Source organism: Danio rerio, chromosome 23, assembly GCF_052040795.2.
Source record: "Danio rerio strain M-AB ecotype USA chromosome 23, GRCz13ab, whole genome shotgun sequence".
NCBI classification, from domain to species: domain Eukaryota; kingdom Metazoa; phylum Chordata; class Actinopteri; order Cypriniformes; family Danionidae; genus Danio; species Danio rerio.
Window position 1 is genome coordinate 7,950,187 of NC_141043.1, and position 288,358 is coordinate 8,238,544.

Here is a 288,358-nt window from a genome sequence, read left to right on the forward strand (position 1 = left end):
TTGTAGTTTTGTTTTGTTATAATTTAGTCGAACTATACCAATTTGGATGTGGGCGCAGACCAATTTCACTGAATTCAGAAAAATAATGCTTTCAACACAAGCTTAACTGTATGTTAAAGTTATGTTTAATTAAACCAAATCAGCAAATAGGCCTATTAGATGATTTATATAGTTTTTGTTTTAATATTTATTACGTTTCTAAAGCAAAACCACATTGTTAAATAAAGATATTGGTGTGTGGTAAAATTAGCTGTTTTCACAACTTCGCTTTTGTTAATTAATAATAATAATAATAATAATAATAATAATAATAATAATAATAACTAGATTCTTAAAGTTTGAGAACAAACTTTGAGGCTGGCTTGTGAAAGCCTGACGGTAATAGTTTATTTAGTTTAAACAGTTTTAAAAAGTATGAAAATATAGATAGATAGATAGATAGATAGATAGATAGATAGATAGATAGATAGATAGATAGATAGATAGATAGATTAGCATATTATTAGCATGATTCTAGCGTGAAATAGCATGTTGTTAGCATGATTCTAGCATGAATTAGCATTTTACTAGCATGATTTTAGCATGAATTAGCATGTTGTTAGCATGTTACTAGCATGATTCTAGCATGAATTAGCATGTTGTTAGCATGATTCTAGCATGAATTAGCATGTTTTTAGAACGATTCCACTATGAATTAGCATGTTACTAGCATGATTTTAGCATGAATTAGCACGATTCTAGCATGAATTAACATGTTGTTAGCATGATTCTAGCATGAATTAGCATGTTACTAGCATGATTCTAGCATGATATAGCATGTTGTTAGCATGATTCTAGCATGAATTAGTATGTTACTAGCATGATTCTAGCATGAATTATCATGTTACTAGCATGATTTTAGCATGAATTAGCATGTTGTTAGCATGATTCTAGCATGAATTAGCATTTGACTAGCATGATTCTAGCATGAATTAGCATTTGACTAGCATGATTCAAGCATGAATTAGCATGTTGTTAGCATGATTCTAGCATGAATTAGCATGATGTTAGCATGATTCTAGCATGAATTAGCATGTACCTAGTATGATTTTAACATGAATTAGCATGTTACTAGCAAGATTTTAGCATGATTTAGCACGATTCTAGCATGAATTAGCATGTTGTTAGCATGATTCTAGCATGAATTAGCATGTTACTAGCATGATTCTAGCATGAATTAGCATGTTGTTAGCATGATTCTTGCATGAATTAGTATGTTACTAGCATGATTCTAGCATGAATTAGCATGTTACTAGCATGATTCTAGCATGAATTAGCATGTTGTTAGCATGATTCTAGCATGAATTATCATGTGACTAGCTTGATTCTAGCATGAATTAGCATGTTGTTAGCATGATTCTAGCATGAATTAGCATGTTACTAGCATGACTCCAGCATGAATTAGCATGTTGTTAGCATGATTCTAACATGAATTAGCATGCTACTAGCATGAATCTAGCATGAATTAGCATGTTGTTAGCATGATTCTAACATGAATTAGCATGTTACTAGCATGATTCTAGCATGAATTAGCATGTTGTTAGCATGATTCTAGCATGAATTAGCATGTGACTAGCATGATTCTAGCATGAATTAGCATGTGACTAGCATGATTCTAGCATGAATTAGCATGTTGTTAGCATAATTCTAGCATGAATTAGCATGTTACTAGCATGACTCCAGCATGAATTAGCATGTTGTTAGCATGATTCTAACATGAATTAGCATGCTACTAGCATGAATCTAGCATGAATTAGCATGTTGTTAGCATGATTCTAACATGAATTAGCATGTTACTAGCATGATTCTAGCATGAATTGTCATGTGACTAGCATGATTCTAGCATGAATTAGCATGTGACTAGCATGATTCTAGCATGAATTAGCATGTGACTAGCATGATTCTAGCATGAATTAGCATGTAACTAGCATGATTCTAGCATGAATTAGCATGTTGTTAGCATGATGGATACATAGATAGATAGATAGAAAGAGGTAGATAGATAGATAGATAGATAGATAGATAGATAGATAGATAGATAGATAGATAGATAGATAGATAGATAGATAGATAGATAGATAGATAGATAGATAGATAGATAGATTAAAGCAGTTTATAGATAGATAGATAGATAGATAGATAGATAGATAGATAGATAGATAGATAGATAGATAGATAGATAGATAGATAGATAGATAGATAGATTAAAGCAGTTTATAGATAGATAGATAGATAGATAGATAGATAGATAGATAGATAGATAGATAGATAGATAGATAGATAGATAAATAGATAAATAGATAAATAGATAGATAGATTAAAGCAGTTTATAGATAGATAGATAGATAGATAGATAGATAGATAGATAGATAGATAGATAGATAGATAGATAGATAGATAGATAGATAGATAGATAGATAGATAGATAGATAGATTAAAGCAGTTTATAGATAGATAGATAGATAGATAGATAGATAGATAGATAGATAGATAGATAGATAGATAGATAGATAGATAGATAGATAGATAGATAGATAGATAGATAGATAGATATAGATTAAAGCAGTTTATAGATAGATAGATAGATAGATAGATAGATAGATAGATAGATAGATAGATAGATAGATAGATAGATAGATAGATAGATAGATAGATAGATAAATAGATAGATTAAAGCAGTTTATAGATAGATAGATAGATAGATAGATAGATAGATAGATAGATAGATAGATAGATAGATAGATAGATAGATAGATAGATAGATAGATAGATAGATAGATAGATAGATAGATAGATTAAAGCAGTTTATAGATAGATAGATAGATAGATAGATAGATAGATAGATAGATAGATAGATAGATAGATAGATAGATAGATAGATAGATAGATAGATAGATAGATAGATAGATAGATAGATAGATAGATAGATAGATTAAAGCAGTTTATAGATAGATAGATAGATAGATAGATAGATAGATAGATAGATAGATAGATAGATAGATAGATAGATAGATAGATAGATAGATAGATAGATAGATAGATATAGATTAAAGCAGTTTATAGATAGATAGATAGATAGATAGATAGATAGATAGATAGATAGATAGATAGATAGATAGATAGATAGATAGATAGATAGATAGATAGATAGATAGATAGATAGATTAAAGCAGTTTATAGATAGATAGATAGATAGATAGATAGATAGATAGATAGATAGATAGATAGATAGATAGATAGATAGATAGATAGATAGATAGATAGATAGATAGATAGATTAAAGTAGTTTATAGATAGATAGATAGATAGATAGATAGATAGATAGATAGATAGATAGATAGATAGATAGATAGATAGATAGATAGATAGATAGATAGATAAAAGCAGTTTGAAAAAGGATAGATAGATAGTTTTGAGGTCACAAAGTTAGATCTATTGTTAAGTCAATGACAGTCTTTTGCAATAAAAGTCTATGGGACTGTTGTTGCTAGGGTGCAGTATCTGGTAGTTAGGGTGTGGCTAGAAAGTTAAAAGCTCTTCAGTTATTGGCAGTTTGGTAGTCTAAGTTAAATGAGCTCAGCCATTAGTCTGGTGGACAGTCTGATTGAGAGTTATGAGCTCACAAAGTTTGATCCCATGTTAAGTCAATGAGAGTCTTTTGAATGGAAGTCTATGGGACAGTTTCTAAGGTCCAAAAGTGGTTGCTAGGGCGTGGCCAGAAAGTTAAAACCTCATCAGTTATTGGCAGTTAGGTAGTCTGAGTTAAATGAGCCCAGTTAGAAGTCTGTGTGACAGTCTGATGCAGAGTTATGAGGTCACAAAGTTTGGTCCAATGTTAAGTCTATGGGATTTTTCCGACGGTCCCGGGACGTTTTTCGGAAAATCGAATATCGGATCAGTCGGAAAAGATATGGCATACCGAGTCAGAATAGTTTGGAGGTCTGGTGTGAGTTTGGTGGTCATAGCTCGAAAGCTCTAGGAGGAGATAGATTTTGAATTTTAGTCTCAGAAGAAGAAGAAGAATAATATATAAAAAAAATAATAAGTTTAAATAGGATTTCAGTAGTCTGGCTTGTTTCTCAAGCCAGCCTAATAATGTATATTTTCTTAGTTGTCACGTGATGAACTAACGACTAACGGTTTGGTTCGCGTCCGCGTTTCAGCAGTCGTTCGAGGAATTCCCGGCACTCCGTTTAACTTTTCTTTTTCTTCAGTTCAACGTGACCCAACGCAGATTTACTGACTTCACACGGTTCACACTCTCTGCTGAAGGTAGGAAAACATGAGAACAGTGGAAAACATGACATTATTTATGAACATTCCGTGGCTAAAAATATTTATCAAGTGCAACAAGTGTTTACGAAACAGTTACAACGTAAATCTCCAACATTTAAATTCTTTCTATCACGATTTAACAAAGCACTCAAAACACTGTCCTTATGACCCTTTTTTGCTTCTTTTTCTTGTTAATTAGTGGTTTCTTTCATCCGAGCTCAAATGTTTGCTGCCAGCAAATATATACACTTTTTTGTCTCCATCATCATTAGACACCGTGGTTTTGTATGGCAGTGTCCCATTTTCTCCAGCAGAGGTCAGTATGTAAAAAGATTTCATTAAGAAATAGTAGCAAACGCTGCTGTTTGTTGTCAGTCACACAGCTGTAATTCTCTAATAAAAAACTACACATCTCTCATCACAGCTGTAGGATTGTAATGCTGACAAAGATGAAATACTTTAATTTAAATAAAAAAGTCGGAATTCTTTACAAATTATGTATATTATTTCTATATTAGTCATCAAATACATTAATCACAAACTGAATTATTCATAAATTTTCTTTTCAGCTTAGTCCCTTTATTAATCAGGGGTTGCCACAGTGGAATGAACCGCCAACTTATCCAGCATATGTTTTACGCACAGATGCTCTTCCAGCTGCAACCCATCACTAGGAAATCTACAGCCAGTTTAGCTTATTCAATTCACCTGTACCACATATCTTTGGACTGTGGGGGAAACCCACACGATCTCCGGGAGAACATGCAAACTCCACTCAGAAATGCCAACTGACCCAGCCGGGGCTCGAACCAGCGACCTTCTTGCTGTTGGTGAGTGATCGTGCTACCCACTGCGCCATCGTGACACCAGGCTGAATTATATAATGAACAAAATGTATGCTAACGCGTGACAAGCAAAAAACAAACACACATGTAGAAAGCGTATACTCAGAAAGATCACATTATTGACTTTATTTATGTTTTCCATATATAACACTGAAATGAACGATACCTCCACAAAACAGACAATATTGTTCTCTTTTAACACTGATACCAATGAGCACAGGTACAAGGATACACAAACACGGTCACAGTCCAAAACCAACTACACACTTCATTTCCAAAGTTACCTCGAATCACGCACAGCCATAGCTTGTCCTGCTCTACAGAAATAAAAACCTCAGCAAGGAAACTACCAGTGCTACAAAAGTGACTAAAATATGTATCTATCACTGTGGAAGTGCTTATTATTGTTATTTTTTTTGGAAGTACAACTTTTTTTTTCTGTCGTTTTCTAAAGGAGAAACATATAGTGGCTACAAAATCACCAGTAAAAATAGCTGATCTCTGTAAAAAGGACGCAAGAGGACAAGCCTTGGCCGTGGGTTAAAATACAAGATTTTTCTTTTTTTTTTTTGTTTTGTTTGTTATTTACTTGGAAATATTCTTTAATACAACAACACTGTCCTTTATTACAAATGTACAGAATCCCATTGTTGTCAGAATAATGCCCTGTGCATAAATGCTTCATCTGTGATACATCCCATGATTATTTCAGACTGGATGAAATGACCCACCACACGATTTCATACCTGAATCAGAATCACAGTTTTGGGAAGAATAGTGTTACATTAGTGATTTTATTTCATTTCGAAACGATTCGCTGACTATCGAATTCAATCTGTTCTTGGTGTTCACCACTTTGCTGAATTTCTATGAGCTCTCCTCCCCAAAGAACCAGGAAGGAAAGACAGAAAGGAGAAAAAAGTTGGCGTCCTGAGTGGGATTTGAACCCAGTCCTTAAATGTAAACACACCCTTTCCTGCAGCGAACAGAAGCGAGAAAAGGCACACATGAGAAAACCACAGAGCTGTAAGCTACAGTACCTACAGAATGAGGGCCGTTTTGGTTTTATCAGCTTAATGGGACAAACAGTGGCGACTTTTTAGCTGTTTTCGTTTCTCGTGGAATGACGTAGGAACCCATTTTTGTTGGCACACACCTCGGAAAGGCCGGACTCTCAAGTACAAGGTGCTAAATCAGTCGGGTACAAACACTTATTTGGTTCCACGGGTGGGGGAGGGGTACATACACTAACTTGCATTTGCAGATGCTACACTGCTCCAGAGAACATGCTACATTATTAGGCAGATTCACTCCTCAACCTCATCGCGCAACATTCATAGCTGCTCATCATCACCGACAGCAGGCGTTTAAGAAGCATGCACCGAGGAAGAATAATTCACACATGCTTTAGGCTATCTCACGTCAGTAGTAATAAGCAGATAGAAATGTTTCTCCCATCGTAATAAGACAATATGACATCTGTAGTGAGTGTTCCCTCTACACAATTTAATAGAACTCTAATGAAAATTCTGCCGTTACAGATAGACAAGGTCCTCTTAAACCAAAACCAAACGCTGTGGTATTGAAATGCAACGCACACATCTTTCCTGCGGAAAGGTTACACGGAACGAGGCGAATGAGGCCGGCAGAGGATCTGACATTCTGTGGAAATGGACAAAGATTTATGCAACTAGCGTCTCCTTCGTTTTCTCCGTGTGTGAGGGCACGCCAATGACAATCTCAGGTGCAAACGCTCAGACACATTTCACATTGTTGTTTTTTTTTCTCCCAGTTTTAACGAAGGGCTTGTAGCCAACAGCAAACAGAGCTGATATTTTGAACGTATAAGGGCTGTTTCATATCGGTGACAAGGCAAAAACGTCGGAATAACTTCAGTCAAAGGGCATTCGACATTTCAGACAGGATACAGATTCACATTAAACAACAACAAACAAGTCAAAGACATTTGCGATATTTTATCCCAATGCTGTTGGTGCAATGAATAGTACCTTTTTTTTTTTTTAAATCTCCCAAAAAAAACTCTGCTAACACTCACCCATACACACACACTTGCTCGCACATGAAGAAAAACCTTTTAGTTGAAAGGTCATTAGTTGGCATTCAAGATTTTCGAAAAGTGCACAAATGTTCTGTCCATCACAATATTGCTGCCATAATAGCAAATGAACAACATGACCGCTGTGTACTGTTTAACGAAATGACCGGCTGAATAGAGGCACAATGTTCATTTCACAACTCGCCATTATGAGTCATACAGATGTCATTGCGATGATTGGCATTTTACACACGTATCATCAGTGTGGCGTGTCCAACGCAATCTCACATCGTAACTATTCGTGTTTTTGTGGATTAGTGTCTAGTTTGTTCAGTGATATGTTTACTTTTTCTAAAAAGTCATCGACAAATCGTTCAAACTAGTCACTAATTCAGCAAATAGTTAGGTTTTTTTTTGTGAGATCGGGTTGGCGTGTCCCACTAGAACTGCACAACACTGTACAACACTACAGACAGATCCACCGAGGAGAACTTTCAGCACACTACAATGTGTCTAAACGATTACAGCCTACGACTAATCTGTTAACCATTGTCCCATTAATGCGGCTGACATACACACAGAGGCCCATTGAGTTTGGACCAGAAAATAGAAAAAAAAACTCTACAAACACCCTCGTAATCTTTGCTTAAGAATCGTACGTTTACATATTATAAAACACATCGCAACCACAGTAAACTGGGTCTGTCTTTTTTTATATTATTTATTCTTCTATGGATAGTAGTACTCACAGCTTTTGGAAAGATATTGTTTCTGTTTAGCTATTATAAGAGAAAAAGAGTTAACAATTACACTGTAAAAATATATGTATGTTTATATACTATATATAGTTTTTTTGTCTTCTTTTTTTTTCTTTTAAATACAGAATGAATATATTGTGTAGGTATGGCCATTACGGCAAAGGAATAAAGGCATCTGTAACAATCCCCACTTATGCCACGGTCACATGACCCGAGGGTAGTGTGGTTGCTGAATGGGCGGAGTTGGTAACGAAAGCACTGGTCAGTGGCACTTTGTGCATCGAAGAAATAAAAATCTAGTATAAGGCTACACGGGTGTATGCTTGTTTGATACTAGTTGAGTAAGGACATTGTGGTTTAAGAGTTTTCGTCAGGATGGTTGGTATTCGTCTCCTGTGCCCGCTCTGCAATAACGCCCGCCCGCCCGCCCACTTCCCATTGTCCAATAAAGATAGGATTAGCAAGAAAGCAAAAATAATCCATTTGCAATTCATTAGGATTGTTCAGGGGAACAGTTTTTGGCCACTACTGAGCTTGAGGAGGTATAAAAAAAAAAAAACAAGCACAAGAAATCCAGAGGAACGTCTTCTTCCTGTCAAGACAGACGGGGCAAGAGTCAAAGCTGTAGGTTTCCACAGTACTGGAATTGCTTTCTTTTCTCTTTACATTCCTATTGGAAGTAATGCTGGTATAAGGAAAACCCTCGATAATATTTTATTCTGTAGTCCAAAACATGTTTTTTTGTCTTTATTTTTATATCTCCAAAGGTTTTTCTTCAAGACTACTAAGACTTCACAAACACACAGAGACGTTACAAAATAAATATACATTACAACCGTATCACAGTTCATAATTTCCTCATAAATATTAAATAAATAATAAATAGAGATGATATTTCTCCTTCAGCTGTGTTGGAAATTCAAAACCAATAAATAAATTCAACGAAACTGCTAGAGACAGAGTACAGGTAGAGAGAAAGAGAACGAAAATTGTACAAAATTATCAAAACATTGTAGGTTAAAAATATTTGCACTTAAAAATGTTTAAAAACTCTATCTTCAAACGAAAAGAATTTATAAAAATTAGTGGTTCGCTTTGTTTGCACTCTTTCCAAATATCGATGTGGCAAGTTTCTTGTGACATTTGAATAAACAAAAAAAGGGCTTTAAATCTTTAAATAGCTGAATTCAAATAAATAATACAGTTAAAATTAAATTATAGCAAAATATAAATAAATTACAGTAGCGTCTGGACATTTTCCTATATTAATAGATCAGTGACAAACCAACATCTTGTCTGATGTTGAATGGACTGAAATGAAGTGCAACTCATTGTTCATATGTAATAGATATGACTATGCTGGGTAAATATACCTACAGTGTAAGTACTACAAATGAGGGAGAGTGAGCTAATGCTCCTGTGTGAAGCTCTAAAACAAAACCAACCAACAGATAAAGTTGTGTTTCAACAGGTGAAATTTACAGAGTCAACCGCATGGCACTGATAAAGTTGCACACGCATTTCGCTCACTTTGTATGCCAGTACAACATCCTCTCTTTCCCCCCCTCTTTCATTTTCTTTGGGGAGAGATGAGGAAATACTGCATATGTCTGTTCTTCCAGGGCTCACGTAGGGATCACTTGTATTTGGAGCATCACGTGTTGTTTCGGAGCGTCCTCACTCTATTTCACCTAAAGCCGGGGCTGCACATCTTCCGGAAGTTCCACTCCAAGCTTTTTCTTCCAAAACTTCTCACCATTTAAATATAAAACCAACAGAAACTGTAAAGAAAACTAGGTTTGCGTCTCTCCTCTTTGTAAATTAAGGATTTGGTTCCATCTTCACCTTTCAATCCAGCAGCTTTTGTGGATTTTGGTCCATATAGTAATATATATTATATACCTCTTTTTGAACTCACAGAATGGTCCCTGGGATGAAGGTTTCGATTGTTGTTCAAAAAAACCTGAATGCCCTTATTGTGTGTCTTTTGTATCTCTTCCCATGGCTCCATGTTTCTATTTCTCTTCCACACTTCTGTTCCTCATCCTCGTCTTTTGGCTTAGTCAGACCTTGATGCCTTTTACCGCCTTGTTGATGGTCTCCAGAAGGGCCTTGTTCTCTGGGTTCTGGTAGCAGTCCTTATTGGTGTACATGTCAGTCAGGGTGCTCACGTAGCTCTCGAAATTCTGCTCGGTGATTGGCTCCTGCTGAAATGCAAATTAAAATGGCATTTTAAAAACGTTTTAAAAAGGGTTCCTTCGATTGTTAAAGTAAGAGTTGTTTCTAGACTTTTTGAAACCCCCATCACCCACCACGCCCCGCCAAGGTAAGTATCTTTGTCTGAGGTAGGGCTGCATGATTAATCAAAAAATTATTGCAATCTTGATTCGACCCTCATACCTGCCAACATTTGGTGTCTAAATAACGCTGTTGAGAAACGAGTTAGTAACTGTACTGTGGTGTGAGTAACTGTACTATAGATCGGGTTTCAGCTGGCAGCTGCGATCAGATACTATACCAAAGTTAATAACCCGGGAGTGTTACAGACTGTACCAAAAAGCTGAGGGCCGGGGTGGTGAGTTTTCCGGGAGAAATAACAAAACAGGAGGGTGGCTGGAGATAGGTCTGAAATAAAGAAGACTCTCGGCAAAAAATGGGAGTATTGGCAGGTATTTCAATTCAACTTAGTGTTTCCTCTAGGATTTTTTCCAGCTGTGGCGGTAGGCCTTTTTTATACAGATCTACTAACTACCCCTGGCGTTATTTCAATGACAAATGTCATGAGCGCAGTATTACAAGTCGAGATCGCATTTATGTAATAGCTTACGAGCATGCGAATCACTTTGCATGCGCGCCGATTTCCTCTGCTCGTGCCCCCTCAAATATATGATGCTCAAGCGCAGATCTTCTTGTGTGCTCTCAAATAAACACTGCTGAAGTGCTATTTAGTGCATTTATGTCTCGAACATTTATTAGATTTGCTAGGAATATTTATGAATGTCTCCAATTGATCTACAGCGTGGCATTAATGCGCCCTGAAGTGAAATGGCTATACGTTGTGTTTGCTGGCCTCGCACATCACGTCAGTCAGTCAGCACATAACCTTTAAGGGTTAAACAAATGACGCACAGCCCTACTATGGTTACAGAAAAGTTTGCGCTGTTATAATTCACTTACTTTTTAAAAGTTTTTGATGTGATTATAAGCCGCTATTAAAAAAACGCGACTGTATGTTTTGAATTAAAAGCTGTAATAGCCTTGGTGGGAAAAATCTTGGCATGGTGCAACATAGACACCTCCAAATGGCGTTAAAAGTGTCACATACTACATTTATGTGATATAATTCACCCAAAAATGTCATTTCTGTCTTAATGTAATGACGTATTTGCAGCCACAAAAGTGCACATGAGTTTGTTTACTACAGAGAGGACACACACGTGCCTGCCAATGATGTCTGCTTTAGTGAACAGAAACTGCATAAGCTGTAGATAACAGGTAGTAAAGTTGTAAATAACGTTGTTTGTTGCACAACGTGATCATTTGGGAGCCATGCAGGAAGTATGATTTGCATGTATGGTTTTTTTTTTCCTCAAAGTGACAACAGCCATGACATGAGCGCACTCGGCAGTGAAAGTGAAACCGGCGCACACATCATTTTAATGACCATATCACATTTTACAGTTATGATTACGACAAGCATTTGTATGTTTTTCTTTCATAGCGAACACAAAGTAAAATAAATGTTTACTGGGTCATTATAACTATTCTAGCCTATGTTGAATATAATGCAAGAGAGAACCTGACATTGACAAATTTAGTGGTTTTTACTCAAACTGGTTTTATTTTACCAGTAAAAAAAAAGTCGGTAACACTTTACAATAAGGTTCATTAGTTAATGCATTTACTAACATGAACTGATCATGAACAACACTTGTACAGCATTTATTAATCATTATCGAACATTTACTAATGCATTATTAACATCCAAGTCCATGCTTGTTAACATTAGTTAATGCACCATGAGTTAACATGAACTAACAATGAACTACTGTATTTTCATTAACTAACGTTAACTAACATGAACAAATACAGTAGTAGATGTATTGTTCATTGTTTGTTCATGTTAGTAAATGCATTAATTAACATTAACTAATGAACCTTATTGTAAAGCGTGACCAAAAAGTCTAATATTGTCAATGACAAATGACAAGCACATGTCTCAAATATAACAATTCAACTTCAAAGTTATGACCCTAAAGTCATCACTTTAATTTAAATTAAAAACCAGGACAAATTTAAAGTCTGTTCAAGTCCACGCTATTCTAAGTCTAAACATGTAGCATTTTAACCAACAGTAGACTTATAAATAGGTCTAATATTATTATTGCTTTAAAATATGTTTGAGAGGCGAGGAAGTGGCGTAGTAGGTAGTGCCTTCAGAGCACCTTCAGAACCTTCAGAGCAAGAAGGTTGCTGGTTTGAACCTCGGCTCAGTTGGCGTTTCTGTCTGGAGTTTGCATGTTCTCTCTACCTTCGCGTGGGTTTCCTCCTGGTGCTCCAGTTTCCCCCACAGTTCAAAGACATGTGGTACAGGTGAATTGGGTTGGCTAAAATTGTCCGTAGTGTATGAGTGTGTGTGTGAATGTGTGTGTGGATGTTTCCCAGAGAAGGGTTGAGAAGGCTTATGGGCATCCGCTGCATAAAAACTTGCTGGATAAGTTGGCGGTTCATTCCGGATTAACTAAGCCAACAAGAAAATGAATGAATGAATGATATGTTTGAGAAATAATTATAGCCTCCTCATTAATCTTTATTTCACATCTACAGAATCGTGGGAAAATTGTGATATTGATTTTAAGCAAAAAAAATAAATAAATAAAATAATAATAATAATAATTCTCATTTTAGCTAGAATCGTGCAGCCCTGGTCTTAGCGTTGTCACCCCAAAACATGAAAAAAAAAAACCTTTTTGTAATTAACAATGTTAATTATTCCAATAATCGTGTATTAATAAGCCAACAAATTCAAATAGGGCAAAAATGCAAAAAGTTAAAAAATATTCTGAGGCTCCCCCTCCCATAGATATTGCTTTTTGTTTGCTTTATGAGAACAAAGGCTGCTTTCAAGGTTATTTTATTCATTTTTAACATCAGAGGAAGTGATTGTTTTCTGTTTAATATAGATGATGCAAATGTATTTTCCGGGGAGTGCGCTTTGTTAGCAATAATATCATTACCTGCTTGACAAATTGTAATGTCTACAATTGACTTGACTGGTGTCACAGCGTGACCACAACAGCTCTAAGTTGTCTAGCTTTCTCTGTTCTCATGTCAGATGCCAGAGGCTGTGGTCTTTAGAGTTCTCTAGTTCTCTGTGGTCTCTAGTTCGGCTGTGTTTAGAAATGGTACTAGTAAAGTTATGGGAGCTGCAGTTTAACTCACCATGTGAGGCAGGCGGATGTTGGCCAGGCTTCGTATTAGAGCTTGACTGAGTCCAGAAAGCTCCATAAACAATGCCTCATTCTGTTCTTCAATCATCTTATTCTCCTGCTCTATGTTCTTCAGGTTCTTCTCCATGGATGTGATCTGAATAGCCCCAAACACAGATCATTCTAACCTGGCACATGTTTCAATCTTTTTGTCCAGTGTAGATTTAAATTTGCTAGCTAGTCAGCTAATTGAACTGATACACTAAAGACATTTTGTTGCACTATGGTATCACTTGGAACATCTGAGCAACAATTTAGGGTCAGAAACAACTGGAGTAACAAAATCTCATACTTTTCAAGGCTGTGTCTTCAAAATACATTTTTATACATTTTAAAATGCGCTCTTATGACAACACTACCTTTTTAGAATGCACGTGTGGCTAACCTGTGTTTGAAGATTCACCATATCAGCCTCCATCTCATTGTTGGATTCATTGAGCTCATTTATTTCTTTGTTGAGTTGCTTGATATCTTCATCGTTGTCTAACACTGTAAAGAGAAAGATGTCATCTTTAATGTTCACAGAACATGAGATTAGAAAAAAATTATGGAGGGAAAGTGTGCGATTGTCTCACCGTCGCTGGCTCTGAACTTAGTGCTGAGATACTCTTCTCCAGGGAACTTGGCTTTCTTCTTGTTGAGGGAGGCTCTGGGGCAGCCGGAGAGACTGGGGCCAAACACAATTGATTCATCATCAATCATCACAAAACTCAACAGCACATTTGCTTCATGAGCAGTCCCATAATGACTCAGACTTGGCAAATAACCTTAAACCTAGATGTAAAGTATGTCATATTTTTGCTATTGAGTGCATAGCTCACCTAAACAAGTCTCTTGAAGAGGTAAGATCACTTTATTACAGCGATTCATGCAAACACAGAATTAACACATGCTAGCATGTTCAAGCTTCAGTGTTTGCTTTTTATTTTTCAGTGTTTATAAAATGTGATGTGCTTGATGATGATAGAAATATCTTAATTTGTGCTTGGAAGGTTATCTAAAATGGCTTTGGAATAACACAGGAGGGATTAAATGATGGCAATTAAATTTTTTTGGCCAAACCAATCCTTAAAAATGTAAAATGCTAAATGTACTGTATGGATGCATCAGTTTCGCGCGAGGGACAAGTGAGGCCAAAATTTGTCAATGGGGTATATGCCGAAGCATGCTAATAGGACTTTAAATTTGCCAGTAACCTGGGTTAAGCGCTTCCGGCGAATTGAATGACAATGCAAAATCCGGTGCATTTAAGGTATGTTGTCTTAAAAAATCAGGGATCTCCACTAGCTGAGTGATATCTGATTTAAAGTGGGTCTCAGATTGTACAAGAAGCACTGAATTAAATAACATTTCTCCCGCCATATCTTTATAATATGAGCATTTATTTTACCCCAGTATATTCAATGGAGCTTCAGCGTTAGCCTGCCGATTCTGACGGGCGCGTGCGAGTAAACAGCTTTTTGTCTCGTTTTACGCTTGAGCAACTAAATAAATGCTAAAGTTTATTTAACTGAATGTATTTTAATGACATTACAACATCGATGCTGTATAAGGAAACGTATAAAATGGAAAAATGTTCACAATAACAGGCCACAAGAAGTGTATCAGCATGGGAACAGCACTAGCTCGGCATATACCCTATTGCAGGGGTTTTCAAAGTCTAAGACAGTGAGCCTCCCTTTTGACACAACTTATCCATTGGCGCCCCCTCCTCCCAAACACGCACGCACACACACACACACACACACACACACACACACACACACACACACACACACACACACACACACACACACATACATACATACACACACACATACATACATACACACACACATACATATATATATGTATATATATATATATATATATATATATACACACATATACAGTATATATAAAGACACAGACAGATGTCAGACTGTTAACTCACTTTTATCATCATTTGCATGAAAGTGCAATTATTTACAGAGTAATAACAAGTATTTTAATATAACGTTTTTAAAACTAGGATGATTGTTTAATATGAATAGAACAGATCCAAGAACTGTTCATCCCAGTCAAAACAGTCGAAGTTTAGCGGGTCTCATGCTGTCATTAGCCAAAATATCTTGACAAACCACACTTAAAGGTCGTGGTTCATCAGCTGGTCCTGTCCACGTAAATCCTAAACTCAAATACTGATCGTCATATCGTCGTCTTTTGGGTTTAAGCCCTGAACTTGAAGGCTTTGAATCGGGGGGTCTCAAAAACCGATCCATTGCAGGCACGTGCACACATAGGGCTCAACCTGTGCAGTGCACATGCCCTTTTTAGTCCTGGATAGAAAGTGCCCTTCCAAAATGATCAAAAATGCCCCCGCAACGCGGCACACCCTCGGTCCCGCCCTTCAGTAGGCGCGCGACAACACCGCTCTTGAGCGTGCGCGCGACAACACAGCTGATCAGAACGCGCGCGACAGACTTGCCAAACAGAAGCGAATTTACAGCTATGGCCTTCTGGGTAAAAAAGGTTTTCTTATTTTTGACGTATTATTTTTTTTTTAGCTTTGTTTAATTAAAACGTTTAAATATAATAAAAAAATACATATAAGAATTAAACTTCATAATTATATTTTTATTATATATTTTTCCCGCGCCTCCCTTGACATGCTCTGGCGCCCCCCAGGGGAGGCGCGCCTCACACTTTGAAAACCCCTGCCCTATTGGTTGAACTAGAAACAAGGGAATTTGTTGCATTCAACAACATATTTAAAATCAACCTCAGTACTTAACCATGCTGCATTATTACACTACTGATGCCCTTCGCAAAAAAATTGCATGAATACAAAAAAAAAATCACTGTTTAAAAACAGGTTTTCCACCTCAAACTCATGCCTCTAGTTTTAAATTTCATACAGCAAAGAAACCTATATTTCCTCTTTTAAAGTACCTGCGATGGGTGAGGAAGCTGCCGTTGGCGTGTCCCGATCCATCACATCCCGGTGTGGGACAGGTGGGGCCTTCTGTCTTAAACGCCTTCCAAGAGAATGGAGAGCCATTCAACAACCCTTCCTTCTGCCGCCTGGCAGCCAGCGGGCATCCATATGCACTGCGGTGAGTGGCATACTTCCCACTGATGTGGCCCAGGCTGTCACAACCTGGCACTGGGCATCTGTGAGTAAAAGTAAGAGATGATAGTGAAACCGATGAGTTTGGTTAGTTTTCATAAGAGCATTTATCCCATTAGAAATATCACCTTGTTTTTTTTTATTTTTTTATACTTCAGTTCCCATCTGTTTACTCTCTGTCTCACTCGAGTCTCAATTCAGTTTTGTAAAGAGGACCATATTTAGCTACATACTTTGCCCAACAGTGACTGTGAATATTACAACATTGAAATAAGCTGAAAAAGGAGATTTTTACACATTGGGGAGCTTGAGTGCCGCCATATGCCGGCTGCTCATTGACTGGAGTGGAATTATGTGGATAAAAAGCTCCTGCGCTTGGCAGTCACAGAAAACAAGAAGACAAAAAACCCACACATTGCACTGCAGATGACTTACTAAGAAAACATGCACAATATTTTAATACCCCATGAGCCATCTGTGCTGTAATATATTGTTCACAGTTTTTATATCCTCACCAGTGTAACACTCCGTCTTTGTTTTCTTGCTTTTAGAAGTCGTACAATGGGAAAAAAACACACAAGGCCTTTCCCACAAAGAAATTAGAGTATTACTAGAAGTAAATGGCCATGTGGTTCATGATGGACTGACTCATAATCAATCTCATGTATGAGCTAGTTGTTTGGATAGTTGCCAAGGTGATATTTAACAAAGTAGAACACAAGCAGTATCTGAGATCACAAGTGGTTCTTATCACAATGCTCGATTAAATCACTTTCATCTGAATGAAGAGGGGGATTCTAAACTGCTTTACACTGTTGTTAAATGAGTGTGGTTGGACAAAACTATTACCCAACATTTGATCATTCCCCTACAATATTCCCGCCTAAAATGTGAGTTTTTTTAGCGTAAAGGAAAAGGGGGAAAAGCCTTTGGCTTTCTATGCATTACGAACTTTAAGAGCTCGGAGTCCTCCTTGTCGTCCTTGATTGGAGTTGTTTTTATTCCACCTTTCTTGGCCCGTGGACACCCAGACAAACTGAAAATAGAGAGTATGCAGCTCATGATCAGAGGCGCCAGAAACGCAGAACAATAAGGATCCAGCACAACTGACCCAAAGCAATGTAGGAGAAACCAAACTCAAAAACTATTAATAAAGATGCAAGCATACACCATATCCTAACCAGGCACGGTGCTACAGGTTTTCAACAATTTTTACTGAAAGTGACTAAATCATAGCCAATTGGAACATATTTGATTTGTAATATAAGCTAGGTAAATTAGCACATTTTTCATTGATTACAAAAAGTGATCCAAATCTGTCAACAGTGTGTGTGAGGTACTGAATACAGTGTGAATCTTTTGGCACTAACTTCCATGGAAGATGTTTCGGATTGACGTCTCGTGCCTGGTTAGGAAACTGTGACCTTAGCAAGCTTTTAGATAAAGAGAGATGCTGCCATTATGTGCATTAAGAAAACTGCACAAGATCTGGGGTCTGATTCCTATCTAAAATATTGTTCAGTAATGGGGACGATTAATAAAGGAAGTGTGGGATACATGTGTGTGTCTAATATACAGCTATCACTAAACTTCTCTGCCCTGTGCATGTTTTTGATATGTATGACATGGAGACATGATTCAATGAGCCATACCTTCTGTGAGACGAGTAGTTGCCAGTGATATGACCTGAACCATCACATCCTGGAGTTGGACATCTAGGACAGTGAAGTCAAATGTTAAATGTTATGGGTTATAATACCAATGATGTGCCTTTAAAGGTTCCACTTTATATTAAGTGTCCTTAACTACTATGTACTTACATCAAAAAATAAATACAATGTACTTACTGTGTTTATAATGTATTTGAGAACACTTGTGGTGCTTTTGAGTTGGGATAGAGGTTGGGTTATGGGCAGGTTTGGTGGCATGGGTAGGTTTAAGGGTAGGTTAAGGTGTAAGGGATGGTCAACAGTGTATTTACAAATGTAATTACAGATGCAGTTACATAAATGTATTAAATCAAGCATAAGTACACAGTAAATACATGTATTTACACAATAAGTGCATTGTAACAAACTATTAATTCCGGTGTAAGTACATATTAGTTAAGGCCACTTAATATAAAGTGGGACCCCTTTAAAAATAATCCTAAACATTTGACCCATGGTATATATTTGCCTGACCAAGCAATAGCATACAAGGAAGGCATTTAGGAAACGCTGAACATTTTCTCTTAAGATAAAATGGTAGAGAACATCCAAAGAATAAGGTACAAGCAGCATTTAGCAAGGCAGACCCAAGTGAACAAGAATAAAGAACAAGAGCAGAAATAGAGCAGACATACTTGAGTTCAGCTGTGTGTGCTGCCATGAGGGACCGAAGACTCTTATCAGCAAGCGGACACCCAGACAGGCTAAAAACGTTGAGAAGAAACAAGGGGGAAAGAGAAAGTAGAAGATAAAGCGAAAGATCCCAGAACGTCCCCGTGAGTGTAACAAGCAAAGAGCAGGCGAGAGTTAAGCAAGAGCAAGATAACATCTATGCAATGTCTTGTTTTATTCCATGCTTCCCCTCTGACCCATGAACACCATGTACCTGCGATGGGATGCATAGTTTCCGGTAATGTGTCCGCTACCGTCACAGCCCGGAGTGGGACACCTGCATAGGACAAAGCAAAAGCCTGACTGAGTGAAACTATTGCATTTTGCTGAATATCAATATGTGCACAGAAGTGCATCCGAACTTACATCAGGAGGTCTTTCTTGTTGTCCTTGGGCTGGAACCTGACCTTAAAGCTGGGGGTTGTGACCTCTCCAGGGTACTTCCTGTCCTCCAGGCCATCTTGCATCATGTCGCAGTCTTCAGGGTCAGAGGAGGCAAAAGACGGAGCACTGTGGTCCATCTGTTCAAAGATGGAAAGTATATTAAATCAGATGGCACAGCATCTGCATTTCCTAATGTAACAGGACATGGCAAATGGTCTACCTCTTCTAGCTCCTCCTCTCTCTGCCGATTGGGTTTAGTGTAGTCCAGAGGCCCCTCCCACTCCTCTTGTTTATAGGTGTGCAAAGAATGAGGCGAGATGCTGCTGTTGCCATGGTGAAGAGATGTGGATGATGACGAAGATGATGAGGACAGATCGGGGGAACGCACTTCAGGGCTGGTGCATGACATTCCCACTTCCCTCTTTATGGGCTTCTTCATGCTTAAGTCCAAAGTGCCGTTCTCATCAACCTCAATTTCCATACTCTACAACAAGAAAAAACAAAATATGTTTTAATTATAATTCATAAATAGGCTTATAATCACAATAATGTGTCAAAATGACCATTTAGCCAAAAATGGTATGCTATGAGTGGTTGCCATCGTGTTTGGGTGGTTGGAATAGCAATGCAAACAATTGGTTTAAAAAAACAGCATCATAGCTGCTACTTCTTAATCTGTATTTAACGTAGAAAGAGGTGCTATTGTCAGATTCTTTAGTGGGTGTGCTTTAAAATGTAATAAATATAATCTTAATTGAAGTGATGAGGGACTTTGAAAGTCTGACAGTAATCAGTGTTACTGATGGCTGGTAAGGCCTGGTGGAGGTTGGAGAGTGTTCCAAATGAGGAGGTCAACACCAAATGGCTTGGACTTGAGTTCTAGGAGGGTTGAACAATCTTCCTAGGGCTTTTGATTGATTCATATCATGTCTTATACATGACACACAAGTCTATCCTTTTCATTTAAATAACATCTAAACCTACCCCAACCTTTAACCTACTCTTTACATTAACCTATTGTGTTTTATTAGCATCTACTCCAACCCCAGACCTACCCCTTACAAACAAAGGTGTCAAACTCAGTTCCTTGAGGGCCGTAACTCTCCACAGTTTAGTTCCAGCCCTAATTAAACACAACTAACCAAACTAATTGAGCGCTTTAGGCTTGTTTAATCTAACCTTAACCGAAAGCCCATCTAACCCTAAGTTCCTATAACACAGAGGTTTCTGGGCTGCAGCAATACAAACTTGACCTTGTTTAAATGTTTAAAACAATTAAACGGTCGAACATTATCAACAATTGACAACACTTTAGACATTTAGGAAAGTTATCAAAATGCATTTTCCATTAATATAATTTAAGTTAAATTCATATTTAAAATATAATTAATATCACTATTTAAATTATGAATGCATGCATTTTATAACTTATTACTAGGGATGCTCCGATCAGAATTTTTGCAGCCGATACCGAGTACCAATTCCTTGTCATGGTGATTGGCCGATACCAGTTACTGATTCTGATGCTTTATAGTGCATAAAGCACATTTTACCTCCTTAAATATGATACTTAATTAGAGGTTTTGCCTTACATAAGAGAATTAATTAATTATGTTGCACATAACTCCTCAAACATGTCTCTTATAACCATTTAGTGTGGACAGGTAATGGTCAGAAGCAGGTTTACAGAAAATAAAAAGTTTGGAGCGCATATTTGATGCATAAGAAGTTAACATGCACACCTATAAATCCATTACTACTTTACTAAAAGGATGTTATATTAGGTTTTAATGAACTTGCAATATTGTTGAAAACACAGAAATTTCAGTTCTTATATGCTAAAAGAGGCGACGCAGTGGCACAGTAGGTAGTGCTGTCGCCTTACATCAAAAAGGTCACTGATTTGAGCCTCGGCTGGGTCAGTTGGCATTTCTGTGTAGAGTTTGCATTTTCTCCCTGCGTTCGCAAGAGTTTCATCAGGGTGCTCCGGTTTCCCCCACAGTCCAAAGACATGCGGGACAGGTGAATTGGGTAGGCTAAAATGCCCATAGTGTATGTATGTGTGCAAATGAGTGTGTATGGGTTTCCCAGTGATGGGTTGCAGCTGAAAGGGCATCCGCTGCGAAAATCATATGCTGAATAAGTTGGCGGTTCATTTTGCTGTGGCAACCCCAGATTAATAAAGGGACTAAGCCGAAAAGAAAATGAATGAATGAGAACACATTTCACATGGCATTTTGCGTCTTTGATAGTTAACACTGTGGGATTCTTACTCTTGTGAATGAGCATCAATTTGCCTGTGATTTCAGGCTTTTGTCTGCGATTTTTCAAAACCTGTCGGCAAGTCAAAATCGGGGATAGTCTGGACTCAGCATAAGATGTTGTGAGTAGCTGTCAAAGCTTTATTGCAGGATTTGTGATGTAAGTTTTTAGCACATTGTTTTGTTGCTGCTTGGGTCTTGAAAATGATTGCCAATGCTTTGTCGTGGTGTTATGTACATTTTTTGCTTTAGCACATTGGTAGGATGTTGGTTGTAGTTGCTAAGGTGCTGTTGTGAAGTTATCTAATAAATATCTAACAACAATTCCATATTTTAAAACACATTCATCACATTCTATTGTAACACACTGTGTATGCAGATGTATGCAAATAGATAATGCATGGATTAGTAGCAAGGAAATTTTCACAGTATGTCTGATAATATTTTTTCTTCTGGGGAAAGTCTTATTTTAAATTTTTTAAAACCCATTTTAAGGTCAAAATTATTAGCCCCTTTGAGCTTTTTTTTATATAGTCTACAGAACAAACCATTGTTATACAATAACTTGCCTAATTACCCTAGCTAACCTAACTAACCCAATTAAGCCTTTAAATGTCACTTTAAGCTGTATAGAAGTGTCTTGAAAAATATTATTAATCTTATCAAATATTATTTACTGTCATCATGGCAAAGATAAAATAAGTCAGTTATTAGAGATAAATTATTAAAACTATTGTTTAGGAATGTGCTGAAAAAAATCTTCTCTCCATTAAACATAAATTGAGGAAAAAAATAAACAAGGGGGCTAATAATTCTGACTTCAACTGTATGTACAGTATGTGCATATGAAATTGGAGATGTGCACACACAGTAGGCACTGATCCCAGAGCAGTCCCAGTCTGATTAGTGTTGAGCCATTGGGCCTTTCTGCCCATTAATCTTCCCCTTTTATCCCCTCCTGCTAAAAACATGTCAGGAAATCGAAAAATGATGAAGTAGTCACTCCCTGGGCTGAGGAGAAAGCTTTTTTTTTTTAAAAAATCACAATATCGAGGACAGAGCTTCTCCAATTACAGTCGAGACCCCAGAGTTCTCAGATGAAGAAGGGGGGCAGAAGGCGGTTAGATTGTATTTTTGGGTGTGAGCAGGGACAAGGAATGAAAAGAATGAAAAAAAAGTAAAGAGAGGAAACTGAGTGAATGAAAGCGAGAGAGAAATGGCCTCATTAGCGTTAGCCATGGAAATATTAAATAAAAAAACACAGAGCACCTGGTCCTGCCCTATCTAGGGAGCTCACTATCAACTTAATGCAATAACAACATGAAGAGGAGACAAGGATGAAACGAACGGAGGGACAGATGAAAGGGAGGGGAGATGACGCAATAAGATCTCAACAGCAAGCAAACGCATTCACACCATTCACGCTACATTCATCTGACAAAAACTCTGCTGAAGATCAACTGTGCGCAGACAGACTTTCTTCAGTTAGTGGATGTTTACCATCGCAAACTGCTATTATTTGCTACTGAACATCTCTGTATGGTGTGTGTGTGTGTTTAGCATTGCTGTGGAAACATTTCAAAGCCAAGCTTGCTAATCTACTTGTTATGTTAATGCTAAATAATCTCTAGTAGATCAGAGCAGTATTCATTGCGACACAATCTTGATTTAGTGACAGGATTGTAGTTGAAGCCAAACTAAACAAAATTTTGATAATAAAGCTATAAAACACCCTCATTTAAATAAATAAATCATTTGCTGCATTGGATTTCACTACAGAAAGATGTGAAAATCTTTATAGGGGCTTCTGAGAACACTGTTGATCAAAGACTCAGATCAAAGATGAATTTGTGAGTTGTCATACGAGTCGGTTCGTTGCAACGAAACATCCAAATGATCCAAATTGCTCAAATAAATTCCTAGCCTCGTTAGAGAACATGTATGATTATTGCTAGTTTGTTTTGTAAGGCATGTTTTTTTGAAGTTATCCAATACTAAATCAGAAAAATTAGCTTGTTAGCTAATAGCTGCTCTATTATGAAAACAGCTAAGCTACATACTGTATATATTTATTCAGTTATCAGCATCAATATTTTAGTTGATCCCCATGTTTGTGAGGTTTCCTCTGGGTGCTCCGGTTTCCCCCCCCTGTCCAAAGACATACAGTATAGGTGAATTTGATTAAATGAATTGGCAGTAGTGTATGTTTGTGTGAATGTGAGAGTGTATGGATGTTTCCCAGTGCTAAGTTGTGGCTGGAAGAGATTCCGCTTCGTGAAGCATATGCCGGAATAGTTGGCAGTTCATTCCGCAGTGGCAACCCCTGATAAATAAGGGACTAAGCCAAAGGGAAATGAATGAATGAATATTAACTTATTGGCTGTATATCTGTGCAGGCTAATATTTGCTAGGTATGTATTGGTAGGTTAAGCCTTTTGTAAATAAACAAGTTGGCAAACAAGTATCAGTAAAAGCAAAGAGCTTAGAATGACCAAGAGGCCACACTCAATAAAACGTTCCATTGCAACAGCAGCGCCCAGCAACAGCACAGGATTCCGCCATTTTGGAGAGAAAGCGATCGTCTGTCCAATGGATCGTATTGCTGTCGCGATGACAAGCAGCTGCTTTGTTTTTTATTTATTTATTTAAAGATCACATTAAAGCTGAGATACAACCTGAAAGACGATAATACAACACTTACTATCAAAATCACCAGCACTTTCAATAGTTTATTTTACAGACTTATAATATGCTGTTGTTCTATTGGAGTTTTCATTCCAAAATGGCTGCTGCTTCATCTAGTGGCTGTTTACCAAATTGCACTAGTGTCGCGTCTTGGTGATTCTATGCTAAAAGTAAAAGTCTACAATATTTGTCACAAACCAGCTGATCTGAAAGTTCATTGTACCATGATTGACTGTATTAACACACACACACACGCGCACGCGCACACACACACACACACACACACACACACACACACACACACACACACATAAGGTAGATTTGTAATGTACTAAAGACCTGGAAGCTATAAAAGCATTACATAAAGAACTGTGACTAAAAAACATGGTTTATTAAAAATAATAACGTTAAACCATTTTACATGAATTTAAATGAATTATCTTTCCATTTCTAAAATTTTCTGTGACTACAATATTATTTTAATAAATATATATGTATAATAAATCTGTTTTGTTCAAAAATACATTGCCTATATTTACAAAGTAACTAATACAAATATTCATTTTTTAAAATTTGGTGTACTTATTTATGCTGAGCACTGTGTATACTAACAAGCATTTTTAGACATTTTTTAATGTATTTAAGTGCACACCAAAAACAAAAGTTGCCTATACTTATCCGTGTTTCCCTCCTTCTCATATCGCATATACATTCAAGCAGGGAACAGCATTTCTTAACCAGTATTGAGCAAGTTTGACAACCATATTGATGTTACATGATGGTGGGTTGGCGTTTATATAGGCACAATATAAAGCACATTGCTTTAGGGTGTTTTCGCACCTGTAGATCATTTGGTTTGCTCCGAAACAGGGATTAAATGTGTTACAACGTTGCCTTTTGTTCTTAGAAAGGTTTAGTTTCACACAGCAAAGTTTCTAAACAGACCGAATTAGCTAAAACAAGTCATGTGCGAGTAAACTCTCTTCACATTGGTCAGAGTGACGCTCAGCTGTCATGTGTCCTTTTTTAATTTATAAGCAACATTATAAGCGAAAAGCTGCACTTTCATTTTGAATAGTGACCCCCACAGACATTCCCTGCTGAACAATTTAGCTTAAACCAGACTAGGATGGTTGGCTGGTTTTAGCTGGTCGACCAGCCTGGTTTTAGAGGGGTTTTGGCCATTTCCAGGCTGATTTCCAGCATGGTTTTAGCTGGTCAGGCTAGGAGCCCAGAAAAAACCAGCTATGTCCAGCTTAAACAAGGCTGGTCAAGTTGGTTTTAGCTGGATTTAGCTGGTCATTTTCCAACCTGACCAGCTAAGACCAGGCTGGATCTGGCTGGAAAACAGCCTGGAAATGGCCAAAACCCCTCTAAAACTAGGCTGGTCGACCAGCTTAAACCAGCTAACCATCCTAGGCTGGTTTAAGCTGGATTTTTCAGCAGGGTTGTCATTAAATATAAATCAGAGGAAAGACTTTCTCATACATCATACAAAGCAGTTGGCTAGAATTATGCATTATAGGCTTTACATTATGGAGAGAAATAACAAATAAACCAAGACTGCATCCCACCATACTCATAATTCTCTCTTCATATGGCCATATACAGTATGCCTATTACATATCCATAATACAATATGATATAGCCTGGTTCGGATCGTATTGCTTTCTCACTACAGTCAATCCGTTTCAGAGTTGAGCTGAGACCACCTCAAACTCAGACCGATTTATTTGGTGCAGATCCGAGCGCGATTGCTAGATTCAGTTATGCCAAACAAACTGCGCTAACTGGGAAAACGAACCAGGTTACGGAACAAAAGTCTAGGTGTAAAAGCACCTTAAAGCAAAAGAATAGAAGGTGGCACAGCTTTTTCTTTCTCTCTCTCTCTTGTGGTAAAGTATATAAAAATTGAGGCCAAGGGGGCTCTATGCAACTTGTGTTGTGTGAACCAGCTCTGACTGCACCTTATCTTGGTGTCTGATGCTAAGGTTTTCTGGTCTCTCCCAGCAGCGTGTGGACAGGTTGAGGATAGCAGTGGCAGCCATGTGGGCAGCTTCAGCATCATGGGAATAATCATAGCCACTGGAGGAGCTTTTTCCATAAACACCGTGCAGGCTGGGACTTGGGGGGGAGACCCTGGGGAATGGAGGTTTGGCTGTGGGCAAAAGAGAATAGTGTTAATACTAAAGACCCAGCACTCACTTACCGCTAACCTTGCTGTATGACAATAAAGAGTGGTGAACATTTGCTGGATTATTCACAAAGCACACCATTTATACACAATTTTGCTCTGCCAGGAGTGTATTATACATAGCGTTCAAAAAGCGTGACTAATCCTGCTCACATTTGAAGGCTTTGGGTGAAGTTTCGCTGGTGTGCATCTTTGGGGCGAGCATGCGCTTGCCGAACACCTGCACGTCGAAGCTTGCATAATCGAAGGACACCTTGGAGTACTTCTCCAGCTCCTTGGCCAGATTAGCGCGTGGCGTGGCGGGGACGAGGCTGGGCCTGTAGCTGCCGTGCGGTGGAATCTCCAACTGCTTCACAAAACACATGGGCCTAAAAAAAGGGTAGCGAGGGAGAGCGGGAGAGAGAGAAGGTTCCGTCATTTTTCCTCTACAAAAGAATCAATATCCCTGCAGTGAAGAAAAAAAGAAGCATAAAAGGATAAGTGTAAGTGAGCATAAAAGATCAAGAGTGAAAGAGTGGGCTGGAATTAGACAGCAGAAGAGAAGCGGAATTGAAAGACTGACAATGAGCCAGAGATACAGTGAAAAAGAAAAAGGAAGGAAAAGTCCCACAGATAAATAGCCGGTAAAAGAGTAAATGGGAAAGGGAGAGAGAGTGAGAAAGAGAGGTTTTAAAGCAGGGTGACTGAAGGAGAAGAGGATTAAATAGTGTCTTATCAGCACTGAGCACATTAGCATATCATATAGCATGGAATTGAAGCCCTAAAACCGACTCCTTTTCCTCAAGAACCGTGAGCCCTTGCGGCCCTTTCTCTGTTCTGAAGAAAAACTCTGAAAAGACATTTGGCATATTCCAGAACCTACTGAAGCAGCATTTTAATGTGTTGTAGATGCTCCTGATGTCTAAAAAAAGAAGTCAACTTCATTACGCAGCTCAATTTATCACATTACAGTCTAATACTATGACGCTTTGCACATCTTTCACAGAAAAAAAGCTATCCCAGAATGCATTAAAATGTTGGGAAATAACATGAAATGTTGTTAGAGTGCTTAGTGTATTAGTACTTAGAGTACTTAGCATTCTGTGTAGTTGTTATTTATTAGAATATTGCCCTTTAACTGGTACAACAATTTTACTTGAAATGGAGCACAGCAACTATAAGGCTGCATTTACACTGCAGATCTTGATGGTCAATACTGATTTTGTGACTGTATCTGATTTTTTTTGATGACCAGCTTACATCGTCTTTTAAAAGTGACTCGTATCCGATATGAGTGTGAAGAGACACTTACTTCACGAGACGAGACATGAGATTGGGTTCACGAGAACGAGATGAGATTTTTACAGTATCTTTAAGAAATCTTTAATGATGAAATGAATGAATGGAAAATATTTAATTCAACTGAAGAAAAAATCACAAAATGTAAAACAATTAACTTTTTTAAATCAACTTGTAATGAATGTTATTTAACGTTTATTTGAATGAATTGTCCCATAAACTACATGCAAACACTGCTAAATATTTAGCTATAAACTCTACTGACTGGCTTTCTCTCTGTACAACAGGGGTCACCAATCTTGGTCCTGGAGGGCCGGTGTCCCTGCAGGATTTAGCTCCAACTTGCTTCAACACACCTGCCTGGATGTTTCAAGTATACCTAGTAAGACCTTGATTAGCTTGTTCAGATGAGTTTAATTAGGGTTGAAGCTAAAATCTGCAGGACACCGGCCCTCCAGGAACAAGTTTGGTGACCACTGCTGTACAATTTCACATGAGGAACGATCTCCTTTCCACAAATTGAATTAAAAAAAATGTAATCATGTCATTTTTGATTAAAATTTTTTTTAACAGTTCCACTTTCATATAGCAACAGCTTCTGTTTTTTTTTTCTGGACAGCATAAACATGTGTTCGGTGATGATGATGATGACGACAACTGGTGCATTTGTCTCCAGAAGTTCACTGTGTGTGTCTGTGTGCGCGTGCACTCGAGGAGATGTGTGTCTGTTGTCCTTTTCTGACTCAATGGGTGTCAACTTGTACTTGGTTGGTATTGTTGTTGCAGTGGATGGCGGCGGGGTGTTGCAGACGAAAGTGAGCGGGGCGGAGTTGTCGCGGATAACAGTGAAGAGGATTGGGGAGTCGCAGAATAAAGCGGAGAAAGCAAAAGTGAACTGCAGACAGGTGAGAAGGGCGGTTGAGAAGGGTGATCGGTAAAATGAGGTGCCGGATCAGATTTAAGAGGTGCCGGATCCGGCGTGTTGCGGCACAAATTAAGCGCTAGTCCTACACAACGGTAATAGTTTGATTACATCGTTTACATCTCTGTACTGCATATCAATAATGCGATTGAAATAGGGATACTCCACATGTCTTAATTCCATTAGTGTTTACGACGATTATGGCTTTAAGTATATCTAAAGTGCTATTCGATTGTATGTTATGAGTCGTGGTTATTGCGTGTCGCTGCAGTTGTAGCAGCCTCTGCTTTTGGACGCGGCAACCCTTGAACTCCGGCAAAGAAAAAATCGTTTGTCACACTCACTAGTCCCAATCGAGTGACGCACAACTCCGAGGCTTTTTTAAAATTCTTTTTGACAAGTTGTTTTTTACTATACAGAAGGTGATGACAAAAAGTTTTCATTTGCTCATCTTCTTTTAATCTAGGCTTTTTAAACTAGTAGGCATTTTAATGTAATGTCCATGGTGTGATTTATGCACGGAATGTATGCAATAGTTTTATATTAGTTTATATTGGGTATGTGGTGGATATTGCACTCTCTAGCGCTCTCTTTCTCTCTTTCTCTCTCTCTCTTCCTCCCTCTCTCTCTCTCTCTCTCTCTCTCTCTCTCTCTCTCTCTCTCCCTCCCTCTCTCTCATTAACATGTTTAAATACCTCTGCTATATGACAATATAAAAGCTTTTTTAGTCCTTGTCTATGAGATTTAAGGTTTGGGACTCTGCTGAAGTCTGTTCTGAAATGAAAGCATCAGAGTTGACGTCATTAACTATGGTTTTTAATGATGCGTGACTCGCGCTGACAGGTAAAAATCCGATTTACTTGCTTACATTTCAGACATGAGGGAACGGATCTGATTCATATCGGATAAATTTCCACATATTAACAAGGCCTGAATCTGATTTGAGTAAATCGGAATCCATGCGTTAGGCCCTATCCCATCTATGCCACATGAGAGAAAACAAATCGGAATTGGGTCACTCGAACCATGCAGTGTAAATGCAGCCTAAAAAAACAAGTCAGCAACTGATCATTGCGTAATTGAAGTTTCCATTAAAAGCACCGGTACTAACAGAAACACTAGTTTAGATGGGTTCTCGGGAAAGCACATGAGCATTGACTGCATCAACATGAAATATAAGCAATCTTTAATACGTTTTCTACATAAGAAGACTACATTTGTGGAATATTCCATGTCCAAACTGTTGCTGATATGAAATGCGAGTACAACAAACAGTTTTTCTTTTTTAAAACTACTCAATCTTTTTAAACATAACTGTAGTAGCTGGCTGGGGGCCTTGCAGTTTTGGCTGTTGAGTGAACTTTTCTTGGACTATCTCCACTAAAATCAATTGCAAGTCAGGTATGTTGTGTGTTTGCCGTTGTAAATGAATTCATTAATGGTTAGGATCTTTTAAAAGCAGGCAGTAGGCTGCTAGCTAGGATTTGGAAACAAGCTAAGGAATGCTAGCACGTGGGTGTGTGTCATTGTGGACTTTGACACTGTGTTCTGTATTTAACATCATTAGCAGATTTCAGGCGTAAAGCAGAAAGCGTTTGAAGGAAAACATGCACGCACACACCTACGTGTGTTATGATCTGCGTGACAATGGCATGTAAAGTATATTAGCCTCTGCTTCCTGTCTCTTCATTAGTCACTGCATCCCATTAGCAAGGGTGACATGCGGAGCTGCCAGAGGTCTCTCTGGTGACTTCTCATTGTCGACATCTTCCCTTAATGGGCTTTCTCAACGAACTGACGCTCATTTAAATCAGAATAACACTAATAAGAGAGGACTGCTTATTATTTTCATAATCCGCATTGCTTTGTCTGACCACAGACATGCTTCCTGAAGGAAAGTAATTATTTTTCCAATACTCCATGCCCTGTAAGTCCCATAATTAGCTTATCAGTGGCGTAATTAGACTAGCAGGTTTGAGGCCCGATCCCAGCATGAAATGGCAGGCTGTGCTCTATTAGAAGGGCAAAGGAAAGGAAGGGCCGACATGCTGAAGAGCCTGACCAATCGTGCTGCGGTAAGTGAGTTTAGTCCTGCGGTGAATGACAGCTGTGCTAACCAACCACAGCAGGTACATTTGATGGACACATACTGCTGACATAGAAGCTGAAGGACAGGAGGAGACCGAGCGCGGGGCAAGTTTGCTGTTGCTGGGATAAATAGGGATAAATGCTGATGTTTTCAGTTCCAGGGTTTGTTTGGTGAGGGTTTAGAGCTCACCTGAGTACACGGTCAGAGTTTGGGCTGCCCTTGATGTGCTCGCCCATGGGCTGGGGCAGATGTTGCTTGTCATGACTCTTTGAGAGCTTTTCAGCAGCAGCGATGGGACATCCGGATAAACTAATAGAGGAGAAAACGTGATGGAATGAGTGAGGAAAATGTTTAATGCTTCTGTTAAACATTTTAAATGTGCTTTATAGTGGGGGAAAGGTTCTACAGATGACTGAAATTTCCTTCACAGTAAGAAAATAACAAAAGATATTTGAGTAGCTACAATATTTAATCAATAGCAAAGCTTTGAATAGCCCTTCAGAACTCTCAGCGGTGTAACGGATCACAAATCTCGCGGTTTGGACCACACTATGATTTTTGAGTCATGAATCATTGTTCAGATCATCAGAAAAGGAAGGAAATGTCATTTGCTTTCAATTTATACAAAAATATTACTCCAAAAACCAATGCAAAAACCTGTCATTTTAATGAAATAAAAATCAAGAAGGAACCAGCTGAAAATATGGATCTTTGGTACTGTTGCTAATAATGCGAAATATAGAAATCTAACATCTTGTAGAACATATCATATTTATTTGAAAGCCACAAAGTTCTAAAATGTCTTAAATTTCAAAAACTCAGTTTTAGGCCTAAAAAGTGTTAAATTTACTGAAATATCGTCCAGTTAAATCATTTTAAACAGATCTTAATTTTTATTTGTTTAAGTAAAGCTACTAAATTAATTCAACAGTCATCCAATCTCCAACACTATTTCTAAAAACTTTTAGCAACACTTTATAACTTATAACTAATATTAATATCAACTAATATTATAACAGTTTGTTGTACCTACATTTAGTTTAATATAAGTTTTTATTTTTAAAATTGTTTTTATTAGTATGCGTACAACTAGGGTCTGCTTGTTTTGACTCATTATTTAAAATATGTGGCTGAGAAATAACTAATTAGAATTAGTTTTTTTTGGTGGGGTAAGTAAAAGAAAATCCTTAGCGTTTATCTCTATATAAGTCTAAAACTTAATAGTCTTAAAAAGGTCTTAAAAATGATTAAAATTGACTTGGTGAAACCTGCAGAAACTCTGATAAATGATTCAACAATTCACCCATAAAACTTCATGGTGTATTATTTTTGAATATCTATTCAGTGATATAATTTTGATGGTTTTTGTCGCCACCTATTGGTTAAACAATGTAATTGCTACAACATTCACCAGCGTCAAGTTCCATTAAGCTGATTTTAATCTTTACCATAAACATCAGTGTTTATATCTGAACTATAGACTGTTCTCCCAGAATTTCTGTCTTGTTTAATTGTTTGTAACGAACTGAAAAAGTGTAAAAACTGAGTCTCTCTCGATCAAACACAGATTTGAATGCAGCGATTCGAAGGATTAATAAACATATGCAAATCATTTATCACTCATGTTGCACGGGTTTGAATTGAGATCTTTTAATGTTTAACTGTGCTGCTTTACACTGAATGCATTAATGCAGGCTAACAAACAGTGACAGAAAACACATTTAATAATAACCTAAGAAAGCATTTAGGTCCCACCCCAACTTCATCGTTATATTTTACAGAGAAGCCAAAATGCTTTCATACACGTGATTTGAACGACGCAGGAGGCGATCTCTCTACAATTAATCAACAAGTTCAAAAAAGTTTGTAATCCGTGGGTTATATGCATTCCGAACTGTAGGTTGTGATCCGTACGTTGATCTGTTACATCCCAAAGAATTTTTAAGTGTGAAGAATAGTCATCATGTAGACCTCATGCATCAAGAAAGACTTGGGAATGTACCATGTGGTTACCAAAAGGAAATCTATTCTTAAAAAGAGAGACTCTGTACCTGCGGTGTGTGTTGCGGTTGCTGTTGACATGACCCTGACCAGTGCATCCCGGCGTTGGGCACTTCAGGACATTTTCATGCATGGCCAAAACTGAGTACAAACCAAGAAAGCACAGACAACAATGTATCAGTCAATAGAATATCTGCATAACCCCAATAATCCACCCTAATTTTGACAGTTTTATGGAGGGAGATACATAATAATACACATCTGAGGTACACGTCGAAGGCACGGATTGTCTTTTCTGCTGCGAATGATCACACAATCAAAAGATGTGTCTGTAGTTTGATGTTGACTCACTCTCAGGAGGGATCCGATCTTTGTGTGGGCAGCCTGACAGACTGCGGTGGTGGGGATAGAGTCCGGTCACGTGACCCGTTCCATCACACCCAGGGGTTGGGCATTTGATCTCTCGCTTCTCTGATCTAGAACTCTCTGTAGGCAACAAAACACCTGTCAGTCAAGCCTTATCTGAAGACATTATCACTTCTGTCAGGACAGAAATGTACAAAAGACGTGCATATTACCACACGCATTAGACACCAACACGCTCTCCAGTTTCATGCTCTCTGGAAGTTGTTAAAGTTGCCTCTGGACCCATGAGAGGACACATTTATGGTGATAATTATGGTCATTATGCGTGCGGGCAGGTGGATGTTTCCATACAGGATTATTATCTTCGGTGAGGGTGCGCTGGGGTTTATTGGACTATCTACTGAAAAATGGAGCTCATTAAACAGACTTTACCATTGGCAAAGCACATCTCCATATTATACAGGAGGAGGAAGTGAGAAAGAGTGTGTGGGGTCCAAGGTAAATGAAAAAAGGCACAAGGACAAAGGCAAAACTGAAAAAAAAAAAACATTAAAAAAAAGCAGGAGAGAGAAAGTGAGAGACGTTAAGAGAGAAAGAGCTTGCATGTGCGCTTCAGTGGCTCCTTAATTAAATGTTGAAATGTTAACGAGACATGCACCTCCTAATTAAAACTGGTCGGAGCGTGAGGAGGCCAGTTATAGAGGGGGTGTGGAGCCCTACCGAGCGCTCAGCTGAATCCAGCGCCACACGGACCGGGCACAGTGCCAACCGAGAGCAGAACAACACCACAAACAAAACCAATAAACAAATAAACACGTGCCAAACCAATCTAATTACACACACCCTCTCTCCCCTTCAACTCTCTCGCACTCTCTCTCTCTCTCTTTCTAAGTGCTTCAGTAATTATAGACTAAGGCTGGAGTTTATCTATGGAAACCAATTCATTTGACCCATTTATACTCTCCAGATTGCTTCCCCCATTATTAATCTTGCAGTTCTTTGCCTGAGCGAGAGCTTGCCATTTTAATCTTCTTTCTGATTAATCATGTGTGGGTGTTTATTTATGAGAATTTGTTGATATTTGAGCACTTGTGTAGGGTGGGTTGAAAACTGCATATGTGCAACGTTTAAATAGCACTTTGAGTGCACTTATGAAATGGCTTCTTGCATTGGAGTGTGTAAATATATATATTGAATATATATATATATATTCAAGTCTTTAAATGCAAGTGGGAAGTATTTCCGAATGTTAAACAGTTGTGTAGTTTCAAATAGATGTGACAGCTAATGAGAAGAAATGGTAAGGTTAATAGATCAACAATATACAACAAACAGCAATGCAATTCATATAACCATAATGTAAATTGCTATTTTAATGCAACATTTTTTTTTAAGCAGCATTCTGCATTCTTATATAAGCTAAATATGATTTGCCTAAAAATACTGTGTTTACATAGTTACGTCTTAACAGATTTGGGTAAATCCATTTATGTGTAAATACATGTTGTTGTCTGTCTAATGGAGTGGAGGATGTGCAACAATCTGTAGTTTTTGCATGAAATCATTCTTAAATAAATTGTATCATTTGTGTTTTGCAACAATTCACAAAAATATTTAAACAATTATTTTGCATTGATTTAACAATCTGCATAATATAAGTATTCCTTCCTCTTAAAATATGAATTGCAGGAAATTATGTACTAATTACAAGTGTAATTTTTATCTAGAGTGCCTTACAGGTAAAACTTTGTTATTGTCCACGATTTGGTTAGTACAGGGGTCGGGAAACTTTTTTAGCAAATAGCCAAATATTTTAAAAACCATTTTAGGGTCAATATTATTAGCCCCTTTAAGCTATATTTGTTTTCGATAGTCTACAGAACAAACTATCGATGTACAATGACTTGCCTAATTACCCTAACCTGTCAAGTTAACCTAATTAACCTAGTTAAGCCTTTAAATGTCACTTTAAGCTGTATAGAAGTGTCTTGAAAAATATCTAGTCAAATATTATTTACTGTCATCATGGCAAAGATAAAATAGATCAGTTATTAGAAATGAGTTATTAAAACTATTATGATTAGAAATTTGTTGAAAAAAAATCTCACATTAAACAGAAATTGGGGAAAAAATAAACAGGGGGGCTAATAATTCTGACTTTAAATGTGAAAAAAAAAAAAAAAAAAAAAAAATATATATATATATACTACTATAAATAATACAGGTTTAAACAAAACCTTTATTTATGTTAATGCGCAAAATAAACATAAATGATGAAAAAACAAAAGTTTATTTAAATTTCTGGTAAATGAACTCTTTAACAATTTAAAATAAACAAACATTTTACCACTCTAAAATGTACACAGTTTCTTCAAATAATTCAAATTAAATTATACAGAAACGTTTTAATTTTGGCTAGTTGTAATTATTGGAAAAATAAATGCAAACAACTTGCGTTTCTATGGTAACTAGAAACGTAATTTGTTTGCCCATTATTGGTGTTGCGATTCAAGTTTATTCACAGCAATGTACATGTGCAGTGGTCGAACTTCCTTTTATTGTAAACTGTTTTTATCAATTTTGCATTTAAAAATTTGGAATTGTAATTGTGGCGACGCAGTGGTGCAGTGGGTAGCACATTCGTCTCACAGCAAGACGGTCGCTGGTTTGAGACTCGGCTGGGTCAGTTGGCACTTCTGTGTGGAGTTTGCATGTTGTGTCAGTGTTCGCGTGGGTTTCCTCCGGGTGCTCCGTTTTCCCCCACAAGTCCAAAGCTGTGGTATAGGTGAATTAGGTAAGCTAAATTGTGCGTAGTGCATGTGTGTGAATAAGGGTGTATGGATGTTTCCCAGTGATGGGTTGCGGCCGGAAGGGCATGCGCTGCGTAAAACATATGCTGGATAAGTTGGCGGTTCATTCCGCTGTGGTGACCCCAGATTAATAAAGGGACTAAGCCGAAAAGAAAATGAATGAATTGAAATTGTATTTTCATTAGCAAACTGATTTCTAGAGATGGTTATAAACTTAGAACTGTAAAATATTGAAGGTAGAAAGCTGAAGAGCCACGCATTTTTGTCAAAGAGCCACATGTGGCTCACAAGCTATAGGTTCAATTCAATTCAATCTATGTTTATTTCCATAGCGCTTTTACAATATAGATTGTGTCAAAGCAATTTCATAGAGAAGTTCTAGTGAATAAAAACTGTGTCAGTCCAGTGTTCAGATTTGAAGTTCAGTTTAGTTCAGTTCAGTGTGGTTTCATTTTCACTTCTGAAAGTCCAAACACTAAAGAGCAAATCCATCCATTCGCAGCTCCACTAGTCTCCTACAGTGCTAGGTTCCCTACCATTGGGTTAGTACACATGAGCTCAAAAACAGTTTGAAACAAATCGATTTGTTGACAATTTTGTATCATCAAAGCTGTAAATCATTTTGAATTAACTGCAACAACATGCATGCCTAAATAGTCAAAACTATTGAGCTATTATAAGCTATTATAAATGTTTGCATTAGCTAAATTTCTTAAACGACACCAAAATCATACACCTTTAGTAGCGCTTACCTTTTCCGAAGCAGCTCTTGCGGATATGTTCCATATGTTTGCCGGCCCGGTCATCGAGAGCAAAGAAACGGTGGTGTTCAGGAATGCGACTGAGCCCGCGGTGAGCTTTGACCTGTTGAGCTTTCAAAGCAATGGCCTGCTCCAGCAACCCTAGGTTCCCCCGCATGATGTCGAACATCTCGGACTCGTCTGCCACCGTTGATCGTTGAGACAAGCTGTCGTCATCCCCCTCATCATCATCATCATCATCATCATCATCAACATCCACATCAGCGTCCCTCTCCGACCCCTCAGACTGGACATCAATAAGCATAGCTGATGCTGTGGGGGCCTTATTGGAGCTGTAGCTTTGTGGTAATGCGAGTTTGTGGGAAATATAATCTTCCCTTATGTGGGATCCCTGAGTGGCAGTGATAACCGAACAGACGGTTTCTCTCTCCTCTTCTTCCTCTTCTTCATGCTTAATATCATTCAACTCATTGTGGCACGTCTCCTCTTTTTGTATCTCAGACCTCAACCCCTCATCATCATCATCATCTTCTTCTTCTTCTTCATCATCCTGTTGTGTCTGCATCTCCTCAGTGAAGTACTGGTGGTCTGACTCTTTCTGGCTCTCACTGTCCGCTTCTTCATCTTCCAGCTTCAATCCGTTCTCTTTACAAACCACAACTCCTACTTGGCTCCTTGTTTCCTCTGTTCCATATTTCTCTTCTTCTGTTTCCCTAAAAGGACTTTTTTCTTGTGTTTCCATGATGACAGGCGGTTGTTGGGGTGACATGGCACCATTGTTGTGGTTGTTGAGGTGTGTCATTGAGTTGGCCACTATGTGCTGATAGCTGGAGAGGTCCTCTGAGGGTGAAGGCTTGGGTTTTTCTGTGCTGGATGACTCAATGATGATACACTCCTCTGTGGGACAGAAAAAAAACCCCAGAATTTTTAAAATTTGTCATTTTCCAAGGATGCATTCAGATTTGATTTTTATATTATCCTGTGCATAATACAGCAAACCAAATTGGACTGGATTCTGTGGACAAGTATCCAAAGTAACACCTGTTACAGCTCTGAGTTTAGACTGTACAATATTATTGTCTGTTATGATTAAGGTTAGGCGATGTCTAAGGCCAGGCGTAATCTGTGGACATTTTTTGCTATTTCTGCTGAGAATTTTAATAAAAGTCTGCATGTTTCTGCTGAAAAACACTTTCAGGGCGTGTCAGAATGCATTTTTGCTAATACAAGGACGGAAAAATCAGCTTTGCGCCGTGGCGCATGATCTAAAAGGGTTGAGTTTATTTTCTTAATGAGTTATAGGTTTGTTTTGAGAATAAACCAATCAGAGTCTCATCTCCCATTCCCTTTAAGAGTCAGTTGTATCACGCCATAAACGCATTTGCTATTTACATGATGTAAAGTAAGTGGAAGTGGAAAAACTGAACATTTCACTAGCAAGAAAACAGTTAAATAGAGCATCTACAGCGCAAGAATGAGAGATAAATGATTTACTTTCACTTTCACTTTCGGATAGGGAAACCTTTGCACAGACATCAATTAGCCTATAAATAATAATTTTTGTTTGTTAAGCGCAAATGTTTGTTTCAAAACTATTTCTAAATTCAGTTCTAATTTCCAGCAAACGAATAAATGAACAATAATAACGAAGTGTGTTCAAAAACCTGAGATACAGTACATCCAAATACACATGCTGTGCCCAATATGGTCTAAAACCTGCAGATGGGCAAATCTACGCTTGTTTTTGATAAAACAAATATAAATATGGATATAATAAATATTACTGCTAATAATAAAAACATTATACAAAAGCAAATTGTTATGAACGAACTGAAAAAGCCTCCCGAGATGAAGAAGGCATAAAAGCAGTGATTTTTCATGTTTATGTAGGCTAGAAAATAATGTTTTTTCTAATTTTCTAATTAATCCTTTAAATTTATACCATATATATATATATATATATATATATATATATATATATATATATATATATATATATATATATATATATATATATATTCTTATTATAGTCTATATACTTAATATTTTTTTATTTTTTCATATGTAAAGATATTTGCGTATAGCTCTACATCTTGTGTGTATTAAGCAGTGTGTAAGCGAGGCGCAACTCTGCGCTGGAGTTTAGACCGGCTTTGTTTTGGTCTATTGAAAAATCTATTATGGTTTCTCAAAATAGCTCGTAAAGTCAGTTTTAAAGTAAAATTTCTCAAAATAAAAATACTGTAAGTTAGGCAAACAATAGTAATAAAAAATATGTTACTAAGTACAATTGTATACAAATTCTGTCTGTGTATAAATGAACGACCTTGTATATTTTAAGCCACAGCCATATCACCCTGCAACCCAAGACCGGTTACTCACTGAAGCTAAGCAGGGCTGAGCCTGGTCAGTATCTGGATGGGAGACCACATAGGAAAACTAGGTTGCTGTTGGAAGTGGTGTTAGTGAGAACAGCAGGGGTTGCTCAATATGCGATCTGTGTGAGTCCTAATGCCCCAGTATAGTGAAGGGGACACTATACTGCTCAGTGAGCGCCATCTTTCAGATCAGATGTTAAACTGAGATCCTGACTCTCTGTGGTCATTAAAAATCCCATGGCACTTCTAGTAAAGACTAGCGGTGTAACCCTGGTGTCCTGGACAAATTCGCCCCCATCATCCCCATCCATTGAATTGGCTCTATTACTGTCTCTCTACTACACCAATAGTTGGTGTGTGGTGAGCGCACTGGCGCCGTTGTCCTGTGGCTGCTGTCACATCATCATGATGACCCCCCTCATGATAAATACACATTAAATTTTTATTCGGTCAATTTTAATCCTCACCCTCATCACCCTCTTCTTCTGTATTGGTGCTCTCTTTGTTCTGCTTCGCTTGCTGCTCGTCCTCTTGATCTCCAAGCTTCTGCTGTGTACATTCTTCATCCTCTTCCTCCTCTTCCTCCCTCAACTCAGTCTCCTCTCCGCTTCCTTCACTCTCTGCGTTGAACCCTTCATCCATGGCCAGCTTCAGCGGATGAGACTTCCTCTTGGATGAGGGTTGCTCTGACTCCGCTTCCTGTAGACGCCTTTTCCTGGCCAATGGGCAACTCAGAGCACTTTGGAAGGAGGAGATTACATGAGAAAATGTGTTAAGAAATGCAAGATGAGGGACTATTGTAGTATAAGTGGAACAATAACCAAAGCATGCAAACTACACAGATGCAAGCCAAGCGTGCTAAACACTCCTAAAAATAAAGGTTCCAAAAGAGGGATTTTTTCAGTATTGCCATATTTGTGACAGTTTTTGGAATTTAAGATGGAAGTATTATGTAAAAGCTAAGTAAATAAGCTTTCTGTTGATGTAAACATTGTTAGGGTATTATATTGGGCCTGTTTCAGTAAGGAGGTTCAACCAACTCAGAGTTTAAACTTGAACTCTAAGTTGATTTACCAAGAGATTAAAAACTCTGAGTTTTCATAATAGCGGATCTGAGTTAGGTCAATAAACTTTGAGTAGACCAACTCGGAGTTAAGCGCATACACCGTGACTATAAAAAGGCATTACCAATGGAGCGCAGATATTACGAGTGACCATGGCAACATCTGTATCAAAGAGATCTCTTTATTGGGTAAAGAGATCAGCATTTCTTTCTCCAGCTGAACTTGATGTGCTCATGCATATTTATAGCAAATATGAGCATATATTTAAAAAAAAAAACACCACTGCATCAGTGAAACAGAGACACAGTGGGAAAAAAGCTCAAGTTAATGTGCAATTTTACATTTAAAGTATTTAAATATTTATAATAAAATAAGTAATGTTATGTGTGCATTTATATTTTTTTTTTACATCGGTTCCCACTTTTATACACGTTGACCAGTTTTAATAGATTTAAAAGTGCACTTGTGTGTCTGTTTTTTATTGATCGTGTGATAAAGGTTGATATGACATTTAGAATGTAAGCAGAACTAAACAATAGTTTTTAGAAAGAATAATAATCCCATTCATCTAGTAACAGTACATGTCGAAGGTCAGTGAATTTAAGCTAATTATTTATTAAAAAAGGACAAGCCATTCTCGGACGTGACTTTGTTCTTTGTGTGACTGAAATGTAGTTAATAGCTATGTTTCCATTCAAATATATTAATTAAATTTATGTGCAAAACTGGAATAACGCATAAAAGGTGTGCAAATAAAGCAGCATTTCCATCCAACGAATCAAAGAGAACAAAATCCCCACTTCCTGATTAACTGGCGGCAAATATCAACATTAAAAACAGAATTTACTGCAGTAGAAGCTGCGTTAATCTTTGCTTTCCTTAATAAATGTACTTGCATCTTTGAAGACAATGCTGACACACGATGAACATGTGGGGGCGTTTGGAGCCATGAGACGCGGAGATCAGACGCTCGCTCCAGACGCTCTGGAGGTCATTAGTAATATATAATAACATTAATACTGAAAGGGTTAAGGCATTTCAGAGTGAATGACCAAAACAACATTTAAAATGTTTTACAATGTGCTCAGCCTGCTGGTTTGTCCATTCACACACATTTTAATCATCAACTCTTATTACAAACCTTTTTTAATGTATAGGCCTACTGGAATTTGTTCAGTAAAAGTGTTTCCATCGTAGTTTATGTGCATATTTTCTTATCGAATGAAAGTTTATCCTTCTCTGTTATGTGCGTGTTTTTATGCAAATTTTCAAAAAATATGTGCATCATGACGTTTCCATCAATCGTTTTTATGTGCATCTCCAAAATGAGCAATAAAATGGGTGGGTGGAAATGCAAGGCTAAGGCGAGAAATACCGCGTTGTGTTTAAAAAAGGGGAGTAGACCGACAAAAACTCAGAGTTTAGAGAATAAAACCTGCTCCTGACCAGGTTAGATTCACAGAGTAAGTTACCACGGTAACTGACTCTGAGTTAAAGTTACCTCGTTTTCAGAAACAGGCTTGACTTACCCTGATTTCTCAAATTTAACTAACCTGCCATTTTGAAACGGAAAACTCAGAGTTTCTCTCATTTCAGGGTTGAAATACTTAAGTTTTCACTTAACCTCCTTTCTGAAACGGGCCCATTATATTTGTAATTTGAGGGTTCAAAAAAATCAAAATACTGAGAAAATCACATTTAAATTTTCTGAATTAAGTTTTTACAATGCACATTACTAATCATTTATATATATATATATATATATATATATATATATATATATATATATATATATATATATATATATATATATATATATATATATATATGTATTCATAGTAAGAAAGTTACAAAATATCTTCATGAAGCATGATTTTCACCTAATATCCTAATGATTTTTGGCATAAAAGTCAAATCGATAATTTTGAACATACCGTATGTTTTTGGCTATTCCAAAATAAGACTAGTTTTTTGATCCAGGGTCATATTTGTGGTACGCCAAAGAACCACAGACATCCATGATTCTAGAATGAACCATTTATTTCTCAGAGTGAAGAACAATTTAACAATCTCAACAACCTTTTGTGAAATGTGAAGTTCCACAGATGACTCTTTTTTTTTTGGAACCATCAATCCCAATGCGGAACCTTTATTTTTAAGAGTGACGAGTGTATGCAAACTCAGATGAGGAATGGAAATGATGTTGGATGTTGACCTGTAGAGGGCAGTGTGCTGGCTAGAAGCCTTTATAAATCAAAGCCACTTGACTGGAACACTTAATTATACCACAATAAAATAAGAAACAGAGAGAGCGAGAGAAGGGAGGGAGCAGTGGAGGCTGGAATTCAATAAAGCCTTCACCTAGAAAGCCTCGCTATCGCACGGGGCAGCGGAGATAGATCTATAAACATGAAGCTTCTCAAATGGCTTCCTGAATGTATACACGTGTAAATAAACATAACTGTAATATCTTTCCAATAATCAATACCCTGCCTAAAGACCTCTATTAGGCAGAGGGAGAGTCAGAGAGAGGGAGAGAGAGGGGTTGTCATTATCAGAGAAAGAGATGAAGATTAAGATGATCTAGTCTACGGCGGTCGGGATCAGGAAAAGCTACGTGTCCGCAGAGGGAGGTGAATCAAGGGCTACGAAGCACCACACGGGCATGTCATCTGTCGTACCTTCTGTGTCGGGCATATTTGCCACTGATATGGCCTGTGCCATTGCATCCTGGAGTGGGGCAGCTGAACAGATAGAGGGGGGTCAAATTAGAGATGCTTTTGTTGCTTTTGTGATTTTGTTGCGCTTGTTTGCTAAATAGTTCATTAGGAGCCGCTTTTCCACGGCCGGCATAAAACAAACAAACATAGATTTTCAAATTTAGCAAAATAATTGCTTCGTCAATACGATGGAGCTGTGATCGATTTACGTTTCCTGCTGCGGCCCTTCTTTCATTTCATGAAATCCCTTCCGCATTTTGCAGCAATCCCTGGTATTTTGTCAATTTGTTTCATTGACATTCTTGTTTGTTACCAGCAAATGGAGTCAAGATTTGAACCAAATCTTATCTTCAAGCTCACAGGGGTTCAAATTTGATTTATTTATGCGCATGTAGTTTGGCAATGTCTATGCATCATGATGTATGGTTTTTGTGGCCATGCATATGCACTGGAGCAATGATCATTCACAAACTTCCACACAAATGGCTCATTTGATAATGCTTTGAGCTAGCGGTAAGTGTTTAGGAGCTCATACAATTTTAAAGGTGCAGTAGGTGATTGTTTTCAGAAACATTTTTTGTTGTGCTGGATGAAAGTCTCTTCACATTCCAATAGTAATAATTACAGTAAATGATTTAAATGTATTTATTTGTATTTTTAATTATTAACTTTTCAAAAACCTGAATCAATATTAGAGTTACTTTTGAACGCTGGAGAAAGTATGACACAATGGCTGAAGGATTTCTCTTAGACGGGTAATGTTCTGTTTTAATACTGTTTTAGCTTCACGCAAAGCTGATGTAACGTTAGATGTTATTGCTACAAATGGGTTATATCTTCACAGAAGTGTTGTTCAGCTACTAAAATCTTTTGATGAAAAATTGATAAGACTATTTTCAGTTTCATAAGGGACCTTTTTACAGCATCAATGATGTAGATCTTAATTAGTTTAACAAAAAACACAAGTAAATAGCGCTATTCTCCTAGTCTCTCCCTATATTGTTTACCATGCAGCTCTAAATATTCGCTGTGAAATAGCATGTCAGTTTGGCTTGCACGCCGCCGGACGAGCACTAGTTGCTTTTAACACTCGAGAGAGGGTTTAAGGAGGCGTGGCTCTAGACGGCAGGGGAGGGACTGTGATTCAGAGATTTACGCTAAGCTGTTAGCATTGTGGAAGATCACCTACTGCACCTTTAAGTAGTATTGGGTAAGTTACTTCAGAAAAGTAATTAGTCACTAATTGCATAATTAAATACGTATTTAAATGTCTTTTTTTAATTACTGTGTCTGAAAAGTGACTCAGGGCTCTATCATACACCCGGCGCAATAAGACGCAAGATGTGTTTGGCGTGATTTGTTAGTCTTTTCAGACCAGCGCATCCCTAATTTTCACGTTTTGCACTATGTTGTTTAAATAGCAAAACCATTTGTGCCACTTTTTGGACTTGGTGTTCAGGTCTACAATAGATAGCTATAGATGCTATTTTGAGAAACTGAAATAGACAAATTAAAACCTGGTCTAAAGACCAGCGCAGAGTGTGTTAATTATGCGCCTATGCAGGTTCAAATGCTTAATACACAAATATCTTTACAAATGAAAAAAAAAAAGGATTAAAATTTTACAAAAATTATTATTTACTACATAGATGTAAAAAACACTACCTCAATGCCATCATTTCGGGGGGCTTTTTCAGTTTATTCATGACAATTTGCTTTTGTTTAATGTTATTATTGTTAGCAATATTATCATCATATGCATATTTATATTTGTTTTAATCAAAACAACTTAGATTTGTCCACCTGTCGTGTTTTGGAGATGTATGAATCACCATATAGGGCATAAGACTAGGATGTGTGTTTGGATATAACTCATTATTGATCACACTTCATTTTTATTGTTCATTTATACGTTTGTTGGAAATTAGAACTGAATTAAGAAACAGTTTTGAACAAATCTTTGCGCTTAACAAACTAAATTAAAGATGTAGGCTAATGGATGTCTTCAGTGGAGTGAGTTTCCACCGTTTCCTTACTCCACGAAAGTAAAGGAGTAAAGAGTAAAAGTAGAAAGAAAGTAAAGAGGCAGAATGGAGGACGCTCTTTCTTTATTCTCGTTGCAGGTGGTCTGTTTTCTCGCTAGTGAACTGTTCAGTTTTTCCACTTACTGTACAAACTCCGCCATGTAAATAGACTGACTCTTAAAGGGAATGTGAGATGAGACTCTGATTGGTTTAATGCATGTTATGCTCAAAACACACCCATTACTCATTAAGAGAATAAGCACAACCCTGTTAGATCATGCGCCAGGCCGCAAACTGTATTTTTCCGTCTTTAAAATAGCAAAAGTGCATTCGGATACGTCCTTAATGCTTTTGTGCCATGCGCTTAGACTTTGTGCTTAGATCGCTAAAATAGAGCCCTTAATTACTTATTACTACTACAAACTTGTAGTACTACTTTAAATTTGAGCCAAACAGGACCTTTTAGCTTAAGAAATGTAAAAAAAAAAGAATAATAAACATTATATGCATCAAAACACAAAACATTTTTTAAGCAATGACACACAACTTTCTATTTATGATATATTGACATAAATGTCTGACTCAGTTGTTTCTTAAGCATGATTAATCATCTTGATAAATGAAACCTTCTTAAAAAAATAAACACAATTAATCTGTTTTCTCTGAAATGTTTTATCTCGAACTGTTGAATTTATTTACAGTATCGAAGACAAGCACATGATAAGTAACTATTAGTTAAATTTCCTAAAAATGAAAGGTAATACCTATACTTTACTTTTTTTTTCTGCAGAAAAGTAATCTAAATATCACATTTAGTTACTTTGTAAGCAATCACACCCAACACTGCTGACCAGTTATTGCTATATGAACTACTGTTACACTGAATTACATTTTAATCAATATCTTGGGCAAATGATGGCAAAAAAAAGTATGATAGTATTTTCTGAGTGAAAATAAAATCGATGACGCATTCTAATCTATGGTTTAAAAACTGCTTTGATCCTTAAATACCCATATCTGCCTTTCGCCTATACAAAAAAGATAAAAAAAAATATCAATAGCAAATATTAAACCAGGTACATGTCATATCATGCCTTGAAGCATTTATAATTCTGTTCTGCTCAAGTATAAAAGCATCAGTCTATTGAGGAGAGCTCTGTTTAAGATCTGTGACAGAAAACGGCCGTGAACAGCTTCAGTGACCCTGACGACTAGAGAGTGTGTTTGATGCTGTTATAAATACCACTCTTGTAAACTTCATAGCGCACTTGACCATGAGAGGAGAATGCGAAGAATGAGTTCACCAGCTGAGGATATGATGCTTTCAAATCCTTCACACACAGATTTGGGTCTAAATACTGGAGCTCTGAACCAATTACTCAAAAGACCAAATGATCATGCATAAATGACCCGTGGCCTCTTCACAGTTAGTAGATTTGTGCTGACGTCAGTCATTGTGTTGATAAGTATTGAAAATGAGGTTGATTGTAACATTAAATGGGTTTGTTTGTAAAGCACATGCATTGTGCACCAAATAAAGCCAAAAACATGATCAAACATGGATTTAAAACGTGACGAACAAAAACGCTGCAGATGAAAATGCAAAATTCTTTTTACCTCAGCTCCTGTCCAACAATCTCAGAGGGAACTGCAGAAAGAGAGACAATCAGGTGCAGAAAAATAAATCTACAGCCACAAAATAATTGCATAGAACCACAATCAATAAATCACAAATACATTAAGACCCCAGGAGGCCGTGTGCAGTAACATTCATGACTGCATTACCAAGAATACACACACACACACACACACACACACACACACACACACACACACACACACACACACACACGCATAGTGCATATACATACATACACATAAACACCTGAGTCAGCCAAAGCATCAAGCCTTGATGATGGAAAAAAAGTACAATATGCAAGAATCAGCACGAAAATATGATTAATTGTCCCAGTTGAGTTTAGTGGTGGAATCAGAGCAAAACTGCAGACGTTTAAAAAAAAAAAAAAACCCACAAGCTCTATCTAATCAATTTATTTCAGAACAATAAAAATGGTCAAAGCAACAAAGAAATTTGTTGACTTAAAAATAATGTCCTGCGTTTAATGCGTTAAAACTAAAATAACTGATTAAACAAAACCATAAATATAACTTTAATCTGCTTTAAAACTATTAGCACCAGGATAGGAGACTATTCACCTTTTAGTTCGCGTATGAGCGAATCCTTTGGCTTATTCACTTCCCTTCATTTTTAGACATTGAAAACAGCTCGTTTTGATGCTTGATGTTGCAAACTGATATTTTCTTATTATATTATTCTGTATACATACATATATATATATATATATATATATATATATATATATATATATATATATATATATATATATATATATATATATATATATATATATATATATATATATATATTGTCCGTATAATCATGAACACAATTGTTTGTAGAGCAAGTAGTTTGACCGTTTTCTGCGATTTATTATTCCTCTTTATTTCTACCATAGGCAAATGAATCAGAAGTTCTAAAACAATCGCAAAAACAAGCGCACGTCCGCATTGAAGAAAAAGGTCAATAAGTCAGGGGTGTCCAAACTTTTTCTCATGAAGGGCCAAAAACCAAACTTGACTGAGGCTAGTTGGCCAATATAGTTGCCATGAGTAATTTCTGAATTTATGTAATAATATTTAAAAATAACTAGAAAACATGAGCTAATACAGCATAATTTTTTTTTGTATTTTATTATGAACATATGACAGTAAAAACATCTAATTTATAACACTAGTTAGTTTAGTTTAGTTTAGTTTAGTTTAGTTTAGTTTAGCTTAGTTTAGTTTAGTTTAGTTTAGTTTAGTTTAGTTTAATTTAGTTTAGTTTAGTTTAGTTAAAAACTTCATTAATCCCCTTGGGGCAATTCATTCAGACATAATGGTGCATCACATATAACAAGAATGACACGCTTAACAAAATAAACACCGACACTTAACATCAAGTACACAAAAAATAAAATAAAATAAAAATTAATAACAATAATAAACAATAATATCTAATAATAATAAATATTAGTCCATTAATTAACTCCATTTATTTAACCAAGTTCCTTCAGGCACAAAAGTAAATTTATAACGATTTGTGGAACATCTTATTGTCTTAAGGGGCATCCACTCAAATGATCGTTTGAGGGGTGTGTGCTGTCTCCTAGTATTTTATGTGCCATCCTCAACACCTGCTTTTCATAGTAGTATGCAAGACTTCGCAGGGGAACTCCTAAAATCTTTGAGCACAAGATGCCTTGAAGACGGTTCTTGTTTTTTATGTACAATAAGGAAAACCAGCAAAAAAAGGAAAAGGACAAAATACTTTCCATAAATGAATTGTAAAAGGTCTTAGGAATAACTTTCTCTACTTTATAACTCTAACATTCTACAGTTGAGGTCAGAATTATTTGCCCCCATGAATTATTAGCCCCCCTGTTTATTTTTTCCCCAATTTCTGTTTAATGGAGGGAAATTTTTTTCAACACATTTCTAAACATAATAGTTTTAATAACTCATTTCAAATATTTATCTAGATATCTAGATTTATTTTATCATTGTCAAGATGACAGTAAATAATATTTTACTAGATATTTTTCAAGACACTTCTATACATTTTAAAGTGACATTTAAAGGCTTAACTAGGTTAACTAGGCAGGTTAGGGTAATTAGGCAAGTAATTGTATAACGATGGTTTGTTCTGTAGACTATCGATAAAATATATAGCTGAAAGGGGCTAAAATTTTAGTCCTTAAAATGGCTTTAAAAAAAAAAAAAAAAATGTTTTTATTCTAGCCGAAATAAAACAAATAAGATTTTCTCCAGAATAAAAAATATTATCAGACATACTGTGAAAATTTTCTTGCTCTGATAAACATAATTTGGGAAATATTTAAAAAACAAAAAAACAAAACAAAGGGGGGCTAATAATTCTGACTTCAACTGTAGTTATCGCTTCGATTTGCTCAATGTCTTCTGCATAGTCCTTTATCTGTTGAATGACATTATTTACATATTTTACAGATTTATTTACAACATTTAATTGAAACATTTCATTTCAGTTTGCTTGAATAAAAAAAACAAACAAACAAAGAGGTTTTGTCAAATTAGAAATGATGATCTCTTTTAAAGGGATTCGCCCCACTTTCTTTTCAGATGGGATGGTGGGCCAAATCAAAGGTTACAATGGGCCAACTTTGGTCCGCGGGCCCTACTTTGGGCATCTCTGCTATAAAGCACAATACACCCATTCTCAAAACACTAATACAGGACTTTTGTATCAAAACTCCACCTGCATAAATTAATAATTCATAACCAGATATCCATCTGACTACAGAAGCCCTTCTGCTAAAAGGACGGTTTAGACAGCTTAACAGCTCAAATAAAACACCATTTTGTATGGCCGAAATAAATCAAATGGCTTTAAACCTCCCGGATGCCTTAACCTGTAGACTTTCATTGCATGTGTAATATTATTAACATTTTTTACAAGCTGAGGCATGAGTCAGAATTGCTGATGGTGGTAACTGACAGTGTGTCCACAGTGCTGAACTTTAACTGAACCCAGATCATTCCTCTAAAAACAAACGCTTGCTTAATCTGCTCATGCATATAAAACTGTAACATTTCAAAGCATTTCTTTAACTTTCGACTCTGCGTTTGCTCTCTCTCAAAAGAGCTCTGTTTAAACTCACTGATGGCTACACAGCAAAAAGGATTTCTTGCAAAAGGACCTCCAGAGACTTCAAGAGTAGGATTATTTCAGAGAAGCTAAAATATTAGATATGCCTAGAGCGAACATATAAGACATGCTCAGCTGACCAGTGAAAGAAATGAGTTGGTGAGAGACGAAGAGAAAGAGCTGAGAGAGAGAGAAAGCTGAAGTTCACTGACCTCTTCCTGCTTTGGACCGTGTGCGAGTGCGCTTGTCATCAGTATCCAAACTCATCTGCCAGGGAGAAATGAAGAGAGTCAAGACTACAGCGATATACACACAAGCTAACTCAGGGTCACACATACTCACCATACATTCAGATTAATGAGAAGTCATGAATAATATATAAAAAGCACACATTCATACTGTAAATACTCACTGAGATCATCTTTCCTTTTATACTGCAAACGCTATGAGAGAATGATAGATGAACAGAGAGATGGAGAAAGCCAATGCAATTTGTAAATCTTTGATTTAATGGCCAATTTGTATTGATATCTACAACCTTATTCCTATGTTTTAGTACATTTTGCTTATCGCCCAGTGATAGGGTTAGAGGTTTGGTTTGGGCATGTCTCCTTTCAAATATTGTACATTTCCATGAAAATTGTATTAATTCCTACAAATATTTGCCACTTTTATGACAATATATAAAATAAGTACGTTTTCATGTGATAATTGGGGTGGTTAAGCAGACATTGACTATGTTTACATGAACATCAGTAATCAAATTATTTGCCCCAATCTGAATAAGACAATGATATGATTAAGGTGTTTACATGAGTTGCTTTTTGAATGTTCCTTTTTAATGATCCTGTTTTACATCTTATTGCACATAATCCGATCAGCCTGATTTCACGAGGAAACGTAAGTATTTTACGTTTCTTAGGAGTTCAGTCATACGAAAACGTACGATTTTAAAAAGGAGGCGTGGCACCTAACCCCAACCGTAATTGGGTAATGAGCAAATCATACTAAATTGTACGAATTAGATCGTATGACCCCAAGTCAAAAAGTTCCGAATTGGTGTAAGATTGCGTTGAATTCGATTAACGTCATTGCGTCACCACACTTTCCACATTTCCTCTAGAGTTTCATGAAATTTTGAAATTCCTCTAGAGTTTCGTTTTTAATTTGTTGACTTTAACTGCAGTTTGGCACTTTCAATTTTGTTCAGGCACATTTCATGAATGCCCTCCATGACAAACAAGATTATGGATGCGAGTATGAATGGCTGGAAGAGGGTAGTTTTAGTGGAATTTGATACCATTGGAAAAAAAAAAACATCTTGATCATTTCTTGATGCAGTTGTCTGTGGTCATTTACTGACTTTGTATGTGCAGAGAATACTGTCAAACAGCTGTGTGTGTATTATGGGTGCAATGGTTCAATATACTCACGATTCGGTATGTATAAAGGTTTTAGGGTCATGGTTTCAGTATGGTTTGTGCTATGCTTAGAAAAAATGAATACAGTACAGAACAATTCAAAGATCAATAAGAATAATAATGATAAAAGTATGGCATTTTTTAAATTGTTCAAATAAATTGCTTAAGAAAATAAGCTTAAATTTACCCCTTTTCTATTTTACATCTTGACTCAACAGTCTCAACCAATTCTGCAGATAATAATTGTCAACACATCTTAATAATTGAGCACTTTTAAAGGATTGATTAGTTTTGTTTACATTATGCTTGCTTTATGAAGGAAAAAAATCATTTTTTAAATGATTTTATTATGATTCCAGAGAGCTCCATTACACTTAGCACCATCGTAGTGATTGAAACTTAAGCAAAGAGAAAGCGTTTGGCTCTTCTCTCATAATTCAGTGGGAACATCAGTCGATAAGAAAACTGAAGAAAACTTCTAAGAAATTTAGTAGACAGCAGTAAAACAGAGTGAATAGCAGGAGTGATCGGGTGCACACCTGATGCGGATAAACACACAGAAGGAGCAGGACTGAAGTAACAGACCTGCTGTATGTCCACGACTGTATGGGACGCTTCTGGGTCTGGAAACGGACCTCGATCCGCCTGTTCATGACCACTGATTGTCTTTGCAACAACAAAAAATGGCATTTGTTATGTTTTTGTGTCCAGGTAATTGAAAGCGTACAAAGGCAGTTGCAGTTGTTTTTATAAACAAACCAATATTAATAATGCTTATTCTGAACCGCGGATCACAGGGTGCTCCAAACCGTGAGAGGATAACTGGACGTTACTTTTTTTACAACAACTATTGCTTCCCCAGTGTGTATGGAATATCCTGTCACAAAATTCAGTGAAAATCCTGCACAACGGTAATAGTTTACATGTCTGTACTGCACTTCAATATTGCGACTAAAATGTCTTTATTTGATTTCTGTTTAGTTCGATTATGATCTTAAGCGGATTAAATTCATCAAAACTCGCTGTTTACATGGTGGAAAACGGAGACATCTGAAAACAGGCAGGGCTGCCGACATTCGCCTCTCTGATTGGGGCTTTTCCCTCAATGTTAAGTATCATACACACAGTTCAGCCCTGCATCCTCTCCTTGTAAATTCAGACTTTGCAAGTTTGATATGGAAAACAGACTCCCAAGGACATGGCGGTAAATCTTCAATGGGAACAGTGTACTTTAATAACCTCATTCACATCATCCTGGATACGTTGTTTCACAATAAAATGAAAACATGATATGTAACTGCTGTTTTCATTTTGATATTAACAACTTAACAGACAACAAAAACGTTAAGGCAGTGTGCTGCATATATGAGCGCATCTTCACCGTATTTATAAAAAATACGGAGCCTATAACATTCCTGCCTCTTTTCATTCTCATTAAAAATACGAAACATGCCCTCTCTTGCTGAATATCAGTTTTATTAATCAATAATGGCCATTATAAAAGTATAACGTACAATAAGTTTATACATTATAATTAAATTAAGGCAACCGATCAGTCAATATACAGAATGTACGTGATTCCATTAATTGTTAACTTATCTTCACGCTCAGCCAAAACACGTTACCCAAGAACAAGTAAGTTGGGGAATATGTTGTTAGATAAAGACAACAAGATCACGTTTAGCAAATATAGTGAGTTTAGATCCAGCGTTAGATCCTTGATGAACACTCCGACAAGCACAGCTCTCATCTGGCTAGATAGGCTGCAGCGCATGCCAGTGTTTGTGCTTATGGTCACATGATGTGTGTTTTCAGTAGTTTGGTGTAGATGGAGAGCTGTTCAGAAACGCTAGGTGAAACGCTACAGTGGATGTGGATTGTTTTCATTCTAAAACGACCGTTTAAAACTAAAACACACTAGTGTAAACAGGGCCTGAATCTGATATATAGAAGGAGAGCAGACAAAGTGAGTAACAGATAAAGAGAAATTATATACAAACAAAAATAACCGTGAAACCAGTACATTCTGGAGTGACTTCTTCCCCCTCATCAGCTTTAATTTACAGGCCCTAAACAATCAATCTGATTGGATGGACACAGAGTAAAACAGCAGTGCATGGCATCTGCTGGAGGAGCACATTTGCGTTCACGGCCCCATGGCAAGCTCGAGTGGTAATTACAATAGCAATATTAACCACAGCGATAGAAATAATACAAACACGGGCACTCAGAATCACTGTAATTCCTCCCGCACAGAGTCCCCAATCGCTACGCTCGCTGCGCTTTCTGGCACAAAAGGAGCAGGTGTCAATCCCTCTCAATCTCGTTCACACACACACACACAGGGAGAGAGAGAGACGCAGGGAAGTCTGCTCACTGTAAAGCCATTGGATCTTTTCTGGCGGCACAATGGCGCCATTAGCTTTGATTACTTTACTGCGATTTAAATGGAACGGAATCCTTGAAAATCCACGAAACTCTCTCCTTTTGACCCTCTGCGAGCGCTGCTCACCCTGCTCCCAGCTGCCGCCTTTAATACAGCGCTGGAGCTGGCAAGGGCACACTGCACTTCCACAGAGGAGTTTCTCTTTCACACGCTCCTTTTCTCTTGCTTTTCTATCCCTGCACACTCTCTCTGGCAGTGCCACTTCCTGTTGATTGCCGACTTTTCAGCACGGGCGGATAATGAGTGTGTTGTGTTTGATTTGAGGGAGTTTGCCGATGGAACTCGGCTGTATGTGTGTGTGTATCCGGACAGACAGGTGCACAGACAGTCTCTCTTCCTCTCCCAGGGGTGGTTTGATCGTAAGCACGCACATGTTCAAGCAACAAGCCTGCTTTATGCGAGCCGATACTCGGAGCTCAACCCTGAGAGGAAAGTTTTCTCACAGAGATGATCAAAAAGCCCCGGGGAGACGGCGGACACAAACACTGAGCGTTGTGTTTGTACGGGTTGGCCCATCTGCGAGTCTTCTATGCCCTCTCTGTATCTCCCAAACTAGCTTTGTGACCACTCTGACCCCAAGGCACAAAAGCCAGGGGCAGATGCGTGCCGTTTTATTCTTTCCCCACTGTAGCTTCCCCTAGTCTTTCACTGGCATCTCCTCAGTGTCAACACATGAATCAAACAGGCCGTAAGGGAGCCCGCACCGCTTTCATGTTTGTGTAACCATAGCTACGCATCTCTTTCCAATAGGTGAGCGCATTTCTTTTTTTTATTTCAAATTCCGCCTCATTAAATCTGCACGCGAAGGTGTTTGTGACGAGCAAGACGGTGTCATCTTTCTTTCGTAATAGCGTTCAAAAGGCCTTTTAATGTTTTCAAACCTGTCCTTCCCCGGCGTTTTTAATTACGGTGCTTGGCGGAGAAATGAGTGAGCGATTGTGAGAAGGAGGGAGAACTGGAAAAAGAGCACAGGGACATCGAAATGAACAGGAAGAAATTGGCAGGAAAATGAAAGCGCTAAAATAAAGCCAACAGTTCTTTATTTTTTTATTTACATTTTTTTTTTTTTTTTTACAGCTTAGAGAGCGAGAACGTCCACGCATCCCTTCGGGCCGTGTGCTACATTATTAATTGTGTCCCTCTCTTCTCCATACAAGCGGACGGAGTCGCTCCTTCGTGCTCTTCTGACAGCTCTATGTAAATTGCAGGCTGGGGGCAATGACTTCACAAAGAAGGTCACCCCTCCTCCTCCGGTGCGCATAAATGAGGCTTTTATTCATTTTCACATTTACAAGAAAAGGACGCAACCAGGCCTGGCGTGGCAACCGTCACTGGAGTGACAGGACTACTGACATCTCCAAAATTACCTGCGGAAAACATCGGCCAATTAAAGAAGGCCGATCCGGTCACCACGGAGATCTGAGCCATCCATCAGGAGAGTGAAGTTAACAGCCTGACTGACAAGCGAAAGAGGTTTATGTTTGTGCTCGATTCTCGTCTCTCTTGTGTGTGTGTGTGTGTTTTCTTTTAAGAGCATGTGGTAGCATGAGAATAAGCCGCTCGGCTCTGATTCCTTTGCACACAGTTGGATGACGCTGATCAGTCGGAGTTTGGTATTATCTAATTGGATGCTCTTAAAAGCGCTGCCTGCAACTGCAACCCTTTAAACATTTCAAATTAGATCGATAAATCAATCGCTTCAGATGAACTCTTTCCATCAGAGTGAAAAAAACTACATTTATGGGTCCCCGGGAGAGAGTGAAGACTCTCTTGCTTTTCTTCCCCTCTCTCTCTCTCCCTCTCTCTTTCCCGGCGCCCCCATTAGAAATCTCTTCCAATGAATTTCCCAATGCAAAAGTGAAAGAGATAGATGGGTGGAAAACGTGGCCCGTTCCAAATAAAAAGCATGAAGAGGAAAGAGGGAATGAGGAGAAAAAGGGACGCATCCACTTAAAGGCAAAAACACACACCTAAGCAGAAAAAAGCAAAGGGGGGAGGAAAGAGCATGAGAGAGAGAGAAAGAGAGAGAGAGACTTTCTTTTATGTTGATGAAAGATAGCAAACAAAAGCAGCTCAAGGACATCCCCGCTTTCAAACCTCTCCAGTTTTTCCTAAATAATGCAAGAAAGCTCTAAAAATGAAATTAGGTTGAGCCCAACAGCCCGATTCTTCATAATTACGGGACGCAGGACACTTTAAAAACCTCGGCTCATTCAGAGGGGGGTTAGCTTGCTCTGCCAAAAACCCATTCTAGGTCAAGCTGGCATGAACTGCGCACATTGCGGTAATACAACGCCGACTTCCTTTCACAGTGTGCTGACAGACAGAACTGATGAATGTCATAAACGTATAGTCCTCTTTTGCCCCTAATTGTGCCAGCTTGGCTTGAAGCCCGTGTTTGTGCGTGCCGTTTGGCTGGTGAGACTCACTTTGATTGGTCGGCTCTGCAGTCTGAGGGAGGGCCGGCAGCGGCTGATCTTGTCTCCTCGCGTCCAGCGCTGGTTCAGGAGTTTCCCCCGGTACTCATTTTCTGTTTGAGGGAGAAAGAAAGAAAGAGAAAATGAAAATGAAGGAAAAAGACATGTCATGTCAGCATCCAAGCTGGCAGTTGGAGGAGTTTTGCGGAGCGAGGGTAAAAGAAGCGTTGGGTTAGGACGCTGTAACGCACTGATTCAGCAGTGAAATGGCCAGATCATCTCATCACCTGTCCACCTGCATCTGAATACAGCAGCCTCAGCACAACAAACATCCCAACAGCGGCACGCAAGTGCACAAACACACACCTGCATGGGGCGATGATGTATAAGTACAGCAATAGTAAAGATAAACAAAGTATTTAAAATTTAAAAAAGAGAAAATACTGGGGTGTCACGGTGGCGCAATGGGTAGCACCAAGACACCAAGAGTCGCTGGTTCGAGCCTCGGCTGGGTCAGTTGGCATCCTTAAAAAGCTAAATTGTCCATAGTGTATGTGTGTGAATGGGAGTGTATGGGTTTCCCAGTGATGGGTTCCAGCTGGAAGGGCATCTGTTGTGTAAAACAAATGCTGAACAAGTTGGCGGTTCATTCTGCTGTGACGACCTTTGATTAATAAAAGGACTAAGCTGAAAAAAATAAATAAATGAATGAATGAGAAAATACTGCATGTTTTCATATTTGCTTTAATTAGGAATGCACAATATATCAGCAGCCATTTCGATATTGGCCGATAAATGCTATTTTTAATGTTACCAGTCCGATATCAAAAATAGGCCGATGTCTTTAAGCTGATAGATTACATATTTTACTGCGTGCCTTACACATGCGTGGGTCAAACTTGTCCTGTGCACTATAAGTCTATTCCCAGAAAGTTTGTGTGGTATTGCTGTTCGTTAATAACTCAGTAAGTAACCATGTTCCTTATCATTGTAGATATGTTTTATAGAGATCATGTATTTTGGTTTAAATTGCCTCAGGAAAAATATTACATGTGTATAAATGAAATATACCTTTTTGTGTATGCAATGACCAAGCGACTAACAATCGTACATTACTGTAACACGTTTTATTCATAACCAACATTTGAGTTGGTTTCAGTTCTTAGTTCTTTCATTTTTGTTTTCATTCACTCATTCATATTCTTTTTGGCTTAGTCCCTTTATTAATCCAGGGTCAACACAGCGAAATGAACCGCCAACTTATCCAGCATATGTTTTACCCAGTGGATGCCCCTCCAGCCACAACCCAGCACTGGGAAACACCTATACACTCTCATTCACACACATACACAACAGACAATTTAGCTTATTCAATTCACCTATAGCGCATGTGTTTGGACTTGTGGGGGAAACCGGAGCACCCAGAGGAAACCCAAGCAAACACGGGCAGAACATGCAAACTCCACACAGAAACGCCAACTGACCCAGCCGAGGCTCAAACCAGCGACTTTCTTGCTGTGAGGCGTTTGTGCTACCCACTGTGCCACCAGGATGCCCATTTACGATTTCATTTTATTTCAAATATATTTGTTTAACTTGTTTGCTTATTAAATCCTATTTTTTATTTAACCTATTATTGTTTATGCAACAGTCAAGTTGCTTGTGAATTTGGTATAAAGAAAAGGAAATAAATTATTTTTGGCATATTGATTCATGTGAAATCGTGAATATAGGTCTATAGAATCACCTTGCAATTTTAAATCTTATTTATTTATTTATTTTTGCTTTAAGTAGGCTATTCTAAGAACAGTTCAGACTTTTATGAAGTTGTTGTTAATAAAGTCAGTTGTTCACTGTATGAAAATATAACATTTTTAAATATTTATATTTATCGGTGTATGTATATCGGTTATCGGCCTCCAAATCTAAAGAGTTATCGGTTATCGATATCGGCCTAAAAGTCTATAACAGTGCATTCCCTAGTTTTAATATGCTTTTGAAGGGAAGTTTAAACAAACAAACAAAAAAAAACTTAAGTACTTCTATATTCCTTTTGAGACAAGGAAATACCAATCCTTAATAAAACGTACATCAGGTGGAATAAACATTATTTTTTATAAACATTATTGATGAAAACATTTATTATTTTGATCAATTCTCAATTTATGCTCTAGATTACACTGTTTAGTTTGAAATCTGTAGAAAATGTCATTATTAAATAAAAAAAATACAGTAAGATTACCTAAATACAGTAAGATAATTTGCAAGTGGTGTCTTAATTTCTTCCATACATCATAATGCAAAAATATATATACTCATTTGAAAAATTAATAATGAAAGATGCTAAATGACTAATTAAAACTGTATCATTATTAAATCACAACAGGGCAGCACGATGACGAAGTTGGTAGCACAATCACCTCACAGCAAGAAGTTGTTGGTTTGAGCCCAGGCAGGAGTTGCATGTTCTCTCCGTGTTTGCACAGGTTTCCTCCGGGTGCTCCGGTTTCCCCCACAAGTCCAAAGACATGTGCTATAGGTGAATTGGGTAAGTTAAATTGTCTATAGTGTATGTGTGCAAAATGAGTGATGGGTTGTTGGTGGAAGGGCATCCACTGCGTAAAATATATGCTGAATAAGTTGGTGGTTCATTCCACTGTGGCGACCCCAGATTAATAAATAGACCAAGCCAAAAAGAAACTGAATGAATGAATGAAATCAGAACAGTTACTATTTATTATTTTCTGTTTTCATGTTGTGCAAAAACACAAACAAAACACAAACAAAAAAATTCATGTTCTTAACGTATTTTTAGTCAAATTAATTTGCAAAAAGTGTCACTGACCTACATATACACCAAAAATAAAGAAATAAAAAGTGACATTTATCTTAGAGCTTAAATGCATTAACTAATAGAACACACTGACAGCACATATACGGTGTGTTTATGTGTTGACTGAAAGGTGCGCATGGTATTTGTGAAGTGACAGTTTGACAGGTCATGATGGGGGCTGTGCCTTTTACACATGTGACCCCTGCACTTCTAATTAAAGAGAGAAGAGAGAACTCGAAAAAAAACTCACATTCGCACATACGTGCATACATATGCATGCTAAAGCACCCCAGCTGGAAGCTCTGTCAGTCTGCTATTAGAATCAATCACATTTGTGCATTTTTATTGAGCTTTTAGCAGTCAGGAGTGCAGGAGAGAGGAGGGGTCACAAAGACAAGAGTGTGTTGGGGGAGGGAATTTGGTCAGTAAATAATGAATCAACCATAAATCAGATTTTTTTTCTCCCTCCTCTTTCTTTTTTTTTTCATCAGGGTAATAGTCCATCTCTCCATAAAGCCATTCTCCATCCCACCTCTCACCTCCCCCATCCAGCACACATGTGATAGACGTGAGTGATAAAATGATAAAAGAGGATCCCAATAAAATCTCATGCAAAAAAATATTTAATGAATTCTCCCGGTGCTATCAAGCGTAGGTTGTATTAAACTAATCGTTACGTTCATCAGTAAGCACAGAGCAGCCATTGTTTGTGAAATCTCACAGCTGAGACTTCTGTTTAAAAGTCAACAATACCACAAACTAGGTCTGGGCGATGTAATCTCGATAATTGTTTTCCATATTAAACGATAACCATGGATATTTTGATATAAGTTGTTAGTGCTTCCAGATTTAAAAGAGTACCCCAACAATAACTAAAGCCACAAAAGTTAGAAGGTTCACCAAATGGCATAACATATTTTCAGCCGGAAACATATAGGGGTCCGAAAATTCAATACATCTCTTAATATCAACACACTTTGCTTATTTCTGCTGTGTGATTGGCTCTAAGATTGTTATAGAGTAAAAAAGTCCTCTGCTTATCATTGTCATTGACTTATCATTGTCATTGATTTTATCGTGATTCGATATAATATTGTTTATCGGTTTATCCCTACCTCAGACTATAAACATATTCTTATAGTCTTATATTCCTTTTGTAAGCTTTAAAAATTGAATAGTTATATTTGATAGTGTAGTTTTTGCATTTACAGAAATGATATATTATAGAATTTTATACTTTAACTATTATGTTTAATAACTATAGTGTTCAGTTGTGTGTTTGTCATGTGTTATATGTAAGTTTTTTTATTTTAGTTTAGTACTTTAGTTAACTTTTTTCAGCATGGCGATGTGAAATATTATATAATTTTTATAAATAATTGTCAAATGTTGTTTTATAACTTTTTTGGTCATTTTTTCAGTACTAATGTATACAAAAACTTTTTTTGTTTTTAGAAACTACCTGTATTTTTTGTTTTGTTTTATTAACTTATTTAACATTTTTTTTCTTTCACCAAAATTTTGTTCATGTTGCAATCTAACCATAAACCAAAACACTTACAAAACAGATGCCATTATCCCTTTCATCTCCCGTTATCTCCACTTCTTTGATCATAAGAACCACCAACTTCATAAGAATGTTCAGTTTTGGTATATTGTTTTATTTTGGTTTGAAAGGTAAGAAACATACGTATGGAGTCAATCTAGGGCCATAAGAGAAAGTATTGAGCAAAAAATAAATAAATGCAAATCTCCGAAAATTGCAAAGCAAAAATGTATTTTGCTAACAAAAATAAAAAACAGCAAAGGGAAAATTAGGTTTTGAGAAATAAAAATGAAATTTGCAAACAAAACAAACAAAAAAAAAAGAACAGCAAATAACAATCACGCAGTGCAAACAAACTCAAATGTTTGCAATTTAAAAAGAAAAACTATATATATTTGCAAAACGTATTTATAGCCCGGACCTGCCTCCATTTAGCCACGTCATCACCTGGAGACACAGTATCAGCAAGGTAGTCTCACAGTCCAGTAGGTTTGGGCCTGCCATAAATGCCCAAGTTCCCTTGACTCCGCCCCCTTGTCAAATCAGGGCGACAAAGTGAAACGTGCTGAAACCTGAGGTGCAAATTGAAAATAGCATCGCAAACTCACGGTTGACTAAAAAGCAGATCAAAATGAGCATTGCAATTGACTGGATGGTTTTTGTAAAGGTAATTCTATAAAAAATGTTTTGCAAATATTTTAGTTTTTTATTTGCAGTTCTTTGTTTGCAAAATTTCTTTTATTTTTCAAAACTTAAATTTCCCTTTGTAGTTCTTATCAAAACAAATTTTATTTCTCAAAAATTTATTTTCGCTTTGCGATTTTAGAAGATTTGCATTTATTCATTTATTTCAATTATTTTTTTTTTGCTCAATACTTGATTTTTTATTTGCTAAACTTTCTTTTATTTTGCAAGTATATGGCTGTAGATTGACTCCATACAAATGCCTTCCTCATTTTGCCTCATCTCCGCTCTTTTCTGTCCTCGTTTTTATTTTATTTCCTTTACCTTCATCTCAATCTGGCGCTTTCTTCCTTTAAAGGAGGCTTCCATCTGTTCTTTTAGGCCAGGAAAACTCACCTCGCGCTCTCAGAGAGAGTTAAAGAGCAGGAGAGCGAAAGAGAAAGAGTTTGCTGTCAGTAAAAGAAGAGCCTTTAAACATGTCTCTCTCTCTCTCTCTCTCTCTCATTTCCCGCTCTAACATCTGCCCTTCTCTCTTAGCAAGCACAAAATAAACAAAGCAGGCAGATCTGATTTGCCTCCTAAAACTCCGTGCAGCAGCAATAACCCAGAAAAAGACAGGCAGGATGCCAGTCATCAGAGTTAGAAAGCTGTAGGGCATTGTCAGTAAAAGCATTTCCAATGCCCCTTACACACACACACACACACACACACACTCCCACGCAGACACGAACAAAACGCTTATTTATCAACTTTCAGGCCGCTTCTAAAAAGTGACTACAACAGCACTACTGTGCATCCTTCCCCCCTCAACGCTCTCGCTTTCTCTCATTCTACAAATTTCAAGCCAAATAAACAGAACTGCGAGGCGCAAAGGGCTCTTTAAAATCTCACCATAAACTGGGGCCATAGAGCCGACTCCACATTTTCGGGGCCTTCTGAAATGCCACGGCCCCATTAATCCATCCTCTGGGCTCTGTAATACCTCGCCGGCTCAGGTGCCACTCATTCTGAACATTCATAAAGCCCAACAGCTCATCATTTACACACAGGTTAGAGAGACGGTTTGCTTTAAAGTGTTACACCGCAAGAGGAACAAGAGATTAATGAATGATCTGTGATAGTTCTGCTACAGCTAGACAGTCAAAGGAGACGGAGATGAGTGTAAACAAATCAAGAAAATCATGTCATGTGGCTGAAATCCATCATAGTGATGCTTTTGAGACAGACTTAAATCCATAGTTTAGATTAAATAGCGATGGGTGCCTTCACCGTAATCCACGGGTGACACATCTGCACTCTCAGCTCCGGTTAAGCAGGATTTCACTTCAACTTTGTGATTAGAGAATAAACGGAGAGCTCTTAACAAGAGCAAAGGGGAAAGAATGATGCTGGCTGGTGAGACGTGCGCAAAAGTAATTATTATTATTTTTATTATTTATACAGTTGAAGTCAGAATTATTAGCCCCCCTGTTTATTTTTTCCGCAATTTCTGTTTAACGGAAAGCAGATTTTTTGAACACGTTTTTGAACATAATATTTTACTTATTCATCTCTAATCTCTGATTTATTTTATTTTTGCCATTATGACAGTAAATAATATTTTGCTAGATATTTTTCAAGACACTTCTATACAGCTTAAAGTGACTTTTAAAGGCTTGACTAGGCTTATTAGGTTAACTAGGCAGGTTAGGGTAATTAGGCAAGTTAATGTATACCAATGGTTTGTTCTGTAGACTATCAAAAAAATATATAGCTTAAAGGGGCTAATAATTTTGGCCTTAAAATGTTTTTCAAGAATTTAAAAACTGCTTTTATTCTAGCTGAAATAAAACAAATAAAACTTTCTTCAGAAGAAAAAATATTATCAGACATACTCTGAAAATTTCCTTGCTCTGTTAAGCATAGTTTGGGAAATATTTAGAAGAGAAAGAAAGGGGGATAACAATTCTGATATCAACTGTATATATATATATATATATATATATATATATATATATATATATATATATATATATACATGCCGAATTATGTTTAAAGGGGCAGTTCACCCACAAATTTCACCCATTTACTCACCCTCCACTTTTTCCAATCATACTACAGGGTGTCTGCGGGGTCTTAAAAAGTATTAAAAGTTAATAAATCAATTATGAGAAAATTAAGGCCCTAAAATGTATTAAAAAGTCTTAATCACATTTTTTACGAGGTCTTAAATTTTGTTCAAGCATCATCCAAAGTGTTTGACTCCAAAAAAGCGTAAATATATTTATTTTCCTCCTAATATTAACAACGGCATGCTCAATCCACGCGATTGGTTTGGGCCAGGGCTCGTCCAGCCAAGCTCCTCCATCCGGGTGATGTCACGTAATTTGCGACAATCGCAAGAAGGTGATGTGACACTCTCTACATGTAGCAAAACCATATGGAGAAACAGACGCCAAAATAGCAAAATGTAAGCTTGCGTACTCCTGGTTGGAGTAAGACGAGTTTAAACAGTGGCTGACGCCTGTTGCTGAAAACAACCGCATGATTTATTCTTTCAAGCTTTGTTTCTTCTAAGCTTATCTGAGTTCTGTTGCATGGCTGTGCTTCGTTCATTTATTTAACTACAACTGTTTATTAACCACTGTTTATTAAGTTAAAGGCTTGATACTGATTAGAACTTAAAGTGGCGATGAGGTATTAAAGTATTCTGAGAAGGTCTTTAAAAAGTCCTAAAAATAAATTGAAATTGCCTAAAGGATTCTTAGATATACCCTGTACTAAAAATAGGCTAATTTCACAACTCTCCTATGTTAAACAGTTCAGTTTTACCATTTTAAAATCCATTCAGTCAATCTCTGGTTCTGGTTGGAGCACTTTTAACTAAGCTTATAGATCATTAAATCAGATCAGAAGAGTTTTGATAATTTTCCTATTTGAGCCATACCTGTCAACACTCCTGTTTTTCCCGGGATTCTCCCGTATTTTACAGTTCTATCCTGCTATCATCCTGGAAAGGTATTTTCCCGTATTTCTTTCGTATTTTCAGTGTTTCTCTGAAGGGTGGCAAGAAACATTAAAGAGCTGACCCTCACTATACACAACTCATACCGCCAAACCACCAGGGGCCGCCCCTTGCTCATAAATGTGAGTCTGTTCTGTGCTTTCGCTTTGTTTAGGCACGAAAACACTTTGAAATGAATATAAAAACGGCAGGATTCCCCTTCCTTTTCATTACAGGTGCCGTCTCCCCTTCATCTGCAATTCTCAAAACAGTCATATAATGGTGCATGACTGTCAGCTGACGCGCTCCATAGTGATAAACACACGCTGTTTCCCAAACAGATTCTGTACACGCGATTTAAAGCAGAGCAAAAGTCTGGCTTTTGGGTGCATGTTTAAACAGACATATACACATAATTAATAATAATATCTAAAGATGTCGATCTTGGTGTTTTTTTTTTTTCAAACACAACTGATTTAATCTTAAATGAGCATAAAATGTTAGGAAACCAGTCGAATGCTTTCATTATAATGTTAGATGTGTGCCCTTTTAAAGTGACACCTCTTATTTAATGTAATCAAACAAAAAAAAATCTTAATTAATGAGAGATTCATTGGTTGCTCTTTTATCAGAATGTGTAAGTTATACAGTGAAAAAACGGCTAATGAGATTTAATAGCTTGATTCAATTTCAGTATAACAGCCATTCATTTTAATAAGCTGAACTATTTGCTAATGTATTTGCTGCTAATTTATATATTTATTTTTTTCTTTTGTAAATAATAATAATAATAAAACATATTACTGACCATTTAGCTGTTTATTTGCAATGAAAAAGCTCCAAATGAGCATATTTAGTAATTTGGGGATTTTTTAAAAGAGGGCGGAGGTGGGGGGGATGTCCCTTATTATGGTGGGTATATCCCTTATTTTCACATCCCAATGTTGACAGGTATGATTTACGCTTGACTCTTCTGTACTTACTTTGTGTACTAAGACAGACTCAGAATAAAAAAGTTGCTCTTTTTCTGGACACTATAAGCTAAGCTAAGCTAAGCTAAGCTAAAAGTGTTCCTGCCAGATCCATAGATCAGCTGAATGGATTAAAAAATGGTAAAACTCAACTATTGAACTGTGGCAGAGTCGTGTGGAAAACAGCGTTCCTTTAAGTTTCTTTCTCCTGCTGAACAGGAAAAAAAAAGTATTTTGAAGCATGTTGGAAACCTCTCTACTATGGATTTCAAAGCCTACCAGTTTCCAACTAACTTCAGAATATCTTCAGCAGAAATAAGAAACGTTTGAAACCTTTCGAAGGCAAGTGAATGGTAAAGTCAATGTTTATTTTGGGGTGAACTATCCTTTTAACATTTGTGGTGCATTGTATTATTATTGTATAAACCTTGACTTGTGCCTAAAAATCAGCAGCCAGTAATAAAATTAGACTCTCTTTTATGTCAAAACAAGTCAAAGTGCCTTTGAGAGCTACAGGCACTCTGTTTTTCTTTATGACGCACCTCGGAAAACGCCATGACAACCATGAGCAGCAGAAAGAGGCCCACTCGAGAGTGACTCTGCGTTAAAGGAGCAATGGCAGAATCTGCTTTTGTCTGGCATTCTTAAATACACTGAAACACTCTCAAGGTTATGGACAAGTTAAGAGGTTAACTATCAATGTTCAAATTTCCTGCTCAAAAGTGCTGTATGGAAACACCTGTTAAGATGTACTTATGCCATTATGCGAAAGCCGATTCATTACAGCAACTTAATTCGAAATTGATTTGAGTGACTGCGTTTGTAGATTTCAGTTACGCCAGTAGATGGCAACAAACTTTAAATGAGTGCATTCGTCAATGGATCATGCAACAGATATTAAGAAAAGGAAGAAAATTTGTTCATAAGACTTACAATTGTTAAATGTTTTCAAGAATTAGTTCAAGTCACGATTAATGAAGTAAAGGTAGTTCATTCAGACTCAAAAGAAACTTGTGTTTGTTTAGGATATTCCATCCACGTTTTTTTTTTCTTTTTTTTTTGCCTTTCCAAATCAAAATAGAAAATTGTTTAAGTGCTTCAAAACAGAGAATCTTTAAAGTTCTTAATATAAATCAAGAAATGGATGAGAACGAGAAAAAAATCTTTCAAGATTAGTCCAAACACTCAACTTTAAAAGAAGGAAGTCCATTGGGATTTTGCAACAGAAGGCTAAATGTAAATCAGCACATACAAGAGAACAAGAAGTTTTTTTTGAAAGTTTCTTTTTAAAACACAAAACCAAACACAGCCATCCAAAAAACTTACAAACAAACAATGATGGCTGGAGCACAGGACACAGGATTAACACTTTAATACTTTGAAAGGATCATGAGATGAGAAATCACATATATTCTCATATATAAGAGCCCTTTGTACCAATAAAACATCCTCAAAATGTCATAGCTTTAAACATCTTGTTATGCATAAAGAAAGCAATTATTTTATCAAGCTCTCAAAATAGACATGTTAGACTGAAAGTGCTATCACAAAGACATATCTTGGCAATTATATGGAAGAAGATTATATGTTGTTTGTTTTTTAGAGAATTTGACTGCAGATTGAAAGAAAGGAGCCACTGTGTACTGGCAAGATCTCAAACAGTAAATAATCAATTTATAAACTATATGATCTAAAGTTTTATATAGTAAATGCTGCCAAACCTTGTGCAAAAGCAATGTGTTGTTACAATTTCCTATGAAATGACATTAGGCAGTCAATTCAAAAGCCATTTACTGATTAAAAAGATTGCAAATAATAATAATAATAATAATAATAATAATAATAATAATAATAATAACTCTTATTCCAAACTTGTTTAAGTTTTTTACTTTCGAAAAAAAAAGAAGATACTTTGAACAATGCTTGAAACCACTAGCCACTGACTTATTTTTCCCTGTCATTGGCTATTATCACTATCTTTGAGTTCAACAGAAGATGCAAACTTGTAACTGTAACCACAAAAAAAGGATAGAACACCCCCAAAAAACAAAAATTGTGTCATAATTTACTCTTCATTTATTTTTTCCAAACCTGTTTGATTTTTCCGAAGAAAGCTGAAAATCTGCAATCATTGACTTTATCAACGATTGAGTATTTGATTTTAAGGATGTCGACGGCTACATGTTTTTTTAGTTTTCTTAAGAATATCTTTTGTGTTAAACAGAAGAATGAAACAAAAAAAGTATAACCACTTGAGGCAGAGTAAATAATGAGCAGACTTTAATTTTTGGGTGAACTAGGAGACGAGTATAACTGACTGTGACTTAATCGTTTTATTATAAGTGAACATTAAGGAACACATTAAAATGATTTTTTTAATCAATGTCACGACTTCTTTAAAATGAGGAACGTGACTTGTTTCAAAAGTGAAAACATCAAGTGAATCAATGTGAATCAGCGCAGGGGAGTGCAGAGAATTATTATTAAAAGATTTGTTTAAAACATCGAACGAAACACCGCCACCAGGCGCATTTGCAGTGCACGACTCAGTAAGAGTATTTAAAAGTAGGAAATGTGTTACGCTTTTGGAAAAAAAAAACTCAAGTGAACTAAATTTTAAACTAGGAACTGTCCTTAAAACGCCGATGGAAACACAGCTACAACGAATAAAAACTCAGGGTAAACAAACAATAGCGCGCTTGTAGCGCACTTCTAAAACATCACAAACATGCATTTTAAATCACCGATCAATTCAACTGCCTGCAATTCAGTGTTTCAAGGCTTAAAGGCTGCTCTAAATGGCACCTTTCTTCACTAATGATAGGGGCGACCCTGACCCTCAGCCCTGGTGGCGTGGCTTTCTGCTGTGCTTTGAATGAGAAGAGCGCAATTTGGCCCAGCTGCTCCATTCCACATGTTTATTACTCTCTCCTCTTCGGCGAACCCGCGGCACCTGCTGCAGCGCTGCATCTTTATTTATTTTTTCCACCACTTTTCTATCACTAGTTTCCTGTCTTATGGACTGAGCGATAAACAAGCGAGCGTTTAGCGCCATTGGACAAGCAAAATGAACGTTGACGTTAGTGTATTGCAAACAACCCTGCTTGAATATGATAGGAATTAATCCTCGGATAAGATTAAACGGCGATCTGTAAAGACCCAGATTTCATGAGTCGGGTGAAAAGAGCGTCTGCATGCACCAGATGATCCTCTATAGTCTCATTTGAGTATAAGGCTGAGCACATTGTTCGGTCATATATTAACACGGCTCAGAAATAATTGGAAAAACTTGCAAGGATTCCCCTCATCGCACAGATAGCAGCAGCATCTGCTTTTATTAAACTCTGGAGGTTCCTGACGACTGCGCAATTCTGCGCAATTTCCGCAAACAGATAGATAGGATCTTGTGAAGTTATTACCAAAACCAGTTCCTAGGCGAGCGAGATAAAATAAACGACTCCATGAATCAATGTTGCGCTCAGGTGACCTTCACTGTGTTGGAATATCATGACAAGTGGATGTCGCTAAAACGCGGTGGGCTACCGACACAACATTAGCAGCAATATTTATCTGCAATGTGTGGAGAGATTGAGAAGTGGTGTTACCATTCTTACTATGTACCTCAAACTATTACGCTGTATATTATTTCCACACTTATCAGCTATAGTCCTAAAACTTATGACAAGCACCAAGCCACGTCGTAGCACTTACAAATCTAATGCTTTAAAATGTTCAAAGTTCGGTGAAACAAACTTTTTAATGACACCTCATTTCGTTATAAACATGCTAATTCACACTGGAAAATATTTGATCATAATTTCAAATTAAACTGAAAACAAATATAGGAGTGCGTAAAATTGGGTGACGGTCACTCTCCATGTGTGGCCCACATGCGTCTATCTTTTAGGTTCATTATAAGTATGATGGAAAGAGTTCCAAGCCTCTAAGTTTGCTCTGTAATGTTAATTGTGAGCAATGCTAAAGTAAACAGAATAACTTGTTGTGAAAACAACATTTCGACTAACAAAATCGTATTTTTTTTAAATCTTGTGTTTTTTTTATAGTTTTGCCTGGAAAATATGTTGTATAATAATCGCCTCATGACAATGATGCTCGTGTATATTGTCGATTTCACCCCAGTAACTATTTTTAATGGTTTGAACTGATGGAGTAACACCTCACCCTGTGTTACAGCACTTCAGCTCTCCTCTAACCACTGATAGTGGAAGCGCTGGCTGTCACAGAGCCAGAAGACTCAGACTGTAAGAAGTTCTGAAGTAAGAAGTCACACTTAAAGCTCACAAACTCCTCTTACTTTTGCAATAGCACGAGGGATTTAGCTCAAAGAGATTCAACACTTATCTTTAAAACATTTATATAAAACACTAACAATAATGCATAACAAAAATAACACTGCAATTTGAATGAATATATTAATATTTAGGTTGACTGTGATTACACGATCACCGGCTCTCAGATAAAACACATTCACGTTCACTTCGTCCACCATCTTGGTTGCAGGTGCTTTGATATTATACTTCATACAATAGTAGATGTCTAACACATTAGCTCCGGAATACTGAGCAATAAGACACACGTACGCACTAATCACTCATTAGATATGAACAGGGGCGGGGGGACGAATGCAGAGGATGGGCGTTATTGCTTCAACTCTCATGACTTTTCTTCTGCGCATCTCACCAGGGGCGGTTGACATTTAAAGAGAGCATCTCTCCACTCTGTTTTCTGCTGCAGAAAATCAAATGGCCACCCCTCCTTCTTCTTCTTCCACGCCATTCGTGCACTCGGCCGGGAGTCCTGCGCTACGCCCATTGTTCGACCTTAATTACACAGAGCCATATGGATGCAACTCCGTATGTGTGCCAAAAGATGGAGATTTTATACAACTACATGACAGCGAGCACTTACAGAGCCGAGTCCAACAAACGGATGAGTTGTAAACACACAAGCACACAGCATACGCGAATAAAAGCGATGAAGTGGATTAAGGAATAAACAGTTTTGACTAACGCACGCCGCGCGCATTAATCAGCATTTAATGCGCGAGAATAAGAAGGCAGCGTAATATTGAAACGGCGTTCCCGATTCATCTCGAGGATCAAACGCACGCATGATTTCCGTGCCAAAGTGAGAAGATAAATAAGGCACCGCTGCGTTCGTGGCCACAAGAGCGCCATATCTGACTCTTTTCTCCATCACTTTTTCCATGTCAACTCCACACACTCTCCGCTGGAGCCTCTTCTAGCAATCAAGCATGGACACACACACTCGCACTATCCTTTCCGAAACAGTCCAGCAAACCTCACACTCCGAAGACTACAAAAATCAATCACCAAGCGCGATGAGAAGTAAAAACGAAATTAAAACGACACCCTTTAACGTAAAACCCATTAACCTTGATCTCTAGGGCATCTCAGAATGGGAAGATCTAGATACAGATCCTTCAGTATTATAATAACACAACATGAAACATTCGTGAAACCTTCCAGCAACTCAAACCATGAGTCTTAATCTAAAGATTAGCATCGCGGACTAAAGATCACCATTTCGTGATAATAAACAAAAACAATCAAAACTGTTTATATTTCACAACATAAGGCTGAACAAATCCAAATGAATCGGTATTACCTGAGTGAAAACAACAATAATCCTGAAAGCTTCTCCTGCAGACGCTTCACTCGTCTTCGTCGTCTTTTCAGTACGCTGTAAGACACTTTAGGGTAAAATATCCCATTTATAGATTTTTCTAAAAGAAAACTAAACTACTTCTTCAGGAGTATCCCGATAGATTCGGTGACAAGCGGGGATGAGGATCGGCTGTTCGCTGGTGGTGCTACGGACGAGCGAGGATCCAGAACGGGGCGGTATGAACGCTACTTGTTTGTAAGCAAAAACATGGCTTCATTTGCCTTTGTCAGCGAGAAAACGTAATATTGACTTACCTTTCCCTCATGAGCCATTGTCCCCCACCTCCTCCCTCCGCCCTTTGCCATGACATCACGAAAGCTGTAGTAAAACCTACAACATCGATGGGCTGGGCTTTGAATATCCCCCCGCAATAACTCAGCGGGCATGTGTACAGCCATGCACACTCTATTTCATACTCTGTCTTTCTCAGTGCACACACACACACACGCGCGCGCTCGCGCACACACATGATAGCTCGCCCTCTCCCTCTCTCCAACACCCACACCCACGCACATACAGGGGATTTATACAAGTTCTCCTTTGTGCCAGAAACATGATAATCAAAAAGGTTCCTCAGTGGCTTGCTCTATATGGTTTCTGAGTTAGTCATGCTGTTGATTGAAAACATTATTGATGTAGCAGAGGCTTCTAAACCAGTAACGCTTTTCAAAAGAAATACAAAAGTTGCTCTGTGGCTTTGTTTTCAAGATTGACAGTAAAACGCTGGCGGATAAGTATCACAAGCGTGTTTAAAACATCAAATACATCTCTGAGTTAGGAGTGCGCGTCGGGGTCACTGTTACTTTAAATTCAAATAGTGTAAGCTGCTTATTTTACGCCCAGTGATTAATCTTTAATATTGCACAAAAGCATGCATATGTCGCTGGTGTTATTTGAACCCTCCCTCCCGACATCCCTCGAATGGTACTGTCCAGTGATTCACACAACACACTTTTTTATGAGCAATACTTCACTGGTGAAAAAATAATAGTGCATTATACTTTTGGCAAGGTATGGATTAGGACAACTATTACAAGCTACAACAATAAATGCAAAGTTTTGCTTTTAACACAGTCTTTTATTTTTATCGTGGGGTCATTTGCGTTGGTCCGCTGCGAGGTTTATTTTATAAACACACGCCCTTTTGAATCAAAAGAAAATAAAGGGATTTTAACACTGGTCTGTCTTCTTCGCTCAACACAGTCCAATGTAACTTGGAATGACTCCTAAATGTTGCACACACCGCTGTTGTGCTTTGTTGTTTTGTAACCATTAGTGAAAATGACAACCATTCATTACAAGCCATTTGAGAATATTCTCCACAAATGCCACTCTTTATCTGCTGTCTCCATGCTGCGCACGGGGGGAATTTTCAAAAAGCCAACCTTCGCCTTTCAGAAATTCTATTAAGTTCTTATCTCTTTGCGGCAGGCTCTTTTTTTGCTGTCCCATTGTTATGCATTGGAGCTGAAATCAATCACGAAGTGTCCACGCTGCATCAATATGATTTGAGTTGCCTCACTAACCGAGACACAATCCAATAAACAAAAGACAGAAGAGAAATCATACACACCTAAAAATAAGTTACACTCCCTTGGCAGAAGCACTCAAATGAGATTCACAATAGCGAGAATGGGACACGCGTGATTGTTTCTTCGGTAGTCTCATTGCGAACTTTAAGAGTAAACAGTGAGAGTAAACAGAGGTAACACAAGTAAAATTTCCGCTAGACTGAGCTTCAGGACCCCAGACAGCGCTTTGGCCCAGTACCATGGACAGCAACCCAGAGGAAAAGACACCTTCTTTAACTACTTCTGCCTTCCTTTCTCGAAACTTTACAGTTGTGACTTGTTTTAATAATAATAATAATTCATTCTAATTGTGATTGGTTATAGTAGTAGCAGAAGCATCAGCAGCAGTAGTAGTAGTAGTAGTAGTAGTAACTGAAATAATAGTCGAGTTGCAAGTAACCCATGCAAATCTTTGATCAGAGTTCAGTTGTCTAACTTTTAAACATTTAAATAAAGGTTTCAAAGAAGAACCATCTTCACGCAAGCCCCAGCCCCACTCCCCCTTATATAAAATTAAATTAAAACAAATAAATAAATAAATTAATTATTTAGTAAATTAAATATGAATGAAAACGTTTGGGATTTTTAAAGAAAGGTTTTTCCTAGAACCGTCAATGCCAATAAAGAGCACTTAAGAGTATACGGTAGGAAATTCTGTTGTTCAATATTATAGCGTATTCAGACAATGTATTTATGTGCACTGCCTGCATTAATTTCACTTGAAAATGAATGTACAGTCATTTAAAAGTGGTACAAAAAGTGTCACAGACAATTTTCAAAATGTAAGGCATTAGTTCAGCTATAAAAATGGTTATAAACACGAGTGTTTATAACGGTAACCACAGCTTGATTAATGTAAATATGCATCTTAAATAGGCTATAATTAAGCCAGTTGTGAATTTTTTTTTTAAAAACAATCAAAACTCACCTAAAATTGTTCAGTTTCTTCTGTTTTAACAACATATTCTGTTATAACCGCCTTTTCGCGTTGCAGATAAACTTAAAAAAAACCTACACATTCTTTACAGCAATGCCTTTTCTGAAACATATATAATATAGCATAAATATTGAATAAGGGAGTCAGCTGAGAGAGCGGGCCTGAGGGGCCCCAAACTCCGCGAACAGCCTTGACAGATGGAACAAGCTGACAGACGACAACAGAAAGAAAGTTTGAAAGCGCCTCTGGGCTGGTATTGTGTCCGCCACAGTCCCCGGGGGAACAAACCGCCCTTTGTCTAAAACCACTTCAACAGCTCTGAAGTTTAGAAAAGGTCTAGACGGAACTGATGATTTGTGTTGACGTGCTATATATAGATTTCAATACTACACGCTTTGAACACAAGCTTCAAGCGACAGGAAAGTGTAGCCTCACAACAGCAAAGCGCAATCTGATCGGTATCCCATAAACAGGACACACACTTATGAGATTTAGTTTTCAAAGCTTTTTGTTTTAAATACAGATACATTTTTGTCAAACACGGCCCATTTATCTGTAATAAATACAAATGCAGCGCCAAATCTAATAAAAGAACAATACTAAACAGTGTACACAACTTTTGAAAACACCTGTTAATTCATGTTCGTCGGGTAGTTAATTGTCAAATAGGAAATAGAGAGGTTTAACTGACCTAAAAAAGTGCCACACAGCTTCATAGTTGCAGCTCCGAGTTTCCCATAAGCGTCAGGCAAGTCCTGAGAAAGTAAACTTGAATGGAAAAGTTGAGGAGAAAATTACTACAACTTCTCTTTGAAAGGAGCGAAGGAGGGGTGCAGACTGACGTCACAATCGCGGCCAGCTAATCAGAGGGCAGCATGAGGGTAATTCTACCCTACCGCCGCAAAAGTCTCGGCCAATCGAAACAATTGTCTTCAGTTCTCTACAACAAAGCCTGTAGAATGCCAACAGAAAAGCTACAGGCAGCTGGGCGCTTTCAGCAGGTTTCCAAACAATGCTGAAGGAAAAGAAGGGAAAAAACAAAACAAAAACAAAACAAAAACATGCACACTATATCAAAACTTTAAAGTAGACTAATTCTGGTGAATTTTACTGCGATATGTGTGCATATTTAAAGTAAGTTATGCATGTGCATAATTAAAAACGAATTCTATTTTTTTCTTTCTATACAAATATTTCATTTTATTTATGGCGTGAAGTCATCAGTAATAATATAGATCTAATTTTATGCTTCAAAGTAAATAAATAGCTTCAATGTCAATTGCATACACTCACTCTCGCTCACAAGCACACACACACATATAACAAATGTCTCCCTCACAACATTAATAGTTTTAAGCATTCTCCATTCATCTGCGGATGACATTTAATCTGACATTTAACAACGTAAAACATTCAAACAATTACTCACCAACCTTGTCAGGAAAAGCATTATTCAAGGAATTGCACATTATAGTACAAGAAATAAACAATGCATTTAAAAATTAAAAACAAGCAGTGTACTGAGTGAATATATTTGAAGAAAATGGGTTTCTTAACAACATTTTTTTTTCTGATTATAAAAGTCACATTTAAACATTATCTTTTTTTTATTTCTTAATTCTGTACAGTACCACTGCGTTTCTGTCTAACACCAGGAGAGTCCATCATAAAAACACAAAACAATTTTTATAAAACTTTACCAGAATAAAATAATAAACAAACATTTCTCAAAATTAAATAAATTTTAATTGTTTGTTTTTATTTCAATTGAGTACATTCAAGTTTAATCATGTACTTTAATAAATATATTTATGCTGCTAAATTATATTTATGTAGTTAATTGATTTATATTTGAGTGAAGAAGTAAAGAAATTACATTTAACAAACTATTGTATACCCTAATTGCTTTTTATGTCTATTTCTCATAAATATTCTGGAAGATTATTGCTAAAAAAGTAAAGAAAGTGAAAATATAAATAGCTTTCAAACTTTTATATATTGAAAGCTACACTGTAAAACCCAATAAGTGAAGGTAACTCAAACCGTTTGCGGAGACCATTTGCAACAAGTTCAAAAACTAAACCTAATGAGTACTGTGAACTTAATCCATTTGAGTAGATGAAGCAATTTGAGCACAGTAAAACCCGATAAATGAAGAGAACTTTAACCAACCGAGTACTGTAAAACCCAATAAGTTAAGACAACTCAAACCGTTTGAGGAAACCGATTGCTACAAACCATTTAAGTTAAACTAATTTATATGAGTACTGTGAACTTACTCCATTTAAGTTGAAGTAATGAGCTATTTAATTGACTCATTACCTTCAGCACTGAGTTATAACTTATAAAATAGCTTTTAGTCAATTTTGAGTTACTCATTTGATTTGATAAAGTTGACTGTTGGGTTTTACAAATCTAAACAACTTCCATATTTAAAGTTGACATCTCAAAAATAAGCTTTTAAGTTTTAGTTGGGCTCAATACCAAGCATCTCCTATATAAAAATGTACATTTTCAATTAATAATAACTGAACCCCTGTTGGATAATAAAGTTTAAAAGTTAAGTTAGCGTACTTATTTACTAAAGAGAGACAACAATGTCTTTGAAGAACTCATGATGCAATTTAACACAAACAAAAATATATAAAAATGAAGGTACATTAGCCGAACAAAATAGTTTTATTGTCAAGTTGTGCAAAAAAGTGTACAAATATTACACACAAAACAATGTATTAATTAAATTGAATGATAAATGAGAAAAATACCCATTTAAACGAAAAAACTAATCTTAGCATGAATGAAACAACAGCAACAAAATGATGTTGGATCACAGAATGGTGCTAAAAATGACACTGTGGTGAAAATGACCAGCTTTCAGGCATTTCAGGAGTAATAATTTGTGCTAAATAGAAGGATTAAGATCAAAATAACAAACTATTGCTGACAAACAGAACATCAATGGTTCATGGTTCAATCGTTTTTTTTTTTTTTGGCTTAGTCCCTTTATTAATCAGGGGTCGCACAGCGGAATGAACCGCCAATTTATCCTGCATATGTTTTACGCAGCGGATGCCCTTCCAGCTGCAACCCATTACTGGGAAACACCCACACACACTCATTTACGCACAATAACTATGGACAATTTAGCTTACCCAATTCACCCAAAGCACATGTATTTGGACTTGTGGGGGAAACCGGAGCACCCGGAGGAAACCCACGCCAACACAGGGAGAACATGCAAATTCTGAATAGAAACACCAACTGACTCAGCAGAGGCTCAAACTAGTGACCTTCTTGCCGTGAGGCAATCGTGCTACCCACTGCGCCACCCTGTCACCCCATTTTGCTTTATTATTATTATTATTATTATGTTAATTATTATTATTAGATAAAATGTGTATGGAATAATGCAAGATGTAGATTGTGCAACAATAGTCAACATTCAAAGTTAATTAAAAAAAAAAAATCTAAGTTGTCCTAAAAAGAATTGGTGTGGTTCAAAAGTTTTAGGACAAAACTTCATGCAGTTTTGTGACCTAATCTAAAGTGAGGACTATTTCTGCTTTACAAATCCCTTATAAATGACACTTAAAGGCTAATTCTGTTGTATTTGCAGCAATGCTAATTAATGTAAACTGTCCCTGTCAAATAAACAAATAAATAAATAAATATTAGAAGGAAAATATGTTTCTAACCACAGGTAAGATGTAGAGATGTAGTTCCAACTACACAAGATTGTAATGCTGTCTCGGAATGTTCATAGGAACTACAGATTTGTTTGACAGAATTATTAAACTGTAATCACAATTGACTAAGAAGGCTTTTGGGAAATGCACCATTTAATACCATTGATGTTTATCCACTATACAGATAAAATATCCATAAATTAGCATCATTTTAGTTTATTTATTCTTTTGAATTTCATTATGGGACTTTAAGCTTTCTTCCATTTAAACTTTGAAAAAACTTTGAAAAAGTGACTTTTATTAGCATTTGTAATCGTTTAAAGTGATAAATTGTCTGGGTTGGGGTTGTATATTTCAGTATAAAAACCTTGTAGTAGACCCCTTTCACATTTATGTGTTTTTTCAGTAGTGGAAAGCATCATGGTTGGGCAAACTTAGAGGGCAGTGAATGGGAGAGTACAACAAATATTTTTAACAACTCTATTTGCTGAAATAATTATAGAAAAACTCCAAGAGGATGTTATCAAGACTCAGAAAAAGTAAAAAAAAAATGTGTAAGACTGATGAGAGGAGTCAGAGGAGAGAATAATGTCAAATTTGCTCTCAGCCCCATAGACACTGCATTGCAAACACCTCACATTAGCGATAATTCATTCATTCATTCATTTTCTTTTTGGCTTAGTCCCTTTATCAGAGTCGCGACAGCAGAATGAACCGCCAACTTATCCAGCACAGTTTGACGCAGCGGATGCACTTCCAGCTGCAACCCATCTCTGGGAAACATCCCCACATACTTATTCACACTCATACATTACGGACAATTTAACCTACCTAATTCACCTGTACCGCATGTCTTTGTGAGGGGGAAACCGGAGCACCCGGAGGAAACTCATGCGAATGCAGGGAGAACATGCAAACTCCACACAGAAACGCCAACTGACCCAGCCAAGGCTCGAACTTTCTTGCTGTGAGGCTAAAAAGCACTACCTACTGCGCCACTGCAACCCCTAAGCCATAATTCGTTTTTTGTAATTTGACAAAGATAATACGTTCATCAACACATTTAAATGTCGATACTATTTTTAAAAATCAAGATAATAAAATCTTCCAAGGATTTAAGATTATGATGACCGCTTTGTACAGACTTATTTCTCTATATATTATTTTGTATAAATTATGGGCCAATCCTAATTCTACCCCTTAGCCCTTCCCCTTACCCCTAACCCTCGTTTTGCAAGTGCCCATGAAGGGGTAGTGGTGTCTCAATTCTCTTTAGCTTAAGGCGTAGGGCTAAGGGCAAGGGGTATACACCCCTTCAAACAAAGATTTTTCAGGACCACACTCGAAACCAAGGGGTAGGAAAAATTTCCTCGAATACACCAGCCACAGCTGCACCCGGAAGTAAGGAGATCCACTAATTAGTGTTTTTTGTCATTATTATGGATTTTTACAACAAACAAACATGTTTTAATATATTTATAACCGCGTTCGTATTTTACCATTATGCTTTAAAAAAAAAAAAAAACGCTAAAATAAAAACCGCTAAATTTATTTATTATCTATTCGCGATCTATAATCCCTAATAATACCTCCTGTACAGCAGTACCACAACATTCTGACACTCGATGACACTGGAATACCCTGTCAGAAAAGTCTAGTGGCTGGTAATGGGCTTTTTAGAGTGTCTGCTTCAATGTTGTTTTTGGTGTGTTCAATGAATATGGCCACTGTGTAAATGCACAGTATTATTACGATCTTATTGCCACATTAGATCGTTATCATAACATAATACATGGCTTCAGTGTTTTCCTGAAGATAAATACCAAAAAATAACACAACTGAAATCACTACAGTAGTCGCCATCATCTGAACTCATATAAAGCAAGAGATCGCGAAGGCATATGATAACGTGTGCAGGTCCTAATTGTTAGGGGTAAACTTTGAAGCCTGTCTTCTTAACCCTCGGTTGCAAGGGCTAAGGGGAAGGGGTAGGGGTACAAAAATAGAATTGGGGTTGGGCTTATATTATTTCAAACTCCTCAAATGTCCATAAAAGTCACTTTGTTAAACTGTAGAGTTGAAGTTTTTACACAAAATTCGACAGAGCATAGCTCAAGGTCCTATAATGCTATTCACAGCCATAAAGTACAGGGAAAACACCTGTGAATCCCCCCAAAAAATGCGGAAACTGTTAATTAACAGATATTTTTTACAATTTAGACAACCAATGAGTTGAGAAAGTAAAAACCTAAAACCCCAAGTACCGGCAGAAGCAGCCACATCAATGGGCCTAAATGTTTCTAAGCACGGCTATTAGGGAAAAGCCCATTCTGTGTGGCCCCTCGTTTCTCTCCCAGACCGAATTTCATCTTCACGAGGCATTAAGAGCGAGTAAACCCATGCGTTAATTCACAGCCATGTTTTAAATCACAGCAAAACTGTGGGAAACAGAAAGCAGCCCGAGAGCAGGGATTATGTGTTTTTCAATGGAATTACAACTCCTCCTTTGGGCCAAAAAAGAATTCTCCCTTCCCTAATTCGCCGACTGGTTTCTTGCACTCTCTTACATCATTAACGCATACCTCTCCGACCTCCTTTAAATGTGAAGCACCCGCTCGCTCAAAACAAACAAACGTCCTGGAAAAACAGAGTCTGAATGGAGCGAGAGGGAAATGAGCAGCGAGAGTGAAGGGTGTGGACGTCCCCCAGTGGGTTTGGCAGGGTCTGGGCTCTCCTTTTAGCAGATGGCTCCTCTGATAATCGTGTCCTCTCTAGGCCCATCTCCATGCCCCGGCTCCGTGTTGCCATGGCGAGGGGGGCGGCGGAGAACATGTAATGCATTTGCTGCTTATTAAATTTGCCTTCTGACAAAGAGAGGCTCCCACTTAAAAAAAAAAAAAAAGAGAGCAGGGCCGAGCAGGGAAGAGCAGGCCCGATTCTCTTTATCACAGACTACCAGACGCCCTGCTGTATTCTGTACTACGGCATACACTCATTGACCTATTAACTTCATGGCTGCCTCCTCCCCCCCCTTTCACTTATGAATTCGTTACATGACCCCCTCCTTTTGGGCTTGGAGGGTCTGCGCACCCCTTCGCCTGTGACCCCCCCGACCTGTCGACATCATTGCTGCGCATGAGAGAGAGTTGGAGAGACCGCCGCTGAACCGTGATGTGCCCTACAGCTGTCTGCGGCAGCACAAAAAGAAGAGCAGAAAGAAGTGAACGTATGCATGAACAGCCCGGAAAGTGCATGAGTATGAGAGAGTGACGGGCCTGGACGGATGACTCAGAGCTGCTGAGGCTGACAACAGGAAATGATGCTGATGAACTGCAGTCTGATGCTGAGTGTGTTGATACAGTGAGCTCCAGTGAGACGACTGATCAATTAAATGTAGGGATCGCGTCTGCGGGTTTGAGTAGTTTAAACATTGCCTATATGCAGTCTATGGGTTTAATAGTGCTACGGTTTTCTGTGATTTGAACTTTGAAACTTTTCCCCTTTTTTCAGGGTCATGAAACCCCCTTGTTTAAGCAGGGTGTTTTCCAGCTCTGTTTAGGGGGCAGTGTCGGAGGAGCAAAAGAGGGATGATATGGGAGTGTCGATTTGGGCACGCACTGATTTTCAGAGTCACAACACACACACACACACACACACACACACACACACACACACACACACACACACACACACACACACACACACACACACACACACAGGGAAGAAAGTGACTGGGTTTACATGGACATCAGTAATCAAATTATTTGACAAATTGTTGAATGGTGGACTTAACTGTAGTTTGGCTCGTTCATTCAGGAATTACATTCATGCCCCTCGTGACAAACGAGATATTTGAGTCGAGGAACTGCTCTAAGGGTGTATTTTTCATGCAATGTTTGTTACCGCACAGCGAATGAAAGAAAAAAAAAACCCTCCACATTTCCCTGAAACTTAAATGCACTCGGCAGGTAGCGTCAGAAAGCTGTGTGTGCTATTCCGTTCACAAAATGCGGGGGAAATCCTACACGACGGTTATAGTTTGGTTGCGGTGCTAACATGTTTACACTCGGTGTAATATTTAGTTTGATACAAACTAACTTTACCTCTGAATAAACAAACAAAGAGCATTGGTCGCTCACTTACCAAATCTGTAGAGACAAGACAATCACCAGCAACTAGAGCCAAGTCTTTATTAAGAGGAGACGAGCAGCAAATCCGGATCTCACCATTTGCAGATGAGAAAAGCTCTCGGGTAAACAACGTTCCTTAGGCACGTATTGTTGTCGCGCGTCGCGTGCACTGTGATCCACATGTGAGTCCAGCTGCGCTCTCATAGAGAGAAAATGAAAACAAAACCTTCACTGCAGCAAATTATAAAAGCAACACTGCACGCTTGTTTTGGCAACACAACGTGGCATCTCTCTGCCGTCTGAACCAGCCTGATCTCACGAGAAAACGTAAGTATTTTACGTTTTGCCAGTTTAGTGGCTAATTCGTACGAGTTCAGTCGTACGAAATGGTACGATTTTAAAAAGGAGGCGTGACACCTGACCCCACCCCTAACCCCAACCGTCATTGGGGGATAAGCAAATCGTACTAAATTGTACGAATTAGATCGTACGAATTCATACGAATTAGCCACTAAATGAAAAAGTTACGAATTGCCGCGAGATTGTGTTGTCTGAACACTGTAACATTAATGAATATTAATGAAGTTGCACAATAGAGCACACTGATTGGTTTGAACCAAGTCTTACTCATGCATTAATGCAGCACACTCGGAGAAGTAATATGGCCATGACGCAGCTTCAAACATTTGTTTTTAAACCGGAAGTACGAATTTGCTCGAAATAACGCACAAAATACAAATTTGCACTTTTTAGTGAAATATATGTGTCCTAATAGTGTTTTTAGCAGTGTGGGACACATATACGACTGTCAATGGCTCAAAAATGTGTTTTGGTGTTTTGTGACCCTTTAAGGGTCGTACACACAGGGATGCATTTGTGTTTATCGCCAGTGTTTTTCAAGACGTTTATCCTGATTCAAACCCAAGCGATTTTCACTGGCGTCGAGCAGAAGAGTATGCAAAATCACTCCTTGACGTTAGATGACGCTACACAACTTTAAGCTTCTGACACCCACTTGTAACACAGAAGAAGACAAAGCTGACACGCTTCTTGTTATGGATGGTTCAAGCAGCAGCTCAGCTCTTGCAATGAAGAAATGATTATTGTTCACCAGAGCAATAAGCAACTCCACGTTTATATCACCTCTGAGTAGAGGTCTGCGGGGCCCAACGAGATTTCTTGCGGCGCAAAAATAAATTTCCGAACAAAGCGTGAGAGAGGTCGATAACTGGTGTAATTTGAACAGGAGCGGGCAGTCTAACAATATCGCTCCCAACTCCCGAGCAAGCACGCGTATGTATGTGTGAATGAGAGAGCGTGATGCTGTGTTTAGCTTGTTTCTTGCTGTCTATGTGTGTGTGTGTGAATGAGAGAGAGAGCTTGGTGCTATCTATGTGCTGGGTAGTTTTTGGTTTTGTTCACCCCTGGGAACAGGCGCAGCGGGTAGAAAACAGGGCGGGTCAGGCAGCGGCAGGAAAACTAATTCTGAATATAAGCGGGAGCAGTCAGGTTAGGACTAAAACCCGGCGGGAGTGGGATTAAAAAACATTATCAGAACAAACCAACAAGAAAAAAATGAAACTAAAACAGACAAATGTTAACAAAACATTTATTAGGCAAAGAACTAGAAACAGGACAGGAGGCAAAACAACAATAACGGTAAACAAAACAAGGATCAAAACATGGCAGGACAGACAGGGGAAAATGCTTTGTATTGCTTCACATGTGAAGCACGCCTTTCTGTTTTTTTTCATTTGAACTTGTTTGTTTGTTATGATAATGTATTAATTCTTAGTACCAATTTCCACAAGTTTTTTTTTTTGTTCACTCAACTTCAGACATTCCAGTTTTGCAGACAAAAAATGTTCAGTTGGCACAACTTAAAAAGTTTTGTTAAAGAGTAGTTGACCTCTCCAGAAAACTAATAATCTTATGTTAACCCAACTAAATGTTTTTTTTTGTATTACTGACAAATAATTTCAAGTCAGTACAGCTGATGTTCTCAAAAGTTCAGTGAACAAGAAAAGTGAAAGGAATTAAGGATTATGTTTTTTTTATTGTTGTTGAACAGACTTGATTTTTTTTTTTTACAGTGCAGAACTCTCAAGCCAAAAAGATTCCAGTGGCTGCGCCCGCTCGTACAGTACATGAAAAATGAAGTCATTACAGTATATGGCTTTAATGGTGCTACAGTTTTTTTTTTTTTTTCTGTGACTTGAATCCTTCATCAAAAACTGTTCCTGTTTTCAGTTTAAATGATGGCAAAACTGCACTAAAGTTTTTCTTTTTTTGACATTTTTTTGTATATAAGTGACAACTCTATCAAAACGGATCCATGAAAACTAAAAACACTGTTCTGGATGCCAGGCCAGTCATTGATGATGTGACTTTCCAAGGCCAATTATGTATCTACAAATGAACAGTCCTGTTGTACACCATTGTTTTCAAGTATTTGCTCATGCCCACTGAACACTTTTAACCACAAATTTACATTTTTGTAATTTAAACAGAGACAAGAATGAATTAATTTTAAAAAACTTCAACTTTTGAAAGTATTTTTTTTTAAGGTTTTCATTTTCAGTTGAGCAAAATGGCACACATAAAAGGCTACAATACATGAAATGTCATTCCTTTTTTAGTGATAGAAAGAAGTGTTATATAAATGTAAAGATAACAACCCTGAGCAACAAGCATCTATAACCTTTTTGCTGAACAACCAAAGAATGATGCACTGTTTGGGAAATAAACTACGCAATAATAAATATTTCTTAAATGGTCAGAGATCCATTATTCAAACCAAGTTAGGTTCCGTAACTTCCATAACTCAAGAGGGTGGGGTACAACTTCCATAGATCTGAAAACAACAGATGCTTTGATATAATAAAAAAAAAATTCAACAATTGTTTAATTTACTTACTTTTAAACCAATATGAGTATGTTGTAAAAAACAAATAGCTTGTTTGCTTGTCATGGTCTTTTTTTCTCCATACTAAAGTGAAACAAGACATTTCCTTTTATTTATTTTAATTGTTTTTTTTTTACAAATACTGAGAATAGTCAATACTTTTTTTTTACTCTTGTAAATGTAACACAAAACAACTTTCTAATCTCATTTACAAATCAAATATATGGGCAAATAAAGATAGTTGTCTATAAAATTATATTTGACTTTTAATTTAGATTACCTTTTACCATTTTTAACATTTTACTCAAAAGATTGCAGAAATGTAGAATACATACAAAACAGATAGGCCTCCTTTTTAAATTAAAACCATTCCAAGCTGTAACACATCTTGCTTATAAATGAAAAGTCACCCTAGCCATGCCTGTGTTCAAAATAGCATACATGTTTTGGAGTGCACTAAGAAGGGAGCACAATTGTCAGTCTGAAGTTATATAAAACTGAACTGTATTAAAAAAACAACAACTTTGAACTACATAAAATGTGAGAAAGACGACTTTAAGCTTTCAAAATGATTCAAAGTGGATGGTGAAGTGTTGGAAAGGAATAGATCAAGAGGGGGTGGGGGGCTGGTGGGTATGCTGGGAAGGATGCATTTGGGAAACAACCATTAAACTATATTTTTAAAGACGGAACTTGCAAGCTTAGCTGGCTAACGATGGATTTAGTTTTTATTTTTATTTTTTTTAGATTCATGATAGTTTTAAATTCAGAATAAATATTTGTTATGAAACAATTTCTTTAAAAAAAAAAAAAAAAAAAAAAATATATATATATATATATATATATATATATATATATATATATATATATATATATATATATATATATATATATATATATATTTATAATTCTTATTTATGATTGAGTTCTCTCACATACACACACATACACAAAGAGTCCTTGCCCTTTCCAAAAACCAACAACTCCACTCTTTGTTTAACTTCCATGTCCACCATTGTCTATTTCCCCCAAATCCAACCCTTACAGGCTAAAATTGACTTCTTTTTTTTTCGCCTCAAGCTTTGCAAAACCCCCCCTCCTCCTTCACTCACACACATTCATTCACACTCACAAACCCCAATGTGCTCTGAATGCCAGCCTACATGACCGTCATGGGCTCTCCCAGAATCTGCACCCCAGCGCCAGTCAGAGGAGGGTCAGAGGTGCCAGAGGGCACAGAGCCACAGTCTGTCTGCCTCCCTCCTCCATCACACGTCCTTCTCCACCACCCCCAAAAACACCACATTCCCCCCCTGTCCGGATGGCTGGATGATGAGTAAACACAGGCCCGACTCGCTGCCTCATTACAATCACAAAGGGCTGCCACACTTTTGGGTGGAGCCTGTGGCCGCAGGAGGCTCGGGGGCCTTTAAGTGACTGGCATACTTAATAGGCTTTGTGTAGGAGAAGAAAAGAGAGTGAAAGGAGAGAGAAAGAGAGCAGGCCCAGCTGTCACGGCACACTAGAGTTGGGCGATATGGCAAAAATGTAATCTCCATCTTCTTTTTTCTCTCTCCCATAATAATCAATAACAATATGTATTTAATTGGTGCTGATAAATTATTAATTGTGAATAACTGCATCCAAAGTAAAAGTTTGCATTTATTTTGTATGTGTGTATATTTATTAAATATGTATATTTAAACTAGTGCTGGGCAAAGATTAATCGCAATTAATCACATCCAAATAAAAGTTTCTTTTGATACAATATATTTGACTGTGTATTATATACAGTATATTTATTATGTGTATGTGATATGCATACATAAAAACAAAACTATTTAGTTAGATTGACATTTAAATTAATATATAATTTGTATATAAATAATATAAATAAAATAATATAGATAAACTTTTTGTCAAATATACGCATGCATGTGTGCAATTATATATATATAATAAATATACACAGTACACACACATCTGTTATGTCAACACAAACTTTTATTTTGGATGAGATTAATCACGCCCAGCACTAAAATAAACACATAAAAACCCAAAATATATAAAAATTTCTTTCTCATTTATTTTAGAATATAAAATATTTTATATATAAATAGTGTTAAGTATTTAAATAAGTACAGTACTAATTGTATATTATGTAAACACAAACCTTTATTTTGTAATACAATTTATCATGATTAATTGTTTGATAATATCATTTTTTTAATAGTTTCTCAACAATGACTGAAGCCACAGACGTTAGAGGTTTTCTTAACAAGAAGAGATTAGACATATGCCCTTAAATGTTATCTCAATAAAATAAATTCAAAATAAAAAGCTGTGACAAAACAATGTAACTGTGAGAAATGTTAACATAAAACTATTGTAAAGATGCTTTTAAACAGTTTTGCCTTGTTTTTTCAATGTCCACGGTGTCTGGTTAACGCTAAAAGAGGTAGATAAACAAGCAAATTGTAAAAATATAACTAAACAGCTACACTGAATTTTTTTTTTTAGAGATGATTGATTGGAATTACTTATTTTTTAAGTGGTGGTAAATAATTTATTTGGGCTGAATTTAAACAAACAAATTAAGTTGAACATTACTAAATGTCATTTCTTCTTCTTCTTCTTCTTTGGCCTTAGTCCCGTATGGTTCCGGGGTCAGCTCTTTAGAACAAGTCCTCCATTTAAACTTGTCCAAATGATAACGACTTTTTTACACATTCCGGTCGGCCTGTCGTCTGGGCCTATCACTCTCATACACTCATACATTACGGACAATTTAGCCAACCCAATTCACCTGCAGCATGTCTTTGGACTGTGGGGGAACCGGAGCACCCAGAGGAAACCCACGCAAACACAGGGAGAACATGCAAACTCCTCACAGAAATGCCAACTGAGCCAAGGTTTGAACCAGCGACCCAGCGTCCTTCTTACTGTGAGGCGACAGCACTACCTACTGCGCCACTGCTTCACCCAACATTATTAAATGTAATTTGTTGGTTTAAATCCATTCATTCGTTTATACATTTTCTTTTCAGCCTAGTCCCTTTATTAATCTGGGGTCGCCACTGCAGATTTTTAATGCAACGGATGCCTTTCCAGCCACAAACCCATCTCTGGGAAACATCCAGACACACTCATTTACTCTCATACACCATGGACAATTTAACCTACTCAGTTCACCTGTACTTCATATCTTTGGATTGTAGGGAAATACTGGAGCACCCAGAGGAAACCCACGTGAACGCAGGGAGAACATGCAAACTCTACCCAGAAATGCCAACTGAGCCAGCTGAGGCTCAAACCAGTGAGCTTCTTGCTGTGAGGCGACAGCACTACCTTCTGCGCCACTGCGTCGCCTGGTTTAAATTCAAAACATATAAATTGTTTACAACAATTTTGCTGACATCTTTTTTTCAGTGTAGCTAGGGCACACAATATACATTTTTATATAAAAAAATAAAGTTATTACTATTTTTTAAACATTTGTAAATTGATTTATATTTGCCAGGAAGATTATATTTGTCTGTCCAGCATCAGAGTTTATGGTTTGGAATAAATGCACAGTGATTGGCTGTTGTGGTATGTTGCTGCTGTGTGATTGGCTCTCAGATTAATCAATGTTAAGTAAAACTTTCCAGAGCTTATCATCATCAACATCGATTTGATCATGACTCAACATGATATCACATTATACCCTAATGCACTCTAGACATCAGGTTGACAGAAGTATGACACACTCTTACACTTCTTTTGCTGAGGTAAGCTTTTAGATAAACCAGAAAAAGAAAAGAGAGAGAAGAGGTGTTTGGATCAAATGATACGTTCCTCGCTGAATATTTGACATTCGCTTACGCTACACATCGGATACTGAACTAACTTTTTGGCAGAAATGCTGAACCAAACATCTCCCAGAAGAAGAACTTCAGTGTTCTTCAGTGTTGTGGTTTTGAAGGAGCTTTAAAGAGATCAGATGTAAAGTTTTGTGTAAAGAAATAGGGCTCTTTTTTAACGATCAAGGTGCAAAGTCTAATGCGCATGGCACAAAAGCATTAAGGGCGAGTCCAAATCCACTTTTGCTAATTTAAGGACGAAAAAATACAGTTTATGCCCTGGCGCATGATCTAAAAGGGTTGTGCTTATTCTCTTAACCAGTTATAGGTGTGTTTTGAGAATAACGTGCTTTAAACCAATCAGAGTCTCATCTCCCATTCCCTTTAAGAGTCAGTGCGTCACGCCATGGTGCATTTGCTATTTACATGGTGGACTTTGTAAGTGGAAAAACTGAACACTTCACTAGCCAAAAAAACAGTTGAACAGAGCATCTGCAGCACGAGGATAAATAATGAGTCTCCTCTATTTGGCCTCTTTCTCTTTACTTTTACTTTTTTACTGTACTCCTATACTTTCGTAGATAAGGAAACGGTGTTGTACACACTCCACTGAAGACATCCATCAGCCTACATATCTAATTCTATTTGTTAAGCGCAAAGATTTGTTTCAAAACTATTTGTAAATTCAGTTCTATTTTCCAGCAAACAAATAAATGAAGTTGTGAGTTATATCCGAACACACGTCCTCTGCCCTATTTGGTCCAAAACTCGACAGGTGGACAAATCTAAACTAGTTTTTATAAAAAAAATATAAATATGCATATAATAAATACTACTACTACTAATAATAACATTATACAAAAGCATAATGTCATGAATAAACTGAAAAAAGCCCCCAGATATGAAGTCATAAAGGCAGTGGTTTTTATATTTCTGTAGAAAATAGTATTTTTAGTAACATTTTAGTCCTTTTATTTTCATAAATAAAGAGATTTGCGTATTGCTGTACATCAGCACAATTCTGCACTGGATTTTAGATGAGCTTTCAGCTGGTCTATTACGCAGTCTATTTTAGTTCCTCAAAATAGCAAAATTTGCTATTTAAACAATGTGGCACAAAACGGGAAAATTAGGGTTGCGCTTGTCTGAAAATAGCAACACATCACGCCAAACGTAAGTCTTGCGCCTTTTAGTGCTGGGTGTATGATAGGGCCCAAAGGGTTTAGATACAAAACTACAAATCAAAAATTTCGAAAGTAGCTGATATGAAATCCTTTTAGAAATGGACATAATTTATGATGTTTTTTATTTTGCTAGTTTGTTTTTAAAACAAAGATTACTTTTTAAACTTTTTTTATTTTTGCATGCATGCAGCATAGAATTTACAAGATTATTTGGATTACACCAACAATCATCTAAAAGTAATAAATACGCAAAAAAATTTTGTAAATTATAAAATATAATATATAAACACAAAAGGAAAAGGACATAAAATACGTCAAAATTTTAAAAGGAGATTTTCATTAAATGTATACAGTTTTAAAACTACAAACGTGATGTGTATCATAACATAATTTGAATAACATTTTCTTTTAATTAAAGCAATTTAATAAGATTTTAAAAGAAATGTTGCTCAGTATTGTACATTTCATTTTGTAATAAGTTAGTACTTCATGTAATTTTAAACTAGATAATCTAAATATTTAATGATTTATTATTTAATGTCTATTTATTTTAGTAAATATAAATAAATATTTGTCATATTTTCAATTTATTTTTATTTTAGTTTTGCTGATTTTATTATTAGCGAACTAAATAATATATTTTAATATTAATAAAATTATAATAATATATAATATAATTAGAAAATATATAATAAATTAAATATATAATACAATTGTACATTTATTTTAAGTAACAAAATACTATAAAATACATAGACTAATAAGCTTTTGAAAATGAAAAAAAAATCATAACAAAATATTCTTGATTTAATTCTTTATTTTAACTATTTTATCTTCTACTATTTTAACAAGTTTTACATAACTATTACTTTGCAAGTACGATTAATCATTGACATATCAGTGAACTTAAGTCTTGGTATAACCTAATTTTGTTTGTATAAAGTATGAAATCATTATATTTAAAAAGCATAAGCCACTGAATAAGTATTAAAAAAGTTCACAAATATAGACAGACATCGTGACAGATGAGGCTCAGAGGCTCAGACAGTCAGAGTTAGGCCATACTGAGGTGTTCATATGTCGGGACACAATAGTCTGTGTTTGTGAGCTGCTGCACAAAGCAGGTGGTGAAAGGCAGAAATGTGTGCTGTTGTTTGTTAATCTGCGTGATTGTGGTGGGCCGCTGTTAAGCCCTGCTAAATCAGCTTAGCACATGTCCTGCCGTGGAGGAGGCTTGTTTTAAAGACCCCCCTCCCAAAACAGCCGTCCTTTATGAGTCCAGACACCGAATCAAAGATTATTCTCTGTGGAGGACACTGCACTCCCGACATCAACATACGCCACACACACTCTCTCCCATGTTTAAAAGAATATTAATAATGAGGCAGAGAGTTACATTTATTCAAATTTCTAAATTACTAAATTAAATTCATGAAAATAAAACGTTGGGAAGATTTCATTTAAAATAGATATTTTAATGTAATACCTTCTTTTTTTCCTTATTTAAATGTAAAAATGTTTTGCGTGCTTTTTCACTTTCAAGTTTTTATTTATTATTATTTTTTTATTGAATGATTTTGCCATTGAAGTAACTGAATTTAATTATCTTAAATTAAATATATTTAATGTTTTATTTTTGATGGTTGACCCATATCATATTTAATCCTAATTTAAGTAATTCAACAAAACAGTTTGCACAAAATTGTTTTAATATTAAAAAAAGTTTATTTATTTAGAATATGTCTTTGATTGACTTTTTATCAGCATTTTTAAAAGACCTTTTAATTGAACCTTTTCTCTTCTAATTTGAACTTTAGTTAAAGTTTATATCTTAATTTAAGTTTACATTTAGTTTAGTTACTAAATTAAATACCCTAAAATATATTGTCATTTAAAAGTAAAAAGGTTTTGCTTTATTTTTCTCTTCCATTGTTTTTTTTTTATTTAATTTTTTTTTATTGTGGTATGTTGACTATTTATAATTCCACAAATATAGTTAATATTTAAAATTTATGATCAGCAAGAACGCCATTAAAGTTAATGAACTTAAAGGGACAGTTCACCAAAAAATTTTTATTCTATCATAAAATAAAATAAATATAAAATATCCCAAAAGTTCATTCATTCATTCGTTCGTTCGCTCGCACGCACTCACTCACTCACTCACTCACTCACTCACTCACTCACTCACTCACTCACTCACTCACTCACTCACTCACTCACTCACTCACTCACTCATTCATGTTTACTCAAATTAAATATATTTAATGTTTTATTTTTGATAACTAGTTTAAACTATATTACATTTAAACCTTATAAAAAGGTTACATAAATAATTATCAATGTTTATTTTTTTGCTAATATTAATTGAAAGACAGACCCAATGTTGTTACAACTAAAGCTGTTCAGTGTAATTCTTTAATATTGTTAACATTTTTGATAGTTTATTTATTGAGAATATTTATTTGATTGACTTTTGTTTTCATTTTTTATCAGCATTTTTAAAAAAGTTTGATGTTTTTTTATTGAAACTTTTCTGTTTACATTTTAGTTAGTTTCTTTTAAGTTACTAAATTAAATTCCCCAAAATAAAACTTTGAGAAAGTTTTATTTTAAAAATTTAGATTTTATTTTTACCTTGACATTTTTTTAAGTAAAAATGTTTTGCATTATTTTACACTTTCATTGTTTTTTATTTTTTATTTTGCTGTGTTGAATATTTAATATATCTAATATATAATATCTAATATATCTAATATATCATTTTTTGGGGATAAAATATCCTTATTTAAATGTTGGTTTGCTTGTTTATTTACTTAAATTAATTATATGATTAATGCTTTATTTTTGATAGCTAAACCATTTCACATTTAATCCTAATCCTAAATAATTCAACAAAACAATTTACACAAAAATGTAAATACTTTTGCTAATATCAGTTGAAAGACCTAATTTTGTTATAATTGAAGCTGTCTAATGAAATATTATAAAATAGAATAGAAAAAAAGACAAATATTTTTAATATTTTGATTTATTTATTTAGTTTATTTATTTATTTTTTAAAAAGTTTGATGTTTTTTTATTGTTTGTTTGTTTTTATTTAACATTTTTGTGTTTTAATTTAAACTTTAGTTTAAGTTTGAATTTTAGTAGTTTTTTTTTCCTTGGTATTCCTTGGTTTTGTTTTTGGTATTCAGTTTTATTTATTAAAACTATTAATGCTTTTGTGAATTACAAAAACAAAACAAAAAAACGTAAGTCCTTTATTTTCATGTGGTATAAACGTTCATGATTTTCTTCTGTTGAACACACAAAAAACACATATTTTGAAGTTTGCTAGTTTGCTAGTCCCATTGACTTCCATAGGAAGAAAAATACTATAGAAGTCAATGGGTTCCAGCAAGCAACATTTTCTAAACATCTTTCTTTTGTTCAACAGAAGAAAGAAACTCAAATATGATTAGAACAAGTGAAGGGAGAGTAAATGTATCAAATTTTTCATCTTTTGGTTGAACTATTCCTTTAAAGACACAAAACTAAAACTGAGAGAAATATCTGAGGTGTTATAAACCCTCTTCTAGAATCAAAAAGCGGTAAATCCTCTGAAACACAACTCACTCTCAGCTTCACGAAGACCCCTTAAACCCCCCGCCTCTCTCCTCCAGACGGGACAGAGGAAGAATGAAGAGTGAAAGTGTGAGTGAAGGGCCACCTGGAGCAGGGGCCTGTAGTGCTCTATTGTGCAGTAATGACGAACGCAGCCTAACACGACTCAGCTGATGGCGGAAAGCATCTGTATGCAAATGTCATTATAGTATAGAGATGTTTGGAGAGCCCACATGGAGGAGAAAGACGGACAGATCTACAGAAACACTCCAGTTACGGATGCTGCTGCTCGCAATCTAAATCCATCAGCAAAATAAGACACTTCACTTAAAAGGCCTCGTACGCCATCATATTAGCAGACTTCTGAAAATGTTCTGCGGCAATATCCCACCATAATGAAGCTGCTTTAGAAAACGCAATTTATCTTTGAGAAACTGCCTAATAAAAAAAGAGATGCTGAACTTTATATTAGATTAGGTATGAGACTATAAACTCCTGAAATAAAAAACGCAGTTCTGTGACACATTCTCTTCATTTGATTTCTTAGGAATAGTAAAAACCAACGGGCTGGCTTCATACATGCTTGGGAACCAAGAAGCAGTTATATTTTTAAACCCACACTACTGATTCAGTGATCAAGCTTTTAGTAGCTGTTTAGAAGTGTTTTTAATTTTTTTTAGCCAAATAAAAACCAGCCAGATTCTCAAACAAATAATTATATGTGTCTTTTTAGCGTGACGTAATCTGATTCTCATACATTATTTTAGATCTGAAATATAATCTGGTCTAATTCCCAAATATATCCCACACAGGCTCATTGGGGATATCTGATTAAGGATACATATTTGGAAAACAGCAAATGCATGACCTAGCATTGTTTGGCTGCATTTTGTGTATAAAAAAAAAAGAAAAAAAAAGAAAAAAGAATTGATGCTGCTTGTTTAAAATGAGCTGAAACACCAAATTTCTTATAGTGTCTAACCAGCTAGAGCTGAAATCTACCCGCGTTTGGCGGGTTGGCCGGTGTTAATGTAAAGTTGTGTTAACAATGCTAGCTGTGTCTCATTTCAGAGGCTGCATCCTCCAAAGGATGCATTCGAAGTGCACTGGATCATCACAGTGCGACGAAGGCTGTCTCATTTGAAAAAAATTCAAAGGTTCCTTCTAACGCACCCTTCAAATGCGTTCTTCGTTTCCCAGGTCACGAAAAACACAACCGGTGGATCCTCGCAGCCTCGAACGTCCCAAGATTCATTGCGCGCTGATAACGGCAGGACGCTTTTAAAAGAAAACACCAGTTTAAATGTATGAATTAGGTTTACTTTGCGGGGATATGTAAACACATGTTAAAAAAAAAAAAAAACAAGGAAGAAATGTCTGACGAAAGAGTGATATTATAGACAGTTAACATGTACGGATCAAAAGGAAAAATATTTCCAGCTGTTCTAATCACTATTTTGCCTTTAGATCGCTTACAATAAGTTTAAAGTCACTTTGAAAAAAGCGTCATTGCAACTTTTATCAGCGCTTATTAAAAGCAGCTGTTACGGTTGCTAGATGATGAGATCTGTACTCTGTAGGCTAGATCGTCTCATTTCAAAACACTCGGTTCGGCCTGTGTGGACTTTGAAGGACTCACCTTTAAAGTCTGCATCCTTCAAAAGATGCAGCCTCTGAAATGAGACACAGCTATTATTTGTTACATCAAGCCTCAGTCACACTACAAGTCACTCGCAGCGGCAAAGCGACTAGCTACTCTTCATTTCAAAGGAGAGTGATTGACTTCCGACGACCTCCGTCTACGCGAGCGACAGCGATCGTTGGCGACCAGGTGGGCATGTTGAGCGAGGTGACAAATTTGAGAATCCTTCAAGTTTATGCAAATAAAGAGCGACTTTCTTGAGCAACAGCCAATAGGAGCACCAATAGAGCTCACATGATCCTCTCTCAGTTCGCTCAGAGGCTGGTTGTATTCATGCTGTATAGACCTACACAGACCTGCGCTTGCAGCAGGTCGCCACCAAGAGTGACAGTCAGCTACAAAGTCGCTGCTCATTTGAATGAGGCATCACTCAATCAGGCGCAACTGTGCTAATGCCAGTTCTGAGATCAGTCTCAGTCAACTGTAGGCATTATTAAAACAGTTGCAGGTTGCACTGCAATAAATACAGAAATTTTTAGTAATTCAAATGAAAATTATTTGACATAATTGGAACATAATACATTTTTGTTTTTGCATTGTATTTATGCAAAATAATTTAAAATACCTCAATTAAAACAATTTTTTTTTTAATTGTTCTTCGGCTTAGTGCCTTATTTATCAGGCGTTGCCAGAACTATTCCAGCAACTCAGTTCTGGTAAACATACATACATACACACACGCACGCACGTACACACACACACACACACACACACGCACGCACGCACGCACGCACGCACGCACGCACAAAAACACACTCACACACACACACACACACACACACACACACACACACACACAAACACACACAACTGACCCAGCCGAGACTCAATACAGCGACCTTCTTGCAATGAGGTGACAGAACTAACCACTTAACCACTATGTCACCCAATTTAATAATCAATAATTCTTGGTGAATTAAACGCCTATACAGTGTGATTACTATTAGCCAATTTCTGAAAGAATCCCCTTAAATGAATCACTTCTTTTTAGTTAATCAAATACAGTCTCATCTAATTTCTAAAAGAATGTTTCTAATCAATCACCTCATTTTGGTGAGTCTAAAACATACACCATGGCCAGAGTCGTCTGATTGCCCAACAAATGACTCATAATTACTGATGAATCGGTTCTAAACTGTGAAACTTAATTCAGCAAAATTGCTGCTGTTCATGACAAACACAAAGCATAACCTCTGAATATTGATGAACAAAAGCTGCAAATGAGTCACAGATTTTTTGTGAATCAAACACCTACAGTGTGATCACTGTAGTCTGATTTCTGAAACAATGATTCTAATGAATCAAAACAAGCACCTACAGTGCAATCACTACAGCAGTCCATTTTTTTTTTGAAAGAATCATTTCAATTAATCACTTTTTTCTTTGTGAATCAAACACAGCATGATCCTGTAGTCTGATTTCTGTATGAATCATTCTAATGAATCACTTCTTTTTTAATGAATCAAACACAGCGTGATCCCTGTAGTCCATTTTCCTAAAGTATGATTCTAACGAATAAATTATTTTGAGGAATCAGAAACTTACAATGTGGAAAATGTTGTCTGATTCCCAAACTATAATCCTAAGTTACAAACTGTGGAACTTTTTTCAGTGTAATTGCTGTTGTTCAAATGACAAAAATAAACTGTCAAATTAATCTGCAGTACTTCAAAAATGACATTATTTTATCTGAACAAATGACTGGAATGAATAAGGTTTTTAAGTAAATCATAAACACAGCATAACCAGCATAGTTTGATTCCTGAACAAAAGACTCTAAAGAGTCAGTTACTTGCAATGAATCAAACACCCACTGTGTGATCACCAAATGGCAATCTCCCGCTCTGTCTGAAGCTAATACGAAAGTAACTGAAACTGCAATTTATCAAAGTTCCACTAGTCCTGGCTCCATAATAAAGCATATTTCTATTGATCCCAATGTTAAAATGGTCAACTTTACAGCTGAAATAAAGATGTTTACAGCCTAGTACAAAAATCGACTAATATTACACTTTATGACAACTGTGAGGGGGATGAATATTTTTATAACTCATCTGTTTCATTTATATTAAGTGTTATTAGTTTTCATAATTAGGGGCCGAACACAGCATATACATCGTATTTATTTACTATTGGATAAGATAAAATGGCCAAGCATCCAGCCCAAAATATACAACTATCTCATTGAAACTCCAAGTGTTTTTACAAGAGAGAAGTTAAAGGCCTACAAGTCTTTGGATGCATAAAATGTTGTTCTGTGTGGTCATGTGCAAGAAATAATGCTCAATGATTACCAGATTCAAAACTTTGTAGTGCTAAAAACTGAGGTTCTGCCAAGCCAAAGACAAGAAAATAAGACGGAACTGTACAAGGCATGGGTAATCATCAGCAGACAAAACAACTGTATTCTGACAGTGAACTACACCTGTACGACAGGGTATGTGAACTTTACATTTTATTTTTAGCATTACGTTTCCACAGTTTAATTCACCACATTAAATTGTTTTGCTGAAATCATTGCTGCAATCAAAAATGAGTAATGTGTATGATTCAGGATATAGTGTGAACTTACCATATAAAATGAGAACTGCAGAGCATTTTTAATTAGGTTGTCACTCCATTCAGCTACCTTTTAGCCAAAGACGTCTGCGGCTGGCATTAAAAGCAGTGTGGTGTACGGTAAAAGTAAAGTTTTCTATTTTTCGAATTTGACATACTACTGCACTACATGACATGCTATTGCAACTGGGAACCCGTGTGACCTAGATTGGTAATTCCTCTATAGATAGGAGAGCACATGATACAAAGATACAACACAAGCCATGTGCTCACAAACTCATTAACCACGTGTTCACATAAAACACAACACTAAAGCACGCAACAAACATGTAAATCATGACATTTTTCTCTCCATGGATTCTGGATCTTCTGCGATTTTAATACTTTTAGACCTAAGCGCTGCTTTTGATACCGTAGATCACAACATATTATTGAGACGACTTGAGTGTGTTGTTGGGGTTCAGGGCCTTGCCTTGCAGTGGTTCTACTCATATCTGAAGGGGAGATCTTTTTCTGTAAATATTGGATCCTTTACTTCACCACCTAAACCTATTCATTGTGGTGTTCCACAAGGATCTATTCTTGGCCCTCTTTTATTTTCTCTTTATATGCTTCCTTTAAGCTCAATACTCCTCAAACATAACATAAGCTATCACTGCTATGCTGATGATCTCCAACTATACTTTCCAATCAAACTAGGAAAAGATTTATCATTAGAAAATCTTTTCCTATGCCTTACCGACATTAAGACCTGGATGACAAATAACTCTCTGCAACTAAATGAGAACAAAACAGAAGTGTTAATTTTAGGTCCTGCTGCTACCAACAATTCAATTAAAACTCAGCTAGGAGCCCTAAACGATAATCTGCACAATCACGCCAAGAATCTCGGAGTTATCTTTGATCCACTCTTGCAGTTTGACAAACATGTAAATGCGGTTGTGAGGAGCAGTTTCTTCTAGCCTAGATTGGTGGCAAAAGTTAAACGCTTTCTTTCTAAAAAAAAAATCGTAACCCATGCTTTAATCTCCTCTCGGTTAGACTACTGCAATTCTTTGTATATTGGCCTACCTCAGTCAACACTCTCTCGGCTACAGTTGGTCCAAAATGCAGCCGCCAGATTAATAACAGGAACTAAGAAAAGAGATCATATCTTCCCTGTCCTTGCCTCATTGCACTGGCTACCTATAAAATTCAGGGTTGATTTTAAAATTCTTCTTTTCACTTATAAAGCTTTGCACAATTCTGCCCCGGCCTATGTCAGCGAGCTTATTAGGCCATATACAGCTTGTAGATTCTTAAGATCACATGATCAGTTTCTTTTGTCTGTCCCTCGGTCTCGCTGCAAGTCAAAGGGTGATCGAGCTTTCAGTGTTGCGGCCCCAAGGCTCTGGAATAGTCTCCCTCTGAATATCAGAATCTCTCCTACTTTGGATGCTTTTAAATCTAACTTAAAGACACATTTTTACTCTCTTGCCTTTGACTGATGCATGCATGTTATTTTTATATTATTTATATTTTAGTATTACTTTTAAATATATTTTATTGTATTTTTAATACTAGTTATTTTTAGTTTTATTGTCTAGTTTATTTTATTGTAAAGCACTTTGGATCAACTACGGTTGTGTTAAATTGTGCTCTATAAATAAAGTTTGCCTTGCCTTGCCTAAACATAGAGCCACGTGCTCTACACATCACCAAGATGAGACAGAATGCAAGACACAGGACACGATGAATAAAACACTTACCATACACTCACACATCTGACATGCATGTTCCAATCCCAGCGCTAACCGAAACCAAGACTGAGATGCAGAGAAAAATAACTGCACCTCACAGACTAAACAAACACAAACACGAGCAAGTAAGCACACTAACCGAGCTTCCTGGGGAGCGTGCGCATGCTCACTCCAAAGACACGAATGCGTGGCTCACTTGAGACATGGTTTCACAACAACGACAAGAGACACTGATCAAGACAAGATGAGAGTAAACTCAAGCTGAGCACAGCATACAAGACAAGACAAGACTAGTGTCTGGACTCTGCCACCAACAATTAACAAGAGGGAAGTGTCAAAATCCTGACAATAACTATACAATGTGGACAGTGTTGTCTCACTCCCAAACATATGAGTTCTTAATTGGAACTTAATTCAGTGTAGTTGCTGTTGTTCATAAGACAAATATACAACACAAGCTCAGTCTGAAAACGTACTCCCATGGACGTTTCTGGAGACCGCAAATTTTGTAGCCAGGGGTATGTATAGCTGCATTTAAATTTTTAAGCAAACGCTACGGGGCTTGATGCTGTTCCTTTTCGCGCTTACCATCTGACCGCTTACCTCCGTGTGGAGGGCTTTCCTGCTGCAACCACTTTGTTCATTTAGCACGTCGTGTACGTCGACAGACTTGAGATGCAGAGAGAAGTTGACCACGACGATGATGACGACCGGGTTCGAGACCTGGGAAGAGCAGTTCCAGAAATCAGGTAAGACCCAAACAGAATCCAAAAAATAAAATAAACAACAGAGTGAGAATGTGGTAAACTTGAAAAATGTAGTAAAATCAGACAAGGGCTTTTTCTGGATGGCTTTTGTACGTTAAATCGTTGGTGATGTTTAGGAAAGTAACTTAAGTGGATGGGCAGGTCAATCAATAAAATTGGTTGGGTTTAGGGAAGGAGGAGAGTGGGTCAGTCGATTGGCCGCTCGCCCAGTAAGCCATTCAGTCAGTCAGACAGACAGCGGCCTCTGGTGGGTTTACGCGAGAACAGTGCGGGTGCAAACGGCACTCGTGAGAGAAATTTGAGATGCAAAAAAGCACACACAGCGGCCTCTTGTGGATTTGCTAAAACAAAAACTGCAAAAATACGTACCTTCTAGGAAATATTTTGTGATCTCCAGAAACGTCCATGGGACTACGTTTTCAGCATGAGCCTGGGTTGCAAATATACATGATCCATTTTGGCAGTACTTAAAGAAATGAATTTATTTAATGTAGTACTTACCGTACATGCAGACATATAAGCAATTTATACAGAAATTCATTCTGCTGGTGTTTCATGAATGAACAGTTATGAGGCCTGAAGTTTTTTTTTTTTGGTATTGTGTAATTTTGCATGCGAATCTATGCAAATTATCCCACCTACGCAAGTAAACTGAAATCAAATCAACAGAATTCCTTTATGACTCCGCTAATCTCCACCAACGTAATTTGATTTTTTTTCTACACAATAAAAAAAAGTGCGGCAACCAATACATCTGCCACTAATTCAAGCAATGATATTTTTCCACAAATGCTAATAACGCAGCTTTTAACTCTTCATACGAGGAAGATTTGTATGGAGTGAGTCATTACCTAACAGCTTTTTTTCCCCATCAGCTACAGCTATTTAATGACAGGTAGCCGAAAGATGCTTTTTCTGTCCTTATCCAAGGAAAAAGAAAGTAGCCGTATGCAATAAAAGCGCTGACGTGAATAGTTTCACACACACTTCTAATGAAATCCTTTAGTGAGATGTATTTCCACAGAGAATGATGGAGAGAGAAAGACAGCGGTGGGTTTTTATGTGCTACTCTCACTTAATGTACTCAGTAGCAGTGCCTGATGGGTAATTACAATAGTCACAACACAGATGGGGGGCAGTGTCACCATGGCCTCAAGCACGCCGGCAAACACACACACAGATGAATAAGCGCTGACACACTCCTGAATGCCTATTTCGCCTTAACAAACGGCCGACATCATTAAAATCTACACTTGGAAAACACATCTCGTCCTGTTCCTGCCCTCCATTAACATAGTCTGACTCTTTATACGTGCGTTTTCTCCTCACATTTAGCCTTTGTTCAGTTCTCGCTCAAAATAACCTCTCGTTTTTGGACAGCGGATGCAGGTATTGCATGGTGGGTTTACCCTCTTTCTCTTTTTCCATCCATCTCATCAAAGGAGCTTTTGTCCAGGTCGAGGTCTTAAGACTAAAGTAGAAATGGCGAGAATTGTAAATAATTCATGGTGCCATGTAATGAAGCACAGTGTCATCCCAGAGTCCTGATCTAAACCAGACTGAAAATTTCCAGTAAATACTTGGTGGCAAAGTTATGTTTGCATTTACATTGGGTGTGCTTTCATTTTAAAAGCACATTAGTAACACTTTATAATAACTACACACTACAGACCATTTATTACAACCCAAGCTCATTCTGAAAATGTAGCTCTGCGGACGTTTCTGGAGACTGCAATTTACGTGGCCGGAGGTACGTATGCAACCCAGGCTCATTGTGGAAACGTAGCCCCGCGGACGTTTCTGCGGACCGCGATTTACGTCCCGGGAGGTACGTATTCGAGCGTTTTTTGTTTTCGCGGATCCGCAAGAGACCGCTGTGCGCGCTTTTTTGCGTCTCGGGCGCCTCTCGGGAGCGCGCGCCGTTTGCGCCCGCGCCGTTCTCGCGCGAAAAACCGCCGGATCGGCCGACTCGGCCGCCCTCCTCTTCCTCCTCCTCCTTCCCTAAACCCGAGCGACGGTTCCCAAAAGCCGTCCAGAAAAAAAAAAAAAAAGCAAGTGCCCTCGTTTTCGATTTCGACCGCGTTTTCGGATCCCGCCGCGTTCTCGCCCTTATTTTTCGGATTCCGTTTTTCGTCTTACCTGATTTCCGGAACCTGCTGTTCCCCGGACTCGATCCCGGTCGTCGTCCACCGCGGCTGGCTCCTCCTCCGGGGCCTCCGCTCCGCCGACGCAACACTGTGAGCTAAGCGGACAAACTGATTGCATCGGGAAAGCCCTCCGGAGGCGAGCCGTCGGCCGGCGAGCGCGAAGAGGAGGGGCGGAGCGGCGCCACACCGCCCCGCAGCGTTCGCTCGAAAAAACTAAACTCGGCCTTTACGTACCTCCGGCCACGTAAATCGCGGTCTCCAGAAACGTCCGCGGGGCTACGTTTCAAGAATGAGCTTGGGTTGTACGTATGGCTGCATTTCATTTTTTTTTAGCAAACGCTATGGGACGGTGTGACGCTGCTTCTCCTCACGCTCGCCGGCTGACAGCTCACCTACGTGTGGAGGGCTTTCCCGCTGCAACCAGATTGTCCAGTTAGCTTGTCGTTAACGCCCGTGAAGCAGAGACCCGGAGAGGAGCGACGGCGACAACCGGGTTCGAGTCCGGGGAAGAGCGGTTCCAGAAATCAGGTAAGACTAAAACAGAATTCAAAAAATAAAGTGAACCAGATCATAACAGGCCGAGATTGTGGTAACGAGATTTTATGCGAGAGCAGTGCAGGTGCGAACGGCGCGCGCTTACAAGAGGTGTTAAGATGCAAAAAAGCACGCATAGCGGCCTCTTGTGTAATCACGAAAACAAAAACTCCACAAATACGTACCTCCCGGGACGTATTTCACGGTCTCCAGAAACGTCCACAGGACTACGTTTCCAAAATACGCTGGGTTGATTTATTAGGCATTAGCAAATAGTGAATGTATTATCTGTTAAGCGTTAACTCTGCATTAATAGATGTTCGAAAGCAGTTTATAGCTCCAGCTACAAGTGCTCTATTCTTGACTTATAAGCACATGTATAATGTGCTTAATGATTGTGTTTTCATACTTTGTTAATGATTCATTTAATTAAATTAAGTGTTGCATTATTTACAATTTAGTTTTTTAAGCATGGTGGTTTTTAAGTGAGTTAGTAAATGAGTAATAAACTGTTCAAATCCAAAGAGAGGACTATTTATGCTATATAAATCCCTAATAAATTACAATACAAGACAATTGAAATAATAAAATAAAACCACATTATTCATATCTATTCAAAGATAGAAATGATAAACAAATGAAAGACTGTATCGAATAAAACATAAATATATTTGCAATCATAACTTTTAAACATCTAAACATCGCTAAAAAACAGAAATGTTGAATCACAAAATGTTGGTGAATTATTATATTGTTTTTAATCCAACTTTGTTATATTTTGACACTCCTGTTATTCGGCATTGAATTAAACTTCACAGTAATTTTACTTTTTAGATAGGATTGCAACGATTATTGTTCATTTGATCCTAATTTAATTGTCATTTATAAGGGATTTTTAAAGCATCAATAGTCCTCAATAGATTAGGTCACAAACCTGGTTGAAGTTGAGTTAATAAAGCATTTATTAACATACAAATTCACTATTAGTAAATGCCTGAACAATAAGTGTACAAACATTGATTTTAGTTGTTAATTAATCATTTATTAACTCATTCTGAATGATCTTAAAAACCACCAACTACTCTTCAATGCACATGCAATGCTTCAGTTAGTCATAAAAAAACAAACCACTCACAAATTTTGAAAGTACGATTAGGCACATTATATATGTGCTTATAAGTCAAGAATAGAACATTTGTAGCTGCAGTTAAAAACTGCTTACTAACATTTATTAATGTAGAGTTATGGTCAACATATAATGAAATAACTATGCTAATGCTTAATAAATGGTTCATAATTACTATAAAATGTTAAACGCACATCTTCTGCAGATCCTGTATTTAATTAATGTTTTAACCCTTTATAGAACATATATATGATGAGAACTTTATATACTGTATGAGGGTTATTACAAGACATTTGGATTTTAATGGTGCAATGCTTTGTTTTTATTGTAAGCGCTAGCGGTATAATGATACATACAATCAAACAAAACTGTAACGGTTGAGTAATTAATATCAACAAGTCAAGAGTGAGTAAATTAGGAAACATTTTTTCACTTTTGGGTGAACTAACCCTAACTTCACATTAAAGCCTGGTGTCAAACGAACATAAATGCACAGAAACAAATTACACTGAGCAATTGAAATTGCTAGTTGTGCAGTCACGTTTTCACATTTGTCCACTGCCAAACAATAATGTCTTACACTGATACTGAAACACGACTGTAAAACAAAGCCCTATTTCCATCAAACAATGCACAATGTAACACTGGGTTGCTGAAATATTGTCCAAACATTCACATTCGTTCTGAATGTAGGTGTGCTGCAGTCATTGTAGTTCTGTAATTTTCTCAGTGTCCTACCTTGTATATTTGTAAATCATAGTAAAAATTCCCTGAACTCAACAATTTGATTGGTTTCATGATTTTGATTTCAATTTTATCACAATTTGTTTTGCAACTAAATGACATTGAATACATTATACGGCTAATGCTGTTCAGTTCTTTCTGAAATTGTGATATAACAAAACTAAGCAGAAATTTTAAAGCAAATCACAAATCCAATAAGTTGTACACACATTATTAGTAACACACAACACAGCTAAATGCAGCAGCTGGTATTTGCATTTGGGTCTGTCTGAGTTCAGATCTTGTTCTCACCACAAAGCTCCAGCTCCAGTGCTGGTTTGAAAGCAAAACAAGACTACCTCTTTAATCAGTTATTGACACACTTGTTTGGTTCACTTTTAGTGCGCACTCGAGTGTGATTGCTGCGTTCACACCTGTCCAAACAAAACCGCACCAAACAGGAAAACAAACCGCTGTCTGAATCAGCCAATCTAAATGAGGCAGGAGTGAAAGCACCCTTAGTTTCTCAACAACTTCCATCCAGATGAGGACCAAATAACTTAAAGGTCCCATGAAGGGCTTTGTAATGTTGCATTTTTGTGTGACATAATTTCAACTGAAACATGAAGACAAGGGCAAAGTAGCTCCTCCCCTTTTGATAAAAAAAATGTGTTTTTGTTCTAACACATGAAATAAAACACAAATGTAGTGCAAAAGTGACAAACTGAAAGCTTTGAATGTTTACATTAATGTTGTCTCTGTTTTGAAGCGCAATAGCTTTTAGATATTTTTAAGACTAGCCAGTCTGATCTCATGAGAAAATGTAAGTATTTTACATTTTGTCAGTTTTGGCTAATTCATATGAAATCATAAGAGTTCAAAAAAAGGATTTTAAAAAGGAGACATGGCACCCAACCCTGCCCTTTGACCCAACCGTCATTGGGTGATGAGCAAATCATACTAATTTGTACGAGTTAACTCAACTCAACTCACTTTATTTCTATAGCACTTTCACAAATCACAATGGATTACCAAAGTGCTGTACATAAAATCAAATAAAAAAGCATTTAAACTATACATAAAACCAAAATACGTAAACTCATATCACATGATTAAAAGCTAAAGAAAATAAGTGTGTTTTCAGTGACCTCTGAAAAGGCTCAAAAGTTTGAGCTGTTCTTGCAGAGAGTGGGAGATCGTTCCAGAGTCTTGGAGCTGCTACTGAGAAAGCTCTATCACCTCGACATTTTAAGCGTGATCTAGGAACTTGCAAATAGAGACGATCCATAGAGTAAAGAGATCTCACAGGTTGGTGCATAATAATTAGCTCAGAGATATACTCAGGGGCCATGGAGTGATTTAAAAACATACAACAGAACTTTGTACTGAATTCTAAACTGGATTGGCAGCCAGTGTAGGGAAACAAGTACAGGTGTAATGTGCTCTCGTTTTTTGTGCCTGTTAAAAGCCTGGCAGCTGCGTTCTGGACCAGCTGGAGTCATGATAGAGAGGCTTGACTCACACCCAGATACAATGCGTTGCAATAGTCCAGACGAGAAGAAATAAAAGCATGAACAACTTTCTCCAAATCACTGAAAGAGAGGATAGACTTTAGCTTGGCAATATATCTAAAATAAAAAAAAACTCGTTAGATTGTATGAATTCATTGGAATTAGCCACTTAATCAAAATGTTATGAATTGCCATGAGATTGCATTGCATACTGGCATTAAGAAACAACTAAAACTAACAACTAAAAAACCTTATTTTAACTTCACAGGGACTTTAAACAAAAATAATAAGTTGCGCTAACTAATGGGCAAAATTATAGGCCTTAGAACCAGGGCTTGACATTAACACCCGCCAACCCCCCAAATGCGGGAAGATTTCAGCTGTGGCAAGTTAGACAACCACTCTCACTAGCGTCTTTGGCTGTTTGAAGATCACTTTTTCTTAAAAGCAGGGTCTGTTAAGACTGATCTTGGTAAGTCAGTAAATACACCCTTAGGAAAAAGAAGTATACTTAAGTAAAGGTCAAGTATAAAAGTATACTTTATTCAGTAAGTAAATAAGTCTATTAAGATACACTGCAGTGACAAAAGCTGCACACTTTGTAGATAAAAAAATATATAAAAATAAATGTTAATTTTTAGCTTGTACGGTTGTGCAGTTCAAATAATTGTTCAGTTTGTTTACTGCGGTCATTAAAAGAAACAAAATAACATCATGACTCCTTGTGTCGGTGTCAGGCTGAACAGCCACGTCACGCCATTCCCCTGTTTTCTTTTTTTGTTTTTTTAAGAAAGGTTTTGTTGAATAAAAAGAGCATGTTTACAGCTATATTTGGCATGTTTTGACACGTTTTTTAACATTTGTGGCTAAGAAATTCATTCATTGATTCATTTTCTTGTCGGCTTAGTCCCTTTATTAATCTGGGGTCGCCACAGTGGAATGAACAGCCAACTTATCCAGCAAATTTTTACGCAGTGGATGCCCTTCCAGCCGCAACCCATCTCTGGGAAACATCCACACACATTCACACACACACATTTATACACTACAGACAATTTAGCCTACCCAATTCACCTGTACCGCATGTCTTTGGACTGTGGGGGAAACCAGAGCACCCGGAGGAAACCCATGCGAACGCAGGGAGAGCATGTAAACTCCACACAAAAAACACAAACTAAGCCGAGGCTCGAACCAGCGACCTTCTTGCTGTGAGGCGACAGAACTACCTACTGCGCCACTGCTTCCCCCTGGCTAAGAAATAATTATTTATTTATTTTTGGTGTGGTCAGAGATAAATTTGGTAAATCCTTAGTGTAGAACCCTGAAAAGTTTTGTGAAATAAAAACACAAACACTATGAACACCACAACCCATTTTCTCATGCACATTAAGCAAGTTCATACACAAAAAAAAAGTTAAATGAATGAGGAGGCAAGTGGACACAACACAAAGTCTAATTTTAGCATGTCAAAAAGTCATATTTATGCATTTAAAATATGTTTTCCCAACAACAAAAATGTGGCTAGTGAAAATGGCGTGTGGCTAGTAATGTTGGAAAACTACTAGCCACAGTGGCTGGTGATAAAAAAAAAAAAAAAGTTAAAGCCCTGCTTAGACTTACTTATTAATCTGAAAACACACAAACATGTCCTGATACTGCCCTGCATTTAACGTATAGATTGACTCTTAAAATGTGCATTTCTCCTCACATTTACCCATTGTTTACTCAAAATAACCTCTTGTTTCCTGTTTTCAGACAGTCTATAAAAGTATTGCGCTGCAACGTAGCCATCTTTCTCTTTTTTGATCCCTCTCATCAAAGCTTTTGTCCAGGTTGAGGTCTTGAGACAGACGTCGAAAGAGTCAACAAGAGGAAAAGAAAGAGAAAGAGAGAGAGAGTGAGACTTCTGAATAATTCATGGTGGCCTATAATGAAGCGCGGTCCACTCTTTAAAGTGTTTGGTGTGTAATGGAGTTTCAGACACACAGCTATCATTTTCTCTTAATGGCGCTTTCTGGGCTGCTTGCTGTGACCCTTTCCGCAGACGCACACACACCAGCAAAGGCGATTACCGACAGCTGCTGGAGTTTCCAAGTGGCCAAAGTGGGCAATTTTCTCAATGCCATTTAAACAACAAACACAGCAGCGTGTTTAAAGAGGAGAGCGGACGGCGGGGGGTGAGGAACGAAGAGAAGTTTGGGAAAGACGAGGTTATGTTGGCTATTGTGATTCAAGACGAGTGTGTAAAAGTGTGCGCGGCAGGGGGTTCATTAGTTGAACTCCAGGTCTGAGTGTGAACACGTTCACATCTGGCCTGAAGTTGACAGCATCCTGTGCACAAGCTGTTCGCAGTTCATATCTGTGGGATTCATTGTGTGTGTATGCATTCAGGACATGAGTGACGGCAGCGTGGAGTAATTATACATCCCGCTGCTTTGAAGTCATCATGAATTGGTGTTTGGAACTGGTTTTAATTCAGTGGCGTGGGGTATTTAAATGTGACAGAATATTTAAATAAATAAATAAGATCTGATTACACAATTTATGAAGGACATTTGAAGCATAAAGTCCAAAAACATGTCAGACTGATATCATTCATTCATTCTCTTGTCGACTTAGTCCCTTTATTAATCTGGGGTCGCCTCAGCGGAATGAACCGCCAACTTATCCAGCAAGTTTTTACGCAGCGAATGCCCTTCCAGCCGCAACCCATCTCTGGGAAACATCCACACACACACATTCACACACTACGGACAATTTAGCCTACCCAATTCACCTGTACCGCATGTCTTTTGGACTGTGGGGGAAACCGGAGTACCCGGAGGAAATCCACGCAAACGCAGGGAGAACATGCAAACTCCACACAGAAACGCCAACTGAGCCGAGGATCGAACCAGCAACCTTCTTTCTGTGAGGCAAACGTGCTACCCACTGCGCCACTGTGTCGCAGACTGATACCATAATAAAGAAAAATAGTAAGTTCTTAAATGTGTAAATACATTTTAAATTATGTATTAGTTAGCTTACTATACACTACCTGAAAAAAGTATTGTCATTGACCTCAGTTGTAAGAGCATCGAATAATTACTTGACTTCTGGTTGATCATTTGGAAAAGTTGCAGAAGATAGATTTTATATAGATGGATCATCTGTTGAACTGCATCCCAATCATCAAAAATACTGCAGAAGATCTATTGGAACGCACATTTAGCCAAAATTTTTAAAGAAATCAGTCAAGTTTGGTGAAGGAAAATTCATGGTTTGGGGTTACATTGGGGGCATGCGAGAGATCTGCAGAGTGGATGGCAACATTAACAAACATTTGCATTACAAACCACAGGACAGGGCAGATTATTCGGCAGGATAGTGCTCATACTTCAGCCTGCACATCAATGTTCCTAAAAGCAAAGGTCAAGGTGCACCAGGATTGGCCTGCCCAGTCACCAGACATGAACATTATTGAGCATGTTTGTGGTAAGATGAAGGAGGGGGCATTGGAAATGAATCCAAAGAATCTTGATGAACTCTGGGAGTCCTGCAAGAACGCTTTCTTTGCCATTCCAGATGACTTTTTATTAAGTTATTTGAGTCATTGCAGAGATGTATGGATACAGTATTCCAAGCTCATGGGAGTCATACACATTGTTCATTCTTTTCCCACTGCATCATGACTTTATATTCTATACTGTACATTATTTCTCTTAAGAGACAAGACTTTTGTCTATGCAAAGTCAGACCTTACTGTTCCAATTAAATAAAAAATTAAGCCATGATCATATGTTGTTTTAATAAAATAAGCATAATCTAGAGGCCTTTGTTTCTCATATAAGCCACTTCTGATACCAAATGATCAACTAGAAGTCAAGTCATTATTTGTTGCTTTATATATATATATATATATATATATATATATATATATATATATATATATATATATATATATATATATATATATATATATATATATATATATATATATATATATATTTTTTTTATTTTATTTATATACAGCAGTTCTGTCTGGTTCTTGAATCTGATTGGCTGATAGCCCTGCGTGATTTCACTATTAAGATCACACAAAGGCCTCTTTACCTTTCTGTGTATTACTCTGCCCAAATACAGCCAGCAACAAGCAGTGAGACGTGACAGTTTGACAAATATTACTGTTGTTAGACAACAAAATGTACTTTTAAGTTATTTTTAGTCGAGAATGTAGTTGTTTAGATTGCAACTATGTAGTTTATTTGTAAGAATAGTGCTTATTTTTAAATATTTACAATTTCTGAGAAAGCTCGTCGGCGGTCATTAGCCTGCCATAGTGTAGTTGACCAAAAACGGACATTGTCTATCCACAAGATGGCGCCAGGGCCACATAAAAAGCCCTTGCTTAGATTAAAATTCCTGTGTGCTTTCTTGAGCGTGAAGCTGAAAAACGGAAGCATCGCGGTTTTTAAGGTGGACTGGACAGAGTCACTAAGAAGCTGCGAATAAGAAGCTGGATTCAGTCTCGTTCCTCCTTATCGCAAACACAACAGCAGTCTGGTAGTGATTGCGCTGCTTTTTTTAGGTTAATTATTGTGATATTATAACGGTCGCTTAATGTTTGATATGCATTGTGTATAAATGTCCCCTTTAAGAGGACTTCTTCTGTGGTAGTGTTACTTTTGAGATGTAAGCACGCATATATGGGAGCACAGATCAGTTCTGGCGAGCTCTGAGGAGAAGTGTGTGATGGTCACTCTACTGCTGTATCATTCTTTTATTTAAATAATGCAATATTTTATTTAGCAACTTTTGAGTGTATTTTTCTTTTCCTTTTGCCTACTCATTGTCGTTGACTGGCATGTATATAGTCGACAGCACTTGGGAGAAACGCATAAAGGCCAATAGGAAGAGCGTAATATTTTTTGTTTGCTTTTTTTATTCTTTAAAGTCTCCGGGTAAACCCTGGGACACCTGGCACCCGTCACAATACCGACTACAACATAGAACTACTGTAATAGACTGTAGGGAGATATCTCTGTAGACGGATGGCATTTCATGTCACGTTCAGCCTTATAATCTTAAAATGTGAGCAAAATCAGCTGTTTTGTCATCACCATAAGGGGGTCAAACACTAAAAGCGCTGCTTCACATTACGCTATTGAGAATCATTCAAACACTAGCTCTAAAGTGACGTTGGTGAATTAGTAATGGCTTCTGCTGTTCTGATCTCAGCTGCAGATGTGAATGAATGGCGGAAAAAAGTAGGTCCTAATACAAAAAGGTTTTAGACTCTCTGTGTTTGATTTTCTTTTTTATATACAAGATTGTGCCGTAGAACTGTTGTATAAACGCAATATCACACAAGTAGCAGTGCAATATGGCTGTATATCAGCACTGGTGGGATGCATGCCATGCACGCCTCCCACAAGTGCTGATATACAGCCATATCGCACTGCTACTTGTGTGATATTGTTCATTTATTTATATTTCCAAGTATAAGGATAAACTTAAAAAATACATATTATTTAATCTTTATTTCTGATAATTAAAAAAAAAATGGTTTTAGTTAACTATGATAACCCTTTACCCAGCTATACCAAAAACCCTCACAGAAAGCATTGAAAACACTAGATTTAACTAAGATCATTTCTAAACATTAAATATAATGATTTTTTGGATATTTGAATAGAATAATTTCACAAAATTTGCTTTTGTGTTGTGGTCTCTTGAATTCCACTTTTAAAAAATTATTTAATATCTGCAACAAGGACACATAAAAAATGCAAGAAAAATCTTTTAAATAACTGCAGCATCAAACTTTTCTTTATGGGCTCTGTTATATGTCAAATCATGTTTATTTTACAATCTGTACTAACATGCACCAATGAGCAATGCACAATAAGATCAGGAATGTGCATTAAGAAAGCAAACAGGATAAATATTGATCTCATGTTGACTTTAAACTATAGACCTTTAGTATCTAAAGATCTGCATCAGGGAAATACAAGCTACACGAATCTCCACCGTGACCCTCGAGGATGAAAATCGCAGCTTTGTTTGGTCAGTGAAGGGGCAGCAGATTGTGTGGAGACTTCCAAACTAAACTAATCCCTTCCTCGAACAGTGAACAGCTGTTCTGGTGCTGTGGTCAACACCAAACCACACAAACACACACGCACGCACGCACACACCTCAGAGGGCTAATATTTGCTCTATTGATGCTGCTGCTGTGGCCACAGCAAAGTACAAAAACAAAAGATCATTAAAATGCCCCACCGCTCTCATCCCTCTAAAAGGCCAGTTATAAATTTTAAATCAGCGATAAGGGAATTTAGCTGCATTTTATTTTCTATTTCTTTTAGAAATTGGAGACATTCATTAGAGTACAGAAGAATGATCAAAGTGTATTCCCTTCATCTCTTTCACTTTTCTCTGTATTTTATTGACAAGTCAGGCTGTTTTTCATCTTTTGCCGCCTATTTGTTCCTCCTGCAGTTCCACATGACTGCTTCAGATTGAACAGGAGCTATCAAACCATCATGGGTTTCTCCTCCTGTCTTTATACACACATACACATGCACAAGCACACATGCGAGTTTTGGTGGTTATCAGGACTCTCCATATTTTATAATGTAAAATCATTTTATGGCCTGTGGCAAATTTGTGAAAGCTGTCTAGAAGACCCTGTTAAGTATGATTTTTAAGAATTTGTATATTGATAACTCAAGGCATCTCTTCATAAACCAGCTTATATATTGTTAACCTGCAGTCACACTGCACTTTTCAACCCATAGACTTCCATTCATATGCATGTGACTGCGGCTGATCGGAAACACAAGCTCACGCGATAAGTTTCGCATGATGCCATGTTCCTAAGTTGAAGCTTGGTCATGCGAAAATGCATTATGTGATTGCGTAAGACCAACAAAAACATACAACCCAGTATCATTCTGATTAAGTACCCATATAGACATTTTTGGAGCGAGGAAAATACGTCCAGTTGTAATCAATAGTTGCTGTCACTATATTTTAAGGCACAATTCTTGCTATTAATAAATCGTTTACTATGAGTTTTGACTCAATAAACTCTTAATTTGCTATTTATTATTAGTTATTACGGTAGTAGAAGTTATGTTTAGGTAGGATTTAGGGATTAGAATTTGTATAATTAATGTATAAGTACAAATAAACAGTCAGTTTCGGAATAACAGGGAGGTAATGAGGCACTAGTTAATAGTGAGCACAAAGTGTTACATTCCAATCCCATACTGACTTGATTTGGTTTTAAATTAAGCTACATTGTGTTGTTGAGTTGTATGATAGTGTATTTTTATACCACTTGCATTTATATGTATTTATGGATGTGAACCTTGCCATGCAATATGGGAAGATTTAATAAAAGGAATATGACTTGTGTCAACATTATTATTCCAATATAGTAAACTGAATTAACTAGTGACAAGGTTTCAAGGATTCTACATTTGTCATGTAATCATTTTAGGATATCAATACATGGCAACAGATGAGTTTTACAATATATTCTAAATTGAACAGTTACATGGAATATGTGGAAATGATAGTTTTCCCATATAATGACCGTCTCAGAAATAAAACACTTTTAATACCAATTTCTTGAAATGACAATATTTTTCATTTATCTAAGACATTTTCTTCAACCCCTAAACAGAGTACAATAATTTAGTTGTAATTTGAAACAGCTAAAACACTTGAAAATTTTTTTTTCACCCTTCATATTAATAAAGTATACTGGGGTGTACATGCAAAATTTCAAACCTCTCTTGTCAGTTTGAAATAAACATTTACCTTATATGGTGTATATGGTAATTTTTTTTTTTCAAACTGACTTTAAGAGAGGTTTGTAAATTTTGCATGTACACCCCAGTATACTTTGTTAATATGAAGGTTGAAAAATATTTTTTTCAAGTGTTTTAGCTGTTTCAAATTACAATTAAATTATTGTACTATATATATATATATATATATATATATATATATATATATATAAATATGGTATATTGTGTAAATATATATATATATATATATATATATATATATATATATATATATATATATATATATATATATATAGTACAATAATTTAATTGCAATTTGAAACAGCTAAAACACTTGAAAAAAATATTTTTTTTATGTTGAAAAATATATAAAATATGTATAAATAATTTATATATATATATATATATATATATATATATATATATATATATATATATATATATATATATATATATATATATATAGTACAATAATTTATTTGTAATTTGAAACAGCTAAAACACTTGAATTTTTTTTTTTTTTTTGCAATAGTATATTATTATTCTTTAGGTGAACAATTAATCCATGCAAGATAATCCACTGATAAAACCTAATCTTCAATCAAAGTCAGACCATACGCTTGTGCATTTTGAGTGTAGGTCCTTCTCTGTTGACATCTGTTTGACAGATTTAGCCACAATATTTTTTGCCTTGCCACTCTTACTGTTAGTTTGCTACAAGGGAATGTTTTATTGAATTGTTGGGACAGTATCAAAAAAAAAAAAAATTATTTGGAAAAAATTATATTTCATTGCATACAATACTACAAAAATTATTTAATGTGTTCCTCATATATATAAATATATATTTTTTATAAAACCCTATTACAATTTTGCTTCTTGCAACACATTTAAAATTGTTGAGACAGGAGCTATTTAGTGCTAGTAATCAGGTAAACTGGTTAAATGATGTGATTTGAAACAGGGGATTGCGATTATTATTTGGTACAATAGGAGCATCCAAAAAAAGTGTAGTCCTTTAGGAGCAAAGATGGGTTGAGGATGTAGGTAAAAAAAAAAATAGGTAAGAAAATGTTTGAAATGTTTAAAAAAAAATCCTCAAAGAAAGATGGGAAGACATTTGGATATTTAGTCTTTAACAGTGCATAATGTAATTAAAAGTTTCAAGGAATCTGGAGGAAATTCAGTGCGTAAAGGACAAAGCCTAAGCTAAACAACTGTGATTTCCTGCGTCAACAATTATTGTTCATCTATAAGTGATATCACCACATGGGCTACTTTGGCAAACCTTTGACAAGTACCACAATACACAATTACATCCACAATTGCCAGTCAAAACTGTACTGTGCCAAAAGGAAGCCCTATGTTAACAGTGTCCAGAAGCGCCGTTGACTTCTCTGGGCTTGGCGGCATCTGTGATAGACCATCACACAGTGGAAACATCTACTGTGGTCAGATGAATCAGTATTTCAGGTATTTTTGGGAGAAATGGGATGCCATGTGCTCCGAACCAAATACGAAAAGGATCATCCAGACTGTTACCAGCAACAAGTCCAAAAGCCAGGGTCTGTCATGGTATGAGGTTATGTCAGTGCCCTTGACCAAAGTAATTTGCGCTTCTGTAATGACACCATTGATGCTGAAAAGTACAAAGAGCTTTTGGAGCACAATATGCTGCCTTCTTTTCCAATGACGCCCTTGCATTTTTCAACAAGACAAAGCAAAACACACGCATTACAAATTCCAGGCAGCGGAGGAAGAGGATACTGGTATTTGACTGGCCTGCCTGCAGTCCTGACCTGTCTCCAACAGATAATGTGACAACAAAGACCCTGTACTGTTGCCCGCCTTAACTCTTGTTTGCAAGAAGAATGGAACAAAATTACAACTGAAACACTTCAGTACTTGGAGTCTTCAGTCCCTTAACATATTTTAAGTGTAGTGAAAAGAAAAAATGGGAACATTACAACGTGGTAAATGCTTTGCTATTCCAACTTTTTTTGAAATGTGTTGCAAGAACCACTATTGGAATATGTGTTTATTTTGAAAAGAAAACAATAAAAAATCATGGGGAACATACAGTTGAAGTCAGAATTATTAGCCCCCCTTTGATTTTTTATTTATTTTTTTAAATATTTCCCAAATGATGTTTAACAGAGCAAGGAAATTTTCACAGTATGTCTGATAATATTTTTTTCTTCTGGAAAAAATCTTACTTGTTTTATTTCGGCTACAATAAAAGCAGTTTTTAATTTTTTTAAAAGCCATTTTAAGGACAACATTATTAGCCCCTTTGAGCTATCTTTTTTTTTTCCTGATAGTCTACAGAACAAGCCATCATTACACAATAACTTGCCTAATTACCCTAACCTGCATAGTTACCCTAATTAACCTAGTTAAGCCTTTAAATGTCACTTTAAGCTGTATTGAAGTATCTTGAAAAATATCAAGTAAAATATTATTTACTGTCATCATGAAAAAGATAAAAGAAATCTGTTATTATAGATAAGTTATTAAAACTATTATGTTTATGTGTTGAAGAAATCTCTCCGTTGAACAGAGATTGGGGGAAAAATAAACAGGGGTGTTAATAATTCAGGGGGGCTAATAATTCTGACTTCAACTGTATAAAATAATGTTTGTTGTATTGTCTGCAATTAAATACAAGTCAAAGTGAATTTAGAAATCACTTTTTTTATTTGCGTTTTTTATATTGTCCCAACTTTTTCTGATTTGGGGTTCTATCTACTGAAATAAACATTTTAGGAACTTCCAGTTTATGAAGACTTTAATGTGTACCAGGTGAGCTACAGAGCAAGTTTACTATACTGGAAAGACATACATTATAGAGATACCAATGTGATGAAAGTGTTAAATTGTATTTGTTTTTACAATTTAGGCACTATAGTTCAGTTTTGAAAGGATTGCATAGATTTGTGCAAAGAAACCACATGGACGCTAGTCTTGATTCAATTATAACATGTCCCATAATCATAATTAGCATTCAACTAGCATTCAGGAGAATCTATGTTTATGGTAAATTCAAGTGCAATTATACATAAACAAATTTTTGGTAGATTGTGGATTTCCTAATGAGCAAGAATGTAGCAAATATCAGAATCCGTTTGATAATTAGCTATACTTGCCAAAGAGTTTTTTTGCACCTCAAAAAATGCCTTGGCGAATACATTTTATTGTGATATTTAATATTCTGATAATATGATATGATTTTTGGCCGATTTTAATCAAAATTTGTTTTATAATGATGAGGATTACATTAAATGTTACTCCAACAAATACATTTGTGAGCACATTTAAAGAAAAAACTGATCTATACAAGCTTAGGAAACCCTGCACACGCACGCACACACTTGTAACTTGTTTTTAGTTTGCTAGATAAGAGGTCATTATGAGAAAAAAGTGAACTTTACCCCCTGATTCAATTTGCCAGGTGAGCGTGTAAGATTTGAGTGCTGTGTGTGTGTGCGTGTGTGCGCAGAGCACCTGTAATTTGAGGCTATAACTTCCTTTTGTGTGAGGGAAAGTTTGTGTTCTCTCTCTGGTCTTTTGTGCTGAGGAGTTGAGTGTAAGTAAATAGTGCTCGCGTGGAGGAGACAAAGACTTCAACCCGCACCTGCCAGCCTGAGTTTACTGAAGAGAATGCAGTCCTCTTTTAAAACCATTAACCCTTGCTCACCTCTTTGTACCTCTTTTCTCTTTTTCACTTTGCACACACTGCAGGACTCCAAACCGAACAGCGGTACGCCTAAATGTGAGAGGATTTTTTCACCTTCTTTCCATTAACTCAGAGTATTTTCAGTTTCGATTCAAAATCTAAAAGGGTTTTAAAACTCCTCATGTTGAAATCACATGATCATTCATTCATTTTGTTTTCGGCTTAGTCCTTTTATTAATCTGAGGTCGCCAACGCGGAATGAACCGCCAACTTATCCAGCATATGTTTTTACGCAGCTGATGCCCTTCCAGCTGCAACCCATCTCTGGGAAACATCCACACACACTCATTCACACACATACACTACGGAAAATTTAGCCTTCCCAATTCACCTGTACTGCATGTCTTTGGACTGTGAGAAAAACTGAAGCACCCGGAGGAAACCCACATGAACGCAGGGAGAACATGCAAACTTTACACAGAAACGCCAACTGACCCAGCCGAGACTCGAACCAGCGATCTTCTTGCTGTGAGGCGACAGCACCACCTACTGCACCACTGCGGCATCCATCACATGATCAGCTAAATACAAATAGACTTAACGTTGAAAGTGTAGTGTATGTACTGTAGGATGTAATGCAGGATTGCAATAAAGCAATGCAGTTAAACAGCAGCATATTACTCTACTCTTAACCCTAACCAAAAGTAATAACAACAACACACATTCAGTATTAATCTACACATTGGCAAAAGTTTAAAATTATTTTAATAATTAACCGCGCATTGTGTGTGAGGAACAGCTGATGGTGGCCATAGCAACAGCAAAAAGCAGAGGCTCGTGAGTTAAAAAAAAACACATTTACTGTATAAGGAAGAAGCACGCATTGCATGTGTTAGGGAAGAAGCACGCATTGCATTTTTAACGTGGTTTTGGATGCAATATGTGAACAGCCCCATAAACACTTACCCTGAGAGATACAGTACAAGCACTGGTCTATTAGGGTTGGGCCGATAGACGATGCCATCGTCCATCGCTGATGGCTAATGAACAACACAATGCTGAGCTGGCATCGCGATCCATTGCCCCGCCCCCGTCGCTAATTCGCTCTCATAAAATACACACTTAGGCCCCGTTTACACTAATACGTTTTAGTGTTAAAATGGCAATTTAGAACGAAAATGATCCACATCCACACCGTGTTTTACCTAGCATTTCTGAACAGCCCTCCGTTTGCTAAAAACGCACATCACGTGACCACACACACACACACACACACAGACACAGCCACACACAGACACACACAGCCACACGCTGTCATGTGCTCCTCTGAGCTCCAGGCAGAGACCAGTGCACGTCGGAGAGTTTATGAAGGATGTACCGCTGGATCGCTTCTCATTATAGTTGTTAAACGTGATGTTCAGACATCCCAAGTCCCCCGGAAGTTCCGGGAGACTCTATGCATTTGCGGGACTCATAATGCCCGCAAACGAGTGATAATCTCGCGTGAAATTGCGCGTCTCCCTCCCGGTCCTCAAATAAATTGTGCACCCTTCTCACCCCCGGAACCCACTAACCCCCTCGCTTTTCACATGATGACGATGCCATCGTCTCTCGCGATGTTTCACATTAGACATTGTACAATGCCAAATTGGTCGCCATCCCTATGGTCTATAATAAATAAGTGATTACAAGCTGCGTGAAGCGATTATGACTTATAACACACAACTAAAGACATATTTTGCAAACTACACAAAACGAGGCAACAATTTTAATTACACTTACATGCTATGATCCAGAGGAAGAAGAAACTGGTCTATATAAACTGTAACAGTTACTGAAAAGTCCTTGTCAAATTCTGACAAAGTCCCATACATAATAGTCTCTGATGTTCCTTTCTTTAATAGCAAACCACCTGCAAATTCCACGCTGCAGTGTAGGTTATTGTACCAATCATCAGAAAAATGACAGAAATAAACACAGCAATAGGTTGGCCATGCTGTGGTATTGTTGTGAAAATGAACTTTAAGAGCTCTATTTTAACTTTTTAATTTTGTCTAGGCGCAAAGTCTAAAGCGCAGGTTGCAAAAGCATTAAGGGCATGTCTGAATCCACTTTTGCTATTTTAAGGACGGAAAAATACGCTCTGCGTTGCGGCGCATGGTCTAACAGGGTTGAGCTTATTCTGTCAATGTGTTATGGGTGTGTTTTGAGAATAAACCAATCAGAGTCGCATCTCCCATTTCCTTTTTCATTTTCCCTGCTCTCAGTCTATTTTAGTTCCTCAAAATAGCAGAGCGCCAACAATGCGCTCTAACACACCTCTTTTCTAGGCTGGAACACCCATGAGTCCACAAAGTGGTGCAAATGGATTTGCTATTTAAACAACGTGGTGAAAGACGAGAAAATTAAGGTCGTTTTGGTCTGAAAATAGCAACACGTTGTGGAAACACGTCTTGCGCCTTATGCGCTGAGTGTATGATAGGGCCCTAACCTTTTAATTTTCCGCAGCCGAATCTTCATCTGTCATCTGTCAGTACTCATCATCTTCGCCGTGATCACCAGTGCTCCGCTAGGATCTAAGGGAAAAGCGCGTTCAGATTTTACCGAATCTAGAACTTCATGTTTGGTGACGTACGGTATCGACATCGACGCAATCAATTCAATTCAATTCAGCTTAATTTGTATAGCGCTTTTACAATGTAGTTTGTGTCAAAGAAGCTTCACATAAATGGTCATAGTAACTGGAACAGTCATAAATGGTCATAGTAACTGGAACAGTGTGGTTCAGTAACTGAAACAGTGTGGTTCAGGTTTTAGTGTTTAAGTTAAGTTCAGTTCAGTTTAGCTCAGTTCAGTGTGATTTAATCATTACTGAGAGTTCAAACACTGAAGAGCCAATTCATCGATGCGTAGCTCTACCAATCCTGAACCATGCGAGGCAGTGGCGACAGCGGAGAGGGAAAAAAATAAAAATAAAAAATCAATCAATCAATTGAGTCAGCTACTTTGTTTAAGAATCAATAGTTTTAGGCACAGTGCAATTTCAGATTTAAACCTCAGCTGGATGTTTTTATTCACTTAGTGCTGTGTTACACACTGAATGGAAGCTCATTTCAAGTTCACAAACCCTTAATAGGGGCTTTGGTAACACTTTACAATAACTACACACTATAAATCATTTATTAAGCATTGACAAATAGTGAACTCATTATTTGTTAAGCATTAACTCTACATTAATAAGTGTTAGTAAGCAGTTTATAACTGCAGCTACAAATGCTTTATTCTTGACTTATAAGCACATATATAATGTGTTTAATGATTGTATTTTCATACTTAGTTAATGATTTATTTTTCATTACTAAATTAAGTATTGAATTATTTACAAATCGTTTGTATTTAAAAGTAGTTGAGGGTTTTTAGGATCATGCAGAATGAGTTAGTAAATGATTAATAAACTATTGAAATCAATATTTATTTATCTTATTATTCAGGCATATACTAATAGTTAACTAATATGTTATTAAATGCTTTAATAACTCAACTTCTTGCAGTTTTGTGACCTAATCTAAAGTGAGGACTATTCATGCTTTATAAATCCCTTATAAATAACAAATAAAGGCTCAGATTCAAATGAACGATAATCTGTGCAATCTTTTCAAAAGTAAAATTACTGTAAAGTTTAAATATTGCCAAATAACAGGAGTGTCAAAATATGACATCCAACTGGATAAAACAACAATATAATAATTAAACAATAAAATAAGATGCAATGTAAACTCTACAGTGATTTTATTTTAGATAAGCTTGCAAAGATGTATTTTTCATTTGAAGTACAGTTTCATTTGTGTATCTTTAAACTAATAGGAATGAATAATGTCATTCTTCCTGTTTAGAATTTAACTGAGCCTTTATTTAGATTAGGTCACAAAACTGAATGAAGTTGAGTTAATAAAGCATTTATTAACATATATAGTAACCATTACTAAATGCCTGAATAATAAGACATATAAACCTTGATTTCAATAGTTTATTAATCATTTACTAACTCATTCTGCATGATCCTAAAAACCCTCAACTACTCCTAAATACAAACGGTTTGTAAATAATGTGATACTTAATTTAGTAATGAAAAATAAATCATTAACTAAGTATGAAAATACAATCATTAAACACATTATATAGGTGCTTATAAGTCAAGAATAGAGCATTTGTAGCTGCAGTTATGAACTGCTTACAAACGCTTATTAATGTAGAGTTAATGCTTAACAGATAATGAGTTCACTATTTGCTAATGCTTAATAAATAATTTATAGTGTGTAGTTTTTATAAAGGACTTTTTAACACAACTCCAGTTCAAGGTGCATTGGAAAACTTTTAAATGACAACAACACTTCTGGAGCTTAATAATAAAAGATTTTGAAACATAATACATTTGGAAACATAAATCTGATAAAATAAACACAATCTTGACTTGCTGAAGATGGTGGTCATGCATGCCAATCCAGTAGTTGGAAATGTAATGCAAAATACAACGCTTTTTTAATAGTCAATTTTACAGATTCATGTCAATTGGATTATTTTGTCAAAGTTAAATGGAAAACAAAACAAAATCTGAGGACAGTTGTGGAATAAATTTAGCATGGTCAGTTTACAGTTATAAAGCGTTGTTTGCTCAATCAGCAAAACACAAACAAAAATGGTAAAATGAGCATAATGTTAATAACAAAGTACACTGTGTGGACCAATGGCCAAAACGCCAATGACTTAAACAAAGGATTGCATTTTCATATACTTCTACAAAGCAATAGCAGCAATCGCACTAACAGTTATTATGTCTATAATATTTATATGAGTAGCCTGCGGTGTAGTGATATTGAAAATGATTTGACAGCACTTGTTTTGACTTGGTAATTTCATCCTTGAAAACACACATGATAAGGAGCCGTACTGTTATAGGTTATTTAAAGATATACACAATATGAATGTCTGGTCAAAATGCAGCACCATGCTGTCCAAAACACATTTATACCATGTCTTTACAGAGGCTTGTAGGAGTGTAGTTTGGAGTAAATTAGGAGTGTTAGGCTGTAATGTAATGTTTTTGTGGGAAATGTTTTTGTATGTTCAATACACAGAACGCCGATGAGTCAAAACATTATGGGCAGTCACAGGTAAAGTAAATATTGTTGATCATTTCCTAACAAGGTCACACATTAAGACCTGGGTAGATTGGATCAGTGGTTCTCAACTGTGGCCCTCAAGAACCACTTTCCTGCAACACTAATCAAATACAACAAACCAGCTAATCAAGGTCCCCAGGATTACAAGAAAGCTACACTCTGGAGCTGAACTCTCCAGGAAACTGGACCTTGAGGGCCAGAATTGAGCATCCCTGGATTAGACGTAAGCAAACAATCTGTCACTGTAAGTAACATGTTGGATGAAGGAAATGGGCTGGATAAAGATCTGTGGGCCAAATTGTTAAAGGGAAAGTTCACCCAAAAATGAAAATTGAAACACTATTTACTCAACCTCAAGTGTTCCTAAACCTTTATGAGTTTCTTAATTCTGTTGAACACTGAATAAGATATTTCAAAGAAAGCCCAAGACCAGTGTAACCATTAACTTTCATAGTATCGATGGCAGAATTGACCAACCCTGTTCCTGGATATCTACCGTCCTGCAGGGCTGTTTCTCAATTCCAAGACCGCAGAGAACGGACTTGCGTTCTTGTGGAGACCGGTCTTGCCAGGTGTCCTCGGAAGAGCGAACTCAGGAGACCGCGAGGGCAGAGAACGCGTCCTTTGAGAAATGAGAAGCTGCGTTCTTCCTGATGGTCACATGACCTTCAAGTGTTTTTAATAGAATATTATTTAAACATTACAGCATTCATACAATGATTTATTGTTTTTTCCCTTTTCAAAATATATAATTTGCATAAAAACTATATAAATATACTCTGCACAATATAAATAAAACAGATTTTAATATGAATTTCAGCAAATAAACACCCTTTATGTGTTTATGCCTTTATTAAGATGTCCATAGTGATGTTTACTTTCATCATTTTATTTAGGGAAACTCCTGAAGTAATTAAGTGATATCTCCGAACTTTAATAATACATTTTTATAAAAGGCTGCACTTCCCACCTCCAGCCCCAATGACTTCTGGGACTTCCTGTGACGACGGGGAGTAACACCAACAACTGAGGTAAGATCCAATATGCAGGTTTATTCACAGTCAGGCAAGCAGTGGTCAATACCGGTGCAAACAGGTGTGTGAGGACAATCCAGAATCACAGTCGAATACAGGCAAGAGGTCAAAATGGCAGGCGGCAGGCAAAGACGAAGAGGCTAACAAGGCTAACGGTCGGTACACAAGATAACAAGACTGGGAAACGCGTTATAATGCTACTGTGACAGAAAACAAGACTCGGCAAACTGAAGGGGTGACTGTGTGGCTTAAATAGTGTGTGTTAATCAGTCTCTGACAATCCAATGTGAATGTAATCAGTCTAGATGAGGAAGCATGTGTGAGTGTGACCGGAGTGCATGTATGAATATGTAGTCCAGAAATGGCATATTTGTAGTCCATGGTTATTGTAGGTGCAAACCAGCGATCTTATGGGAAATGATCGCTGTTAATCGTGACACTTCCAGAGCGAGTTCGGTGCTCAAGTCTGCATCAGTGCGTCCTCGATATCAAGATCACATCCGGGAAGTTTCACGCATCCTCCGTACTTGCGGTCTTGAGTATTGGAACTGAACTTAGGCAACAGATGATGACGTTGCACGAGAACACGAGATTGCAAGACCGCTGAAGACTACATATTGAGAAACAGCCCAGATTTCAGTTGCAACCCATATCAAACACACCTGCCTTTAATTATCAGGGGTTGTTCAGGTTCTAATTAATTGCTTCAGGTGTGTTTGATTAGGGTTGGAGCTGAACTCTCCAAGAAGGTAGATTTCCATGAGTAGAGCTGAGCACCCCTTATCTATTCACCTTATTCTGCGGACGAGCGGGCGCAACCATTTGAATCTATTTGGCACGAGACTTCCGGTCTCATTCACTTCCATTCACTTTTAGACATTAAAAACTGCTTGTTTCGCTGTTTGATGTTGCAAACTGATATTTCCACGTTATATTATTCTACTTGGTCTGTATAGTCATGCAAACATTTGCTTGTAGAGCAAGTAGTTTGACCGTTTTTTGCCGTTTATTATTCCTAGTCATTTCTCCCATAGGCGATTGAAACGGAAGTGTGTTTTTAAGAAGTGAAGAGTGAGAAAATTATGACAGAATTAAAATCTTTGGGTGAACTATGTGGCCATTAAGTCCAGTACACATTAAACTGTCAGTCAATCGTTAGGCAGCATCGGGCCATTGGTGAGTATCTGTCATGTTGGTTTATTTGGTGTGTTCCATGTGTCACCCCCTATCAGCCTCAGGTCAGAAGTCGAGTTGTCTGATTCAGCAAGCAAACTCGGCATTGGCTATCAATTAAAGAGATCCCTCTAATTGCTTATTCTGAAATGAATCAGAGCGCAAGAACAAAAACTAAAGGGACGGAACTAAGCAAACAGTAAAAATGAAGAGGAAACACAAAGAGATTTGGCTGTAATTTCATAACATTTCCTAAATATTTGCAAATGATATGGATTATCAGATTATTAGACATAATCACATGAGTAAATTCCTCTGTGGTCAGTGAGAAACATTGTGAAAATGGTACGTAATCACTGCATTTTCAAGGGTTTTATGTGTGCAGCACTAGTTCAAATTATCTTTTGTGGAATGACAATACAGATACTACCACCCAAGGGTGTGTTTGTGCAGCTTTTTGTTCCAGAAGGGACCTGGCCACAGCAGACACAAGGTGACAACACATTCAGGTTTTCATTATTTAATGTCAGTTTGGTGTGTCCCGGGCTTTAGGGTGTTTCAACTGGTGAGAGAACCTCTGAAATGCCAAGGCTTAGTGGTGAGATTTTACCAATAGTGGTCATAGGAGGGCCAAACTCACCTCGAGTGCACCTCACACTAGAAATCTACGCAGGACTATATTTTTAGTCCAGCTCCTGCAAAATAGGTGGATGGAAACATACTGTTGCAGAGGTGCCCTAAACTGTTGCACCACTGTCCCACTAGATTGAGCTCCTGTCCTAATTAAACACACTTGAACCAGTAATAAGTTCTTAAGACACAGTAGAGACTCATTAGGCAAGTGTGTTGGAGCTGGTTAGAAGCTAAATCTGCAGTTTTCTCAGCAGGACACCTTTGGGTGAAGCTCTGCAAGTCTCCATATCAGGTGTTACAGCATTCCCAGGTGTATTTCTGAGTGTCCGGCTGTGACATGTGTTTTACTCACATTACATTGTAAAGAGAAAGAGGTGTGGCCATGAATAATGGAGTTTCAATTTAAATTCTAACTCGAACCTCTGAGACGTCTATATAATTCATGAAACAGATACAGGAAGGCATGATTTACATGAGTGTGAGTGTGTATGTGAGCCTGCCCTGTGTGTGCATGAATGAATCATTCATATGATATTTTTCCCATGGACCTCCTGCGAGTGTGCTTGTAGATTTTGAATGTGAATTGGATTTTAAATGCTAAATTGTTCTCTATAGTCATTTATGTACGCTGCTGAGCCGCTGCTGTTTACATGCGTCTGTGAGTGTTTTTGTATTTGGTCTGATTATGATCATAAGGACATTTGAGTGCTGATTTGTTGTTGTTGGTTTGTGTGTGCGTGTGTCTGTGATTACGTGTGTCGATGTGGGATTGAGGCGATGAATCTATGAATGCTAATGCAAAACTATGGGAGTGCAACAGGGAATGCTGGGATAGAAATAAGGTCCTCGCATGTATGCAGTGTGTATGTGTGAGCCGGGGCAGTGTTATATCTATAAATGTTTAATATGTAAATTTGCGAGAGCCTGTGCGAGGGTGTGCAATGTAAACATGCGCGTGTGTTTGGTCAGTGCGTGATTTGTGATTGGACACTCTGGGATCTGAACAGATGCAGGTGCAGAATGTAAATGCATGAAGTGACATTCTGTCTTTTATTATATCTCTCTTTCTATAGTGTTAATTTAACTGTAAGTTATACACATCTATACATTCATATCTGAATTGTCATTCTGCTTTAGTGTCCATCAGGGCTTTCCTTAAAGAAAGCTTGACAGTAAAAATCATGAAAGATCCCTGTGTTATTTAACCAAGTGAACAACCTTGCTCTTTACAGCTTAGACAGAAAAAATAGCTCCAGGAAAAAACATCATCTTGACTGAAAACACTATAACCAACTGGTTTTGCAAACACTACATTGGCAGCAAATGTGTGCACCACAAAAAAAACAGGCAAACATTTAACACCAACTCACTATTGATTGCAGCAACTTTGCTGTTGGCACATTGCTAAGCTAACAAAGCAAACACATAACACTAAGAACTCAGGCAAATATATATATATATATATATATATATATATATATATATATATATATATATATATATATATATATATATATATATATATATATATATTTATTTATTTATTTATTTTTTTTTTTACTTCTAAAGCAGTGGTTCTCAAACTGTGGTACGTGTACAACTAGTGGTACGCGGACTTCCTTCTAGTGGTACACAGAGGTATGAAATATGTCATGTACATGCTACATACTGTATATTTCAAAATTTATCAAAAATGATGTTTATAATATGCCATACAGTATATGACAAATCAAAACATTATTTTCACCCCAACACAATTTAATCGGGCACTGAAGGCTAATAACTTAATTCTTATATTTGCTTTTTGACTTCTTACCATGTATCTTTTATTACCAGAAAAACTAAATTAAAATTATATTTTAATTGAACACATCACATCACATACAGTAAGCTACGCCTACAGAACAGTCTGTTTAGCATTGTGAAAAGGCAAAGCTGAATATCTGTGGTTAAAGTGCCACCCAGTAGTCAAATGCTGCTGGCGCATCAAGTACCGCCGTCGCCGCGGTATGAATGGTGGCACAAGGAACACATTGAAGTAGTAACATCTGTAGCCTACATTACTGAGGTAATCTGCCACTTTTTTTTTTTACTGTGCAGAGTTGTAGCTGCTGTACTAGGCCTACTACGCTACTGTATTTCAATACTGCTCATTATGGTGGTACTTGGAGGACTATTTTTTTCTGAGGTGGTACTTGATGAAAAAAGTTTGAGAACCGCTGTTCTAAAGCATTCAACAGCACTACAACACTTCTTTGAAGAGGTGTGCACACACAAACACAAAATAAATAAATAAATAAATAATAGGAACAATGCTGATTTGTCCAGGATGTTGTACACTGGACCAGCTCTATAGACTGATTTCACGTGGCCGCCATTTTTGAAAGCGAAATTGAGGCTGTGGTGGAAAGAAACCCAGAAGTATCACTGTCAGTTACATAGTAACGTTGTGTAACTGGTAGGGATGTAACAATATTGTAAATACCATCATACCGCAATAGTAATTTTTTTCAATATTACTGTAGGCGCATGACTCAATAAAACTATAATTCTGAGAAAAGTTTGCTCAGGCGAATGAAGCGAACAGGAGGTAGCGGGAACTACAATTCCCATCAGCCTAGGTTTGGCCATCATCCTTTGCGGTCTGTTGTCACTACAGATCTAGTAATGCGGAAATGGAGTGTGCTGCTAGTAGCGGGAAAGAAAAAGTGCAGGAAATGATCGAACCTAAAGCGGGTTTTAAAACGGATGTGTGGAAGATACGAAAAAGTAGAAAAGGTGACAGACAAAGAAAAAAACAATATGCAGGCACTGCCAGACTGTGGTGAAATATAAGTCGGGGAATACAACTAAAAACAGTCATGGGGACTGCAGAACACAGCACACTTGTTAGATTGATGCAGACATTGACTTGTACCGCAAAGAGACCTCTATCTCACTTATGGCTTGTCCTCTCAAGTGGTGGAAAGACAATGCACAAAGTTACCCACTGCTGTCAACCTTGGCTAAATCATATCTCTCTGTCCCAGAAACCTCAGTCCCAAATGAAAGGGTTTTTTTTCTGTTGCAGGGGACATGCCCAGAGATCCCAGCTTTTACCAGATTATAGTTATATGATAATTTTTTTCTTAAAAAACCCATCTCTATCTAAGTGAGGGAGTGATTAAATGTTGAATGTGATGAGTTTTCAACAATACTAAATTGAAACTTTATTTTTTTTATATGGTTTAATAGTTTTTGTTATTAAAATAGAAAAAATTAAGTTCCTGTTTCAAAACTTACAGATAGATGGCTAATTTGTATGTCATTGATATGTTCAGTGCTAAGGTAAATAAACACTTTTGGCACTTTTTTCGAGTCTTTTCATTAGTTTTGTTTTTCCTGTAAATTATTCAATAAATACCGTACCGTGCCATTCACACCGAGGTATTATCGTACCGTGAAATTCTGATACCGTTACATCCCTAGTAACTGGCTGTATATCTTACCAGCGAAGAGAAAGTGACTTAATTTATAATTTCACCGCCTTCCGGGTGACCCGAAGGTCCGTTCTGAATGAATGGTGAAAATAAAAAGGGATATCGGAGCTCATATACAGCTAAGGGAAATGGCACTAGTTAGCTAACGTTTTTTTCCCCAAACACACATTTTAGATGCTATTTATCAAACTCAAGTTAATACACTGATTCTTTCACTATATTAGACTTTTCACGATACAGAAATAAAAGAAAAAACATAAATTTCCCGCTAACATTTAAAGCATTGTTAATGGCTTTCTTAAAACAGCGCTGATTTGCCATTGTGTCCATGTGTTCAACAGAAAAAATTGTGATTGGCCGATAAGGTCATCAGTTCACCCTTCGCTGCTTACCGAGCACAAACACAGACAAGACGAGCGATCTGCTTGATGACTCGACTGATCTTCACGCTGCTTTGCGCTCCAGTCTCCGTGTATCTGTGTTTGCACTGCGTGAAGAGCGGTAAACTGAGTGCAAACTAAACACAGATACACGGAGCTCGAAGCAGCCATGAAGATCAGTCGAGTCAACCGCGCTCAGCAGCGCTTTTATGTTAGCGGGAAATCAACGGTTTTAAAACTTCCGTACTGGGAAAACACTATTACAGACAACACAAGGATGTGCTACAGAGGACTGCAGTGCTTTATCGCTCGCCGTGTTACATAGGCTGAAGCAGGAAAGCGTCCCCACGGTGTTTAACTGGTGCCATGAACTGAAGCCTAGGAGGGCACTTAAGCATATTACTCTTACAGAGATTGTGATGTTGTTTGATGCCTAATTTGCTTTTAATTGTTTAAAATAAACTAACGAAATGATATTAAAGCGATGTTTACACCATTTCTGCATTTTGAAATCTTGGCAACAGCTGGAGGTTTGTAGTCCACAGCATGTTACAGCAATGTTTACAGTGCTGGTCCTATACTTCCTGGTTTCTTTCCACCGCAGCCTCGCTTTGGTTCTTTAAAATGGCGGCCACGTGAAATAAGCGTATACCCTCACCAGGGTGCTCAAGGATTCAAAGGAGTATGCCCAACCAGACCACGTGTTTTGTGGGCTTAGAGAAGGCATTTGACCATGTCCCTTGTGGCATTCTGTGGAAGGTGCTTTGGGAGTATGGCATCAGAGGCGCTCTTTTTAGTGCTGTCTCGTCATTGTATGAATAGAGTAGGAGTTTATTTCGCATTGCCAGCAATAAGTCAGACTTATTTCCAGTGCATGTTGGACTCCAGCAGGGCTGCCCTCTGTCACCGGTTCTGTTCATAATTTTTATTGACAGAATTTCAATGCGCAGCCTTGGCCCGGAGGGGTCCGGTACACAGACCACAGGATTTCATCTCTGTTATTCACAGATTATGTTGTTCTGTTGGACCTTTAGCATGCACTGGGGTGGTTTGCTGCCGAGTATGATACGGCTGGGATGAGAATCGGTACCTTCAAGTCCGAGTGCTCCACCGGAAAAAGGTGGCTTGCCATCTCCAGGATAGAGGAAAGTCCTTACCCCAAATGGAGGAGTTCAAGTTTCTTGGGTTTTTGTTCACGAGTGAGGGAAGGATGGAACGTGAGATTGACAGGCTGTCTGGTGCAGCGGCAGCAGTATTGCAATTGAAGTAGCGGTCTGTTGTGATAAAGAAGGAGTTGAGCCGAAAGGCAAAGCTCTTGATTTACTGGTCAATCTATGTTCCTACTCTCACCTATGGTCATGAGCTTTGGGTCATGACCGAAAGGATAAGATCTCAGATATAAGCGGCTGAAATGAATTCCCTTCGCAGGGTGGCAGGGCGCACCCTTATAGATAGGGTGAGGAGTTCAGAGTAGAGCTGCTGCTCCTCCACATTGAGAGAAGGCAGCTGAGGTGGCTCTGGCCTCTGTTTCAGATGCCTCCTAGACGCCAACCTAGGAAGGAGTTCCAGACATGTCCCACCAGGAGGAGGCCTCCAGGAAGACCCAGGACACACTGGAGGGACTATGTATCTTAGCTGGCCTGAGAACACCTCCACCCAGAAGAGCTGGAGGAAGAGTCTGGGGAGAGGAAACTTTGGGATTCTCTCCTGAGACTGCTGCCTGCGTGACCCGGAGCAGATAAGTAGAAGAAAATGAATGAATGAATGTATTTATACATTATTTGTCATTTGAATTTGAATAACATAATACACTATATTTTATATTAATTAATTATTAATCAGTTATAGAGACAGTACTGAAAAATCACACTCAAGTAAAAGTAACATTACTAGACAAAAAATGTAGTGCAAGTAGAGTAAAAGTTTCTGTTGCGAATACTACTCAAAGTATGACAATCACTCCACTCCATACCCTGAAAATAGCTTACATCAGATCCACTTTCTTTTAAGGGTGTTTACAAGAGTAATTTAAATTATTTGCCATTCATGAACTGTACTATCAAATGTAACTAATTACCCTATATGATTATTTAGTGTTCTTCTTAAAAGTAAACATATCATTAAACACACATAATAATATTTAATGATATACATGGTAATATTTGTCAGCACAAATTTTTGCATTTTTGTCATGTTTGTTTATTTCTTTCTTTCTTTCTTTCGTTGTTTGTTTGATTGTTTATTTCACTCTTTCTTTCTTTCTTTCTTTCTTTCTTTCTATTTGTTTATGTTTGTTTGTTTGTTTGTTTCGTTCTTTGTTTGTTTGTTTCTTTATTTATTTATTTTGTTGTTTGTTTCTTTCTTTTGCAAAACAAGAATTTTTTACATTACCTAAAATAGTTTATTATAAAATAAAATGTGGTATGTGAGAAATTATTTTAAATGTGTAAAATCTAAGCCAAAAATAAAAATTATGCTGTGCTTTTATAATATACTTTATATATGTATACATTATGCAATTTTGTACATATTCTGGCCATAAGAATTTTGTTAAAATAGGTTGAATGAAAACTTTCTTTCTTTCTTTCTTTCTTTCTTTCTTTCTTTCTTTCTTTCTTTCTTTCTTTCTTTCTTTCTTTCTTTCTTTCTTTCTTTCTTTCTTTCTTTCTTTCTTTCTTTCTTTCTCTGTCTGTCTGTCTTTCTTTCTTTCCTCTTTCTTTCTTTGTCTGTCTGTCTGTCTTTCTTTCTTTCTTTCTTTCTTTCTTTCTTTCTTTCTTTCTTTCTTTCTTTCTTTCTTTCTTTCTTTCTTTCTATTTATTTTCTTTTAAGAGTGTGTATAAGTAATTTAAATTATTTGCCATTCATGAACTGTACTATAAATGTAACTAATTGCCTAATATGATTATTTAGTGTTGAAGTTGAATTGTGAATAAGTTGAATTATGAATATGACAAGTTGGTAATATAGTTTTCTTACAAAATAACATTCGTCAATAAGTACTTTTAATACTTAAGTGCATTCAAAATGCGTACTTTTGTACTTTGACTTGAATTAAATTGAAAAACTTTATACTTTTAAATAACAGTAATTTTTTTCAAATAACAGTAATATTATCCAGCACATGTGTCACGCAGCGGATGCCCTTCCAGCTGCAATCCATCTCTGGGAAACATCCACACACACTCATTCACACTCATACACTACGGACAATTAAGCCTTCCCAAATTACCTGTACCGCATGTCTTTGGGCTATGGGGGAAACCAGAGCACCCGGAGGAAATCCACGCAAACCAGCGACTTTCTTGCTGTGAGGCAACAGCACTACCTACTGCGCCACTGCGTCACCAGTAATATTTCAAATAAAATATCAAGTGTTTGATTTGTCTACTATGTTTTTCACACATTTCGGCTTTCACGTTGGATGCATTGTATTTACAGTCTTTTTTAAAAAGCTATCGAGTACATTTGAAAAGAACCACTATGTGTGTGCAACTGCTGAAGAAACGCAAAATGAAACTGACAAAAATGGAAAAAGCTGCTAATATGAAAAGCTAAATAAATCACACACCCATTTAGAGTCAAGACAGTCCATTTACATGAGCTCTTTAGACCCCTTTTAAGCTGAAAGCAGATCTCTCATACTGTTTTTTTTTTCCCCTCCTCTAAAGAAAAACTGTCAGAGGATGTTTAAAGTGAAAAAAGAAGCATACAAATAAACTACACCAAAACACCATTGGCTTTGAACAAGAGAAAGATATTATTGACAAGGCAGCAGAGTGGGCAATGTGTATATGGCCCACCAATGGAAAATCAATGTGTTGTAAATTTGCACGCAGTTGTGTCAATTTAACCCAATGAGAATCTTTTATTCGGCTCCACAATCCTCACATACGAGTCAGACGCACACATACACACGCTAATACAGTATGACATCACACCCCTGCTGAGCGTGTAGGGCAAACATGGCCCTCCAGAAGGAAAACACTCTCGTCCCTGCACAAACGCCGCTCATCGACCAAACAAATAAACAAACAAACAATCAGGGCCTTCCAATACCTCTAAGAGAAACAGGAACAGAGAGGAACTCCGCTGGGAATTGAGGGAAAATGTCACTAGCGGAGTGTTTTTATCCGCTGCTCTCTTGTTACAGGAGTCACATGAGGGAGCAGGTTAAAAGGGAGACGTCCTCTGTTCTGTCTGTCTGAGGTGAAACTGAGAAGGGAACGCGAGGAGGAATGAAAAGGGGTTTCCTCTCTTGTAGACGACTAGGGGCTTTGAAATGTTTCCCCTCTGGCATCTCCAGAAGGCATTAAATAAGATAATGCATGCACAAACACGTAGCGCAAACAGTTAAAGAGACGTTTAAGATGGAGAACGGCCATCTGACGGAGCACAGATTGATGAGTAAAAGAAGGGTCGACCTCATCATCCTGACCTCCGACCTCTGAAAGGTCACCAACCGTGACGGCTCACCTTTCAATTCTCTTAGAAAGAACAAAAAAGAGATATATGACAAGAGGGAAATGAAAACACAAGTTCATCCTGATTATTGATTTTGGAAATATGAATTTATTTGAGGGATTTACCCATAAGGTTTTTAGTAATGCATACAAAACTCTGTTTAATTACAAAACTAATGTATTTAGATTACTTCTTCCATTACTACTTCTTCTTCTTTCTTTCTTTCTTTCTTTCTTTCTTAATTTTCTGTTTCTTTGTTTGCGTTCTTTCTTTCTTTCTTTCTTTCTTTCTTTCTTTCTTTCTTTCTTTCTTTCTTTCTTTCTTTCTTTCTTTCTTTCTTTCTTTGATCCATTTAGGCAGAAGTGACAAACTAAAAGCTTTACATGTTTATATCGTTTTTAAATCTTCTAAATGTAAATTTTGTCACTGTGTTGGGGCATATTACCTTATATATCTTAGAAAACTAACAATACTGATACTAACATCTACAACACTTAATTATAATTTCATGGAACCATTAATGTTGTTAAAACTTTAGAAAAAGAAGAAAAACAGAAGAAAAAAAATCAGGCCAAATAAACAGGCACTAGTGAATTAATTATTACTTCGTGACATTAAGGCCAGTAGCCAGCCTGATGAAAGGTATGGTTCCTTTTTTTTTTTTTTCTCAAAATGTAGAAGTTTTTGCAGTTATTTGCCTTATTTTCTACCTAATTATGAAATTTAAATACTGCATTTTAGTGACATTTTAAGCACTATTTTTTAGCTGGATTAGCTTGTCATATGGTTGTCATAACCACTCTTTTTACTGCACCAAAATATTTCTTTAAGATTAAGAATAAAGAAATATGAATACTTATTTTTATATGCAAGTTTATTAAATCACATATCATTAGAAAAATAGCTTTAAATGAAAAACAGTAGCATATTGTCATTTATTAGGCTAATAACAAACTAGCCAGAACTTTTGTCAGTCAGAATTTGGATATTTTAATAATAAAAAATCAAAACATAATAATAATAAAGAGCATGGTTCATGGATAACAACAGCCAAATAGGTTTTCAACTTTATTTAAATATGGGCCATTTTTGGTGCTTTACACCTTTTAATTTGTCATTTTTTTTGTTTCAGGAATAAGGTCCAAGATTTAAAATAAAGGTTACTTGTAAAATAGTTTCTCTATTTGAAAACAAAACAGTAGCGTAGGATGACTTCACTTACATTCGATTGCATGTTTTCTTGCACATTTGGACTCATAAAAAATAATTGTTTGCATTGGCCAAAACTGATTAGCTGAAGTCCCACGGAAGCGATTGCTAACAGAGGTTTCTGCTTGGTTGTAAAGCCTTTTTTAATAGATGGTTTTCACAATATATGATGGTGCAGCAGTCGAAATAGCACAAATGAGTTAATGTGTGGAACAAATTCTGGACCCTCCCGGCCTACAGAGTAAAATGCAAGCATTTCAAATTGCGTAAAAGCTTTATTTATTATAATAATGTATTGCTTGTATATAGGGCATCTGAGAAAGTCACTTCACTACAAAAATGTTTGAAATGTCATTTCAAGCACAGAACATTATTAAACACAATACATCATTTGTGATGTGCTGAAAATGACACTCTTGTGGGAATGAACATACTAGAAAAAAATAAACTAGAGTGTAAAAGTGCACTTTAGAAGAGTTGCTATTCCACAGGGTCAAAAGTGGCCACCAAAAAACATCCGTAAATTAAAATAATGCCAGAAAGGATCCAAAATGAAAGACACAAAAACATCAGAATAAAATGAAAGCCATCTCCATTGTACACAGCTCAGCTGGAGCAGATGATTTCATAGCTGCGCTTTTATTATAACGCAAACATAAACCACAGGCACACACTCTTCAACAAATAAATGTAAGACATTAAATAACAGCCGTCTCGCAGTGACTGGACTGAAAAAACATTCAAAAATTCCATGAATATCCCCCGCTCAGATAACAGTATGCATAAATAACACACGCACACATACGAATCCCGAGTACGCGACGCAAACATCTGCATACTGAACGGCATGAATAATACACACTGTCTTTATCTGCGTGTGAGTGGCAGGTTAGAGTAAGTGCAAGGCTTTGAGTGTTATCTTGACCATCTTCCACTACCCGCGTGGCACCGTGAGGGGAAGAGGCTGGTGCTCGTGTCTGCGCACTATACTTAGTCGTCATGGAGACCACAAACACCCCGCAAAGAAAATGCCACACTGAATAATAACTGGGCAATTGCCTGTGTTTGCTCGCTAACAAACCACAGGATTAGAAGCATTTTCTTGTCAGAAACATAAACTATTTCTATGCAGAAAGCGGAGAGAGAGAGCATGAGGGGGGAAAAGAGGCGATATACTGAATACTGATGTTTTGGGCTGATAGGAAAGATGTGAAAAATGACAAGAAAGAAAAACTGACCAAAAACATGTTGTAAATAAACCTAGAGTGTATGGAAGACTGTCTTTGCTTAACAAACCATATAAATTTTAACTCAATAACCTCATAATTTGCTGCTTATTAATAGTTATAACAAAAAACATGCGCACATCTCACCAGTTTTAGCATCCCTTCATTGGTTTCCTGTTAATTTTAGAATTCAGTTCAAGATTTTACTTATTGTTTTTAAAGCACTGAATGGGCAAGCACCTTCTTATATATCAGAACTAGTCAACTCCTCGGTCTCTTAGGTCATCAAATAAAATTTTACTGCAAATTCCTCGGTCACGACTTAAACTGAAAGGAGATAGAGCCTTTGCAGTCGCTGCTCCACGTTTGTGGAACCAGCTGCCACCAGACATTACAAGTGCTTTTTTTTTTTCTCTATTTTTAAGTCTAGACTTAAGACACATTTTTATTTTATTGCCTTCCCAGGCTTTTAATCTTTATTGTGCATTGTTGCTGTAATACTATTATTCTTATTATTACTTTTATTGATGTTTTACTGTTTGACAATGTGTGCTATGGTTTTGTTCAGCACTTTGGTCAGTGCCAAACTAAAGTAAAATGTGCTTTATAAATAAACTTTACTAACTTACTTTCCTGAGTTATTAACCCTTTAACTGCCCCACCAAGAAAAAAAAAGGATTTCATTTCTTAACGTCACTAGTTAACACACTAAATGCATTATTTTCAGCACATTTCATAATTTCCTAAATATCAACCTCTACCATATGGATGTGTCAGTTTTTAGTAAAAGTACCAGAATGAATACATAGATTATGAAAAATGTGAAGATATAAAGAGTAAGACCAATTTATTGAAACACATAATCAAAACAAACCATTTTTTGAATACAAAATCATCATTTTTTTTTGAAGATTGCCTAAAATATTTCAGTTTCTGATTTAACACACTTCCTTGTTTTTTTACAGCATCTTTTCTTGCTTTTTTATTTATTATTTTTTAATGAAACAATAAATACATAAAACTGAAATCAAAATAGTTAGTGCAACAGGATTATAATTGTTTGATTTTTATTTTTTATTTTTTTGTTAACCAACAATGTGTGTAGTGTAAACCATTATTTAAAACATTATTTGAAACATTTTTTTCAAAATGACTTTAACAGTCATTATTTAAAACGGTCAAAATATGGTCAACATTTGGTAGAGCAGGCAGTTAAAGGGCTAAGGCAGTTGTGTAGGCATTAGATGTTAGGAATAGGGATGCAAAATAAATTCATACAGAATATGTAAGTTCTAATAAACAGCTGATATCTTAGTAATAGACAAGTAGTAACCCACTAGTTAATAATGAGAATTAGTACATAAAATAAAGTGTTACCCAGACTTTTTACCTTGCATATCTTGGGTAAAAATTGATCAAAACTGTAATACACTGTAAAAAATGCAGGGTTCTACACAATTTATTAATGTTGTCCCAACACAATTTAACTCAAGTTAACTTAACACTTTTAACAAAAATAGATTAAACATAAACAAATTAAGTTGTTCCAATGAAATCTCAAGAATTGTGTTGTTTCAGCTCATTTTAAATAAGTAGTTTGAACAGGCAAAACAAAATATTATTTTGAGTGTACATAAGCTAGCTTGCTTAAAAAACAAACAAACAAACAAACTGATAATTGTCATATGTTAATACAATATTTAAGCAGGCAAAGCTCTTTTCTTGACAACTAAAAATAATTAAATTTATATTTTACTTCTATAGGACTTTTACAACGCAGATTGTGTCAAAGCAGCTTAACATGAAAGTTTGGTCCCACTTTATATTAAGTGGCCTTAACTAATACTTACACAGGAATTAATAGTTTGTTACAATGTACTTATTGTGTAAATACATGTATTTATTGTGTACTTATGCTTGATTAAATACGTGTATGTAATTACATCTGTAATTAACTTCTGTTATTACATTTGTAAATACACTGTTGACCATTCCCTACACCTTAACCCATCCTTAAACCTACCCACACCACCAAACCTGTCTCTAACCCAACCCCTATCCAAACTCAGGAGCGCCACAAGTGTTCTCAAATACTTTATGAACACAGTAAGTACATTGTATTTATTTTTTGATGTAGGTAAATAGTAGTTAAGGACACTTATTATAAAGTGGGACCAGATGTTCTAGTAAATTAAAAATGTGTCACTCCAGTTTTCAGAGTTGAAGTTCAGTTTAGTTCAGTTCAGTGTGGTTTCATTTTCACTGCTGAAAGTCCAAACACTGAAGAGCAAATCCATCAATGCACAGCTCCAAGTTCCAACAAGCCAGTGGCGACAGTGTCTAGGAACAAACTTCACTAATTGACGAAAGTGAAGGGGGACAACCTAAAGAGTAACCAGGCTCAGTTGGGCCCGACTGAATCTCCTTTGACCAAACTGTGCAGAGCTACAGTCTAGCCACTGAAACAAAACAATTAGACATACAGAACAAATGATTTTCTTTAAGCTGTTAACCTCAACACTAAATTAGCAAAGTATGCTTTTGCTTGTTAACTAAAAACATATACAAATGACAAATGCCATGACATGCTATTACGTCTAATCAAAATAGCCTTTTAAACTATTAACGGTTTGCTTGTAAACATAAAAAACACAGGTTACATCTTAATCAGCTCCCTAGATAGGTGGCGAGGGCACTGATTAGCGAGACATTTTTAGTGCTGTCTCAATCACACAATTCTTGCAGCCCATTGAAACATTTACCCCCTTAAAATTCCCACTATAGACTGTAAAAATCAGAGAGAATCGATGCAAACTATGTTTTCCTAATGGTAGTTCTGAAGTGCCAAACATGAGTTGCTTGAATCAACTCCACAAACATAATAACACAGGAGAGTTTATTCAATTATTTAGTAAATAGTTATTTATTTTTATTACACAGCTCTCTGGAATACTTGATTCTGATTGGTCAATCACAACATTCCAAGGTATGCTTTTCCCAGATAATATCAATTAATTCATTCATTTTCCTTCGGATTAGTCCCCTATTTATTAGGGGTCGCTACAGCGGAATAAACCACCAACTATTCCAGCATATGTTTTACGCAGCGGATACCATTCCAGCTGCAACCCTGCACTGTAAAACATCCATACACACTCATTCTCTCTCACACACATGCACACACTCATTTGCTATGGCCAATTGTGTTTATCCTATTGACTTATTCCGTATGTCTTTGACCCCTGGGGGAAACCAGAGTACCCAGAGGAAACCCACGCCAACATCAGGAAAACATGCAAACTCCACACAGAAATGACAACTGGCCCAGCCGGGACTCAAACCAGCAACCTTCTTGCTTTGTTGCTAACCGCTGTGTTACCATGCTGCCCCTGTATCAATGTTATTCCCTTGTATTGTAAATATTGAATTTTGAATATTGAATTTTGAAAAAACACCCACCATGTAAATATTTGAAAATGCATTTTGATCAATTTGGAGATGGGTCTTTGTCAGGTTGCTGATAACACTGTCTGGCTTTATTATGTTAATAAAGCATATTATTATTAAGTATTTATGTCCCACTTTATATTAAGTGGCATTAACTAATATGTACTTACACAGGAATTAAAAGTTTGTTACAATGTACTTATATCTTAACTTAAGATTAACTTTTGTAATTACATTTGTAAATATACTGTTGACCATCCCTTACACCTTAACCCACCCTTAAACCTACCCATACCACCAAACCTGTCCACAACTTAACCTCTATCCCATCTTAAAAGCACCACAAGTGTTCTCAAATACACTATAAACACAGTAAGTACATTGTATTTATTTTTCTGATGTAAGTACATAGTAGTTAAGGACACTTAATATAAAGTGGGACCAGTATTTATTTATTCATTCATTCATTCATTCATTCATTCATTCATTTTCTTGTCAGCTTAGTCCCTTTATTAATCCGGGGTCGACACAGGGAAATGAACCACCAACTTATCCAGCAAGTTTTTACGCAGTGAATGCCCTTCCAGCCGTAACCCATCTCTATGAAACATCCACACACACACACACACACACACACACACACACACACACACACACACACACACACACACACACACACACACACACACACTCATACACTATAGAAAATTTAGCTAACCTGATTCACCAGTGCCACATGTCTTTGGACTGTTGGGGAAACCAGAGCACCCGGAGGAAACCCATGCGAACGCAAGGAGAACATGCAAACTCCACACAGAAAAGCCAACTGAGCCGAGGTTTGAACCAGCAACCCAGTGACATTCTTGCTGTGAGGCGACAGCACTACCTACTACACTGCATCGCCTAAGTATTTATTATGGTAACTAAAGTATATATGTATAAAAACAGCATATGACCAGCAAGGAATCAGCACAAATCCGCAAACCAGCATCCAAAAAAACTTTACCAGTACAGCATAGCAGTTTTTTTTTTCCTGTAGGGTGATCTTGTTCTAAAATTCTTATTAAACAGTTAGCACAATGCTAGGCTATTAGGCTAAGCTGATGGTCTGTACAAATGTTTAGTATTCTACTTTAGTTAGCTAATCAAAAAAATTGTATTAATGGTTTGCTAAGCAGTTTTAAAAAGAAAAGGTTTCTAAACAGATTGAAAAAGTTTGATGTGATGCCACAGAAGAACAAGATCTTACAGCTTGGAATATTGTACAAGAACATTGTATACTGTACTACCATACTGTATGTGGTTTGAAGGTACAAGCATAATTCTAAACGAAGGGATATTCAAGAGTTTGTTTGCGACAGTCAACAGCAAGATATCCTCAAGGACAGCACTGAATTCCATCTTATTTACAGAGTTATATGTCCTTGAAATATTGTACTGTAATATTGTCTTGCAGGAAACCTTCAAGGTCACAAATCACTAATCTAATTTCTACAGCCGCATTTCTACAATTACCCGTGGAAAGGTCTTCCAATTGTTTGAATGATATGCTACCACTCTGTTGCATAAACTAACACACTTCCTAATAGATGTCTTGCTCTAGCCAGGCTACATACATCATTTGAGAAAAAATGCAAGTTTGTTTGAGGCATTCAGTAGCAAGTAAACAAGGTAACCTCAAGGACAAGAGCGTTATCTGCTTCATTTACTCTTCTGTAATGCATAACGCTATGCTAAGCTAGTAGCTTAAGATGTTGACACAGAAAGGGTTTAAATCATTGTGATCATTTTTACTGTATATTATATATTTTTTTAAGCTTTTATAACTATGGTTAGTTTGTACATAAGCTGGGAATCAAATTCCCTTATTTGTTAGAGAAAATTAAATCATACATTTTGGACTTAACAGTCTGGATGTGCCTCTTTTATATGTAACATCGGGGCTAAACTCCAGCCCCACAAAATAAGATTAACACCTGCTTCTGCATCACTGTCTGTTTAGCTTCAGTTTAGTTCTCCAGTAGTTCCAGATTACACCAGTAAATGTGTCCAATAGTATCTGGATGCAGCCTTTATAGCAAAAATTTTTCCTGATGTTGGCGTGGGTTTCCATTGGGTACTCCGGTTTCCCCCAGGGGTCAAAGATATACGGTATAAGTGAATAGGATAAACACAATTGGCCATAGCGAATGAGTGTGTGCATGTGTGTGAGAGAGAATGAGTGTGTATGGATGTTTTACAGTACAGGGTTGCAGCTGGAATGGCATCCGCTGCGTAAAACATATGCTGGAGTAGTTGGTGGTTTATTCCGCTGTAGCGACTCCTAATAAATAGGGGACTAATCCGAAGGAAAATGAATTAATTAATTTATATTATCTGGGAAAAGCATACCTTGGAATGTTGTGATTGACCAATCAGAATCAAGTATTCCAGAGAGCTGTGTAATAAAAATAAGTAACTATTTACTAAATAATTGAATAAACTCTCCTGTGTTATTATGTTTGTGGAGTTGATTCAAGCAACTCATGTTTGGCACTTCAGAACTACCATTAGGAAAACATAGTTTGCATCGATTCTCTCTGATTTTTACAGTCTATAGTGGGAATTTTTAGGGGGTAAATGTTTCAATGGGCTGCAAGAATTGTGTGATTGAGACAGCACTAAAAATGTCTCGCTAATCAGCAAAAAAAGAATAAGAAAAGATTTTCAGATTTTCAAACTGGTGGATTCAATATCTCAAAAGTTGTAAATGGATCTTTTTGTTTATTTATGATATCACTGAGCATCTCTGAACAATACGCGTGATCGGCCATGCTGAGGAGAATATTGTAGATATTATGGTTGCATTTTTATCTTAAACATAAAGTAACCTAATCTTGTTTCAACAAGACGTGACTTTCGGATGTGAACAATTTTCAGCTGTTTTCCCGAAGAAAAGACCACTCTTTTAGGCTAAACATTTTACATTACTAGGCCACTGACGTGAATTTTATTGCTTGTTAAATATGTTCAATAGCTTAAAAATACAAGTCTGTTGCTCTTTAAATCTTTTTAAGACCAATGTTTTTAAAACACCAAAACGCATTTTGTGAGATGTTGGCAGGCATGTCCCACATTGCTAACAAACACTATTCGGACACATATTTCACTTAAAAGTGAAAATTGGTTGTTTTTGTGTTGTTCAGAGCAAATTTGTTCTTCCGGTTTAAAAATAAATTTTGAAGCAACGTCACGTCGACAAGATTGTTTTGTAAATTTTAGCGTGGAGATTGGCTGTCTGTAACGGCCAGTACAAAGTGACATCATTGAGTTTTCAGCACATATGTTGATTAATTTATAGGAAAGACTTGGTTCAAACCAATTAGCGCACTCTATTGTGAACGAGTTGCAACTTCACTAATATGCATGATATGGCTTCAAAAAGACTGCTTTTTACCTGTTACAGCGTTCAGAGAGACGTCATGTTGTGTTGCTAACTGTAATTCAAACAAGTAGTAGAAGAACAATTGTATGAAGACATGCATTGTCAGTGTTGTGTTTACAAATGTGCCGCAATGAAGGTTTTGTTTCCATTACCCCGCGATGAGAGCACAGCTCACGTGTGAACCCACATTTGTGGATTACAGTGGTCTGCTAACACACAACAACATAGGTTTTTAAATCTGGAAGTGGTGAAATCTGGATTTGTCACTCATCTGATGTGGTGCCAGTTGGTGTTGATTGTCCTGTTTCTACAGATTTGGTAAGCGTGTGATCAATGTACTTTGTTCATGTTTATTCCGATGCCAAAGTTAGTTAGTATCGTCAGCAGACATACCTTAATCAAAATGATTTAGTTACTAAGCTTACAGTAATATCACTACAATATTATTACTGAAAATCCTCCACTTCCACACAGCTCTCAGATGCACTGCTATCTGAATTACTGTGCATCTCCTCCACATCTGTGTTTGTGTTGTTGCTGTTGTGCATGTAATAAAACTCCCCTTTTCATGCAAATCCTTCCCTCTTTCGCCACTTGACACTCCCACCTAAACAAAGATGGAAAACCACCCTGCTAAGACAGGGGGCGTTTCATGGCCCTTTAATAATTTACTTATATTTGTAAACTAATGTTCCCCCCTTTTAGTTAACCATACTTGAGTAAAAGTACAGATACCTTCCTGTAAAATTACTCCATTACAAGTTACAAGTCACCAACTCCAATAAGACTTGAGTATTAAAATATTAAAGTATCCATTTTTAAAAGAACTTGAGTATTTTACTCATACTGAATGTAGACTCAAAGAACATTAAGAAAGGTTTTATATCCTAATATTGAAATTAAACACCTCAATGTTTTAAAATGGCAGAACAAAAATATAGAACGAAAAGTCTCAGTCAAACTCAAAAATTAAAAAGGGCACAACAATTTGAAAAAAAAAAAGTAGTAAAACGTAGTAAAAAAAATTCAGAGCTGACTTTCATGTTATTCACCTCTCAGTCTCAAAGGGGGCAATTCTTCTATTTTGAGTAGTTTTTTCAATTGATTGGGAATGTTTTCTCTGTACCAACACTAAACAGAGGAGCAGTGTTCATTTTCAACTTAGTAAACTACATATAAATTTAATGAAAAATACATCACAAACTCACAGCTAAAAGCACCTGATGCGAAATGTATGATTTCAATGATACATTTATTCACGTTGCACAAAAAAATTAAGCTAAAACAGTCATGTCATGTTGCAGTGGTTTTTGCCATATCAGTAACTGTATTAAATTCACATTAAATTAACATTAAATAGACTCTTACTTCAATGTTTTCTCAAATTTGACAATACATTCTTAAAAGCACTTATTTTCGTGGTTCGTGGCAAACAAAGTAGATACTGCATCCTGTAAGAGCCATTCTGCATATTGGCAAACAGAAACATTTCTTTCAGATAAAGCCATCGATGGTCATCAGTGCTGTCAATGCATGATGTGCCGACTTCGGCTTCATCATTTGCTGCAGCCATGTTGCTAATTTAACACCTGGTATTAGGCAAGCTGCTAATTCATGTTAACGTGATTTAGCTCATAAATAGCATACAGTACATTCAGCACCCTGCAGATGGCGATATCGCCTCGTACGCCCAACAAAATAGAGATGCAATACTATAAAAATAAAGATGCCGACTTGTCGCACACAATCAAACTGTAACAAGTCTGTTCAAATGTAGTGGAGTAAAGAGTACATATATTCAATCGAAAATGTATTTAAGTAGAGAGTAAAAGTTGCTTATATTTTTAATACTCAAGTACAAATACAAAGTAGCAAAAAAGAAAAAAAAACTTAAGTAACAAAGTCCATTTACTTAAGTACTTTACACCACTGCATCAAATTGAGAATTGAATCAAGAACCAAACCAGACTGAATCGAAAGCTTGTGAATCGAAATTAAATTAAATTGATCTGACAGTAACATAGCACAACACAAGTGTGAGTGACATGATCACTCTTGCTTTGTCTGTTATTACAGTGCATTTATATGTTATTAAGGTAAATCACAGCATCTATATAGGATGTACACTGAAAAAACATTTTCAAAGATGATTACTTGGATTAACTCTTCTTTTTACGTTAAGTGGTTGCAAACTATTTATTTGGGCTGAATTTAAACAAACAAATTAAGCAAAACATTACTAAATATAATTTGTTAAAATTCAACACATTTTTTTGCACTTGTTTGCAACAATTCGAAAGCAGAAATCTTTTTTTTTTTTTCAGTGTAGGCTGTATATCCTCCTGTTGAAATAGGTAAACTCTTAAAGCCAATCACATGACTGGCCATTTTAATTCTGAGATTTCATTCTGCCATGCCCATTTAAATGGTGTGTTCCAATAAGAGGGGTCAAAACAGCAGAGGAAATAACCTATTTGCTTTTGATTTAAAAATCTTGAAAACATTAAAAGTGAACCTGAGAAATCCAACTCCAAAATTAAAAAGGCAGTTCATGGCCCCTTTTAAAGTCTGCTGGATTTTGATTCTGAAAAAAAACTGAAAGTGATCCCAATGAGATCATACCTGTTTGTATGTTGTAAGATTTGTGAATTTTAACAGGGTGTGAATGACTACAAAAACATACAGTTGCTGTTATCATCCTTGGTGTGAGGTAGAGCTGCACGATTCTGGACAAAATGAGAATCGCGATTTTTTTTTGCTTAAAATAAAGATCAGGATTTTCTTACGATTCTGTAGATCTAAAATAAAGGTATGGTAAAAACAAACATATGGCACAACATCGATAATAATATTATGTGTAGGTCTACTGGTTTCTATAAATAATTCTATTCTACTTATAATAATTCTGATGTTGAATTATTATGATTGAGATATATGCTTGCAGTCATATTAGACAAATTTATTCACTGGTAAAATCAGACATTTGCCATTAACAGATTATATTCAACAATACATAGGCTAGAGTAGTTATACTGACATATAACCATTTATTTTCATGCACAACTGTGTGTTCGCTATGAAAGAAAAAAACATCAAATGCTTGTCGTAATCATAACTCTAAAATGCGATATGATCATTTAAATGAAGTGCACACTTTCGGTTTCATTTTGACTGCCAAGTGCTGTTCATACTTGTTGCGCGGCTCCCAAACGATCACTCTGTGCCACAAACTGAATATTATTCACAACTGTATTACCTGTTACTCGCAACATATGCAGGTTCTGTTCACTAAAGTAGACGCGCGCGCGTCTATCATTAAGTAGAGCGGGCGTGCGCCCTCTCTGTGATAACAGCTCACGGTCAGCAGCTCATGTCACGTGTGATTTCCCTATCGCGAAAACATCGTTATATTAAGACAAAAATGACATTTTTAGGTGAATTATACCTTATAAATACAGTATGTGACTCATTCAACATCATTTGGAGGTGTCAGTGTCACTGAGAAACATATGTGAAACAATGAAAAGACTCGTGCAGCCGCCTTTTCTTCTCTCCTGAACTTGATTACCATTGAATATGATTGACAGAATCGTAGAAATGCTGGATTAAGATCGTCAAGGGGGTCGAATCGAGATCGCGATCTTTTAACGATTAATTGTGCAGCTCTAGTGTGAGGTACAGTATGTTTTACCATGCACACCATATTTTACGCCAACAATCAAAGTTTGACTCAAGAAAAGACAAAAACCAAACACTCGACAGAATATGGTGAGAGCGGCACAGTTGCACGCTAAAAGATTCTGTCCACACCCAAGATGCAGACGTCCTCGTTACACTCTCATAGCACCATGTCACGTCCCATCAGCCTCTTTGTCAAAAAGACAGAGTAAATAAGACTTTAATATGACCGTTCCCTCCCTTCCTTCGTCCTTCCCTCCTCCACACACCCCGAAATTCTCTCTCATTCTCATTTCTCCCGTAACCACCGAATCAATCATTACGCTGACCGGCCCGCCCGTCAGAAAGGCACGTAACTCTAAACAAGTCTAATACGTGCTGATTGCTGACTTATTTGGATTAGTATGAAAGAGAAGAAAGCGCACAGAGGAAAAGGCTACTAGCTGTCAGCTCGCATTAGCGCTGACGTGAATCTCACACCACCTCTATTCTTCAATTCCCTTTTCCATCAATGAAAATGTCTAAAAGCCTACTCATTTTTTAAGAAAACTATTAGGCCGGCCTGTATAAGCGACTCTAGCCTTGTTGTGAGTTTAGCTCAGAGACTTTTACGCTAATGACTGAGTAAAAGCATCTTTTATAACAAGCAAAATGTAAAATTTAGATGATATATTTGCTTCAGACCTTGGATCTGTAAGAGTGTGTGCGTGTCCGATAGATGTGAGCAGGTCATCACTATGTTATGCTGGCAGGATAAGCTGTTAACTCGCTAGCAGAAAACAAACAAAGGGTTTAATTTTGCTAATCACAAAAAAGCTTTTTGTATAGTTAACAGTACGCGAGACTAGCAGGCAAACTGTTAGTTTGCTAACTGAAAACACAGAGGAAGAATTGAATTGCTATAATTTGTTATAGCTAATCAAAAAGGTTTTAGACTGTGCTGACACAAATCGTACGCTGCCTCCATAAGTCTCACTTTTCGGAAAACTATTAGGTCTTTCTGTATTTGCCACTGTTGTCTTGTTTACAGTTTTTCATGTTAATGACTGTTTCAGACCTTGGATCTGTAAGACTGTGTGCGTGTTTAATAGTAAGAGGGTCAGCGCTATTTTATGCTAGCAGGCTTGAATGGAGGAAAAATTTAATTGCTATATTTTGTTACAGCTAATCAAACGGGGTTTTAGACTATGCTGACACAAATCGTATGCTGCCATAAGTCTTATTTTACAGAAAACTATTGGTAACACTTTATAATAACTACGCATTATGAACCATTTATTAAGCATTAGCAAATAGTGAATTCATTATCTGTTAAGCATTAACTTTACATTAATAAGCGTTAGTAAGCAGTTTCCAACTGCACCTACAAATGCTCTATTCTTGACATACAAACATATTTAAAATGTGCTTAATAATTTTACTTTCATACTTAGTTAACAATTTATTTTTCATTACTAAATTAAGTATCGCATTAGTTACAAACCAGTTGTATTTAATAGTAGTTGAGGGTTTTTAGGATCATTCAGAATGAGTTAGTAACTGATTAATAAACTATTGAAATCAACGTTTATATGTCTTATTATTCAGGCATATATTAATGGTTACTATGTATGTTAATAAATGCTTTATTAACTCAACTTCATCTAGTTTTGTGACCTAATCTAAAGTGAGGACTATTTATGCTTTATAAATCCGTTATAAATGACAAATAAAGGCTTAGTTAAATTCTAAACAGGAAAAATGACATTATTTATACCTATTAGTTTAAAGATACACAAATGAAACTGTACTTCAAATGAAAAATAAATCTTTGCAACCTTATCTAAAATAAAATCAATGTAGAGTTTAAACATTGCATCTTATTATATTGTTAAATTATTATATTGTTGTTTTATCCAGTTGGATGTCGTATTTTGACACTCCTGTTATTCAGCAATGTTTAAACTTTACAGTAATTTTACTTTTTAGATATGATTGCAAAGATTATTCTTAATTTAATTCTGAGCCTTTGTCATTTATAAGGGATTTATAAAGCATGAATAGTCCTCACTTTAGATTAGGTCACAAAACTGCATGCAGTTTAGTTAATAAAGCATTTATTAACATATTAGTTAACTATTAGTATATGCCTGAATAATAAGATATACAAATGTTGATTTTAATAGTTTATTAATCATTTACTAACTCATTTTGAATTATTCTAAAAATCCTCACCTACTCTTAAATACAACTGGCTTGTAAATAATGTGATACTTAATTTAGTAATGAAAAATAAATCATTAACTTAGTATGAAAATACAATTATTAAGAACATTATATAGGTGCTTATAAGTCAAGAATAGAGCATTTGTAGCTGCAGTTATAAGCTGCTTACTAACGATTATTAAAGCAGAGTTAATGCTTAACAGATAATGAGTTCACTATTTGCTAATGCTTAATAAATTATTTATAGTGTGTAGTTATAATAACACTTTAGAATTACTATCCATTATAACTAGTTAATAGATCATTAACAAACTGTGAGTTAATGAGTTATAAATGACTTGTTAACTGTATTTTAATGATTTATAATATACCTAATAAATTAGTAATAGATCATAAACAAGCTGTTAGTAAATTACTTACTAAAGACTTGTTAAGTATCAGTTACAGATCGACCTAATATATTAATATTAGGTTAATATATTAGTTTAGAGTTAGTTATTAGCTTATGTATGTTATTAGGACATTCTAAAGTTGCAACTATTCCTCATTTACTAACAGTTAATAAATGAAGAACAGTTGCAACTAGAATAACATTCCAATAACAAATATAAACTATTAACTTATTTAACAAGTCTTTGGTAAGTAATTTACTTACAGCTTGTTCATGATCTATAATTAATTTATAGATTTATTATTTAATAAATCATTAAAATACAGTTAAGTCATTTGTAACTTAACTAACAGCTTGTAAGTTATCTATTGGATATCTATAAGGCACAGTTCTAAATAATTTAACTATTAACTATTATTTAACAAGTCATTTATATCTTATTAATTATTACTTTATTAATGGACTATTAACTAGTTTTAACGAATAGTTATTCTCAAGTGTTACCCCTTTATTTTCTTTTCGGTTTAGTCCCTTCATTAATCTAGGGTCGCCACAGTGGAATGAACCACCAACTTATCCAGCAAATGTTTTATGCAGCAGATGCCCTTCCGGCTGCAACCCATCATTGGGAAACATCCATACACACTCATTCCCACACATACACTACGGACAATTAAGCCTACCCAATTCACCTGTACCACATGTTTTTGGACTTGTGGGGGAAACAAGAGCACCAGGAGGAAACCCACGCAAACACCGGGGTTCCGACACCCACTTTTCCCGACACCCACTTTGTTTGACTAGCAGGCAAACTGTTAGCTTGCGAACCAAAAACACTGAGAAAGGGCTTTATTTTAGTTATTTTGTTATAGCTAATCAAAAGAGGTTTAATACTGTGCTGGCATAAATCTTACGCTGCCTTCATAAGCCTAATTTTTTAAAAACTATTAGGTCGATCTGTATTTGCCACTCTAGTCCTGCACGCAATTGAAATGTAAAATTAAGAGGATGAATTTGCTGCAGACCTTGGATCTGTAAGAGTAAGTAAAATTTTATTGCGTGCTCAGTAGCAGTTAGTGGGTCAACACTATGCTATGCTAACAGGCTAAGTTGTTACCTCGCTACCTGAAAACAAAAAAAATATTTGATTTCGCTCGAGCTAATTAAAACAACTTTCTTTAACTATTAACAATACGCTAGACTAGCAGGCAAAACTGTTAGCTTGCTAACTGAAAACAATGAGAAAGGGTTTAATTTGAGTTTGTTGTTATAGCTAATCAAACAAGTTTTAATACGCTGATACAAATCTTATTCTGCTTCCATAAGTCTAATTTTTCAGAAAACCAGGTCTTTCTGTATTTGCCACTCTAGTCTTGCTGAGATTTCTTCATGTTAATGACTGTTTACAAGTAACTGAAATGTAAAATTTAGATGATACATTCGCCTCAGACCTTGAATCTGTAAGAGTGTGTGCATGTTTAATAGCAGTGAGCGGATCAGCACTATGCTATGCTAGTAGGCTAAGCTGTTAACTCGCTAGCTGAAAACAAAGAAAGGTTTAATTTTGCTAGAGCTAATCAAACAAGCTTTTTGTCTTATTTAAGTCTTATAAGTCTTATTTTTAAGAAAACCATTAAATCGATCTGTACTTGCCACTCTATTATTGTTGAGACTTTTTCATGTTAATGACTGTTTACAAGTAGCTGAAATGTAAAATTTGGATGATAAATTCGCCTTAGACCTTGGACGTCTCCATCTCTAAAAGTGTGTGTGCGTTTGTTAGCAGTGAGTGGGTAGGTCAGCATGCGCCATATGCATTAGCAAGGCAGAATCAACCTTGCAAATTAATTTGGGGAGGCGTAATAGGAGCCGGTGCAGGGCGCGGGCCTGATTTCACAGAGTTATCATTACGTTAACTCAACGCTGAGACAATGTTCACTCCCCTCCGGCCCTAATGCAGGGGGAGACGGCCCAAGGTCACTCGCTGCACACTCTAATGGGAGATGACAGGTGAAAAGAGCTACGGCGCACCACGCAGATTTAACTTTCATTTGTGTGCTACCGCTTATGTGTGTGTGTGTGTGTGTGTGTGTGTGTGTGTGTGTGTGTGTGTGTGAAGGAGGTAAAGAGCGAGGAGAAAGACTTTCCTTCTACAAAACGCTCTTCTGACCTTCACATTTAAGAAGGAACACTAAATTGGAAGAGCAAAGATATAATTAAAAACACCTCACTGAAACTGCTATTTACTCAAATGGAGAAATCGCAGAGACAATCTTAGCACTTTATGGCAATTTATTGCATTGTTCTTGAAACAACTGTAAAGTAAACTGAATGAACTTTTAAAGACATATATGGGCATATAGTAAAAGTAAAGTAAAAGGTATGTAAGTATATTAAATTTTTTTTTTTTTTTTTGATTTGCTTGTTTATTTTACAGGGACGATACACTAGACATTGTTATACAAAGATAACTGATGTTGCGTATATAGGGCATATAGCATAAAGCTAACTTGGAGCCCTCGTCCCTGGTTAGGGTTTAATTAAAAAATTAAAAAAATAAAAACAATCAAGAATAAAATACAATACAGCAAACATTTACAATATTTACAAAGCCACAAACATACAATGCAAGTCAATCTGCATGAGAAATGTAAATGAGAAGAGAAATGTAAATGGGACCATTGCTATAAAGATTTCAACCATTCTTTCAGCTTTACAGAAAAAACAGGGAGTTCTGGTTGTAACTTTAAATGAACAGGCATGGCATTCCATAGATGTGAACCTTTTACTGAAAACCCACAGCGGTTCTGCATCTGCGGATTCTACAATTCCCACTTACTGCCCCTCTAGTCTTCGCCCCATCACTACTGCATTTATGTACTAACTCACAGACTACTTTAGGAGCAATACCATGTATACACTTAAACATGTTTTTTAAAAACGAAAACTTAAAAAAAAACTATGAAAACTTAAGTTATATTTTTTAAGAATTTGACAGTGGTGCCATCTTATTGGTTTCTGATCCATTACTTTTAAAGTTTGTTTGTAAAGAGACATTACAGGCTCAACAACTGACTGGGTTGCTTGACTCCAGATTATTGCACAATAAGACATACGCGATAATATCATAGCATGGACAAACATTTATGCTGCTTTAAGAGATATATATGGTCTTATCATACGAAAACAGTTTAAATTTGTCTTAATAGCCGTAGACATCATTCTGAATGCAAAAACTGGTTTTGTACAATTATAATTATTTACTCAGTGCAAGATGAATGGGGCCTATATGTATATGAATGTTCTATAGGAAGTAAACAACTACATAGTAAAGTCTGTAGAAACAAACTTTAAGGCTGGCTTGAGAAAGACAGTTGGTAATAGTTTATTTAGTTTAAAATAATTTGGAAAAGTATTGATAGACGGACGGACGGACAGACAAATTGATAGACAGACATACAGACAGACATAGATAAATAGATAGATAGATAGATGATAGATAGATAGATAGATAGATAGATAGATAGATAGATAGATAGATAGATAGATTAGATCATTTGATGCTAGCATGAATTAGCATGTTGTTGCCAGGGTTAATTCTAGTATAAAAATAACGTGTTGCTAGCATGTTTCTAGTATGAATTAGCATGTTGTTAGCATGTTTTAAGTATGAAGTAGCATGCTTATAGCATGAACAAATTAGAATGTTGTTAGAAATCACAACCATTCACAATCATACAAATCACAATTAGGATGTTTCCAGTATGAACTGGCACAACGTTAGCATTATTCTAGTACAAATTAGCATTTTGTTTGCACAATTTCAATATGGATTAGCATGCTGTTAGCATGTTTCCAGGATTATAATGTTGTTAGATTCTAAAATAAACTAGAACGTTGTTAGAAACAATTAGTCAACATTTGAAGAGGATCCAAACCTTTTAACGAAGTTGTCTTGAAACTATTTAGCAACAACCATTTTTGTCTTTATTGCTTTTGTCTTGATAATTTTGAATACATTTTTGATCCACTTCAAATGTTGACTACTGTATGTATATATACAGTTGAACTTGAAGAATTAACAGCCCCCCTAAATTATTAGCCCTCCTGCTTATTTTGCCCCCCAATTTCTGGTTAACTAAGAGAAGAATTTTTTTTTTTTTTTTTTTGCTGTAATAACTCATCTCTAATAACTGAATTATTTTATCTTTGCCCTGATGACAATAATAACAATTGATAACAATTATATTTTACTAGATATTTTTCAAGACATTTCTGTACAGCTTAAAGTGACATTTAAAGGCTTAACTAGGTTAATTAGGTAAGTTATTGTATAACAATGGTTTGCTCTGTAGACTATTGAAAAAGTAAAACTTAAACAGGCTAATAATTATGACCTTAAAATGGTTTTTAAAAAAATTAAACACTGCTTTTATTCTAGTTGAAATAAAACAAATAAGACTTTCCCCAGAATAAAAAATATTATCAGACATACTGTGAAAATTTCCTTGCTCTACATCATTTGGGAAATATTTAAAAAAGAAAGAAGAATTCAAAGGGGGCTAATAATTTTGACTTCAACTGTATATATATATATATATATATATATATATATATATATATATATATATATATATATATATATATATATATATATATATATATATATATTCAAAATATAATAGCTGAAACTTTAAATAGTTGTGATTTTGCCAAAACACAAATACAATCAAACAAATCAACAATATTTAAAAATACAAACAAAAAAAATCATACAACACAAATATGTAATCACTAACAAACGAATTAATTAATAAAGGTTGTTCAGGGAGTCTTAAAAACCTTCAACAGCTTGACTAGATTAACATTTTACATTTGACAAGTTGCCACTCAAGAATCACGTATACAAACAAAACAGCTGCATGATGTCAACACATATACATTACGCTATATATTTAATTGGAAAAAATTGGATTGCAAGGTCCAGCACTCAAAGAACGATTTCTAAATCCACTTTTCAAAATTAAAATCCTCTCTGCCCCCTTTAAGTCGAGGGTGATCCATAAGTGATGTTAACATTCGTCGCTGACCCTTGGTCACTAAAATGTTTTGCAGAGATGTGAGGCCAAGCAGCTGTTCAGTAAACACTGCTGTCACAAACTGCGCCGGCGTCTCAGAAGCCGTTTATTGGTGAGTACCACACAGCTATGGATTAAAGCATAAGTCTGTGTGACATAAAAGATCCCCTGCTGCTCCACAGATGTGCATGTTCCTTTTTTTTCGCCTACTTTTTTTTACGACCGCACTGACAGGGAAAGCCAGTGACATTTTTTTGTGACAGACTCGACGCTAAGAGGAGGTGGCATCGGTCAATAACGCCAACACTGACACCATTAAGATGTTGTTTGGGCTGTTTCCTGTGACATATATCTAGGAGAGTGAGGAGGAATGAAAAAAGAGAGAACGAGACTGATGGAAATGGAGGGAAGGCGAGAGAGAGAGAGAGCCAAGTAGGGGTGCATTTTGGCTTGAAATGACATCTCTTTTTCATCATTCTTTTAAGCTGTCATTTTAGTTAACTTCTGGATGGGTGACAGAAAGCAACATGCCATCCATCGAACCCTCCTCCTTCTCATGGATGGCCATGAATTATTTATGCACAGATAGATTGAGTGTTTGGCTCTGTTACATGGCGATATTGTTAGAATCCAAATATAAAATCAGAGTGCCAAAGGTTCAGCGCAATAATTGGTTTCACATCAAAACAAACTTTGAAACAAAGCCAAGCATGAATAAAACGACTGTCTTTTGAAGAATAAACTTTTATAGAAGCACTTTTACTAATAAACAACATGCCTTTTTTCGGCTTTCAGAGTCTCAAGCAAAACATTACACGTAAAAAAGTGGCATTTGAAAGAAATCTGCATTAATTATGAGAAGAACAATGGCAGTCTACGGTTCACAGGAGACGCTACGCCGGCTGATTTATGCTTCCACGTCCCTGAGTTAGTTTATGTTTAGGTGCAGCACCACTGAACAATTTCACTTTTCAATTATGTGCTTATTTTCTTCATATTAACGCAGCAAAAGCTTATGAATTGAATTAAGCAAGTATCCAAATGATAAAATGCATTCTGCATGGTTGCTCTCCGATCGGCTCTCCTGTATTAGTGTTCTTTTTGCTCGCCTTTATGACTTTACTTTCACAGTGTACTACATTAATAACTTATTAAATCATATAATCATGTTATAGCGTGTTATGTGTATTGGTTTGTATATGCTCCTGTCCCTTTTGATGGATTTGCTCTGCAAATCAACTTAATCACGCCATTGGAAAACATAATGAGTGTGGCATGCTTTTCGACAGACTAACAATCTTATTAGGGAGCCAATGTTCTCAAAAACCAAGCCATAAATTCATTAAGTGATAATTTAGAGCATAAAATGAGATTGAAATCCATGATGCAAAACAAGCAACTCTGAAAGCAACATGATGACTAAAGAGTGAAGTGGAGGAAAGGCTGGCATATTTTATGTTGCTAATCATTTTGGGAGGTTGTATGAAGGAAGAATAATTAAAAGTGGATAAAAAGAATAATTAAAAGTGGGTAAAATCTTTATAGTCATATGTGACATGTTTCAGAAACCAATATATTGAACTCTATGCAGTAGCATTGAGTCGTAGCCTCAATGCTACTGCATAGAGTTCAATATATTGGTTTCTGAAACATGTTACATATGACTATAAAGATTTTACACACTTTTAATTATTCTTTTTTTTTTTTTTTATTCTTTATATATATTGGAATGCCATTCAGGAAATTGAGTATATGGAATGGAATGAAAGTCTGAATATATTGAAGGAAAGTCTGGATATATTGAGTTAAAGTCTGAATATATTGCATGAAACTTGAATGTATGGAATGAAAGTCTGAATATATTGATTGAAAGTCTGAATATATTGAATGAAAGTCTGAATATATTGAATGAAAGTCTTAACATATTGAATGAAAGTCTGAATATATTGAATGAAAGTCTAAATATATTAAATGAAACTTGAATATATGGAATGAAAGTCTGAATATATTGAATGAAAGTATGAATATATCGAATGAAAGTCTCAATATATTGAATGAAACTTGAATATATGGAATGAAAATCTGAATATATTGAATGAAAGTCTGAATATATTGAATGAAAGTCTGAATATATTGAATGAAAATCTGAATATATTGAATGAAAGTCTGAATATATTGAATGAAAGTCTGAATATATTGAATGAAAGTCTGAATATATGGAATAAAAGTTTGAATATATTGAATGCAATATATGTTAAATGAATTACAGAAATAAAAACACAGAAATTTTATGCCATTTGAATTTCAAAACAATCAATGCCAATAAAGAAAAAAAAATTTTTTTTGATTTTCATGTTGGATTTAAAGTGGACTGCAAAAAAATGCCAAAATACAGGGATTGCAAATATGGAAAATGGAAAATTATAATAATAATAATAAAGTATTGCATACAAACAATTGTACTCATTGTAAAGTTGTATTACTGTGAGTTGAGAACATTAATTATGAAGTAGAAACAATTTTGCTTAGTCCTCCTTTACATTCAGCCAGTTGCTAAAACAGTCCAGTTTGTTGACATTATCGGGGGACAATGTGGACCTTTTCTTTTGAACGATGTGAGCTGAGAGTAAGAACTTGTCCCTCACAAGCAGGATAACTGAATCAGCATATGCATTTCAGTGCCAAATTTTATTGCCACTGGTGCTGCGACAAGGATGTAAGAAGCATCAAGTGGTACATCAAGGCCACACCATCTCTAAAACTTTAAACAACTTAAAAGATACGGAAAACGACTTTTTTGCAACACGCATGTTCCTGTTCATCAAATTTGCTTAAACTAAGCGTTCTAAAGAATGGCTGTATTTCACAAGGATTCTGACACAACAACGCGAAGCAGGCACTTTACAAAAGTTGAGTTGAGGGGTAAACAGGTCAAATCTACTGAAACATTGGAGGGCGCAGGCTGAAAGGCAGAGGAATGTGCTGTCTTTGATAGCTCGCGACTTCATCTGGCACTTTCTGAGTATTTACATGGACACCAATACTCTGATTTTAACATGATTAAGATAATACTCTTATTAAGAGTCTACCATGTAAGAAGCAATTTTTAATTACCTTAAAGGACCACAGAGTCTTTTTTCTTTCCGTTCGCCATGCGGTATCAAATTCCATTAAAACAAAAGTCGAAAGATTAAAAATAAAACATACGAAATTAGATGAAACTCTGGAGGAAACGCTGGATAGCCTGGTAATGCAACATTAATTGTTATATACTGAAACTTGCCATTAAAAAGTGCTTTCTTGGTCTTATCCATGTTTCTTTGCATGTTGAACACACGTTGAACACAACAGGAACTAAAAAAACTGCAACTGCGTTAACTGCTTCAATTTTTTTTTATTGCGTTAAATATTTGAAATTATTCGCATGCTTTAACGCACTAATTTTGACAGCACTAATATATATATATATATACACAAATACAGTTGAAGTCAGAATTATTAGCCCCCCTTTGATTTTTTTTCTTTTTTAAATATTTCCTAAATTATGTTTAACAGAGCAAGAAAATTTTCACAGTATGTCTGATAATATTTTTTCTTCTGGTGAAAGTTTTATTTGTTTTATTTCAGCAAGAATAAAAGCAGTTTTTAATTTTTTAAAAGCAATTTAAGGTCAATATTGTCGGCCCTTTTAAGCTATATTTTGTTTTGATAGTCTACAGAACAAACTATTGTAATACAATAACGTGCTTAATTACCCTACCTGCCTATTTAACCCAATTAACCTGATTAAGCCTTTAAAATGTCACTAATGCTGTATAGAAGTGTCTTGAAGAATATCTTGTAAAATATTATGTGTTGTCATCATGGCAAAGATAAAATAAATCAACAGACATTTAACTGACTATAATAAACTTTAAAAGTACATGTAAACCTACACTAACCCTAACCTCAACCTAACAGTCTACTTATAATCTAATGGGAATTATTTGGCATGTAGATGCATTGTAACTCAAATTCAGCAAAATGTGTTAAAGGGACCATCAAAATGAAGTGATACAGCATTTTTTTTTATTGTGGTATGCAATTGACGAAATATTCACAGAGCACTCACAAATATTAACATTTACATTATTTATTTACTGATTGCACATTGCAAGCATACGTCCATCTTGATTCGTAAAACTAGACTAGATCTACCTCTGAGCTCCAGGGAAAGACTAACTGATGCATTATTTATGTTTTCTTTCACGTTTCCCCTATCTTCGCTTACGTTTAATAAAAGACAATTGGGTTTTGCATGAGTATTTGCCGCTCTCATTTCTCTTGCTTACTGTGTAAATCTGATCTTGTCTTTGGTGAGTAATTGATGGCTGTCAGTCTTAGTCAACAGTAAACTCAACCCTCTGTTTCTCCAGTAAATCATCCTTCTTTCCCTAATGCTGCTGGTCGATTTTCACATTCCATCAAGCTGTAATGGCTTTAATGACACTCTGCTTATGCTAATTTTTTAATTAATCCAGATAAGTGGATCTGACACAGGGCTTGGTTAAGTGCACATACATGACATGGTCCATCATTAGGCTAAGCTTAACCAAGAATCTCATCCCGTAGATCATGACCGTGATCACAACAACCTTTATCATCTTTACCAAAGCACAGCAACAGCTACACCCACTGCATTATGGTACCTATTAGCTCTGTCATGAACATTTTATTTATTACGGCATAAACATGTTACTTAGTTACTGACACCACTGGTTTCTAGAAGTACTTTTAAAAGAACAGTTCACAGTAACATCAATTTTTTTTTTTTACTTAACCATATTAAACTTCAGAGTTTAAAAATATACCCTGTCTAAAATAGTGTTTTTTCCTGTAACTGGGATAGTCCTCCTACCCTAAACACAACCAATAGTGGTGTTTTTTAGTTACAAATGACCTACTGATGTTTTGTTTTTATATTTACCATTAGGCTATTATTTGTGCATAAACATATATAGATCTAATAATAATAATAATAATAATAATAATAATAATAATAATAATAATTCCTTACATTCATTTAGTGCTTTTCTGGGCGCTTTACACAATGGGGGAATCTCCTCATCCACCACCAGTTTGCAGCATCCACCTTGATGACGTGATGGCAGACATTTTGCGCCAGACCACACACCAGCTGATTGGTGGAGAGGAGACAGAGTGATGATATGCCAATTATGATAGGTGGCCATGATGGACAGAGGCCAGTGGGCAGATTTGGCCAGGATGCCGGGGTTAAACCCCAACTCTTTTTCGAAGGACATCCTGGGATTTTTAACAACCACAGACAGTCGGAAACTTGGTTTAACTTCTCATCTGAAAGACGGTACTCACTGAGCAGTATAGAGTCCTCGTCACTATACTGGGGCATTAGGACCTACAGAGACCTCCTGCTGGCCTCACTAACACCACTTCCAGCAGCAACCTAGCTTTACCATGTGGTCTCCCATCCAGGAACTGACCGGGGGCAGCCCTGCTTAGCTTAATAATAATTAATAATAAACAAACTGTTGTTATCCTTACTGCAAACTTACAGTATATGAGCGATAACATTGTTAAATGTGGAGGGCGTCCTAATAATATTTTTTGGGGGAAAAGGGGGTCTCAGGCAGAAAATGGTTGGGAACCACTGGATTAGTGCACAATGTTTTATATTAATTTTATAGTCATTTGGTAAATTAGACTTTTTTTAAAGTAACACAATAGTTCCTTTCTCTAGTAATGAATTATTTTTATATGCATGTAACTCAATTACTATTTATGAGACGTAACTAGTAACTATAACTAATGACTCTTTTAAAAGAATGTGCAACACTGGTTACAAATGTGTTCCTTTTGAAAAGGTACTCCTCTAGTGACAGCTGCCATACTTGTCTGAGAGTGCAGCTACAAGGTGGCTTGCTGAATGTAATCCTTTTCTGTTCTTTAAAAGTTTGCCATTACAAAACAACCTCTAATTTCTAGTACTGCATATGGAAAAAAATAAATATTCAGCCTTAAACAAACTAGAAAACCAAATTAGAAAAGCTATAATAATGCTTGGTTTGAACTATTCATTCATTCATTTATTCATTTTCTTTTTGGCTTAGCCACAGCGGAACCAATCACCAACTTATCCAGCATATATTTTACGCAGCGGATGCAACCCATCAGTGGGAAACATCCATACACACTCATTCACACACATTCATACACTATGGACAATTAAGCCTACCCAATTCACCTGTACAACATGTGTTTGGACTGTGGGGGAAATCGGAGCACCCAGAGGAAACCCACGCAAACGCAGGGAGAACATGTAAACTCCCCACAGAAATGCCAACTGACCCAGCCGAAGCTCGAACCAGCGACCTTCTTGCTGTGAGGTGACAGCACTACCTACTACGCCACTGCGCCGCCTTGGTTTGAACAGCACATACTTTTATTATGTGTGAACTACTACTTTAAGAAGAAAAGAGATGAAACTGAGGAATGCAGAGGGGGATTCTCTCATTCTCACAAATGTCCATCACTCTTCCGTTCCGCCTGCATATTGACATTCAGCGAGCATTGCAACATGACAACATGCCTAGCAGAGTCTGGAGCCGTTTGAAAAGGTTGACATGATAGCTGCGTGTGTGTGTGTGTGTGTGTGTGTGTGTGTGTGTGTGTGTGTGTGTGTGTGTGCATGGCAGCATTGCTTTTCGCTCTCACTCGCTTCACAGTGTCTCATTTCAATTTTAAAAAACTTTCTTTCCAGGAATCTGTAAATACCTTCACAAGCACATCATAAATACGGCGCAGATCAGAGGAGCCGAGGAAAGCGCGCCTCATCCCCCTTTAGAGATTTAATGAGGATTGCGCGACACCCATGGATCAATACAGCGGCATTCAATTCTGCAGCCAAATGTAAATGACCTTGTTTAATATTATAACAACGCTTTTGATTGTCCAAAGTGGAAGAGAAGGAGAGCAGGGAGGGAAAATAAAGGCTGATCTTTTTTAAAAAAACATGAGCTGGTCAATGGGGTTATGTAAATTTGCCGTTTTCGACCACAGAGCGACATTTATAATTCATAAAGATTAAAGTTGAATACTATATAAGGAGGGGTGGCGTTAGGAAAAAAAAAAAAACGAGAGCTTTGCCTGGACTTATTATATTTCATCTGAGATGAGGAAGGAGTTTGATACATCTTCAACAACTAAATCAATATTAATATACGCTCAGCCTTCAGCCGGTCTGCTTGCTATTTATCTACACAATACTCCTCTATATCAATACTGCAGGAAGAGGAGAAAATGAGCCGGCAGGATTATGTGAGGTTATGGAGATGAGAATGAAGGACAGGATCCGCTCAGATGTTTGGAGGCAGGTCATAGTTCAGTTGCTGTGGTGATCAACGCACGCGAGACTAGAGAGGAATATAAATGTGAAGAAAATGACAACATGATGTGGAGGGAGAAGCTCAACCGACAGAAGACTCAACAGATTGAGACAAAGGTACCAACTTGTGCTTTTGTATGATCGTGGCGTGAAGCTCCAACGCAATTAAAGGACAATCGCCATTGCCTTTGTCACAGGAGAGACACACAGCTTGGCTTGGAGAAGTGCGGCCCCTCGGGTGAAGTGACTTTTGACATGTGCGCTCACATATCTTCCACCCCCTGGTGAAGAGTTTTAGTCCAGAGGGGACAGGAAGAGGACAGACTGCAGACATGACAACTGCTGCTTTTCTGTCTCTCTCTCATTTCCTCTGAGCCAAACCTGAAGAGTTATTAGAAATAAAACAAACATTTCTGTACACTATTTGTCAATTAAGCATACACTTTAATCTCTCGATCTCTCTGATTTGTCAATATATATATATATATATATATATATATATATATATATATATATATATATATATATATATATATATATATATAAATATATAAATATATATGTGTGTGTGTATATATATGTGTGTGTGTGTGTGTGTTTGTGTGTGTGTGTGTGTGTGTGTGTGTGTGTGTGTGTGTGTGTGTGTGTATATATATATATATATATATATATATATATATATATATATATATATATATATATATATATATATATATATATATATATATATATATCCCAGAAATGGGTTGCGGCTGGAAGGGCATCCACTGCGTAAAAACTTGCTGGATAAGTTGGTGGTTCATTCCGCTGTGGCAACCCCAGATTAATAAAGGGACTAAGCTGACAAGAAAATGAATGAATGAATTTATATACTGTATATATATATCATATACATCATATATATCATATATATCATATATATCATATAAAACTACCCCTATATGCATATATACTGCTGGTAAGTACAAAAAGGAACGCCATCATACCGACCTGTATCACTTGTTTTGAAGTCGGAATGCAGCAATACGAACTTCTGGCTACATAATTCGCGACTTTCAGAAATGTATATAGGGCTGCGTTTTCATAACGAGGCTATGTTGATATGTTGAGCATTTATATAAATATATGTATGTATATATATATATATATATATATATGTATATATATATATATATATATATATATATATAGTAAGTATATAAATAATAAAATAAATAAATTTAGTAAATGATAAAATAAAATATATAAATACTTAAATTATCAAACAAACAAACATTTAATTGCAGTTGTCACTCTTAAATATTTCAATGTAGTGATTTATTACATAATTCTGTCTGATTAAACTATACTGTTTCAATTGATGTGAGCGCAGACTGTCTGAGGTGTGGTTGGGGGTAGTACTGTAGATTTGATGAATGGAACACAGAGATATAGAGGGGTAAACCCCATTAAGACCAATGAAAGACCTCCTGCTGAACACAACACAACCCACAGTCAGGCTGAACAGCAGTGTAAGACTAATACAATACAAGACACTAATTAGCTCCGCTGTTCCCCTGACATATGCTCCAGAGAGGAACACAGACAGACAGAGAAACAGAAAGAGTGTGTGTGTGTGTGAGAGAGAGAGGAATTTACAAATGCAAATTATATATATATATATATTTTTTTTTTTGAGTAGGGGGTGGGGGGTATAATGTCATTATACTAGTAAAATGAAAGAGTTCTTTAAAGTACAATGCTCTCATTTTACAATATTTCCCCCCACAATCATCATAAAAGATGTGAAGAAATAATTCTGTATACGCCTAGTAACAAGCACATATGCAATTCAAATAAAAAATTTATACACAATTATTTTGAGAAGCCACTTGTAATTGAACAAGTTGCAGCGAGCTTCACTTCATTATTACTTAATGCATCAGATATCATGAATTAACAATGAACAACATTTTCTTCAACAGCATCTATTAATCTAAGGCTAATTTATTTATAATTGTGTTATTGTTCATTATTGAATGTTCATTCATAGTACATCAGATAATGGTAATTTATACAACTTGTGTATTAGCATATGTAAAAAGTCACATTAACTAATAATGCTGTAAATGTTATTGATTATTTCATGCATTAATTAATGCTAGCATATGGAACCTTCAATTACATATTTACTAAATTACATTTAATTTGTAGCGCTGACATTGTGTAAGTACCAATAACACTTCACACAGCTTGATTTAAATAGCCCATGTAACATATTATACACTTAAATGTAAAAATGATGAATGTTCTCATGTTTTTACCAAGTGGCATACTCCAAGTTAAACATCTTAGGGTACTTTCACATCTGTAGTTTGCTTTATTTGGTTCGGACCAAGGGCAATAAATGATACATTGTTGCATTTTCTACCATCTTTGGGTCGTTTTCACACCACACTGCTGGCTTTGGTCCGAACCAGTTGAAACAGACCAAAATGCAGTCGTCTGACAAAATCCACATCTCTCATTGGCCAGATGTTGTTGAACATATTCCCTAAACTGCATATTGATTGGTTAGAATTCACGTGCGGGAAAATGCCAATGAACTCCCGAAAGTAAACAAAACAAAATGTTATTTTTACTCTGGAGGGACAACTGCGCTGATTGATCGTATGACTGCTTTAGACAAACTATACATTTCGAAAATGAAGCGCGACTGCGATTGGAAAACCTAAAAGCTAAACTGCGACATGGTCATCTTGCGGAAATATTACCAACAATCCATCAGGTAATGTTTTCCCCTCTCTCTCTCTCTCTCTGCTGGTAAAGCGCTGTGAACAAATATTTTTCCTCCATATCCCATAATGCACAATGCATCGGCCTACGGCAGCTGTACTTTTTGCGGTTGGACCTGTTTTAGTACGAATCATATTCTCACCACAAACAAACTGCTCCAGGGTTCGTTCGAAAGCGTCTCAAGCAGGTCTTAGTATGCTTATCTGGTCCGCTTTTGGTGCGCACTCGAGTACGATTGCTGCATTCTCACCCGCCCAAGCGAACTGCACCAAATGGGAAAAAATCTAGAACTCTAGTGCGGTCCAATCGAACTAAATAAGGCAGGTGTGAAAGCACCCTTAGTTACAGACAACCAATCAGACCTAATGGTTAGGTTTACATTCATTGGCTGAGGGCTTACATAACATTATTATTCACCAATCTAGTGTCAAATAATTATGTATAGTATGATGTCATAATATCATGTATAATTTTAGGGACATGTTATGATTAGGTTTAGACTATTTTTTAGGAGACTATAATGTTGTTCTATTTCTTACTTAAAATGTCCAAGTCTTTACTATCTTTGGGTTGATTATTCGGCTTCATATTCATGCAGGACACTTGAACAATTGGGTTTAGGGGTAACTAAGACCAGTAAATCCACACTCTAAAAAACATGGGGTTATTTTTTTCTACCTAAATCTTGGGTTGAGTCATTTGGGTAATTTTTGGGGAGTCTTGGGTAGTTTCAACCCAGCTCTTTGGGTCAAATCAACTCACAGCAGGGGCTGACTGGGATACCTCATATTATGTGCTAATTTGTTTAAATGCAATGAAAATAGCGTAACATCAACGCAGATGCATTTTAAGATGATTACAATGAGATTTATGCTCATAGCAGCCCTTAGTCAGACCTTTCTGAATTAAAAAAATTCTTACTAGCACCTTTTGTACACCTGTAATCAAAGCTGAACATCCCCCACCGTACTTCAGTGACATCAAGTCAAAACAACACAATTGCTGGGTCATCTTTCGCAGGCATTTTTGGATCAAATTAACCTATTAGTTAAGTAAAAATAACCAATTATTGGGTAGAAAAAACAACCCATTTATGGGGTTAAAAATAATAACCCAATTACTTGGGTTAATTTAACTCCTGATGTGTTCTGTCCCATATTTACACAGCTGTAGGGTTAAAAACAACCCAATTTGGGTAGTTTTTAACTCTGAGTGCACAGATGGTCCAGCACAGTTGCATACCCTTTACTGTGGTTGACGGCAAACCTGATGCGTACCTCTAAAACTACACTTCACGACAATGTATAGTAAATGCTCTGTGATTGGTTGGCTTGGTATCGTTGACAAATGTAGGCAGGGTTGAGAGCTGCGGGGGAGGAGTGAGCCTGTTGGCGAGAGTGTTTAACAAGTGTTGAGTCCAGAAGAGGAACTCCAGGTGGATACTTTTGTTTTTGTTTTTACTTTATGATTAAAGTTGTTGCACAATGGCTGGTTTACACCTCTGAATGAGTGAGTTTGAGCTACTTTTACAGTACGTTAGCATTACAAGTGTTTCCAGTGTAAACAGAAAACACATATGAACAGAAAAATCCCACTGCCAGCTAATGTTTCTGAAGTGCTTTTGTCAGAGCAACACAAACAGAATGCATGGCTATGTGCAAGGTATGTGCCAAGGTGATCACTTGCAGAAGTTTAATTCAGTCCCTTGGAAGCAGCAGTAACAAAGTTGCTACTACAGGAGCATGCGCTTGACCCAAGATCCTGTTACTGTAGAAGACTTACAATCTCAGAGTCATCTGCCTACTTAATAAAAATATAGCAGGCGTGACAAACAACAGCCTTGAGGAGTGCCCATGGAAGAGAATTACAGTTTAGAATATTTATCGTTGCTTTTCACACACTGTGGCCTTTCTGTTAAAAGTCAAAAATCCATCCAGCAACATTTAAATCAATTAGGAATGTGGCGTAATTGTGATAAAAAGCTGAAGAAAAAGTTATCTATAAATTATTATATATATAAAACAGCATGGGACTTGTTTTTGGTCTTTGGCCCCAGATCAGAGGTGCCCAAAGTAGGGCCTGCGGACCAAAGTTGGCTCGTAATAACCTTTGGTAAGACCTGCCATCCCATCTGAAAAGAGAGGAAGAATGACGGGGAGTTGGTTGTGGCAAATGCCTTTGAGAGAGATCACCATTTCAAATTTAACATTACCTTTTGTTTCATTGCTTAATTAAGGAGCTACAAAAAAGCTGACTAAAGTTAATTGTTTTATTTCAATGTTGCAAATAAATCAGACATTTAAAATGTAAATACTGTCACTTGACAGATGCACAAGACATCGGTGAGCAAATTAATGCAAATGCAGGAGCAGCTTGACTAGTGTGTTCAGCATTGAACTTCATTATGTTATAAATGGGATTGTTTATGTTTTTACTATAATACGTTCATTATAAAAAATAAATTATATCACATCTATAATTAATAAATTTTAAAGCAACATTTTTTTTGTTATTTTTAAATCTTAGCAAATAAATTAGAAAATTACCTATGGTAAATTGAATGTTATAAAATTTGGTATATTCAACTTCAGCCCGCGACCCTCAATTGAGATTGGTTTTTGGCCCTTTATAAGAAAAAGTTTGGGCAACCCTTTTCTAGATATTTTTAAACCAAATTGAAAAGATAAAAATTGCATCTTTATTCATTTAGTTGCCTATTACAATCATTTTGTCATTGCGGAAAGCAGTAAGACTGAAGACAGACCAGTCTACACATTTCCATCCTACTGTATAATAGCAAATGGAGCAGCTGCAAAATCAAATAGTAGGTCAGTGGATCTGTTTATAGTGATATAGCCTTGAATCAGTCAGTCAGAGTTTAACAAGTCAACCTATGTCCATGCCTATGTTTTATAATAGATGATTTGTTCTTTGAAGTGGGAAATATATGCTTATTATTTAGTTAATTAGTTTTATTAGTCAATACAAATCAAAGGCAACCCCCCCCCCCCTCATCCTTCTTCTAATCTGATCTAATTACAGAAGTCACTCTCTTGTCCAATCAGCAGGGAAAGAGAGATTATTTCCCCGCCATATGGTGAGTCAGTGAGATCACATGCCTCCTATATCATATACTGAGAAAGGCAATCATGCACAGATTGAAAGTGTGGGAAGTGACCTTATCTACTCCACATCCTGTATGGAGATGCAAATGCAAATAAACTGCTCAGAGAGTATCCATTTATACTTTCAACAGGAAGACCGACAAAACAGATGGACTTTCTGTATCTTTTAAAGTTACCATTCATATCGTTCCATAGCTTGTTTTGGTCTACCCAGACCAGCAGAGCAGAGTTGTCAGGCTTGTATTTCATTTCTTATTGATTTATTCACGCCATGGTTATTTAGACAGTCACATTCAACTTCCTAAAGAGAGAATTCACCCCGAAATTAAAATGTACTCACTGTTTACTCATTCCTAAAAGGTTTATAGGTTTCCAGCTTTTTTGAAAATGTCTTATTTTGGGTTCAGCTGAAGAAAGAAGCTCAAAAAGGTTTTGAACAAGTGAAGGGTGAGTAAATGATGACAGAACTTTCACTTTTGGATGAGCAACCTCTTTAACTCACACTTTTTTAAGACTCAAAACCATATTTTTTGACAAAGCTCTGGTGTATGAAGGCAGCCTCAATGGGTTAGTTGTCTGTTACATCACACAGTGCAACAGAGCTGCTACACGCTGCACATACTTAGGATGTTTAGGGTTTTCATCTGTTTTTAGACACCACTAGTTCTAATAATCTTGGAGTTTCTCTAGTTTTAAATATATGTTGTGTTCAAACAGAAAAAAGAAACTCACAAATCTTTGAAACAATCTGAGGGTGAGTAATTGGCGAGTAAAATGTAAGTTTTGGATGTACTATGCTTTTAAGGTGTGTTTTCATCAATTCGATTACAGGTGGACGACACAAAATTCAGATGTAAACAGCTTCTAAAAAGTTTAGAGCTTGTCCACACATTTGATTGGATTGATTTTACAGTGTACACTGTACACATATGTGGTTATATGTACAACTCCTCTAATGACTAAACCCATGATTGGTATAGGACATGGGGTGACAAAGACATATCTAATCCAGGCTAGTTCTGAAAATGTACCGCTATATACATTTCTGGAGAGCACCAAATACATCCCGGGATCTACTTTTTTTGCAGTTCTGCAAACCCACCAGAGTCTACTGTGGGTCTTTTTGAGATCTCAGATTTCTCTCCCGAGTGTCATTCGTGCCTGCTGTTCTTAAGTAAATCCACCAGAGGCCGCTGTCGACTGAATGACTGACTGACTGACTGACTGACTAATCGACTGACCCACCCTCCTCCTTCCATAAACCCAACCAATAGTGTTTTTAAAAGCACCAATTGACCCACCCACCCACTTCCTAAATCCCAAATGACAATTTTTTTAAATCAATCCAGAAAAAAAAAAAGTGTGAATTTTTACCTTGATTATAGATTTTACCACATTCTCACCTGATTATTTACTTTTACAAAATGCAGCCATACAGACTTCTGGCTACATAATTCGCTATCTCAAAAAATGTATATAGAGCTACATTTTCAGAATGAGCATAGGTTGGACATGAACTACCAAAACATAGTATGCCTACATCACCGTATTGTATTAAAAATACACAGTCCATGACTGCAATTTTTGTTTCCATCCAAATTAATTACATTCTTTGGCCATGTACAAATAAATTGGTTCATTCAACACTGTGCAGTGCTCCCACAAATTAGATAATACTAGTTATTTAGTAAATAACAACTGCTGCTGTGCAGTTATCAGTCCCAAAAACTCACAGTGTGGACTTATTTTTTTTTATTGTACTTTTTTGTTGTTGAATCAACTTAACTTTTCTAGTCGCGTCAACTTACAACAATCAAAGTGACTAAAATCTTTATATTTATTATCTTTTTCTATTTATTATATTATTCATAATATAAATGATACAAAGTAAAATTTTGTATCACAAACTAGTCGACATCTGATATACTAAAAACCAAAAAATTGCCTCATTCACTCATTTTCTTGTCTCCTTATTCATTTTATTAATCCAGGGTCACCACAGCAGAATGAACCGCCAACTTATCCAGCAAGTTTTTACGCGGCAGATGCCCTTCCAGCTGCAACCCATCTGTAGGAAATATCCACACACACACTTATACACTACGGACAATTTAGCCTACCCAATTCACCTATACCGCATGTCTATGCACTTTGGGGAAACCGGAGCACCCCAAGGAAACCTACACGAAAGCAGGGAGAACATGCAAACTCCACACAGAAACGCCAACTGAGCCGAGGCTCGAACCAGCGACCTTCTTGCTGTGAGGCGACAGCACTACCTATTGCGCCACTGCTTCGCCCCTAAACAATTAACTATAAACTAAAAATTTGTCATGACTTTTGGTCATGTCATTTTATAAAGTATAGTCCTAAGTAAGACAATAGGAAAAGTGCCACATGACTTAAACCTTAATTGTCCAAATAAGCACTACATCAAAAACAACACCTTGAATGCTAACCACAAGATCACAATACTTCATCTAAATCCATCTTTTTGTAATTATATGGGTTTTATTTATTTCATTTCAAAAACAGTAAAAATTGTTACCGCTGTTGTAGCGTAACAAGGATTTGAATAACAAATAATCAACCGTTTTGTGTTATACTCAATCTTTTGTTCTTCTTTACAGTCATTTTCTTTAAATACATGTTAAAACAATTGCTAAAGTTCAGTAACATCATTACCTGGCAGTAAAATAGTCCCACATCATATTTTCATCTTGGATACCAAGTGACTTGACAACTTATCATGTCCAAAATAAAACTCCAGTTGCATGAATGCATAACATTAGTTGCTTTCTTTGGTCACCTCCATGAATATGTCAACAGCGCTAACAGCATTTTGCTTATTTAATGCGGACAGTATATGATGCATGATGACGTGTAATGGTGTCCTATTTCTTAGGGCCATGTTTTCACCCCTACCTCTTTCCACTTTATTTTAAGTAGCAATAAGAAGGAGTAGACATAAGACTAGCTAAATGGATATAAAGCATATTTGGAATTGAGCCTAAATCTTATGTCATACCCACAATTCACTAGACTGTACATGTGCCAGTAACACCACAAATGACCCTTCTGTTTAAGATAATGGGTGGGTATAACTCAAAGGTTAGGAAGTTAGACAGAGGTTATTTACTCCTCAGGAAAGTGAACCAGTGTTCGGTAACAGTATATTTGTAAATCTAAGCTTTTGGATCGTTCAGAGGAAGTATTAGTATCACTAAGACAGAAGGGACATATAGACTTGCATGCTGCTCAAGAATGACGAAACAAGCAGGAAGCTTGAGCGAAAGACAATACATTTCTCAGATCAATAAGTACGAGGGCCATGAGAAATAAGAATGAAGTAAAAGGCAGCCGCCAAAACGAATTGCACCCATTCAGAGCCAATCCTAAGGAAAACGCCTCTCTAACTATCCCAGTCTTCATCATTTTGAGGATCTGTTTATTGATGAGGTCCAGTTGAGTGAAACTGCGATGGAGATACGACCCCGATCAATACAGAGCAGGTCAGCATCTCAAAGTGACTCTTAGTCATAATGCCGAACAAACCACAGAGGAACAGGGGGAGGGGAAGACGAGTAAAAAAGAAGAAAGGACAATATCATGGAAAATCAGGACCACCTGTAGACCAGACAGAAGACGACAATGGATCAGAGAACAAGTGGCACTTTTTCAACAGCTTTGTTTCAACAAGACAAGAAAGAACCGACATCCTCCTGAAATGTCCAAAAACACCCAGCTGGGGACAGGAGCAAAGGAAAAGCTTCATCACAGCGAGACCCTCAGGCACAACACTCCAGTTATCTTTCCAGTGCAGCACTTTGTGGAAAGGTTTTGGCCCTCCTGCAACACACGCGCAGGTGCCACTGCAGGCCGAAAGAGCCGTACGCTTCTAATCTCGCAGCCAATCCTTGCTCCGAGCAGCCCTGTTGATGTTCGCCCTCTTATGCTTGGTGCATTTTGATGTCGAATTTCTTTTCGTTCCACAATAAAGTTCTGCCGTGGAGTGAAATTGCAAGAAAAACGCCCCAACGAAACAAAACGGAACACAAATTGCTCTCTTTGTGCTGCTTTATATAGGTCTGCTTAGCATTCAAGGGCAGGGCTGTTAGTGCGCATTGTGTTTGAAGCCCTCTGCACTCTGGTTTTAGATGCTGTGTGATAATGTAAGCCAATTCCCATTCCGCCCTCCCCATCTCATTCGCCTTATTGTTCTGCTATCCTCTCCCCCATCATAGAGGCAAAGTGCCTCCCGCTAACGCGGAGCTCCGTATTTAAATTACACTAGCAGTTTAAGAGCACACTGGGGAAATCGACAAGAAGGAGAATGAGAGGGTGTGTGGATGAGAGAGATACTATATTAAAGCATGAGAGTGTAAAGAAGAAGAAAAAAAACGATGGGCGGGAGAGAGAGATCCATGATAGTTTGACAGTTTTTCCCCTTCTGTTCAATCAGAGGCAGCGATGTGGAACTGTAGGGGGAACAAACAGCGCCTCACAACAAAGATGAAAAACAACCTGACTCTTCAATGGTATTCCATAATTCAGAGCCTGAGGTCGCGCAGAAACCATCAAATCATAACTGGGGGTCTGCACAAGTTAAATAGGTATATAAATATGGCGATGGAGGTTAAATAGAGAGCTGGCCATTTTCTACTCTAACAGTGTGGATAGAGGAGTGAAAACCCAAGTTTTGCTCGAAGGAAAAGGAAACTAATGCAATTGAATGTTTTTAATGTGACACACAAGCACAATAACTTATGCTTGACCTGCAAGGGCCAGAGGAAACCGACAATCCCAGAATGCATTGCTGTGGTTGAAAGTAGATGCGTTTGGATTTGCATGTAAATTGCAGACAAGGGAGTTTTTCATTCCAGAGCAGGTGTACTTTGTAATACTCATGCACTTGTATGCACACATGCACAGACGCGGTGTGACATGAAAAGCGCCATGAACACAGCTGTTGCAGGCACAAACCTTTCCTTGAGGAGTCTTGCGTGAGCTATAAAGTGTGCCAGTGGATTTTACGGTCTTTAGCAGAATCACTTGGAAACACAAAGTACTAGCATCATTTTTGATGACTTGATGAGGACACAGTATTTGATTGAACAATCCAGTCTTTTTTCACACTATATGGAAACATACACTATAGGGCCAACATTGTGTGGACAGCTGAACATCACATGCATGTGGCAATGTTTTTCAATAGCTGTTGGAATAAGGATGCAAGGATTCAATCTCATTCAGACAAAAGAGGGACCAGAGGTCAGGGTAACATGACTGCCATTTTAGAGCAGATGAAAACTTGGTAACAGTTTCTGAGAAGCCCATGCTCACAATGAATTATACAATAATCTTAGAATTATTAAACCCCCTGAATTATTACCCCCCCCCCCCCTCCTGTTTATTTTTCCCCCAATTTCAGTTTAACAGATTTTTTCAACACATTCCTAAACATAATAGTTTTAATAACTGATTTCTAATAACTAAATTATTTTATCTTCGCCATGATGACAGTACATATTATTTGACTAGATGCTTTTCAATACAGCTTAAAGTGACATTGAAAGGCTTAACTAGGTTAACTAGGGAGGTTAGAGTAATAAGGTAAGTTATTATATAATGATGGTTTGTTCTGTAGACTATCGAAAAAATAAAGGGGCTAATAATATTGACCTTAAAATGTTTATTTTATTATTTTTTTAACTGTTTTTTTTCTAGCCGAAATAAAACAAATAAGACTTTCTCCAGAAGAAAAAAAAAATATTTTTAGACATACTGTGAAAATTCCATTGCTCTGTTAAACATAGTTTTGGAAATATTTAAAAAAAGAAAAAACAAAGAAAAACAACAGTAACTAATCCTATTAGAGAGTATTATAGTCAGTTATAGCTACATTCATGATGTGATATTAATACTTAGTGGTGCTTTTCATTTTTCAATATACATGTTCATGACACATCACAGACTGATTTATACTTATTAATTAGTTTATCCTCTTAAGGCCCAAGGTGTTTTTTACATGCATTATTTTTTTATTTCTCTTTGCTCTTTGGGCTTATTGGAACCTAATTAGAATAAAACTCTAAGCTTCATCTTTTGAAATTATGTTTTTTTAGAGAAAAATTATGTCCATATATGTGGACTCGTGGTCTGAATTTACAGAAAACACTTTTTCCTGAATTTTTTAATGCATATATAACATAGAATCTTTATTTCACTTGCTTTGACTATCAGAGAGTAAAAACAAAAATGTTTTCCCCATTTTGGACAGTTAAAATAAGGGTTTGGGACATTTCATATGGTGCAAAACAGTTGCAGGATGACACTGTATGTCTGTAACAAAGTATAAAACATTCTAATTATTTTAAATAGCCACTGAAGAGCTAAAATGTGCTGTCCACGTATGTGGACACTCAAGCCCTAGGAGGTTAAAATTATTTTATTTACAAACATGCAGTCTGCAATGTTAAAATATCATTATGTAATGTTATACAGTTGCAAAGACTTATTTGTTGGGCCAGACAAAATCTGCGGACATTTTGGCTATTTCTGCTCAGATTTTTGTAAAATATCTGCAGATTTATGGGGACTGATTTTTGGAGTATCATAACTAATAACGTAATATATGAAATGTAATACCTATTTAACTCTTATTTAATACTTACAATGCAAATCCAATTAGATCCACTTGGTAAACAAAGCAAGTCTGTCATATAATATATCGACTAAAAGATAGAAAATATTACTTTACAAATTATATTGTAAATAAATCGAATGAACATTTTCATATTACTCAATATTATTACTGAAATTAAAAACTGAATAAAAATAAAAGTACACACATTTACACTAGTAAACAAATAGACTCAATGAGCTACAAATCGGAGGGTTTCTGTGTGTGCAGATTCCGTGTGGGCCCACTAATTAGTAGTAAAATAAGTGAATGGTGTAATATCGTGGATAAGAGCCCTGTTATATTATAAATACTTATTGTGAGCCATAATCATTACTAACTTATACATTATAGATGCAGTAACTACTCCGTACACTAAAAAAAAAATTATTCAGAGATGATTCCTTGGATTTACTCAATTTATTTACATTAAGTGGCTGTAAACAATTTATTTGGGCTGACTTTAAACAAATTATTGAATTTAAATATTAAATTATTTATTCATTTTAATTTGTTTAAATTCAACATAAATAAATAGTTTGCAACAGTTTTGCAGACATATTTTTTTTTCAGTGTATAAATGAAGGTTAACTTCTGCACACTGTGCACCTCAGGATGCACTGACCACTTGGATCCCTAGTATAAAATACACCACTTAAATGAAAAGTTTCAATTTGATAACTCACTATCTCACTTGTTAATGACCGTAATAATGTATGACAATCAAGCAATGACTGTCATGAGCATTAAACTTGTACCAATGACCAAAAATTAAATAATTGTAACGTAAAACAAGGCCTACACCTTTTTAATGTTGTGAAATTATTATTTTATTTATTTCTCAAATGATCTATATAAAAGAAGATTTTTGACTTTCTTTAACTCCATGTTTGTATGTTCTTAGACAACCCAGGCTCATTCTGATTACATACCCCTATGTATTTTTTTAGAGAGTGCCAAATACATTCAAGGAGGTACTTTTTTTTTGCAGTTTTTGTTTTCACGAGTCCTCCAGAGGCCGCTGTGTACGCTTTTTCAGATCTCAAATTACTTTCGCAAGTGTCATTCATGCCTGCTGTTCTCACATAAATCCACTAGAGGCTGCTGCCAACAGACTGATTTACTGACTGACTGACCGATTCCCCCACCTTCTTCCTTCCCTAAACCCAACCAATAGTGTTTTCAAAAGCACTAATTGACCAGTGTCCACCTACTTCCCTAAACCCAACCGACAGTGTTTTATAAAGCAATCGAGAAAAAGAAAAGCCCCCTGATTTTTACCACATTTTCAGATTTTACCACGTTCTCACCCTGTTATTTACTTATTTATTTATTTTTTAGCGTTTGTCTTATTCGCTTTCTGGAACTCTTCTTTTTCTGACTCCTGAAACCCTGTTGTTGTGGTCAACTCCTCTCTGGGTCTCAAGTCCGCATATATGGAGAGCTACAGGACAAACCGGTAACGGGGAAAGCCGTATATTTTGAGGTCAGCGGTCAGCTGGTAAACACGACAAAGAATGGCGTCATACAGTTCGTTTTAAAGACAAAGTGCAGCCAAATGTAGCTCTCGCTACATAATTTTGCAATCTCCAGAAACGCATATAGGGTTACATTTTCAGAATGAGCTTGTGTTGTTTTTAGGACCTTCGTCTCACAAGTCCAACTGACCATTAGGCCCCATGAAACTTGGATTTGGTATATGTGTTTCATTCTAAAGTCTTTCTTCAGCTCTAATTTACCAGACATCACCAAAAAAATCAAGATCAGACAATGATTTCACCCAAAGGTCTTTTAGGTGAAGTGTACTAAACATATTTTCAATTTTCAGATTCCACCAATCCCACGAGATCCAAGAAGTAAATGTACAAAAATACTATGGGAGGAGAACAGACACAGATATGTGAGTAGAGTTTATGTATCCCATGTGAAATAAACCTGTGTTTCATTCTGCGGCAAATAATGTGTAGCATGTGAAGTGAAGCACTTTGTTTACCCTCAAGAAACCATTTGAACGTGCGATGTGGCCCACAAAATAACATGCACAAAATAACTGCTGTATCAAACGAGTTACCAGTACACAGCATGTACGATTGCGATGTGTGTGGAGAGAAAGCTCTTGAATGGGTTGTTAGCCTCTGATCATCTAGAAGCTCCGAGGGGCTTTTAGCATAGTGCTTTTAGGAGACTTGGGAAGGGAAAAAGGCTTACATGGGTGAGCTGCCATTAACATGTACATACAAACTCTACTCTCGAGTCTTTGGCGGAACTCACAGGTCGCCATGTATATCGGCAAGCAGGCAAAACAGCGTGTTTTTTTTTTTCCTTTCATCTTTGCGAGGTAATTATGGAGGAGATAATCTTAGACCCCTTAGTTGGGGCCAATCTGGCATCTATCGGGAGCCAGGACTGAAAGGTCAAGAATGAGTTTCCAAAGCATGTCGCTGTGAAAGCAACAGGCTTTACAATGGGTTATTTGATGCGGTCAGCTTGACAAGCTCATTTCATCAATGGTTGTAAAAGTGCGGACCACTGCATAGCTACTTACAGACTTCTGGGATTTATATTTTTCTCTACAAAGTTGATTAGTATAATTCTTGCTTTCACTGTTGCTACACTTCACGACGTATTTGAATTGCTTCTTCTTTCACCCACACATCCAATATTTCTTTTCAAAAACTGCTCAGGGAAAATGAATGAAATGGGAAAGGAAAGAAATGAGAGTAGATGTTGAGTGGAATGGGCAGATACATGTACAATTTATTTATTTTTCTCTTCGGCGAGTATATCCATACTCACTTTTCAGATTCAGCCTTTCAGTCCATTATGTGCATCCACAGATGCAGGGAAGGAAAAGCTCGCGCTTCTTTCACACCTTGCAGCCTTCAATTTATCTTTTTAAACCTTAAACATTCAACCATCAGTCCTTAGAGCTGCACGTTCCCATAATCATCAGATAAGGCTGAGGTGCTTAGACTATAAAGACATGCCATGCTCCACACAGCAGGAACAGTGTAGTATTTCTTAACAGTCCAGCCAAGTTTGAGCAGAATAATGGAGACACAACAACACGTAGGGCTGGGAGAGGTTTTAAAACAGCTATGGATTATTAGGAGTTTCCTGAATTCATGTTTTTAGACTGGATATAAATTTTTAAATTGAGTTTAGAGAAATCTTCTAAACTGGCTGAACTGAAGTGGAACTTGCAGAACATGGAGCGTCAGCAGTTTTTATTCACTTCTCACTCACTCGAAACCGAGAGGAGAAATGGTTTACAGCCATATCTAGGCTTTGCCAAATGGGATTTTAATAAAAGTTTTTACAGCAAGTTAACCTCTCTAAGTTTAGGAAAGTAGAAATGGGATCATCATTTGTATTGTCATAGACTTAGACACAATTGACTTAACCTCCTATTTAAAAGAGAATATTGGTTTCAATGTTATTTTTTAAAGTAAATATAGGTGTATGGGGCCTAAATAAATTGGGACAAAACATATATATTCAGATAAGATCAGTGAAGATCTCGCTTTTAAGAGATTAATTTTGCAGCTTCAGTTAAAAAAAAGAAATGTATGAAATTGAAATCATGCTAAATTATGAACAGAAATGCTTTGACTGTGAAATTTGCCATACAAAAATTATTTATACAGTGCATCCGGAAAGTATTCATAGCACTTCACTTTTTACACATTTCTTTATGGTACAGCCTTATTCCAAAATGGATTAAATTAATTTATTTCCTCAAAATTCTACACATAATACCCCATAATGACAATGTGAAAAAAGTGTTTTTTTTTTAATTGTTGCAAATTTATTAAAAAAAAGAAAAAAGAAAAAAAAAGAAAAAAGAAAAATCAGGTACATAAGTATTTACAGCCTTTGCTGTGAAGCTCTACATTGAGCTCAGTTACATTCTGTTTCCACTGATCATTCTTGAGATGTTTCAGCAGCTTAATTGGAGTTCACCTGTGGTAAATTCAGAATTATTAGCCCCCCTTTTTATTTTTTTTAACGGAGAGAAGATTACTTCAACACATTTCTAAACAATAGTTTTATTGACTCATCTCTAATAACAGATTTATTTTATCTTTGCCATGATGAAATATTTTTTCAAGACACTTCTATACAGCTTAAAGTGACATTTAAAGGCTTACAGTAACTAAGTTAATTAGATTTACTAGACAGGTTAGCGTAAATAGACAAGTTGTGGTATAACTTTTTTGTAACTATAAAAAAAAAAAAAAAAAAAAAAAAAATATATATATATATATATATATATATATATATATATATATATATATATATATATATATATATATATATATATATATATAGCTTAAAGGGGCTAATATTTTATAATAATAAACCTCAAAATGTTGTTTAAAAAAAAAAAACTGCTTTTATTCTAGCCAAAATAAAACAAAAAAGACTTTCTCCAGAAGACAAAATATTATCAGACATACTGTGAAAATTTCCTTGGTCTGTTAAACATCATTTGTGAAATATTAAAAAATTCAATGAGAGTTTAATATTTCTGATTGCAACCGTAACTCACAGTGCATTACTAATGTTATTAAAAAAGCACGAATTTGGATTTTAACAATGCATTAGTAAATGTTAAACAATGATTAATAAATGCTGTAAAAGTGTTATTAATTATTAGATTATGCTAGTAAAATAACTTTACAGTGATGAACTAATGGAATCTTATTGTGAATGTGACCCTCTATATATTTTTAAGTAAATAAAATGAATGAAATGAATAAATACATAACAATTATATTAAAAATATAATAACATTTAATAGAATAATAAACTTTACAGTGCTCAAAATATATAAGTACATGCCGCACAATTCTATCTTTTAAATTTATATTTTTAATAGAAAGCTGTATAATATTATATTTGTGCATATACATTAGACTAGTCAGTACTGAAGCCCAATCTGGAGCTTATCTAACAAAATGACGATAGCGGTCCAAAAACTAGTACATCCAATTTTTTATGTTATAGAAAAAATATTAAATACAAATTTAAAAAAGAGAAAAAAAATCAAGAGAAGCAAAAAATGTAAAAATCTTGTAGGTTGTAATTGTGTTTTGCAATATTTTGCTAACTGTATTATATTTCAATTTCTAAATTTGTGTGATGACTAAAATATTATTTGAATAAGTATATGTTTAATAAATCTGTTTTGTTTAAATGCACCTAAATACATTGCTTGTATTCACTGAGAAATGGATAAAAATGTTCATTTTCAAATTGGGGTGTCCACAATTATGCTGAGCACTGTTTTATATTATTACTATTACTCATATTACTACTTTTTTCCACTTTGAGGTTGAAAGAGTCTTCCTTAAATGAGCTTATCAGTATTAGCAAACTCTTCTGTTCAACAAAGCACCTCCTGGTAAATATAAAACATTAAAAAATACATATGGACACATGCATGTGCATAAATACCTGTGCACACACACACTTTTCACAAACATGGTTTTTAATAACTTGTCTCGGTTGGCGATAAATATTACATTTGAATCTCACAGATGGAGGTCCCTGTGGAAGCATCATGGAGAGTGCAGAAGTCTGCTTTAGGGCATGATTCTTATTTCTCGCACTGAAGGCCTGTGTATATGCATGCTTTTCAGGGTAAGGCCACGCGACAGTGTGTGAATGATCTGTACATGTGTGTTCATGCGCTCCCATTTGTCTGAGAGCGTGCGACTGTAACAGATGAATCACGCATGATTGCCCAGGTGTATTTCTATCTGAGAACTACAGCAGACCATTCAGGAAATGTGTGTATGTGCATACGGTATGCAGTCGGTGTGTGTGTGAAGGAGAGGGAATAATCCCTGTCTCTAATGTCATTCATAGGGACTGGATGATCAGTTCAGGCACAAGTGGTAATGCAGCCAGTGTGGTGGAAGAATTGTGTCTGTATGGGGTGAAAAGAAAGGGATTCTGGGAAAATGGACAGTAGACATTGAAAGACTCATCAGGGATTATACAGGCTTAAGTCAAACTTTACCTTTAACTACAAGAGAAGTGCCGTGAAATCCCTGCATATGAGATATTGTGGCCCAGACAGTAAATGCTTTTAATGAACCCATTAAAATCATGCATAATTGACTATTTTAGAAAGGAAAATCAAAAATACAATGCTTAAATAGTACAATATTTAAAACAAACTAAAAAAGCTGTTCTGTGCAATTCTGTCAGTGTGCCATGCAAAAAGGGATTTATTCAAATGATGTACAGTCTCTGGTCTCAAATATGATTTATAATCAAACTAAGTTTTCATGACATGCTGTCAACTTGACAGGGAATCACTACAATCAGATGCTGCTTAACTGCTGTTTTATTACAGATGCCATTGTTTTTGTCTGTATATTTTTGTTATTTAGAGAACACATCAGGACATAAACATTAGGCGCGTTGCATTATTAATTCCATATTATAACCAACTTAAACTGTTAGTGCAGATAACCATTTTATTCATCACATTTATTCTACACATTCCTGTATGCACTCACTGGCCACTGTATTAGGTAAACCTGTTCAACTGCTTGTTGATGCAACTTTTTAATCAGCCAAGCACAGGGCAGATACTCAAAGCATTGACACTGCAAAAAATGACTCCTTACTATCTATTTAAATGTTCTTAAATCAAGAAGCATTTTCTAGACAAGCAAAACATATTGCCTTGTTTTAAGAAATAATATGCCAAAATGAAGTGAGTTTTTCCTTAAATCAAGCTAAATAATCTGCCAATGGGGTAAGCAAAATAATTTTATCACAAATCGAAAAACAAGATTCTTTTGCTTACCCCATTGGCAGATTATTTTGCTTGATTTGAGGAAAAAACTCACTTCATTTTGGCATATTATTTCTTAAAACAAGATAATATGTTTTGGTTGTCTAGAAAATGCTTCTTGATTTAAGAATTTGTAGATATTTGGACTAGAAACAAGACAAAAAAAATCTAAGAAAAGCATTTTTTGCAATGTAGGCATGTAGACATGGTCAAGATGATCTGCTGATTTCAGAAACTGCTGATCTACTGAGATTTTCATGCACAACCATCTCTAGGGTTTACAGAGAATGGTCCGAAAAAGAGAAAATATCTAGTGAGTGGCAGTTCTGTGGGCACAAATGCCTTGATGCCAGAGGTCAAATGAGAATGAGAATGGCCAGACTGGTTCAAGCTGATAGAAAGACAACAGTAAATCAAATAAGCACTCGTTACAACCAAGGTGTGCAAAAGAGCATCTCTGAATGCACAACATGTTGAACCTTGAGGCGGATGGGCTACAGCAGCAGAAGATCACACGTTGCCACTCCTGTCAGCTAAAAACAGAAAACTGAGGCTACAATTGGCACAGGCTCACCAATATCGCATAATAGAAGATTGGAAAAATGCTGCCTGGTTTGATAAGTCTCGATTTCTGCTGGGACATTCAGAAAGTAGGGTCAGAATTTGGCGTCAACGACATGAAAGCATGGATTGATCCTGTCTTTTATCAGGTGACAAGTCCTCGCCTGTTTTTTTACCACATTTTCACACTGTCATTTACTTGTTTATTCTATATTTTGGCTTTTGTTTTTGTTTTATCCACTTTCTGGAACTGTTCTTCACTGGACTTGAACGCCCTAAACTCCTCTCTGCGTCTGAAGTCCGCCAAAGTGCATGTCTAGCTACTGGACAAACTGGTAACGGTGGGAAAGCCGTCCACATGGAGGTAAGCGGTCAGCTGGTAAGCGAGACAATCATTCGCATCATTCATTTTAAGACAAAATGCAGCCATACGGACTTCTGGCTACATAATTCACGATCTCCAGAAACGTATATGTGGCTACTTATTCAGTATGAGGCTATGTTGAAAAAAGTCTGGACAACACAGAAGGCAATTTTAATCTAATTTATTTATTTACCATGTGGTCAGTTCATGACTTATTGCTGGTTTTACAAGCTCTTTACTCAAAGCGAATACACCACTGTTATGTTCACGCATCATGTTAAGGTTAGAGTGGCAGAACATGATCAACATGTAAAAAATAGACTGTTTAAATAGTTGTATAACAACTACTGTTTTACTGATACCACAGTAGGTTCTGTAGATCTACAATTCATCAGCCTACACAAACAAACAAACAAACATACAAACAACAAAAATCTGTAAATGTAAAGAGAGATCACACAATCACAGATTTTCAGTCACATATGCCTTTAAGTACACTAAACTCCAGCAGGTCGGCAGATATAGACACACTGGCGTTCCCATTAGGCCACACATTACACTTCAATGACAACAATTAACACCAAGCAAACTGCTTCATGCGCAGATGCATGCATAACATGCGCCCAATGGAAAAAAAGAGCCCTCAGCGAAAGATGACATATGGCGCGAACAATTTCCCTCTCAATTTCAGCTCCAACTCCAACTGATGTTTTCATGTGCCAGAAAATAGCCGTCCCCCCTTTGCTCCCCCTTCTCTGAAAGTCATCTGCTCCGTGAGCAGTAAGCACCATTCGCAGCTTGTAGACCCAAATGAGAGCGTACAAATGATTTGTGGCACCATCGTCCCGCAAAGGCGCCGGAGAACGGAAACGGGGAAGGAGAGGAGGAGGAGGGGAAAAAGAAGAGAAGGAGGAGACGTGGAGGGGGAGATAATGTCACTTTCACCTTGTATTCCTCCGCCAGCCCATAATGCTCATTTTTCCCCATTTTCACAGCAAATTCGTTTCAGTAGCGACGGCCAACCCCCTCCAACTAGAGCAAATGAGAGAGAAATGAGAGAGCGAAGGCAAACGAGAGGGAGGGCGCGAGTGAGGGCTGCCGTTGGGGGGTGAGTGGGCCGAATTTGCACAGTGACCTTTTTCTGATCCAATCTCACTGATGAATCCTAATGAAGGATTTAATAAAATCACACTTTACAATCTGTCTCTGCATCAAAGCGTGGAATCACATTCACATCAGACCAACTGCGTACACAAGCCCGATGAAATAAATATCAGATCTAAACCTGTGTGTGTGTGTGTGTGCTGTCGGACGCTGGCAGAGGGTGGAGAGGGGGGTTGTGGGTTGGTACATGCCTCCGAAATTGGCCAGACTGAACAGGGAACGCCTGGGCCATTTGTTCCAGATGCGGTCTAAAATCACATCTCATCACTTTCATTTAGTCCTTAATGAGTTAGCCGTCAACAAGCCACACAATTCCACACTGACGTACACACAGCTTAAAGTTTGTAGGAAGGTTACTTCTGCTTTTACTCTGAAAAACTTTTGAAATAAAATCAAGTAATTCTTGGTTAAGGCTACTATATTTTGGTCTGATACAGTTGTCACTTTGTCAGATTATGCAGTTCTGAGTCTTGGATAAGAGAGACGCGGGGGCGCAGTGGGTGGCGCTGTCACCTCACTGTAAGAAGGTCATTGGTGCGAGCATCGGCTGGGTCAGTTGGCATTTCGGTGTAGAATGGGTGTTTCCCAGTGATGGGTTATGGCTGGAAAGGCATTCGCTGCGTAAAACATATGCTGGATAAGTTGGCGCTTCATTTCGCTGTGGCGACCCCTCATGAATAAAGGGACTAAGCCGAAAAGAAAATGAATGAACTTGGATGAAACATGTCAGAGTACTCTACATAGGTCTATTGCTTCCTGACCAGTCATCGCTAGGGCCACAAGGAATCTGTGCGCGCAGAAATCCACAGATTTTTAGCCCATCGAGTCTATTTATTTAGTTGTGTATGAATGTGTGTACATTTATATTTCTTCAGTTTTTAAATTAATTTTTAGTAATAATACTGACTAATTTGAAAATATTTATGTGATTTACTTAAAGTTAAAACCTAAACCTAAACTTTCAAAACCTAAAGTTTGGAAAGTAACAATTTAGTAGATTTAGTAGACTTTTAGTAGATACAGTATATTGTAGCTGTATTATTTAATAGATTTGCTTTGTTTACTATATAAGTGACTCTAATAGGATTCACATTGTAAAGATTATATAAAAGTTTTGCTTTCTGATTTAATCACTTTAAGGCCCATACCCGATTGTATAGATCAAATTCCATCTTTTGCTAAATTTTGATCCGGTCTCAAATGCAGGAGGAATAGAGCCTTTGCAGTTGTGGGTCCGAAACTATACAATAAGTTACCATAAAAAATCAGAAAAGCACCCACTCTATCTATCTTTAAATCAATTTTAAAGACTCATCTTTTTTTCTGAAGGTCATCTGGAGTACTTTTATAAATGAAATTAATTAATCTAAAGTTTAATTAATCACACTATTTAACTTTTTCCAAGACATAAACTAACTATTGTGACATGCTACATTCAGAATTACATCACATAATTCTGAAATTTTGCAATATGTTTATACCTTTAAATCGCAAGCTAAATTATCATTTAAAAAAATAAAAACTCAGAAGTGTGGAACACTACGAACAAATGTGAAAATGTGATGAATTTCATTTGGAAAATTTATTTATTTAGTTATTTTATATTTGTTATGATAATTAGCATTTTATTTTGGTGAATATTGAGTAGGAGGCGGGCTTTCATCATTCCCTCATAGCAAACTAACGGTAAGAGGGGTGTGGTTAAAAATAATATGTTTGAAGTCGTCAAATTGACGTCAACAGAGAAGGTCCAACACTCCAAATGCAGAAGCAACTGGTCAAGGTTTGGTTAAAGATAACTTACTCCCAGAGCCGTTTTGATATGAAAGTTAATATTTAGCCACACCATGTTGGTGTTGGTGGGTCGTTCAACCCAACTCAAGCCCAATGCTCACCCCCCAACCTGGAGGACCAGGACATACACACATACACTACGGACAATTTAGCTTACCCAATTCTCCTATAGGTGTATTACTGGTTTGTAAACATTTAGAATGCGTGCGCATCAAGGTTGCAGAAAAAAAACGGGAGCGCTAGTATTTACAATGAGGGAATGACATCCTATGCGCTACAGAGTTTGTCGTTGTATAAGAGATGTTATATTGATTACATATTATATATATTATTTACATAATGCTTTCAGCGTATTGTAACAGCTTGTCACCCAGTGATAAGCAGATATTCTTACAGGTCTATTTGCGATAGCACCCTCCCAAGCATGTCTGGCCTGAAATATATAACTATCATTGAAACTACACGATTTTACAAGAAAGAAGTTAAAGGCCTACAAGTCTTTGGATGCCTACAATATTGTTCTGTGTGGTCATGTGCAATAAATAATGTTCCATGATTACCAGATTCAAAACTTTGCAGTGCTAAAAACTGAGGTTCTGCCTAGCAAAGGACAAGGAAAGAAGACGAAACTGTACAAGGCATGGGTAATCATCAACAAGCAAAACAACTACATTCTGACGCCCCATTCACACGGGGCTTCAGTGTCAACGCTTGACTGAAGGCGTGTCTGAAGTTGGGGCTGAAGCGATCGTCATAGAAGCGTTAGCCAATGAAATTCAGTCAGCAATAGGCCACTGTCTAGCTGGTGTATTTGCATACAGCGATCTGATTGGCTGACGCATCCGTCGGCGCTTGAAAAGTTGAGCTAGTCCCAACTTTTGCAGCTCGCAACGCCTCTGAAGCGGCGCAGACGGATCCACAATGCAGTTTGGCAACGCTTGGCGTCACCCATTTAAAGTAAATGGGAAGCGTTGATGCTGACGCCCTGTGTGAATGGGGCGTGACAGTGAACTGCACCTGTGCAGTAGCTATGTGAACTCACAGTTTTACATTTCATTCTAAGCATTCAGTTTCCACAGTTTAATTCAGCATATTTATCTGTTTTTGTTGAAATCATTGCTGCAATTAAAAATGAGTAATGTGAATTATTCAGCATAGCGTGAACTTACCCGAGTTGAGCATTTTTAATTAGGTCCTTACACCATTCAGCTCTTCTGATGGCTCTTAGTTCAAGATGTGTGTGGCTGGCATTAAACGCAGTGTGGTGTACGGTAAAATTGAAGTTTTCTATTTTTTGACTTTGACTTTTTTTTGGCATTCTACCCCACAACACGACATGTTTGCTATTGCAACCGGTCTTTGGACTTGTAAGGGGAAACTGGAGCACTCGGAGAAAACCCATGCAAACACAGGGAGAACATGCAAACTCCACACAGAAATGCCAACTAACACAGCTGGGGCTCAGACCAGGAACCTTTTTTGCTATGAGGCGACAGTACTAACCACTGAGCCATAGTGTTACCTGTGCTGTAAAGTTGTACATTTTAATTTCACTTTTATTTTGAAAGAAAAACAATGCTTTTTATATGGCATCCTGTTCTAAATGCATCCAACATTACCCATGTGTGCTTACTAGAATTGTTGATATTCTTCAGTTCATTAAGAGAGCGAGCACTGCTACTACATATACCATCATAAATTCATTCCAGTGGAAGAAGAGAAACATAAACAACAAAATGAGATCTCCACTTGAACGGCACAAAATGAGAACAGGAAAGTGCACTTCTCATTTATGGGGCCAAAATTAGCGTTGAAGTGCCGGCGTATTCTTTGCAATGCTGACACCTTGTGGCCAAACAAAGTCACAACGCCAGAATATGGGAAAGCTGACAGTGAGCAGCATGAAAGAAGATTTTATGTGATAGACACAAATCTATAAAAAAAACTATTACACATGAAGATGGTGAGAGGTGGTGTATGTGTGCAATGTGTGTACAGATCGAAAGTCAGGATCCATTGACTCCTTATGAAGTATCCAATATGTAATTTATCACTGATTACTAGGCCCAAACGGAATCTGCCTGGAATTCCACAGATTTTTAGCTCATCATTGATTCTGTTTATGTGTGTAAATTATCTATCTATCTATCTATCTATCTATCTATCTATCTATCTATCTGTCTGTCTGTCTGTCTGTCTGTCTGTCTGTCTGTCTGTCTGTCTGTCTGTCCGTCCGTCCGTCCGTCCGTCCGTCCGTCCGTCCGTCCGTCCGTCCGTCCGTCCGTCCGTCCGTCCGTCTGTCTGTCTATCTATCTATCTATCTATCTATCTATCTATCTCATTTAGACTATCTCATTTAGACTATATATCCATCCATCCGTCTGTCCATCCATCCATCCATCCATCCATCCATCCATCCATCCATCCATCCATCCATCCATCATTTAATCCATCCATCCACCCACCCACCTATCCATCCATCCATCCATCCATTGTTTAATCCATCCATCTATCCATTTATCCATCCATCGATCGTTTGATCCATCCATCCATCCATCCACCTACCTACCTACTTACCTACCTACCTACCTGTCTGTCTGTCTGTCTATCTACCTATCCATTCATCCATCCATCCATTCATCCATCTATCGTTTAATCCATCCATTCATCCGTTTATCCATCCATCCATCCATTCATCCACCTATCGTTTAATCCATCCATCTATTCATATATCCACCCATCCATTCATTCATCCATATATCCATCCATCCATCCATCCATCCATCCATCTACCTGTAAGGCTTCAATGAAAAATGATGAGTCCATCATGAAGGTCCCATTTCTGCATCTATATCCTGAGAGCACTCAGCCTATTGAGTAAGTACTACATGCCTTTACAAACTGCACCTCGGTAGCCTTTTTTTTTCCCTCAATGGCTCTGATATGCACCCATTGAAAACAGAGCACTCAAGAATGGACAACAGTGACTCAAATGAAGTTTTTTTCCTCCATGCATGCCCAATAGGATCTATTCTGCACACTTTCTTCTCCTCAGCTATGGCCGAAACATTTGCTAAAAGCTTCTCTTCTAGGCCTTTTGTCCAACATACAATTCCAACCTCATGCTGCTTGTGTAGTGACCTAAGCATAATGAATTATTCACCTCTCTTCTTTGTAATTAATGGTCTGTGCTTTCAAGTGCATCTCTAAATTGGTATGTTTTATGGGGTCCTATGAAATCATTCTGCAAATGAGTCCAGCGTCTCACTGAAGGCCATACACAATGGTTTCTTCATGCAGAAAATCTAATTCTTAAATGCCAAGTGGGAGCAGTTGCAAGGAAAATGTATTTTTCTCCTACAATATATTGATAAAGTAAGGCTTTTCTTTGCAGTGAGATACTGCCTTGATGCTGTTTCCTCAATATGCATGCTATATGGCACAAAACAAAAAAAAGCGTAGGGTACTCATTAATAGGAAAATGTATGCAACTTTCAGAGTCATGTTTAATCCCAAAATCAAGATCAAGACAATAGGAAGTTTCAATTCATGAAATATGTAAAGCATTTTTAGACTTGTGTGACCAATTCTACATAGGCCATTGTAAATACACACTAAAAAGATGCACTGCCATTTCAGTTGATGCATTGCAACAGTTTAACACAGAAACGCCAACTGACCCATCCAGTGGCCTTCTTGCTGTGAGGCGACAGCACTATACTGCGCCATTGCGTTGCCCCTATTGTATATTACTAAATGTTTATTATGCTTACTTTATTTCTGAAGATATTATTAAAACTTACTTTATTTCTGAATATATTATTAAAACTTTATTTTTGAATATATTATAGTGACAAATCAAACAAAATATCAGGTAAATATATATAAAAAAAAAAACACTATTATACCACAAATGCATTCATTTTAAAACTAATTTTACCAACAAAAAAGTCAAAAACCTTAGAGAAGGGGTAGACGTTATTAATATGTGGGGCTTAGTCAAAGTGCATAGATGCACCCTATTGAAGAATGAGTGAGAAAGCAGGTTATTATGTTTTATTTATCTTGTGGAAAAGCAATAGTGACCTATTTTTTAAATATTTGTAATTAAATATTTTTTCATGGCATTTTTGACAAAACTTAACAAACCCAAAAGACTTTTGAAAATAAAACAAAAAACGGTAACACTTTATAATAACTACACACTATAAATCATTTATTAAGCATTAGCAAATAGTGAATTCATTATCTGTTAAGTATTAACTCTACATTAATAAACATCATTAATAAGGTTGTAACTGCAGCTACAAATGCTGTATGTTTGACTTACAAACATATTTAAAATGTGCTTAATAATTGTATTTTTATACTTTGTTAATGATTTATTTTTCATTACTTAACGAAGTATTGCATTATTTACAAACCAGTTGTATTTAATAGTAGTTGAGGGTTTTTAGGATCATTCAGAATGAGTTACTAAATGATTAATAAACTATTGAAATTAACGTTTATATATCTTATTATTCAGGCATATATTAATGGTTACTTTGCATGGTAATAAATGCTTTATTAACTCAACTTCATGCAGTTTTGTTACCTAATCTAAAGTGAGGAGAATTTATGCTTTATAAATCCCTTAAAAATGACAATTAAAGGCTCGGTTATATTCTAAACAGGAAAAATGACATAAACTACAATATTCAAATGAAACTGTTTTTTAATTGAAAAATAATTCTTTGCAACCTTATCTAAAATAAAATCACAGTTTAAACATTGCATTTTATTATATTGTTAAATTATCTTGTTGTTGTTTTATCCAGTTTGATGTCGTATTTTGACACTCCTGTTATATGGCAATGTTTTAACTCTAGAGTAATTTTATTTTTTTTGCAAAATATTATTGTTTATTTGTTTCAGAGCCTTTATTTGTGATTTATAAGGCATTTATAAAGCATGAAAAGTTCTCACTTTAGATTATGTCACAAAACTGTGTGAAGTTGAGTTAATAAAGCATTTATTAACATATTAGTAAACTATTAGTATATGCCTGAATAATAAGATATATAAATGTTGATTTTAATAGTTTATTAATCATTTACTAACACATTCTGAATTATCCTAAAAACCCTCAACTACTCTTAAATACAACTGGCTTGTAAATAATGCAATACTTAATATAGTAAAGTAGAATGAAAAATAAATTATTAAGTAAGTAAGAAAACACAATTATTAAGCACATTATATAGACCTTTTTTTTGGAATGCAAAATTACCCATTATGCTTTGCGTGTATGCGCAAGGAGAATGCGAAGAACTTCCGGTCGGCAGCTGATGCGTGTAAACAGTCACATATGGACAGCTTTGAAACGATAGTTTTAATCTATTTTACCTGCTTTTATCATCTTTGAACTAATTCTGTTGTCCATCAGCACAATCTCCTGGACTGATCATTTAAAGAAATGCGATCTAATAGGATGGAAAACAGCTGCTGTGAGGCATTTTCCCCTCGTTGTCAGACGGCATCTTCTGCAGTTTAAATGAAGCCTCGTCATCGCTAAAGTCAACATTTTCTCTTTATTTCAAATATATAACCAGCCCAAACAAATGTAATTCACCAAAATGTTTGACACACACACGTAGCCTGTACTGTGCCACTGACACACTGATTTAATAACTGTGACAAAGTGAAAATATAGGCTAGTGTCATTTCGAAATGACAGAAAAACACAAACCGTGGTGAATACAACACACGAAATAAAACACAAACAGCTCGCGATTAGAATGAACAGCAAATCAGCCAGCAGAGTATCAATAACAGACTTTTATTGGTCATTTTTGTAAATTGCACGACTTTCATACCTGTTAAGTTACATGCCAGTACTCTGGTTTGCTCTCTCTCTGTGTGTGTGTGTGTGTGTGTGTGTGTTAAAGAGCCGCTGAGCTAACAGCTGACAGGCGGGGAACGCACACACCCACTGTATTTCTGATGGCAAACACGTGAACTAGGAGAACGTTTTTCGTATTTCTGACGCGCTTGAACCACATGTGACAGATTATAACGGCTTGAATAGACACATTTCTAAGTTGTGTGTCACAAAAACACTCTGTTATCCATTAAAAACGTTATTGAAACCCATTTTCAGAGCGCAAATTACCAGTTGTACACGCTTTAAACGGAAGTTTTTAGCATTCTACTGGAAGACGCTGGTCGCTATGGCGCCCTCCATGCAGCAGCCATGAAAAAGGTCTATAGGTGCTTATAAATCAAGAATACAGCATTTGTAGCAGTAGTTATAAACTGCTTACTAATTTTTACCAAACAACAAATACAAATAATGAATTCACTAGATGCTAATGCTTAATAAATGATTCATAGTCTGTAATTATAAAGGGTTACAAAAACATTTGGGGCTAGTGCCCTAGAAGCCACCCCAAACCTTAGACCTCAAAAGAATAATTATTAGTGCCATTTTTACCTTTTTCTGACACCTTAATATCTTCCATAACAGTCCCCGACTCTTTGGATTGACCGTCTGCTCTTTGATTCTGATTGGCCTCAGCATGCATCACTGGTCACTCTACAGGAAGACAAGAGACATCAGCTCACTCATTTTTCAAAACATCCTGAAGGGGGAGCGATGTGTGTGTGTGTGTATGTGTGTGTTGTCTATTATGGGGTTTAGAGGGAAGGTGGAATCTCCGTGCCATAAAGAAGATTGCTGGATCAAAGCCCACTCAAGGCCTCTCATCCGACCACTGGCATTGTGCCTTCAAGCAAATAAATTGACCTTTGTGTGCACCACAAGCTTCCTACAGCTACTCCATGTCCTTTTCCTCCTCTTTCACTTGATGTCAAATTACAGCAGTGTTTTCCACTAATATTTTCTCAGCACTTGCTGTGAATGAGAAAAGTGCACCTGGTATCTTTTGTTTGCATTGGTCCTTTTCTCCACAGCACGCATCAGCACACAATCTCTTCCTCTGTTTGTTCTGTTTGTCACCACCTGGACAATCATGACTCACACCAAACACATTCTCCCATTCACATTTTATAAAATGTCTCCAAGGCACAGTGCTATTAAACCCAATGTTTTTGCCTTACACAAAGCACAAAGTTGCATAAAACTGGGCAAAAGGTTAAACCCCTGCTTTATTAGAACCTGTACATATTGCGTTTGTGATCAATATTTAGCAGTGGTGTCTTTTGGCGAGTAAACAATCTGTAGTTGCTTTTTGTAATCACTAATACTTGTAATTGTTTTAAAACTCTTCATGCAGAAAGCACAAAAGCTTCACTGGACAATTTAATTATCCTCTATGAACAAACTTAATATAGCTTAAAGTAATCAAAGTAATACGCTTAAAATAATCTAGCTCCTGTTTATCTAAACAAACCTTCTGTCTCGCTACAATCCGTCTTTCGGATTCCGTCTCTCGGATGAGATGTTAAAACGAGGTCTTAACTCTCTGTGGTCATTAAAAACCACATGGCACTTTTCGTGAGCGCACTGGCGCCGTTGTCCTGTGGCTGCCGTCACATCATCCAAGTGGATACTGCACAATGGTGGTGGTGTGAAGAGACCACCCCTCATGATTGTGAAGCACTTTTGGTGTATGGCCATACACAATAAATGCGCTATATACATACACATTACATTACATTGCATTACAATCCAATCTGCTCTTTAAGATCTCAAAACTCAGGGCTTCTAGTAATACCTAGAACAGCAAAGTCGAGTAAAGGAGGTCAAGCCTTCTCGGTTATGGCTCCTAAACTCTGGAATAGCCTTCCTGATAATGTCCGAGGCTCAGACACACTCTCCCAAACCTAGAGTAAAGACCTATTTTTAGTAAAGCATACACTCATTGCATCATTAGCGGTATGATACATGAATGTGCTCCACACTGGTTTCTTCATGTTGTTTATACACACTACGAACAGCAGCTACACTAATCATTTTCTTTTTTCTCTATTTCGACCTGGGGATACTCATCCTGAGACCCTCAGACTATGCAGCGCCACCGAATTGATCCAAGACAAGCGACAAGATGATCCCAAGGTTTGCATATCTTGCACAAGACGTTTGGCCAGTGGAGAAATGGTCATGCCCAACTGAGCCTGGTTTCTCACAAGGTTTTTTAGTCCTTCACTTTCGCCGATTGGTGAAGTTTTTTCCAGGCCACTGGCTTGGATGGTTCAAGATCTGTAGAGCTGCGCATCAATAGATTTGCTTTTCAGTGTTTAGGCTCTCAGTAGTGATTATTAATCACACTGACCTGAGCTAAACTGAACTGAATCTAAACTCTGAAAACTGAACTACACTGTTTCAATTTACTATGAATTTTCATGTGAAGCTGCTTTGACACAATCTACATTGTAAAAGCGCTATACAAATAAAGGTGAATTGAATTTAATTTACACAAGGCAACTTTTAAAAATACTTTAGGTGTAACAGTGGTAAACTTTGACAACACCACTGGTTTACAACGAAGCATTTCATTTGTACTGCGATTATAGGCCTACTTTTACGTTTTTGTGTAGCATTTTTTGCCAATTTTAAATTTCTAAATAATAAAATAGTGTACATAGACTTAAATTGTTGTATGTGTATATTAATCCACAAGCATGTTCTGTGTTTCTCTATGAATGAATGGTGTGGTTTTGCTTAGACACACTGAAGCACATGTTATGCTCATGGTGTTATCAGTATCTGTCGTCTCCACAGAGCTGCTCTGACACTATTTAACATATTTGACTGTTTTATGGTAATAATGTCATATTGTGTACACACAGAAAAATAATGTCATATTGTGTACACAAAGAAACTTATATGTCATAATGACAATCTGTCAAGTTAATTAGGTCTCTAGTAACTGTGTTTTAAGTATTTTCCCATTGATGTTCTGCATAAGCTACAAGTGGAATAGCCAGAAATGTCATTGTGGCCATTGTAGGTCACTAAACAATCATGAACTGTGTTATATGAAGGTGTTATTTTTTATCAGTTATCTTCTGGTACTGGAATATTAGTCAGTAATACTAAGTCAATGTGAATAAGTTACTTTGTGGGTTAAAATTAGTGTGTACTAAGAAAATTGTTTTAGATTCCATTCAGTTTTATTTTTTTTTCCTTTTCCACATCAGTGTTAACTTGTCAATATATAAACTTGAGCAAAAAATAATAATAAGACAACATGTTAAACTATGCAAGTGCTGTAATACTATACTGACATGTAGTATTTCCTGTAATTTTTTTTCCTACTGGATAAAGTCTTATTTCTTTTAGTTTGGGAAAAATAAATATAGAGGTTTTAGGTTAAAAAAAATATGATTAGAAAGTAAGTATACATTATAATCAAGAAATTATATACATTCATTATGTTTTTTCGCCTTAATCCCTTTATTAGCCACAGCGGAATGAATCGTCAACTTATCCAGTATATGTTTTTCGCAGCGGATGCCCTTCCAGCTGCAACCCATCAGTGGGAAACACTCATACAAACTCATTCACACACATACACTATGGGCAATTTAGCTTACCCAATTCACTTATACCGCATGTGTTTGGGCTGTGGGGGAAACTGGAGCATTCACGAAACCCACACGAACACAGGGAGAACATGCAAACTTCAAACAGAAATGATATGTACTACAATTATATATTTTAGAAAATAGTAAGTACAACAATATTATGCATTGTCATTACCCCAAATACAAAACAAATCAGCCCCGCATTATTCAATTTATGATTCCCCAATTAGATGATTTCTAAGCCACTTTAAATACCCTAAGTTCCATATGACAGCCATCTTCATTTTGAAGAACCCCCCTTCCACCCCTACTCCTCCTCCATTTCTAGATAAGTGGCACGGTGGCCTAGTGAATAGCACTGTTGCCTCACAGCAAGAACGTCACTGCTTCTAGTCCTTACCAAGCCAGCTGACGTTTCTGTGCGGAGTTTACACGTTCTCCCCATGCTCACATGGGTCCCCCCGGGTTTCCCAGTTTCCTCTCACCGTCCAAAAACATGCTACTTAAGTTAATTGACTAATCCAAATTGACACCATAGACATGCTCCTGGTAAGTAGTTATCTCTTAAGAGCAATCTCTATCTGTTCATTAGCTTCTACAGTAAGGTGGTTCTTGAGATCTACCTGAGCTCAAACTCCCCTCTTGCCTTGCAAACGAGAGAGAGCCCCGGGCTCAAGGATCTTATGAGTTCAGGGCTCTCTCCCGGGACAGCATGCCAAACAAGCTTTATAATCAATCATCAGCTAAGTGTGAACTCTTGAAATAATTACAATTTCACAGGAAGGCTAATCATTTTGACTTCAACAATATATTTACAATACTTAAACAAATATCACAACTTTTAACACTGACTATAAACCTAGGTAAAAAATTGCTGATAAGTACATAATTTATATGATTTGTAAATTTATATTATGTTAAGTATACTTTTTTGTTTAAAAGAAGAATACAAATAGTATACATAAAAAAAAACATGTCAAAACTGTTATTTATAATAGAGCAATTATGCTTTCATCTGGTCATAACATAGGTGGCAGATATGTTACTAAGTTGTTCAGATTATTATTATTTTTTTTTTTGGACTTATTGTTATATTGCCAAAAAGATAAAAACTTTTGGAATCTAGTAGGACATACTTCTTACAAAGGGTTTCTGCAGGTTTCACTAAGTTAAATTTAATACTTTTAAGACATTTTTGAATTAGGTTTTAGACTCATAAAGTGCTAAAGAATATTTTGAATGGCCCAGATAGAAAATATTTTTTGCCCTATTAAAAATATATATAATTTAATACATTTAGTAATACAATAATAATTTAATAATATTTAAAAATATATATTTTTGATATTTCTTTGCAAAATATTTTACATTTTGTGTAAAAACAAGCATGCTATACTTATATCCATACACATTTTTTCAACATAAACTTAAAAAAAAAAAGTTTTAAAAGTTTTAAAAACTATAATAAACTAAATCTCTGCACAACAATCTGCCAAGGTCAGTGTCCTCATCAGTAAATACATGGAGCACTAATAAACAAATGTTATTGTTATGAAAATAATTAAACTACTATGATAAACTTATGAGTTAAAATGACCTTTTTAAATAAACAGTTAAAGTTTTATTGAGATGCATTGTTGGTGACTGTTTGGCCAGATTGGGTAGCAATAAATGAACAAAGGAAATTTAAGACTTGTTTACAAATATTTAAGACCTACAACACAATGTTTCTATAAATTTTGATTCTGGAATTTAAGAAATTCTAAGACTTTTTAAGACCCTGCAGAAACCCTGCTTACAGTCACGTCAATGTTTCAAGACAGATCTGTTGCTCTTATTTAACACAGTGATGAAGGATAAAATAAAGAAATAATAACTTAACATCTGCAAGTTACTAGCATATTCTGTTTCAAACAGAGATGGCGACAGAGAGGCAAAAGCTTAAATAAATAAATCACCAACAAATCTATATTTGCATGTTTTTATTTCAAAATGGTTTAAATTATGTATGTATGTATGTATGTATGTATATGCGCTGTATATCCAGTGGGGCGCCAGAAATGAGCGCGTTCCAGTTGGTTTTGTTTTCGATTTTCCTGACACACATTCAGTTATGAACGGCAATAACTCAAAAAACGCTTACCCTAAAAAGATCTAAAGTGTGTTTCCTACAGAAAGACAAAGCTGGTTATGTTTCACAGCTGTGTTTCTTTTTTTTGCTCGACATTACGAGCACTGCTCCGTTTAGGCCCTCGCATTCTGCGTTTACTTTAGGCGGCAGAGCTCGCGCTGAGAGGAGCTCTCTGTAAGGGGCCGTCGGAAAAGTGCTTATTTTTTTTCGTTTTTTTCGTTTTTCTGCTCCGCTCAGTGCGAGCTCTCCCTGTTGCAAGGGCTTAAGTGTGTTTGTTTGTGTGTGTGTGTGTGTGTGTGTGTGTGTGTGTGTGTGTGTGTGTGTGTGTGTGTGTTTGTTTGTTTGTTTGATGCTGTCTATGTTTGTGAATGTGTTTGAATTAGAGACAGTGTGTTGCTGTGTGTCTGTGTGTTTATACAGACAGCTTGTTATAGCCTCCCTCCTAAAATGTAACACTATGTATGGAAAGCATCGTCAATGCACTGTGATGCACCGAGATATCGAATTGAACCGAATCAATGGCATGATAATCGTAACCAAACCGAACCGTGAGACCAGTATAGGTTCATACCTCATATATATATATATATATATATATATATATATATATATATATATATATATATATATATATATATATATATATATATATATATATATATATATAGCATTTATAGGTCTGTGACAACTGACAAAGTATGACAACTTTGCAAATGTTTTAGAAGAATTGATAAAAAAATATTGAGTTTATAAAAACACAAACACAAACTTAATATATTAAATCCTTAATATCAACTCAATAATACGGTCATTTTATTTTGATGGTCCATTCATTAAAGTTAAATTTCATCTACATGCCAACTAATTGTCATTAGATTATAAGTAGACTGTTAGCTTGGAGTTAGGGTTAGTGGAAGTTGACATGTACTTCTAAAGTTTCTGATAGTTAGTTAAATGTCTGTTGAAGGAGCAGTATATACAGATATTAAGCAGTCTACTAATGCTTAAATAGACCATCAAAATAAAGTGTTACAAATAATACTATAGCCATGTAGTTACTTTTTAAAAAAGTTTATAGAATTATCCTAGTAGAGATAAACGAGAAAATCCAAACCTACCTTAACTGAAAGTTTTACTGCAGTTTTTGCACATGTACTGTACTTCCTCAAGAGATGGTCTGAAAATGACACACTGAGTACAAGCTTAACTTTTTTCATCAACTCCAACTCCATCAACTTGAAACTCCAAATAGTTTCTGAGGAACCGTGACAGCAAAGATAGAAAAAGTTCTGCTTTTGAAAAAAAAAAAAAAGAAAAAAGAAAAACCTTTTCTGGGTGGTTTTGTTGGCACAGAAGCATAGAGGAAAATAGAAAAAATAAGTCACAATGCCATCCTTTTAGATAGATAGGAGAGTTAAAAAAATGAAAATATAGCCTGAGGCCCTGCACAGCGTACTTCCCCTAAAAATGCATAGTATCCGAGTCCTCTAGCAGTCTAATCTGCTTAGTTTAGTGAGCATAAACTTTAAATGTACATCATTATAAGTGAACTAAATAGAACCACAAATTTCCAATCTTACTTTTTGGTCTACCCTGATGTATTATGTCTCGGGATGTTCACAATCAATATATGTACTTCAATTAAGATTATAGAGATATACAGTTAGCACCCCTTTTATGAATGGAAGACTTTCAAATTACAAAACTTTTCCCAGTTCAGTCTCAGGTCAGAGAAAGTTTAAGTAAGTAAACACTGCCAAACAACTCAACTGCTTTGTCCCAGACATAACTCTGGAGAAGTGTGATGTCTCATTGTGCAGCTGAAAGTTAAAAGTATGCAACTTCAGAAAGTTCAAAGTGACTTTAGCTGCATTTGTCCAGCGCCTCGGGCAGTGCTGACACACAGAGGCTCAGTTCAGCACTGCCGGCCGTTACAGCTGCATGTCTTGTGACTTTCTTTAAACAGCTTCTTTCCAGCTATCAAAAACTGATTTAACAAGGGAAAAAAAATCAGACAAGCCCCAAACTGCTTGACTGGAAAATACAAGACTACATCGAAAAAAAAATAAAATAAAAAAATAAAAAAAATCGAACAGTCATTTGCAATCAAACGCTGTTCAGACTGTGAAAATATCACATAAGAAATCAAGCAACAGAACAAATACGAACACTCACCTTCACTTGTAGCATGCCATCTGTTGTTGTCTGTTAAAAACGGTGGGGTTCTAGGACAAAGTGAAAGCTTTGCTGTGATTTCCCTATGCAAACACAGAAAGGAGTTCACCTGAAATTCAAATCAAACTCATACAACAACCAATGTTTATTTATGTGGTGTCCAATCCTGAATTTGAATACATTTGCATATTTTTGGCACATGCTTCCAGGGAGTATATGCTCTGCTTGCTCTTACTTTACTATACCTAGGCACACTAAAGGAAGGAGAATTGTTCTGTGAAAAAGAAAAAAAAAAAGTAAATAAGCTGGAAAAAACATCATGGCTTTACAAAAGTAAGTTAAAGAAGACTCTATCACAAAATATATGTTGTGTTTATACTAGGCAAGGCAATACAGGGCAAGTTTATTTATATAGCACATTTAATGTGGTAACTCAAAGTGCTTTACATAAACAGGAATAAAAGAAACAAGTGTAAGAAAATAAAAAACAATGAATAAAAATGATTAAAAACATACAAATACAGATTAAAACTTGTTAAAAGTTTTTAAAGGTGCTCATCCAGTAAAGGCACAGCTAAACAGATGCGTTTTCAGTCTTGATATGAATGTGACTATAATGTTGACGCACATTTTTGGGATTCCATTACAGTAATCCATCATGCTGCTGATAAAAGCATAAACAAGTTTCTCTAAGTTCTTTCGGGATACAAAGCATCTAATTCTTGCAATGTTTTTGAGATAGTATGCTGATTTAGTTACTGCTTATGACTACTTAAACTCATATCTGACTCCAGAATAACACCAAGATTCTTGACCTTATTTTTTGTTGTTTGACCCCTAGAGCCAAGGTATGCATTCACTTTGAGAAACTCATCTCTGTTCCCAAATGCAATGGACTTTCTTTTTGTTTAACAGAAGAAAGTTGCAATAGCCTTTCCCAGAGATGGGTTGTGGCTGGAAGGGCATCCGCTGCGTAAAAACTCACTGGATAAGTTGGCGGTTCATTCCACTGTGGCGACCCTGGATTAATAAAGGGACTAAGCCGACAAGAAAATGAAAGAAGTTGCAATAGCCAATCATTAAGGTAAAGGCTATGGCAGTTGTCTTGGACTGAATTAGTAGAGGATAAATGGAGCCAAAGTTTCTGGGTAATAATAACTGTATAGTCAATCAAATTTCATTTATATTGTGAGCAAAAGGATTTAACACAGGCATGTCCAAACTCGGTCCTGCAGGGCCGGTGTCCTGCAAAGTTTAGTTCCAACCCCATTCAAACACACCTGGGCTAGATAATCAACCTCCTACTAAGCTTTCTAACATCCTTGCAGGTGTGTTGAGGCAAGTTGGAGCTAAAATCTGAAGGGCACTGGCCCTCCAGGACTGGGTTTAGACACTCCTGATTTAACAAGAACGCACTGTTTAATGCAAACAAGCAAGAATAATTGTTACATAAATATGAGTTTTTAAATTAGTGTGGGTAAATAATGATTTCAAACACATTAGAAATGCATTGAATTCTGACATAAGTGAGAAAAAATAAACATACAAGCACACAGCTTCATGCATTATCATACAGGGATGTGTTTCCTAAGCAATAACTTGGCTGAACTATCACAGTAGATGTATCTTTTGGTATATGCATGATGTAGTGACCGGTATATTTGCATCCTTAGTTTTCAATGGTTTTGGCAAACACTCGCCATATTGTTATGTTAAATGTACTGTAGTTTACTGTCACATGTAAAAAAGTAATTCAACATACTGTATATATAATCCACAATAAAATGCTGAACATTTCAAAACATTTTCATCTTTGGACATTCATTTTAAGGTTAGGGCTTTGTTGATCATTATTCAAATCAGTATTTAGACTCCATTGATGTTAAACGATTCATCCAAAATAAAAGCTTGTATTTGCATATGTTTGTATGTGTATCGTTATTGTGTATAGCAGGGGTCACAAATCCTGGTCCTGGAGGGCCGGTGTCCCTGCAGGGTTTAGCTCCATCTTGCCTCAACACACAATGGATGTTTCAAGTATACCTAGTAAGACCTTGATTAGCTTGTTCAGGTGTGTTTGATTAGGGTTGGAGCTAAAATCTGCAGGCCCTCCAGGAACAAGTTTGGTGACCACTGGTGTATAGAATGTAAAGAGATAGATGACCAAAAATGAAAATTGTTCTATCATTTACTCACAACTTATTTATTACAAACATGATTAGTTGTTGTTTCTGTTAAAAAAAAAAAAAAAAGATATACTATATTTTTTATACCATGCCTTTATTTATTGTCCTTACTGCATTTAGTTGTAAATGCTAATCACACATTTAATTATGTAAGTTTATATATATATATATATATATATATATATGTTATATATATATATAAGTCATGCACTGACAGTTTGAGTCAAATTTGTAATCCAAAGGTTTCAGGTTTCAATCTCAGTAAATGGGGAGAGTCAATACCATGACTGATGTGAGTAAGGGCAATTCAGTTCAGTTCTGATGCTGACATTCCACATTTTCTTCAAGATAACTGACTTTTTTTTAACCATTTTCAAAGACGATAGATGTTACTTTACTTTGTACCCAATTTGTGGAAAATTCCCATGACAAAAGATGAGAATGAGAATATTATGGAGTGCGTGTCAGTACATGTGTGAATCTAGAATGTCTATATCAGAAACCCCCCTGCAGGTGACACTGTTGCTCAACAGATTTCTCTGTCAGATTGTTTGGTGATTCATCAGGGCAAAGATCCAACATCGGAGTGTTTCTGAGTGAAATGTATTTAAAGGTAAAGTTTACACCCCCCAAAAACGTACTTACCCTCTAATGGTTCCATTATTTTATGAGTTTCCTTTTTTTCTGATGAATACAAAACGAGCTTTTTTGAAAAAAAAAAAATGTTTTAACCTGTTAACCTGTAACCATTGACTCACATAGAAAGAAAATCAAGTATTATGAAAGTCAGTGGTTACAGGTTTCAACATTTCTCTTTATTCATTGCCATTTCCTTCGGTTTAGTCCCTTATTTATCAGGGGTTGCCACAGTGGAATGAACCTCCTCATAATAACATATTTTGTGTTTCCAAAAAAAAAAAAAAAAAACTCAAACAGGTTTGTAGCAAATGAAGGGTGGGCACAGACAGAATTTTTTATTTTGAACAAATTATCCTTTTACCTGTGGACTTGAACCTAAAGGTGATGGGTGACAGAAAATTATGTAATAATTTACACACTCTTAAGTCATTCCCCAAATTATAAGGCATTTTAATCTTCAATTCACAAAGTAAGAAGTTCGTAATAAAACCTAAGAGGTTTCTGAGCCTTTATTAAATGTCTATGAAAACAAAGTGTAATTTAAAAAGAGGAAATAATGCACTTTAAATGTAATCATTTTTAATTAATCTTCAATTCACAGGAAGGATGTGTGAAAATATGTTTAAAATATATTCAACACATATTTCTAAAACACTCCTAATGAAACTCAAGAGGTTTTTACACCTCTGTGCAGACTCATTTTATATGATACACACAATAAATTTAGGTTTTTATTTTTGGGTGAACAATCCCTTTAAAGCTTGGCTCTCACACTGATGTCAGACTCTGTCAAAAATGGCAAGAATAAGACTATAATGGTGAATTTAGGCCAGAGATGAAATGGTACCTTGACTGAGCCTGTCATTTTCTGTTGGAGTTTGCGTTATTTGCTGTCACTTCTGGCTTGCTAGTTGGGGAAATAAAAATCAGCCAATATTCAATAAATAACACTAAACATATTGAGCTGAAGTAAGCTAAATAATGGCCCTGTTGTCTTGAAACAGCTGCTTTGTGGCACAATTTGGACTTGTCTAAATGTTTTAAGTTTCATCATAGATTATTTTTGTTTAACACTGCTTTAAAAAATGTCCACCATATAAAACACTATTCAAATGAATGTGACTTGATGTGTGATTTAAATTAAATAGAGAATAAAAATATGTAACATCAAGTATGTTGTCAGATTCTTTTCATTTGCAGCTAATACTTTAATTGCGAACTTCTTAACCATACAGATTTTGTGTTGAAAGAAAAAAGATAACAAATAATTCAGTTATATGTTACAATATTAATATTTAATTATATTTGGAAACACATTGACTTGGTGTTGTATATGATTTTATTTGACTAGTGTTGTATATGAATATTTTACATCAAAACATTCTATCATCATATACTCACCTTCATGTTGTTCCAAGCCCAGATGTTTTTCTTTTTCTGTGGAGCACAAAAGTTCAAACGTTCAAAAGTCTTTAAAACTGACACAAATATGCAAATATGATCCACAGCAAAATGCTGGATTTTCAATAAATAGCAAGATAAATTACAATAAAAAATTGCCATGTTTTTATTTTTTAAACAGAATCATAAAAGAAAATGTCAAATGCAAGTACAATTTGCAAGTGCCAAATGCAAGTAAACAATCAAGTGCATTTTATTTATAGCATTACTACCAGTTGTCTAGTGTCCGTTTAATTGATGCTAACATTGTCAGAAGATGTGACATGGTTCGGCATGATTTTCATTTTGCAAAGACCATATTATAATTGTGTAATCTGGCCACATTATTAGGTACACCTTACTAGAACCAGGTTGAACCTCCTTTTACCTTTATAGCCTTAATCCTTAATGACATACAGTAGATTCAACAAGGTACTGGAACTATTCCTCATAGATGTTGGTCCCTATTGACATGATTTGTTGGCTGCACATCCATGATGCGAATCTCTTGCTCCACCACATCCCAAAGGTGCTCTATTGGATTACCATCTGGTGACTGTGGAGGCTATTTGAGTACAGTGAACTCAATGTCATGTTCAAGAAACCAGTCTGAGATGATTCAAGCTTTATGACATGGTGCTTTATTCTGCTGGACATAGCCATCAGAAAATGGGTACAATGTGGTCATAAAGGGATGGACATGGACAGCAACAATACTCTATGGTGTTGACAAGATGCTCAGTTGGTACTAATGAGGCCAACATGTGCCAAAAAATATCCTCCACACCATAACACCACCACCACCGGCCTGAACCATTGATACAAGGCAAGATGGATCCATGCTTTCATATTGTTGATAATAAATTCTGACCCTACCTGAATGTCGCAGCAGAAATTGAGACTTTTTAGACCAGGCAACGTTTTTCCAATCTTTGATTGTCCAATTTTGTTGAGCCTGTGCGAATTGTAGCCTCAGTTTCCTTTTCATAGCTGACAGGAGTGGCACTCAATGTGGTCTTCTACTGCTTAAGCCCATCTGCCTCAAGGTTGGATATGTTGTGCATTCAGAGATGCTCATTGTAACTAGTGGTTATTGGAGTTACTGTTGCCTTTCTATCAGCTTAAACCATTCTGGCCATGTATTCTGACCTCTAGGATCAATAAGGCATTAGCACCTACAGAACTGCCGTTCACTGGATATTTCCTTTTTTTGGACCATTCTCTGTATACTCTAGAGATGGTTGTGCATGATAATCCCAGTAGATCAGCAGTTTCTGAAATGCTCAGAAAAGCCCATCTGGCACCAACAACCATGCCAAGTTCAAAATCACTTAAATCACCTATCTTCCCCATTTTGATTCATGGTTTGAGCTGCGGCAGATCATCTTGACCATATCTACATGCCTACAGTAAATGCACTGAGTTGCTGCCATGTAATTGGCTGATTAGAAATTTGCGTTAACAAGCGGTTCGACAGGTGAACCTAACAAAGTGGCCGGTGAGTGTAGGTATGTGTAGTATAAATGTGCTAAATGAAATGGGTTATCGGCACCAACAGTTTGAGTTGGTTAAAATATGCAATTGATAAATGCAACACGCGCCTAACATCTTGCCAAATGTTTATGGCTGTGGCTTATGGTTTGTGTTTTTTCCATTATTTTGTTGCATGATCATCCCAACCCTATTACTTTCATCTTATTAAAACGGCTGGAGTTTTGAAAAGAGAAACTCATGAATCTCTCAAAAAAAAAAAAACTTAAGATTGATTTCATAAACAACACAACTTTGGTTTTAGCTTGAACTGTCTAGGTTTTTTATTCTCAGTAACAAAATAATTTATCGACTTGCCAATACTGGCAATTGCAGAAGTGGGAAAGCTTAAAAGCATGTGTTATAAAGAATCTGTTCATTTGCGCTGGGGACAGTTTAGTGAATAATTATTTTAACAAAACATTACAAATGTTATATTTTCAGTGCACACTCGGCCTCACTGCTGAGACTACATTACTGGCCAATTAAATCCTGCGTTAAAACTCACTTGTTGTGCTGAACGGACATTAATGAATGTCAACGACTTTACACAGGATGTTTTCCTTCCCTTTGCTTGGTTACTCAACTGATTAGGTTATAATGAGGTTTGCGCCACAACCTCAAAGAGCAGCAAAAACTGAAACCTCCATTATGACACCTAGGGCTGCATCACAGCACAGGCCTAATCATAGATCTTTATTACCCTTTTCAATCAACATTATATCCAGTTCACCCCACAAGAGAAGTCATTTGATCACACAATAAAAGTTATTATACCTTGAAGGAACATTACAGGAAATACAAACAATCTTTAATGGTGATTGTGACAACACGAAGTAAATTACACTATCAGGCAAGTGCATTACTTCCACTACTTTTGTTACAATTTCGAGGAACTGATCTACTTGTATATCTTTCTTATGAAGAATGAGTGATTGACAAAACAGTCAGATGAGCTTGTGCCATGTAGCTCAGGTAAAAAGTGATGGACAATTAACTGCTGCTATTTCTGAGCTAATGAGTTATTGATCTTGTCTGGCAGCGTGGGTGATTATGACCTTTGAGGTTTCACCATTATTTTTTCTGCTTCTCGACTATGTAGAGGAGGTGCATTCAGATAATGTGTGCTGACAAGGGCTGGTTTAGCAGCCTGGCTTCCTGTAGTCATGTCAAGGAGACATTTTTCAAGAGCTCAAGAATGGACAGGTGTTCGACTGGTCCTGAAGCTATTGTCTGTCAATAAAGAGAGTTAAGATACCTTCACATAAAAACCTCTAAAACTGGGAATACTGGATGCATAAGGAATAGAGATTTGTTACACATTGGCTGTGTGTTTTTTAAATAATTTAACAGACCATCAATTATTTCACCTATGGTTATCGCACATCAAGAAGACACTGTCCAGACTGTCCAGACTTAATCCGAAGCTTCTTTCCAACTTCCATACTGCATAAATTATAATAAACAAATTACAAACTTAGATAGCACAACAGTGTGTAAAGGTGACCTATAATAAAAAATATGGGTATACCAAGGCATAGCAGAATAACAAGAAATCAGTTTACTGAAATAGACATACCGTGAGCCTTAGACATCATTGTTTACTTGTTATCATGTAAAGTTCACGAGTGTAAAACCAAACAGGCCAATCAGAGAAGAAAACAAATTGTGATGAGATCTGACAAGTAGCTGACGTCATCAAAAGAACACAGACTGAGAACATTCATATGCATGCCTCAGGCTGCGTTTGATAAGCAATAATGTTTTCTAGTGAGAAAAAAATGATTGTTTCCCTCCATTAGTTATTTTAAAGCTTATATTTAACTTACTAAGTATGTGGGACTTTTATTTTGAAAACGTAAATCATAGCTTGTTTATTAAGTTACAAGGCAACGACTTCATACAACATGTTCAAACTAGGGTCAGAATGCAACATGCAAGATTTAAGCCCCAGTCAGATCACACGAAATTGTCACAATTTGGGCATGATTTTACTGAGGTAGGGTGTTGTGGGGATTCGTAAGCGACAAATGGGCATGGTGCCACAATATTAAATTATTTCTACTTATGTAATGTGGCATAGTTTACGACAACTGATATCATGCCTGCGACACTTCACGACACAGTCACAGAAAGTCTAGCGTGTTTAATTTTTTTCTCGTTTTTCATGATGAGTTCCGTCACTGTGCAATAAGGAGCACATGATTTCTCGGTTAAATTAGTGGGTGCTGCTGTTATTGCGCCAGTCACGTAATAAAAAAAGCTGCATATTAACTTATGGGTGGGTCAGGGGTGGATAAGATCAATATAAACTTTAAAAATATTAAGGTGTTTTAAGTAATTTTATCTGACAGAGTGGCACAAATATGCAGACATCTTCATTCTCACAAAGAGTTTCTGAGTTCTCTCAGTCTTCTGACCGAGTTTGTTCTTTTAAGGTAACATGAGAACATGTTCAGTGCTGCAAATACAATGCAAAAGCATTTCCTGCTTATTCAAAAAAAAAAAAAAAAAAAAGTTTAATATAGGCTTCTCTGAAACTTTCACTTTAATTTCATTTAGGCTAGATTATTATTGTTTACCAACCAACACAATCTCACAGCAATTAGTGTTTTGATGCATATAGCGGACTTGTTTTGAAGTGCATAACCTCAAATGTTATTTGCTAATCTTGTTTATAGATATCTGACCAATAAAAGATACATTAAAATTAAGTCAAAAATTAAAGCAAACAAAATTTGTTTCAAACGTATATTTTAAAATGTTATAAAATATATTTTATTACTAATTATATTTTTGTTTGTGCCCCTCCACTACTCAACTATACTGGTGGATGATTTGTTTTACTTTGAGTAAAATAAGGATTTAATGAATGCTTCACCAGCAACTCAGTGGCGCAGTAGGTAGTGCTGTCGCCTCAGAGCAAGAAGGTTGCTAGTTCGAGTCTCGGCTGGATCAGTTGGCGTTTCTGTTGTGTGCAAAATAGGTGAACGTTACTCTGATTGGGTTTATATTTGTCCATGTTCAGCGTACATCATGCAGTGTGTGTGTGTGTGTGTGTGTGTGACAGAGAGAGAGAGAGATTGCTGAGCTCATTAATATTCATGACACAATCCATATATGGTAAATTATATACCTTCTCATTCTAGGGGTATTTAATTGAGTAATAAATGACCATGTAAAACCATTTTTTTTTTTACTATGTTACTACTATTCTACTAAAGCTTTTTAAACCAATGCAGTATATGGCACCTTAAACATTTACACATTTATGTACATTTAAATGTATATTCACTGTTTTGCACACTCTTCCAATTGCCTATTTTGGTAAATTATTTAAACTTTTATATATCTTAAACCTTCCTTGGCATTCAGTGTGTACAGCAAAGTAAGAATTTTAATTGTAGAGGAAACTCGTTCCTTGCTGTGCATACCTACACTTTAAATCTTTGAATCTGGAATCCTTAAAGCAAAGTGATCTTTGATTGATGTACTAAATCAGATTAAATCAGAAACATACTTGATAAAACACTTTATATTTCATTCTGTAATCAATCGGAAATCGATACAGGAGTAATACTGTCTCTTTTTTATAAAAGCCAAGCAGCTGAGTAAACAAGCAGTGGCATCTCGGTTCTTTTGGTTTTAAATATTCATTTTATAGGCAAATAATTTCTTAACAATTAGCAATATTTGTGCAAAATAATAATATCCAACTGCAGGCCCACACAATCTGGCACACACAATCCACGACGGATGTTAATGTTATTAATGTCTTCTTGGACATCGTCATCGATATAGTTTGATATATATGGTTAATAAATATTGTAAACAGTAATTAATAGTATTTACTTTATTTTACAAATTTTGCGATCGAGACGGGCGAACGGGGAGCAGTATTTCTGATCGCCATTCAATATAATAGACTGAACGGTTTTCATTAATCATGATCAGTCTTTATTTATCTGACAGAGTCAATATACTGTAGCAGATACTCGTTTGCTGGCCTTGCTGAAAGCTCTAGCCTAAATTAGACAAGTTTAATTTATATAATGGATTCATTCATAATGAAGGAAATAATAGCAAAGTAATAAAGACAATGATACATTTTATATGTAATAAAAATCTTTTTACATGTAATAAATGTATCACACTATATTAATATTTTACTCAAGCGATTTAATAGTGAGTATTTGCTTAATTTTCTAAAAACTTTTTAATTAATGATTTCCCACATTAAATACTGTAGTACTTTATAGTAAGCAATATTTTGTTTTTAAACCAAAATTTAGCAATAGAAACAAATTAACTATTAATAATTAATTAAAAATAATAATAATAAGTAAATATGTATATAACTATAAAAGTTATATATAAATAAATATATAACTAACTGCTGTGACAGTTTAGTAAAAGATAGTTTATAATCAGATAATTAGTTAAGATAAACAGTTTATAACTATATTATATATTGTTTAAATTATAGTAATTCATTGTAATGTGACACATTATTGTTTGCTTTTATATTTTACAACAAAAGGATTTTAACCAAGTATGATAATATTAAGATCCTGAATATGTTTATTACACTTAATCCTACAATTGGACGGTCTATAATGTTTTCTTTGTGCATGTGGACACGTGAATAAAGTCATACGTGTTTTTAAACAGTTAATTGTATTTACATAATTTGAGTTTAGAAACTGCAGAGATGTTAAAATGATCGCTACAATATAATAATAATGACTGAAATGGGAAACCATATTTGTGAACTTCAATAGGTGGCGATAATGCTAAGGAGTTAGTTAATTACCATATATGGTTTGTCTAAATCGTGTGTGCTAGATTGTGTGTGCCTGAAACGTGTGTGGTTCTGCAGCTGGATATATCTCGTACAAAAAGCAGTCCCATGTTCACATGAACAGGGTATCTTGGCATGTGTTAAAGCATTTTGGCTCCCTTTAAAATAAAACAAAACTGTTACTGAATGTAGGCATGGGAAACTGGCAATACACAGAGCACAGTACACAAGCAACACTGTGCCAAAGAGAGAAATGACACACACACACACACACACACACACACACACACACACACACACACACACACACACACACACACACACACACACACACACACACACACAAATATATATATTAGCCTAAAATACATAGTAATACAGTGATTTAACTGTACTGTGGATCAGTGGTGAGAACAGGCAGCTCGTGCATCCGCAGCAGATTATTTTGACAGTGGCTGGTTCTCAAATAGATCTGTCATGACAGCAACAGTTTCTCACAATCACTTTATCTTAATGATTTTGCCTTCAAAATAAAAGTATGAGATTGTTTTTAACAATGCTTCATTTTTAAATTAAGTGAAAATCTTTCATGTGAAAAGTTGTAAAAGACATTCAAAAGAGTGTATGGATTGCTAGGTAGGATGAATGCATAGTTGTCTCTTGATTCTTCTTTATATGTCCTATTTTGGCTGTCAACTTTCCTCTTTAAACTCTTTGATAGTTCCATTTTCTCTCATAAGGTAGCTTAAAAGTTACCACTTAGCACACACACAAAACAACAACAACATATCTCTAGCATAGAAACAATAAGAATAATTTAAAAGTATGCCAAATATCCATAAACTATGTGTTGGTAAAAGATAGGTCTAGCGTAAGATGTAAACATGAATTTTTGTGTTCCTGTTTCACAGCATTCTATGACCGATTTTTCGCAAGCAGAAACTCTAGTGTGATCGTGGCTAAAGGCAGCCTTATTTACTCCTAATTGTGGATTGGCTAAACCTGTGAAAGCTGGGCTCACCGATTTCATATGCATTCCATTGACCTATTATACAAATCAGAGTGATTGGTCCTTCTAAGTGAATTACATAATTGATCAACACGACATAAATATCTCTGAGGCTTATGTATGTAACCAAGACGTTATGTGTGTTTTATTTCAACAAAGCTATTTAATTGCAAAATTAAAAAATGGTCAAAATGACTGCCTCTGTAGTTCTAGTGTTAAAAGACTCAAACATGCCATGAGCTTATTCAAACGGTACAAAATCACTAAATCTACCTAATTTCTAACATATATGATTTTTTTTTTGTTGCAAAAAACACGAAAAGCGCATGTGAGCGGGACCAATTTTACACGCGTCTACAGACAGTTCAGACACACATGTTGGCAATCTCTCTTAAAGGGCCATGAAACCCCCTCGTTTCAGCAGGGTGTTTTCACACCTCTACTTTGGAAAAAGTCAGAAAAGTGCTCTGTTTAGGGGGGAGTGTCGGAGGAACTAAAGTGGGAGGGTGTGGGAGTGTCTATTTGGGCACGTGCGAGTTTCAGTCAAAATACTCACACACAGGAGAAAGTGATGGTGTTTAACCTACATGGACCTCTGTAGTCGAATTATTTGCCAAATTATTAAATGGTGGACTTTAACTGCAGTTTGGCTCTTTCAATTAGGGAATTCATTCATGCCCCTCACAACAAATGAGATATTTGATTCGAGGATCTGCTAAGCGTGTATTTTTCATGCAATGTTTGATACCGCACAGCGAATGAGAGAAAAAAAACTCAGCATTTTCCGGAAACTTAGATGCACACGGGTAGCGTCAGAATGCCGCGTGTTATTCCGTTCACAAAATGTGGTAAAAACCCTACACGAGGTTAAAGTTTGGTTGTAGTGCTAACATGTTTACACTCGGTGCAATAGTTAACTTAGTTCGATACGAACAAACTGAATAAACAAAGAGCGCTGGTCGCTCACTTACCAAATCAGTAGAGACAGGACAATCACCAGCAACTAGAGCCGCGTCTTTATTAAGAGGAGTCTACAAGCGAATCCGGATCTCAGCGTTTGCAGATGAGAACAGCTCTCAGGTAAACAATAATCCTCCTTAGACACGTAAGTTATTGTTGTCGAGCGTCGCGTACACTGTTAATCCACACATGATCCAGATGAGCTCTCACAGAGAGAAAATGAAAACAAAACTTAACTGCAGCAAACTATAAAAGCAACACTTCACGCTTGTTTTGCCAACACAACGTGGCGTCTCTGTCCTGTAAACACGGTGATAGTAATGAATATTAATGAAGTTGCACAATAGAGCGTGCTGATTGGTTTGAACCAAGCCTTACTCATGCATTAATGCATCACACTGTAAGACGTAATAAGACACACTCTGGCACAGGCGTCCAGTCTGCACGCTGGAATACACGCTATTATCTCATAGCCGTGACGCAGCTTCAAAAATTCGTTTCAAACCGGAAGTACGAATTTGCTTGAAATAACGCAAAAACAACCAATTTACACTTTTTAGTGAAATATAGGAGTCCTAATAGTGTTTTTAGCAGTGTGGGACACATATACGACTGTCAACAGCCCAAAAAATGTGTTTTGGTGTTTCGTGACCCTTTAAAGGAGCTCGTTTTCACTCTTTACAGACACTAGTTAGATTTTATTGTAGAGAGCGGGCATGAGGTTGATGGACTGTTTACACAGCACAAAAAGCGGTGCTTGTAGGTGCGTGACGTGGAGCCGATTCGCAAATCACAGCACATTATGTTAGATGACCAATCAGAGTCATTAGACGGCGTGCCTTTCGGAGGAACTAGGAAATATGAGTCATTTTCATGTTAGCAGAGTAGCTCTATATAATAAAAGTAAGATATATGAAAAAAATAACATGATTTTCTTTATGTGCAACATGAGCACACATTGGTTTGCATCTTATAAACACAACCAAGCCTTAAAATTACTTAAAACCACTCCTTTAAGGAAGCTTAATGAGATAAATTAGCATCAATTATTAGAAGGCTAAAACATGACTCAATTAAAAAGTGCTCTACATGTGCTGTTTCAAAGTGCAGAGGCAAAGGCTTGCATTGTAATCTGTTAAACATACTAATAGCACAAGTCTTGTGATGTAGTCCCTTTTAGCATTTTCTCAAACTAGTTTTCAATATGCAAATTATTTAAAGGCTGAGATTTGTTCTTTTGCGGAAGACTCAAGTATAAAAAGCCTTTAAGATGAACTCTTGGCAACAGGGCTGATGTCATTTCATCTTCATATTTTGGGTGATGTATAAGAAGCAGCAATGTGAGACCTTACAATTCAAAAACATATTGAAAAAGCACAAAGAAACATTGTTTATCCAAATCCTATAGTCCTCGCTTCATGAAGGAAAAATGGATAGAAATTGTCCTGTATAGCTTGTCCTTCATGCTGTCCGATAATCTATTGGATGAATATAAAAACGTATACTCAAACTGATAAACAGAATGATAAGGTTGTGCAAGAGAATAAAGGTACTTTTATTTCCTGCACGTCTGTCAAATCTAGTCTTTTTAAAGGTTAATCTTGTGCTGCCCTTGTCACGCCTGTTGAAGTGGTTGGAAGCGATAACACACCATCAAAGACTGGGAAAAAAAAACAAAAAAACTCTAAAAGACAGATTACACACAACTGAATTCAAGCCACTGGATAAGAATAACACTGGAAGCCTCACAGTCATGGCAACATGATGTATTTAAATTGCTTTTGTTAATGTGCTTTTGCTTTTCAAAGAATAAGCAATAAAAAATCTACTTTAATGTTTCAAAATATATAAATATAATTGAAATAATGTTTCATTGCCACAATAATGACGTGCTGTATAAGTTAATGTTACATAATGTATTTACTAACATGAACAATGGAAATGAGCAATATATTTATCACATTTTTTTCATCTTTGTTGTTTAATGAAAATAAAGTTGTTCATTGTTAGTCAATATTAACTAACTATTAAATGCATTACTAATGTGAACAAGCTTGAATGGATTTTAAGAATATAATTAATTACTATCATTAATAAATGCTTTACAATTAATTATAAACAAGTTATCGTGAAGTCAGACCATTGTCACTTAGTATAACATGTGGATATAAACTTATCTTTTATGACTTATGGAAATATATGAAATAATAATTCATCTAAATCTGCTCATATTTTAAATCGTCAAAACCTTCTTCCTGCCATTAAAGGGCACTTATGGTGAAAAATCTACTTTTCCCAGCTGTTTGGACAGACATATTTGTAGGTGTAGTGTATAGGCTGTCATATTTGGGTGATAATAACACACCCAGTGATTTTTTTTTTCAATTTAATAACATAAAAATAGTGGACCAATTGGAGCGGTTTTCAGACCAACCGCAACTTGACGTAGGATTGTGGTCCCCCCCATTCATGGAATTGATTGACAGCTTCATATTAACATGTTCCGGTAGTCACGTGTATAATCATATCAACAAGAGAGAACGAGCGCAAAGTAACCAGGAATAAAAGGTCTGTTCAGCTTGCTAGGATCGTCAATCATCATCAAATGTGATCAAGAAGAGTGCGTTTTACAAGATTAAAATGTTTTATAACAGTCCATGTAATAAATTACAGCAATTTTCTTCAGCTTTACTTTTACTCAGCTTTTACAATTATACAAGAAGACGCTTCAATCCCGCTTCCATCAGGTTTATTTTGTACATTAACATAACAGATATCCATACAGCAGTGGAGATTTACCTGTATCCTGTCACATATGCGTGCAAAAAGAGTGCAAAGCTATTAACGAGCGCTGTCTGTGTGAATGTGTGTGTCTGTGCTGTGAATAAGTGTATCTGTGTGCGCGCCTAAACTTTGTAATGACATTGTGTGTGACTCGTTGCAACTTAACACAACAAATGCATTAAATACTCATTGGTAAAATTATTACTGTAGTATTTCTCACAAACACTATGTGAGATCTGCTTCCTTTATGTCTGTCTGTTGTCTGACGCAGCAGAGGGAGGACATTAAGGCACGCAGAAAGGCACGTGGAAACGGTGGGTGGGGAGGACTAGCCTTAAAGGTGCAATACAACAAAACCGCTATCCCATGCTAAAAAGTATAGAATAGAAACTTATAAAAGGTATAATAAAAAATCTGATGGGTGTTTTGAGCTGAAACTTTACAGACACATTCTGGAGACACAAAAGACTCAGATTAAATCTGAAAGAAGGGTAACCTAGATGCCCTTTAAGTAAAAACATAATACTATATAAGGAATAGTAGCACAGTACGAAGATTTAAAGCAGGGGTCACCAATCCTGGTCCTGGACGGCCGGTGTCCCTGCAGGATTTAGCTCCAACTTGCCTCAACACACCTGTCTGGATGTTTCAAGTATTCCAAGTAAGACCTTAATTAGCTTGTTCAGGTGTGTTTGATTAGGGTTGGAGCTAAAATCTGCAGGACACCGGCCCTCCAGGAACAAGTTTGGTGACCACTGATTTAAAGTAACAATAGACTAGTATTTCTGTTTTATTGTGCCATCAATGATTCTTGTTTTCAATATGCCTAACAAAAATTTTTAGATATATTGTTACACTGAACAATATTTTATGGAGTGTCTTCTATTAATTACGCTAAACATAGAGATTAATGATGTATTATTATATATTTTTATTAAATTAGTCTTACAGCAGTCCCCAGTGGCCTTTTGCATGCACAGAACAGCATTTGTGCCAGATATACTTACGCTGAAAAGACATACTAAGTACCACTTTCCTAAAACCACTTTCAAACCAACCAAATGCACAGTCTGATCTCCATAGGAAGATTAATACAAATTAGCTAAACCTAAAAGTTTTGAATTGCCATGATAATGCATTTAAATGTTTTGCATCTAACAGCCTTTCCTGCTTAAAATTACTTAATTTATATGGCTGTATATTGGCACTAGTGGGAGGCATGCCTTAGTGACCCACAAGTGACAATATACAGCCATATCGGCACTGCTACGAGTGTGATATTGGGTTCATACAACAGCTTGACGGCATAATCATATGCATCAAAAAAATAAACAAATCAAACACAGAGAGTCTTAAACAGATTGACGGCATAATCATTTGCAAAAAAATAAATAAATAAATTCAAACACAGAGAGTCTTAAAACTCTTTTGTATGAGGAACTACTTGTTTCCGCCATTTCTTTACATCAGCAGCTGATGTCAGAACATCAGAAATCATTGCTACTTCACCAATGTCGCTTCAGAGCTAGTATTTGAATGATTCTCTAGCATAATGTCTAAAGTGATGACAAAACAGGTGATTTTGCTCACATTTTAAGATTATTAGACTAAACGGTAGAAATGCCATCAGTCTACAGAGATTTTCAAGTATTTCTCTGTTGCAATGAGAAGAACACAATAATTATCCTTGAATTAGCCAAAGCAAAGCAAACACTATCAGATTGCTGTTGTGTAAGCGATAAGAAAAAAATGCTAAACACATGCGGGCATTTCTTCTTACTTTTTACTGAACTAGTCTGCAGTAACAAAAACAGGAGACTCATTAGAAACAAACAGATGAAACCAAAAAGTAACTCAGGGTTATATAAAGAGTGGCCAACACAAAATAAATCAGCTACAGAGAGATCGACTTAGAAAGTCAATTACCATTTTAATAATAGCTGCATCCCAAATCGCATACTTATGCACTATTCTACATCATTGTGTAGTATAAATAGTGTAAGTAGTGCGTTCACACTGAAAACTCTAAAAATATTAAGTGCACTTTAATTACCCGGATGATGCACTCATTCAGCAGGTAAAATGAAGTGTGGAATGAAGGACACCGCATGCACTCAACGACCGCAGGTTTGCTCACGTAGCGGAAGGTGTGGAGCTATCAGGTGCACATGTTGGATAACTTTATTTATTTTGAATGGTGAAAGCAAAATTCTCCAACGAGAGTGATTATAGCGACTCCCGATGGTGAATGTGGTTATATTCATGGCAGGTATTATTTGATAGTTTGGTCATTTATTTCACTGATTTGGCAGCCATCAAAAATCATCAGGGAAACTGTTTGAATTTCCACTTAGTAAAAAAGATTAGTTTTCCATTTGGGGCGACACTACTATGCTGTTGAGTGTGTAAGCGCATAAGTACATAGTGCATGAGTGCATAGTGTATAGTGTGCCATTTGAGACGCAGATGATGAGTTGATCAGCTTTCTTTTCCAAGGGCTTATTATGCAGCCTCTGTCGCCATCTTGTGGATGGATAACGTTAACTGTCCTTGCTCTGCTCAGGCTAATGGCCTTTAACGCTTATAAATAAACTACATATAGATGCAATCTAAACAAATACATTCTTGACTAAAAAGCCTCAAAAGTACATTATGTTGTTCAACAGCAGCAATATTTGTCAAAGTGTAGAGTTTTCATTTGTTTGTTACTGTATGTGGGGGGAGTAATACCCAAGGGTGAAAAGGCTGAATATCGCACAGTTATCAGCCAATCAGATTCAAGAACCAGACCGAACTGTTGTCTGAGTGTATGTATATACACACACACACACACACACACACACATATATATATATATATATATATATATATATATATATATATATATATATATATATATATATATATATATATATATACTGTAATTTGTAAAGTATAATAATGTATGCATAATGTATATATAAATATTTAAATGCATTCACTGACACCTCTGTCATGTTTTACCTGACAAAACATGCAAAATACAGTTTGGAGATCAAACTTTCAAAACCTTATATAATCTCACAATGATTTAAGGTTGGGTTCAGCTTAAGGTACTGTGTGAGTGACTCAGAACCTGCTTCACCGATGTGCTCCAGGGGAACTGATGTTAAATTAGTGAACTGCGAGTCACTTTGAATCAAAGGTATCTTTTAAATGGCAAGCAACTAACATCCACACCATGGGGTTGGTTTGATTACTTTAACAGCATTACCTGTGAGACGCTGACCTTTTCTCGGGTCCTCCTGCAGATGCTGATGCCCTGTAAGTAAAAGACTCACATTTTAGTGCTTTTCATTTGCCTAAAGAGTAACCAAGATACTATACAGTTACTGTACATATATTATTGTATAGATGTTTTATAGATCTTTCTAATACATTTAAAAAAACAACAGAGTTTGGTGAAAGATAATTAAAATAAGGCAAGCCTCCATCATGCAGCACTTAAATGCTCAGTTGTTCAAATATAGTCAAACCCAACCACTGGATTATTATTATTTTTGCATAATTTTAAAGAGCCCATATTATACATGAAATAGGGTCATATCTTGGTTGTAAGGGTCTCCAACAACAGTCTAATATGCATGCAAGGTCAAAAAACACTTTCATGGTCTTATAATCTGCATTTATTTTTACCTAATTATCCCAGCGACTCCCGTATGAATCGTCCAGTTATTCATTTGTTCCCAAACCCCTCCTTAGCGCGAAGCTATTGCGATTGGTCGACTGCCTTCAGTGAGAAAGTGAAATGCCCAACAGCTAATCAGCAATATAAAAGTAGTCACAATTCATACACGATCGATGTAGGCGTGAATTTTAGCTGCCAGTGGGTCAATGTAAATACAGACGATGGACTTGAAAATACAAACGACTAACTATTTTATTGAGCAAAAACTCCAAAAACTGTTGAGATTTTCTAGCTTGTCTCAATCTGCTCTTTTCACAGATACACACACACACACACATATATATTGCCCTCGTCCTTGCTTGCGCGCGCACACACGCACAAAAACACACACACACCTCCGGACGACAACGCGCGTGCACACACACACAAACACACACACATATCTCCAGATGACAGTGCGCGCACACACACACACTACTTCTCCTCCATGGAGCTCCGTAAACAAAGCAGCATGCGTCGCGTTTTTAACGTGGCTTTGCACGCGATAAGAGAATAAAGCGAGTTAACCTCATACAGTACACACGGTTACAAGTAACAAATCACAACTAAATACATTTGCAAGCTAGAGTCAACGAGGCAACAACTTTAATCACACGTACTTACACTTGAGAAATGGAGGAAGAAACCCATCCTGACATGTCCAGCAGTAAGTTACTCTTTACTGATCCTTCCTTTAACAAACGCTGATGAAGTATTCTTTGTAGCATGTAGTTTGCAGAAGTTTCCAGTAGTTTCCAACTGCTTGGTTATAATGCTGAGGTTTCATCTTTGGGTAGAGACTCAATAATATCCATCAGCAGTGTGACTTCAATCGACCAGCATGTTTGTGTGTGTGTGTGTGTTTGTGGGTGTGTCTGTATTTCTGTGTCAGAGGGCGGGGCCACAGGTTTCAAATCTCCCGGGTTTGCGCGTGCACGTGAATAACTTGGTTTGGTTAGTACGTCATGGCGAAACACCTAATGACTCGTTATCAAGGTGACTCGTTTGAAGCACTATGAGTCGACTCTTTTATAGATGAATTAACAGTTTTAAACACTTTACACTAACAGTTTTAAGCCTTAGCTGGAGACTTCACTTCTCTTAGAGCTGTGTTACACACAACATGGAAGGGGATTTTCAAAAACCCATAATATGGGCTCTTTAAATAAAAAAATTTAACCCAGTGGTCTATATTTCCATATTCCCTCTATATTTGACACGAGTTAAAACAACTTAGCATTTTTGGCCTAATATACACTCTTCCCATTAGGAAGTCTGCCTCTAATTTTTGTGCATGTTCTGCATCCATACATTGGTCTGAATTAATTAATATAATTAATTGTCGCAGGGGCGACAAGGTGGCTCAGTGGTTAGCACTTTTGCCTCACAGCAAGAAGGTTGCTGGTTGGAGTCCCGGCCGGATCAGTTGGCATTTGTGCTATACTGTCGGGCATTTGTTTCCCCCAGAGTCCAAATACATGCAGTATAGGTTAATTGAATAAACTAAATTGGTCGTAGTGTATGTGTGTGAATAAGTGTGTATGGATGTTTCCTAGTACTGGGTTGCAGCTGAAAGGGCATCCGCTGTGTAAAACATGCTGGATAAGTTGGTGGTTCATTCCCATGTGGCGACCCCTGATGAATGAAGGGACAGAGTTGAAGGAAAATGAATGAATGTATAATTGATGCAGCCATGGCATCAGAACCCAAAGGAATTATTCTCTGTAAGTTCCCTTTAAGACTTTTCTGTGGAGTTTTACAGTGGGCTTTTTTTCAAGTTATGATAAAAAAAAAATACTGTATGTGTTAAATTAGAAACATTCATAATAAAAAAAAAACATGACTATTGTGGCTGCATATTATTAGACTATTGTTTGTATTGTATAAAACAGTTGGGGTGCAATGTTTTTAAAAACATTTGGGGTGCAGTTTATGCTAAAAACAAACTATACCTGCTGCAGTATGTTAACCACAGACGTTATTTTACAAATTAAATTAAAACCTCATTGTAAAAAATTCATCTCAAGTGAATTACTCTTCTATTTGTAAATAAAACGGTCTGGTTGATAAAATTACCAATATTGGACAAATAAAAAGGGGAAATTACAATTTATTACACATGTCATTTATTCCTCTACTGAAAAAGAAACGATTTTTTTACTTTTATTTTGACAGCTAACATTAACATAACACTCGAAAATTTGTTTAGATTAATTTTATGCGATGGATTAAAAAAGGGCTAGCTAAATGCTAACAACAGCTAGCCTCTAAAAACAACTATCAAGTAATAAACAAGCCCACACTTCATTATTATTCAATATGTTTTGTGTTCTCACCTGTGAATGTTGAAGTATCACCTGAAGTGTTGCCTTCGAATCCTTTCTAACGTCATCATCGCGATTTGGTATTTATTTAGCAGATTTTGCTCGTGCATGTGTTTGGGAGTTGGCAGCTTTGAAGGGAGCTTTACAACTGTGTGTGAACTTTTAACATATATTAAACTTGTTTGAATGAATTAAAATAACACGTATTTCAACCTTTATCAAATTAGCGAAAGCAAACGAGAGAGAGAGAGAGAGAGAGAGAGAGGAGATTAATTTTGTAGTGAGTTGTGACTGGAGAGCCTACTTTCAGGGCAGCGGCGGATTAGCCAATCAGAGTCGAGTATTACAAACAGACCAGTCTGCATTTCACAAAGCAACAAGGAACACAACAAACACACTAAATGTATTCTAAATATACAATACCAAAATCCTCCAATAATAATAATAATAATAATAATAATAATAATAATAATACTGATAATAATAATAATAATAATAATAATAATAATAATAATAATAATAATAATAATTAGACGATGAACAGCATCGCTAAAATGTTAAAGGGCTAAACATTAATTAAAGCAATAATTGCAAGAAATTTTCAGTTTTTCGTTGAATACATACTTTATCTTTAACTGATTTAAGTGATTTTTGTCTAAAAGAAAAAGGCATCTTTAGATATAATTACTGTATCTATAAAAAAAATTTGCTTGTTGTTTAACAGTTAAATCTTAGCTGTGAAAGACAAGTTATATCCTATTCTTCTGCATGTACAGAAAATCTAAGTACATGTATCTCTTATAGCTAAAGTTTATTTTATTGTGCATTTATTTGTGCATAAATCAGGCTTACAAATATCAGCCAGCAGGTCTTTGTCAGGTTTTAGAAAGAGAAAAATATATATTCCATAAAGTTTATATCAGTTCAACTTGCCTTAAGGTGAACACAAGCATGCCTTAGAATAATAAAAAAATCTATGGAATAGGTCTGATATTCAGTTTTCTTTTACTACTCAAACAAATGAAAAGATGTTCTTTAGAGCGTATAATTCAAGGGAATTTTTCAAAGCTAAGAACCCATGAAAGTATTCAGTTTTCCTTTAAAGAATTAAAGGAATGCTCCAAGGATCCTCACACAAAAGTTGTATAGAGTATTTGTTCATGGATATGACATACTCTTCTGGAGCTTCTGGTCTTCTTGCAGTTGATAAGTATACAGTAAAATAAAAATATGGATTTGCTCTAAGAAAAGTAGTTGGGGTACAGCAATATGCCTCTTCACAGGAGTTAGGTGTAAACAATGATGTCTTTTAGTTCCTTTTTGTGAAGTTTGTGAAAGGGAAATGTTTTTGGAACTTTCATTTAAATCACAGCCTGCAAAAGAGTAACCGAAAAATAACACACTGTCTTTTTTCATGCACACTTCTCCCTGTACAGCAGGATGTTTGAAACATCACAAAGTGAGGCAGAATGTGGGAAATGTGTGTTTGCAAAATGGCAGAGTTTAAACTGGAGAGCAATAAAAAAATTATTAATTCTAAACAATTTTTTATAGATGAACAATAAGTGTTATAGGAATGAGAAGTCTTTAGCATTAATATGAATAAATCTCTAATTTTCAAGAATGGAAGAGTTTTATATAGACAAAAAGAAAAGTACTAAAATAAAATGTCAATAACATAAAAAAAAATATGAGAGCTAATATGAATAGTGACCTAAATGTGAAACCTACAGTGACTGAATGGGGACATGTTCGGCTCACTTTTTTTGTCATGGCCATGACAAAACACCTTGCGGGAACATGATAATAGGTTTTGGGAACATCATATTAACTCGTGGAAGTGTGATCATATGACATGATGTGAAATTGTACCTGCATGCATATGATGAGGGAACAATGTGCATTTCTTGTGGCCACAACGTCTTTTGATGAGGGAATGATGTGCAGTTCTTGTGGCCACAACATTTTATGAAGAGAAAACGATGTGCAGTTCTTGTGGCCACGGCGTCTTATGATGAAGGAACGATGTGCATTTTTTTGTGTGGCCACGTTGTCTTGTGGCCACGGCGTCTTATGATGAGGGAACGATGTGCATTTCTTGTGGCCAAGATGTCTTGTGGCCACAGCGTCTTATGATGAGGGAACGATGTGCATTTTTTGTGGCCAAGATACGATGAGGGAACAATGTGCATTTCTTGTGGCCACCATGTCCTATGATGAGGGAACGATGTGCATTTCTTGTGGCCACAACATCTTATGATGAGGGAACGATGTGCATTTCTTGTGGCCACAACATCTTATGATGAGGGAACGATGTGCATTTCTTGTGGCCACAACATCTTATGATGAGGGAACGATGCGCATTTCTTGTGGCCACAACGTCTTATGTTGAGGGAACGATGTGTATTTCTCATGGCCACGGTGTCTTATGATGAGGGAACGGTGTGCATTTCTTGTGGCCACGGTGTCTTATGATGAGAGAACGATGTGCATTTCTTGTGGCCACAACATCTTATGATGAGAAAACGATGTCTAGTGCTTGTGGCCACGGCGTCTTATGATGAAGGAACGATGTGCATTTTTTTGTGTCCACATTGTCTTGTGGCCAAGGCGTCTTATGATGAGGGAACAATGTGCATTTCTTGTGGCCACGACATCTTATGATGAGGGAATGATATGCAGTTCTTGTGGCCACAACATCTTATGATGAGAAAACGATGTGCAGTTCTTGTGGACACGGCGTCTTATGATGAAGGAACGATGTGCATTTTTTTGTGTGGCCACGTTGTCTAGGGGCCACGGCGTCTTATGATGAGGGAACGATGTGCATTTCTGTGGCCACGATGTCTTATGATGAGGGAACGATGTGCATTTTTTGTGGCCAAGTTACGATGAGGGAACAATGTGCATTTCTTGTGGCCACCATGTCTGATGATGAGGGAACGATGTGTATTTTTTGTGGCAATAACATCTTATGATGAGGGAACGATGTGCATTTCTTGTGGCCACAACATCTTATGATGAGGGAACGATGCGCATTTCTTGTGGCCACGACATCTTTTAATGAGGGAAAGATGCGCATTTCTTGTGGCCACAGCGTCTTTTGATGAGGGAAAGATGCTCATTTCTTGTGGCCACAACGTCTTTTGATGAGGGAAAGATGCGCATTTCTTGTGGCCACGACGTCTTTTGATGAGGGAAAGATGCGCATTTCTTGTGGCCACAGCGTCTTTTGATGAGGGAAAGATGCGCATTTCTTGTGGCCACAACGTCTTTTGATGAGGGAACGATGTGCATTTCTTGTGGCCACAACGTTTTATGTTGAGGAGAGAACGGTGTGCATTTCTTGTGGCCACGGTGTCTTATGATGAGAGAACGAAGTGCATTTCTTGTGGCCACGACATCTTATGATGAGGGAACGATTGACATTGACGTGACCCATGCTCGTAGTCACAGCTGGGGAAAGTTGAGCTGTTTCTAGCAGGAGTCTGGGGAAATTGGGTGGTGGGCGGTGAAGACTCCTACTAGAGAGTAAATAGGGGTTTAAGCTCTGGGACCACCCCTGAAGTGGCCAGAACTTAGGAGTGAATGCACTATGTATAGATGTATATGTCCACATGCATAGGCGAGTGTAGGCAAATTGTTCATATAGGCAAATACTTATGTGCCATGGGTACTCTTAATATGTGCGTATATGAAAAGGGAAACAAGAATAAGACAACACCCAAATAACAAATAACAAAAGCTGCTAGGGCCAGGGCTGGGGGTGGGGTGGGGGGTTGTCTAAGCCCTGAATGCAATTTATATCTAGTGAAACTCTTGCCAGTCATGTACAGGAAAGGGTGACAAGATAAAAGATTGCATTGCAAGTCAATTTTTGATGCTCAAAGGAAATAGCCATGTACACTGTTGGAGTGCCAAACTGGTTTATTTTGCTTCCCACTGACAATAAAAAAACATCCCTTCAAAGAGTCCTCTCAAAGAACCCTTTGAAGGGAGAGAATGTGTGTGAGAATCAATTTTTTTCATAGTTTTTAAAACAAGTGTGTGAAATTTAATATGAAACTGATGTCCAATAATGCTGTCATGGCAGAGGTTCACATGAAAGCTTCTAGTACTTTAGTTTAACTTATTCAATTTTGTTCATATATGATTGTGGATTTTCTTTTACACATTATTTCATATTTCTCTTTATCTATCATCCATTGTGCTCTAGGCAAGCCTAGGTATAAAGATGAAAAAGAAATAGAAAAAGTGCATCATTTATTATTAACATTTAAACTGTTTTCCATATTGATCTCAAAACTTTGGGCTTCTTGTAGTACCCATACTGTAAAAAAATACATGATCAATCATTCCTGACAGCATATGTTTTTGAATCATTGTAACGTATTAATCTAAATTAATCATGTTTTAACTTAATTTTCTAAGTTATGCAAGCTGTTTTAATACAGTTTATCATATTATAAGTTTAATGGACACATAAGATTCATTTGATTCAGCTTTAAAATTTTAAACAACCTGGATTTTTTATACAGTGCAGAATAACAAAGTCCACTAAAGGAGGTCAGGCTTTTTCATGTATGTTTCCTAAACTCTGAAATAGCCTTTCTGATAATGTCTGAGGCTCAGACACACTCTCTCAATTCAGAACTAGATTACAATTTTAGTAAAGCATATTTACAATGCATGACATAACGGTATGATGCATGAGTGTGCTCCATCCAGGTCAGTAGGCTTGACAACCACCTGTAGGACACACTCCTCCTGTCTTAATGCACCAGACATTTTGTTAGAAATACTCAAATGCTTTGGATGTTTGTTTTTATGTTTAGTTATATAACTGCTATTTTCATTTATGGCACTTCATTTTTGCATGTAAGATCTCTACACTATGAACAGGCAGGCACTAATACACTATGAGCAGACAGCTACACTAATTGTTTTCTTTGTTCTCTATTTTCACCAGGGGATACTCATTCCGAGGCTTCTGGAGATTGTGCATCGCGATTGATGTGATCCAAGACCTGTGAAGAGATGATGACAACCATCGAGGACCTAAGAACAACACATACGAAGAGATGATGCCAACAATAGCGGACTTCTAGAGGTATTCATAATCCTGGACCAGGCTGTATCCTGTGCAGATTCTGTGGCAGTCATGGAGGATGGAGAGGATGAGACAGATTCCTGAAAGACCACAGTGACAGACAAGTCTTCGCATTGATGCTGTGGGGCAGCTTGTACACCAACCAGTGACCTACTCTCACCTGCAGCTTCTCCACGATGGACATCCAGTGTTTTCCAGTCTTTGGCTCCCAGACTGCAGCTCTGTACAAGAAGTTTGGCCAGAGGAGAAATGGTCCCAACTGAGCCTGGTTTATCTCAAGGTATTTTTTCCTTCACTTTCATCAATTGGTGAAGTTTTGTTCCTCGTCACTGTTGCCACTGGCTTGCTTAGTTTGGGACTTGTGAAGCTGCGCATCGATGGATTTGCTCTTCCGTGCTTGGACTTACAGCAGTGAAATTTAAACCACACTGAACTGAACTAAACTGAACTTCAACTCTGAACACTGGACTGACACAGTTTCAATTTATTAGAACTAGAATTTAACAAAGAAAGGTGCATTCTTATGGTTAACAAGTGTACAACACAACAAAGATTATAAAAAAATGTAAAGCATCAAATTAAATAATTAAGTTATTATTATGTTTTTTAACAAAACTGAGTAATTATAAAGAGTTTTTTTTTTTTTTTTAGGATTAGGATTTTGGAGCCAATACCGAGTACCGATAGCTTGTCATGGTGATTATCCAACACAGAGTACCGATTCTAATGCTTCAAGCTTTATAAAACTGTAAAACTGCATAAAGCACATTTTCCCTCTTAGTACGATACTTACAGTAAGTGACTCACATTTAGTGTGGACATATTATGGTCAGAAGCAGTTTACAGAAAATACTAGATAAAACAGATAAAAATAATGGTAAGAAAAATGATTAACAACGCAATTTAGAAACATTGCAAACGATGGAAGAATAATTCATCATGCCTCAATGAAGAAAAAGTTTGGAGTGTATGTTTGATGCATACAAAGTTTAAATGCATAAATGCATCTTCCTCCGCTTGTAAACCTGTAAATGAACACCTCCAATCGGTTCATGTGATTGGCCAATTAGCGATTGAGTCCAAAAATGTGATTATCGGCCAATACTGATATCCAACCGATCGATCGGAGCATCCCTAATGTGTTCCCTAATGTGAATTGTCCATTTTTTGGTCCTATGTTGATTTAATAAAGCATGGCTATCCATTATTTTGAGAGAAAGAGGAAGAGAGAGAGAGAGAGAGAGAGAGAGAGAGAGAGAGAGGCAGTTCAAAGGCAGGGACGAAATACTGAGCTGTTTGAAACCAAACTTACGGTATCAGTCATCCTCAAAATGCATATTCTGTCATAATACAGTCTGACTTTGCTCTTTTAATTATAACATGTAATGTTTATTACACAAAATTGTAATCATGTAAAAACATATGCATATATTAGAATTAAGATGTCAACATTTACTCACCTCATTGTCGTTCAAAACCAAATATAAATGTGTTCTGCTTTGGTACACAAATAAACATATTTTAAAGAAACCATAGGGGTTTCTGTACAGAGGGATTTCTGTCCTTCTGTTTACCTATATTCATCTATATAGTTCACCCAATTTGTTCACCTATAATTTCTAATGGGTTTGGAAGAAAATGAAGGTGAGTACATGTTGACACAATTTTCTATTTGGAATGAATACACAGTTTGAGAGTAATAAATGCTATTCATCCTTGATTCCGAATTCATAAGGTAATACTGACATGTTAAAACATATTTTAAAATTCCTAAATACTGTATAAAACTATTTCAGACACATAATTAAACATTTTTACACACACACACACACACACACACACACACACACACACACACACACACACACACACACACACAAACACACAAACACACACACAAATTTTGAATTAAAATGGTTGACAAGTGTGAAATAACCCAAATTGTTTATAAAAAAGTAGTGCTAAATTATAATTTTTTTAAATGTCTGTAACATATTGTTAATCAACATCTGCGGAACAATGTAGCCTACAGTATTGAAGAGCATACAGAAGTAATCTAAAATAGGTACCCAAGCCCTCTATAATATTCTGTCGTGTTCAAAGTAAATCTATATGGCAGGAATGTATTTAATTAAATTTAATTCATAAATTTCTTCAGATATCTCCAGCCACCCCTAAACCCCTATGTTTCAAAGAGCACTTGATGCAGTCGCTAATATTTTGTATATGAAGTAAACAGCTTTTTGGATCTACATTTTAACTTGAAGGTGCAGCATGTGAGTTTGACACCCAGTGGTTGAACTAGGTATTGCACTCCTGGATCAAAACAAACGCAAGGGCAGGTTGCCAGATTGAGGTGAAAAGCGAGTGATTTAAACCGTGTTCTATATAAATGCAACGGCACCCGATAGAAACATTATTTTCCATATTAAAATGAGTTTTTGTCCTAACACCTCGAATTAATTCAATTCAATTCAGCTTTATTTGTATAGCGCTTTTACAATGTAGATTGTGTCAAAGCAGCTTCACATAAATGGTCATAGTAACTGGACAGTGTGGTTCAGTAACTGGAACAGTGTGGTTCAGGTTTTAGTGTTTAAGTTCAGTTCAGTTTAGCTCAGTTCAGTGTCATTTAATCATTACTGAGAGTTCAAACACTGAAGAGGCAATTCATCGATGCATAGCTCTACCAATCCTGAACCATGCGAGGCAGTGGCAACAGCGGAGAGGGAAAAAAAACCACCTGATGGGAGTGAAGAAAAAAAAACCTTGAGAGAACCAGACTCAGTTGGGCACGACCATTTTAATTTCTCCGCTGGCCAAAAGTCTTGTGCAGAACTTCATTCGTCGTGGTTTATGCTGGAAGATGGCCTCAGCGAAGACTCGTCTGTCCCTGGAGCGTCGCTGGAATCAGACTCATGTTCTCCACTCCCCACGACCATCAGCGCAGCAGCAGCTCAGGATATGGCCTGGTCCCGGATATGGAATCCTTGGGATCATCACGTCGCTGGTCTTGGATCCAATCAGTGACTCTGCATAATCTGAGGACCTCGGGATGAGTATCCCCAGGTGAAAATAGAGAATAAAGAGAATAATTAGCGTAGCTGCTGTTCATAGTGTATATAAGCAAGATGTAGAAGCCAGTGTGGAACCCGCTAGGTGATGCATTGAGTGTATGCTTTACTAAACAGATAGGTCTTTAATCTAGTTTTGAACTGGAAGAGTGTGTCTGAGCCTCGGACGTTATCAGGAAGGCTATTCCAGAGTGTAGGAGCCATGAAAGAGAAGGCTCGACCTCCTTTACTTGATTTTGCTATTCTAGGTACTACCAGAAGCCCTGAATTTTGAGATCTTAAAGAGCGAGTTGGTTTGTAGCGAGACAGAAGGTTGGTTAGATAAACAGGAGCTAGATTATTTAGAGCTTTATAGGTGAGAAGTAATATTTTAAATTCAATACGAAACTTAACAGGCAGCCAGTGTAAGGAGGATAAAATTGGGGTTATATGATCATATTTTCTAGACCTGGTCAGAACTCTGGCTGCTGCATTTTGTACTAATTGAAGTTTGTTAATAGAGGATGCTGAGCAGCCAGCAAATAGAGCATTACAGTAATCCAGTCTCGAAGTCATAAAAGCATGGACTAGCTTTTCTGCATCTGAGATGGAATTAATAAATTAGAAACAGCTTCTGTTTCTTGCAGCTTAAAAACAGAAAACTATGACAATGATCACCTCAGGTAAACCTTGTGTGCTTTATTCACTGTTAAATGGTAACAATGTGAGTTTGAACACCATTTAATGTGACATTTATTGCCATATACTGAAAGCAGCAGCAGATAGTTCACCACAGATCTTGAAAATGAAATAAACCATTTGAAATTAAACTTTAGAACTAAACACATATCAGTGATTTACCATGTACATTTAGAGGGTTAGTATGTATTTAAAAAGATTAAAAACCTTACCATTTAGTGAGTGAGTGCATATTCTGTGCTTCTAAATGGCTGTATTTAAATTTCTGTCATGTTTTATCTAGTGCAAACAGCCAAATTGCTTATCACTGAGTATCTCGTCATGTGGTGTGTTATTAGGACACTCGGTTACAATGTAACCTGCTCCCTTGTTTACGTTCATAATATTTTTATCATTTGGTTTTCAATAACCTAATTTCAGAGTCTGCTACTGTACACCGGAGGACGCGTTTTGGTCAAGAGCGCATGCTTTCAGAGCCTTTCAGAATGAATGAATGAAATATGGGCTGCACGGTGGCGCAGTGGGTAGCATAGTCGCCTCACAGCCAGACGGTCACCGGTTCAAGCCTTGGCTGGGTCAGGTGGCGTTTCTGTGTGGAGTGTACATGTTCTTACTGTGTTCGCATGGGTTTTCTCCGGGTGCTCCAGTTCCCTTACAAGTCCAAAAACATGTTGTGTAGGTGAATTGGGTAAGCAAAATTGTCCGTAGTGTTTGTTTGTGAATAAGTGTGTATGGTTGTTTCCCAGTGATTGGTTGCAGCTGGAAGGGCATCTGCTGTGTAAACAAGTCTTAGGTTACGAATGTAACCATGGTTCCATTAAAGGAACGGGACGCTGCGTCTCTGTTAGGAGACACAATGGGGATATCATCCCTCTCTTATAACCTTCTGAAGCACAGGTGAAATCAATACAAAGTAATCGGCAGGACGTATCGTGCGTGTGACGTCAGACCAAATGTATAAAAGCAACACACACAATGAACTTCAGCTTATTCACCTTATTCTCCACGGACAAGCGGGCGCAGCCCTTTGAATCTTTTTGGCACGAGACTTCCGGTCTCATTCACTTCCATTCATTTTTTGACATTAAAACTGGTAGTTTCGCTGTTTGATGTTGCAAACTGATATTTCCTTGTTATATTATTCTACTTGGTCTGTATAGTCATGAAAACATTTGTTTTTAGAGCAAGTAGTTTGACCGTTTTTTGCCATTTATTATTCCTAGTCATTTCTCACATAGGCGACTGAAACGGAAGTTCTAAGACAATCACGAAATCAGGCGCACTTCCGCATTTTAGATTAAGGTCAATACATCTCGAACAGTGCTCACCAGGTATGAAAAGTATAGCAAATCGATGCAGTGTCTCGTTCTCTTAAGGGAACTATGGTTACACATTTGTAACCCAAGACGTTCCCTCTCGGGAACTCTACTCTGCGTCTGTTAGGAGACACAATGGGAACACTATCCCAAACAAGCTATAGTTTTATATGCTGGGTATGAGTTATCCTTATAATGCTAGGATACTGGAACCCGGAGTAGGGTCCAGATCCAACTGATAAAATCTTATAAAGCTATGCGGGGTAGACCACACAGCTGCATTACAGATGCCAGTCATGGACTGGCCAGAAGGAAGGACTCAGCGTATAGAGTTCATGGGAGGGAACATTTGCTGTAAGTTGGCTGTTTATTCGGTTTATTAGATTAATAAAGGGACCAAGCCAAATAAATAAATAAATAAATAAATAAATAAATAAATAAAACGTGTTTTTCTTTTTAAATAAAATTGCCTAAACTGGCATTAGGTGGGTTAAATAACCAAAACAAAGACAGCATTCCAGCACGAAAAATACATTTTCAAAGCAGAATATCTGACTTTAAATAAACAAGAATGTTCTCTTAGCATGTTTCTTAAATATCTGCAAACAAATTATGGCATTTTTATGCTTTAAAAGAGTCAAAAACACACATGCAGCACCTTTAAAGCAGATTTAAGATGGTAAGCATTTAACAGAGATTATAAAAACAATGCAAGTTCAAGAAATTTTTTAAAGAGAAGCGAATAAATACATACCTGTATACATCCAATGGGCTTTATAAAACACTGCTACAGATGAACACTTTAAAGCTGACATGAAATCTAAACTTCAAATTCATGCTGGAAGTAATGGGTTGTGAATTCTCATTACGGAAGTAATGGACTGCAAACAGCAATTCATTTGACAAATTGACAACTACAGGCACCAGATATTTAACCAGAATGCATGCAGTAAGAGAATACAAATGTTGAACTAGCTGGCTTTCACTAATGTATGTATTTCTGTCTATTTGTTTTATTTATTGTCTTTTTAGCAATACTGTCATATCCACGGCCTGTGTCAATTATTTTGTGCTCTGCTCCCATGTGCTGTGTTTTGCCTGGCCTTAGTTACCAGGCAAAAAACACTTGGTGTTAGTTAGCTGCTCCACCTTAGTTAGCTGCTCCAGTTTCCACCCTATTTTAACATCATTATGTTGTTAGCCCTTGTGCATACAAGCCCCTCTTGTTTCAGACTGTGTCAGTTGTTGAATGTACATGACTGATGTTATTTGTTCCTGTTACCTGCCATTATCTATGCCTTTTTAGCCTGGATTTTCAGGGTGTCTGCAAGGTCTAAAAAATCTTAAAATGTTTTTACATTTCCAAAACATCCAAAATTCCAAAAAATGTTATGCTTTAAAAAGTTTTAAATTGACTGAAATTTTGTGCTGTGTGTGTTAAATCATTTTAAACGGGTCTTAATTTTCCTCTGGTTAAGTAAACCCAATCAGGCCGACATCTTTCCAGTCACCAACAATCCATCTTAATAAAATCAGATAAAGAAAACTAAAAACATTTACACAGTTCCGGATGATAATAACAGAGCAATGTATTCCCTTACATTATCTTTCAATCATACAAAAAACGCAAATAAAGAGGGAGTAGACATAATATTTATAAATAGGCATGGATCTTAAAAGGCGACGCAGTGGGTCAGTAGGTAGAGCTGTCGCCTCAGAGCAAGAAGGTCGATGGTTCGAGCCTTGGCTGGGTCAGTTGGAGTTTCTGTGTGGAGTTTGCATGTTCTCCCTGCATTCGCATGGGTTTCCTCCGAGTGTTCCGGTTTCCCCCACAGTCCAAAGATATGTGGTACAGGTGAATTGGGTAGGCTAAATTGTCCGTAGTGTATGAGTGTGTATGGATGTTTCCCAGAGACAGGTTGCGACTGGAAGGGCATCGGCTGTGTAAAACGTGCTGGATAAGTTGGCGGTTCATTCCACTGTAGCGACCCCTGATTAATAAAGGGACTGAGCTGAAAATAAAATGAATGAATGAAACTTAAGTGTTTATAACAGAAACACATTAGGTTGAATAGAAGTTATGCGCAATCAATTTGGACCAAAAGCCAACAAACATATATTTTTTTATTAGTTTTTGTAATTGCCTCCACAATAAATAGAGTTTTAGCAATGTTAAACTTGTCAATTTGAAAAAAGAGAAAGAAATTTTATGGTGATTAAACGTATATAACTACAATTCGTTTTTGTTTTGACACATTTAAGTATGCTACTAAGAAATAAATACATTTAGATTTTTTTTGTGACAAACTGGGCCATTAGAAATTATCATTAGTGTTTAGCCCTGTACAAGTCTAAAATTTCATCCAAAATGGTCTTTAAATGGTCTTAAAAAGTTTTAAATTTGACTTGATGAAACCTGCATAAACCCAAATTTTATTTTTGGATATTGGAGCAGACTGCATGAGACTGAGACTGCATGCATGCTTTTAATGTCTACAGCTAACCCCACTCTTAATGCTACCCCTCACAGTGACATCACTAGCTCTATTGATTGTGCTATATTGAGTGTTTGAGACTGCATATCTGAGGCTGCATGTCTAAGGCTGGAAGTAGGAGATAGAGTGTTTGAGACTGGAAGTTTGAGGCTGCATGTCTGAGACTATTAATCTGAGACTGCATGTTTGAGGCTGGAAGCTGTAGACAGAGTGTTTGAGACTGCATATGTGAGGCTGTATGTCTGAAGCTGCATGTCTGAGGCTGTAACTTTAAGACTGGAAGTTGGAGACAGTGTTTGAGACTGCATGTCTGAGGCTGGAAGTTTGAGACTGCATGTTTGAGACTGGAAGTTGGAGACAGTGTGTTTGAGATTGGAAGTTGGAGACAAAGTGTTTGAGACTGGAAGTTTAGACATGTTTGTGACTGCATGTTTGAGACCGCATGTCTGAGACTGGAAGTTGCAGACAGCATGTCTTGCATTGCAAATTTGAGACCACATGTCTGAGACTGCATGTCTGAGGCCACATGCCCTAGGTCGCATGTCTGAGACTGTAAGTTGGAGACTGCATGTCTGATGCTGGAAGTTGGAGACTGCATGTTTGAGACTGGAAGTTGGAGACCCCATGTCTGAGGCTGCATGTTTGAGACTGTAAGTTGGAGACTACATGTCTAAGACTGGAAGCTGGAGACTGCATATTTAAGACTGGACATTGGAGACCACATGTCTGAGGCTGCATTTCAGAGACTGGAGGTTGGAGACCACATGTCTGAGTCTGGAAGTTGGAGACTGCATGTCTGAGAGCGGAAGTTGGAGGCTGCAAGTCTGAGACCACATGCCTGCACAACATTTTGCATGTAAGCCTGACAAACCACCAACTGAACCCATTCTATCCTCATTGTATGCTTGTGAAGTAAATAATCATTTTGGATGTTTAGGCTGCATGTCTAATGCTGGAAGTAGGAGATAGAGTGTTTGAGACTGGAAGTTTGAGGCTGCATGTCTGAGACTATTAGTCTGAGACTGCATGTTTGAGGCTGGAAGCTGTAGACAGAGTGGTTGAGACTGTGTTACGACCTCAAAATGTCTAGGGCTGAAGTCGAACATAAAAATTACAGAGAAAATAAATAAACAGTTAGCAGGTTTAATTTTTAAATGACCTTTAAGGTTCTTTTATTGTGAGAAGGTGGAAAAGGTTTGTATTTACAATAAACAAAATAAATGAGCGCAAACAAAAAGCTTCAGGGCTGAGCAAGGCCAAAATAACAAACAAAACATTTACTAACTCCACCCCGAAGATAACTTACCTACTGAATCAAAAAAAATAAATGAAGAAAATAAATTACAAACACTACCCTTACTCCTTAACTAAACGAAAAAACAGGAGAAAATCAGTGTCAAAGTAAATGGCGCTCAGCCCCTACGGCGCTCAGCTCACAGCTTTATCAAACAGTATTTGACAGTCACAAAAATTGGAGGGGAGAGGAAAAAGGGAGAGAACACCTTAATGTTCACAATTCATAAACAACCAGTAGCACTATGATATGTTTCACACGAACGCCACACTCTTAGAAAACTCTCCGTCTCTCCCCCCAGCGATCTGACTCCGTCGGTTCCTTTTCAAAAGATGCTGACTTCTCCCAGCACCAACCACAGCGCACGCACGCAGCACGTCCAATTAGGGCGGGGTAACCTGGAAACAGGAACGGGACAGGACGAGAGAGGGAAAAAGAGAGACACACCCACACAGCAGCACAGAAACATCCCAATACGCTCTTGCGTAACACCCCCATCCACAAGAGTCAAATTAATTTTGACGATATCACTAAACTGAATAAGCACGTGAAAGAGCATCTGCAACAATGTTTTCGGATCCTTTTTTATGACGTATCTCAAGATTAAATTCTTGAACTACAAGTGCCCACCTCATTAACCTCTGATTGGAGTTATACATCCGTGTGAGAAAAACAAGGGGATTATGGTCGGTATACACCATCACAGGATCAGAACTACCTCCAACATATACCTCGAAATGCTGCAACGCCAGAAGTAATGCCAGTGCCTCCTTTTCAATAGTGCTGTACTGTCTCTAAACTCTGGAAAACTTCCTGGAGAAATAGCATATCGGATGGTTAATGCCAAGTTTACTCTCCTGAGTCAAAACAGCTCCACAACCTACTCCACTTGCATCAATTTCAAGTTGAAAAGGACGCGTAAAATCAGGTGCTGAAAATACAGGCGCACTACACAGGAGATCTTTAGCTGCACCAAAAGCATGATCACACTCAGAGTTCCACTTAAACTCTCTATTTGTGCTCAACAGATCAGTCAACGGGGATACTATGGTGGAGAAATTCTTGCAGAAAGCCCTATAGTACCCGATCATCCCTAAAAAACGTCGCAACTCGCGCTTCGTTTTAGGCACAGGAAATTCCCTAATCGCTTCAACTTTAGCGTTAACAGGGCGCACTTGCCCCTGACCCACCTGCTTGCCAAGGTAAGTAATCACTGCCTTACCAAATTCGCACTTAGCTAGATTTACTGTTAAAGAAGCTTTGGCAAGCCGTGAAAACACTTCACGCAAGGTGTTAATGTGACTAGGCCATGAATTTGAATAAATGACTACGTCATCCAAATAAGCCTCGCAATTTGTCACACCAGACAATATTCTCTGCATGAGACGTTGGAAGGTGGCTGGAGCGTTTCGCATCCCGAAAGCCATGACTGTATATTGCAGGAAGTTATCCGGTGTCACAAATGCAGAGACGTCAGAGGCGCGTGCACTAAGCGGCACTTGCCAATAGCCCTTCAATAAATCTAGTTTAGTGACATAGCTTGCAGCACCCACACGATCAATGCAATCTTCTATCCTAGGAAGAGGAAAAGAATCTGGTTTCGTAACACTGTTCAGTTTACGATAGTCTGTGCAAAACCTGAATGTGCCGTCTGTCTTTGGCACCAAAAGACAGGGCGAGCTCCACGGGCTTGAACTTGGTACTGCAAGGCCATTCTGCAACAGGTACTCCACCTCTTTTTTCATCTCCTCTCTCTTCCATGGATTAACCCGATATGGATGCTGTTTAATGGGAGAAGAATTCACAATTTCAATATCGTGAAACAACACGTTGGTTTGAGTGAGGGTGTCAGAGAAGAGAGATGAAAACTGGGTTAACAACTGTACAAGAGCTTTTCGATGGGAATTATCAAGGTAAGATAAATGCTCATCTAACCCTTTTAATATTTCTGAATTTGAAAGTCTGGGTGGTACTGCCATTTCCTCACGAGCAACCCATCCATCCAATTCAGACTCAACACTAGACACAAGTGCAACTGGGACAACAGAATTATTTTTAGCATCACTGGATCTGCCTACATATGCTTTAAGCATGTTAATGTGGCAAACACGAGTTTTCTTCCTACGATCTGTGGTACGAATAACGTAATTGGTGTCACTCAGTTTTCGTTCCACTGGATACGGGCCAGAAAACCGTGCTTGTAGAGCAGACCCAGGGACAGGCAGTAATACCAGCACGGAGTCGCCCACCTGAAAACTCCGGTTAGTACTATGTCTGTCAAAACGTTTCTTCATTTTGTCTTGTTTCACAGCCAAATTTTTTCGTGCTATTTCACACACACGATGTAAACGTTCACGCATTTTATTCACATAGTCTAAAACAGACATAGGGTGAGGATTGACACTAAGTAGCTGTTCTTGGAGCAGTTTTAAGGGGCCACGGATTTTGTGTGCAAATACTAACTCAGCCGGGCTGAAACCCAAAGACTCCTGAACGGTTTCTCGTACTGCAAACATCATCATCGGTAAACCATCATCCCAGTCTCGTCCAGTTTCCACGCAAAATGTGCGCAGCATAGATTTTAACGTTTGATGGAAACGTTCTAGTACGCCTTGAGACTCAGGATGGTAAGCACTCGACAGCTGATGTTTAACAGTTAATTCACGCAACACTTGCGAGAATAAAGTCGACGTGAAATTAGAGCCTTGATCTGTTTGGATAACTTTCGGCAAACCGAAAGTGGAACAAAATTTAATCAGTTCTCTGACGACTGCTTTGGCTTTAATATTGCGCATCGGAACTGCTTCCGGATACCTCGTAGCTGCACACATTATTGTTAATATATATTGATGACCAGCTTTAGATTTTGGCAATGGGCCAACACAATCAATCAATATACGCTCAAACGGTTCACTTGTGATTGGAATTGGATGCAGGGGTGCAGGAGGTATAACCTGATTTGGTTTGCCCGCTAACTGGCATGAATGACATGAACGACAATATGCAGACACATCCGATTTAAGTCCTGGCCAAAAGAAATATCGCAATATTCGGTCGTAGGTTTTTCTAACTCCTAAATGGCCAGAAAAAACATGGTCATGTGCAAGCGCTAGAATTTGCGAACGATAACCCACAGGCACAACAATTTGATGAACACAATCATCGTCCTCCCACTTACGTATTAGCAAATCATCCTCCCAGATGTATTGAACTTTGCCATTAACAACAGTGCCCTTATCTGCTGCAGAAATGCACTCTCGCAGTGAAGGATCATTTCTTTGCGCGTCTATTAACTGCGTACGCCCAACTTTTAAGTGAACGTCAGTACCACCCAGTATTTCAGCCTGATTTGTAATTTGCTTACTGTCAAGACATGTATCTTCAGATGTATTTTCACTAGACATCTGCATGAAACTATCAGATAAATCCATCTCCTTCCCTTCATTACGAGCTTGAGCCCGCGTCACTACACATGTAGGAAATGCATTTGGGAATTGAATAGATACATCTGATATTTCATCAATGACTGGGGTATCAACCACAATAGGAACAGGGAAAACTTTCCCACCTGCCAGATCATTGCCCAGAATAAACTGAACTCCCTCTACTGGAAGATCAGAACACACTCCAACACAAACATTTCCCGTCACTAATTCAGTTTGCAAATATATCATGTGCAGGGGAACTGTAACACAGCCTGAACCCACTCCTCTTAGTATGACATCAGAACCAGTATAAGAATCAGATAACAAATTTAGAGTGCTTCGAAGCATCAAAGACTGAACTGAACCGGTGTCCCTCAAGATAGTTATTGGTTTAGGAACACTTTCAGCATCATGTGACACCCACCCTGACAGCATAAAAGGTTCAAACCCCCTCTGGTCTGAATTTAAATCTGTCTCCTCTGTAGCTGCACGTATAAACCCCACACTTTTAGGTTTAACTGACACATTTTTCTTTTTCCAGGCCTCACAGTCTGCTATCAAATGATTAGCATCCAAACAGAAAAAACACACCCTACCGTCCCCGGAGCGGTTTTGAGGAATCCTTCTATTGCTGAACCCAGCCCCTCGCCCTGGTTTAGCAGTATTATTGATCCAACCTCTGACCTGCATTTCAGGACCCTGGACAGCAGCCCTATCAGCACCTTTGACCACAGGAGAGAAAACTGTTCTGTGTGTTAATACAAACTCATCTGCCATTACAGCAGCTGAGGACAGAGACACTACTTTTTGTTCATTCAAATGAATAACAAGATTCTCAGACACGGAGCTCTTAAAGTCCTCTAATAAAACTTGCTCTTTCAATTGCTCAAACGTTGTGGTTTTATTTGAAGCACACCATTTATCAAATAAAGTTCGTTTTTCCCTTGCAAACTCCACAAATGTTTGTCTGTCTGTTTTCTTGTGAGCTCTAAATTTTTGTCTATATGCCTCCGGCACTAGCTCATATGCACGGAGGACAGTCTGTTTAACAACGTCATAAACAAGACTCTGTTCCACTGGCAACGCGGAGCACACTTCCTGCGCTTTGCCAATTAATTTACATTGCAGCAGGAGAGCCCACATCTCCTTCGGCCACTGCAATGTAGCTGCCACACGCTCAAACGCAGTAAAATAACTGTCTACTTCTGCCTCTCTAAATGGTGGAACCAAATTAATATGTTTACTCACATCAAATGCTGGCAAACTCACAGGATCAGTTACGGCAGCAGCAGGACTAGATGAGGCTAGTGCAGGGCCACTGGGTAGCTGAGCAAATGACGGAGAGGTAGGTGAACGTATCGGAGAAACCCCGACCTGCTGAAACAGACCACGATCTCTCTGAAGTCGTTCTCTCTCTATTTCCAGCTCTAGCTCCTTTATCCTAAGCCTTTTACTCTCAGTCTCTGCCCGTTTAACTTCCAATTCCAGTTCCTTCAACTTTATTGCCAACATTGGATCTGACGCGGTCACCGCAGCATTAGGCTGCGCTTGCGCTGAAGACGGTAACATACGTGGCTCGGCGGAAGAGAGCGGTGCAGATAAAGGCTTCTCGTCGGCCGTGACCAGCGAAGCAGCGCTCGCTTCTGCACCACGCTTAACCGTTTCGTCAGGTAGAATTTGTTGCAAAACCAATTCATCATGTAGATACTTTTTAATCGCTTTTTTAGACTCATTCTGTGACACGGGAATTTTGAAAAAATTAGCAATTTTAATTAAATCATCTTTGCGGCAGCGATTTAATTGTTCCACGTTCGGAGCCAGTGTAAAAGAAATCAAGTCAAACTCCATAATCCAATCCGAATTATTTTTCCCACACCACAAGAGAACAGATAGACAAAAGTTTGACTTACCACCCACATGCAGTCAAGACAGTTGGTTGAAACAGCTGACACAGAGTCGATATTCCAGTTTCTGCAAACAGTAAAATACATAAACTATTTCCTCTTCTTCTCACAAACCAAAAGACGAGCCCCCAATTTATGTTACGACCTCAAAATGTCTAGGGCTGAAGTCGAACATAAAAATTACAGAGAAAATAAATAAACAGTTAGCAGGTTTAATTTTTAAATGACCTTTAAGGTTCTTTTATTGTGAGAAGGTGGAAAAGGTTTGTATTTACAATAAACAAAATAAATGAGCGCAAACAAAAAGCTTCAGGGCTGAGCAAGGCCAAAATAACAAACAAAACATTAACTAACTCCACCCCGAAGATAACTTACCTACTGAATCAAAAAAAATAAATGAAGAAAATAAATTACAAACACTACCCTTACTCCTTAACTAAACGAAAAAACAGGAGAAAATCAGTGTCAAAGTAAATGGCGCTCAGCCCCTACGGCGCTCAGCTCACAGCTTTATCAAACAGTATTTGACAGTCACAAAAATTGGAGGGGAGAGGAAAAAGGGAGAGAACACCTTAATGTTCACAATTCATAAACAACCAGTAGCACTATGATATGTTTCACACGAACGCCACACTCTTAGAAAACTCTCCGTCTCTCCCCCCAGCGATCTGACTCCGTCGGTTCCTTTTCAAAAGATGCTGACTTCTCCCAGCACCAACCACAGCGCACGCACGCAGCACGTCCAATTAGGGCGGGGTAACCTGGAAACAGGAACGGGACAGGACGAGAGAGGGAAAAAGAGAGACACACCCACACAGCAGCACAGAAACATCCCAATACGCTCTTGCGTAACAGACTGCATGTCTGAGACTGTATGTCTGAAGCTGCATGCCTGAGGCTGTAACTTTAAGACTGGAAGTTGGAGATAGTGTTTAAGACTGCATGTCTGAGGCTGGAAGTTTGAGACTGCATGTTTGAGACTGGAAGTTGGAGACAGTGTGTTTGAGATTGGAAGTTGGAGACAAAGTGTTTGAGACTGGAAGTTTGAGGCTGCATGTCTGAGGCCGCATGTCTGAGACTACATGTTTGTGACTGCATGTTTGAGACCGCATGTCTGAGACTGGAAGTTGCAGACAGCATGTCTTACATTGCAAATTTGAGACCACATGTCTGAGACTGCATGTCTGAGGTCACATGCCCTGAGTCGCATGTCTGAGACTGCATGTTGGAGATCGCATGTCTGAGACTGTAAGTTGGAGACTGCATGTCTGAGGCTGGAAGTTGGAGACTGCATGTTTGAGACTGGAAGTTGGAGACCACATGTCTGAGGCTGCATGTTTGAGACTGTAAGTTGGAGACTACATGTCTAAGACTGGAAGCTGGAGACTGCATATTTAAGACTGGACATTGGAGACCACATGTCTGAGGCTGCATTTCAGAGACTGGAGGTTGGAGACCACATGTCTGAGTCTGGAAGTTGAAGACTGCATGTCTGAGAGCAGAAGTTGGAGGCTGCATGTCTGAGACCACATGCCTGCACAACATTTTGCAAGTAAGCCTGACAAACCACCAACTGAACCCATTCTATCCTCATTGTATGCTTGTGAAGTAAATAATCATTTTGGATGTTTAGGCTGCATGTCTAAGGCTGGAAGTAGGAGATAGAGTGTTTGAGACTGGAAGTTTGAGGCTGCATGTCTGAGACTATTAGTCTGAGACTGCATGTTTGAGGCTGGAAGCTGTAGACAGAGTGTTTAAGACTGCATGTCTGAGGCTGGAAGTTTAAGACTGCATGTTTGAGACTGGAAGTTGGAGACAGTGTGTTTGAGATTGGAAGTTGGAGACAAAGTGTTTGAGACTGGAAGTTTGAGGCTGCATGTCTGAGGCCGCATGTCTGAGACTAAATGTTTGTGACTGCATGTTTGAGACCGCATGTCTGAGACTGAAAGTTGCAGACAGCATGTCTTACATTGCAAATTTGAGACCACATGTCTGAGACTGCATGTCTGAGGCCACATGCCCTAGGCCGCATGTCTGAGACTGCATGTTGGAGATCGCATGTCTGAGACTGTAAGTTGGAGAGTGCATGTCTGAGGCTGGAAGTTGGAGACTGCATGTTTGAGACTGGAAGTTGGAGACCACATGTCTAAGGCTGCATGTTTGAGACTGTAAGTTGGAGACTACACGTCTAAGACTGGAAGCTGGAGACTGCATATTTATGACTGGACATTGGAGACCACATGTCTGAGGCTGCATTTCAGAGACTGGAGGTTGGAGACCACATGTCTGAGTCTGGAAGTTGGAGACTGCATGTCTGAGAGCGGAAGTTGGAGGCTGCATGTCTGAGACCACATGCCTGCACAACATTTTAAGTAAATACAAAAAAACACAACAAGTAAGCCTGACGAACCACCAACTGAACCCATTCTATCCTCATTGTATGCTTGTGAAGTAAATAATCATTTTGGAGTTGTAGATTAAGTAACTTAATCTTATCATATCATTTATATACAGCTACTTTCTGATGATTTAAAGTGCTTTGTTATCCTCACTTGTAAGTCTCTTCGGAGACTGCATGTCTGAGACTGCATGTGTAAGCCTGTAGCCAAATACTATTAAAAAGAACATATATTATGCAGACACTTCTTATCTAATGATGTAACTTGATAAGCTAAATTTATACTTTCAGTTTAAAGTTTGCAGTGTGTTGCACTAACTGCTTAAATCATTGGAAGATGGGCATTGCTAATGAAACTGAGCAAGATTGCTGAATAGACAGAAACAGGGCGGAAACAAGACAGCCCCTCCCTAAAAACATTCCATGTGACCAGAAGTGAAGAAAAGTCATTTCTAGGGGGGAGGGGAGGTTATGATATTCGATTAAATATTATAAAAGCAAATTAATATTTACAAAATACTGAAATATGCAGATAGATTGTTTATAAAAAGCACAACTATATACATATAAAAATAAGAACAGTAAATCTGCAGACTTTAAAATAAAGTGTGACGTTACTGAATCTGACACATGAAAAACAACAAATGTATGAGGAGATGCTCCATGAACTTTCAATCGCAAATAACTTCTAGTTCTCTCTGGCTTGAAAGGCTGATTTTTCTGTAGAGATTCAGAATGTTTTGAAGGCCTATTGAATTATTAACGTCACCAGCAGACCTCTCATCTCATTCACAAATCCTCAAAACAGGAAACATCTCCTCAAAGAGAAACTAAAATGAGTCTGAAAAAAAGGGTCTGATAAGAAAGCTCCATTTGCGTTTAACACTAGAGAGAGTCTCCTAAAAACAATAGCTGAAAAATTCACATTCACATCACACTGTACCTCTGCATTTCAAAGCGGAAATTGCCAGCTCACTGAAAGGTCAAATGTCACAGACTTGTCATTGTGTGTATATTGAAAGCAAATTCCTTTTTATACGAGAGCGAACAGGCTAGATTCATGTTGGACTGTGTCTAGTGTGTAAATTCGGTCAATATATTTTGAAATATAAGCAGCTTTTCAAGCCTCCCTGTTAAGATATATACATTAATGAACAGTTTCCTGTGGTTTTTGATTCTTTGGTGTTTTTGCTTATTTATGGCACCTGCTCCAGCAACTTTTTACTGCTTAAGATGACAGTATGTGGATTTAACACAATAACAGAGAGTCCCGACCAAATGGAAAATCAAAATACAATCCGAAAACAACAGATGCTCACATCAGAAAACTATTTTAGATCTGCGGGTCTCTCGCAGACAGAAGTTGTGCATCCCCTTGAGTATTTCTTCTTTTGAAAACCAGAAGTGTTGTTGAGTAAACTGGTTCCAGCTCTGCAAACAATTGATCTGATAGTATATGTGACAGAGCACAAATGTTTCTCTTCAGAATTTTCTGTATGTTATTTTCTTCTTCTTTCAAAATGCAGTCATGGCAACAGAGTGGACTACAGTTGAAATGTTTTTGCCTTTATTTCCGTGCATTTTTGTGAAACCACAGTCCTTACTCTCCACTTTCAGTCAACATGTCCATGCTCTTTATGGCAAGATTATATTCAAATAATAAAGATAGGAAATAAAAGATGAATTATATAATTGCTGTATTACGTTCTAACATTATTAAAAGTGGTAGGCTTTTTATAGATAACAAAAATGATTGCACACGTTGTATGGCTTTCAAAAATCAAACAAATATATGAAAATAAATAAATAAAGACTTCAAGAGTTCACATTTAGCTGATAATTGATAATAAAGCTTGTTTGGCGTGCTGTCCTGGGAGAGAGCCCTGAGCTTATAAGATCCTCGAGCCCTGGGCTCCCTCCAGTTGCAAGGCGAGAGGGGAGTTTGAGCTCAGGTAGATCTCGATGACTCCCCCTCCTGCTTACTGTAGCTCAGTGTCAGATATGGATGCTGAGAAGGTGTACTCAGAGTTTGGCTAAAATATTTTGGATGAATTGTTTAGGGTGCTTGTTTTTGAACTGTGGAAGGAAACCGGAGGACCTGGGTAAAACCCACGCGATCACGGGGAGAACGTGCAAAACTCAGAAACGCACAGAAATGTCGCCTGGTTTAGAAGGAAATTAAACCAGGAGCATTCTTGCTGTGAGGCAACAGCGCTAATCACTGGCCACCGTGTCGCCCGTTTGAAAGGAGAAAAAGAAGGGTTGGGGGGGGGGGGGAGGGGGGTGGTGGATTGGAGGTCTTGAAGACAAAGATATTGAGATGAGAAAAGTCTGGTTATTTATAGTGAGTTAATGATCTTCTGATAGGATAATTAGTCATTAGCTAAAGTTGGAACAAACATAAGCACAAGATCCTCTCGAAATTTGTTTATAAATAAACTTCACGTAGTTCACCCAAAAAAATGGAAATTCTGTCATCAATTACTCACCCTCATGTCATTTCAATGCCCTGAGACCAGTGGTGGAAAGAGAACTGAAAAATCATACTTAGGTAAAAGTCAGAGATGTATTGTAATGAAGTAGAACTACTTCACTACTGTACTTAAGTACTAAAAGGCTGTGTCTGTACTTCGCTGGAGTATTCTTTTTTTTTCTTCTACTCCCACTTTTACTTTAGTACATATTTTTAATAAGATTTAATACTTTTACTCCGATAGATTTTTATGTGCTGCATCGTTACTCGTTGCTAGGGGTGTCAAAATTATCGATATCGGTTCAGTAGATCATAACCGGTTATTACATACTAACGTCATTTATCTCCTATGCGCGATATCGCAATACTATGGCGAAGGAGGCGGGGGCGAGTGCAAGTTTTAATGCTGTAAAACTTATCTTTACCCCTCTCTCTCTCTTCCTTTAGACATTTGACCCGCTGGCCTGTTTGTGAGGTAACTTTTCCTCTCCTCTTGGCTGTTAAAGCGATACTTCTGGATCCAGACACAAGCGTGCCTGAGGTCCGAGTCTTCTACACTGTGTCTATTATGGATTACCTGTGATAACCGCGTATTATGCACATATAGACTGTAACCGCGGCTGTTCTTCCGACCATTGGTGAACATCGCTTTAATTTCAAAAGCTGATAGCAGCCCTTTCTGTTGAGCAGATGAAGACTATAACCAATCGTAGAGACCTTGTCTGTCAGCGCTCAAAAAGCAAGCAGGATAATATTTACATTAGTTCATTTGCTAGAAATGCTCGTGGTGTCTTCTGTTCATGTATTGGAGTTTTGTTTGATACATTCAGAAAGAGTTTTCTTTGGGCAGGTCAAATTTAAGGTGTAAGGGTCCATCTATTAGTCCTGTGACGGAACTAACAACATGGGTGAAGGTTAAATGCGTGTAAGCCTTTTAGCACATGTGGAAATAAATATTTTTATTTGTTATAATTTATTTTAATTTGTTTCCAACTCCTGATATTAATCTGACTCCAATTTATAGTAATTTTAGATATAGATTCATCTTATTCTGGCTGATCACCTTATAGGTTATGATTAGGTCTAATTTAGATTGATTAACCTAATAAATACTTATTCCCAATTAATGGTTCATCATTTACTCAAAGTCGCTTAGAGTCAGTATGCTGGCTAGTTACATCTGCTCACGGACACATCCTTGCTAGTTCCGATTCTTATCAGATAAGCTAATTTCCTTTAAGTAATAATAGGCCGCCACATGCTGGCACATACGTAAAGAAAGTTTGATTTAACTTATTCAAAGAATATAACTGGAAGCTAATTTCCTTTAAGCAATAATAGGCCACCCCATGCTTGCACATACTTAAAGAAAGATTGATTTAGCCACTAGATTATATCATACTAAGTCAGTGATTGTCAGAAATCATCAGGGGCCTCATGTACGAAGACTTGTGTGGAAATCATACTAAAACATTGCATACGCACAAAGCTGTAAATGTGCATACGCAGAAAAAAATTCAGATGTATGAAACACTGCGTACGCCGAATCCCACGCATATTCTTTTGTACATCCGAATGAACGTGAAACTGAGCGCAACATGCACGAGCACAAAACCCCTCCCTGCCTCCTCCCTCATATGAATATGCCAATGACTCTACTTTGGCAAAACCAAACGAAAAAGCAATGGCAAAAGCAAGCAAGAAGAGAAACTTTGAACAGAATTTGAATTGGAGGTGCTGCTTTCGGAGGTAGACTGGAGAAAAACTGTGTTATTTGCAAGTTTGTCCTCCAGAATTAACAACAAAAGAAAAAAAAAATTGAGTGGGGAGAGTTTAGCTGATGCGGTTAACACAGTTAAGTCTAATCATCGCACTGTGTGAATTTAAAAAAGAAATTGTATGATTTATAGGTGTAAATGTTGTAGTACCCTCAATAGTCTCAGTGGCGCAACTTGTAAAGCGCATGTTAACTTGTGTTTACATGTTCGAGCATGAACGGTTCGAATCCAGCGTCAGATGAACTTATTGTAACTACATTACACAATACTTGTAATTTCACTGAGTAATTGAATAGTAAATTTTGAAATAAACTACTTGCAATACTTAAGTACAAAAAAATGTTGAATACTTTACTTAAAGACCACTTCTACTTCTACTCAAGTCACTTTTTGATAGAGCACTTGTACTTTTACTTAAGTCTGGGTATCTAGTACTTTATACATCTCTGGTAAAAGTACTAATACTCGCCCAAAAATGTAGTGCAAGTAGAATAAAAGTATCTGTTGTAAATATTACTCAAAGTATGATCTTTCAAAAGTACTCAAGAGTAGTGAGAAGTGTGTAAACGTAACATTCTGTAGTGCATTTAGTTTTTGCCCAGCAGGCACACAACATCATAAGACGTTAATATTAGGTTAGGTTTAGGTTGTGATGTCAGGTAACTAAAATTCAATGTCTTAACAGTGTCTAAGTACATTGTTATTTTGATGTCTAATAATGATGTCTAATGATGTTGATATTTGGTTGATTTTAGGTTGTGTAAAAAGTGACCAAAATCCAACATCATATTGATGTCAAATACTGACATTTATTCAGAATTTATTATTTTGGCAACCAAAATTTATTGAGGTCATCCTGACATTGGGTTCTGACGTCAACATGATTGTCATTTCCAAACAAATGCAACATCCACACAATGTTTGGGTTTTAATGTCTATCTGACATCATGTTGATATCTTGTGCCTGCTGGTTGTTTAAGGCCATTTTGGTCATCATACAGTAAACATCTGTCATCTTTTCATCAGTGACATGCATTTAAACAGTCTCTGGATCATTGTGTGTAAAGATTTTTGACAACTACTTTGGACACTTTAAATTCTTCTAAATAGTTTGCTGCAATTTGAAAGTGCCCATGTCTTGAGGTAATACATTATGATGCAAGTTACCTTCTTTGATTGATTGATGTGATTTGATTTGAAAGAACTAAAAAATAAATAAATAAATAAATAAAGTAGGGACTGCAGGTTGAAAGAAAATAGTGGAGTAAAAGTACCAATACTGATTTAAATTGTACTTCAGTGAAAGTAAAAGTACACACTTGTTAAATTACAATTTCTGAGAAAAACAATTCAATTACAGTAGTTTGAGTATTTGTGATTTGTTACTTAACACCACTGCCTTGAGACCTTTAATCACCTTAAAAACACAAATTAAGGTATTTTTGATGAAGTCTGAGATAACAAAAACTGTAAGAACAACTTTGTTGGCAAATGTTTTCTCTTATATGTCAAGTTATCAGGGTGTGCGCTTACTACATGCAATATGAAATGTTGCCATTAAAGCAGCAGTGCAACATTCAAGCATTGTATTCTGCTAGTAAATGCACACCATGATCTAATGCAGGAAAAGTTAGATTCAAAACGATTAAGAGACTACTGGAAAGTTCTCAGATTTTCCATTTTCATTCATTCATTCATTTTCTTGTTTGCCTAGTCCCTTTATTAATACAGGGTCACCACAGCAGAATGAACCGGCAACTTATCCAGCAAGTTTTTACGCATGCCCTTCCAGCCACAACCCATATCTGAGAAACATCCACACACACATTCACACAAACACTCACAACGGACAATTTAGCCTACCCAATTCACCTGTACCGCATGTCTCTGGACTCTGGGGAAAACCGGAACACTCGGAGGAAAACAGACGCAAATGCAGGGAGAACATGCAAACTCCACACAGAACTGAGCCAAGGCTCGAACCAGCAACCCACTACCTACCCACTACCAGTGTAGAATTTCAAAGAAAACTTGAAAATATATACCTCAAACCACCACAATGCTCAATAAGTGTTTCAAATGAAAATTCATTATCCATCAAATTATAATGAATGAAAATGAGATTGTTAGAGGAAAAATCTAATACCTGTAATTTGGCCCATGCCTCAGTCTCTCTTCACCTCACCTGTTTCACAGTCGACCTGTAGCTCTGATTAAAGACCTGGATAATGAGGGGAGGTTAGGAACATTAATGTCACACATCTGGCCAGACAGAGTAAGCGTAGGAGGAAAGCATTCACCTCATCTCCTTAACAACAGACCAGGCCTTCACATGAATTATAATTATGGCTTAAATTCAAGCAGAAAAAAAAAAAAAAAGATTTGATACAACAATTCTCTCAGAAAGAACATATTAAGAGTTTTAAGTATCTCATCAAACTAATATATTGATAATATGTTATGAAAAATAAAATAGAAATACAGTTAAATTCAAATAGACTTTGAATAAATTTTCTGTTAGGTCCCTATTTGTGTAAAATATACACAATCTCAGAAATAAAGGTACGCAAGCTATCACTGGGATTATAGCTTTTTTAAAAGGTGCTTATTTATACCTAAAATGTCCATATTAATACCTCAATGGTACATATTAGTACCTAAAGTGCAAAAGTGTTCCTCTTACATTTTTGGGTACTAACATATACTTTTAAGGTACAAATATTAACCCTTTAATTACAAATATGCACATTTTGAAAAAATACCAGCTCAGTAACAGCTTGCATAACTTTATTTCTGAGAGTGTACTGTACAAAGATAAGAATCAATACAAAAAAGTATATATACATTTTTTTTCTTTAGGTAATTTAATATCGGGTGACGCGGTGACGCAGTAGTTAGCTATGTCGCCTCACAGCAAGAAGGTCATTGGTTGGAGCCTTGTCTGGGTCAAGTGGCATTTCTTTGTGGAGTTTGCTTGTTCTCCCCGTGTTTGTGTGTGTTTCCTCAAAGTGTTCCAGTTTCCCCCAAAAGTCCATAAACATGCACTAAAGGTGAATTAGGTAAGCTTAAACTGTCCGTGTATATGTGTGTGAATGAGAGTGTATGGATATTTCCCAGTGATTGGTTGCAACTGGAAGGGCATCTGTTGCGAAAAATATGCTGGATAAGTTGGCGGTTCATTCCGCTGTGGCGACCCCTGATTAATAAAGGGACTAAGCTGAAAAGAAAATGAATGAACGAATGAATGAATTTGGTATCATGAAACATTCCAGTATTTATAATCTAGGCTGAAGTTCATTTAGTTACAGAATCGAAGGATGACTCATCATCGTCCTTTAACTTTATTCATCCAACAAAACAAACAAACCCATTACCAAAACTGGGAACTTGTGAAACAGCTAAACATGAGCACAATGTCAGAAAAGGACATTTCTTCATATCCTGCTAAACATGAAACGATGACTTTATTGATGCCAGATCTATAAACTGTGCATGATAACTCATCTCTGATAACACAAGATGATGAGCAACTAAACAAGACACAGGAGAACCTAATAAATAAACCAGTGAGTAACCTTGGAAGCCAACTAGAATAGAAACTAATTTCAACATACTATGATTTGAGACACGTAATATCACTGAATACTACTTTTGAAGGATTAGAAACAGAAAATAACAAACAAAAAGACTAAAAGGGTCATTATTACTATAAAATGCCTTTGAGATGTCAGAATTTAAAAAAAATAAAGTTAGAATTTTTTTTTAACCGCGTAATTCTTGTATTAATTAGACCTTAGAATGTTCAGAAATGAATGTTGAAATGAATGTTGGTCAAGCTCTAGTACTTATAAATAAACTGCAAGCAGACAAACAGTAAACTAACCTCAGATTGTGTCAATCCTGTCATAGACAAATTCAAAGTAGTACATTTTATTGCAGTGTGTATATAAAATGTATATTTTCAGAAAGGTAATGTGTCTCTTTACCAACCCAACTTTTTAGATTATGAAACAAGTCTATAGTTTTAACAATGAAATATGGACAAAACATTTATTTCCTAATAAAATATGCAATCGTTGCACGTTCTTTTCAATATAAAACCAAACATCTAAAATATTTTGTCAAACTTTCAAACAATATTACCTGGCCTTTATTGGTTAATTTAGAAATCACACAGGATTTTTTTATTTTACTAAATTTGTAAATAATTTGTAAATAAATAATATTTTAATAAAAGTTGGTGGGACCGCACTCCTACAACAAGTTGCGGTCGGTTTGAAAACTGCTCCAATTGGTCCACTGTTTTTATGTTGTTAAATTGAAAAAAAAGGACTGAGTGTGTTCGTTTCACCTCAATAATACGGTCTATAAACTATACCAACATATATGTCTGTCCAAACAGCTTGAAAAGTAGATATTTTACAATAGGTGCCCTTTAATATATTCTAGAAAATTTTCAGTGGACCATCTGAATTTTTCATCCATTACAATCTCTTTTACAAATTAACACAACGGCCAGCTGAGTGGCAAAAACATTTCACCAATCCAAGCTCGGCAACCCATTGAATTTAAACATCCCTTTGGCACCAAACATCAATCTGAGCAGAGGAAAGAAAAAAACAAAAACTGCATCAGAATGACAGGTCGTAATGACGCCTTGCAGCCCCCCTAAGGATCTGTGCCATTTTTAAAGCCGCATTTCTCACTTGTCTCATCCGTATCTGCAGACAGAGCCATCCTTGTGTTATAATGGATACTCGGGCAGCGTTGGCGTGTGGTGGGAGACTGAATGCGTGACCTCCTTTTGGAGAGCTGGTTGGTGGTGAGCTGGAAACAGGGGGCTTTTGACAAGGTGCAGTTTAAGTGATGTGCTTTAATGAGCTCCAATCAAAAGGGCCAGACAGATGAGACAGAGGCAGGACTGCAAAAGCAGATAGAGCTGCGTCACTGAGAGATTATAACATTAGGAAGTGAGCAGCCTATCATCACTCATGTCAACAGCGCTCATGCAAACACAGCGACGTTTTGATCTGTGGGAAACTTAATGGCTTTGCTAATAGAGTGATGCTATGATGACGTACAATTGCTAGCCACATTATTAGGTACAATTCTTGTACTGTTTATTAAAGAGCTAATCTACGCTGATTAGACAATGACAGCCTGTTGCGACTGGTCAACAACGTTCAGAGCAAGACAGAGTGAAATGGCCAGCATGGTTTATCAACAATATTGAAGTAGTCAGAGTGCTTAGTGTAGGTGTAAGCATGCCTGCCAACGCTCATTTTTCCCCCCAGGAGTCTCCCGTATTTCAGACTATCTCCATTTTGTTATTTTGTCACCTTGTAATTATAAGGTTCTATCTGAGTTCTGAATGATTTTGAGATAATGAGCTTGAAAGTTTTTGCATTCCATAGCAAACAGTACATGTGTAACATTTGTTTTTTAAATAAAAAGTCTTAAAATGTAAACAACTTATCAAAAACATAGCATCATGTAAATAATTTGTCATTTAATAAAAATATGTCAATAACTCAATTTTGACAAAAGTGTCAGATAGAACCTTATAATTCTAAGGTGACAATTTATCCCGGAAAACTCCCGTAATTTCAACCACCTCCCCCCGGTCCTCAGCATTTTGGTCCGGTCTGTGAAACCCCCGGGTCGCCAACATTGGTCTTGGAAACACGCCCATAACAAGCTTCATAGTAGTTACTAACACCACAGTAAACAGTACTCGGTTCTTAACAGTGTTATTCAGACATCTCACCCCCTAACCTAAACCCCCCGGTCTCCTGGATTTTCAGGAACAGATGTTGGCAGGTATGTGTGTGAGCCCAATGCAGTTAAACACCAGGGCCCAGTTTTTCAAAAGTAATCCACTGGGATTTTGGAAAAGGGATTGGATCAAATCTTGAAAATGGGGTTTTTCAAAGGAAAAAAACTTTTTATATAATCATATTAGATTACGTAATCGAATCTTGGTTTTGATCCGGATCAAACCTTTAGTTTGGGTTTTTCAGATCTTTTTTTGTAGGATTTGGATCACTTTGATAAAAAAAAAAATCTGGATTAAACTGATCCCATCAGAAGGGTGGATTCAGTGTGGATTTCATGCCCAAAATGTAATGAAAACTTACAAAATTTAGCAAATAATACTATATATGGATCATGTGGTATCTTACAAGATATGCCATTTATTAATAAGGTTTTTATTGTATTTGTTCAACTGTCAGGATACAGTGATTAGGTAGGCTTTAACGTATTCAGCCTTTCAATATAGGCCTACAGCAAAGTAAGAGTTTGGCCTCTTAAAATAGTCCCCCAAACAGCTGTCAAAATAGACCAAAAACAATCAATTTTATTCTGTCACACACACACATATACATTTTTATATATATATATATATATATATATATATATATATATATATATATATATATATATATATATATATATATATATATATATATATATATATATATAACAGCATAATAATAAACCTCAACCACTGACTCTTCACAGCTTCATCTTTGGAAAATACCACTAACTTTCCATCACACTTCTAATAATATCCAGCTGAGCACAGCTTCTTCGTGACTTGTCTTCCTCTTTTTCTTTGCTACTGTGTTTGTGGGCGGGGCTGTAGGTTTAAATTTTCCCTGGTTTGTGCACACTGCAATTAGGCGGGGCTTAAGTTTCATATCGACCTCACGCCGATAAAACGAAAGACTCGTTATCAAAACGATTCAATTGAAGCACTATGAGTTAACTCTTTTATAAATGAATCAATAGTTTTAAACACTGTACACTTTCAGACTTCAGCCTAAGCTGGATATTTCACTTCTCTCAGAGCTGTTACACACTACATGGTAGGTCATTCTCAAAAACCTATAGTAGGGGATCTTTAACACAAATTTCTAACCAGTCAGATGCATAACAGTAACTCACTGTCATGCATGGTCACTCCACATGGTCAAGCCAATCAAGTCATTTTGAATGATTTTAGTATGGTTGTTGCTTCCTGAAAGCACAGAAAAAGTTTGATAAAATAAAACTAAATAAAATAATAAAACACAAAAAAATTACAACTGAAAACTATGTGATTTAATTGAAAAATAATGAAACTAGACTGAGAAGCTAGACATAGTGTTGGTTTCATACTGATTACTCCACCAAACAATATTTGTTTTCAGCATGCACTCCTTGCATTTAAAAGTAGACTCTAACTTTTCTTTAGATATGTCTCATGTTTGTGTGTCGTTTTCACAGAGTTTCAGTTAATTTTAATGACGCATTTCTAAAAAGAGTTTGTGGAGAGACAAAGAATACACCCCTAAAAGAAGACATCTAACAGATTTGAATGATGTATAGCAATTATTCGCTTGACCAAAATCAACAAAGTATTCATAATGTATTCTTTATTAGAAAAAAACGGTAACACTTTATAATAACTACACACTATAAATCATTTATTAAGCATTAGCGAATAGTGAATTCATTATCTGTTAAGCATTAACTCTACATTAATAAGCGCTAGTAAGCAGTTTATAACTGCAGCTACAAATGCTTTATTCTTGACTTAAAAGCACCTATATAATGTGTTTAATAATTGTACTTTCATACTTAGTTAATGATTTATTTTTCATTACTAATTGAAGTATTGCATTATTTATAAACCATTTGTATTTAAGAGTAGTTGAGGGTTTTTAGGATCATTCAAAATGAGTTAGTAAATGATTAATAAACTATTGAAATCAACGTTTATATGTTTTATTATTCAGGCATATATTAATGGTTACTATCTATGTTAATAAATGCTTTGTTAACTCTAGTTTTGTGACCTAATCTAAAGTGAGGACTATTTATGCTTTATGAATCCCTTATAAATGACAAATAAAGGCTTAGTTAAATTCTAAACAGGAAAAATCACATTATTCAATCCTATTCATTTAAAGATACACAAATAAAACTGTACTTTAAATGAAAAATAAATATTTGCAACCTAATCTAAAATAAACTCACTGTAGAGTTTAAACATTGCATCTTATTATACTGTATTTGTTGTTGTATTTTGACACTCCTGTTATTCAGCAATGTTTAAACTTTACAGTAATTTTACTTTTTAGAAAAAATTGCAAGGATTATTGTTCATTTGATTCTGAGCCTTTAATTGTCATTTATAAGGGATTTATAAATTATAAAATAATCCACACTTTAGATTAGGTCACAAAACTGCATGAAGTTGAGTTAATAAAGCATTTATTAACAAATTATTTAACTACTAGTATATGCCTGAATAATAAGACATATAAATGTTGATTTCAATAGTTTATTAATCATTTACTAACTCATTTTGAATTATCCTAAAAAGTCTCAACTACTCTTAAATACAACTGGTTTGTAAATAATGCAATACTTCATTTTGTAATGAAAAATAAATCATTAACTAAATGAAAATACAATTATTGAACCCATTATATAGATGCTTATAAGTCAAGAATAGAGCATTTGTAGCTGCAGTTATAAACTGCTTACTGACGCTTATTAATGTAGAGTTAACACTTAACAGATAATGAATTCACCATTTTTTAATGCTTATTAGATGATTTATAGTGTGTAGTAATTATAAAGTGTTACCAAAAAAACTTATCGCCGGTGTGACAGGCGAGCTCAGAATGTTAATAATAGGTGAATATTTTTCCCTGATGTCATTATGGACTTTTAAGTAGAAAGAGTAGAACATGATGATGTCCTGAAACTAGAGGACCGAGCTACTTTGTTGGCAGCATTATAAAAAGGGAACAGCACCTTAAATTTAGAGTAAAGTAGGGCCATAACATACGTTTTTTTTCACATGATCCACACATGTAGGAAATATCATTCTCTTTTCTCCTTTTTTAACCAAGAGCATTCTTTGATTGGACATAAATTGAAACTGCATGTGGTGAAGGGCAAGTCAAGTGCATGCATTGATTGGATGTGCTAAACCTAATCAAAAGATGAATAGAACGTATAAAAAGAAGAGGAGATTGAGAAAGTAAATGATCGAGAATAGATGTTCCAACTGTCTTTGTGCTAGGCAGAAAACACCAAAGGAGAACATAAAAAAAAAAATCTTACAATGAACAGAGGTATCATATCAAAGAACAACAAAATGTAACAAGTTACACTGGTTCAAAAAAAGTTAAATACATAAAAGAAAAAAAAAATCAAACCCAAAAAAACAAAAAATGGTGCACATCATGGGCTTCACAGTGGACTTCAGTCACATGATTTTAAATGGGGTATTTCGACTAGCTACAATTTTCTGTGCATCGACAATGTAAAATTAGCATAGTGTCACACCAAGGTTTTCAGAGACAAAATGTATTTTTTTAAAACATATGGATAAAAAAAACTGCTTGCAATTCACAAAAATAGTCAGATGTAAAATTAGGCATTTATTAATTATTTTACATTTACTTATTTAGTTTAAAAGAGATGTAGTTTATTGAACTTTCCTTGCCACAACATTAAAAACAAAGAAATATTTACTGTTAACTGCATCTTAAAGGATGGTGATACTAATTATATTCATTTGTTGGAAAATATCACCAACATATACATATGCACATACAAGTCAGAATTATTAGCCCCCCTGAATTATTAGCCTCCCTGTTTATTTTTCCTAAAATTCTGTTTAACAGAGAGAAGATTTTCTTAACACATTTCTAAACATAATAGTTTTAATAACTCCTTTCTAATAACTGATTTATTTTATTTTTGCTATGATGACAGTACATAATATTTTAAATATCTTCCAAGACACTTCTATACAGCTTAAAGTGACATTTAAACGGTTAACTACTGTAGGTTCATAAGGATAACTAGGCAGGTTAGGGTAATTAGGCAAGTTATTATTATTCACCAAGCCTAATCTTGTTGAGTAAAGGGTTTTTAAATTATAAATAAATATTAATTAAATAATGTAGACAGAGTATACAGGCTAATGTTGGCATTAGGCTTTTCTTTTAATACTCAGCTTCACCATCGCCTTAAGGCCAGATTGGGCCGAAAAAGTCTCGCAAAGCCTTTATCTTTATTTCATTATTGCCAAATACCCGTCATAATTTATAATTTATTTTAATTTAATTTGTTAAGAAAGTGTTCTTTTCATTGGTGTGTTGGCCAATTTGAAGGCTAACTGTATGTACCTAGGCCTATTTAGAGTGCTGAGATGTTACAGAGGACTTATTTTATTTCTTTGTTCCAACTTCCAAGTGGCCTACAGCCTGTTTGTTACAAATAAATTATGTTAAAACATAAGTAAATGACTTATTCTTGAAAAAAAGGCAAAAGAGCTGTATGCCTGTGCACATTTGAATAATGTCAGGCTATAACTGGTTCGGGCTTTATAAAGCTGTCAATCAAAATGTACCTTTCGGGCTCAGGCCAAATTCTGTTGGGTTTGAGACAATATCGGCCAAATTTTTATGGCACAATTACAGCTCTAGACTATAAATTATATATATATATATATATATATATATATATATATATATATATATATATATATATATATATATAGAGAGAGAGAGAGAGAGAGAGAGAGAGAGAGAGAGAGAGAGAGAGATTTCTGATCTATTTTTGTATTGATTTGTATGAATAATATGATATGTTGAATAATAATATAATATATTGAATATTAATGTGATATATTGAATAATATGATGTATTTTGAAAGCATTTCAAACTGACTTGTTCTCCACAAAGACCAACCAAAGTAATAAATGCAAATGCTATAATATTGCAATAACATTGTGTAATTTCCTCATGCTGTCTTTCTTGTAATGACCTTTTCTGACTCTCCTCATTGCCGGCTTCATCCATTTCAAACACGACGCTCAACATTTCACGCAGATATATCCACTCTTAACCATGTTTACTTCTCCTGTTGACTTGGTCTTTAAAGATCAGATAAAGCATGAGAGGCATGTTCCCACTCACCCCCGAAATCCATCCTAACCCTACATCCCCCATCAGAAATTATATTTGCCACAGAGATTAAACTGGAATTGAGGCAAGCCCCTGGGAGAACAGCCAAATTGATCGCATGTTGCTCCTTTTTATCTTTTTTTCTTAAAGAGAGAGGAGATTTTGAAAAAGCAATTAGACCTGTGGAAATCAAACGTGGTGATGGTAACGGGCCAGAGGGAATGTGACAGGTACATGGTAGAGCAGCCCAAAGTGAGTCGCCATCTGCTGCAGCTGCTGTGCACTAATTAGCCCAGCAACAGTGACAAGACATATTAAGAGCTTTGATATGGGCTTCCCAGCAGAAGCGAAGGAACGCTGGGTTGTCAGAGCCCCTTGAGTCATTTAAATGTCGGCAAGAGGCGGCAGCGTTCATCGAGCACCATCAGTCATGCTGTTCGAGTGAATGCATTTGATCAGCCAAGCTTGCGGTTCCCACAATACCTCTCTGGAGCAAATTCAAGCGTTAATTGGCTTGTAATGCTTTGTTGCTCTCTTAACATATTCCTCTGATGTTTAAATGCATAAGAGCCTGTTGCTCTGCTGGATCTTAATATTAAAATGAAGTTCATTGTGAATATGCATGTTTGTTGCTATAGCTGCTGAACTAAATTACATATTCTAGTTGGTGGGATGTTAAGGGTTTGTGAGCTCCTAGCATGCACTGCAGCATGAATAAATGCCACTTTATTGGGTATTTTCAGCCTGATCTCATGAGGAAATGTAAGTATTTTACGTTTTGCCAGTTTAGTGGCTACTTCGGGTTCAGTCGTACGAAAATGTACGATTTAAAAAAAAAATCCACAATCATCATTGGGTGATGAGCAAATTGTACTAAATTGTACGAATTAGATTGTACGAATTCATACGAATTAGCCACTAAATCAAAAAGTTATGAATTGCCGTGAGATTGATTTGTGCCATAGATTCAGCAAGGTATTTTGATCTACAGGTCTGCATTCTCTATTTGATCTAGAGGTCTGCACAGATTTCTGCGGCGCGGGAATAAATGTCCGAATAAAGTGCTGGAGCGGTCGGTAACAGGTTTAATTTGGGACGGAAGTGGACCGTCTAGCAATATCGCTCCCGACTCCCGACTGTGGGAGCACGTGTATGTATATTATGTGTGTGACTGAAACAGCGCAATGCTGTGTTTAGCTTGTTTGTTCGTTGCTGTGTGTGTGTGTGTGCGAATGAGAGAGAGAGCTTTGTCTGTGTGTGTGTGTGTGTTTATACAGACACCTTGTTGTAGGCTGTCTGGACTCTGAATAGCTGGGTGGATTTAGATTTTGTTCTCCCCCTGCTCTTTTAGAAAACGGGGCGGGGCGGGGCGGGGCGGGGCGGGCAGCGGGACAACAAATGCTGAATATAAGCGGGAGCGGTCAGGTTCGGGCTAAAACCTGGCTGGAGCGGGCATGAGCGGAATTCAAAATTTAGTCCCACGCAGATCTATAGTTTGATCCATATTGACTAGGGCTGTCAAATGATAAAAAAAAAAATTACGTAATTAATTTAATTTTTTTTGTAATTAATCATGATTAATCACAAAACTCCGTATTTATTATAGAAATAAAAACACAGGCATGTAAGTGCCATTTGAATTTCAAAACAATCAATGCCAATAACATACAAAATGATTTCCATGTTGGATTCTAAATAGACTACACATGCACGCACACACACACGCGCATGCACACACACACACACACACACACACACACACACACACACACACACACACACACACACACACACACACACACACACGCAGTACACGCAGTACAAGGCACATGGTGAGCGAGAGAGGGTTCCCTTCAGATTCATCAACACGCACGATCGCGTTCTTCAAATTTGCTTAAACTAAGCGTTCTAAACTATGGCTGTATTTTACAAGCAAGGATTCTGACACAGCAAAGTGTAGCAGACACTTTACAAAAGTTGCGTGTAGGGAGAAACACGTCAAACTTATGAAATGTGAGGGCTCATGGAAGCAGCTTAAAGGTAGAGAATAGGGCTGTCTTTGATAGTTTGCAACTTCATCTGCAGTTTTCATCTGCCACAGTTCATTTACATGGAGACCAATACTCCGCTTTTATGATTAAGATAATACTGATTAAGAGTCTACCATGTAAGCAGCCATTTTTGATTATCTTAAAGGATCACGCGGGTCCCAAAATGCTGAGGTTTTTCCTTTTGTTCGCCACGCAGTATAAAATTTCATTAAAACATCCTGAATGATTTTGACAGCCATAATATTGATATTTTAGCATCATGCAGTCGATGCATATTTATTGGCTGCACAATAAACAATAAAGTGACAATTAATGGAAGACAGTTGACTACATTGAGCTCATTGTCATGTTGAATAGAATTATTTTTGTTGTATTTGCACAGTGGCCGAGAGAGCTTAACGTGCTGCAATTTAAGAAAAACAAAGTAGTTTATCAGCGACAGGAGAGGACATCCTCACTGCATTTCTGCAGTGCACGAATTTGCTTTCATTCTTTCCCTGTTGATGCTGAAGTTCATGCTCAGTAGTTATCCAAATTCCATTGGGATCACTTCAGTCCTACAAAAACTAGTGTGTAGCGTACATCCTAAAGATAACTTTGTTTTTACGCATAACAACTGTACTCTTCCCCCATTGAGAGCTTAGAATAATCAAGTTAGATGCTTCGTCCCAGTGACATCTCCATCTGACTACGATATGAGTGAATCACAAATGCCACCTGATCATGTTTATCATGACTATATGTACATGTACAGTTGAAGTGAGAATAATTAGCCTTCCTGTTTATTTTTTTTTCCCAATTTATGTTTAACTGAGAGAAGATTTTTTTCAACACATTTCTAAACATAATACTTTTAATAACTCATCTCTTAAAACGGATTTATTTTATCTTTGCCATGACAGTAAATAATATTTGACTAGATATGTTTCAAAACGCTTCTATACAGCTTAAAGTGACATTTAAAGGCTCAACTAGGTTAATCAGGTTAACTAGGCAGGTTAGGGTAATTAGGCAAGTTATTGAATAACGATGGTTTGTTTTGTAGACTATAGAAAAAAATAGATAACAGCTAAAAATAGCTTATAGGGGCTAATAATTTTGACCTTAAAATGGTGTTTAAAAAATTAAAAACTGCTTTTATTTTAGCCGAAATAAAACAAATAAGAGTTTCTCTGGAAGGAAAATATGATCAAAAATACTGTGAAAATTTCCTTACTCTGTTAAACTTCATTTGGGAAATATTTGAAAAAGAAAAAAAAATTCAAAGGGGGGCTAATAATTTTGACTTCAGCTGTATATAAGTTTAAATACATATTTTGTAAACACACTAAAGACGCATTGTATTTTATTAATAGGATGTGCTTTGCAGCATTGTGTTTTGTAATTGAATATCTGTGTATTTAAACATATCTTGTGGAGTTTTCCTACACTACAAAACCCAACAGTCAACTTTATTAAATAAAATGAGTGTAGTTAACTCAAAATTAACTGAAAGGTAATTCTACTCAGTGTTATTGAACTCAGCGTTGAAGGTATTGAATTACTTCAACTAAAATTAGTTCAACTCAAATGGTTTGTAGCAATCAGTTTCCTCAAACGGTTTGAGTTGCCTTAACTTATTGGGTTTTACAGTACTTAGTTAGTTAAAGTTCTCTTCATTTATTGTTTTTTTGTGTGTGTGTGTGTGTTATACAGGTATGTTGATTAATATCTATGAAACCAATGTTGTTGTGAGTAATTATTATGTTTTTTATTTAAGAAAGATTATTTATCATATTCTTGCTACTACATTACTATTATTTCTGTTTACAATCTGTGATATTGTACATCTCATATGCATGTTGTAAGGTGTGTGTGTGTGTGTGTGTGTGTGTGTGTGTGTGTGTGTATTGAGAGCTTTTGCTCTTTACTGCTATGTCTGTTGAGATGAAAAACAGCCACAGCTGATATTGAGAGAGATTGTCTAATTGTGTGTGTGTGAGTAAAATCACCGCAGCGTGACCATATTTGTGTAAAGCTTCTTTTTAGTGTGTTTGCAAACGGATGAAGTATATATGCTACCTTTGGGCTAATTTTTTAGAAAAATATTTTCATGCTGACGACACAAATGAATCCCATGTGAAATTAAAATCAAGTTTTTTTTAGGTTTTAGAGACAATATGTTAGTCTGGAGGTTATCTATTAGCTAGTGTGCTCCAAAATCAAATCAAATCAAATCAAATTAATTTTATTATCACATCATCAGCAGCACGTGTGCTATGACGAGTGAAATGCTTAGGTGCTGGCTCCAGACAGTACAAAATACAGACAGTGCAGATACAACAACAGTGCAAAATACAACAGCATACTCCCAAAAAACAGGACAATGTAAAATTGATAGCGATATGTACCATGAATAGGTGTACCCATGGCTGTAGGCAGTATTGTTTCAAATATGGATTGGTTGAAGTGCAGTGCATGCTACATATTGATGAAACAGTGACAAAAGTCATATTTAGAAATTAAAAAATAGATTCAAAACTTTACTTTTGTCATTTTTAACATATCTTATTTTATCCTATATGTTTGTTTTAGGTTATGGACTTTTTATATTAATTGTGGCGTCAGTAAGCTTTTCTTCTGTTTCTGTTGTTCATTTGCTTCAAGGGTTATCATGTCGTGTGTGTTCAAAGATGCTTTTCTGCAGATCTCTGTTTTTAAATTCTCCTCTGACATCAAAGGAATTTTTACCCATAGAAGTTGTGCTCATTGAATATGTTCTCTTTTTCAGGCCACTCTCTGCAAATCCCCGAGATGGCTGTGTGGGAAATTTCCTATTCTGATGCTCGGTTTGAAAATCAGCAAACTGCCTGGACCAAGATTTCATGACTTAAAATACTGAGTTGCTGTCATGTGATTGGCTTATAAGATGTTTGTGTTAACAAGCTGTTAAACAGGTACAGTATACCCATTAGAGACTGCATGTATACTGTATCTCACATATATTTCCTTGATGGGTAATTGCTCATTCATACTTCACTTCATTTACTGTATTAAGTAGCTATCATATCATCATGTCGCTCACAACATGCATTAATAGTAAAACCTTACAAAAAATTAGCTTTTTTGATGCTTCCTGGTGGTGGTTATAAGTTGCCATGCAGATTCTGTCCGTTTAGTGCTCCTATTGGTTCTTCATTTTATAGTTGTCGTAGCTGAATCGGTTATTATAACATCTCATGTTATAACATATAGTTCTAAAATCTTTTCAGATCCTAGAAGAACATTAGAGTCAGCTTTAAAGGATACACTTCCAGTTTATGTTAAGTTTAGACTTACAGTTAGAGTTATGTGCTTCTACATTAGTGACTACATTTACATGGACATCAGTAATCAAATTATTTGTCTTAATTTTAATAAGACAATAATATGATTAAGGTGTTTACATGAGTTGCTTTTTGAATGTTTCTTTCATGATCCCGTCTTACATGTTATAGCACATAACTTGATTAATGTCATTGCGTCGCCACGCTATTCACATTTCCTCTGGAGTTTCATGTAATTAGGGGTTTTTCATTTTTAATTTGTCAACTTTAACTGCAGTTTGGCACTTTCACTTTCACTAGGGAACATTTCATTCTTGCCCCCGTGAAAAACGAGATATTGGATGCGAGTATGAACTTGTTGTTATGGTTGTATTAATGAAATTTGATACCGCACGCCATATGGGGAAAAAAAAACTCAGCATTTCGCGATGCAGGTATCTGTGATCTTTTACTCACTCGGTAGAAACAAAGAATAGTGTCAAACAGCCATGTTTGTTTGGACTATCCAGTCACAAAATGCAGTGAAAATACATTCACGACGGTAATAGTTTAATTAAGGTGCTTACATGTCTGTACTGCACTTCAGTAATGTGACTAAACTGGGCATACTCCACGTCTTAATTCCATTTCTTTTTAGTTATATTATGACTTTAGTCGAATTAAGGTAGAGATGTAACGCTGTTTACATGCTTGACTCTTAACCAGAGTATTGTCTTAAATGTATTATTTTAATTATTGGTGTCCATGTAAACATACTCACAGTTATCCATCTGGTAATCTCCTGGGAGTTTGGGAATAATTTACTGTTGGGGTTTGGTTTAGGGTTAGGAATAAGATTTGGATTAAATTTTCGAACAACAATGATGTTCCAGAATCAAACAGATATTAATCGACTGTACACTCTTAGAAATAAAGGTATGCGAGCTGTCACTGGGGTGGTACCTTTTTAAAAGGTACACATTTGTACTTAAAGGGTCCATATTGGTTCCTCAAAAGTACCTAAAAAATTTAAGAGGAACACTTTTGTAATTTTTAGGTACTTATATATACCCTTGAGGTATTAATATGGACCTTTTAGGTACAAATTTGTACCTTCTGAAAAGGTACCGTCTTTTACAAAATCCCAACTTTGTCTCAGACAACAAAATTATGGATAAAATTACACAGTGTGAACATGGTTTTAATTAAAAACTTGCTTAAGCAGAAATCTGTAGTTGCTTTGATGATTTTTGTTGTATGAATTTAAGATTTGAGATAACACAGATACTTTGATGTCTTTGACAATACAAGCATGGGCTGGCTCCACACCCCACCAGGTGGGAATTTGGGAAAGTTCACTTCTTTTCTTTCCTCCCTTTACATTTGAAGCATCTCTCGCACTCCCTTCTGTTCACTCATCCTCCTCTTCATCAAACTCACACAGAATGGTCATCTCAAATGTGAATGTTCTTTAGCAATCCATATGACTTTATCTATCATGTTAGATATCATTTGAAATGTCTCAGTGCGACTGATACAATGGTCTCATTCCTTCAGAAATAGACATAATCAAACAATAGATATATAACTTCAGGTATCTTTTGAACCACTGCTAAGGATGTGCCTTAGAGGGTTTCTATTTAAATTACCATTTGTTCCCTATAGGCGGTAACTCTTCAGATCAAACATGCCACGAAATGCAAATGCCTTTTGTTGTTCCACATACACCGCTCCTTGAAGGAGATTGCTGATCTGACTGTTTTAGGGAAAGTGTCAAGAGGTTCAGGGCAATTCTGTAACCAGATTAGCCCATTGTGTGGAGCTTGCATGCTCCATCCTATGTATTTTTTAAAATCAGGTATGCATCTTTTGACCTCAGATCTATCTTTGAGAATTTGATGTTTTGTATTGATTGTTTATGAATTAACTTGAATGAATTGGAATAATACACTTTTAACTGACCAATGCTGTAAATTGTTATGTTTTGAATAATTCAAACAGATTTTGTATTATTATCTTCAGTAGATTATGTTAAGTTCATAGCATCACAAGCACCTGTACAGGTTAGTAATGGATTAAAACACAATAGACGGAGCAGTGTGGTATACTATACAATGTTCTTAGAGCTCCGACTAATGCTGAGTTCAGACTGCATGATTTTAGCCCCGATTTTGACATGGCGACAGGTTTTAGGAAATCGCTGACAAACGCCTGTAATCACAGGCAAATTGGTGCTCGTGCATGTGAGTGACAATCAAACAGTATGAACTATCAAAGTCGCAATCTGAGAGAATCGTAGATGAATCGCCGAAGCCTGTGAGATATTTGGCGTGCTAAATATCTTAAGCTGTCGGCGATTCAAATAATGCCGTGTAAAATGAGTTTTGACTGAAAATAACATCACTGATCGCCTACAGCCAATGAGAGAGCCACATTCACTTGTGTGTGGGTGTGTGTGTGTTTACCTGCATGCCAGCGAGAGGTTGAGAAGGAAGTTAAAAGAGTTCATTTTTGATCAACCCGGGGTCATTGTGGAAACGTAGCCCTGCGGATACGTATTCGAGCGTTTTTTGTTTTCGCGGATCCGTGAGAGGCCGCTGTGCGTGCTTTTTCGCTTCTCGGGCGCGCGCGCTGTTCTCGCGCGAAAGCCGCCGCATCGGCCGACCCGGCTGCCCTCCTCTTTCTCCTCCTCCTTCCCTAAACCTGAGCGACGGTTTGCAAAAGCCATCCAAAAAAAAAAAAAGCAAAAGCCCTCGTCTTCGATTTCGACAGCGTTTTCGGACCCCGCCGTGTTCTCGCCCTTTTTTATTTTGATTATGTTTTTCGTCTTGCCTGATTTCTGGAACAGTTGTTCCCCAGACTCGATCCCGGTCGTCATCCCCGCGGCCGGCTTCTCCTTCTCCTCCGGGGCCTCCGCTCCGCCGACGCAACGCTGTGAGCTAAGCGGACAAACTGGTTGTATCGGTAAAGCCCTCCACTCGGAGGCGAGCCGTCGGTCGGCGAGCGCGAAGAGGAGGAGCGGAGCGGCACCACACCGCCCCGCAGCATTCGCTCGAAAAAAACTAAACACGTCCGTATGTACCTCCGGCCACGTAAATCGCGTTCTCCAGAAACGTCCACGGGGCTACGTTTCCAGAATGAGCTTGGGTTGTTTTTGGTTTATGTGGACCCAAGAAATGGAGGAAAAACTAGTGGAGGTTTGACAGGAGCACTCGTGTCTGTTTGACGTTTCATACAGAAAGTTAAAGAAAGTTGAGGAGAAATAGCTAATTCCCTTCAAACCAGGGTGAGCAAAAATGTAAATTTTCTACCCCATTAAAGGCTTCTTTCTCGTTATGTAGTTATCAACAAAGGGAATACGACCTGTTTTTGGCTAGGAGACGTAATTTGGACAAAGTTGTTGGCGATTCTTACTATTGTAAAGTCATGCAATGTGAAAGCCCCTGTCGCCATCCATCTTGCAGTGTAAATCTACACAGTATCTAAATGTGGGTAGGCTTTCATCTCTAAACTTATAATACTATTTAAATCATACTGTATGATGATTACTCAAAGTAATTTGGTCTGCTTAATTCTATAGTAATGATCATGGTATGATTAAGTAGTTTTGTTTTGATTTGGTAGATAGCAGATTTTATGGGGGCCACACAAAAATATTCTAAACTAAGTTTGTAGGGTTTTGCCTTTTTAAAATAGTGGTTAATTGCCTCTGTTTAATGACCGAGACTGACATGCTTGTGCTTAAAAGATATGTATACTCGGCCAGTACAAGACTCAGGATGTTATAGGAATCCGAATGCACGAGAATAACATACAATAATGAATTGAAGAGAATATTCATTTATAATCTAAAATAATATCAAAAGAAACTAATTTTCAATGTTTTATGATTGAAGTCAGATAAAACCAGAATAAATATATTCATATTTTAAACCACCTCATGCTAAAATTGGAGTCGGATATGAGTTAAATTAAAGTAAATCAACATTGTGTTCTGGAAAGACCGAACAGGCAGTGAACCGTCATCCACCAATGGATACTGTTGTGGAACTAACTGGCTGGATCTTACAAATTTGTCATTTTTTCATTTGAATAATACATTCTAATTGACAAAACAGAGAAGTGCTACATAGGACAGTAAAGAACCTTAAGCATAAAATTAACACATTTTTTAAACAATTACAAATGTGGATTCACTGATGCTCCATATGATAAACTGAGCAATAAAGGTGCCTTAACAAACATCCAGTCAAATGTGAGCTGCTTTTCAAACTTAGAGAGCGGTTGCAGCTTTGTTATCAAAATAATAGACATTGCTCCTTTAAAATTACCCCTGTCAAGACTGACAGACATGAACAATAGACCTAGAATGACACACGAACACCTAAAAGTGGTGCCACCCACATTAAAATTACACCCCTCCATCTCTGTTCTATGGGCTTGTCGTTTACGTCTCATTGAAATGTCGAAAGCATTCATTCAACAACCCTTTTTTGACATTTGCTGCTGTTGGCCAGGAAATAAGCGAACAAACCAACCTTTCGGAAAAAGGTTTTTGCTGTTTTAAGAAATGCATGCTTCCGGCTATTTTGGCAAGTCATGTGGAAAGAACACACCTTTAAGCATGAGCATGAAAATGTTAAGTGGGTGAGAATGGATAACACATTTCCTGACACTTCCATATGTGTTGTTTTCTTCTGTCCTATTACTAATCAGATCCATTTAGGTATATGTCATCCAGAATTGAAGAGTTCAGTTGCAAAAGCCGCTAAACGGCATTTCCGTTAAAAATGAGATAATGACATTAAGTGAATGCTTTAGGCACGTAGTACAATCAACAATAGAATTGCTCCAAACTTACTTGGCAGATTTATATTTTCAATTTCAGGTGGTTTGTGTAATGTATTATGTTTGGTAAAACAGTTTCTAATGACATCTTCATTTTTTAACTAATTGTCTTGTTCCAATAGGTGGATTTAGAGGGTTTTGCATAAAAAGCAGAACTGGATTTAGCTGGTTTTGACACAAAAGAAAAATTTACTTTGTTAAAACACAAAGAATTATCTAAAGTGACATTTAAAAAAAAGGTATTTTATTTACCAGCTAATAACCCTATCATTTACAAGAAAAAAGTCTGATGGGTTTAGAGGTTTTTGCATCTGAACTCTTCAATTATTATATGCGGAGTACATATAAAATATATATAGCTAAGATTTTACACTGGACAATTAAATGTCACAACTGTTTCATATGGAGGAGATTTCCAATGACAAGCCAGTATTGAACCTTCCAGTAAACTGCCATTATAAACTCATCACATTTACAATATGGAATGTTCAAAAACACTGATGTTCACTACCCAACCAAGACATGATATATTGTGGGTCTCACTGCATTAAGTGTGACTGTTCCAACATCATGTCTTTAAAATATGTACATTTACTTTAACTCAATATTTTAAATGGAGTTTACAGTATTCAGCAGTTGCTCCTCACGGTGCTTATGTTTACATTGCAAAAAATGGTTTTCTTACCTAGATTTTTTGCCTTGTTTCTAGTCCAAATATCCAAAAGTTCTTAAATCAAGAAGCATTTTTTTAGATAAGCAAAACATATTGTCTTGTTTTAAGAAATAATATGCCAAAATGAAGTGAGTTTTTCCATAAATCAAGCTGAATAATCTGCCAATGGGCTAGGCAAAATAATCTTATTACAAATCGAAAAACAAGATTATTTTGCTTACCCCATTGGCAGATTATTTTGCTTGATTTGAGGAAAAAACTCACTTCATTTTGGCATATTATTTCTATATTTATATCTTATAGGCTATATATCCTTATTATATCCTATGTTTATCCTTAATATTTTAATTCTTTTTCACATATAAAGATATTTGCGTATTGCTGTACACCCTGTCTGTATTAAGCAATGTGTAAGCGAGGGGCACAACTAACGTGCTCTGCGCTGGACAATAGACCAGCTTTAATCTGATCTATTTGAACCTTTTATTTAAGTTCTTTAAAATAGCAACGCGTCAGCAATGAGCCTCAATACGCCTTCTTTTTTAGACCAGAACGCCTATGGGCGCACATACGATCACAAATGCATTTACTATTGAAACAGCGTGGCGCAAAACATCTAAACGACTCTTCTGCCAAGCTGAAACTAGCAAACAACAATAGCGTCTTGCAAATGTTTTAAGCTGCGTCCCAAATCGCATACTTATGCACTATTTTACGCCATTTTGTAGTATAAATAGTGTAAGTAGTGTGTTCACATTGAAAACTCTCAAAATAATAAGTGCACTTTAATTACCCGGATGATGCACTCATTCAGCCGCTAAAACGAAGTGTGTAATGATGGACACTTCACGCACTCAACGACCGCAGGTTTGCTTACGTAGCGGAAGGGGCGGAGCGATCGGACGCACATGTTGAATAACTTTATTTATTTTGGATAGTGAAAGCAAAATTCTCCTACGAGAGTAATTATAGCGCCTCCGGATGGTAAATGCGGCAATACTCACGGCAGGTATTACTTGATAATTCGGTCGTTTATTTCACTGATTTGGCAACAGTCAAACGTCATCAGGGAAACGGTTTGAATTTCCGCTTAGTAAAAAAACATTAGTGTGCCATTTGGGACAGCACTACATACATATACTATCCTGTTGAGTGTGTAAGTGCATAAGTACATAGTGCATGAGTGCATAGTGTATAGTGTGCCATTTGGGACGCAGCTTTAGTTTTCAGGGGTCAAAAACTTTGTGGTAGTGTGGACAGTAGATTCAACCATGGTAAAATGTATGTGTTTTAAAACTAAAATGTGTTAATGTAAACAGGACACCATTGCAGTGAGAATCCTCTGGCTTCACCTCAAGCCTCCGGCCCTATGAATCTAATTCCGGGCTTACAAGCTCATGCCCTTCTTCAGCTCCACCATGATTTGACAGCTCTAGGAGTCCCTCATACCTCTGACTCAGCTTTGGTCATCGCTTTGCTGCTGTCACAGACTTCTAGATTTCCAACAGTGCTTTTCTCTGCTGGACTTCTTCCAGCTTCTGAATTACCTTTACACCCTCTGTCATCACTGTGGTCTGACAGTGGAATAGCAGCTCTGATTTGTGCTTCCGAGTCGTGGATGTTACCTTGGTCAGCCTCTTTTAATCTTGGTTAGAAAAAAGCTGAAACACATTATGGAGTTTGGTCAGAAAAGTTTTACAGCCTTTGATCAATTTCCTACTTTTCTAAGATTTTAGTTTTCTAATTAGCAATCTTTTATACTTACTCTTACTTGCTCTCAGGGCCGTTTACATTGAAGTTGATATTTAGTTGCACCATATTGGTGTTTCGCAACAGTCAATTTTTACGAGGTAGGTTGTTAGCCCAATGCTCAACCCCAAACCTGGAGGACCAGGACATACACACATACACTACGGACGATTCAGCTTCCCCAATTCACCTATAGCACATGTCTTTTGACTTGTTGGGGAAACTGGAGCATTAGGAGAAACCCACGTGAAACACAGCAAGAAAGTGCAAACTCCACACAGAAATGCCAACTGACCCATTATAATCTTTTCTAAGATTTTAAAATTAGATATTTTGGGTTTTAAAGACACAGCAAATGTTTGTTCAAAGAAAAGAAATTACTCCTAAAATCTGAAGTGATTTTTTCCCTTTACAATCTGTTCTTGAAACATGTAGAATTTCTTTTTGGCCTGATGAAGATGCTCTTGAGAATTTGGGATCTTGTATATAATCAGCAGTTGCTAAGCAATGGAAGAGTTATACTCTTTGTGCACTTAAGGACATCTGTGAAGTGGAAAACATTAAATAATATGCATTCCTTCGTAAAAATACAAACCAAGCACTGTACCCTATTATCTCACATCCTTGCTGAAAGAACGAATGTATATTATAAATCTTGAATGATACAGCTTCATTTGGAACCATGGCCTCCAACTTAATAGTTTTACTACAAAAAAATGGGCTCAATTCATTTTCTGTAAAATATTACAACTGTCATGAGTATCACTCGAAAGCAACATGCCTCCCCGTTTAAATGCAAATTAGAAAGGCTCAGAAAAGCAATACAAGTGTCTCTTGTACAGTAATATGCAGCACTTCAATCTGCGGGCCTCATTTTAACTATTCTAATTAGATATAGTACTGAGATTATAGAAATACAGGGCTGAGTGGAACATGATCAGTGCAGGATTTAAGACCAACTTAGCTTGTGCTTAAAACCAGAACAGATTCTGATTAGGAGGAGGAAAATGGAGAGTTAATAGGACGCTCTACTCCGGCTGTCTTGGGTTCAAATGTATAAACATCTCAATGACCTCAAGCTTTGATGACCATGATTGCCTTCCACTGGTGCCAGAACACTCAGCCTCTACTCTAAATGTTGGGGTGTCCTTAGCATGTTCTTAATTTATCTCAAAATTAGTCACTTGTAAACAATGGGAGTAGTGGAGGTGGATTTGGGAGCAACTTGTGAGAGTTTTGAGGAAACAGACAACACACACAACTTTAGTTTGTGAGTAATTTGCAATAAAGAAAAAAAAAATCATAAAGACACCATGGGAGAAATTCACTAAGAGTTAACTGGTGTTGCTTGAGCTGTCTGTGTGAACTTCAGCCAGAGGGGATTTCATTATAACCACCTCAAAATGTGCTAAACTGTGACTGTGAGATCTCACTTCACATTGCTAAAAAGAACAACTGCAGAGATGTTAAAGGGAGAGTTCACCCAAAAATCCAATTTCCTCAGATCATCAAAGATGTTGGTACCTTTTTCCCTCAGTAGAATATTAAAGCAAATTTATAGCTAAATCTGTGGTCCTTAGTGATTCTTTTAAAATTTTATATACTATAAAATCCTTAATGATTCTTATATTTCTGCGCGCTGTCTCTGTTGCTCTGCAAGAACACTTCCGAAATGCTAGTGGGCAGTGAGGTGTAAATGTTCCTCTGTGTCAAGTTTCTTCACTGCTTTTTTATTTTATCTGAACGCTTCCTGAATGTATAAGTTGCTCAAACTCCCTCATTTTGATGCAGGAACCGACGGACATGCAACAACTTTAACTATGAGGTAAACACAAAACAAAACTTTCCAATCCGGAGCTCCTTTACGGGAAACAATCACTCCATTATGCTCGCGCCACTCGCACGGCTCTCTGTCCCGCCCTGACTTGTCAGCGCTACCAAGCCAATCAATTACAGAGCTTGCGATATGTGTCGGTGCAACGTGTAGTTAAATTTTTTGAGAGGTGCACGTCAGCAATGCTGACGGCCACAGCATAGGGCTATGCGTCAACGCGTAAGCTGCGACCTAGCATACGCCTGAGCTTGATGCAGAAGTATAAATCAGTCCTAAATGTGCGCCCTGCCACCCTATAAAGGAAACTTAATTCTGCCGCTTGTATCTGTAATATTTTATATTATATTTTTCCCATGGAACCTGGCCAGGCTTAGCCCGAAGAAGCGATGTGGTCCCATCCTCCTGCGGGCCCACCACCTACAGGGGGAGTCGTAAGGGGCCGGTGCATTGTGGAAAGGCCGGTGGTCAAAGGTTAGGACCAACCCAACCCAATCATCGGGCACAGAAACTGGCTCCTGGTACATGGAATGTCACCTCGCTGGGAGGGAAGAAGCTTGAGTGTGAGAGGTGGAACAGTACCAACTAGATATAGTTGGGCGCACCTCCACGCACAGCGGGGGCTCTGAAACTTAACTTTATGAGAAGAGCAGAACTACTCTGGAGTTGCCCACGGTGTGAGGCGGCGGGCTGGTGTGGGCTTGCTTATAGCTCCCCAACTTAGCCACCATTTGTTGGAGTTTTCCCCGGAGAGCGAGAGGGTTGCCTCCCTGCGCCTTAGGGTCAGGGATAGGTTTCTCACTGTGGTTTGTGCCTACGGGCCAAACATCATTGCAGAGTACCCGGCCTTCTTGGAGTCCTTGGGAGGGATGCTGGAAGGTGCTCAGACTGAGGACTCCATTGTTCTACTGGGGGACTTCAATGCCCACGTGGGTAATGACAGTGATACCTGAAGAGGCGTGATTGGGAGGAACTACCTCCCTGATCTGAACCCAAATGGTGTTCTGTTATTGGACTTCTGTGCTAATCTCATAGAGCATAAAAAACACTGCAAAATATTACACAACATATTCTAACAATTCTAATTCTTACCTATTAATTTGACGTAATAGGCTAGTCTGTCAAAAGCTTCTGGTGGCAGTAAATCAGCTTTTTACACCATGTCTGGTTCAAAATTATTATTGTTTTCTTGTGGTTACATCAATGAATATGTGCGCTTTATAGATACTCACTACATTTTTGTGCCTCTTACAACATGATCCACCAGGTGTAACAGGGACTCCCGAGTAAACGTTCGTCCAAATACAGAACAAAACAACTTTGATTTGATCACACCAAAACTATTTTTCTCTTAAGAGGCACACTGCTCTGCCACCTTTTTTTGTTGATATTAGAGCATTGTGCTGCACTTTTTATGGTACTATGCAACCACTACATCAACAGTCTTGAAGCTGGAGCACATGATGGCGAAATAACAAGCAATCGTTTCCACTGGTTTTGGTTCATTCAGAAAAACAGTGCCATTCTACCCTTCGTCTTCACTAGGTACGACAGGAAGACATGTGCATGGTGTCCATTTCTTAGGGTATTATTTATTTTCCTACCCATTTAAACTTTGTTTCAAGGACCAAGGGGGATGGGTATGAAATAGTGTTGGGCCTTAGTGTAGTCATTGGATGATTTGGTGGTGGCAAATGTAAGAAAGCATCACAAAACAGTACATTATACCCATAGCAATAAAAAAGTGCCCTCAGATTGTCCAGTCACAGAATTCTCTCTGTTACAATGAAACTACAAAGTAAACACAACAAACATTCATTGACTGTTCATTGGTGCACTAATTTAACTACTTGTTAATGTACAATTCCAATTAGCTAATCGCACAACAGAAACCTTAGGAATGTGTTTCTTCTGACATGGTCAAGACATATTTCAAACTTATCAGTCAAAGTAAAAAGGCTAAAAAATCTGTCACTGTGGCAGTACCTTTTCAAAATGTACTTTTTTTGTTCCTTAACAGGCCCTTAAAGGTACATATTAATACCTAAAAAAGTACAAATCAGTACCTCATAGTAACTTTACCTTAAAGGTACAAATGTGTACCCTAAAGGTATTTATGTGCAGCTGTAAAGTTATTCAACTCGTGGCAACTTTGTGGGTGAAAACGTCTTGTTGAGGTCAGATGTCTGAGGAGAATGGCCAGGTTTTTTTAATAGTACCTGGATGCAGCCAATCCGATGGCTCAAACACACAGTCTAGCAGGTGAATCGGTTCTGTACTGTATGTGGCTTTCATACACACATTTTACCTCTTGAGCCCAGCATGAACTAGGGACTCGTCATAGATGCTTCAACTCACATAAAAAACCCAGCCAAAGTGAAAAGTAATTTCATCAATAAAATTCTTTTCAGATCCGTGTTGGTATTTGCCTACAAGCTCTGCCACATCCGCTTCTCCCTCAGATGTCTGCTTCCCAATCCAATGATGATTTCTCGGTCAGACGTCAGTCTCAATTTTGTGACAGTTTTGGTGCTGTCGCTTACTGAATGTGAAGGGGCTCCGTATTTCCCTCTGTTGCAGTCTTGTCTCATCTCTCGTTTATCTATCTGCATACACATCTCTTTGCATTAGCATACACATAAAACACAAATGCTTTTGAAATCCAAATCTTCTGAATGATTGTTAGTCTGCATTATTTAGGGCAACCGGAGCCAGGAACAATTCCCAAAAGACAATATACTTGGAACGGCATCTATGCTTATGTAAGTTTTTTTATTTATTATTCTCGAGGTTTCTATAATCCTGGAGCAGGCCGTATTGTTAGCAGCTGCTGTGGTGGTCAAGGAGGAGTTGAGAGCATGAGACTGATTCCCGTAAGACACCAGTGACAGACGAGTCCAAGAATTGATCCTGTGGGCCAGCCGGTGACCTCTCCCACCTGCAGCTTCTCCATGATGGACGTCCAGCATTCTCCAGCCTCTGGCGGCTGGACTGCAGCGCTGCACAAGACGTTTGGCCATAGGAGAAATGGCTGTGCCCAACTGAGCCTGGTTTCTCTCAAGGTTTTTTTCCTTCACTTTTGCCGATTAGCGAAGCTTGTTCCTCGCCGCTGTCACCACTGGCTTGCATAGTTCCGGAGTTGTGGAGCTGCACATTGATGGATTTGTTCTTCAGTGTTTGGACTTTCAGCAGTGAAAATTAACCCACACTGAACTAAACTGAACTCTGAAAACTGAACTGACACTGTTTCAATTTACTATAATCTTTAATGTGAAGCTGCTTTGACACAATCTTTATTGTAAAAGCGGTATAAAAATAAAGATGAATTGACTTTAATTAAATTGAATCATTTAACATTCAACCGTAACTTTCTCAACCGTCTCAACTTTAACTTTTCCAATCATAACTTGCTCTCTAAACCAAATATGGTGTATCGGTGGTGTTCCGCTTGCTCTCCTGTTGCCTCTTAAAGGGTCCATGACTTTAATACATAGAATGATTGAATAGCTCATTAGACTGGTACTGCATGGACTCAAACTTACAATGTGAGACACAGTGCTCTCAATAGAGTTAGAGACATCACTTTGAGGGGTTAGGGTGTGCATTAAAAGAAATGCATGCAGCTCACATTACAACTGCACATGGCCTGCATCCACATCTCTCTTGTTTTTCTTAGCTGATGGAAAGACAACAGAAACTCATACAACCATTTGGTATAACCAAATTCTGCAAAAGAGCATCACTGAACACACAACCCTTCCAAACTTGAAAAAAATAAGCTACAGCAGCCTAAGAGAACTGGTGACACTAATCATCTCTTCAAAACAGAAGATGGAAAACTCTGAATATTTAGTCTTGATTTCTACAGCAACATTCACTTGGAAGGATCTTAATTTCGCATAGACATCATTGAATCTTGTATTTACTTTGATTTGTCAATATTTCTGGTTGCTTCTGGTGATGTATTACATAGGAACATTCTGAAACGTAGTCCTATATACATTTCTGGAGGCCGCAAACTATGTAGCCAGAGGTATGTTTGGCTGCATTAAATTTTTCAAATGAAGAGCTATGGGGTGGTATGACACCATTCCTTTTCGCGCTTACCAGCTGTCCGCTTACCTCTGGACGGATGGCTTTTTCACTGTAACCAGTTTGTCCTGTTATTCGCCATGTACGTCGGCTGACTTAAGATGCAGAGAGGCATTGACTACGACGACGGGGTTCGAGTCCGGTAAAGAACGGTTCCAGAAAGCAGGTAAGACAAACAAACAAAAAAAATAAAAATAAAAAAGTAAATAATAGGGTGAGAATGTGGTAACATCTGAAAATGTAAAAATCAGACGAGGGCTTTTCTTTTTCTGGATTGCTTCTGAAAATTGTTGTTTGGATTTAGGAAAGTGAGGAGGGTGGGTCAGTTGATTGGTCGGTCAGTCAGTTAGTCATTCAGTCAGTCAAACAGTCAGTCAACAGCGGCTGCTGGTGGGTTTATGCGAGAACAGCAGGCACGAATGGCACTCGCGAAAGAAATTTGAGATCTCAAAAAGCATACACAGTGGCCTCTAGTGGATTCGCTAAAACAAAAACGTACCTCCTTGGATAAATTTTGTGGTCTCCAGAAATGTATATTGAGGTACGTTTTTTAGAATAAAGCTGGGTTGGATGTAATGCTTTGGGACGTCTCTTGATACTCATAAAACAAAATATGCAAGTGTCTAATAAAAAATCAACTTAAGCAAGATGTCACATATTAAATATTACAGATATTCACTTGGTTCAACTGGATAGGTGGTTAGTGTTGGCTAAAAAAGTATGTTCATGTTCATCCCTGCGTTGTTCCTCTCTGTTCTCTCAGGCTAGAGGCTGGGGATGCAGTCAGGCAGCTGGTGATCGCTCCTGACAGCCTGTGCGTCCACTGTGCCTGGAAGAAAAGGTGAAGAGTGAACCTAAAGATCAGAGACAGCACTATTGCTTGTTTCTTACTTTCATAAAAATGCCAGCCGCCTTTACTGTCTTCATCAGTATCCACCTCTGCCTGCTGCTCAAAGTATCACCGACATGGCTAGCCTTAATGGGGCTCTGAGTGCTCCAAACAAACCCTGGCTCCAGTCCAGCTCATGTCACCCACCGCTGCCTTCCTGTTGAGTGCTACTAAAACACAAAGCTGAGGGGGAGGACAAACACAGTGCAGACCTATATGAAGTACATTCATATGAAAGCACTCCAAATGTGTTCAGCTTTTTAGTTTGAGCTCTTGCTGTCCCTTTTCTGACTGAACCCGCATGGTCAGTATATGGGAGTGAGACCCAATAAGACATTTAGATGAAGGTATGGATGAACGCATAAGCAGATGGATCAACAGACAAGCACAATTACTTTTGATTTTCAGAGATTTTACCAAATTTCTATTTGAAAACCTGATTTATTCATTAAAATACATTACATTACACACACATTAATAAATACAAATGGATTTAGCTGTTATCTTTTAAAGTAGTAGGGATAGGGGTCAACTTTTTTATTTTATTTTTAGACAATAAGGATTAAACTCTTAAAATGTGTACATTTAATTTGCTCGAAATTAAAATTAATCATAGTGATATTATTGTAAAAATACAGTAATTATTTTTTTTCTCACAAGAACACCATGCTAATCTATGGGTATTGTGGTAAAACTGTAAAGTTGAAAATCATTTTACCAGCATGCTAACAATGCTAAAACATGCTAGTAGTGTGTTCAAATGTTCTAGCATTACGTATACAAATCTGTAAAATCATTTTAGCAATAAAACATCAAACTCTAAGCATTTAAAAGAAGTGCTTTCTATGTCCATGTACTGTATGAACAGCTGATGGTGGCCAAGCAATGACAGAGGCTATGAGATTGCAAACTCAGAACCACATTTAAATTGCTAAAGGAACCGGCACACGTCATGTTTTCAACATGTATTTAGATGCGATATTCCAATAGGACCTTAAAGAGTTAGCCAAAGAGATACAATACAATCTGTATGGAGTGATTACAGCACACTTAAATACATATTTTGCAAACTACAGAAAACAAGGAGGCAACCATTTTAATCCCACAATTTAATTAATTATTAGTTAATGATTTGATTATTATTCATTATTATTTGTCATTTTATTATGTTTTATATTTTATTATTAATATTTACTTATAATAATTGCTTTATTATTATTTCACTTTTCCATGTTGTCATAATTTTATGACTGTGTGGATTCAAGTGACACTTGCTTTCATGAGTAAGAGATAAGAGAATGTCTCTATTTTAATGTATCTATTGTCTCTGGACAATGTTGTGAAGCAGTAATGTTTCATTGCTTGTGGTATAATAACACTTGTTGGATTTATCGAGGTCAAACGAAGTCTGACCATTGAATCATATGCAACTAAGATTATTTCAAGAGTTCACACTTTGCTGATGATTTTTAATAATGCGTGTTTGGCAGAATATCCTCGAGCCCAGGGCCTCGTCCCGTTTGAAGGGTGAGAGGGGAGTTTGAGGTCTCAAGAACTTCCCTACTTGTGAACATGTTAGGAATAGCTAAGAGATAGCTTCTAAGAGTTTGACTTATGATGCCACTTTGGATTAGTCAATTTACTTATATTGTTTGTCTATGGACAGTGGGAGGAAACCCGAGGAAGAAACATGCGAGCACAGGGAGAACATGCAAACTCCATATAGAAACGCAGACTGGCCCAGTAGGAGCTCGAACCAGTGGCATTCTTGCTGTGAGGCAACCGTGCTAATTACTGGGCTGCCATGCCGTTCTTTCAGGAGAAGGGGGAGAAGTAGGGGTGGAAGGAGGGATTCTTCAAGATGAAGACGACTGAAGTGAAAAACTCTGGTCATTTGAGTTAGTATTCATCTAATTGGCGCAATATGTGAAGCTGATGCGGAACCAGCCGTGATCAATCATCAGTACCTGAACTTCTCAAAATTAGTTTATACATAAACCTCACTCAATAAACTCTGCTTTTTCTTTATCATCATGACTTCGTCTCCTGCTTCTGCTCCTCTCTGGCTTGTCCGGGGCTTGATCTTATTTATTTGGCGTGGAGAGTTTGATTAACAATATGAACTGTGTACTACTGACAAAGTCCCATACATTAATAGTCTTTGGTGCTAATCTTACCTTAAATGGTGTACGAATCCTGCATTTTAGGGTAGGTTATTGTGAAAATCTTTAGTAAAATGACAGGTACATCGCACAAGGTTGGCTACAATGTGTTATTGTTGTGAAAATACACTTCATCACAGCCTCTACTCTAGGCAGCTCAAAGTAATCAGTGATATTCATGTCAACCTTGGCTCATTCTGAAAACCGTAGTCCTGTGAATGTTTCTGGAGACTGCAAATAATGTAGCCGGAGGTACGTATGGCTGCATTTAGTTTTTTAGGCAAACACTACGGGGCGGTATGATGCCATTCCTTTTTGCGCTTACAAGCTGACCGCTTACCTCCGTGTGGAGTGCTTTCCCGCAGCAACCAGTTTGTAGTTAAAATGTGGTAAAAATCAGACGGGGGATTTTCTTTTTCTGGACAGCTTTTGTAAATTGTGGGTTGGATTTAGGGAAGTAAGTGGGTGGGTTGGTCAATTGGTAAAATTGGTTGGGTTTAGGGAAGGAGGAAAGTAGATCAGCCGATTGGCCAGTCGCCCAGTCCATCATTCAGTCAGTCAGTCAGACAGACAGTCATTCGACAGCGGCCTCTGGTGGGTTTACACGAGAACAGCATGGGCATGAACTGCACTTGCGATAGAGATTTGAGATAAGAAAAAGAGCAGACACCAGCCTCTCCTGGATTCGCGAAAACAAAAACTGCAAAAATTCGTACCTCCTGAGACGTATTTCGCGGTCACCAGAAACATCCATGGGACTACAGAATAAGCCTGCGGTGCATGATGCAATCCCATCCAACACAATACGCTACAGTTTTTGCGTGGGAGGGCAGGTTCAAGTTTTCCTGGGTCCAGTGCTTTATATGGGAAATGTTTTGTTCAGACGTCTCAATGTAATGGCTAAAGATTTTAAATCATGAGGCAAAAAATCTAGCATTGAAAAACAATAAATATTTTTAGACTTTCAGATTTAAAGCTCAGCTGGGTTTTAATCCACTTCCAACTTTCAAAAACCCATTAGGGCTCTTTAATAATTTTTTTCATACTTTTTTTCTTAATAACATGCACAGATGAATTACTCATCATAAAACTAGCAATGTTAGCTAACAAAATCATATGGTTAGTTTTGATTTCATGGTAGTGATATGTGGATCGATACAAAAATATTGATATCTCGGATACCAGCTTTGTTTGTTCTAGAATCTTATCAAAATATCGATATTTCAATAATTTGGGGCAAATGTGTATTTTATTGGAAATAGAAATACAGTGGAAAGTAACCACAATTACCCTAGCTCGTCTGAATATTGCCAACTTAGGCGGAACTACTTGTTTTTCCGCCTACTAAGTCATGTGCGAAATATGGCACTGTATAACTGCAGAGCGTGCTAGCTAGCCACTTAGTCAGTTTGCTGGCACATGTTGTTCAGTCACACTGTCATTGGATATGAGTGATCGCAAGCGAAGTTTTGTGTGGAGCTTCTTCACTTCCATAAACTCAAAAGATGCTGTTTGTGAGACGTGTACAAAACAGTGAGGTACTGTGGTAAAACCACGAATCTAATCAAACACCTACATATAAATCACAACACAGAATATGACTACGTCATGACTAAGTGGCCGGAAGAGGAGGAAAGGGTAACACTTTAGAATAACAATCTGTTATAACTAGTTAATAGACCATTAATAAACTGTTAGTTAACAAGTTATAAACGACTTGTTAAACAAAAGTTAATAGTTTGTTAATTATTTATAACTGTGCCTTACAGATGGCTAATAGATCACTTACAAGCTGTGAGTTAACAAGTTGTAAATGACTTCTTAGCTGTATTTTAATGATTTATAAATAAATTTAATGATTTACCTAATAAATTAGTAATAGATCATGAATAAGCGATTTGTAAATAACTTAATAAAGGCTTGTTAAGTATCAGTTAGTGTATATATATATGTTATTGGGACGTTATTCTAAAGTTGTAGCTATTTTTTATTTATTAACTGTTAGTAAATGAAAAATAGTTGCAACTTTAGAGTAACATCCCAATAACATGCTTAAGCTAATACCTAACACTTAACTATTATATTTACTCACACTTTACAGATCAATTGTTCACTAATAACACCAGTGAAACTTTGTAGAACTTTAATAAAATACATTTTTATTTATTTTGTTTTCATGTTTAGCACTTCATGGGTTTGTATTCTTGTATACTGCTGTACTGCAATGTGATGGTTCAGTATGTGTGTTTCTATACATTAAACACAACGTTTAACATTTCATCTGTGGAGTTTCTTTGGTAAAACACAGCACACAGAAAAGCCTATGAGTGGAACAAGGTTAAGATACAAACATTTTATATTTTAAATATAAATAATAAAAAAAATAATAAACTTGTTCCATCCATTTGCTGTTCTACAAAGATTCACTGGTATTAGTAGATGGTTAGCAAACGATGAACAACTTTCGTCTGTAAAGTGTGAGTAAATATAATAGTTAAATGTTAGTTATTAGCTTAAGCATGTTATTGGGACGTTATTCTAAAATTGCAACTATTCCTAATTTACTAACAGTTAATAAATTAAAAATAGCTGCAACTTTAGAATAACCTCCCAATAACATATATACACCATTAACTGATACTTAACAAGTCTTTATTAAGTAATTTACTAACAGCTTGTTCCTGATCTCTTGATAATTTATTAGGTATAGTTATAAATCATTAAAATACTGTTAAGAAGTCATTTATAACTTGTTAACTAACTGCTTGTAAGTTATCCATTGCCTATCTATAAGGCACAGTTGTAAATAATTAACAAACTATTAACTTTTTTTTAACAAGTCATTTATAACTTGTTAACTAACAGTTTATTAATAGTCTGTTAACTAGTTATAACGGATAGTTATTCTAAAGTGTTACCAAGGAAAGGAGAGGCACAGGCGCTGCTAGGGCGAGACAGACATCGTTTGCAGAGTCCTTAGGTACAGCAGGCAGGCACTATCCAGGTACAGAGAGAAAATGAGGTGATGTGACTGTATTTTGGGGGCTTGGGTTTTAGTGAAAATGATAATACAAAAGAAAAAGGTTAAAAATCTTCAATGGGACTGGATTAACATGTCACTAAAATAAAAAGTGTAAATGTTTTGTATTAGGATGTTCAGGCAGGCATTTTAAGATATACATGCTCAAATAAATGTCAATAAATTTGTAAGTTGGCTCTTTTTTTTGGTATGGTAATTCTTCATCAATAAACAAGAATAATCCATAATATGTATCATATTCATTCACACTTTTAAAATACACTACTTATTACTTTAATTCCTCAAAAAGTAATTTTTGGGCAAAGTATCAGTATCGGATCGGTATCGCCGATACTCACCTTTATTTTACTTGGTATCGGATAGGAAATCAGTGATAACGCACATCACTATTTCATGGGGACCTTAAATATCCTACTTATGTAAGAAAAACATGACTTTTTGAGTAAACAAACACAATGACTAAAAAAATGTCTACTTTAATAAAAAAAAATGAACACAATTATTTATTTTGTAAGTGGTATTGTTAATATTTTACACATTCATCAATAGAATCTGCCACTGCAAACATACAATGTGCAAACAAACCAATCTGGGTAATTTAAACAGAACATGAGAGTTACTAGAGTAATGGCACTGAATGCCTTTTTTTTTTTTTTTTTTGAATGGCCTATATTTCAGCAAGACCATATTTAGTGACATGTCAGAGCCAATTTCTATGTCTGATGCACCACTATTAGAGAAAATACAATTGAGACAGCTGGTGGAGGAGTTATTGCACAATATCATGCTGCGAGAGAGAAAGAGAGGAGGCAAGAGTGTGGTTGGTGGCAGATGCTCTGGGTCTCTTGAGCGGTATGACCGATGAAGGCCAAGCCTCTAATTCTTTAATGCACTTTCAGCCAGGCTCTTCTGCTTCATTCACAGCATGTTCACACAGCACTTATTCTGTGTTGACCACAGATTAAAGAAAAATATAGGCTGGGACTTGAATTTATCTATCAGAACAATTACGGTGTCATGAAAGTGGTCTCTTTATGGCAGTTGGTTATAGAGGAGAACTTGAGAGAAAAATAAGAAATGGTTGGTAAAAAAAGAAAAGCGATATTATTAACTATACACTTTAAAACATTGATTGGAATTGATGGTTTCTTTTCATTCCACAAAATGTTCTTTACAGTTGACAAAACTATAAATAAATCTGACAAAAGTTTTTCACCAAAAAAAAAAAAAAGATTATTTGAAGATCTACTTAAAGTTAAAATTTACTTAAAGTTTATTTGAGAGTATCAATAAGATTTTTCTATGGCACCCCCTGTATTTTTTTTAACTTCTTTTCTGGCACCTTTATTTTTAAGAGTGTATGTGACATTCACCTGAAGATGTGCATAACAGGACCAGTAGTGTGGTAAGGAAGTAAACGAAATCAATTTAGCCTTTAACTGATTTTAGACAAGAACATGTGTTTGTCTTGTTAACACAAATTTTTAAAGCCGTCAGGCAATGCTGTCTTTATTGCTGTTTGCTTAGAGCCTAGTATAGTTTACACTTCATTCCTGATGTTGAGCTGTGAAGAATATTTATGCAGAGATGATGTAACTTTCAGAAGGAAACTGAAAATGTCAGTTTGAAGCCACAGATGTTAGACTACAGCAAGAGCTAGAGGTTAAAACTAAGCACACTTTTTTTCCACTGTGGAACAGAGCTGTCATATTCCAATGGGTGATTTTCTCTACAGCTTTATGATATCATCAATAACAATGACATATTATGTACAGTAATATTTATGTACACACATGCAAGCATGCACACGCTGTACTGTACTGAAGTATCCACCATACAAGGTTAAAGTGCTCCTAATCCTAGTTCTTATTTGAAATATACCTTTGTTGCAGAGTGTATTGAACTTTAAGAGCAAAGTTTATGATTTAAAAATGTATTCAAGTTACTAAAAAATGAATTAAAGATACTAAAATACAGAATTGATTCTGAACTGCTAAAATAAGTCATCATCAGTGCCAAAGAACATGGGTGACTAGGCTTGGCCATGAATTGATATTGTAAAACTAATGCTGTTGGTTCTGATCTACAGTTTGTACAATCATTTACGATTGGGAAAGGCCTCTTGAGTGAGTTTCTTGAGATATACTGGTATTGAGAAAAAAATAAATAAATATTATTCTTTGAAGAAATACTTGCATTGTTTTAACACGTTTAAGAACGACTTTTAGTGAAATTTGTATTAGTCTATACAGTAGAAGTCAGAATTTTTAGCCCCCCTTTGATTTTTTCTTTTACAAATATTTCCCAAATTTTGTTTAACACAGCAAGGACATTTTCACAGTATGTCTGATAATATATTTTTTCTAATGGAGAAAGTCTTATTTGTTTTATTTCGGCTAGAATAAAAGCAGTTTTCATTTTTTTAAACACCATTTAAAGGACAAAATTATTAGCCCCTTTAAGCTACAGTATTTATATTTTTCAATCGTCTACAGAGCAAACCATCATTATAAAATAACTTGCCTAATTAAAAACAGCTTTTATTCTAGCCGAAATAAAAGAAAGCAGAATTTCCCTAGAAGAAAAAAAAATATATAGGAAAAACTTTGAAAACTCCTTTAAGAAAAAAAAAAAAATAGAAGAATGGAGAAAATTTATTATACTAATAGCTTTTGCAAGTCCTGGGGGGGTAATCAGAATCTATGCGAGAAATGCCTGATCTCTTCATTTTTGAATAAATTAGAGATGCTTCTGCAGCGGTGGGTGGTTGAATTCTGTCTCTATGCAAATGCGAATATCATTATGGTTAATGGCTAGAGAGCATTCTAGCCTGTTAACTAGGTAATGAAGCAATTTGTATTATCTAGCATACTCAGAATAGAGGAGAGGTGGAGAAGGTCAAGTTTTCAAGACCTTGTAGAGCCACATCTATATTAATTAATTTAGTTTTTTTTCCTATTTATGCAAACACGATGCTCTTTGAATTCCGGCGTGATGTTGTTTTGGGTTGTCATAACAGCGTAAGAAAAAAAGAGGATTATTTTTCAAAGTGAGTCACTCTTGTGCCCTTTTCATGGCCACTCTAATGACAACCCTGTCACAGCAAGGCTTTCCCAGTAACCGAGGGAGGCCACCTTAAAAAAAAAGAAACATTAAAGAGAAAAAGGCATGATCACTTAGAAAACTTCTCACTTTTTATTCAAATTGCTCGAGGAAGCAAAAGATTAACTAAAATGTCACTGAACAAAAATGAATATTTGATCAAAGACAACACTTTGATAAAACTATTGCATCTAAAGAATTATTTGTTGACTGCTTTGATATTTGCGGTCTCAACCAATCTCTTGGAAACATTATAAAACTTTTTTTTAAACCAATCTGTTTCTTTTATTATTTTCAATCCGTTCCTCATGACACACATCAAATTATACACCTTTTTTATGAGGTAATTCTTCAAAAGCAAAGTCAACATTATGCATCAGCAGTTGACATTCACAACCTGCACGTCGAAATGCTAAATTGCCATAACAGATCCACGCTTTAAACAGAGATGTGCTTATATGCTTAAGAAAAAGGGCTTTAAATTCTCATTTATGCAACTTTTATTCTTCAGCAGGTTTATTGTGAGGGATAGGACAAAGACAAACATCTGCTTGTCCATATTAAAGTAGGTTTAATAGAAAAACACTGCTTTTAAAAAACAATAAAGAGAGCAAAATATACTTCAATATTTCAGATTAATCTTGTGGGGAAATAAACTGTCAAAAAATGGGTGAAGTAACGTTACCAAAGATGGCAAAACTACACAAATCCTTTACTTAAGTAGAAGTAAAGATACTCATGTATAAAATGACTCTGGTAAAAGTTGAAGTATTGACTACACTCAGGTACTTAAGTAAAAGTAAAGAAGTACGGCCTCAAAATTGTACATAAGTAAAAAGTACCCGTTTCAACCACAGTCTAAAGCAGGTGTGGGCAAACTGGGTCCTGGAGGGCCGGTGTCTTGCATAGTTTAGCTCCAACACTAATCAAACAGACCTGAACATGCTAATCTGTGTCTTCAAGATCACTAGAAATCTTTAAGCAGGTGTGTTTGATTAGAGTTGGAGCTAAACTGTGCAAGACATCGGCCCTCCAAGACCGAGTTTGCCCACCCCTTTAGACGGTATAGATGAATAATAACATTGCTCAAATAGTTGATGCAAGCTGACGCAAACTCAGTGTTCATGTTTCTAGTAAAATTTCTAGTAAAACATTGTGTACTGTCATCATGGCAAAGATAAAATAAATCAGTTATTAGAAATGAGTTATTAAAACTATTATGTTTAGAAATGTGTTTAGAAAAATATCTTCTCTTCTATATATATATATATATATATATATATATATATATATATATATATATATATATATATATATATATATATATATACACACACACACACACACACACACACACACACACACAAATAAACAAGCGGGGTGGGCTAATAATTCTGACTTCATATATATATATATATATATATATATATATATATATATATATATATATATATATATATATATATATATATATACATATATATATATATATATATATATATATATATACATATATATATATATATATATATATATATATATATGTATATATGTATGTATGTATATATTTATATATGTATATATATATATATATATATATATATATATATATATATATATATATATATATATATATATATATATATGTATATATATATATATATATATATATGTATATATATATATATATATATATATATATATATATATATATATGTATATATATATATATATATATATATATATATATATATATATATATATATATATATATATATATATATATATATATATATATATATATATATATATATATGAAGTCAGAATTATTAGCCCACCCCGCTTGTTTATTTTACCCCCAATTTCTGTTTAACGAAGAGAAGATATTTTTCAACACATTTCTAAACATAATAGTTTTAATAACTCATTTCTAATAACTGATTTATTTATCTTTGCCATGATGACAGTACACAATGTTTTACTAGAAATTTTTAGACACTTTTATACAGCTTAAAGTGATATTTAAAGGCTTAACTAGGTTAATTAGGTTAACCAGGCAGGTTAGGGTAATTAGGCAAGTTATTGCATAATGATGGTTTGTTCTGTAGCCTATCAAAATAATAAATAAATAAATAAATACATAAATAAATAAATAAATAAATAAATAAATAAATAAATAAATAAATAAATAAATAAATAAATAAATAAATAAATAAATAAATAAATAGCTAAAAGGGGCTAATAATTTTGTCCTTAAAGTGGTGTTTTATTTTTTTTAATTATAACTGCTTTTATTCTAGCTGAAATAAAACAAATAAGACTTTCTCCAGAAGAAAAAAAATATTATCAGACATGCTGTGAAAATTTCCTTGCTCTGTTAAACATAATTTGAGAAATATTTAAAAAAAGAAAAAAATAAGAAAATAAATAAATGAATGAAAGTGGGGCTAATAACTCTGATTCAACTGTATATACATATTTCACTGTTTCTAGACAGAGAATAATGTCATGAGATTGAGCAGCTTTTTTGGTCGCTTTTCATAAATGTATTGATAAAAGGGCTTGCCATATCAGGTAGCCATGCTTTTCTGTTACTGCCCACATCCACAGGAAATTATACACCCAGCAGATTAAGCAGGAGCTCATACAGAGAAAAACACAGCTTTATGACTCTAGTAGGTGGTTCTGTCAGTAAATGTATTGATGTTATCGGTGGGCTGCGCAACAGGTATCAGAAAAACATGAAAACTTTTGTGGGTGGTAAAAATAATATTTTTCTATCCTGTTTTGACAGGAAATCTGTTTTCTTGTCTGTTTTCTTGTTACCCTAAAAATTATCATTCTGGAAGAATGAAAATCCATAAAACTAGAATAAATGACTTTGGTTTGTTTTGGCACAAAAGCTGGCAGATGCCTCCAAATGCCCCTTCATTTCTTCCTTGGCAGCATGAGGAATGACTTTCTAAAGCCACATGGTCATATCAGGACAATCCATTTCATAATTTCCACATCTAGGGAGCCCACAAGGTATTTTGATTCTGACTCCAGAGTCAGATTGCCCTTAAAAAAAACGTGTGGAAATTGGACGCCTGAGAATTTACTGCCTCCTGCATTTTGAAGCATGCGGCTCCTTTTGAAGCTGAAGGAGGAAAATTAATTTTATAAAAGCATATCAAGGCTCTCTACATGTGTTAAGAGTGTTAAGAGGGTCAGGTCTGTGAGACTGAAGCCTTGCGCTGTGAAGCTGCTCAGAATGATAAATCCCATCTGAATGTCAGTTCTAATTTAAAGCTCGAGCATTGAATGACTGACAGTTCATTTTTCTGAGCCATGTGAGAGCCAAATTTAATCTGCTGATAAATTAGATGAAAATGGATGCTTGTACTGGATAAATTACACATTGTCTTAGATCATTATTGGAGATTTTACCTTCAAGCGGTCGATTTGGCGGTAAACAACAGCATAAACAAATGTCAAAGAAAGCTCCTGAAGCCTAGAGTGTTGTTGCCATAGCTCCATACACCTTTCAGCCATTTGGTAAGTTTACTGAGCAGAAGATTTTATTGTTGAAATTATAAATTCTAAACTAACTTGTCTAGATGACTTTGTCAGAAAAAAGCTAAGCCTGTTTTTCTAAAAAGAACCACCCATTGATTTGCAAATTTATACTTTGGAGTTGTCCTCATTCCTAAAATTCTTCAACGATATTTATCCAGTTTTAATGATATTACTGGCTGTATAGATTTTAAGCTTAATGGTGTTTTGGCTTGTTAGGATGGGTATTATTTGAGATCTCTGACCCAGTTTGTTAACTGTCTTCCGTTGGCTGCAATATGCTGCATTTTACTCCAACTGGCAATACAGATTGCTTGAATACTGTTGGGTCAATTGGCCATGGATGGGACCACACAAATCAGTAACCAGCATTCTAACACAGAACACACATATTGAGATGAATAACTGTCTGTTCAATTGTTTTCGTACATGCCATGGTTTCTAAACATCTATCAATATTTAATGTTTTTTTTTTCAA

At 36.7% G+C, this 288,358-nt stretch overlaps 1 protein-coding gene and 2 long non-coding RNA genes across 32 annotated transcripts in view; 1 reads left to right on the forward strand and 2 right to left on the reverse strand.

The window, feature by feature from the left end:
* Positions 1-4,148: 4,148 nt before the first annotated feature.
* LOC141380637 (uncharacterized) lies at positions 4,149-8,545 on the forward strand. 2 transcript variants are annotated; one of them, XR_015523191.1, is made up of 4 exons: positions 4,149-4,311; positions 4,587-4,630; positions 4,884-5,144; positions 6,701-8,545. It is a non-coding gene; the product is annotated as an uncharacterized LOC141380637 (long non-coding RNA). The 2 variants fall into 2 exon arrangements; XR_015523192.1 differs by having other exon boundaries at positions 4,168-4,311; positions 4,960-5,144.
* Positions 8,546-8,705: 160 nt separating this feature from the next.
* Positions 8,706-220,029, reverse strand: myt1b (myelin transcription factor 1b). Of its 29 annotated transcripts, XM_087306556.1 has the most exons (30): positions 219,698-219,985; positions 216,909-216,956; positions 202,533-202,568; positions 201,979-202,038; positions 198,487-198,580; positions 198,307-198,389; positions 197,250-197,308; positions 190,945-191,046; positions 55,933-56,033; positions 49,849-49,903; positions 46,507-46,537; positions 42,827-42,889; positions 39,549-39,820; positions 36,695-37,600; positions 33,118-33,252; positions 32,817-32,907; positions 30,955-31,074; positions 26,630-26,844; positions 26,250-26,440; positions 19,557-19,820; positions 19,319-19,473; positions 19,167-19,229; positions 18,916-18,984; positions 18,224-18,286; positions 17,524-17,607; positions 16,394-16,615; positions 14,038-14,129; positions 13,848-13,951; positions 13,416-13,559; positions 8,706-10,180 (listed from the first exon to the last, which is right to left on the reverse strand). In XM_087306556.1, the coding sequence occupies exons 8-30, from the start codon at positions 191,033-191,035 to the stop codon at positions 10,037-10,039; spliced, it is 3,675 nt and encodes a 1,224-aa protein (XP_087162682.1). In that variant the 5' UTR covers positions 191,036-191,046; positions 197,250-197,308; positions 198,307-198,389; positions 198,487-198,580; positions 201,979-202,038; positions 202,533-202,568; positions 216,909-216,956; positions 219,698-219,985; the 3' UTR covers positions 8,706-10,036. The 29 variants fall into 29 exon arrangements, 28 of the variants coding, with proteins under 28 accessions (XP_087162682.1, XP_087162690.1, XP_087162683.1 ...); XM_087306564.1 differs by lacking the exons at positions 18,916-18,984; positions 42,827-42,889; XM_087306557.1 differs by lacking the exons at positions 42,827-42,889; positions 198,487-198,580; positions 201,979-202,038 and having other exon boundaries at positions 219,698-220,025.
* A 54,187-nt stretch (positions 220,030-274,216) lies between these two features.
* Positions 274,217-288,358, reverse strand: part of LOC141380639 (uncharacterized) — a 142,801-nt gene continuing 128,659 nt past the window's right edge. The window contains exons 2-3 of the long non-coding RNA XR_015523193.1: positions 276,024-276,204; positions 274,217-275,961 (exon numbers count right to left, since the gene is read on the reverse strand). This is a non-coding gene — a long non-coding RNA (uncharacterized LOC141380639). The remainder of the gene's footprint in view (positions 275,962-276,023; positions 276,205-288,358) is intronic.

Coding starts and splice junctions, on each gene's coding strand:
- myt1b (XM_087306556.1), bottom strand. CDS start 191,035: ATGCATGCTGAGGCCAATCAGAATCAAAGAGCAGACGGTCAATCCAAA. Junction 19,474..19,556: donor GAGAGGAGGAGCTAGAAGAG/GTAGACCATTTG, acceptor ATCTTTGAACAG/ATGGACCACAGTGCTCCGTC. Junction 19,230..19,318: donor AACAAGAAAGACCTCCTGAT/GTAAGTTCGGAT, acceptor TGTCCTATGCAG/GTGTCCCACTCCGGGCTGTG.